Consider the following 268200-nt stretch of genomic DNA (forward strand, 5'->3'; position numbering starts at 1 on the left):
ACCTGACCAGGACAAAGTCCAGTATGGCCCATCTTCTATCCACATACTGTGTCAAGAAACTCTCTTGGATAGACTTCACAAATTCAGCCTCATTTAAACTCTTGTTGTAAGGGAGTCCCAGTCAATACCGTGGAGGTTAAATTCACTGACTGTGACAACTCTGACTTATTGCATCGTTTCAAAAGCTGCCTACATAGTTGTGCCTCAGTGTGTCAGTGGCAACAGGGGAGCAGGCTATTAGTTTAATCTGATCAGAGTGATTGTGTCGATCTTACTTTTGAATGCTACCTATATTGCCTCAGTGGGCAAGCCCTCCAGAATGTCCTTTCGAGGTGCAGATGTAACATTTCCCACAGGTTAGGAGTGCACCTCCTTCTTTTATCTTCCCCTCTATCTTGTCTGAAGCAATGAAACCCTGGAACATTGAGCAGCCAGTCCTTTGCCTGTCTCAACCAAGCCCCTGTAATAGCCTTAACATCAGAGTCCCATATACTGATCCAGGCTCTAAGCTCATCTGCCTTACTTATAATACTCTTTGCAGTGAAATAAACATACTTCAGCTTGTTCGTGCCATCATGTTCATGTACCTGTCTCTGACTGCCATTCTTTTCTGATTTATTGGCCCTAACATGTACCTGCCATCAATTCATCTGCTTGCTGACCTGCTGCTCTGGTTCCCAGCTGCCTGCCAGTCTTTAAATCCTCCCAAGTAGCACAAGCAAACCTCCCTGTGAGGGTATTTGTTCCCGTTCAGTTTAGGTGCAACCCGTCCCTCTTACACAGGTCACCCCTTGCCCAAGAAGCGGTCACAATTATCCATGAACCTCAAACCCTGCCCCCAGTACCAGCTCCTTAACCATGCATTCATTTGTTGCAACCACTCAAAGATGTCCTTGACCTTGGTACCAGGTAAGCAACACACAGCCCTGGTGTCTCAAATGTGGCTACAGAAACTATGCCCCCAACGAATGAGTCTCCAACCACAATCACTCACTTGGATTTGCCTGACCCTGTCCCACAGCAGGGCGGTTTGTACCACGGACCTGGCTGCTGCTGATTATATAACCGTTCCAGTTTAGTTTTAGATCAGTGTTAACCTTGATTAAGTGGATAGCCAAGCAACTCAGTGGTCTAAGGTACAGGAGAAATAAATTCTTAAGCTTACGGATTCTGTGACAGTCAAAGACAAGCACTGAATTTTTCTAACCTCATTTCCAACACCTGGCCCATAGCCCTGCATGGCTTGGATAACACTTGTACATTTCAAAAAAATGTAAGGATGATGTGAGGGTAAGGATGTGAAATTTTGTGATGAGGTCATATTCTCTCTTGTTGGAGCTGATTGCTGCTTAGCACTTGTATGGTGCAAATGTTACTTATCCTTTATCAGGCCAAGCCTGATCGTTGTCCAAGTCTCACTGTATTTTCTCATCGTTGACTTCACTGTTGGAAAAGTCATGAATTCTGCTGGACACCTGGACAATATTCAATGAACATTCATGTCTCCACTTTGGTTCAAGTGAAGACATGACTTCAACCAGTGCAGATATCCCGTGAATGCCACTGACTCAGTTTTTTATTCCTCTGCTTCACACCACATTCAATCAGAAGTTGCCTTGGTGGAAATGACAGATTGCACTTTCCTTCCTTTTCAAGCTCAGGATCTCTGATCATATTTGTGGTAAATCCTGAATGATGTTACGAGAAGTGTGGGCATGACGAAAAGTAAACTGAGCCTCAGTGTGCAACTGTTTGACAGCACTGTCATCCAGATGTTGCATTACTTTGCTGATGATTGAGAATACATTGAGACCATAATTGGTCAGGACAATTTGTCTGCCGATTGCGTGATAGGTCATCTTTCTCTGAAATGTGAGTGTTGCAAGTGTTTAAAAATGTACTGGAAAACATTTACTGTTGGTGTGGTGACCTTGGGGCACATTATTGCAATACAGTTTGTGGGATGCTGCCAGGTGCCATGGCATTTGCAGTATCCAGAACATTCAGTCTTATTGCGTGAAATAACTTGAATTGCGTGTAAGTTAAGATCTGTGATTCCTCCTCAGGATGAAGGCAAGAAGATCATCCAGACTGATGCTATGAATGGTTTCATCTGCTCCTTCAACTTTTGTTCATAACATCTTGTAATAACTGCCATGTAGCCTGATGAGAAGCTAAAGCTCATCTTGATGCATTTGCATTCGAAGGTGCCTATTTTTCCCAAACAAAAGGACCCATCACTGAGCGGGAAGTATGGAAAATGTTAGAGACATCAGTGGTGAGATAATGCTGGATCTTGACCAGCAAAACCATTGTTGTGTTGTTGAAATGCAAACAAAAATCTATATGATGTAAACTTTATTCTCAGCTAATCCCTTTGTCAAATGACAGATTCTGATGTTGGTAACTGGAAAGCCTCCATTGTTGGAGGACGAGAAGCCGTATCCAATTGAAGCAGCACGGGCTTCTGCGATGACTGTGGAAACCACTGCTTATGCCTTGCTTCAAGCATTGTCAAGGAATGATATTGACTATGCAACACCGATTGCGAGGTGGCTAACGATGCAACAGAACTGTGGTGGTGGATTTCACTCGAAGCAGGGAAATGCTTGAGATCACAACAGCAGGCATTCAGATATTTCCATTGATCATGTTACGAACTGGTGGTTGATGCTGTTTGCAATCAAACTGGACGCTGCATTTTCATCTGCAGGTTTGGTGCATTGGCACAAATTCCAGCTCTTCAATGGTGTTAATCCTTGGTTAAATTCTTACATGCACTTTGTCTGTGCATCACTTTTCCTTTTGACATTGTCCTTGAAAACTACCTGTTTCTGCAAACCTTCACTTAGTTGTCACAGGATCATTGAGGGACAGCATAATAGAGTGCTGTGGCAATGGAACAGACCCTTCAGCAAATTGTATGTGCCCTCACCAGATGCAAGTCCCGAACTATTCTCATCACATTTCCCAGCACTCGACCCAGAGCCTTGTATGCTTTGGCATCACAAATGCCCAATCAAAGACTTGTTAAATGTTATCATGGTTTCTGCCTCTACCACCCACACAGTTGGTGCATTCCACATTCTCAACACAGTTTGGGTGCAAAAACAAGTAAGTTTCCTCAAGAGATCGTAGGAACTTGCCAATGCTGGAGAATCTGAGAGAACAAGGTATAGAACTGGATGAACACGGCGGGCCGAGCAGCATCAGAGAAGGAAGAAAGCTGACGTTTCGGGTCGACACCCTTCTTCAAAAATGGGGGAGGAGAAGCGGATTCTGCAAAAAAATAGGGGGAAGTGAGGAGGCAGATAGAAGATGGATAAAGGAGAAGATAGGTGAACTGTCCTGTGCTGTCCCCTCACTGTCGCCTGCTCCAGAATCAGAATTCTCCAGAATTGAACAGGCATTTCATTCCATTGTGTCTGTAACCACTGAAGCCACACTGAGTTGACATTCGGCTCATGTTCTAGCAATATGCCCATTGCCTTGAATGTTATTTCATTTTAAGTGCTGTACCACCCTTTTCCTTTCATGTGAAAAGATTATCCACCTCAACTAAAGTCCCAGACAATGAATTCCCAACCCCCAGCACCTTCTGGGTGTCTTTGCTTTCCTGAAATTCCTTCTGAGCTTTTAGCTGAAATGTATGTATCTCTTCCTCTACCACCACCGCCCCCCGACCGACCCCATTATGGACCATCTTTTTACCTCGCCTATACCCATAATAATCCAAACAATTTTTTCAGGACCTCCTTCAACCTTCTGTACTTGAAAGAAAACAATCCAACCTTATCCAGATAAAACAGTGATGCTAGAGACAATGGGAACTGCAGATGCTGGAGAATCCAAGAGATCAAAGTGTGGAGCTGGCTGAACACAGCCGGCCAAGCAGCATCTCAGGAGCACAAAAGCTGATGTTTCAGGCCTAGACCCTTAATCAGAGATCAGCAACAGTGATGCTGCCTGGCCTGCAATGTTCCTCCAGCTCCACACTGTGTGATCTCAGACTCCAGCATTGGCAGTTATTGCCAATGCAAACTTATCCAGACTCTCCATCGAGTTAAAATGCGTCACCCCCTCAGAACATCCTGATGAATGTCCTCCACACATGCTCAAATGCAAACACCTCCTTTCTATAATGGAGAGACCAGAACTGCACTGAGCACTTCAGCTGGGGCCTAACCAAATTCCTGTACAGCTCTTGAGCCATATGCTTTCTGAACTGTCCTTTTAAGCTGCCATTCCATGTTCAGGAATCTGTGGACAAGCACCCCAAGATCACACCATTCCTCTGATCTTCTTCCTAGTGTCCTGGCATTTCTTTGAATGATTCCTTGCCTTGTTAGTTTGTCCAAATTGCATTACCCGACTGATCAGGGTTAACATTCCATCTACCACTGACCTGCCCATTTGACCAATCTGTAACTTTGGATTCAACTTGCTGTATTTTCCTGGAGCCCCCGAGCTTTTACCTTCTTTGCCAGGCTCCCATTTGGGACCCTGTCCAAGTCTTTGCTGAAATCTATTTTCACCACATCAACTCCCATCTGCACCCTCCGTCACCTCTTTGAAAGAATCATCTCAGTTTGTGAGGTGTGACCTCCGTCTGACAAAGCTATGCTGATGGTCGCTGATCAGACCCCACTTCTTGAAATGGAAATTACGTCTGCCGTTCAGAATTTTCTGCAATATTTTCCTATCTACTGATGTGATACTCACCGGTCTGTAATACTCTGCTTTATGTTTGTCACGCATTTTGATAAGTGGAACTATGTTACCTGTTCTCCAGTCCTTTGGTACTTTTGAAAGCTCTGTATGAGGGCGAGTGGAATTTTTTCCCTCATCTCCCTGGGCATCGTGGCATACACCTCATCCAAACCTGGGATTTGTCCAATTTTAAATTCACCAAAACACCTAACATCTCCCCAGTCTCTGTTAATTCTGTCCGAAAATTGTGTGCTCCTTCTCACATGAAAAAGCTGATGTGAAATTCTCGTTTAACACCTGACAATTGCCCTCCAGTTCAAACCATTCATTTGCCTCTTCATCCCTAATGAGACCTGGTTTTCCCTGGGTTTTCTCTTTCCCTCTGAGACACTTGTCGAAGATTTTGAGATTCTCCCTCATCCTCATCTTGGTCACCAGTGTTCTGTTGCCCTGTATTTGTTCTCTGAATTGCGATGACGAGATGCCCCTGCACACTATACATCATCATCATCATGGTGGTTTCTCGCAGATATGGATGACACTCTCCCACTCTCAGGCTGAATTGATCGGCGGGTGTCCAGACCGATGCAGCTACCGTCGGCTCTGTTGCACTCGGGGCAGAAGGCAGTCGTGGGAAGGGGTGAGGGAGGCGCTGGTGTGGCTGCATGGCTTCCGAGGCTTGCCTTTGGAAGCAGCGAAGTGTTTGATGCCTTCCCAGGTGCTCTTCAGGCTTTGGGCCGTCTTAGGCCGGCGATTCCCAGGTGTCTACAGGAATGTCGCACTTCACCATTGAGGACTTGAGTTTATCACCGAGTGCTTCCTCTGCACATCTTGGTCTCGCCTGCTGTTTTGAAGCTGGGATGAGAACATGCGGAGAGTCTCGTGTCAGTCATACAGATGAAGTGTCCAGCCCATTGTAGCTGATCGAGGATGGTCAGTGCCTCAGTGCTGGGGATGTTGGCCTGGTTGACGTTAGTGCGTCTACAGGGACTCTTGTTCCCTTGATGACTGTTATACACCTCTGTTTTCATTTTTATGTGGTCAAAGAACAAAGAAAATTACAGCACAGGAACAGGCCCTTCGGCCCTCCAAGCCTGCGCCAGATCCTATTGAAAGTAGCGTGTTGATGCATTTGTGTAATGATTGTGTTTTGTTTGAGCCCTAACATTCAAAGCAGTGTAAGAATGTCTTTGTGCAGCAGGCAAGGTGTCATGAGATTGAGCCTTCATACACTTGCAAGATGTTGAAAATTTGCCATTATTTATTAAACCACTGATAAATTTCCATAATCAACATTTCTGTTAGGCTGCTATGATTATCCCGTGGCATGTAAAATCAGAAAGATTCGATAAAATGAGACTGGGTCATGACCTAGTCTTGCGGACTTGGGTCAGCATGCAGGGAGAATGTTTGCATTTCATGTATGTGGAAGGACTGAAATATTTCCATGAATCGAAAAGTCACTTTTCCTTTCATTGAAGGACACAATCATCGCCTTGGAAGCTTCATCACGATACGACATTGCATTTCTGAAGAGGGAAGAAGAAATCAACATGCAAGTTCAATTCCATGTTTTTGGAAGTCCCATTGAGAACACGATTCATGTGCGCTGGCATAATGCTCTGACCGAGAAAGAATCGAAGGTGAGTTTGTAGTTTGGAAGATCGCAGCAATTTATGCATCAACTTCTTCATCAATAATGTTCCATTGCTTTCAAACTGCATTTTCCACTCTGCAAGATAATAACTGTTCGAACAAGCAACAGGATGGGTAGATGGGCTAAGGGGAATGCAATGGCACAAAACCCAATCCATTCGACAACATATTTCAGATATGTCGACAAATTAAATATTCCAGCAGAGGGATAAAACAAGGAAGATGAGAGTGAGGATGCAAGAGTTCTGATGACAAAAGAACACGAACTTACCTTGATCCATTTGAGCAAAAAAGCAGGCACACAAATAAGTAATCAGCTAACAATGCACATGTGCAACGGAGACTACAGGGGGACTAAGAATGCTGAATTGTTGTCATGCGTATTGCTGAAAGGGTGATTGAAACAGAATCAGTGGTAAATTTGAAGAAATACAGATAATGCATCTCAGGATGTTGGAGAAAGAACATTTATGGACTGAGGCAAATTGTATTGTCCTTTTCAGGAGTTATTCGGGTCATCATGAATTCAAATACTTTCTTCTGTGCTGAAAGTTTTAGCTTAGTTGCAGCTGGATGACAATTTCTGTTCCTGGTAGTATTTAGCAAACTGTTAAAAGTGAATGTCACTGCACAGAATTCCAAACATGACTCCAATCAGTAGAGAAAATATCCAAGGGGTATGATGAGTTGTATCCTCTCATGTTGAACAATGCAGCTGCAGATACAATGGAGGCACTGATGATAATCTTCCAAGAATCCTTAGATTGTGGAAAATTCTCAGAGGATTGAAAGATTGTGAACATAACACCATTATTACAAAGATACTTGGACAAAATAGTAAGCAAGTATTGCCAATTTAGGTCAACCTGGGAAGATGTTCATGCCGGCAATGAAAGATGAAATAACAGGGTACTGAGTGTGCTATAACATCCTACAGAGTTAACATCCTTTCATAAAGCGGAAATAATACTTGACAGACTTGCTACAGTGCTTTGAGAAGGAAACAAACATTACTGATGAAGGACCACCAGTTGATGTCGTACATTGAGATTTCAACAAAGCATTTGATAAGGTACAGCTCATAAGGTGTCTCAAAAGAAAAGAGCCCATGTGTTCAAGCGTAGTATGTTAGGATGGACAGAGGACTGCATCGTACATAGAAGTAGAGTCGTAGCAGCAAGTTGGTAACTGATAAGCCATGTACGGCCACAGAGTGAATGCTGCGGAGGCCGTACACCTCATGTTGACTGGGTTGATTTCGGAAATGGCGTAGGGGATTGCTGTGCTTATGAAAGTTGGGCGGGCTGGGACGACATTCATGGGAGTTTATAAGATTGAAAAAAAATCTTATTTTTTCAACATTTAAAATGCTTAAGAGACTTGATAGTGTATATCCGTAGAGATTACTCCCATTTGTGAAAGATTTTAAGACCAGAGGCCATATTTTCAAATTGGTTGCCTATTAATTCAGGGAAGAATTGCTTCTTTCAGGTTGTAGCAATTTATTGAACACTTTAGCAGAGAAGGATTTAGAGGTAATGCCATTAATCATATGCTAGGCTGTAACGGCCAGGTTAATTTTTAAATCAAGGAACAACGACAATGAGAAAAGGGTAGTCTTTACAACGGAAGATACTTCAAGGAACCCCTTATTAGTAAAGAATACAGGGAGGAATTAAACACATCACTACCACACCATCACTACCATTAGAAAAGTAGCAGTAGACAATCTGATGGAGTAAAAGCAGATTGGACTCTTTGCCGTGATGGTTTACTTTCTAAGATTCTAAACAATGAGCTTCAGAGTCGGTGTATGCATTGATTGTAATTTCCCAAAAAGTTTTAGATTCGAGAGAAGCATCTGAGGGCTGGAAAAATGCTGATGTCACATCCCTATTTAAAAAGGAGAGAGGCAAAAAGAAGATAACTACAACCGAACCAGTCTAACATCTATTGTTGGAAATATGTGGCAATCAACTATGAAGAAAATAGCAGCAGGACATGTGGAAAATCATAATCTAATCAAACAGAAACACCACAGCCTGCTGAAAGAGAAATTATGTCTGGCTAATTTGTTTGGGTTTTTGGAGGAAGTTTTGGGAGGAGAATTAATAGAGGAAAACCAGTAAATGTGTTGTGTTTGGACTTGGAGAAAGCATTGAGAATGTACTCAAAAGTAATAAGCTGAGAGCTGAGGTTTTGAAGGTAGTATATTGCTTTGGATCAGTATGCTTTGCACGTTCTGGAAGGAGAGATGACATCTCGAGTGAAATGCACCAAGTGAATATATATTTTGGGGAACTTGGTGGCAATGCGGTAAGTCAGTGCAGAGGCTCAGAGGTGCCATTTGCTTGCTTTTTTTGCCTGATAGTTTGTAAGCATTTTTTTTTTGAGACAGGGTAAATTGAAGCCAGATTCAGGGACCCGGAGGGTGAACCAGGCTCATTCGTTGGTGGTAATAAAATTTGAGGCTGGATGAACACAGCAGGCCAAGCAGCATCTCAGGAGCACCAAAGCTGACGTTTCGGGCCCGAAACGTCAGCTTTTGTGCTCCTGAGATGCTGCTTGGCCTGCTGTGTTCATCCAGCCTCACATTTTGTTATCTTGGAATCTCCAGCATCTGCAGTTCCCATTATCTCTCAGTCGTTGGTGATCGCTTCTGGTTTAAGAATCTATTATCGGTAGCTTTCAGATTGAAAGTAAATCGGAGAAATATTTACAGGCTACAAACTAAAAGACCAGAATGTTTTAAAATCAAATTAAGATCGAAGTAATTGAAATGGAGATGCCAGGCCAGACGATGATTTATACCTACATGACGGGGGAGTGGTCAGAGCCCATACTCCAGCTCGGGGTTGATGAACTGGAATCTCAGTTTTTACCAATCAACAAATCATGTTGGGGACAGTTACTGGGGAATGCTGTGCTTCAGGAGGCAGTCACACACCTTAGATTAACTAGCTGAAACTTGGTCAGTGGCCAGAGACGTGAGACTGTGACAAAGAACAGGGCAGGTGGAAGGATCCAGAATGTAGTGCAGAAGGAACCTTGGCCTTTGATCTTATCTAACAGCTTTGAGATTCTTTCTTCGTGTGTGGATGAGAGTGCAGGGTATAGGGAAGATGAGTAAACTGACTGTAGCACTGTGGTACAGTGGGGACATTCAAGAGGAGATAAAAAGTGAAATGTAGTTATAATCAGAGGTAGTACAGTTAGGGGTATGAACACTGTTCGTTGTGACTAGGATCGAGAGTCTCAAAAGTAGTGTTGCCTGCCTGGTGCCCAGGTTCAGGATATTCCATCTCGGCTACAAAGGAACTTGAAGTGGGAGGAGTAGAAATCCAGCTATTGTGGTCCACACAGGTACAATTGATATGGAAGAAAGAGGAAAGAGGTTCTGCTGAGGGATTATGAGCGCCAAGGTGCTGAGGTGAGAAAGCAGAACCAGAATGGTAATAATCTCTGGATTACTATCTGAGCAATTTGGCACGGTGTGAGCATAATTTATAGATGTAAATGCATTGTTCAAATGGTGGCCTGGCAGAAATGTGTTTGAATTCATGGGACATTGGCGTCGGTACAGGGAAGGAGGGAGTTGTTCTGGTGGTATAGGCTCGACGAGAATCATATTGGGACAAGTCTCCTGGCAAAATACAGAGCAAGGTCTCGGGGTAGGGCGCTAAAATAAAATGCCTGGAGTGGGTGAGCGCAGTTGCATGGAAAATTATGGAAAAAGTCAGAAGCTGGTAAGTGCTCAGCAAAGTTTCCAGAGCAAGTAATAGGAAAAAAGTATGGAAATGGTCAGGAGTCTCACTTCAGCTGCAGCAGATAAGAAGGGTGGCTGTAAATGCCAGACTGAAGATCTTGTATTGAATTGCAGTGAGTGTATGAAACAAAGTGAATGAGTTTGTGGAGCGGATTGAAATTGACAGATACATCACTCTGGGTATCACAGAGACAAGGTTGTTCGGGGATAAGTGTTAGGAACGAAATACCCAATGATTCATGTCCGATAGAAAGAACAGGCAAATGGACAGAGATAAGAAAGTATGGAACTGGCTGAGCACAGCAGGCCAAGCAGCATCTCAGGAGCACAAAAGCTGACGTTTCGGGCCTAGACCCTTCTACTTCTGTGTGTTCATCCTGCTGTGTTCATCCAGCTCCACACTTTGTTACCTTGGATTCTGAAGCATCTTCAGTTCCCATTATCTCCGATACAAATGGACAGAGATGCCAGGGTTGGCTTGTCAGTAAGAAATGAGGTCGCGCTGAAGGAACCACAGCTCTTGTGCTTGTTTATTAATGACTTGGAGGAAAGAGGTGCATGTGCTGTGGCTAAATTTGTAGATGACTCAAAAATATTTCGAAAGACAAGGCATGACAGAGAAACAGAGATTTACCAGGATGTTACTTGGATTGGAATGTATTAGCTATAAGGAGGGTTTGTTGGAAATGTTGTATCATGATAAATGCAATGAGATCAACCATGACCTCACCGAATGATGGAGGAAATTCAATGGGCCAAGTAACTTTTTTTGTGAGTCTTCTTGTTTGACAATGCATTCATAAGGGTGTTTTTTTTCTCTCCTGAATGAAATCTGAAAATGAAATGCATACACTTCCTTTTCATCTGGTAATAAATAATTGTTCTGAACGATTTCCATTGACTAATAGCAATCTGACAAGCATGACAATGTAAAGAGATTTTTAGCTTCTTTTTAATTGTAAAGGGATTCTTTGAAATTAATTTGGCATATATTATTTGCATCTCAGGAAGTATGTTCATCACTGCATCTCAAAAAGTGCTCTGTTGTATGACAACAGCTTTTTAAAGATCACTTCAATGGTTGTGATTTTCAGTTGCCACAACACACATTAGATTACATTGTTGGCCAATCTGTCCATGATTATTTCATTATCTTATGTTTCAAACAGACAAGGAAATATTGGTGATGCAATGAAGAGTTTGATTCTCAAATATAATTGCTGTTATAGTTTCCACTTGGAAGAAAGATTCACATCAAATTGACTGGTCAAGGAAATGGGACACTGACTGTGAGTACTTTGAATGTTCGAGTTATTCCTAAAATGAAAGTTATGACCTTGATGATTTCTCTTGCATGCAGATATGAAGAGACTATTTTAAAATATCCTCTAGGTTAGTGGTTCAGGCATAAAAGTGTCATATGTATATTTATGTATATACATGTACATGCGTAATCTGAAAAGAAAATGACGAGAAATCACTTGTTGCAAGGTGAGAATGAGTTATCCAGATGGTAAGACCTGCCAGTGTTGGTGTCTGAGATAACACATTGTGGAGCTGGAGGAACACAGCAGGGCAGGCAGCATCAGAGGCTCAAGAAAGTTGAGGTTTTGGGTCAGGACCCTTCCTGAGAAATGGAGGGTGGACGGGAGCTCAGAAACAAATAGCGTGGAGGGGGAGGAGGTGCTCGGGAAGGTAGGTGGGATGGTGATAAGTGAGTACTATCCAGATTGGAACAGATTTTCCCCAGGGGGTATTGAATACGAATTCCAAATCACTGTCAAAATCTTAGTGACTGTTAACATTCATGTTTTTTGTCTGTGTGTTTCAGTAATTGCATGACAGTTGAATGGTTCGTTGAGAGTGAGGAACCTATGGACTCTCACACACCAGGATGGAATTTAGTTCGAAGAGTGACTTCAAAATAGTTGCTTGCTTTTAAAATCTTGACCGTTTTTGCTGTCCAGTTGAATGAATTTAGCTTCATACTGCTTCAATAGGAATTAGTGATTAATAGGAACATATTTGTGAAACTTACAGTTCCGTAAGTTTTAGTGGAAACTGGTGGAGACTTTCGGTGCTTGCAAAAAGGCTCACTTCTCCGTTGATACCAAGGGAAAATTGGAGTTTGAAAGTAAGTTCACCCGGTGTCAGGGAATGAAATGTTAATGTTGACTTGAATATAATTTTTACAAAAGTAATATATTTGTGTAACACTGAACTCAAATTAAAATTTGGATTTGCCGGTTTTACAGATGGTTGGACGTTGGATTCATTTTAAATGCGGGTGAAGATCACTTTAAATCCAGCATATTTGTGAAGAAAAGAAATAGCATGTCAAATAAAATTAACTGCATGACTCTACATAGCCCTATATGTAGAATTTCGTTCTGAACTATGAGACAGTTGTGACCCCATACTACCTCAGTGCTCATGGCAAGAGTAAGACTCCTGTTTGACGTGCTGTGCACTGCATGGAATGGCGGCGACATCAGATTCATTGATACTTGAGACTCAAACAAATATGACGATAAGATTTAAAATCAAAATCTCATTGAACATTTCAAACCATGTATTAGAGGAAGAGGGGGAAAGCATGTATGACTAATAGAAGGTGGTGGCACAGATCAAATAGACCTGTGTGCTCTAACTTATCACAAATTTCACATTGAATGGAACAGTTTAAACAGGCTGGAGGAAGCAGACATGGCAGCTCAGACTTTTTGAATTTGAGCATTCTGTTCATGAACATCAGCAAAAGTGTGGGAACCATGTTTATTCTTTCTCTTTTATTGCACAGAACCATACGATGAGACTGTTTTGATGAGGAATTTAAAGATTACGAGTCCCATCCGTTTGACCCACAGTTTGGTCTCGTAGGTTGGTACGATCTTCGTTCGAGAAGGAAAAGGGATGTTCCAGATACAGAAAATCGTCAAACCATTTACTACAATGTGCGTTTCTGGTTAGTATTAATTAATGCAGTTAACATTTTTAGATCGACATGATTGCACAATGGAGTCAATAAGAAAATTCAATCTGATATTCCACATAAATTTTAAGTGGATATTAAAGCAGCTCATTTCTTTTTCACGCTGTCTGCTGCTTTTAAGAATGGCTGTCTTATTGTCGAAATGTTTAGCTTTGACTCCATGGCTTCTTCCATTAGCTCACATTGAAACACATGTTTCTTCAGCCAAAAATGCACGTTTACCTGGTGTTGACTAACCTTCCCCTAAATCCCCTGCGGTCGCTCCCCTGAAAAACAACTATACCATTTTGGATACTGTTCCGGGGGACGACTTACCAGGGGCATGCAGGAGGGTGCAGGTCTCTGGCACAGAGTCTGTCCCTCTTGCACTGAAGGGATGCGGGGATAGGAAGAGAGTGATCGTCATTGGGGACTCACTAGTTTGAGGGACTGATAGAAGATTTGACGGGAAGGAAAGACTCTCACAATTGGTGTGTTTCCTCCCAGGTGCCAGGGTCCGTGATGTCTCGGATAGTGTGTTTAGGGTCCTGAGCGAAGAGGTTGACCAGCCCCAAATCGTGGTCCACGTAGGCACCAGCGACATAGGTAGAAAGAGGGTTGGGGATGTCAGGCAGGATTTCAGGGAGCTATGGTGGAAGTTGAGAGCTAGAACAAACAGAGTGGTCGTCACTGGTTTGTCACCTGTACTACGTGATACCGAGGCCAAGAACAGGGAGAGATTTCAGCTGAAGACGTGGCTGCAGGGATGGTGCAGGTGGGAGGGCCTCAGGTACATGGACAATTGGGGCTCATCCTGGGGAAGGTGGGACCTGTACAAACAGGACGGTATCCACTTGAACCAGAGGGGCACGAATATCCTGGGCGGGAAATTGGCTCGTGCCATTTGGGTGGATTTAAACTAGTTCAGAAGTGGGATGGGAAACTGAGGTGTAGTCCTAGTACACAGGAGGATGAACGTAGGGAGGACATGGACAGGACCTCACTGTCACAGGAGTGTGCTGGCAGACGGCAAGCTGGATTGAAGTGTGACGACTTTAATGCCGGGAGTATCCAGAATAAGGTAGGTGAGGTTGCAGCTTGGATAGGTACCTGGGACTTCGATGTTGTGGCCATTTCGGAGACATGGATAGAGCAGGGTCAGGAATGGATGTTGCAGGTTCTAGGGTTTAGATCTTTCATTAAGGTCTGGGAAGGTGGTAAAAGAGGGGGAGGTGTGGCTTTGTTGGTCAAGGACAGTATAACGGCGGCTGAAAGAACCTTTGAGGACTCGTCTCCTGAGGTGGTATGGGCTGAGGTTGCCAAGGAAGGTTTGTCGACTGAGTCAGTATGGGTGGAAGTTCGGAACAGCAAGGCAGCAGTCACTTCACTGTGGGTTTTCTACAGACCCCAAATAGCAGTAGGGAGATCGAAGAACTCATTGGCCGGCAGATTGTTGGAAAGTGCAAACGTAGCAGGGTTGTTGTTATGGGTGACTTCAACTTTCCCAATATAGATTGAAACCTCCTGAGCGCAGATGGTTTAGATGGAGCTGTTTTTGTCAGGTGTGTTCAGGAGGGTATCCTTACTCAGTATGTGGACAGGCCGAGGCGTGAGGCCATTTTGGATTTGGTGCTCAGCAATGAGCCAGGACAGGTGTCAGGTCTCGTGGTGGGAGAACACTTTTTGGTGACAGCGACCGCAAGAGCCTCACATTTACCACAGCCATGGAAAGGGAAAGGAGCAGTTACCAGGGGAAGATATTTCACTGGGGTCAAGGAAACTATGATGCTATCAGACAGGAGTTGGAAAGTACAGATTGGGAGCAATTGTTCCACAGAAAGGGCACAGCAGACATGTGGAGGCTGTTCAAGGAGCAGTTGTTGCGAGTGATGTATAAATTTGTTCCTCTGAGACAGATAAGAAGGGGTAAGATTAAGGAGCCTTGGATGACGGGTACAGAGGTGCTTCTTGTCAGAAAGAAAAAGGCAGCGTACCTAAGGTGGAGGAAGTGAGGGTCTAGCACAGCTTGAGAGTCTTACAGGCTTGCTCGGAAGGAGCTGAAAAAATATTGCGTGTACAATTGTGACCTGTTACAACCTTTGCGTCCACGCTTGCTCATTCAATGGTGTCAAGATGCCAGCAGTGAGTGTACCTTCTCCATCCCGTAATGCCGTCAGCTCACCCAAGACATCGTCCTTACTTAAAATCTTCTGATCAACCAAAGTTCATTGTAATGGACATTGTAGTTATCTGTCATGAAACGAAAACTGATTCTAACTGGCATGACCTGCAGTGCAAAAGTATGTAATCTGTGAAACGAGATTCCTTATGGGCTTGCATCCACTACAAACAATTGCTTTTCAAAGACGTTGCATACATACATTTTTTTCTCCTATCAGCGTAGATTATTTTTTTGTTTACGCATGTTGTGTGGGTTTCCAGTCAGGCCCATAAACACAGGTTGATGCAGTCACTGTTACAACACGGTATTGAAGGAGAATTTGTGATCTTTGGAGTTTCATTCCAGTGTATGAAGGAGTGCACCATCAAGCCACTTCAGAGCACTACTGGCGACGAATTGGTGCAAGTTTTGAAGTGTTACCGATGGTCACATAAAATATGGCCTTTTTGTTGTTGCGCTATTCATCTTAACTGCACCTTAACTAGTATTTAGGCTTGGAAACAATTTCAATTTTTTTGATTTACTTATTCAAAATCATTTCTGATTGTTGTCATGATATCTACAAGATGTTATTTTGATTGGACATAGAGGATTGGATCTGTCTTCCCCCAACTATTAATGGAAATAAAGTATGCGCTTATAAAACCCCTTCTGGGCAAGGTAGTTGCTCAGTGGTTAAAGCTGCTCATGCACTGGGGAGCCAATTGAGATTCCAGTCTTGGGTAACTATCTGTGTGGAATTGACACGTCCTCCCCGTGTCTGCGAGGGGCTTCTGCCAGTTTCCTCCCATTGTTCAAAGATGTGCAGGTTCTTATATGTGATTTGTGAAGCATTTCTTAAATGTTCCAATCCTGCCAGCATCCAGTGCCTTGGACAAAATAACTGGAGATGAATAAAAGATACAGTGCCTTTTGACACCATTTCCTGCTCGATTTTCATCAATCCTGCTTTATATCGGTGACAACTTCCATGACCTCTTTTGATGCTATGTCTGAATTGACAGTCTACCTCCAAATATTTGTTGTGCAGTATTTCAAGGTCTCTGTTACAGCATACCCATGAATGCCCACTTCAAAAGATACTTCCATATCATAGAATCCCTACAGTGTGGAAACAAGCCCCTTTTGACCCAACAAGTCCACAGCCACCCTCCAAAGAGCATCTCACCCTGAATCTTCCCCCGACCCTTTCCTCAGTAGCCCTACATTTCCCATGACTAACACACCTAATCTACACATCCCGAAACACAATTGGCAAGTTTGGCATTGCCAAGACACCAAGCCTGCACATCTTTGGACTGTGGGAGGAAACCAGAGCACCCAGCAGGAACTCATGCAGGCATGGGCAGAATGTACAAACTCCGCACAGAAAATCGCCCAACGGTGGGATCGAGCCTTGGTCCCTGGCACTGTGAGTCAGCAGTGCTAACCACTGAGCCACCGTGCTGCCCTTGGAGTTAGACAGAGCTGGCTTGTTCCTGGGTGGCCTCAAACTGCCAACCTCCACTTAGTGGGAAAAGTGCTGACCAACTGCACTCATCTTCACTGGTTTTTGCTTTGTATCATTGAATTCAATTCTTCAAACTCTATGATAAATATTGAAATTTCCATTGATATGTGAGGGTTGTTTTTAGTACACAGTATTGGTTTATTATGTTTCATTGGTACATAATGAATATTGTATGTACATGCAAATGGGCAAGTTGGTAACGATGCAGTCCGCAGACCTGGAGGATAATAACACTGTCCTTCAATCGCCCACGATGCCCTCTGCAAATTGGTAGAAAACAAAAATTTCTATAAAATTCATCTCTCCTCCCGTCAGTGGATCAAAATTAATTCAGGATTTTGTACAGGCCAATAACCCTAAGATTACACGGGCCTAAACAAAACTACTGGCTCATATTAGTTCAGTAAAGTGAAAGGGCAACAATAGAGGTAGTAGGAGCTGCAGATGCTGGAGAATCTGAGATAAGAATGTGTAAAGCTGGATGAACACAGCAGGCCAAGCAGTATCATCCGGCTCTTCCCCTTGTTATCTCAGATTCTCCAGCGCCAATTTTCTGAAGTGGGGTCTCGTCCCGAAACATCAGCTTTCTTGCTCCTCTGATGCTACTTGCCCTGCTGTGTTCATCCAGCTCTCCACCTTGGGCAACAATAGAGTATGCTTTAAGTCACTAGATATGTTAAGTGGGTTTGTCTTCCTTAGGGTGGAGTTAGTGGAACCGAAAAAGATGTCTCCCTCACAGCGTTTGTGACAAAAGAATTGCATCGTTCCTTGGCGGCCTTTCAACAGAAGAATATTCAGAGATTTCCCAAGTGGTAAGAATGTAACTTCTTTTACCTTTCTTTATCTCACTTTTTCCAACAATTGGAAAATAGATTTTAGAAATAACGTTGAGCTGATGAAGTGTGAAAAGAAGAATAATTCCAAGCGGTGGTGGGAGTTGGTCAGTGAGGTGGGAGGAGTGGATAGGTGGGAGAGAAGGCGGACAGGTCATGGAGGCGGGGATGAGGGGAGGAACTAGTCTTGGGATGAGGCTGGCGGGTGGGGAGATTTTGAGGGTGGCAAAGTCCATATTGAGGCTATTGAGTTGGAAGCTCCCGAGGCGGAATATGAGGTGCTGCTCCTCCAGTTTCTGTGTGGTGTGGTTGTGACACTGGAAGAGGCCCAGGATGGACATGTCGTCCAGGGAGTGGGAGGGGGAGTTGAAGTGATGCAATGATTTGGATATGAAAATAGAACGTGTGGTTAGTAAGTTTCCCAATGATTGAAGGTGTAGTAGCCAGCCAAGAAGGTCACCTCAGAATACAATGGGACATTGACAAGGGCCAATAAACTGAGGAATGGCAGATGGAGTTGAGGTTAGATAAATGTGAGGTGCTACATTTTAGAAAGGCAAATCAGGGCAGCAGGTATACACTGAAGGTTGTCGGGAGTGTTGCTTAATAAAGAGACACTGGAGTGCAGTTTCGTAGTTCCATCAAAGTACAGCCACCGGTAGAAAGGATATGAAGGAGACATTTGGTGTGCTTGCCTTTATCGGTCAGTGCATTTAGTATAGGAGTTGGGAGATCACTTAGCAGCCATATAGGACGTTGGTTCGGCTGCTTTTGGAATACTGCAATCGATTTTGGTCTCCTTGCGAGAGGAAGGATGTCGGCGCAACATTGAGGGCCGAAGGGCCTGTTCTGCGCTGTATTGTTGTATGTTGTAAACTTGAAAGGATTCAGAGAAGATCTACAAGGATGTTACCAGCATCGGAGGTTGCAGGTATACCGTGGGCTTGAACAGACAGCTATTTCTTGGAACTTTGGAGTTCAGGGCTGACCATATAGAAGTTTGTACAATTACGAGGGACGTGGATAGAGCGAACAGCCAAGATCTTTTCCCCGGGTTGCTGGAATCCAAAACTGGAGGGAATAGGTAAAAAAGGAGAGAGGGAAGATTTAAAATGGACCGGATTTTTTTCATAGTGGTGCATGTACGGAGTGAGCTGCCAGAGGAAGTGGTGGAGGCTTTGTACATTGAAAAGGCATCTGTATGGGTATATGAATAAGACGGGTTGAGAGGAATATGGGCCAAATGCTGGCAAATGGGACTAAATTAATTTCGGATATCTGGTCAACACAGACAAATTGGGCCAAAGGATCTGTTTCCCAACTGTACATCTCTCTGATTCTAAGTGTCTTTTTTCTTAACCACGTGGCCCATAATTAGAAAAACTTGAATCAGGATTTGGGAATGTGACAATTCTAATTGGATCTGTTTGATGAAATTAACTCTGTAGGTAATGGTGGTTGAATTATGATTCGTCAAATTTGAGTTTATTGCAGCATCTTATAGAATAGAGGAGACACATGTAATCAAATTTGAAAATCAAAACTTGGTAAAATTTTGCATTGGAAATACATGACCAGCCATTGGAGGAGATTCATGACCATTGCATTCAAGTGAGAACAACAAATGCGATTCAGTGACTCAGTGACTGAGTGAAACGGGATGCAGTGACTGAGTGAAACGGGATGCAGTGACTGAGTGAAACGGGATGCAGTGACTGAGTGAAATGGGATGCAGTGACTGAGTGAAATGGGATGCAGTGACTGAGTGAAATGGGATGCAGTGACTGAGTGAAATGTGATGCAGTGACTGAGTGAAATGGGATGCAGTGAATGTGGGAAATGGGATGCAGTGACTGAGTGAAATGTGATGCAGTGAGTGAGGGAAAGGAGATGCAGTGAATGTGGGAAATGGGAGGCAGTGAATGTGGGAAATGGGAGGCAGTGAATGTGGGAAATGGGAGGCAGTGAATGTGGGAAATGGGAGGCAGTGAATGTGGGAAATGGGAGGCAGTGACTGAGGGAAATGGGATGCAGTGACTGAGCAAATGGGTTGCAGTACCTGATGGAAATTGAATGCAGCGTCAGTTAGAAACGGGATGCAGTGACTGTGGGAAATGGGATGCAGTGACTGTGGGAAATGGGATGCAGTGAATGAGTGAAATGAGATGCAGAGACTGATGGAAATTGCATGCAGTAAGAGAGTGACATGAGCTGCAGTGACTGAGTGAAATGGGATGCAGTGACTGCGCAAGTGGGATGCAGTATCTGACGGAAATTTGATGAAGTGTCAGTGAGAAACGGGATACATTGACTGAGTGAAATGGGATGCAGTGACTGAGGGTAATGGGATGCACCGTCTCAGTTCAATGAGTTTCACTGTCTCAGTTAAATGGGATGCTCTGACTGAGTGAAGTTGGATGCGGTGACTGAGCGAAATGGGAGGCGGTGACTGAGGGAAATGGAATGCGGTGACTGTGGGGAATAGGGTGCGGTGACTGAGGGAAATGGGATGCAGCGGCTGTGTGAAATGGGATGCAGTGGCTGAGGGTAATGGGATGCACCGTCTCAGTTCAATGAGTTTCACTGTCTCAGTTAAATGGGATGCTCTGACTGAGTGAAATGGGACGCTGTGACTGAGGGAAAGGAGACGCAGTGACTGAGGGAAATGGGACGCAGTGACTGAGGGAAATGGGACGCAGTGACTGAGGGAAATGGGACGCAGTGACTGAGGGAAATGGGACGCAGTGACTGAGGGAAATGGGACGCAGTGACTGAGGGTAATGGGACGCAGTGACTGAGGGTAATGGGACGCAGTGACTGAGGGTAATGGGACGCAGTGACTGAGGGTAATGGGACGCAGTGACTGAGTGTAATGGGACGCAGTGACTGAGTGTAATGGGACGCCGTGACTGAGTGAAATAGGATGCCGTGACTGTGGGGAATAGGGTGCGGTGACTGATGGAAATGGATTCACTGTCGCAGTTGAATAGGATTCACTGTCTCCGTGAAATGGGATGCAGTGACTGAGGGGAAATGGGATGCAGTGACTGAGTGAAATGGGATGCAGAGACTGACTGAAATGGGAGTGACTGACTGAACTGGGAGGGAGTGACTGACTGAACTGGGAGGGAGTGACTGACTGAGTGGAATGGGATGCAGTGACTGAGTGGAATGGGATGCAGTGACTGAGTGGAATGGGATGCAGTGACTGAGTGGAATGGGATGCAGTGACTGAGTGCAATGTGATGCCGTGACTGATGGAAGTGGATTCCCTGCCTGGCTTGGACAGGTTTCACTGTCACCTGCTCAGAGGGACTGCCCCCTGCAGCCCTGACCCGCTCACTGCGACTTGCCCCCCCCAGTCCTGTCCCGCTGACAGGGACTTGCCCCCCCCAGTCCTGTCCCGCTGACAGGGACTTGCCGCCCGCAGTCCTGTGCCGCTCACAGAGACAGGCCCCCGCAGCCCTGACCCACTCACTGCGACTTTCCCCCCGCAGTTGTGTCCCGCTGACAGGGACTTGCGCCCCGGCAGTCCTGTCCCGCTGACAGTGACTTGCCCCCGCAGCCCTGACCCCCTCAGAGGGACTGGCCGCCGCAGCCCTGACCCCCTCAGAGGGACTGGCCCCCGCCGCCCTGACCCCCTCAGAGGGACTGGCCCCCGCCGCCCTGACCCGCTCAGAGGGACTGGCCCCCGCCGCCCTGACCCGCACAGAGGCACTGGCCCCCGCAGCCCTGACCCGCTCAGAGGCACTGGCCCCCGCAGCCCTGACCGCTCAGAGCGACTGGCCCCCGCAGCCCTGACCCCCTCACTGCGACACTGCGCCCCGCAGCCCTGACCCGTTCACTGCGACAATGCCCCCTCCGCAGCCCTGACCCGCTCACAGGGACTGGCCCCCCCGCAGCCCTGACCTACTCACTGCGACTTGCCCCCCGCAGACCTGACCCGCTCACAGGGACTTGCCGCCCGCAGTCCTGTCCTGCTGACATGGAATGGCCCCCGCAGCCCTGACCCGCTCACAGGGGTTGGCCCCCGCAGCCCTGACCCTATCACTGCGACTTGCCCCCTGCAGTCCTGACCCGCTCACTGCGACTTGCCCCCCGCAGTCGTGTCCCGCTGACAGGGATTTGCCCCCCCACAGTCCCGTCCCGCTGACAGGGACATACCCCCGCAGCCCTGACCCGCTGAGATGGACTGGCCGCCGCAGCCCTGACCCGCTGAGATGGACTGGTCCCCGCAGCCCTGACCCGCTCAGAGGGACTGGCCCCCGCAGCCCTGACCCGCTCAGAGGGACTGGCCCCCGCAGCCCTGACCCGCACAGAGGCACTGGCGCCTGGCGCCCGCAGCCCTGACCCGCTCAGAGGGACTGGCGCCCGCAGCCCTGACCCGCTCAGAGGCACTGGCGCCCGCAGTCCTGACCCGCTCAGAGGGCTGGGCACCGGCAGCCCTGACCCGCTCAGAGCGACTGGCCCCCGCAGCCCTGACCCCCTCACTGCGACACTGCGCCCCGCAGCCCTGACCCTCTCACTGCGACTTGCCCCCCCGCAGCCCTGACCCTCTCACTGCGACTTGCCCCCCGCAGACCTGACCCGCTCACAGGGACTGGCCCCCCCGCAGCCCTGACCTACTCACTGCGACTTGCCTCCCACAGACCTGACCCGCTCACAGGGACTTGCCTCCCGCAGTCCTGTCCTGCTGACTTGGAATGGCCCCCGCAGCCCTGACCCGCTCACAGGGGTTGGCCCCCGCAGCCCTGACCCTATCACTGCGACTTGCCCCCTGCAGTCCTGACCCGCTCACTGCGACTTGCCCCCCGCAGTCGTGTCCCGCTGACAGGGACATGCCCCCGCAGCCCTGACCCGCTCAGAGGGACTGGCCGCCGCAGCCCTGACCCGCTCAGAGGGACTGCCGCCTTGACCCGCACAGAGGGATTGGCCCCCGCAGCCCTGACCCGCACAGAGGCACTGGGTACCCGCTGCCCTGACCCGCTCAGAGGGACTGGCCCCCGCCGCCCTGACCCGCTCAGAGGTACTGCCGCCTTGACCCGCTCAGAGGGACTGGCCCCCGCAGCCCTGACCCGCTCAGAGGGACTGGCCCCCGCAGCCCTGACCCGCACAGAGGCACTGGCGCCTGGCGCCCGCAGCCCTGACCCGCTCAGAGGGACTGGCGCCCGCAGCCCTGACCCGCTCAGAGGCACTGGCGCCCGCAGTCCTGACCCGCTCAGAGGGCTGGGCACCGGCAGCCCTGACCCGCTCACTGGGACACTGCGCCCCGCAGCCCTGACCCGTTCACTGCGACAATGCCACCTCCGCAGCCCTGACCCGCTTACTGCGACTTGCCCCCCCGCAGTCCTGAACCGCTCACTGCGACTTGCCCCCCGCAGTCGTGTCCCGCTGACAGGGACATGCCCCCGCAGCCCTGACCCGCTCAGAGGGACTGCCCGCCGCAGCCCTGACCCGCTCAGAGGGACTGCCGCCTTGATCCGCACAGAGGGACTGGCCCCCGCAGCCCTGACCCGCACAGAGGCACTGGGTACCCGCTGCCCTGACCCGCTCAGAGGGACTGGCCCCCGCTGCCCTGACCTGCTCAGAGGGACTTGCCCCCGCAGCCCTGACACGCTCACTGCGACTTGCCCCCCGCAGACCTGACCCGCTCACTGCAACTTGCCCCCTGCAGTCCTGACCCGCTCACTGCGACTTGCCCCCCGCAGACCTGACCCGCTGACAGGGACTTGCCCCCGCAGCCCTGACCCGCTCACTGCGACTTGCCCCCCGCAGTCCCGACCTGCTCCCTGCGACTTGCCCCCCGCAGTCCTGACCCGCTCACTGCGACTTGCCCCCCGCAGACCTCACCTGCTCACTGCGACCTGCCCCCCGCAGCCCTGACCCGCCCAGGGGGACCGGTGCCCCGCAGCCCTAACCCGCTCACTGCAACTTGCCCCCCGCAGCCCTGACCCGGTGACAGAGACTGGCCCCCGCAGCCCTGACCCGCACGGAGGCACTGGCGCCTGGCGCCCGCACCCCTGACCCGCTCAGAGGGACTGGCGCCCGCAGCCCTGACCCGCTCAGAGGGACTGGCCCCCGCTGCCCTGACCCGCTCACTGCGACTTGCCCCCCGCAGCCCTGACCCGCTGACAGGGACTTGCCCCCGCAGCCCTGACCCGCTCACTGCGACCGGCCGCCTGCAGCACTGACCCGGTGACAGAGACTGGCCCCCGCAGCCCTGACCCGCTGACAGGGACTTGCCCCCGCAGCCCTGACCCGCTCACTGCGACCGGCCGCCTGCAGCACTGACCCGCTCACTGCCACTTGCCCCCCGCACCCTGACCCGCTCTCAGGGACTGGCCCGCCGCAGCCCTGACCCGCTCACAGGGACTCTCCGTCGCTGCCCTGACTCGCTCGCAGGCACTGGCCCCCGCAGCCCTGACCCGCTCGCTGCGACCTGCCCCCCTGCAGCCCTGTCCCGCTGACAGGGACTTGCCCCCCGCAGCCCTGACCCGCTCACTGCGACTTGCCCCCCGCAGCCCTGACCCGCTCACTGCGACTTGCCCCCCGCAGCCCTGACCCGCTCACTGCGACTTGCCCCCCGCAGCCCTGACCCGCTCAGTGTGACACTGCACCCCGCAGCCCTGACCTGCTCACTGCGACTTGCCCCCTGCAGCCCTGACCCGCTCACTGCGACTTGCCCCCCGCAGCCCTGACCCGCTCAGTGCGACACTGCACCCCGCAGCCCTGACCTGCTCACTACGACCTGCCCCCCTGCAGGCCTGTCCCGCTGACAGGGACATGCCCCCGCATCCCTTACCTGCTCACAGGGACTGGGCCCCCGCAGCCCTGACCCGCTCACTGCGACTTATCCCCCGCAGCCCTGACCCGCGCACAGGGAATGGCCCCCCGCAGCCCTGACCCGGTGACAGGGACAGGCCCCCACAGCCCTGACCCGCTCACTGCGGCTTGCCCCCCGCAATCCTGTCCCGCTGACAGGGACTTGCCCCCGCAGCCCTGACCCGCTCACTGCGACTGGCCCCCCGCTGCCCTGACCCGCTCACTGCGACTTGCCCACCGCAGCCCTCACCCGCTCAGGGGGACCGGACCCCCGAACCCCGACCCGCTCAGTGCGACACTGCCCCCCACAGCCCTGTCCCGCTGACAGGGACTTGCCCCCCGCAGCCCTGACCTGCTCACTGCGACCTGCCCCCCTGCAGTCCTGTCCCGCTGACAGGGCCATGCCCTCGCACCCCTGACCCACTCACATGGACTGGCCCCCCGCAGCCCTGACCAGCTCACTGTGACATTGCCCCCCGCACCCAAGACCCGCTCACTGCGACTTTCCCCCCGCAGCCCTGACCCGATCACTGCGACTTGCCCACCGCAGCCCTGAACCGCTCACAGGGACTGTCCCCAGCTCCCTCACCTGCTCACAGGGACTGGCCCCGGCAGCCCTGACCCGCGCAGCCCTGACCCGCTCACTGCGACACTGCCCCCCGCAGACCTGACCCGCTCACTGCGACTTGACCCCCGCAGTCCTGACCAGCTCACTGCGACTTGACCCCCGCAGCCCTGACCCGCTCACTGCGACTGGCCCCCCGCAGCCCTGACCCGCTCACTGCGACTTGCCCCCCGCAGCCCTGACCCATTTCACCGCGACTTGCCCCCCGCAGCCCTGACCTGCACACTGCGACATTGCCCCCCGCACTCAAGACCCGCTCACTGCGACTTTCCCCCCGCAGCCCTGACCCGATCACTGCGACTTGCCCACCGCAGCCCTGAACCGCTCACAGGGACTGTCCCCAGCTCCCTCACCTGCTCACAGGGACTGGCCCCGGCAGCCCTGACCCGCGCAGCCCTGACCCGCTCACTGCGACACTGCCCCCCGCAGACCTGACCCGCTCACTGCGACTTGACCCCCGCAGTCCTGACCAGCTCACTGCGACTTGACCCCCGCAGCCCTGACCCGCTCACTGCGACTGGCCCCCCGCAGCCCTGACCCGCTCACTGCGACTTGCCCCCCGCAGCCCTGACCCATTTCACCGCGACTTGCCCCCCGCAGCCCTGACCTGCACACTGCGACATTGCCCCCCGCACTCAAGACCCGCTCACTGCGACTTTCCCCCCGCAGCCTTGACCCGCTCAGAGGGCCTGCCCCTGCAGCCCTGACCCACTCACAGGGAAAGGCCCCTGCAGCCCTGACCCGCTCACAGGGAAAGGCCCCTGCAGCCCTGACCCGCTCACAGGGAAAGGCCCCCGCAGCCCTGACCCGCTCACTGCGACACTGCCCCCCGCAGCAGCCCTGACCCGCTCACTGCCACTTGCCCCCCGCACCCTGACCCGCTGTCAGGGACTGGCCCGCCGCAGCCCTGACCCGCTCACAGGGACTGGCCCCCGCAGAACTGACCCGCTCACAGGGACTGGCCCCCGCAGCCCTGACCCGCTCACTGCGACTTGCCCCCCGCAGCCCTGACCCACTCACTGCGACTTGCCCCCCGCAGCCCTTACCCGCTCACTGCGACTTGCCCCCCGCAGCCCTGACCCGCTGACTGCGACTTGCCCCCCGCAGCCCTGACCCGCTGACTGCGACTTGCCCCCCGCAGCCCTGACCCGCTCACTGCGACTTGCACCCCGCAGTCCTGTCCCGCTGACAGGGATTGGCCCGCCGCAGCCCTGACCCCCTCACAGGGACTCTCCGTCGCTGCCCTGACTCGCTCGCAGGCACTGGCCCCCCGCAGCCCTGACCAGCTCACTGTGACATTGCCCCCCGCACCCAAGACCCGCTCACTGCGACTTTCCCCCCGCAGCCCTGACCCGCTCAGAGGCCCTGCCCCTTGCAGTCCTGACCCACTCACAGGGAAAGGCCCCGCGCAGCCCTGACCTGCTCACTGCGACACTGCCCCCCGCAGCCCTGACCCGCTCACTGCGACTTGACCCCCGCAGCCCTGACCCGCTCACTGCGACTGGCCACCGCAGCCCTGACCCGCTCACAGGGACTGTCCCCAGCTCCCTCACCTGCTCACAGGGACTGGCCCCGGCAGCCCTGACCCGCGCAGCCCTGACCCGCTCACTGCGACACTGCCCCCCGCAGACCTGACCCGCTCCCTGCGACTTGACCACCGCAGTCCTGACCAGCTCACTGCAACTTGACCCTCGCAGCCCTGACCCGCTCACTGCGACTTGACCCCCGCAGCCCTGACCCGCTCACTGCGACTGGCCCCCCGCAGCCCTGACCCGCTCACTGCGACTTGCCCCCCGCAGCCCTGACCCATTTCACCGCGACTTGCCCCCCGCAGCCCTGACCTGCACACTGCGACATTGCCCCCCGCACTCAAGACCCGCTCACTGCGACTTTCCCCCCGCAGCCTTGACCCGCTCAGAGGGCCTGCCCCTGCAGCCCTGACCCACTCACAGGGAAAGGCCCCTGCAGCCCTGACCCGCTCACAGGGAAAGGCCCCTGCAGCCCTGACCCGCTCACAGGGAAAGGCCCCCGCAGCCCTGACCAGCTCACTGCGACACTGCCCCCCGCAGCAGCCCTGACCCGCTCACTGCCACTTGCCCCCCGCACCCTGACCCGCTCACTGCGACTTGCCCCCCGCAGCCCTGACCCGCTCACTGCGACTTGCCCCCCGCAGCCCTGACCCGCTGACAGGGTCTGGCCCCCGCAGCCCTGACCCGCTCACTGCGACACTGCCCCCCGCAGCCCTGACCCGCTCACTGCGACTTGCCCCCCGCAGCCCTGTCCCGCTGACAGGGTCTGGCCCCCGCAGCCCTGACCCGCTCACTGCGACACTGCCCCCCGCAGCCCTGACCCGCTCACTGCGACTTGCACCCCGCAGCCCTGTCCCGCTGACAGGGTCTGGCCCCCGCAGCCCTGACCCGCTCACTGCGACACTGCCCCCCGCAGCCCTGACCCGCTCACTGCGACTTGCACCCCGCAGTCCTGTCCCGCTGACAGGGATTGGCCCGCCGCAGCCCTGACCCGCTCACAGGGACTCTCCGTCGCTGCCCTGACTCGCTCGCAGGCACTGGCCCCCGCAGCCCTGACCCGCTCACTGCGACCTGCCCCCATGCAACCCTGTCCCGCTCACTGCGACTTGCCCCCCGCAGCCCTGACCCGCTGACTGCGACTTGCCCCCCGCAGCCCTGACCCGCTCACTGCGACTTGCCCCCCGCAGTCCTGACACGCCGACAGGGACTTGCCCCCCGCTGTCCTGTCCCTCTGACAGGGACTGGTCCCTGCAGCCCTCACCCGCTCACTGCGACTTGCCCACCGCAGTCCTGACCCGCTGACAGGGACTGGCTCCCCGCAGCCCTGATCAGCTCACAGGGACTGTCCCCCGCAGCCCTGACTCGCTCACTGCGACTTGCCCCCCGCAGCCCTGAGCTGCTCACGGGGCCTGGCCCCCGCAGCCCTGACCCGCTCACAGGGACTGGCCCCCGCAGCCCTGACTCGCTCACAGTGATTTGCCCCCTGCAGCCTTGACCCGCTCACAGGGACTCCCCCCCCCCCCCCCCCCCCCCCGCAGCCCTGACCCGCTCACTGCGACTTGCCCCCCGCAGACCTGACCCGGTCACTGCGACTTGCCCCCCGCAGACCTGACACGCTCACTGCGACTTGCTACCTCAGTCCTGACCCTCTCACAGGCACTGGCCCCATCCGTCCTGATCCGCTCACACCGACTTGCCCCTGCACCACACAGCGACTTGCTCACAGCGACTTTCCCCTCCTTCCTGACCTGCTCACAGGCACTTGTTCCCTCCATCGTAACCCGCTCACAACAACTTGTCCCCTCTGTCCTGACCCGCTCACAGCGTTTTGCGTCCCATCTCTCTTTAGACAGGTCACCCCTTGCTCAGATACGGTCCCAATGATCCATGAACCGGAAACCCTGCCCCCTGTGCCAGCTCCTCAACCATGCATTCATCTCACCTATCTTTCTATGACTTAGCTCACTCACACGTGGCACTCATGGCATCCCATAAATTATTACCCTCTCGGTCCTGCCTTTCACCCTCTTTGTTAACTCCTTGCACATAGTCCGCAGGATGTCATCCCTCTTTCTGCCCATGTCATTGGTACCAACGTGCCCCGTGGCCTCTGGCTGCTCACCCTCCCCTTTAAGAATTTGTTGCAACCAATCAGAGATGTCCTTGACCTTGCACCAGGGAAGCAACACGCAGCCCTGGTGTCTCAAATGTGGCGACAGAATCTATGCCCCCAACGAATGAGTCTCCAACCACACTCGCTCACTTGGATTTGCCTTACTCTGTCCCACAGCAGGGTGGTTTGTACTATGGACCTGGCTACTGCTGGTTATATAACTGACCCAGTTTAGTTTTAGATCAGTGTTAACCTTGGTTTAGTGGATAGCCAAGCACCTCAGTAGTCTACAATACAGGAGAAATACATTCTTAAGCTGACAGATTCTAACAGTCAAGGACGAGCACTGAATTGTTCTGACCTCATTTCAAACACCTGGCCCGTAGCCTTGCATAGCTTGGATTGCACTTACACATTTAAAAAAAAATAAATGTAACGATGATGTGAGGGTAAGGACATGGAATTTTTTTGATATGGTCATATTCTCTCTTGTTGGAGCTGATTGCTGCTTAGCACTTGTCTGGTGCAAATGTAACTTATCCTTTATCAGGCCAAGCCTGATCGTTGTCCAAGTCCCACTGTATTTTCTCATTGTTGACTTAATGTTGGTTCGGCCCAACAGTGTTGTACATACCGTGCCTATTCTGAAACTCTACCACTTAATATTAAGTCTAAGAAAGACAAGTATCCAATCTGCCTTCCAAACCACTTCAACGACCTGGTCCATTACATTGGGGGATCAACAGGCATGCACATCAAGATCCTGAGATCTCTCTGATCGTTGGTGCTTGTGAGGTCCCTATGATTCATCATGGACTCCAAAATCTGTTTGTGCTGTGTCACCTAATCCTTATCCAGTTTGTCCTTACATGAAATAATGTTCACAAACGCTTCTCAAATTCTTCCCAATCCTACTTTTTGCAATCATGATACAAGTGAGCATACAACTTGGAACACGACAGCAACAGCAATGTGCCCTTTGGCCCACCATGTTGGGCCAAACATGACAACAAATGAAATAATCCCTTCTGCCTGTCCTTGATCCATAGTCCTCCATTCCTTGCACATTCGTGCACTTAACTAAAAGTCCCTTTCAAATGCTTTCATCGTATCTGCATCCACTACCACTCCGGGCAATGTATTCCACACTTTAAACATGCTTAGTGTGAAATATTTGCCCCTCACATCTCTTTTGAACTTCCCCCCTCTCAGCTGAAATGCATGCCCCCTAATAGTGGACACTTCAACTCCGGGGGAGAAGTTTTCTGACCGTTAGCTGTATTTATGTATCTCCTAATTTTATAGACTTCTATCAAGCCTGCCCTCAGCTTCTACTGCTCCAGAGAAAACGAAGAGTTTTTCCAGCTCCTCCCTCTCGTTCATACTCTCTATTCCAGTCAGCATGCTGGTAAATCTCTTCTGCACCCTGTCCAAAGCCTCACATCCTGAGTGTAATGTGGCGGCCAGAATTGAATGCAATACTCTGTGTGGTCTCACCAAAGTCTTGTAAAGCTGCAATGTGACATCCTGACTCTTGCACTGAGTTCCCCTATGAATAAAGGCAAGCATGCGATATGCCTTCTTGACCACCCTTTCTACTTGTGTGGCTACTGTCAGGGAGTTACGGTCTAGGACCCCACGATCCCGCTGGACATCACTGCTGTTTGGGGTTCTGCCATTAACTGTGTATCCCTTTCCTTAACACTTGGTCTCCTAAAATGCAACACCTCATGCCTGCCCAGATTAAATTCCATCGGCCATTTCTCTGCTCGCTTTTGCACTTGGTCTGTATCTTGCTGTGTCCTTTGACAACCTTCCATGCTGTCCACAAGTCCACTGGTCCTTATATCATCTGCAAACTTAGTAATCCCCCATCTACATTTGCAACCAAGTCATTTACATATATCACAAACAGCAGAAGTCACATCGATGCGGAACACCACTCGTCACTGAGCTGCAGCCAGAAAAACAGCTTTCCACCACTGAGACGGCAAGAACTGTAGATGCTGGAATCAGAGTTAACCAAGTGTGGAGCTGGAGGAACGCAGCAGGTCAGGCAGTATCAGAGGAACAGGAAAGCTGACATTGTTGATGCTGCCTGGCCTGCTGTGTTCCTCCAGCCCTATACTGTGTTATCTTTGTTAGCCTTCCACCGCTACCGTCTGCCTTATATGGGCAGGCCAAGTCACCATGGATCTCATGGATCTTAATCTTCTGGATGAGCATACCATGAGGAACCTTATTGAAAACCTTCGTAAAATCCATGGATATGTAATCAACTGTTCTACCCGAATTGATCACCCTTGTCACCTCCTTGAAAACTTCAACTGACTTGGTAAGACATAACCTGCCCCACATAATGCCATGCTGGCTGTCCCTTATTAGCCCATACCTTTGAGACATGGGACACTCACCAGTCTGTAGTTTCCTGGAAAGTCCCTGTTATCCTGCTTGAACAGAGGAACGACTTTATCTACTCACCAGTCTCCGCAACCCCTCCAGTGCCTGGCAAGGATATCAGATCCTGTTGAAAGTGGGGCGTTGATGCATTTGTGTCATGATTGTGTTTTGTTTGAGCCCTAACATTCAAAGCAGTGTAATAATGTCTTTGTGCAGCAGGCGAGGTGTGATGAGACTGAGCCTTCATACAATTGCAAGATGTTGAAAATTTGCCATTATTTATGAAAACAGTGATAAATTTCCATGATCAACATTTCTGTTACACTGCAATGATTATCCTGTGGCGTGTAAAATCAGAAAGATACGATAAAATGAGACTGGGTCATATGCAGGGAGAATGTTTGCCTTTCATGTCTATAGAAGTAGTGAAATATTTCCGTGAATCTAAAAGTCACTTTTCCGTTCATTGAAGGACACAATCATCGCCTTGGAAGCTTCATCACGATACTACTTTGCATTTCTGAAGAGGGAAGAAGAAATCAATATGCAAATTCAATTCCATGGTTTTGGAAGTCCCATTGAGAACACGATTCATTTGCGCCGGCATAATGCTCTGACCGAGAAAGAATTGAAGGTGAGTTTGTAGTTTGGAAGATCGCAGCAATTTATGCATCAACTTCTTCATCGATAATGTTCCATTGCTTTCAAATTGCATTTTCCTCTCTGCGAGATAATAACTGTTAGAACAAGCAACAGTATCGGTAGATGGTCTATGGGGAATGCAATGTTACAAAACCCAATCCATTCAACAACATATTTCAGATATGTCAAGAAATTAAATATTCCAGCACAGGATAAAACAAGGAAGATGAGAGTGAGGAGGCAGTAGCTCTGATGACAAAAGAACAGAAATTTACCTTGATCCATTTGAGCAAAAAAGCAGGCACACAAATAAATAATCATCTAACAATGCACATGTGCAACGGAGGCTACAGGGGGACTAAAAATGCCAAATTGTTGTTCTGCGTATTGCTGAAAGGATGATTGAAACAGAATCTGTGGTAAATTTGAAGAAATACAGTTGATGCATCACAGGATGTTGGAGGAAGAACATTTATGGACTGAGGCAAATTGTATTGCCCTTTTCAGGAGTTATTAGGTTCATAATGAATTGAAACACTTCCTTCTGTGCTGAAAGCTTTAGTTTAGTTGCAGCTGGATGACAATTTCTGTTCCTGGTAGTATTTAGCAAACTAAATTAAAACAAATTAAAAGTGAATGTCACTGCACAGAATTCCAAACATGACTCCAATCGGTCGAGAAAATATCCAAGGGGTATGATGAGTTGTATCCTCTCAGGTTGAAGAATGCAGCTACAGATACAATGGAGGCACTGATGATAATCTTGCAAAAATCCTTAGATTGTGGAAAATTCTCAGAGGATTGAAAGATTGTGAACATAACACCATTATTCGAAAGATACTTGGACAAAATAGCAAGCAAGTATTGCCAATTTAGGTCAACCTGGGTCGATGTTCATGTCTGCAATGAAAGATGAAATAACAGGGTACTGAGTGTGCTCTCACATCCTACAGAGTTAACATCCTTTCATAAAGGGGAAATGATACTTGACAAACTTGCTACAGTGCTTTGAGAAGGAAACAAACATTACTGATGAAGGACCACCAGTTGATGTCGGACATTTCGATTTTAAAAAACGCATTTGATGAGGTGTCTCAAAAGAAAAGAGCCCATGTGTTCAAGGGTAGTATGTTCGGATGGACAGAGGACTGCATCGCAAATAGAAGTCGAGAAGTAGCAGCAGGATGGTAACTCAGAAGTCGTCTACGGCCACAGAGTGAATGCTGCGGAGGCCTTCACCTAATGTTGACTGGGTTGATTTCGGAAATGGCGGAGGGAATTGCCATGCTTAGGAATGTTGGGCGGGCTGGGACGACATTCATTTGAGTTCATAAGATTGAAAAAAATCTTATTTTTTCAACATTTAAGATTCTTAAGAGGCTTGATAGTGTATATCCATCGAGATTACTCCCATTTGTGAAAGATTTTGCGACCAGAGGCCACATTTTCAAATTGGTTGCCTATTAATTTAGGGGAAGAATTACTTCTTTCAGGTTGTAGCAATCTATTGAACACTTTGGCAGTGAAGGTTTTAGAGGTAATGCCATTAATTATATGCTCGGCTGAGATGACCAGGTTAATTTTTAAATCAAGGAACAACGACAATGAGAAAAGGGTAGTCTTTACGGTGGAAGATACTTCAAGGATCCCCTTATTAGTAAAGAATACAGGGAGGAATTAAACACATCACTGCCACACCATCACTACCATGAGAGAAGAAGCAGTAGACAATCTCATGGAGTAAAAGCAGATTAGATTCTTTGCCGTGATGGTTGACTTTCTAAGATTCTAAACAATGAGCTTCAGAGTTGGTATATGCATTGATTGTAATTTCCCAAAAAGGTTCAGATTCTCGAGAAGGGTCTGAGGGCTGGAAAAATGCTGATGTGACGTCCCTATTTAAAAAGGAGAGAGGCAAAAAAGAAGATAACTACAACCGAAACAGCCTAACATCTATTGTTGGAAACAGGTGGCAACTATGAAGAAAATAATAGCAGGACATTTGGAAAATCAGAAACTAATCAAACAGAATCAGCACAGCCTGCTGAAAGAGATATTATGTCTGGCTAATTTGTTTGGGTTTTTGGAGGAAGTTTTGGAAGGAGAATTAATAGAGGAAAACCAGTAAATGTGTTGTGTTTGGACTTGGAGAAAGCATTTGAGAATGTACTCAAAAGTAATAAGCTAAGAGCTGAGGTTTTGAAGGTAGTATATTGCTATGGATCAGTATGCTTTGCACGTTCTGGAAGGAGAGATCACATCTTGAGTGAAATGCACCAAATGAATATATATTTTGGGGAAGTTGGTGGCAATGTGGCAAGTCAGTGCAGAGTGTAAGAGGTGCCATTTGCTTGCTTTTTTTGCCCGATAGTTCATAAGCATTTTGTTTTGAGACAGGGTAAATTGAAGCCAGAATCAGGGACCTAGAGGGTGAACCATGTTCATTGGTTGGTGATCGCTACTGGTTTAAGAATCTATTATCGGTAGCTTTCAGATTGAAAGTAAATCGGAGAAATATTTACAGGCTACAAACTAAAAGACCAGAATGTTTTCAAATCAAATTAAGATCGAAGTAATTGAAGTGGAGATGCCAGGCCAGATGATGATTTATACCTTCATGACGGGGGAGTGGTCAGGCCCCATACTGCAGCTCAGGGTTGATGAACTGGAATCTCAGTTTCGACCAATCAACAAATCATGTGGGGCAGAGTTACCAGGGAATGCTGTGGTTCAGGAGGCAGTCAGAGACGTGAGACTGTAACAAAGAATAGGGCAGGTGGAAGGATCCAGGATGTAGTGCAGAAGGAACCTTGGCCTTTGATCTTATCTAACAGGTTTGAGATTCTTTCTTCCTGTGTGGATGAGAGTGCAGGGTATAGGGAAGATGAGTAAACTGACTGTAGCACTGTGGTACAGGGAGACACTCAAGAGGGGATAAAAAGTGAAATGTAGTTATAATCAGAGGTAGTATAGTTAGGGGAATGAACACTGTTCGTTGTGACTAGGATCGAGAGTCTCGAAAGTAGTGTTGCCTGCCTGGTGCCCAGGTTCAGGATATTCCATCTCGGCTACAAAGGAACTTGAAGTGGGAAGAGTAGAAATCCAGCTATTGTGGTCCACACAGGTAACATTGATATGGAAGAAAGAGGAAAGAGGTTCTGCTGAGGGATTATGAGCACCGAGGTGCTGAATGAGAAAGCAGAACCAGAATGGTAATAATCTCTGGATTATTATCTGAGCAATTTGGCACGGTGTGAGCATAATAAAAGATGCAAATGCATTGTTTAAATGGTGGCATGGCAGAAATGTGTTTGAATTCATGGGACATTGGCGTCGGTATGGGGAAGGAGGGAGTCATTCTTGGTGTTATAGGCTCGATGAGAATCATTTTGGGACAAGTATCCTGGCAAAATACAGAGCTCGGTCTTGGGGTAGGGTGTTAAAATAAAAATTGTGGAGCGGGTGAGCTCAGTTGCATGGAAAATTGTGGAAAGAGTTAGAAGCTGGTAAGTGCTCAGCAAAGTTTCCAGAGCAAGTAATGGGACAAAAAGTATGGAAATGGTCAGGAGTCTCACTTCAGCTGCAGCAGATAAGAAGGGTGGCTGTAAATGCCAGACTGAAGATCTTGTATTGAATTGCAGGGAGTGTATGAAACAAAGTGAATGAGTTTGTGGAGCAGATACATCACTCTGGGTATCACAGAGAGGTGGTTGTTAGGGGATAAGTGTTGGGAACGAAATAGCCAATGATTGATGTCCGATAGAAAGAACAGGCAAATGGACAGAGATAACAAAGTGTGGAGCTGGATGAGCAGAGCAGGCCAAGCAGCATCTCAGGAGCGTAAAAGCTGACGTTTCGTGCCGAGACCCTTCTACTTCTGTGTGTTCATCCTGCTGTGTTCATCCAGCTCCACACTTTGTTATCTTGGATTCTGAAGCATCTGCAGTTCCCATTATCTCCGATACAAATAGACAGAGATGCCAGGGTTGGCTTGTCAGTAAGAAATGAGGTCGCGCTGAAGGAACCACAGCTCTTGTGCTTGTTTATTAATGACTTGGAGGAAAGAGGTGCATGTGCTGTGGCGAAATTTGTAGATGACTGAAAAAATATTTAGAAAGACAAGGCATGGCACAGAAACAGAGATTTACTTGGATCGGAATGTATTAGCTATAAGGAGGGTTTGGTGGAAATGTTGTGTCGTGATAAATGTAATCAACCATGATCGCACTGAATGATGGAGGAAATTCAATGGGCCAAATGACTTTTTTTGTGAGTCTTCTTGTTTGACAATGCATTCATGAAGGTGTTTTTTTTTCTCTCTTGGATAAGATGTGAAAATGAAATGTGTACACTTCCTTTTCATCTGGGAATAAATAATTGTTCTGCACGATTTCCATTGACTAAAGCAATCTGACAAGCATGACAATGTAAAGAGATTTTTAGCTTCTTTTTAATTGCAAAGGTATTCTTTGGAATTAATTCGGCATATATTATTTGCGTCTCAGGAAGTTTGTTCATCACTGCATCTCAAAAAGTGGTGTGTTGTATGACAACAGCTTTTTAAAGATCACTTCAATGGTTGTGATTTTGAGTTGCCATAACACACATTAAATTAGACTGTTGGCCAATCTGTCCATGATTATTTAATTATCTTATGTTTCAAACAGACAAGGAAATATTGGTGATGCAATGAAGAGTTTGATTCTCAAATATAATTGCTGTTATAGCTTCCGCTTGCAAGAAAGATTCACATCAAATTGACTGGTCACGGAAATGGGACACTGACTGTGAGTACTTTGAATGTTCGAGTTATTCCTCAAATGAAAGTTATGACCTTGATGATTTCTCTTGCATGCAGATATGAAGAGACTATTTTAAAATATCCTCTAGGTTAGTGATTCAGGCATAAAAGTGTAATATGTATATTTATGTATATACATGTACATGCGTAATCTGAAAAGAAAATGACTATAAATCACTTGTGACAAGGTGAGAATGAGTTATCTAGATAGTAAGAACTGCCAATGTTGGTGTCTGAGATAACACATTCTGGAGCTGGAGGAACACAGCAGGGCAGGCAGCATCAGAGGCTCAAGAAAGTTGAGGTTTTGGGTCAGGACCCTTCCTGAGAAATGGAGGGTGGAAGGGAGCTCAGAAACAAATAGTGTGGAGGGGGAGGAGGTGCTGGGGAAGGTAGGTGGGATGGTAATAAGTGAGTACTATCCAGATTGGAACAGATTTTCCCCAGGGGGTATTGAGTACGAATTCCAAATCACTCTCAAAATCTTAGTGACTGTTAACATTGATGTTTTTTGTCTGTGTGTTTCAGTAATTGCATGACAGTTGAATGGTTCGTTGAGAGTGAGGAACCTATGGACTCTCACACGCCAAGATGGAATTTAGTTCGAAGAGTGACTTCAAAATAGTTTGTTGCTTTTAAAATTTTGACCGTTTTTGCTGTCCAGTTGAATGAATTTAGCTTCATACTGCTTCAATAGGAATTAGTGTTTAATAGGAACATATTTGTGAAACTTACAGTTCCGCAAGTTTTAGCTTAAACTGGTGCAGCCTTTCGGTGCTTGCAAAAAGGCTCACCTCTCCATTAATACCGAAGAAAAATTGGAGTTTAAAAGTAAGTTCACCCGCTGTCAGGGAATGAAATGTTAATGTTGACTCGAATATAATTTTTAAAAAAGTAATATATTTGTGAAACACTAAACTCAAACTAAAATTTGGATATGCTTGTTTTACAGATGGTTGGATATTGGATTCATTTTAAATGAGGGTGAAGATCACTTTAAATCCAGCATATTTGAGAAGAAAAGAAATAGCATGTCAAATAAAATTAACTGCATGACTCTACATAGCCCTATATGTAGAATTTCTTTCTGAACTGTGAGACAGTTATGATCCCGTACTACCTCAGTGCTCATGGCAAGAGTAAGACTCCTGTTTGACGTGCTATGCACTGCATGGAATGGCAGCGACATCAGATTCATTGATGCTTGAGAATCAAAAGAATATGACGATAAGATTTAAAATCAAAATCTCATTGAACACTTCAAGGAATGTATTACAGGAAGGTGGGGAAAGCATGTATGACTAATAGAAGGTGGTGGCACAGATCAAATAGACCTGTGTGCTCTAACTTATCACAAATTTCACATTGAATGGAACAGTTTAAACAGGCTGGAGGAAGCAAACATGCCAGCTCAAACTTTTTGAATTTGTGCATTCTGTTCGTAAACATCAGCAAAATTGTGGGAAACATGTTTATTCTTTCTCTTTTATTGCACAGAACCATACGATGAGACTGTTTTGATGAGGAATTTAAAGATTACGAGTCGTGTCCGTTTGACTCACAGTTTGGTCTCGTAGGTTGGTACGATCTTCGTTCGAGAAGGAAAAGGGATGTTCCAGATACAGAAAATCGTCAAACCATTTACTACAAAGTCCGTTTCTGGTTAGTATTAATTAATGCAGTTAACATTTTTAGATCGACATGATTGCACAATGGAGTCAACAAGAAAATTCGATCTGATATTCCACATAAATTTTAAGTGGATATTAAAGCCGCTCATTTCTTTTTCATGCTCTCTGCTGCTTTTAAGAATGGTTGTCTTATTGTCGAAATGTTTAGCTTTGACTCCATGGCTTCTTCCATTAGCTCACATTGAAACACATGTTTCTTCAGCCAAAAATGTACGTTTACCCGGTGTAGCTTGACTAACCTTCCCCTGTGGTCGTTCCCCTGAAATCCCCTGTGGTTGCTCCCCTGAAAAACAAGTACACCGTTTTGAATACTGTTCCGGGGGACTACTTACCAGGGGCATGCGGTAGGGTGCAGATCTCTGGCACCGAGTCTGTCCCTCTTGCACAGAAGGGACCGGGGGTGGGGGGACAGGAAGAGCGTGATAGTCATTGGGGACTCAACAGTTAGAGGGACTGATAGAAGATTTGCCGGGAACGAAAGAGACTCACGATTGGTGTGTTGCCTACCAGGTGCCATGGTCCGTGATGTCTTGGATCGTCTCTTTCGGGTCCTGAGGGGAGAGGGTGACCAGCCCCAAGTCGTGGTCCACATAGGCACCAACGGCAGATGTAGAAAGAGGGTTAGGGATGTCAGGCAGGATTTGAGGGAGCTAGGGTGGAAGCCGAGAGCTAGAACAAGCAGAGTGGTCATCTCTGGTTTGTCACCCGTACCACGTGATAGCGAGGCAAAGAATAGGGAGAGATTTCAGCTGAACACGTGGCTGCAGGGATGATGCAGTTGGGAGGGCTTCAGGTACATGGATAATTGGGGCTCATTCTGGGGAAGGTGGGACCTGTACAAACAGGACGGTCTCCACTTGAACCAGAGGGGCACTAATATCCTGGGTGGGAAATTGGCTGGTGCCATTCGGGTGGATTTAAACGAGCTCAGAAGCGGGATGGGAAACTGAGGTGTAGTCTTAGTACACAGGAGGATGAGCGTAGGGAGGACATGGTCAGGACCTCACTGTCACAGGAGTGTGCTGGCAGACAGCAAGCTGGATTGAAGTGTGACGACTTTAATGCCAGGAGTATCCGGAATAAGTTAGGTGAGGTTGCAGCTTGGATAGGTACCTGGGACTTCTATGTTGTGGCCATTTCGGAGAAATGGATAGAGCAGAGTCAGGAATGGATGTTGCAGGTTCTAGGGTTTAGATCTTTCATTAAGGTCTGGGAAGGTGGGAAAAGAGGGGGAGGTGTGGCTTTGTTGGTCAAGGACAGTATAACAGCGGCTGAAAGAACCTTTGAGGACTCGTCTACCGAGGTGGTATGGGCTGATGTTGCCAAGGAACGTTTGTCGACTGAGTCAGTATGGGTGGAAGTTCGGAACAGCAAGGCAGCAGTCACCTCACTGGGGGTTTTCTACGGACCCGAATAGCAGTAGGGAGATCAAAGAACTCATTGGCCGGCAGATAGTTGAAAAGTGCAAACGTAGCAGGGTTGTTGTTGTGGGTGACTTCAACTTTTCCAATATAGATTGAAACCTCCTGAGTGCAGATGGTTTGGATGGAGCCGTTTATGTCAGGTGTGTTCAGGAGGGTTTCCTTACTGAGTATGGGGACAGGCCGAGGGGGGAGGCCATTTTGGATTTTGTGCTCGGCAATGAGCCAGGACAAGTGTCAGATATTGTGGTGGGAGAGCCCTTTGGCAACAGTGACCACAACAGCCTCACATTTACCATCGCCATGGAAAGGGAAAGGAGCAGTTACAAGGGGAAGATATTTCACTGGGGTCAAGGAAACTATGATGCTATCAGACAGGAGTTGGGAACTACAGATTGGGAGCAATTGTTCCACAGAAAGGGCACAGCAGTCATGTGGAGCTGTTCAAGGAGGAGTTGTTGCGTGTGATGTGTAAATTTGTTCCTCTGAGACAGGTAAGAAGGGGTAAGATTAAGGAGCCTTGGATGACGGGTACAGAGGTGCTTCTTGTCAAAAAGAAAAAGGCAGCGTACGTAAGGTGGAGTAAGTGAGGGTCTAGCACAGCTTTAGAGTATTACAGGCCTGCTCGGAAGGAGCTCAAAAGATATTGCGTGTACAATTGTTACCTGTTACAACCTTAGTGTCCACGCTTGCTCATTCAATGGTGTCAAGATGCCAGCAGTGAGTGTACCTTCTCCATCCCCGAATGCCATCAGCTCACACAAGACATAGTCCTTACTTAAAATCTTCTGATCAAACAAAGTTCATTGTAATGGACATTTTAGTTATCTGTCATGAAACGAAAACTGATTCTGACTGGCATGACCTGCAGTGCAAATGAATATAATCTGTGAAACGAGATTCCTTATGGGCTTGCATCCGCTAGAAATGATTGCTTTTCAAAGACGTTGCATGCATACATTTATTTCTCCTATCACCTTAGATTATTTTTTTGTTTATGCATGTTGTGTGCGCTTCCAGTCAGGCCCATAAATACAGGTTGATGCAGTCACTGTTATAACATGGTATTGAAGGAGAATTTGTGATCTTTGGAGTTTCATTGCAGTGTATGAGGAAGTGCACCATCAAGCCACTCCAGATCTCTACTGGTGACTATATTGTTGTAAGTTTTCAAGTGTTACCGATGGTCACATAAAATATGGCCTTTTTGTTGTTGCGCTATTCATCTTAACTGCACCTTATCTAGTATTTAGGCTTGGAAACTATTTCAATTTTTTTGATTTACTTATTCAAAATCATTTATGATTGTTGTCATGATATCTACAAGATGTTATTTTGATTGGACATAGAGGATTGGATCTGTCTTCCCCCAACTATGAATGGAAATAATGTATGCGCTTATAAAACCCCTTGTGGGCAAGGTAGTTGCTCACTGGTTCGAGCTGCTCATGCACTGGGGAGCCAATTGAGATTCCAGTCTTGGGTAACTATCTGTGTGGAATTGACACGTCCTCCCCGCGTCTGCGAGGGGTTTCTGCCAGGTGCTGCAGTTTCCTCCCATTGTTCAAAGATGTGCAGGTCCTTATTTGTGTTTTGTGAAGCATTTCTTAAATGTTTCAATCCTGCCAGCATCCAGTGCCTTGGACAAAATAACTGGAGATGAATAAAAGATACTGTGCCTTTTGACACCATTTCCTGCTGGATTTTCATCAATCCTGCTTTATATGGGTGACAACTTCCATGATCTTTTTTGATGGTGTCTGAATTGACAGTCTAGTGCCAAATATTTGTTGTGCAGTATTTCAAGGTCTCTGTTACAGCATACCCACGAATGCCCACTTCAAAAGATACTTCCATATCATAGAATCCCTACAGTGTGGAAACAAGCCCCTTTTGACCCAACAAGTCCACAGCCACCCTCCGAAGAGCATCTCACCCTGACTCATTCCCCGACCCTTTCCTCAGTAACCCTACATTTCCCATGACTAACACACCTAATCTACACATCCCGAAACACAATGGGCAAGTTTGGCATGGCCCATACACCTAGCCTGCACATCTTTGGACTGTGGGAGGAAACCAGAGCACCCAGCAGGAACCCATGCAGGCATGGGCAGAATGTACAAGCTCCGCACAGAAAATCGCCCAACGGTGGGATCGAACCTGGGTCCCTGGCGCTGTGAGTCAGCAGTGCTAACCACTGAGCCACCGTGCTGCCCTTGGAGTTAGACAGAGCTTGCTTGTTCTTGGGTGGCCTCAAACTGCCAACCTCCACTTAGTGGGAAAAGTGCTGACCAACTGCACTCATCTTCACTGGTTTTTGCTTTGTATCATTGAATTCAATCCTTCAAACTCTATGATAAATATTTAAATTTCCATTGATATGTGAGGGTTGTTTTTAGTACGCAGTATTGGTTTATTATGTTTCATTGGTACATAATGAATATTGTATGTACATGCAAATGGGCAAGTTGGTAACGATGCAGTCCGCAGACCTGGAGGATAATAACACTGTCCTTCACTCGCCCACGATGCCCTCTGCAAATTGGTAGAAAACAAAAATTTCTATAAAATTCATCTCTCCTCCCGTCAGTCGATCAAAATTAATTCAGGATTTTGTACAGGCCAATAACTGTAAGATTACACGAGCCTAAACAAAACTACTGGCTCATATTAGTTCAGTAAAGTGAAAGGGCAACAATAGAGGCAGTCGGAACTGCAGATGCTGGAGAATCTGAAATAAGAAGGTGTAAAGCTGGATGAACACAGCAGGCCAAGCAGTATCATCCGGCTCTACACCTTGTTATCTCAGATTCTCCAGCGCCAATTTTCTGAAGTAGGGTCTCGTCCCGAAACATCAGCTTTCTTGCTCCTCTGATGCTGCTTGGCCTGCTGTGTTCATCCAGCTCTCCACCTTGGGCAACAATAGAGTACGCTTTAAGTCGCTAGATATGTTATGTGGGTTTGTCTTCCTTAGGGTGGAGTTAGTGGAACCGAAAAAGATGTCTCCCTCACAGCGTTTGTGACACAAGAATTGCATCGTTCTTTGGCGGCCTTTCAACAGAAGAATATTCAGAGATTTCCCGAGTGGTAAGAATGTAACTTCTTTTACTTTATCTCACTTTTTCCAACAATTGGAAAATAGATTTTAGAAATCATGTCGAGCTGATGAAGTGTGAAAAGAAGAATAATTCCAAGCGGTGGTGGGAGTTGGTCAGTGAGGTGGGAGGAGTGGATAGGTGGGAGAGAAGGCGGACAGGTCATGGAGGCGGGGATGAGGGGAGGAACTAGTCTTGGGATGAGGCTAGCGGGTGGGGAGATTTTGAGGGTGGCAAAGTCCATATTGAGGCTATTGAGTTGGAAGCTCCCGAGACGGAATATGAGGTGCTGCTCTTCTACTTTCTGGGTGGTGTGGTTGTGACACTGGAAGAGGCCCAGGATGGACATGTCGTCCAGGGAGTGGGAGGGGGAGTTGAAGTGATGCAATGATTTGGATATGAAAATAGAAGGTGTGTTTAGTAAGTTTCCCAATGATTGAAGGTGTAGTAGCCAGCCAAGAAGGTCACCTCAGAATGCAATGGGACATTGACAAGGGCCAATAAACTGAGGAGTGGCAGATGGAGTTGAGGTTAGACAAATGTGAGGTGCTACATTTTGGAAAGGCAAATCAGGGCAGCACGTATACACTGAAGGTTGTGGGGAGTGTTGCTTAATAAAGAGACGCTGGAGTGCATTTTCGTAGTTCCATCAAAGTACAGCCACCGGTAGAAAGGATATGAAGGAGACATTTGGTGTGCTCGCCTTTATCGGTCAGTGCATTGAGTATAGGAGTTGGGAGATCACTTAGCAGCCATATAGGACGTTGGTTCGGCTGCTTATGGAATACTGCAATCGATTTTGGTCTCCTTGCGAGAGGAAAGTTGTCGGCGCAACATTGAGGGCCGAAGGGCCTATTCTGTGCCGTCTTGTTGTATGTTGTAAACTTGAAAGGGTTCAGAGAAGATCTACAAGGATGTTACCAGCATCGGAGGTTGGAGGTATACCGTGGGCTTGAACAGGCAGCTATTTCTTGGAACTTTGGAGTTCAGGGCTGACCATAAGGAAGTTTATACAATTACGAGGGACGTGGATAGAGCGAACAGCCAAGATCTTTTGTCCGGGTTGCTGGAATCCAAAAGTGGAGGGAATAGGTTAAAAATGAGAGAGGGAAGATTTAAAATGGACCGGATTTTTTTCATAGTGGTGCATGTATGGAATGAGCTGCCAGAGGAAGTGGTGGAGGCTTGTACGTTTAAAAGGCATGTGGATGGGTATATGAATAAGACGGGTTGAGAGGAATATGGGCCAAATGCTGGCAAATGGGACTAAATTAATTTAGGATATCTGGTCAACAGAGACAAATTGGGCCAAAGGATCTGTTTCCCCACTGGACATCTCTCTGACTCTAAGTGTCTTTTTTCTTAACCACGTGGCCCATAATGAGAAAAACTTGAATCAGGATTTGCGAATGTGACAATTCTAATTGGATCTGTTTGATGAAATTAACTCTGTAGGTAATGGTGGTTGAATTATGATTTGTCAAATTTGAGTTTATTGCAGCATCTTATAGAATAGAGGAGACACATGTGATCAAAATTGAAAATCAAAACTTGGTAAAATTTTGCATTGGAAATACATGACCAGCCATTGGAGGAGATTGATGACCATTGCATTCAAGTGAGAATAACAAATGCGATTCAGTGACTCAGTGAAACGGGATGCAGTGACTCAGTGAAACGGGATGCAGTGACTCAGTGAACTGGGATGCAGTGACTGAGTAACATGGGATGCAGTGACTGAGTAACATGGGATGCAGTGACTGAGTGAAATGGGATGCAGTGACTGTGGGAAAGGAGATGCGGTGACTGAGTGAAATGGGATGCACTGTCTCAGTTAAATGGGATTCACTGTCTCCGTGAATTGGGATGCAGTGACTATGTGAAATGGGATGCAGTGACTGACGGAAATGGGATGCTGTGACTGAGTGAAATAGGATGCTGTGACTCAGTAAAATGTGATGCGGTGACGATGGGAGATGGGACGCAGTGACTGAGGGGATTGGGATGCAGTGACTGAGTGAGATGGGCTGCAGTGACTGTGGGAAATGGGCAGTAGTGACTGAGTGAAATGGGATGCAGTGACTGAGTGAGATGGGATGCAGTGACTGAGTGAGATGGGATGCAGTGACTGAGTGAGATGGGATGCAGTGACTGAGTGAGATGGGATGCAGTGACTGAGTGAGATGGGATGCAGTGACTGAGTGAGATGGGATGCAGTGACTGAGTGAGATGGGATGCAGTGACTGAGTGAGATGGGATGCAGTGACTGAGTGAGATGGGGTGCAGTGACTGAGTGAGATGGGGTGCAGTGACTGAGTGAGATGGGGTGCAGTGACTGAGGAAAATGGGCTGCACTGACTGAGGGAAATGGGGCTGCACTGACTGAGGGAAATGGGGCACACTGACTGTGTGGACTGGGACGCAGTGGCTGAGTGAACTGGGATGCAGTGACTGAGTGAGATGGGATGCAGTGACTGGTGGAAATGGGATGCAGTGTCTCGTGGAAATGGGATTCAGAGACTGAGTGAAATTTGATGCATTGACTGAGTGAAATGGGATCCTGTGACTGAGTGAAATGAGCTGCAGTGACAGTGGGAAATGGGATGCAGTGACTGGTGGAAATGGGATTCAGTCACTGATGGAAATGGGATTCAGTGACTGAGGGAACGGAGATGCAGTGTCTGTGGAAATGGGATACTCCGACTGTTGGTAATGGCTTGCAGTGACTGAGGCTAATGGGATGCAGTGAATGTGGGAAATGGGATGCGGTGACTGAGTGAAATGGGATGCACTGCCTCAGTTGAATGAGCTTCACTGTCTCCGTTAATTGGGATGCAGTCACTGTGTGAAATGGGATGCTGTGACTGACGGAAATGGGATGCTGTGACTCAGTAAAATGTGATGCGGTGACAATGGGAAATGGCATGCTGTGACTGGGGGTGATGGGACGCAGTGACTGAGGGGATTGGGATGCAGTGACTGAGTGAGATGGGATGCAGTGACTGAGTGAGATGGGATGCAGTGACTGAGGGAAATGGGATGCAGTGGCTGAGCGAAATGGGATGCAGTGGCTGAGGGAAATGGGATGCAGTGGCTGAGGGAAATGGGATGCAGTGGCTGAGGGAAATGGGATGCAGTGGCTGAGGGAAATGGGATGCAGTCGCTGAGGGAAATGGGATGCAGTCACTGAGGGAAATGGGATGCAGTCACTGAGGGAAATGGGATGCAGTCACTGAGGGAAATGGGATGCCGTCACTGATGGACATGGGACGCAGTGACTGTGGGAAAGTAGACGCCGTGACTGATGGAAGTGGGATGCAGTGACTGATGGAAGTGGGATGCAGTGACTGATGGAAGTGAGATGCAGTGACTGAGCGAAATGGGATGCTGTGACTGAGCGAGATGGGATGCAGTGACTGAGTGAAACGGGATGCAGTGAATGATGGAAATGGGATGCAGTGAATGATGGAAATGGGATGCAGTGAATGATGGAAATGGGATGCAGTGAATGATGGAAATGGGATGCAGTGACTTACGGAAATGGGATGCAGTAACTGACGGAAATGGGATGAACTGACTGATGGAAATGGGATGCAGTGACTGAGTGAGATGGGATGCAGTTAATGAGTGAAATGAGATGCAGTGACTGATGGAAATTGAATGCAGTGACAGAGTGACATGAGCTGCAGTGCCTGATGGAAATGCGATGCAGTTACTGTGGGACATGGGATGCAGTGGCTGAGGGAAATGGGATGCAGTGACTGAGGGAAATGAGATGCCAAGACTGAGTGAACTGGGATGCAGTGACTGATGGAAATGTGATTCAGTGACTGCGTGAAATGGGATGCAGTGAATGAGTGAAATGAGATGCAGTGACTGATGGAAAGGTGATGCAGTAACTGAAGGAAATAGGATGCAGTGACTGAGGGAAATGAGATGCAGTATTGGTAGTAAGTAGGATGCAATCACTGAGTGCAATGCGATGCAGAGACTGAGGGAAAGGAGATGCTGTGACTGTGGGAAATGGGATGCAGTGCGTGTGGGAAATTGAATGCAGCGTCTGTGAGATACGGGAAACAGTGACTGATCGAAATGGATTGCAGTGACTATGGTGTAGGAGATGCAGTGACTGAGGGAAATGGGATGCAGTGACTGCATGAAATGGGATGCCGTCACTGAGTGAAATGTGTTTCAGTCACTGAGTGTAACGTGTTGCAGTCACTGAGTGAAATGGGATGCAGTGACTGAGGGAAATGGGATGCAGTGACTGATGGAAATGGGATGCAGTGTCTGACAGAAATTGAATGCAGCATCAGTGAGGAACGGGATGCAGTGACTGAGAAAAATGGGATCCAGCGACTGAGGGAAATGGAATGCCGTGACTGAGGGAAATGGGATGCAGTGACTTACGGAAATGGGATGCAGTAACTGACGGAAATGGGATGAAGTGACTGAGTGAGATGGGATGCAGTGACTGAGTGAGATGGGATGCAGTGACTGAATGAGATGGGATGCAGTGACTGAATGAGATGGGATGCAGTGACTGAGTGAAATGGGATGCAGTGACTGAGTGAAATGTGATGCAGTGACTGAGTGAAATGTGATGCAGTGACTGAGTGAAATGGGATGCAGTGACTGAGTGAAATGGGATGCAGTGACTGAGTGAAATGGGATGCAGTGACTGAGTGAAATGGGATGCAGTGACTTAGTGAAATGGGATGCAGTGACTCAGGGACATGAGATGCAGTGACTGAGGGAAATGGGACGCTTTGACTGAGGGAAATGGGACGCTTTGACTGAGGGAAATGGGACGCTTTGACTGAGGGAAATGGGACGCTTTGACTGAGGGAAATGGGACGCTTTGACTGAGGGAAATGAGACGCTTTGACTGAGGGAAATGGGATTCTTTGACTGAGGGAAATGGGACGCTTTGACTGAGGGAAATGGGATGCAGTGCCTGAGTGAAATGGGATGCAGTGACTGAGTGAAATGGGATGCAGTGACTGAGGGAAATGGGATGCAGTGACCGAATGAAATGAGATGCAGTGACTGAGGGAAAGGAGATGCTGTGTCTTTGGGAAATGGGATACAGTGAGTGTCGGAAATTGAATGCAGCGTCTGTGAGATACGGGAACCCGTGACTGATGGAAATGGGATGCTGTGACTGTGGAGAAGGAGATGCAGTGATGGAGTGAATTGGGATGCAGTGACTGAGTGAATTGGGATGCAGTGACTGCGTGAAATGTGATGCAGTGACTGCGTGAAATGGGATGCAGTGACTGCGTGAAATGGGATGCAGTGACTGCGTGAAATGAGATGCAGTGACTGCGTGAAATGAGATGCAGTGACTGCGTGAAATGGGCTGCAGTGACTGCGTGAAATGGGCTGCAGTGACTGCGTGAAATGGGATGCAGTGACTGCGTGAAATGGGATGCAGTGACTGCGTGAAATGGGATGCAGTGACTGCGTCAAATGGGACGCAGTGACTGAGTGTAATGTGATTTAGTCACTGAGTGAAATGTGATTCCGTCACTGAGTGAAATGTGATGCACTCAGTGAGTCTACTGTGATTCAGTCACTGAGTGAACTGTGATGCAGTTACTGAGTGAACTGGGATGCAGTGGCTGAGTGAAATGGGATGCAGTGACTGAGTGAAATGAGATGCAGTGACTGAGTGAAATGAGATGCAGTGACTGAGTGAAATGAGATGCAGTGACTGCGTGAAATGGGCTGCAGTGACTGAGAGAAATGGGATGCAGTGTCTGCGAGAAATGCGGTGCAGTGACTGTGTGAAATGCGGTGCAATGACTGCGTGAAATGGGATGCAGTGACTGCTTCAAATGGGATGCAGTGACTGAGTGAAATGGGATGCAGTGACTGTGTGAAATGGGATGCATCACTGAGTGAAATGGGATGCAGTGACTGACGGAAAAGGGATGCAGTGACAGATGGAAATGGGATGCAGTGACTGAGTGAAAAGGGATGAAGTGACTGAGTGGAATGTGATGCATTGACTGAGTGAAATGCGATGCAGTGACTGAGGGAAAGGAGATGCTGTGACTATGGGAAATGGGATGCAGTGCGTGTGGGAAATTGAATGCAGCGTCTGTGAGATACGGGAAACAGTGACTGATCGAAATGGATTGCAGTGACTATGGTGAAGGAGATGCAGTGACTGAGGGAAATGGGATGCAGTGACTGAGGGAAATGGGATGCAGTGACTGATGGAAATGGGATGCAGTGTCTGACGGAAATTGAATGCAGCATCAGTGAGAAACGGGTTGCAGTGACTGAGGAAAATGGGATCCAGCGACTGAGGGAAATGGAATGCCGTGACTGAGGGAAATGGAATGCCGTGACTGAGGGAAATGGAATGCCGTGACTGAGGGAAATGGGATGCAGTGACTGACGGAAATGGGATGAACTGACTGATGGAAATGGGATGCAGTGACTGAGTGAGATGGGATGCAGTTAATGAGTGAAATGAGATGCAGTGACTGATGGAAATTGAATGCAGTGACAGAGTGACATGAGCTGCAGTGCCTGATGGAAATGCGATGCAGTTACTGTGGGACATGGGATGCAGTGGCTGAGGTCCTGGGAAGGAGTGACTGAGTTAAAAGGGATTCAATGCCCGAGCGGGCTTGGGGTACAGTGACTGAGGGAAATGGGATACAGTGGCTGAGAGAAATGGGACGCACTGTCTTAGTGAAATGGGATGCAGTGAGTGAGGGACATGGGATGCAGTGAGTGAGGGACATGGGATGCACTGACAGCCTCTGACCCGCTCACAGGGACCCTGGCCCCGCCGCCCTGACCCGCTCACAGCGGCCTGGGCCCCGCAGCCCTGTCCCGCTCACAGGGACCCTGGCCCCGCCGCACTGACCCGCTCGCAGTGGCCTGGGCCCCGAAGCCCTGACCCGCTCACAGCGTATTGCCCCCTGCAGTCCTGACCCGCTCACAGCGGCCTGCCCCCTCAGTCCTGACCCGCTGGCAGGGACTGGGCCCCGGCGCCCTGACCCGCTTGCTGCGGCCTGGGCCCCGGCGCCCTGACCCGCTCGTAGCCGCCTGCCCCCGCCGCCCTGACAGGCTCGCAGCGGCCTGCCCCCGCCGCCCTGACCCGCTGGCAGGGACTGGGCCCCGCTGCCCTGACCCGCTGGCAGGGACTGGGCCCCACCGCCCTGACCCGCTCACAGTGGCCTGGGCCCCGCAGCCCTCACCCGCTCACAGCAACTTGCCCCCTGCAGCCCTGACCCGCTCACAGCGACTTGCCCCCTGCAGCCCTGAACCGCTCACAGGGACTGCGCTCCGCAGCCCTGTCCCGCTCACAGCGGCCTGCCCCCGCCGCCCTGACCCGCTCACAGTGGCCTGCCCCTGCCGCCCTGACCCGCTCACAGCGGCCTGCCCCCGCCGCCCTGACCCGCTCACAGTGGCCTGCCCCCGCCGCCCTGACCCGCTCACAGCGGCTTGCCCCTGCAGCCCTGTCCCTCTGACAGGGACTGGGTCGCCCAGCCCTATCCCGCTCACAGGGACTGGGCCCCGCTGCCCTGCCCTGCTCACAGCGTATTGCCCCCTGCAGTCCTGTCCTGCTCAAAGCGACTTGCCCCCGCCGCCCTGTCCCGCTCACAGCGTACTGACCCTGCAGCCTTGTCCCGCTCACAGGGACTGGGCCCCGGAGCACTGTCCCGCTCACAGCGACTGGCCCCCGCAGCCCTGACCCACTAACAGGGACTGGCCCCCGCAGCCCTGACCCGCTCACAGCGTACTGCCCCCGACAGCCGAGTCCCGCTCACAGCGGACTGGGCCCTGCAGCGCTGTCCCGCTGACAGTGTACTGCCCCCGGCAGTCCTGTCCCGCTCACATGGACTAGCCACCGCAGACATTTCCCGCTCACAGGGTCTGGCCCCCGCAGCCCTGACCCGCTCACAGGGACTGGGCCCAACAGCCCTGACTCACTCACAGGGACTGGGCCCTGCAGCCCTGTCCCACTCACAGCGTACTGCCCCCCGCAGTGTCCCGCTTACAGGTCTGGCCCCCGGAGCCCTGACCCACTCACAGGGCTTTTGCCCCGCAGTCCTGACCCGCTCACAGCGTACTGCCCCCTGCAGTCCTGACCCGCCCACAGGGACTGGCGCGCGCAGCCCTGTCCCGCTCACAGCGGACTGGGCCCCGCAGCCCTGTCCCACTCACAAGGTATTTACCCCTGCAGCCGTGTCCCGCTCACAGGGCCTGGCCCCCAGCAGTCCTGACCCGCTCACAGCGACTTGCACCCCGCAGTCCTGTCCCGCTCACAGCGTACTTCCCCCCGCAGCCGTGTCCCGCTTACAGGGTCTGGCCCCCGGAGCCCTGACCCACTCACTGGGACTTGGCCCTGCAGCCCTGTCCCACTGACAGGGATGGGCCCCGCAGCCTTGTCCCGCACACAGGGACGGGCCCCGCAGCCCTGTCCCGCTCCCGGACTGGCCCCCGCAGGCCTGTCGCGCTGACAGGGACTGGGCCCCGCCTCCTTGTCCCGCTCAAAGTTACTTGCCCCCGCAGCCCTGACCCGCTCACAGCGACTTGCCCCCTCAGTCCTGACCCCCTCACAGGGACTGTCCCCCGCAGCCCTGACCCGCTCCCAGACTGGCCCCCGCAGCCCTGTCGCGCTGACAGGGACTGGGCCCCGCCGCCCTGTCCCGCTCACAGCGGCCTGCCCCCTCAGTCCTGACCCGCTCGCAGTGGCCTGGGCCCCGAAGCCCTGACCCGCTCACAGCGGCCTTCCCCCGCCGCCCTGACCCGCTCCCCGCGGCCTGGGCCCCGCAGACCTGTCCCGCTCACAGCGGCCTGACCCCTGCGCCTTGACCCGCTCACAGCGGCCTGCCCCCGCCGCCCTGGCCCACTGACAGGGACTGGGCCCCGCAGCCGTGAGCCGCTCACAGCGGCCTGGGCCCCGAAGCCCTGACCCGCTCACAGCGGCTTGCCCCTGCAGCCCTGCCCCTCTGACAGGGACTGGGCCCCCCAGCCCTGTCCCGCTCACAGGGACTGCTTCCCGCAACCCTGTCCCGCTCACAGGGACTGGGCCCCGCAGCCCTGACCCGCGCACAGCAACTTTGTCCCTGCAGCCCTGACCCGCTCACAGCGACTTGCCCCCTGCAGCCCTGTACCGCTCACAGATTATTGCCCCCTGCAGTCCAGACCCGCTGACAGCGACTTGCCCCCGCAGCCCTGTCCCGCTCACAGGGATTGGCCCCCGCAGCCCTGTCCCGCTCACAGGGACCCTGGCCCCGCCGCCCTGACCCGCTCACAGCGGCCTGGGCCCCGAAGCCGTGACCCGCTCACAGCGTATTGCCCCCTCAGTCCTGACCCACTCACAGGGACTGGCCCCCGCAGCCCTGTCCCGCTTACAGGGACATGGCCCCGCAGCACTGACCCGCTCACAGGGACTGGCCCCCGCAGCCCTGACCCGCTCACAGCGATTTGCCCCCGCAGTCCTGTCCCGCTGACAGGGCCTCGCCCCCGCAGCCCTGTCCCGCTGACAGGGACTGGCCCCCGCAGCCCTGTCCCGCTGACAGGGACTGGCCCCCGCAGCCCTGTCCCGCTGACAGGGACTGGCCCCCGCAGCCCTGTCCCGCTGACAGGGACTGGCCCCCGCAGCCCTGTCCCGCTGACAGGGACTGGCCCCCGCAGCCCTGTCCCGCTGACAGGGACTGGCCCCCGCAGCCCTGTCCCGCTGACAGGGACTGGCCCCCGCAGCCCTGTCCCGCTGACAGGGACTGGCCCCCGCAGCCCTGTCCCGCTGACAGGGACTGGCCCCCGCAGCCCTGTCCCGCTGACAGGGACTGGCCCCCGCAGCCCTGTCCCGCTGACAGGGACTGGCCCCCGCAGCCCTGTCCCGCTGACAGGGACTGGCCCCCGCAGCCCTGTCCCGCTGACAGGGACTGGCCCCCGCAGCCCTGTCCCGCTGACAGGGACTGGCCCCCGCAGCCCTGTCCCGCTGACAGGGACTGGCCCCCGCAGCCCTGTCCCGCTGACAGGGACTGGCCCCCGCAGCCCTGTCCCGCTGACAGGGACTGGCCCCCGCAGCCCTGTCCCGCTGACAGGGACTGGCCCCCGCAGCCCTGTCCCGCTGACAGGGACTGGCCCCCGCAGCCCTGTCCCGCTGACAGGGACTGGCCCCCGCAGCCCTGTCCCGCTGACAGGGACTGGCCCCCGCAGCCCTGTCCCGCTGACAGGGACTGGCCCCCGCAGCCCTGTCCCGCTGACAGGGACTGGCCCCCGCAGCCCTGTCCCGCTGACAGGGACTGGCCCCCGCAGCCCTGTCCCGCTGACAGGGACTGGCCCCCGCAGCCCTGTCCCGCTGACAGGGACTGGCCCCCGCAGCCCTGTCCCGCTGACAGGGACTGGCCCCCGCAGCCCTGTCCCGCTGACAGGGACTGGCCCCCGCAGCCCTGTCCCGCTGACAGGGACTGGCCCCCGCAGCCCTGTCCCGCTGACAGGGACTGGCCCCCGCAGCCCTGTCCCGCTGACAGGGACTGGCCCCCGCAGCCCTGTCCCGCTGACAGGGACTGGCCCCCGCAGCCCTGTCCCGCTGACAGGGACTGGCCCCCGCAGCCCTGTCCCGCTGACAGGGACTGGCCCCCGCAGCCCTGTCCCGCTGACAGGGACTGGCCCCCGCAGCCCTGTCCCGCTGACAGGGACTGGCCCCCGCAGCCCTGTCCCGCTGACAGGGACTGGCCCCCGCAGCCCTGTCCCGCTGACAGGGACTGGCCCCCGCAGCCCTGTCCCGCTGACAGGGACTGGCCCCCGCAGCCCTGTCCCGCTGACAGGGACTGGCCCCCGCAGCCCTGTCCCGCTGACAGGGACTGGCCCCCGCAGCCCTGTCCCGCTGACAGGGACTGGCCCCCGCAGCCCTGTCCCGCTGACAGGGACTGGCCCCCGCAGCCCTGTCCCGCTGACAGGGACTGGCCCCCGCAGCCCTGTCCCGCTGACAGGGACTGGCCCCCGCAGCCCTGTCCCGCTGACAGGGACTGGCCCCCGCAGCCCTGTCCCGCTGACAGGGACTGGCCCCCGCAGCCCTGTCCCGCTGACAGGGACTGGCCCCCGCAGCCCTGTCCCGCTGACAGGGACTGGCCCCCGCAGCCCTGTCCCGCTGACAGGGACTGGCCCCCGCAGCCCTGTCCCGCTGACAGGGACTGGCCCCCGCAGCCCTGTCCCGCTGACAGGGACTGGCCCCCGCAGCCCTGTCCCGCTGACAGGGACTGGCCCCCGCAGCCCTGTCCCGCTGACAGGGACTGGCCCCCGCAGCCCTGTCCCGCTGACAGGGACTGGCCCCCGCAGCCCTGTCCCGCTGACAGGGACTGGCCCCCGCAGCCCTGTCCCGCTGACAGGGACTGGCCCCCGCAGCCCTGTCCCGCTGACAGGGACTGGCCCCCGCAGCCCTGTCCCGCTGACAGGGACTGGCCCCCGCAGCCCTGTCCCGCTGACAGGGACTGTCCCCCGCAGCCCTGTCCCGCTGACAGGGACTGGCCCCCGCAGCCCTGTCCCGCTGACAGGGACTGGCCCCCGCAGCCCTGTCCCGCTGACAGGGAATGGCCCCCGCAGCCCTGTCCCGCTGACAGGGAATGGCCCCCGCAGCCCTGTCCCGCTCACAGGGACTGGCACCCGCAGCCCTGACCCGCTCACAGCGATTTGTCCCCCGCAGTCCTGTCCTGCAGACAGGGACAGGCCCCCGCAGTCCTGTCCCGCTGACAGGGACTTGCCCCCGCAGCCCTGTCCCGCTGACAGGGACTTGCCCCCGCAGCCCTGTCCCGCTGACAGCGATTTGCCCCCGCACTCCTGTCCCGCTCACAGGGGTTTGCCCCCGCACTCCTGTCCCGCTCACAGCGGTTTTCCCCATGCAGTCCAGTCATGCTCACAGCGACTTGCTCCCTCAGTCCTGACCCGCTCATCGGGACTGACCCCCGCAGCCCTGACCCGCTCACAGTGATTTGTCACCCGCAGCCCTGACCCGCTCACAGGGACTGGCAGCCGGAGCTGTGACCCGCGAACAGGTACTGGCCCCCACAGCCCTGACCCGCTCACAGCGGCTGGCCCCCACAGTCCTGACCCGCTCACAGCGACTTGCCCCCAGCAGCCCTGTCCCGCTGACAGCGACTGGCCTACGCATTGCTGTCGCTGTCACAGCAGCTGTCCCCCGCAGGCCTGACTGGCTCACAGCGATTTGCCCCCTGCAGTCCTGTCGCGCTCTCAGGAACTGGCCCCTGCAGCCCTGTCCAGCTGACAGCAACGGGCCCCCGCAGCCCTGACCCGCTCCCGGCATGTCCCCCGCACCCTGTCGCGCTGACAGGGAGTGGGCCCCGCCTCCCTGACCCGCTCACAGCGGCCTGTGCCCCGCACCCCTGTCCCGCTTGCAGTGGCCTGGGCCCCGCAGCCCTGACCCGCTCACAGCGGCCTGGGCCCCGAAGCCGTGACCCGCTCACAGCGGCTTGCCCCTGCAGCCCTGTCCCACTGACAGGGACTGGGTCCCCCAGCCCTGTCCCGCTCACAGGGACTGGGTCCCGAGGCCCTTTCCGCTCACAGGGACTGGGCCCCGCAGCCCTGACCCGCTCACAGGGACTGGGTCCCGCAGCCCTGACCCGCTCACAGCAACTTGCCCACTGCAGCCCTGACCTGCTCACAGTGTATTGCCCCCCGCAGCCCTGTCCTGCTCACAGCGTGTTGCCCCCGCAGCCCTGTCCCGCTGACAGGGACTGGCCCCCGCATCCCTGACCCGCTCACAGGGACTGGCACCCGCAGCCCTGACCCGCTCACAGCGATTTTCCCCCGCAGTCCTGTCCCGCTGACAGGGACTTGCCCCCGCAGCCCTGTCCTGCTGACAGCGATTTGCCCGCGCAGCCCTGTCCCGCTGACAGCGATTTGCCCCCGCACTCCTGTCCCGCTCACAGCGGTTTGCCCCCGCACTCCTGTCCCGCTCACAGCGGTTTGCCCCATGCAGTCCAGTCACGCTCACAGCGACTTGCTCCCTCAGTCCTGACCCGCTCATCGGGACTGACCCCCGCAGCCCTGACCCGCTCACAGCGATTTGTCACCCGCAGCCCTGACCCGCTCACAGGGACTGGCAGCCGCAGCTGTGACCCGCTAACAGGTACTGGCCCCCACAGCCCTGACACGCTCACAGCGGCTGGCCCCCACAGCCCTGACCCGCTGACAGCGACTTTCCCCCGCAGCCCTGTCCCGCTGACAGCGGCTCGCTCCCGCAGCCCTGACCCGCTCACAGGGACTGGCCCCGACAGCCCTGACACGGTCACAGCGACTTGCCCCCCCGCAGCCCTGTCCCGCTGACAGCGACTTTCCCCCGCAGCCCTGTCCCGCTGACAGCGGCTCGCTCCCGCAGCCCTGACCCGCTCACAGGGACTGGCCCCAGCAGCCCTGACCCGCTCACAGCGACTTGCCCCCTCCAGTCCTGTCGTGCTCGCAGCGACTTGCCCCGCAGCCCTAACCTGCTCACAGGGACTGGCCCCCACAGCCCTGTCGCGCACACCGCGACTTGCCCCCTGCAGTCCTGTCGCGCTCACAGTGACTTGCCCCGTCATTCCTGTCCCACTGACGGGGGCCGGCCCCCGCAGCCCTGTCCCACTCACAGGGACTGGCCCCCGCAGCCCTGACCGGCTCACAGGGACTGGCCCCCGCAGCCCTGTCCCGCAGACAGGGACTGGCCCCCTCAGCCCTGTCCCGCTGACAGGGACTGGACCCCGCAGCCCTGTCCCGCTGACAGGGACTGGACCCCGCAGCCCTGTCCCGCTGACAGGGACTGGACCCCGCAGCCCTGTCCCGCTGACAGGGACTGGACCCGGCAGCCCTGTCCCGCTGACAGGGACTGGACCCCGCAGCCCTGTCCCGCTGACACGGACTGGCCCCCGCAGCCCTGTCCCGCTGACAGGGACTGGCCCCCGCAGCCCTGTCCCGCTGACAGGGACTGGCCCCCGCAGCCCTGTCCCGCTGACAGGGACTGGCCCCCGCAGCCCTGTCCCGCTGACAGGGACTGGCCCCCGCAGCCCTGTCCCGCTGACAGGGACTGGCCCCCGCAGCCCTGTCCCGCTGACAGGGACTGGCCCCCGCAGCCCTGTCCCGCTGACAGGGACTGGCCCCCGCAGCCCTGTCCCGCTGACAGGGACTGGCCCCCGCAGCCCTGTCCCGCTGACAGGGACTGGCCCGCGCAGCCCTGTCCCGCTGACAGGGACTGGCCCGCGCAGCCCTGTCCCGCTGACAGGGACTGGCCCCCGCAGCCCTGTCCCGCTGACAGGGACTGGCCCCCGCAGCCCTGTCCCGCTGACAGGGACTGGCCCCCGCAGCCCTGTCCCGCTGACAGGGACTGGCCCCCGCAGCCCTGTCCCGCTGACAGGGACTGGCCCCCGCAGCCCTGTCCCGCTGACAGGGACTGGCCCCCGCAGCCCCGTCCCGCTGACAGGGACTGTCCCCCGCAGCCCCGTCCCGCTGACAGGGACTGTCCCCCGCAGCCCCGTCCCGCTGACAGGGACTGTCCCCCGCAGCCCTGTCCCGCTGACAGGGACTGTCCCCCGCAGCCCCGTCCCGCTGACAGGGACTGTCCCCCGCAGCCCCGTCCCGCTGACAGGGACTGTCCCCCGCAGCCCCGTCCCGCTGACAGGGACTGTCCCCCGCAGCCCTGTCCCGCTGACAGGGACTGTCCCCCGCAGCCCTGTCCCGCTGACAGGGACTGTCCCCCGCAGCCCCGTCCCGCTGACAGGGACTGGCACCCGCAACGCTGTCCCGCTGACAGGGACTGGCCCCCGCATCCCTGACCCGCTCACAGGGACTGGCACCAACAGCCCTGACCGGCTCACAGTGATTTGTCCCCTGCAGTCCTGTCCTGCAGACAGGGACTTGCCCCCGCAGCCCTGTCCCGCTGACAGCGATTTGCCCCCGCACTCCTGTCCCGCTCACAGCGGTTTGCCCCCGCACTCCTGTCCCGCTCACAGCGGTTTTCCCCATGCAGTCCAGTCACGCTCACAGCGACTTGCTCCCTCAGTCCTGACCTGCTCATCGGGACTGGCCCCCACAGCCCTGACCCGCTCACAGCGGCTGGCCCCCACAGCCCTGACCCGCTCACAGCGACTTGCCCCCAGCAGCCCTGCCCCGCTGACAGCGACTTTCCCCCGCAGCCCTGTCCTGCTGACAGCGACTTACCCCTGCAGCCCTGACCCGCTGACAGGGACTGGCCCCCGCATTGCTGTCGCTGTCACAGCAGCTGGCCCCCGCAGGCCTGACCGGCTCACAGCGATTTGCCCCCTGCAGTCCTGTCACGCTCTCAGGAACTGGCCCCTGCAGCCCTGTCCAGCTGACAGCAACGGGCCCCCGCAGCCCTGACCCGCTCCCGGACTGTCCCCCGCACCCCTGTCCCGCTCGCAGTGGCCTGGGCCCCGAAGCCCTGACCCGCTCACCGCGGCCTGGGCCCCGCCGCCCTGACCCGCTGACAGGGACTGGGCCCCGAAGCCCTGACCCGCTCACAGCGGTTTGCCCCTGCAGCCCTGTCCCTCTGACAGGGACTGGGTCCCCCAGCCCTGTCCCGCTCACAGGGACTGGGTCCCGAGGCCCTTTCCGCTCACAGGGACTGGGCCCCGCAGCGCTGACCCGCTCACAGGGACTGGGTCCCGCAGCCCTGACCCGCTCACAGCAACTTGCGCCCCGCAGCCCTGTCCCACTCACAGCGGCCGGCTCCCAACGCCCTGACCCGCTGACAGCGGCCGGCCCCCGCCGCCCTGACCCGCTCACAGCGGCCGGCCCCCGCAACCCGGTCCCGCTCACAGCGTATTGCCCCCTGCAGTCCTGTCCCGCTCACAGCGACTTGCCCCCGCAGCTCTGTCCCGCTCACAGCGGCTTGCCCCCGCAGCCCTGTCCCGCTCACAGCGGCAGGCCCCCGCAGCCCTGTCCCGCTCACAGCGGATTGCCCCCGCAAATCTGCCCCGCTGACAGCGCTTTGCCCCCGCAGCCCTGTCCCGCTCACAGCGTATTGCCCCCCACAGCCCTGACCCGCTCACAGCGACTTGCCCCCTGCAGCCCTGTCCCGTTCACAGCGACTTGCCCCCTCAGTCCTGATCCGCTCACGGGGTCTGGCCCCCGCAGCCCTGACCCGCTCCCGGACTGGCCCCCGCAGCCCTGTCGCGCTGACAGGGACTGGGCCCCGCCTCCCTGACCCGTTCACAGCGGCCTGGGCCCCGCAGCCCTGTCCTGCTCACAGGGACCCTGGCCCCACTGCCCTGACCCGCGCACAGTGGCCTGGGCCCCGAAGCCCTGACCCGCTCACAGCGTATTGCCCCCTGCAGTCCTGACCCGCTCACAGCGGCCTGCCGCCGCCGCCCTGACAGGCTCGCAGCGGCCTGCCCCCGCTGCCCTGACAAGCTGGCAGGGACTGGGCCCTGCCTCCCTGACCCGCTCACAGCGGCCTGCCCCCGCCGCCCTGACAGGCTCGCAGCGGCCTGCCCCCGCTGCCCTGACCCGCTGGCAGGGACTGGGCCCCGCCTCCCTGACCCGCTCACAGCGGCCTGGGCCCTGCAGCCCTTGACCCGGTCACAGCGTATTGCCCCCTGCAGTCCTGACCCACTCAGAGCGGCCTGCCCGCTCAGTCCTGACCCGCTGGCAGGGACAGGGCCCCGGCACCCTGACCCGCTCACAGCAGCCTGCCCCCGCCGCCCTGACACGCTTGCAGCGGCCTGGGCCCAGCCGCCCTGACCCGCTCACAGCGGCGTGGGCCCCGCAGCCCAGTCCCGCGCACAGCGACTTGCCCCCTCCAGTCCTGTCGTGCTCGCAGCGACTTGCCCCGCAGCCCTGACCTGCTCACAGGGACTGGCCCCCAGAGCCCTGTCGCGCTCACCGCGACTTGCCCCCTGCAGTCCTGTCGCGCTCACAGTGACTTGCCCCGTCATTCCTGTCCCACTGACGGGGGCCGGCCCCCGCAGCCCTGTCCCACTCACAGGGACTGGCCCCCGCAGCCCTGACCGGCTCACAGGGACTGGCCCCCGCAGCCCTGTCCCGCAGACAGGGACTGGCCCCCTCAGCCCTGTCCCGCTGACAGGGACTGGACCCCGCAGCCCTGTCCCGCTGACAGGGACTGGACCCCGCAGCCCTGTCCCGCTGACAGGGACTGGCCCCCGCAGCCCTGTCCCGCTGACAGGGACTGGCCCCCGCAGCCCTGTCCCGCTGACAGGGACTGGCCCCCGCAGCCCTGTCCCGCTGACAGGGACTGGCCCCCGCAGCCCTGTCCCGCTGACAGGGACTGGCCCCCGCAGCCCTGTCCCGCTGACAGGGACTGGCCCCCGCAGCCCTGTCCCGCTGACAGGGACTGGCCCCCGCAGCCCTGTCCCGCTGACAGGGACTGGCCCCCGCAGCCCTGTCCCGCTGACAGGGACTGGCCCCCGCAGCCCTGTCCCGCTGACAGGGACTGGCCCCCGCAGCCCTGTCCCGCTGACAGGGACTGGCCCCCGCAGCCCTGTCCCGCTGACAGGGACTGGCCCCCGCAGCCCTGTCCCGCTGACAGGGACTGGCCCCCGCAGCCCTGTCCCGCTGACAGGGACTGGCCCCCGCAGCCCTGTCCCGCTGACAGGGACTGGCCCCCGCAGCCCTGTCCCGCTGACAGGGACTGGCCCCCGCAGCCCTGTCCCGCTGACAGGGACTGGCCCCCGCAGCCCTGTCCCGCTGACAGGGACTGGCCCCCGCAGCCCTGTCCCGCTGACAGGGACTGGCCCCCGCAGCCCTGTCCCGCTGACAGGGACTGGCCCCCGCAGCCCTGTCCCGCTGACAGGGACTGGCCCCCGCAGCCCTGTCCCGCTGACAGGGACTGGCCCCCGCAGCCCTGTCCCGCTGACAGGGACTGGCCCCCGCAGCCCTGTCCCGCTGACAGGGACTGGCCCCCGCAGCCCTGTCCCGCTGACAGGGACTGGCCCCCGCAGCCCTGTCCCGCTGACAGGGACTGGCCCCCGCAGCCCTGTCCCGCTGACAGGGACTGGCCCCCGCAGCCCTGTCCCGCTGACAGGGACTGGCCCCCGCAGCCCTGTCCCGCTGACAGGGACTGGCCCCCGCAGCCCTGTCCCGCTGACAGGGACTGGCCCCCGCAGCCCTGTCCCGCTGACAGGGACTGGCCCCCGCAGCCCTGTCCCGCTGACAGGGACTGGCCCCCGCAGCCCTGTCCCGCTGACAGGGACTGGCCCCCGCAGCCCTGTCCCGCTGACAGGGACTGGCCCCCGCAGCCCTGTCCCGCTGACAGGGACTGGCCCCCGCAGCCCTGTCCCGCTGACAGGGACTGGCCCCCGCAGCCCTGTCCCGCTGACAGGGACTGGCCCCCGCAGCCCTGTCCCGCTGACAGGGACTGGCCCCCGCAGCCCTGTCCCGCTGACAGGGACTGGCCCCCGCAGCCCTGTCCCGCTGACAGGGACTGGCCCCCGCAGCCCTGTCCCGCTGACAGGGACTGGCCCCCGCAGCCCTGTCCCGCTGACAGGGACTGGCCCCCGCAGCCCTGTCCCGCTGACAGGGACTGGCCCCCGCAGCCCTGTCCCGCTGACAGGGACTGGCCCCCGCAGCCCTGTCCCGCTGACAGGGACTGGCCCCCGCAGCCCTGTCCCGCTGACAGGGACTGGCCCCCGCAGCCCTGTCCCGCTGACAGGGACTGGCCCCCGCAGCCCTGTCCCGCTGACAGGGACTGGCCCCCGCAGCCCTGTCCCGCTGACAGGGACTTGCCCCCTGCAGCCCTGTCCCGTTCACAGCGACTTGCCCCCTCAGTCCTGATCCGCTCACGGGGTCTGGCCCCCGCAGCCCTGTCGCGCTGACAGGGACTGGGCCCCGCCTCCCTGACCCGTTCACAGCGGCCTGGGCCCCGGAGCCCTGTCCTGCTCACAGGGACCCTGGCCCCACTGCCCTGACCCGCGCACAGTGGCCTGGGCCCCGAAGCCCTGACCCGCTCACAGGGACTGGCACCAACAGCCCTGACCCGCTCACAGCGATTTGTCCCCTGCAGTCCTGTCCTGCAGACAGGGACTTGCCCCCGCAGCCCTGTCCCGCTGACAGCGATTTGCCCGCCCAGCCCTGTCCCGCTGACAGCGGTTTGCCCCCGCACTCCTGTCCCGCTCACAGCGGTTTGCCCCATGCAGTCCAGTCATGCTCACAGCGACTTGCTCCCTCAGTCCTGACCTGCTCATCGGGACTGATCCCCGCAGCCCTGACCCGCTCACAGCGATTTGTCACACGCAGCCCTGACCCGCTCACAGGGACTGGCAGCCGCAGCTGTGACCCGCTAACAGGTACTGGCCCCCACAGCCCTGACCCGCTCACAGCGGCTGGCCCCCACAGCCCTGACCCGCTCACAGCGACTTGCCCCCAACAGCCCTGTCCCGCTGATAGCGACTTACCCCCGCAGCCCTGTCCCGCTGACGGCGACTTACCCCCGCAGCCCTGTCCCGCTGACGGCGACTTTCCCCCGCAGCCCTGTCCTGCTGACGGCGACTTACCCCTGCAGCCCTGACCCGCTGACAGGGACTGGCCCCCGCATTGCTGTCGCTGTCACAGCAGCTGGCTCCCGCAGGCCTGACCGGCTCACAGCGATTTGCCCCCTGCAGTCCTGTCGCGCTCTCAGGAACTGGCCCCTGCAGCCCTGTCCAGCTGACAGCAACGGGCCCCCGCAGCCCTGACCCGCTCCCGGACTGGCCCCCGCAGCCCTGTCCCGCTGACAGGGACTTGCCCCGCAGCCCTGAGCCGCTCACAGGAACTGGCCCCCGCAGCCCTGACCCGCGCACGGGGACTGGCGCCCGCAGCCCTGTTCCGCTCACAGCGATTTGCCCCCTACAGTCCTTTTGCGCTCACAGGGACTGGGCCCCGCAGCCCTGTCCCGATCACAGGGACTGGGCCCCGCAGCCCTGTCCCGATCACAGGGACTGGGCCCCGCAGCCCTGTCCCGCTCACTGGGACTGGGCCCCGCAGCCATGTCCTGCTCACAGCGTACTGCCCCCCGCAGCCCTGTCCCGCTCACAGGGACGAGCCACCGCAGCTCTGACCCGCTCACAGCGTACTGCCCCCCACAGCCCTGTCCCGCTCACAGTGACTGGCCCCCGCAGCCCTGACCCGCTCACAGGAACTGGGCCATGCAGCCCTCTCCCGCTCACAGGGACTGGGCCCCGCAGCCCTGTCCCGCTCACAGGTACTGGCCCCCGCAGCCGTGTCCCGCTCACAGGGACTGGCCACTGCAGCCCTCACCCGCTGACAGCGACTTGTCCCCCGCGGCCCTGACCCGCTCACACCGTACTGTCCCCCGCAGATGTTTCCCGCTCACAGTGTCTGGCCACCGCAGCCCTGTCCCGCTCACAGCAGACTGGGCCCCGCAGCCCTGTCCCACTGACAGGTATGGGCCCCGCAGCACTGTCCCGCTCACAGGGACTGGCCCCAGCAGCCCTGTCCCGCTCACAGGGACTGGCCCTCAGCAGTCCTGACCCGCTCACAGCGACTTGCCCCCCGCAGTCCTGTCCCGCTCACAGTGGACTGGCCCTCGCAGCCATGTCCCGCTCACAGGGACTGGGCCCCGGGGCACTGTCCCGCTCACACCGACTGGCCCCCGCAGCCCTGACACACTAACAGGGACTGGCCCCCGCAGCCCTGACCCGCTCACAGCATACTGCCCCCCGCAGCCGTGTCCCGCTCACAGGGACTGGGCCCCGCAGCCCTGTCCCCCTCACAGGGACTGGGCCCCGCTGCCCTGTCCCGCTCACAGGGACTGGGTCCCCCAGCCCTGTCCCGCTCACAGGGACTGGGCCCCGCAGCCCTGACCCGCTCACAGGGACCCTGGCCCCGCCGCCCTGACCCGCTCACAGCATATTGCCCCCCGCAGCCCTGACCCGCTCACAGCGACTTGCCCCCCGCAGCCCTGTCCCGTTCACAGCGGCCTGTGGCCGCAGCCCTGACCCCCTCACAGGGACTGGCCCCCGCAGCCCTGACCCACTCACAGGGACTGGCCCCCTGCAGTCAGACCTGCTCGCAGGGACTGGCCCCGGCAGCCCTGTCCCGCTCACAGGGATTTGCCCTCGCAGCCCTGACCCGCTCCCAGGGACTTGCCCCGCAGCCCTGACCCGCTCACAGGGACTGGCCCCCGCAGCCCTGACCCGCTCACAGGGACTGGCCCCCGCAGCCCTGACCGGCTCACACCGATCTACCCCGCAGTCCTGTCCCGCTGACAGGGATTTGCCCTCGCAGCCCTGACCCGCTCCCAGGGACTTGCCCCGCAGCCCTGACCCGCTCACAGGGACTGGCCCCCGCAGCCCTGACCCGCTCGCAGGGACTGGCCCCCGCAGCCCTGTCCCGCTCACAGGGATTTGCCCTCGCAGCCCTGACCCGCTCCCAGGGACTTGCCCCGCAGCCCTGACCCGCTCACAGGTACTGGCCCCCACAACCCTGTCCCGCTCACAGGGACTGGCCCCCTGCAGCCCTGACCCGCTCACACCGATTTGCCCCATGCAGTCCTGTCCCGCTGACAGGGACTTGCCCCGCAGTCCTTTCGCGCTCACAGGGACTGTCCCCCGCAGCCCTGTCCCGCTGACAGCGACTTGACCCCGCAGGCCTGTCCCGCTGACAGGGACTTGCCCCCGCAGCCCTGACCCACTCACAGGGACTGGCCCCCTGCAGTCCTGACCCGCTCACAGTGATTTGCCCCCGCAGCCCTGACCCGCTCACACCGATTTGCCCCCTGCAGACCGGTCCCGCTGACAGTGACTTGCCCCCGCAGCCCTGAAGCGCGCACAGGGACTGGCCCCCTGCAGTCCGACCTGCTCACATGAACTGGCCCTTGCAGCCCTGTCCCGCTCACAGCGATTTGCCCCCTGCAGTCCTTTCGCGCTCACAGGGACTGGCCCCCGCAGCCCTGACCCCCTCACAGGGACTGGCCCCCGCAGCCCTGTCCCGCTCACAGGGACTGGCCCCCTGCAGTCCGACCTGCTCACATGAACTGGCCCCCGCAGCCCTGTCCCGCTCGCAGTGATTTGCCCCCTGCAGTCCTTTCGCGCTCGCTGCCCTGACCCTCTCACAGGGACTGGCCCCCGCAGCCCTGACCCGCTCACAGGCTCTGGCCCCCGCAGCCCTGACCCGCACACATGGACTGGGCCCTGCAGCCCTGACCCGCTCACAGCGATTTGCCCCCTGCAGTCCTGTCCCGCTGACAAGGACTGACCCCCTGCAGTCCTGACCCGCTCACAGGGACTGGCCCCACAGCCCTGATCCGCTCACAGCAATTTACCCCGCAGTCCTGTCCCACTGACAGGGACGTGCCCTCGCAGCCCTGACCTGCTCACGGCGACTTGCCCCTCCTTCCTGACCTGCTCACAGGCACTTGTTGCCTCCGTCGTGAGCCGCTCACAACGACTTGTCCCCTCCGTCCTGACCCGCTCACAGCGTCTTGCCTCCCATCCCTCTTAGACAGGTCACCCCTTGCTCAGAAACGGTCCCAATTATCCATGAACCGGAAACCCTGCCCCCTGTGCCAGCTCCTTAACCATGCATTCATCTCACCTATCTTTCTATGACTTAGCTCACTAACATGTGGCACTCATGGCAACCCATAAATTATTACCCTCTCGGTCCTGCCTTTCAGCCTCTTTGCTAACTCCTTGTACATAGTCTGCAGGATGTCATCCCTCTTTCTGCCTATGTCATTGGTACCAACGTGCACCGTGGCCTCTGGCTGCTCACCCTCCCCTTTAAGAATTTGTTGCAACCAATCAGAGATGTCCTTGACCTTGCACCAGGAAGCAACAGGCAGCCCTGGTGTCTCAAATGTGGCGACAGAATCGATGCCCCCAACGAATGAGTCTCGAACCACACTCGCTCACTTGGATTTGCCTTACTCTGTCCCACAGCAGGGTGGTTTGCACTATGGACCTGGCTACTGCTGATTATATAACTGACCCAGTTTAGTTTTAGATCAGTGTTAACCTTGGTTTAGTGGATAGCTAAGCACCTCAGTAGTCTACAATACAGGAGAAATACATTCTTAAGCTGACAGATTCTGTGACAGTCAAGAACAAGCACTGAATTGTTCTGACCTCATTTCCAACACCTGGCCCGTAGCCTTGCATGGCTTGGACAGCACTTGCACATTTAAAAAAAAATAAATGTAACGATGATGTGAGGATAAGGACATGGAATTTTTTTGATATGGTCATATTCTCTCTTGTTGGAGCTGATTGCTGCTTAGCACTTGTCTGGTGCAAATGTAACTTATCCTTTATCAGGCCAAGCCTGATCGTTGTCCAAGTCTCACTGTATTTTCTCATCGTTGACTTAATGTTGGTTCGGCCCAACAGTGTTGTACATACCCTGCCTATTCTGAAACTCTACCACTTAATATTAAGTCTAATAAAGACAAGTATCCAATCTGCCTTCCAAACCACTTCAACGACCTGGTCCATTACATTGGGGGATCAACAGGCATGCACATCAAGATCCTGAGATCCCTCTGATCATTGGTGCTTGTGAGGTCCCTATGATTCATCATGGACTCCAAGATCTGATTGTGCTGTGTCACCTAATCCTTATCCCATTTGTCCTTACATGAAATGATGTTCACAAACGCTTCTCAAAAATTCTTCCCAATCCTACTTTTTGCAATCATGACACAGGTGAGCATAAAACTTGGAACACGACAGCAACAGGAATGTGCCCTTTGGCCCACCATGTTGGGCCAAACATGACAACAAATGAAATAATCCCTTCTGCCTGTCCTTGATCCATAGCCCTCCATTCCTTGCAGATTCGTGCACTGAACTAAAAGTCCCTTTTAAATGCTTTCATCGTATCTGCATCCACTACCACCCCGGGCAATGTATTCCACACTTTTAACATGCTCAGTGTGAAATATTTGCCCCTCACATCTCTTTTGAACTTCCCCCCTCTCAGCTTAAATGCATGCCCCCTAATAGTGGACACTTCAACTCCGGGGGAGAAATTTTCTGACCGTTAGCTGTATTTATGTATCTCCTAATTTTATAGACTTCTATCAAGCCTGCCCTCAGCTTCTACTGCTCCAGAGAAAACGAAGAGTTTTTCCAGCTTCTCCCTGTCGTTCATCCCCTCTATTCCAGTCAGCATGCTGGTAAATCTCTTCTGCACCCTGTCCAAAGCCTGCACGTCCTTAGTGTAATGTGGGGGCCAGAATTGAATGCAATACTCTTGTGTGGTCTCACCAAAGTCTTGTAAAGCTGCAATGTGACATCCTGACTCTTGCACTGAGTTCCCCTATGAATAAAGGCAAGCATGCGATATGCCTTCTTGACCACCCTATCTACTTGTGTGGCTACTGTCAGGGAGTTATGGTCTAGGACCCCAAGATCCCTCTGGACATCACTGCTGTTTGGGGTCCTGCCATTAACTGTGTATCCCTTTCCTTAACACTTGGTCTCCTAAAATGCAACACCTCATGCCTGCCCAGATTAAATTCCATCGGCCATTTCTCCGCTCGTGTTTGCAATTGGTCTGTATCTTGCTGTGTCCTTTGACAACCTTCCATGCTGCCCACAAGTCCACTGGTCCTTATATCATCTGCAAACTTACTAATCCCGCGTCTACATTTGCAACCAAGTCATTTACATATATCACAAACAGCAGAAGTCACATCGATGCGGAACACCACTCGTCACTGAGCTGCAGCCAGAAAAACAGCTTTCCACCACTGAGACGGCAAGAACTGTAGATGCTGGAATCAGAGATAACCAAGTGTGGAGCTGGAGGAACGCAGCAGGTCAGGCAGCATCAGAGGAACAGGAAAGCTGACATTGTTGATGCTGCCTGGCCTGCTGTGTTCCTCCAGCCCTATACTGTGTTCTCTTTGTTAGCCTTCCACCGCTACTGTCTGCCTTATATGGGCAGGCCAAGTCACCACGGATCTCATGGATCTTAATCTTCTGGATGAGCATACCATGAGGGACCTTGTTGAAAACCTTCGTAAAATCCATGTATATGTTATCAACTGTTCTACCCAAATTGATCACCCTTGTCACCTCCGTGAAAACTTCAACTGACTTGGTAAGACATAACCTGCCCCGCATAATGCCATGCTGGCTGTCCCTTATTAGCCCATACCTTTGAGACATGAGACACTCATCAGTCTGTAGTTTCCTGGAAAGTCCCCGTTTTCCTGCTTGAACAGAGGAACAACTTTATCCACTCACCAGTCTCCACAACCCCTCCAGTGCCTGGCAAGGATATCAGATCCTGTTGAAAGTGGTGTGTTGATGCATTTGTGTCATGATTGTGTTTTGTTTCAGCCCTAACATTCAAAGCAGTGTAAGAATGTCTTTGTGCAGCAGGCGAGGTGTGATGAGACTGAGCCTTCATACAATTGCAAGATGTTGAAAATTTGCCATTATTTATGAAAACAGTGATAAATTTCCATGATCAACATTTCTGTTACACTGCAATGATTATCCCGTGGCATGTAAAATGAGAAAGATACGATAAAATGAGACTGGGTCAGATGCAGGGAGAATGTTTGCCTTTCATGTCTATAGAAGTAGTGAAATATTTCCGTGAATCTAAAAGTCACTTTTCCGTTCATTGAAGGACACAATCATCGCCTTGGAAGCTTCATCACGATACTACTTTGCATTTCTGAAGAGGGAAGAAGAAATCAATATGCAAATTCAATTCCATGGTTTTGGAAGTCCCATTGAGAACACGATTCATTTGCGCCAGCACAATGCTCTGACCGAGAAAGAATTGAAGGTGAGTTTGTAGTTTAGAAGATCGCAGCAATTTATGCATCAACTTCTTCATCGATAATGTTCCATTGCTTTCAAACTGCATTTTCCACTCTGCAAGATAATAAGTGTTAGAACAAGCAACAGTATCGGCAGATGGTCTATGGGGAATGCAATGTTACAAAACCCAATCCATTCATCCACATATTTCAGATATGTCAACAAATTAAATATTCCAGCACAGGATAAAACAAGGAAGATGAGAGTGAGGAGGCAATAGCTCTGATGACAAATGAACAGAAATTTACCTTTCTCCATTCGAGCAAAAAAGCAGGCACACAAATAAATAATCATCTAACAATGCACGTGTGCAACGGAGGCTATCAGGGGACTAAAAATGCCGAACTGTTGTCATGCGTATTGCTGAAAGGATGATTGAAACAGAATCTGTGGTAAATTTGAAGAAATACAGATGATGCATCTCAGGATGTTGGAGGAAGAAGATTTATGGACTGAGGCAAATTGTATTGCCCTTTTCAGGAGTTATTCGGTTCATCATGAATTGAAAGACTTCCTTCCGTGCTGAAAGCTTTAGTTTCGTTGCAGCTGGATCACAATTTCTGTTCCTGGTAGCATTTAGCAAACTGTTAAAAGTGAATGTCACTGCACAGAATTCCAAACATGACTCCAGTCAGTAGAGAAAATATCCAAGGGGTATGATGAGTTGTATCCTCTCATGTTGAACAATGCAGCTACAGATACAATGGAGGCACTGATGATAATGTTCCAAGAATCCTTAGATTGTGGAAAATTCTCAGAGGATTGAAAGATTGTGAACATAACACCATTATTACAAAGATACTTCGACAAAATAGCAAGCCAGTATTGCCAATTTAGGTCAACCTGGGTAGATGTTCATGCCGGCAATGAAAGATGAAATAACAGGGTACTGAGTGTGCCATAACATCCTACAGAGTTAACATCCTTTTATAAAGGGGAAATAATACGTGACAAACTTGCTACAGTGCTTTGAGAAGGAAACAAACATTACTGATGAAGGACCACCAGTTGATGTAGTACATTGAGATTTCAACAAAGCATTTGATAAGGTACAGCTCATAAGGTGTCTCAAATGAAATGAGCCCATGTGTTCAAGGGTAGTATGTTCGGATGGACAGAGGACTGCATTGTAAATAGAAGTAGAGTTGTAGCAGCAGGATGGTAACTGACAAGTCATGTACGGCCACAGAGCGAATGCTGCGGAGGCCATACACCTCATGTTGACTGGGTTGATTTCGGAAATGGCGTAGGGGATTGCTATGCTTATGAATGTTGGGCAGGGTGGGACTACGTTCATTGGCGTTTATAAGATTGAAAAAATCTTATTTTTTCAACATGTAAGATTCTAAAGAGGCTTGATAGTGTATATCCGTAGAGATTACTCCCATTTGTGAAAGATTTTACGACCAGAGGCCATATTTTCAAATTGGTTGCCTATTAATTCAGTGAAGAATTACTTCTTTCAGGTTGTAGCACTCTATTGAACACTTTAGCCAAGAAGATTTTCGAGGTAATGCCATTAATCCTATGCTAGGCTGTAACGGCCAGGTTAATTTTTAAATCAAGAAACAATGATAATGAGAAAAGGGTCTAGGCCTGAAACGTCAGCTTTTGTGCTCCTGAGATGCTGCTTGGTCTGCTGTGTTCATCCAGCTTCACACTTTGTTATCTTGGATTGTCCAGCATCTGAGCTTCCCATTACCAGTGATAATGAGAAAAGGGTAGTCTTTACAGTGGAAGATACTTCAAGGATCCCCTTATTACTAAAGAATACAGGGAGGAATTAAACACATCACTACCACACCATCACTACCATTAGAGAAGTAGCACTAGACAATCTAATGGAGTGAAAGCAGATTGGACTCTTTGCCGTGATGGTTTACTTTCTAAGATTCTCAACAATGAGCTTCAGAGTCGGTGTATGCGTTGATTGTAATTTCCCAAAAAGGTTTAGATTCTAGAGAAGCATCTGAGGGCTGGATAACTGCCGATGAGAGATACCTATTTAAAAAGGAGAGAGGCAAAAAGAAGATAACGACAACCGAAACAACGTAACATCTATTGTTGGAAATATGTGGCAATCAACTATGAAGAAAATAATAGCAGGACATTTGGAAAATCAGAATCTAATCAAACAGAATCACCATAGATAATGGGAACTGCAGATGCTGGAGAATCCAAGATGACAAAATGTGAGGCTGGATGAACACAGCAGGCCAAGCAGCATCTCAGGAGCACAAAAGCTGACGTTTTGGGTCTAGACCCTTCATCAGAGAGGGGGATGGGGTGAGGGTTCTGGAATAAATAGGGAGAGAGGGGGAGGCGGACTGAAGATGGAGAGAAAAGAAGATAGGTGGAGAGAGTATCGGTGGGGAGGTAGGGAGGGGATAGGTCAGTCCAGGGAAGACGGACAGGTCAAGGAGGTGGGATGAGGTTAGTAGGTAGATGGGGGTGCGGTTAGGGCTGGGAGGAAGGGATGGGTGAGAGGAAGAACAGGTTAGGGAGGCAGAGACAGGTTGGACTGGTTTTGGGATGCAGTGGGTGCAGGGGAAGAGCTGGGCTGGTTGTGTGGTGCAGTGGGGGGAGGGGACGAATTGGGCTGGTTTAGGGATGCGGTGGGAGAGATTTTGTAACTGGTGAAGTCCACGTTGATAGCATTATGCTGCAGGGTTCCCAGGAGGAAGATGAGTTGCTGTTCCTGCAACCTTCGGGTGGCATCATTGTGGCACTGCAGGAGGCCCATGATGGCCATGTCATCTAAAGAATGGGAGGGGGAGTGGAAATGGTTTGCGACTGGGTGGTGCAGTTGTTTGTTGCGAACTGAGCGGAGGTGTTCTGCAAAGCGGTCCCCAAGCCTCCGCTTGGTTTCCCCAATGCAGAGGAAACCACACCGGGTACAGTGGAAGCAGTATACCACATTGGCAGATGTGCAGATGTACCTCTGCTTAATGTGGAATGTCATCTTGGGGCCTGGAAGAGGGGTGAGGGAGGTGGTGTGGGGGCAAGTGTAGCATTTCCTGCGGTTGCAGGGGAAAGTGTCGGGTGTGGTGGGGTTGGAGGGCAGTGTGGAGCGAACAAGGGAGTCACGGAGAGAGTGGTCTCTCCGGAAAGCAGACAGGGGTGGGGATGGAAAAATGTCTTGGATGGTGGGGTCGGATTGTAGATGGCGGAAGTGTCAGAGGATGATGCGTTGTGTCTGGAGGTTGGTCGGGTGGTGTGTGAGAACGAGGGGGATCCTCTTGGGGCGGTTGTGGCGGGGGCGGGGTGTGAGGGATGTGTTGCGGGAAATACGGGAGATGCGGTCAAGGGCGTTCTCGATCACTGTGGGGGGCAAGTTGCGGTCCTTGAAGAACTTGGACATCTGGGATGTGCGGGAGTGGAATGTCTTATCGTGGGAGCAGAAGCGGCGGAGGCAGAGGAATTGGGAATAGGGGATGGAATTTTTGCAGGAGGGTGGGTGGGAGGAGGTGTATTCTAGGTAGCTGTGGGAGTCGGTGGGCTTGAAATGGACATCAGTTACAAGCTGGTTGCCTGAGATGGAGACTGAGAGGTCCAGGAAGGTGAGGGATGTGAACTGAAGGTTGGGGTGGAAGGTGTTGGTGAAGTGGATGAACTGTTTGAACTCCTCTGGGGAGCTAGAGGCGGCGCCGATACAGTCATCAATGTACCGGAGGAAGAGGTGGGGTTTGGGGCCTCCAGTGACAGTGCAGCACTCCCTTAATATTGTGAAAGATTTTACGACCAGAGGCCACATTTTCAAATTGGTTGCCTATTAATTTAGGGGAAGAATTACTTCTTTCAGGTTGTAGCAATCTATTGAACACTTGAGCAGAGAAGGTTTTAGAGGTAATGCCATTAATTATATGCTCGGCTGAGATGGCCAGGTTAATTTTTAAATCAAGGAACAACGACAATGAGAAAAGGGTAGCCTTTACAGTGGAAGATACTTCAAGGATCCCCTTATTACTGAAGAATACAGGGAGGAATTAAACACATCACTACCACACCATCACTACCATGAGAGAAGTAGCTGTAGACAATCTAATGGAGTGAAAGCAGATTAGACTCTTTGCCGTGATGGTTTACTTTCTAAGATTCTAAACAATGAGCTTCAGAGTCGGTATATGCATTGACTGTAATTTCCCAAAAAGGTTCAGATTCTCGAGAAGCATCTGAGGGCTGGAAAAATGCTGATGTGACGTCCCTATTTAAAAAGGAGAGAGGCAAAAAGAAGATAACTACAACCGAACCAGTCTAACATCTATTGTTGGAAATGTGTGGCAATCAAGTATGAAGAAAATAATAGCAGGACATTTGGAAAATCATAATCTAATCAAACAGAATCACCATAGCCTGATGAAAGAGAAATTCTGTCTGGCTAATTTGTTTGGGTTTTTGGAGCAACTTTTGGGAGGAGAATTAATGGAGGAAAACCAGTAAATGTGTTGTGTTTGGACTTGGAGAAATCATTGAGAATGCACTCAAAAGTAATAAGCTCAGAGCTGCGGTTTTGAAGGCAGTATATTGCTATGGATCAGTATGCTTTGCACGTTCTGGAAGAAGAGATCACATCTCGAGTGAAATGCACCAAGTGAATGTATATTTTGGGGAACTTGGTGGCAATGCGATAAGTCAGTGCAGAGTGTAAGAGGTGCCATTTGCTTGCTTTTTTTGCCTGATAGTTCATAAGCATTTTTTTTTGGAGACAGGGTGAATTGAAGCCAGAATCAGGGACCGAGAGGGTGAACCAGTTTCATTGGTTGGTGATCGCTACTGGTTTCAGAATCTATTATCGGTAGCTTTCAGATTGAAAGTAAATCGGAGAAATATTTACAGGCTACAAACTAAAAGACCAGAATGTTTTCAAATCAAATTAAGATCGAAGTAATTGAAATGGAGATGCCAGGCCAGATGATGATTTGTACCTACATGACGGTGGAGTGGTCAGGCCCCAGACTCCAGCTTACGGTTGATGAACTGGAATCCCAGTTTTGACCAATCAACAAATCATGTGGGGCAGAGTTACCAGGGAATGCTGTGCTTCAGGAGGCAGTCACACACCTTAGATTAACTAGCTGAAACTCGGTCAGTGGCCAATGACAAAGAACAGGGCAGGTGGAAGGATCCAGGATGTAGTGCAGAAGGAACCTTGGCCTTTGATCTTATCTAACAGGTTTGAGATTCTTTCTTCCTGTGTGGATGAGAGTGCAGGGTATATGGAAGATGAGTAAACTGACTATAGCACGGTGGTACAGGGGGACATTCAAGAGGGGATAAAACGTGAAATGTAGTTATAATCAGAGGTAGTATAGTTAGGGGAATGAACACTGTTCGTTGTGACCAGGATAGAGAGTCTCGAAAGTAGTGTTGCCTGCCTGGTGCCCAGGTTCAGGATATTCCATCTCGGCTACAAAGGAACTTGAAGTGGGAGGAGTAGAAATCCAGCTATCGTGGTCCACACAGGTACCATTGATATGGAAGATAGAGGAAAGAGGTTCTGCTGAGGGATGATGAGCACCGAGGTGCTGAGGTGAGAAAGCAGAACCAGAATGGTAATAATCTCTGGATTATTATCTGAGCAATTTGGCACGGTGTGAACATAATTATAGATGTACATTGTTCAAATGGTGGCACGGCAGAAATGTGTTTGAATTCATGGGACATTGGCATCGGTATGGGGAAGGAGGGAGTCGTTCTGGTGTTATAGGCTCGACGAGAATCATATTGGGACAAGTATCCTCGCAAAATACAGAGCTGGGTCTGGGGCTAGGGCGTTAAAATAAAAAGTGTGGAGTGGGTGAGCTCAGTTGCATGGAAAATTGTGGAAAAAGTTAGAAGCTGGTAAGTGCTCAGCAAAGTTTCCAGAGCAAGTAATAGGACAAAAAGTATGGAAATGGTCAGGAGTCTCACTTCAGCTGCAGCAGATAAGAAGGGTGGCTGTAAATGCCAGACTGAAGATCTTGTATTGAATTGCAGGGAGTGTATGAAACAAAGTGAATGAGTTTGTGGAGCAGATTGAAATTGACAGATACATCACTCTGGGTATCACAGAGAGGTGGTTGTTAGGGGATAAGTGTTGGGAACGAAATAGCCAATGATTCATGTCCGATAGAAAGAACAGGCAAATGGACAGAGATAACAAAGTGTGGAGCTGGATGAGCACAGCAGGCCAAGCAGCATCTCAGGAGCGTAAAAGCTGACGTTTTGTGCCGAGACCCTTCTACTTCTGTGTGTTCATCCTGCTGTGTTCATCCAGATCCACACTTTGTTATCTTGGATTCTGAAGCATCTGCAGTTCCCATTATCTCCGATACAAATGGACAGAGATGCCAGGGTTGGCTTGTCAGTAAGAAATGAGGTCGCGCTGAAGGAACCACAGCTCTTGTGCTTGTTTATTAATGACTTGGAGGAAAGAGGTGCATGTGCTGTGGCTAAATTTGTAGATGACTGAAAAAATATTTAGCAAGACAAGGCATGGCCCAGAAACAGAGATTTACCAGGATGTTACTTGGATCGGAATGTATCAGCTATAAGGAGGGTTTGGTGGAAATGCTGTGTCATGATACATGTAATGAGATCAACCATGAAATCACCGAATGATGGAGGAATATTCAATGGGCCAAATGACTTTTTTTGTGAGCCTTCTTGTTTGACAATGCATTCATGAAGGTGTTTTATTTTCTCTCTTGGATAAGATGTGAAAATGAAATGTATACGAGATAATGGGAACTGCGGATGCTGGAGAATCCAAGACAACAAAATGTGAGGCTGGATGAACACAGCAGGCCAAGCAGCATCTCAGGAGGACAAAAGTGCTCCTGAGATGCTGCTTGGCCTGCTGTGTTCATCCAGCCTCACATTTTGTTGTCATGAAATGTATACACGTCCTTTTCATCTGGGAATAAATAATTGTTCTGAACGATTTCCATTGACTAATAGCAATCTGACAAGCTTCGCAATGTAAAGAGATTTTTAGCTTCTTTTTAATTGTAAAGGTATTCTTTGGAATTAATTTGGCATATATTATTTGCATCTCAGGAAGTATGTTCATCACTGCATCTCAAAAAGTGCTCTGTTGTATGACAGCAGCTTTTTAAAGATCACTTCAATGGTTGTGATTTTCAGTTGCCATAACACACATTAAATTACACTGTTGGCCAATCTGTCCATGATTATTTCATTATGTTATGCTTCAAACAGACAAGGAAATATTGGTGATGCAATGAAGAGTTTGACTCTCAAATATAATTGCTGTTATAGTTTCCACTTGGAAGAAAGATTCACATCAAATTGACTGGTCAAGGAAATGGGACACTGACTGTGAGTACTTTGAATGTTCGAGTTATTCCTAAAATGAAAGTTATGACCTTGATGATTTCTCTTTCATGCAGATATGAAGAGACTCTTTTAAAATATCCTCTCGGTTAGTGGTTCAGGCATTAAAGTGTGATATGTATATTTATGTATATACATGTACATGCGTCATCTGAAAAGATAATGAGTATAAATCACTTGTTGCAAGGTGAGAATGAGTTATCCAGATAGTAAGAACTGCCAATGTTGGTGTCTGAGATAACACATTGTGGAGCTGGAGGAACACAGCAGGGCAGGCAGCATCAGAGGCTCAAGAAAGTTGAGGTTTTGGGTCAGGACCCTTCCTCAGAAATGGAGGGTGGAAGGGAGCTCAGAAACAAATAGTGTGGAGGGGGAGGAGGTGGTAGGGAAGGTAGGTGGGATGGTGATAAGTGAGTACGATCCAGATTGGAACAGATTTTCCCCAGGGTGTATTGAGTACGAATTCCAAATCACTCTCAAAATCTTAGTGACTGTTAACATTGATGTTTTTTGTCTGTGTGTTTCAGTAATTGCATGACAGTTGAATGGTTCGTTGAGAGTGAGGAACCTATGGACTCTCACACACCAAGATGGAATTTAGTTCGAAGAGTGACTTCAAAATAGTTGCTTGCTTTTAAAATCTTGACCGTTTTTGCTGTCCAGTTGAATGAATTTAGCTCATACTGCTTCAATAGGAATTAGTGTTTAATAGGAACATATTTGTGAAACTTACAGTTCCGTAAGTTTTAGCATAAACTGGTCCAGCCTTTGGGTGCTTGCAAAAAGGCTCACCTCTCCATTAATACCGAAGGAAAATTGGAGTTTAAAAGTAAGTTCACCCGTTGTCAGGGAATGAAATGTTAATGTTGACTCGAACATAATTTTTAAAAAAGTCATATATTTGTGTAACACTGAACTCAAATTAAAATTTGGATATGCTAGTTTTACAGATGGTTGGATATTGAATTCATTTTAAATGAGGGTGAAGATCACTTTAAATCCAGCATATTTGTGAAGAAAAGAAATAGCATGTCAAATAAAATTAACTGCATGACTCTTCATAGCCCTATATGTAGAATTTCATTCTGAAGTATGAGACAGTTGTGACCCCATACTACCTCAGTGCTCATGGCAAGAGTAAGACTCCAGTTTGACGTGCTGTGCACTGCATGGAATGGCGGCAACATCAGATTCATTGATGCTTGAGAATCAAAAGAATATGACGATAAGATTTAAAATCAAAATCTCATTGAACACTTCAAGGAATGTATTACAGGAAGAGGGGGAAAGCATGTATGACTAATAGAAGGTGGTGGCGCAGATCACATAGACCTGTGTGCTAAAACTTATCACAAATTTCACATTGAATGGAACAGTTTAAACAGGCTGGAGGAAGCAGACATGCCAGCCCAAACTTTTTGAATTTGAGCATTCTGTTCGTAAACATCAGCAAAATTGTTGGAAACATGTTTATTCTTTCTCTTTTATTGCACAGAACCATACGATTAGACTGTTTTGATGAGAAATTTAAAGATTACGTGTCCCATCCGTTTGACTCACAGTTTGGTACCATAGGTTGGTACGATCTTCGTTGGAGAAGGAAAAGGGATGTTCCAGATACAGAAAACCGTCAAACCATTTACTACAAAGTCCGTTTCTGGTTAGTATTAATTAATGCAGTTAACATTTTTAGCTCGACATGATTGCACAATGGAGTCAATAATAAAATTCGATCTGATATTCCACATAAATTTTAAGTGGATATTAAAGCAGCTCATTTCTTTTTCACGCTGTATGCTGCTTTTAAGAATGGTTGTCTTATTGTCGAAATGTTTAGCTTTGACTCCATGGCTTCTTCCATTAGCTCACATTGAAACACATGTTTCTTCAGCCAAAAATGCACGTTTACCCGGTGTAGCTTGACGAACCTTCCCCTGTGGTCGTTCCCCTGAAATCCCCTGCGGTCGCTCCCCTGAAAAACAACTATCCCATTTTGGATACTGTTCCGGGGGATGACTTAGCAGGGGTATGCAGTAGGGTGCAGGTCTCTGGCACAGAGTCTGTCTCTCTTGCACAGAAGGGAAGCGGGGATAGGAAGAGAGTGATAGTCATTGGGGACTCAATAGTTAGAGGGACTGATAGAAGATTTGCCGGGAACGAAAGAGACTCACGATTGGTGTGTTGCCTACCAGGTGCCAGGGTCTGTGATGTCTCGGATCGTGTGTTTAGGGTCCTGAGGGGAGAGGGTGACCAGCCCCAAGCCGTGATCCACATAGGCACCAACGGCATAGGTAGAAAGAGGGATAGGGATGTCAGGCAGGATTTGAGGGAGCTAGGGTGGAAGCCGAGAGCTAGAACAAGCAGAGTGGTCATCTCTGGTTTGTCACCCGTACCACGTGATAGCGAGGCAAAGAACAGGGAGAGATTTCAGCTGAAGACGTGGCTGCAGGGATGGTGCCCGTGGGAGGGCTTCAGGTACATGGACAATTGGGGCTCATTCTGGGGAAGGTGGGACCTGTACAAACAGGACGGTCTCCACTTGAATGAGAGGGGCACGAATATCCTGGGTGGGAAATTGGCTAGTGCCATTCGGTTGGATTTAAACTCGCTCAGAAGGGGGATGGGAAACTGAGGTGTAGTCCCAGTACACAGGAGGATGAGCGTAGGGAGGACATGGTCAGGACCTCACTGTCACAGGAGTGTGCTGGGAGACAGCAAGCTGGAGTGAAGTGTGACGACTTTAATGCCGGGAGTATCCGGAATAATGTAGGTGAGCTTGCAGCTTGGATAGGTACCTGGGACTTCGATGTTGTGGCCATTTCGGAGGCATGGATAGAGGAGGGTCAGGAATGTATGTTGCAGGTTCTCGTGTTTAGATCTTTCATTAAGGTCTGGGAAGGTGGTAAAAGAGGGGGAGGTGTGGCTTTGTTGGTCAAGGACAGTATAACGGCGGCTGAAAGAACCTTTGAGGACATGTCTACTGTGGTGGTATGGGCTGAGGTTGCCAAGGAAGGTTTGTCGACTGAGCCAGTGTGGGTGGAAGTTCGGAACAGCAAGGCAGCAGTCACCTCACTTGGGGTTTGCTACAGACCCCAAATAGCGGTTGGGAGATCGAAGAACTCATTGGCCGGCAGATAGTTGAAAAGTGCATACGTATCAGGGTTGTTGTTATGGGTGACTTCAACTTTCCCAATATAGATTGAAACCTCCTGAGTGCAGATGGTTTGGATGGAGCCGTTTTTGTCAGGTGTGTTCAGGAGGGTTTCCTGACTCAGTATGTGGACCGGCCGAGGGGGGAGGCCATTTTGGATTTGGTGCTCGGCGATGAGCCAGGACAGGTGTCAGATCTCGTGGTGGGAGAACACTTTGGCGACAGTGACCGCAAGAGCCTCACATTTACCATAGCCATGGAAAGTGAAAGGAGCAGTTACCAGGGGAAGATATTTCACTGGGGTCAAGGGAACTATGATGCTATCAGACAGGAGTTGGGAAGTACAGATTGGGAGCAATTGTTCCACAGAAAGGGCGCAGCAGACATGTGGAGGCTGTTCAAGGAGCAGTTGTTGCGAGTGATGTATAAATTTGTTCCTCTGAGACAGATAAGAAGGGGTAAGATTAAGGAGCCTTGGATGACGGGTACAGAGGTGCTTCTTGTCAAAAAGAAAAGGCAGCGTACGTAAGGTGGAGGAAGTGAGGGTCTGGCACAGCTTTAGAGTATTACAGGCCCGCTCGGAAGGAGCTCAAAAGATATTGCCTGTACAATTGTTACCTGTTACAACCTTTGCGTCCACGCTTGCTCATTCAATGGTGTCAAGATGCCAGCAGTGCATGTACCTTCTCCATCCCCTAATGCCGTCAGCTCACACAAGACATAGTCCTTACTTAAAATCTTCTGGTCAACCAAAGTTCATTGTAATGGACATTTTAGTTATCTGTCATGAAACGAAAACTGATTCTGACTGGCATGACCTGCAGTGCAAATGAATATAATCTGCGAAACGAGATTCCTTATGGGCTTGCAGCCGCTACAAATAATTGCTTTTCAAAGACGTTGCATACATACATACATTTTTTTCTCCTGTCACCTTAGATTATTTTTTTGTTTATGCATGTTGTGTGGGTTTCCAGTCAGGCCCATAAACTCAGGTTGATGCAGTCACTGTTACAACACGGTATTGAAGGAGAATTTGTGATCTTTGGAGTTTCATTCCAGTGTCTGAAGGAGTGCACCATCAAGCCACTTCAGAGCACTACTGGCGACGAATTGTTGCAAGTTTTCAAGTGTTACCGATGGTCACATAAAATATGGCCTTTTTGTTGTTGCGCTATTCATCTTAACTGCACCATATCTAGTATTTAGGCTTGGAAACTATTTCAATTTTTTTGATTTACTTATTCAAAATCATTTATGATTGTTGTCATGATATCTACAATATGTTATTTTGATTGGACATAGAGGATTGGATCTGTCTTAATGGAAATAATGTATGCGCTTATAAAACCCCTTCTGGGCAAGGTAGTTGCTCAGTGGTTAGAGCTGCGCATGCACTGGGGAGCCAATTGAGATTCCAGTCTTGGGTAACTATCTGTGTGGAATTGACACGTCCTCCCCGCTTCTGCCAGGTGCTGCAGTTTCCTCCCATTGTTCAAAGATGTGCAGGTCCTTATTTGTGTTTTGTGAAGCATTTCTTAAATGTTTCAATCCTGCCAGCATCCAGTGCCTTGGACAAAATAACTGGAGATGAATAAAAGATACTGTGCCTTTTGACACCATTTCCTGCTGGATTTTCATCAATCCTGCTTTATATCGGTGACAACTTCCATGACCTTTTTTGATGCTATGTCTGAATTGACAGTCTAGTTCCAAATATTTGTTGTGCAGTATTTCAAGGTCTCTGTTATAGCATACCCATGAATGTCCACTTCAAAAGATGCTTCCATATCATAGAATCCCTACGGTGTGGAAACAAGCCCCTTTTGACCCAAGAAGTCCACGGCCACCCTCCAAAGAGCATCTCACCCTGACTCATCCCCCGACCCTTTCCTCAGTAACCCTACATTTCCCATGACTAACACACCTAATCTACACATCCCTAAACACAATGGGCAAGTTTGGCATGGCCCATACACCGAGCCTGCACATCTTTGGACTGTGGGAGGAAACCAGAGCACCCAGCAGGAACCCATGCAGGCATGGGCAGAATGTACAAACTCCGCACAGAAAATCGCCCAACGGTGGGATCGAACCTGGGTCCCTGGCGCTGTGAGTCAGCAGTGCTAACCACTGAGCCACCGTGCTGCCCTTGGAGTTAGACAGAGCTTGCTTGTTCCTGGGTGGCCTCAAACTGCCAACCTCCACTTAGTGGCAAAAGTGCTGACCAACTGCACTCATCTTCACTGGTTTTTGCTTTGTATCATTGAATTCAATCCTTCAAACTCTATGATAAATATTTAAATTTCCATTGATATGTGAGCGTTGTTTTTAGTACGCAGTATTGGTTTATTATGTTTCATTGGTACATAATGAATACTGTATGTATATGCAAATGGGCAAGTTGGTAACGATGCAGTCCGCAGACCTGGAGGATCATAACACTGTCCTTCACTCGCCCACGATGCCCTCTGCAAATTGGTAGAAAACAAAAATTTCTATAAAATTCATCTCTCCTCCCGTCAGTCGATCAAAGTTAATTCAGGATTTTGTACAGGCCAATAAGCGTAAGATTACACGAGCCTAAACAAAACTACTGGCTCATATTAGTTCAGTAAAGTGAAAGGGCAACAATAGAGGTAGTAGGAACTGCAGATGCTGGAGAATCTGAGATAAGAAGGTGTAAAGCTGGATGAACACAGCAGGCCAAGCAGTATCATCCGGCTCTACACCTTGTTATCTCAGATTCTCCAGCGCCAATTTTCTGAAGTAGGGTCTTGTTCCGAAACATCAGCTTTCTTGCTTCTCTGATGCTGCTTGACCTGCTGTGTTCATCCAGCTCTCCACCTTGGGCAACAATAGAGTATGTTTTAAGTCACTAGATATGTTACGTGGGTTTGTCTTCCTTAGGGTGGAGTTAGTGGAACCGAAAAAGATGTCTCCCTCACAGCGTTTTTGACACAAGAATTGTATCGTTCCTTGGCGGCCTTTCAACAGAAGAATATTCAGAGATTTCCCGACTGGTAAGAATGTAACTTCTTTTACTTCTCTTTATCTCACTTTTTCCAACAATTGGAAAATAGATTTTCAAAATAACATCGAGCTGAAGAAGTGTGAAAAGAAGAATAATTCCAAGCAGTGGTGGGTTTTGGTCAGTGAGGTGGGAGGAGTGGATAGGTGGGAGAGAAGGCGGACAGGTCATTGAGGCGGGGATGAGGGGAGGAACTAGTCTAGGAACTAGGATGAGGCTGGCGGGTGGGGAGATTTTGAGGGTGGCCAAGTCCACATTGAGGCTATTGAGTTTTTAAGCTCCCGAGGCGGAATATGAGGTGCTGCTCCTCCAGTTTCTGGGTGGTTTGGTTGTGACACTGGAAGAGGCCCAGGATGGACATGTCATTCAGGGAGTGGGAGGGGGAGTTGAAGTGATGCAATGATTTGGATATGAAAACAGAAGGTGTGGTTAGTAAGTTTCCCAATGATTGAAGGTGTAGGAGCCAGCCAAGAAGGTCACCTCAGAATACAATGGGACATTGACAAGGGCCAATAAACTGAGGAATGGCAGATGGTGTTGAGGTTTGACAAATGTGAGGTGCTACATTTTGGAAAGGCAAATCAGGGCAGCACGTTTACACTGAAGGTTGTGGGGAGTGTTGCTTAATAAAGAGACACTGGAGTGCAGTTTCGTATTTCCATCAAAGTACAGCCACCGGTAGAAAGGATATGAAGGAGACATTTGGTGTGCTCGCCTTTATCGGTCAGTGCATTGAGTATAGGAGTTGGGAGATCACTTAGCAGCCACGTAGGACGTTGGTTCGGCTGCTTTTGGAATACTGCAATCGATTTTGGTCTCCTTGCGAGAGGAAGGATGTCGGCGCAACATTGAGGGCCGAAGGGCCTGTTCTGCGCTGTATTGTTCTATGTTGTAAACATGAAAGGGTTCAGAGAAGCTCTACAAGGATGTTACCAGCATCGGAGGTTGGAGGTATACCGTGGGCTTGACCAGGCAGCTATTTCTTGGAACTTTGGAGTTCAGGGCTGACCATATAGAAGTTTATACAATTACGAGGGACGTGGATAGACCGAACAGCCAAGATCTTTTCCCCGGATTGCTGGAAGCCGAAACTGGAGGGAATAGGTTAAAAATGAGAGAGGGAAGATTTAAAATGGACCGGATTTTTTTCATAGTGGTGCATGTATGGAGTGAGCTGCCAGAGGAAGTGGTGGAGGCTTGTACGTTTAAAAGGCATGTGGATGGGTATATGAATAGGATGGGTTGAGAGGAATATGGGCCAAATGCTGGCAAATGGGACTAAATTAATTTAGGATATCTGGTCAACATAGACAAATTGTGCCAAAGGATCTGTTTCCCGACTGTACATCTCTCTGATTCTAAGTGTCTTTTTTCTTAACCACGTGGCCCATAGTTAGAAAAACTTGAATCAGGATTTGGGAATGTGACAATTCTAATTGGATCTGTTTGATGAAATTAACTCTGTAGGTAATGGTGGTTGAATTATGATTCGTCAAATTTGAGTTTATTGCAGCATCTTATAGAATAGAGGAGACACATGTAATCAAAATTGAAAATCAAAACTTGGTAAAATTTTGCATTGGAAATACATGACCAGCCATTGGAGGAGATTCATGACCATTGCATTTAAGTGAGAACAACAAATGTGATTCAGTGACTGCGTGAAGTGGGCTGCAGTGACTGTGCGAAATGGGTTGCGGTGACTGAGTGAAATGGGATGCAGTGACTGAGGAAAGGAGATGAACTGACTGTGGAAAAAGGGGTGCTGTGACTGAGGGAAATGGGATGCAGTGTCTGATGGAAATGGGATCCATTGACTGAGTGCAATGGGATGCAGTGAATGAGTGAAATGCGCTGCCCTTACTGAGTGAAATGGGATGCAGTAACAGAGGAAAGGAGATGAGGTGACTGTGGGAAATAGCATGCTGTGTCTGAGGGGAATGGGATGCAGTGACTGTGGAAATGGGATGCAGTGACTGTTAAATGGGCCACAGTGACTGAGTGAAATGGGCAGCAGTGACTTCGTGAAATGGGATGCAGTGACTGAGGAAAGGATATGCAGTGACTGTCTGAAATGGGACGCAGTGACTGAGTGACCTGGGATGCAGTGACTGAGTGACCTGGGATGCAGTGACTGAGTGACCTGGGATGCAGTGACTGAGTGACATTGGATGCAGTGACTGAGTGAAATGGGATGCAGTGACTGAGCTAAATGGGATGCATGACTGATGGAAATGCGATGCACTGACTGAGGGGAATGCGATGCACTGACTGAGGGGAATGCAATACAGTGACTCATGGAAATGGGATGCAGTGACTGAGGGAAAGGAGATGCAGTGTCTGTGGGAAATGGGATACTGTGACTCCGGGTAATGGGATACTGTGACTCCGGGTAATGGGATGCAGTGACTGAGGGGAATGAGATGCAGTGACTGAGGGGAATGAGATGCAGTGACTGAGTGAAATGGGATGCAGTGACTCGGTGAAATGGGATGCAGTGACTGTGTGAAATGGGCTGCAGTGTCTGTGTGAACTGTAATGCAGTGACTGTGTGATCTAGGATGCGGTGGCGGAGTGAAATGGGATGCAGTGGCTGAGTGAAATGTGATGCAGTGGCTGAGTGAAATGGGATGCAGTAATTGGTGGAAATGGGATGCAGTGACTGAGGGAAATGGGATACAGTGACTGTGTCAAATGGATGCAGTGACTGAGTGTAATGGGATGCAGTGACTGATCAAAATGGGATGCAGTGACTGACAGTAATTGGATGGAGTGACGGACGGTAATGGGATGCAGTGACTGAGGGAAACGGGACGCAGCGTCAGAGTGAAATAGGATGCAGTCAATGAGTGAAATGGCCTGCAGTGATTGAGTGAAGTGGGATGCAGTGACTGAGGGAAATGGGTTGCAGTGACTGAGTTAAATGTGATGCAGAGGCTGAATGAAATGGGATGCAGTGACTGCTTGAAATGGGATGCAGTGACTGCTTGAAATGGGATGCAGTGACTGAGTGAAGTGGGATGCAGTGACTGAGTGAAGTGGGATGCAGTGACTGAGGGTAATGGGATGCAGTGACTGAGGGAAATGGGATGCAGTGACTGAGTTAAATGTGATGCAGTGACTGAGTGAAATGGGATGCAGTGACTGAGTGAAATGGGATGCAGTGACTGAGTGAAATGGGATGCAGTGACTGAGGGAAATGGGATGCAGTGACTGAGGGAAATGGGATGCAGTGACTGAGGGAAATGGGATGCAGTGACTGAGGGACATGGGATGCAGTGACTGAGGGAGATGGGATGCAGTGATTGAGGGAAATGGGAAACAGTGACTGAGGGAAAGAAGATGCAGTGACTGTGGGAAATGGCATACTGTGACTAATGGCATACTGTGACTCAGGGTAATGGGATGCAGTGACTGAGGGGAATGCATGCAGTGAGTGTGGGAAATTGAATACAGCGTCTGAGAGATAGGGGAAACAGTGACTGATGGAAATGGGATGCAGTGAATGTGGGACATGGGATGCAGTGATTGAGTGAAATGTGATGCAGTGACTGAGTGAAATGCGATGCAGTGACTGAGGGAAATGGGCTGCAGTGACTGAGGGAAATGGGCTGCAGTGACTGAGGGAAATGGGCTGCAGTGACTGAGGGAAATGGGCTGCAGTGACTGAGGGAAATGGGCTGCAGTGACTGAGGGAAATGGGATGCAGTGACTGAGGGAAATGGGATGCAGTGTCTGTTTGAAATGGGATCCTGCGACTGAAGTTAATGGGATGCAGTGACTGAGTGAAATGGGATGCAGTGACTGAGGGTAATGGGTTGCAGTCACTGAGTGAAATGGGATGCTGTGACACTGTGGAATGAGATGCAGTGACTCAGTGGAATGTGAAGCATTGACTGAGGGAAAGGAGATGCAGTGAATGTGGGAAATGGGATGCTCTGGCTGAGGGTAATGTGATGCAGTGACTGAGGGTAACGCAATGCAGTGTCTGAGGGAAATGGGATGCAGTTTCTGAGGGAAATGGGATGCTGTGACTGAGCGTACTGGGATGCAGAGACTGAGCGTACTGGGATGCAGTGACTGAGGGTAATGGGATGTAGTGACTGATGGTAATGGGATGCAGTGACTGAGGTGAAATGGGCTGCAGAGACTGAGTGAAATGACATGCAGTGATTGAGGAACGGAGATGCAGTGACTGTGGGAAATGGGATGCACTGACTGATGGAAATGGGATGCAGTGACTGAGTGAACTGTGATTCAGTCACTGAGTGAACTGTGATTCAGTCACTGAGTGAACTGTGATGCAGTGGCTGAGTGGAATGGAATGCAGTGACTGAGTGAAATGAGATGCAGTGACTGAGTGAAATGAGATGCACTGACTGAGGGACGTGGGATGCACTGACTGAGGGACATGGGATGCAGTGACTGAGGGACATGGGATGCAGTGACAGAGGTACTGGGAAGGAGTAACTGAGTTAATAGGGAATCAGTGCCCGAGCGGGCTTGGGGTGCAGTGACTGAGGGAAATGGGAGACAGTGCCTGACCGAAAAGGGACGCACTGACTGAGTGAAATGGGATGCAGTGATTGAGTGAAATGACATGCAGTGACTGTGGGACATGGGATGCAGTGACTGAGGGACGTGGGATGCACTGACTGAGGGACGTGGGATGCAGTGAATGAGGGACATGGGATGCAGTGACTGAGGGACATGGGATGCAGTGACTGAGGGACATGGGATGCAGTGACTGAGGGAAATGGGATGCAGTGACTGAGGGAAATGGGATGCAGTGACTGAGGGAAATGAGATGCCGAGACTGAGTGAACTGGGATGCAGTGACTGAAGGAAATGGTATGCAGTGTCTGTTGGAAAAGGGATCCTGCGACTGAAGGTAATGGGATGCAGTGACAGAGGGTAATGGGATGCAGTGACTGAGGGTAATGGGATGCAGTGATTGAGTGAAATGCGATGCAGTGACTGAGTGAAATGCGATGCAGTGACTGAGTGAAATGCGATGCAGTGACTGAGTGAAATGCGATGCAGTGACTGAGTGAAATGCGATGCAGTGACTGAGTGAAATGCGATGCAGTGACTGAGTGAAATGCGATGCAGTGACTGTTGAAAAGGGATGCAGTGACTGAGGGAAATGGGATGCAGTGACTGAGGGAAATGGGATGCAGTGACTGAGGGAAATGGGATGCAGTCAGTGAGTGAAATGTGTTGAAGTGACTGAGTGAAATGTGTTGAAGTGACTGAGTGAAATGTGTTGAAGTGACTGAGTGAAATGGGATGCAGTGACTGAGTGAAATGGGATGCAGTGACTGAGTGAAATGGGATGCAGCGACTGAATGAAGTGGGATGCAGCGACTGAATGAAGTGGGATGCAGTGACTGAGGGACATGGGATGCAGTGACTGAGGGAGATGGGATGCAGTGACTGATTGAAATGGGATGCAGTGAATGAGGGAAATGGGATTCAGTGACTGAGGGAAATGAGATGCCAAGACTGATGGAAATGGGATGCAGTGACTGATGAAAATGGGATGCAGTGACTGAGGGAAATAGGATGCAGTGACTGACGGAAATGGGATGCAGTGTCTGTTTGAAATGGGATCCTGCGACTGAAGTTAATGGGATGCAGTGACTGAGTGAAATGAGATGCAGTGACTGAGAGAAATAGGATGCAGTGACTGAGGGTAATGGGTTGCACTCACTGAGTGAAATGGGATGCTGTGACACTGTGGAATGGGATGCAGTGACTCAGTGGAATGTGAAGCATTGACTGAGGGAAAGGAGATGCAGTGAATGTGGGAAATGGGATGCTCTGGCTGAGGGTAATGTGATGCAGTGACTGAGGGTAACGCGATGCAGTGACTGAGGGTAACGCGATGCAGTGACTGAGCGTACTGGGATGCAGTGACTGAGCGTACTGGGATGCAGTGACTGAGCGTACTGGGATGCAGTGACTGAGCGTACTGGGATGCAGTGACTGAGCGTACTGGGATGCAGTGACTGAGCGTACTGGGATGCAGTGACTGAGCGTACTGGGATGCAGAGACTGAGGGTAATGGGATGTAGTGACTGATGGTAATGGGATGCAGTGACTGAGGTGAAATGGGCTGCAGAGACTGAGTGAAATGACATGCAGTGATTGAGGAACGGAGATGCAGTGACTGTGGGAAATGGGATGCACTGACTGATGGAAATGGGATGCAGTGACTGAGGACAATGGGATGCAGTGACTGAGTGAACTATGATTCAGTCACTGAGTGAACTGTGATGCAGTGGCTGAGTGGAATGGGATGCAGTGACTGAGTGAAATGAGATGCAGTGACTGAGGGACATGGGATGCAGTGACTGAGGGACATGGGATGCAGTGACAGAGGTACTGGGAAGGAGTAACTGAGTTAATAGGGAATCAGTGCCCGAGCGGGCTTGGGGTGCAGTGACTGAGGGAAATGGGAGACAGTGCCTGACCGAAAAGGGACGCACTGACTGAGTGAAATGGGATGCAGTGACTGAGTGAAATGACATGCAGTGACTGTGGGACATGGGATGCAGTGACTGAGGGACATGGGATGCAGTGACTGAGGGACATGGGATGCAGTGACTGAGGGACATGGGATGCAGTGACTGAGGGAAATGGGATGCAGTGACTGAGGGACGTGGGATGCAGTGAATGAGGGACGTCGGATGCAGTGACTGAGGGACATGGGATGCAGTGACTGAGGGAAATGGGATGCAGTGACTGTGGGAAATGAGATGCCGAGACTGAGTGAACTGGGATGCAGTGACTGAAGGAAATGGTATGCAGTGTCTGTTGGAAATGGGATCCTGCGACTGAAGGTAATGGGATACAGTGACTGAGGGTAATGGGATACAGTGACTGAGGGTAATGGGATGCAGTGACTGAGGGTAATGGGATGCAGTGACTGAGGGTAATGGGATGCAGTGACTGAGGGTAATGGGATGCAGTGACTGAGGGTAATGGGATGCAGTGACTGAGGGTAATGGGATGCAGTGACTGAGGGACATGGGATGCAGTGACTGAGGGACATGGGATGCAGTGACTGACGGAAATGGGATGCAGTCAGTGAGTGAAATGTGTTGAAGTGACTGAGTGAAATGGGATGCAGTGAATGAATGAAGTGGGATGCAGTGACTGAGGACAATGGGATGCAGTGACTTAGGGACATGGGATGCAGTGACTTAGGGACTTGGAGTGCAGTGACTGAGGGAGATGGGATGCAGTGACTGATTGAAATGGGATGCAGTGCATGAGGGAAATGGGATTCAGTGACTGTGGGAAATGGCATACTGTGACTCAGGGTAATGGGATGCAGTGACTGAGGGAAATGGGATGCCGAGACTGAGTGAACTGGGATGCAGTGACTGAAGGAAATGGTATGCAGTGTCTGTTGGAAATGGGATCCTGCGACTGAAGGTAATGGGATACAGTGACTGAGGGTAATGGGATACAGTGACTGAGGGTAATGGGATACAGTGACTGAGGGTAATGGGATGCAGTGACTGAGGGTAATGGGATGCAGTGACTGAGGGTAATGGGATGCAGTGACTGAGGGTAATGGGATGCAGTGACTGAGGGTAATGGGATGCAGTGACTGAGGGTAATGGGATGCAGTGACTGAGGGTAATGGGATGCAGTGACTGAGTGAAATGCGATGCAGTGACTGAGTGAAATGCGATGCAGTGACTGTTGAAAAGGGATGCAGTGACTGAGGGAAATGGGATGCAGTGACTGACGGAAATGGGATGCAGTCAGTGAGTGAAATGTGTTGAAGTGACTGAGTGAAATGGGATGCAGTGAATGAATGAAGTGGGATGCAGTGACTGAGGACAATGGGATGCAGTGACTTAGGGACATGGGATGCAGTGACTTAGGGACTTGGAGTGCAGTGACTGAGGGAGATGGGATGCAGTGACTGATTGAAATGGGATGCAGTGCATGAGGGAAATGGGATTCAGTGACTGTGGGAAATGGCAGACTGTGACTCAGGGTAATGGGATGCAGTGACTGAGGGAAATGGGATGCAGTGACTGAGGGAAATGGGATGCAGTGACTGAGGGAAATGAGATGCCAAGACTGAGTGAACTGGGATGCGGTGACTGACGGAAATGGGATGCGGTGACTGACGGAAATGGGATGCAGTGACTGAGGGACATGGGATGCAGTGACTGAGGGACATGGGATGCAGTGACTGAGGGACATGGGATGCAGTGACTGAGGGACATGGGATGCAGTGACTGAGGGACATGGGATGCAGTGACTGAGGGACATGGGATGCAGTGACTGAGGGACATGGGATGCAGTGACTGAGGGACATTGGATGCAGTGACTGAGCTAAATGGGATGCATGACTGAGGGGAATGCGATGCAGTGACTGAGGGGAATGCGATGCAGTGACTGAGGGGAATGCGATGCAGTGACTGAGGGGAATGCGATGCAGTGACTGAGGGGAATGCGATGCAGTGACTGAGGGGAATGCGATGCAGTGACTGAGGGGAATGCGATACAGTGACTCATGGAAATGGGATGCTGTGACTGATGGAACGGAGATGCAGTGACTGTGGAAATGGGTTGCAGTGACTGAGTGAAATGGGCTGCAGTGACTGAGGGAAATGGATGCACTGTCTCAATTGAATGGGATTTACTGTCTCTGTTTAATGGGATGCAGTGACTGAGTGAAATGGGATGCAGTGACTGAGTGAAATGGGATGCCGTGACTGAGGGAAAGGAGATGCCGTGACTGAGGGAAAGCAGATGCAGTGACTGAGGGAAAGGAGATGCAGTGACTGAGGGAAAGGAGATGCCGTGACTGAGGGAAAGCAGATGCAGTGACTGAGGGAAAGGAGATGCAGTGTCTGTGGGAAATGGGATACTGTGACTCCGGGTAATGGGATGCAGTGACTGAGGGGAATGAGATGCAGTGACTGAGTGAAATGGGATGCAGTGACTCGGTGAAATGGGATGCAGTGACTGTGTGAAATGGGCTGCAGTGTCTGTGTGAACTGTAATGCAGTGACTGTGTGATCTAGGATGCGGTGGCCGAGTGAAATGGTATGCAGTGGCTGAGTGAAATGTGCTGCAGTGGCTGAGTGAAATGGGATGCAGTAATTGGTGGAAATGGGATGCAGTGACTGAGGGAAATGGGATACAGTGACTGTGTCAAATGGATGCAGTGACTGAGTGTAATGGGATGCAGTGACTGATCAAAATGGGATGCAGTGACTGACAGTAATTGGATGGAGTGACGGACGGTAATGGGATGCAGTGACTGAGGGAAACGGGACGCAGCGTCAGAGTGAAATAGGATGCAGTCAATGAGTGAAATGGCCTGCAGTGATTGAGTGAAGTGGGATGCAGTGACTGAGGGAAATGGGTTGCAGTGACTGAGTTAAATGTGATGCAGAGGCTGAATGAAATGGGATGCAGTGACTGCTTGAAATGGGATGCAGTGACTGCTTGAAATGGGATGCAGTGACTGAGTGAAGTGGGATGCAGTGACTGAGTGAAGTGGGATGCAGTGACTGAGGGTAATGGGATGCAGTGACTGAGGGAAATGGGATGCAGTGACTGAGGGACATGGGATGCAGTGACTGAGGGACATGGGATGCAGTGACTGACGGAAATGGGATGCAGTCAGTGAGTGAAATGTGTTGAAGTGACTGAGTGAAATGGGATGCAGTGAATGAATGAAGTGGGATGCAGTGACTGAGGACAATGGGATGCAGTGACTTAGGGACATGGGATGCAGTGACTTAGGGACTTGGAGTGCAGTGACTGAGGGAGATGGGATGCAGTGACTGATTGAAATGGGATGCAGTGCATGAGGGAAATGGGATTCAGTGACTGTGGGAAATGGCATACTGTGACTCAGGGTAATGGGATGCAGTGACTGAGGGAAATGGGATGCCGAGACTGAGTGAACTGGGATGCAGTGACTGAAGGAAATGGTATGCAGTGTCTGTTGGAAATGGGATCCTGCGACTGAAGGTAATGGGATACAGTGACTGAGGGTAATGGGATACAGTGACTGAGGGTAATGGGATACAGTGACTGAGGGTAATGGGATGCAGTGACTGAGGGTAATGGGATGCAGTGACTGAGGGTAATGGGATGCAGTGACTGAGGGTAATGGGATGCAGTGACTGAGGGTAATGGGATGCAGTGACTGAGTGAAATGCGATGCAGTGACTGAGTGAAATGCGATGCAGTGACTGAGTGAAATGCGATGCAGTGACTGTTGAAAAGGGATGCAGTGACTGAGGGAAATGGGATGCAGTGACTGACGGAAATGGGATGCAGTCAGTGAGTGAAATGTGTTGAAGTGACTGAGTGAAATGGGATGCAGTGAATGAATGAAGTGGGATGCAGTGACTGAGGACAATGGGATGCAGTGACTTAGGGACATGGGATGCAGTGACTTAGGGACTTGGAGTGCAGTGACTGAGGGAGATGGGATGCAGTGACTGATTGAAATGGGATGCAGTGCATGAGGGAAATGGGATTCAGTGACTGTGGGAAATGGCAGACTGTGACTCAGGGTAATGGGATGCAGTGACTGAGGGAAATGGGATGCAGTGACTGAGGGAAATGGGATGCAGTGACTGAGGGAAATGAGATGCCAAGACTGAGTGAACTGGGATGCGGTGACTGACGGAAATGGGATGCGGTGACTGACGGAAATGGGATGCAGTGACTGAGGGACATGGGATGCAGTGACTGAGGGACATGGGATGCAGTGACTGAGGGACATGGGATGCAGTGACTGAGGGACATGGGATGCAGTGACTGAGGGACATGGGATGCAGTGACTGAGGGACATGGGATGCAGTGACTGAGGGACATTGGATGCAGTGACTGAGCTAAATGCGATGCAGTGACTGAGGGGAATGCGATGCAGTGACTGAGGGGAATGCGATGCAGTGACTGAGGGGAATGCGATGCAGTGACTGAGGGGAATGCGATGCAGTGACTGAGGGGAATGCGATGCAGTGACTGAGGGGAATGCGATGCAGTGACTGAGGGGAATGCGATGCAGTGACTGAGGGGAATGCGATGCAGTGACTGAGGGGAATGCGATACAGTGACTCATGGAAATGGGATGCTGTGACTGATGGAACGGAGATGCAGTGACTGTGGAAATGGGTTGCAGTGACTGAGTGAAATGGGCTGCAGTGACTGAGGGAAATGGATGCACTGTCTCAATTGAATGGGATTTACTGTCTCTGTTTAATGGGATGCAGTGACTGAGTGAAATGGGATGCAGTGACTGAGTGAAATGGGATGCCGTGACTGAGGGAAAGGAGATGCCGTGACTGAGGGAAAGCAGATGCAGTGACTGAGGGAAAGGAGATGCAGTGACTGAGGGAAAGGAGATGCAGTGTCTGTGGGAAATGGGATACTGTGACTCCGGGTAATGGGATGCAGTGACTGAGGGGAATGAGATGCAGTGACTGAGGGGAATGAGATGCAGTGACTGAGGGGAATGAGATGCAGTGACTGAGTGAAATGGGATGCAGTGACTCGGTGAAATGGGATGCAGTGACTGTGTGAAATGGGCTGCAGTGTCTGTGTGAACTGTAATGCAGTGACTGTGTGATCTAGGATGCGGTGGCCGAGTGAAATGGTATGCAGTGGCTGAGTGAAATGTGCTGCAGTGGCTGAGTGAAATGGGATGCAGTAATTGGTGGAAATGGGATGCAGTGACTGAGGGAAATGGGATACAGTGACTGTGTCAAATGGATGCAGTGACTGAGTGTAATGGGATGCAGTGACTGATCAAAATGGGATGCAGTGACTGACAGTAATTGGATGGAGTGACGGACGGTAATGGGATGCAGTGACTGAGGGAAACGGGACGCAGCGTCAGAGTGAAATAGGATGCAGTCAATGAGTGAAATGGCCTGCAGTGATTGAGTGAAGTGGGATGCAGTGACTGAGGGAAATGGGTTGCAGTGACTGAGTTAAATGTGATGCAGAGGCTGAATGAAATGGGATGCAGTGACTGCTTGAAATGGGATGCAGTGACTGCTTGAAATGGGATGCAGTGACTGAGGGAAATGGGATGCAGCGACTGAGTGAAGTGGGATGCAGTGACTGAGGGAAATGAGATGCAGTGACTGAGGGTAATGGGATGCAGTGACTGAGGGTAATGGGATGCAGTGACTGAGGGTAATGGGATGCAGTGACTGAGGACAATGGGATGCAGTGACTGAGGGAAATGAGATGCAGTGACTGGGGGTAATGGGATGCAGTGACTGAGGGTAATGGGATGCAGTGACTGAGGGTAATGGGATGCAGTGACTGAGGGTAATGGGATGCAGTGACTGAGGACAATGGGATGCAGTGACTGAGGGAAATGGGATGCAGTGACTGAGTTAAATGTGATGCAGTGACTGAGGGAGATGGGATGCAGTGATTGAGGGAAATGGGAAACAGTGACTGAGGGAAAGAAGATGCAGTGACTGTGGGAAATGGCATACTGTGACTCAGGGTAATGGGATGCAGTGACTGAGGGGAATGCATGCAGTGAGTGTGGGAAATTGAATACAGCGTCTGAGAGATAGGGGAAACAGTGACTGATGGAAATGGGATGCAGTGATTGAGTGAAATGTGATGCAGTGACTGAGTGAAATGTGATGCAGTGACTGAGTGAAATGTGATGCAGTGACTGAGTGAAATGTGATGCAGTGACTGAGTGAAATGCGATGCAGTGACTGAGGGAAATGGGCTGCAGTGACTGAGGGAAATGAGATGCCAAGACTGATGGAAATGGGATGCAGTGACTGATGAAAATGGGATGCAGTGACTGAGGGAAATAGGATGCAGTGACTGACGGAAATGGGATGCAGTGTCTGTTTGAAATGGGATCCTGCGACTGAAGTTAATGGGATGCAGTGACTGAGTGAAATGGGATGCAGTGACTGAGGGTAATGGGTTGCAGTCACTGAGTGAAATGGGATGCTGTGACACTGTGGAATGAGATGCAGTGACTCAGTGGAATGTGAAGCATTGACTGAGGGAAAGGAGATGCAGTGAATGTGGGAAATGGGATGCTCTGGCTGAGGGTAATGTGATGCAGTGACTGAGGGTAACGCGATGCAGTGTCTGAGGGAAATGGGATGCAGTTTCTGAGGGAAATGGGATGCTGTGACTGAGCGTACTGGGATGCTGTGACTGAGCGTACTGGGATGCAGTGACTGAGCGTACTGGGATGCAGTGACTGAGGGTAATGGGATGTAGTGACTGATGGTAATGGGATGCAGTGACTGAGGTGAAATGGGCTGCAGAGACTGAGTGAAATGACATGCAGTGATTGAGGAACGGAGATGCAGTGACTGTGGGAAATGGGATGCACTGACTGATGGAAATGGGATGCAGTGACTGAGTGAACTGTGATTCAGTCACTGAGTGAACTGTGATGCAGTGGCTGAGTGGAATGGGATGCAGTGACTGAGTGAAATGAGATGCAGTGACTGAGTGAAATGAGATGCAGTGACTGAGTGAAATGAGATGCAGTGACTGAGTGAAATGAGATGCAGTGACTGAGTGAAATGAGATGCAGTGACTGAGGGACATGGGATGCAGTGACTGAGGGACATGGGATGCAGTGACTGAGGGACATGGGATGCAGTGACAGAGGTACTGGGAAGGAGTAACTGAGTTAATCGGGAATCAGTGCCCGAGCGGGCTTGGGGTGCAGTGACTGAGGGAAATGGGAGACAGTGCCTGACCGAAAAGGGATGCACTGACTGAGTGAAATGGGATGCAGTGACAGAGTGAAATGACATGCAGTGACTGTGGGACATGGGATGCAGTGACTGAGGGACATGGGATGCAGTGACTGAGGGACGTGGGATGCAGTGAATGAGGGACGTGGGATGCAGTGAATGAGGGACGTGGGATGCAGTGACTGAGGGACATGGGATGCAGTGACTGAGGGAAATGGGATGCAGTGATTGAGGGAAATGAGATGCCGAGACTGAGTGAACTGGGATGCAGTGACTGAAGGAAATGGTATGCAGTGTCTGTTGGAAAAGGGATCCTGCGACTGAAGGTAATGGGATACAGGGACTGAGGGTAATGGGATGCAGTGACTGAGGGTAATGGGATGCAGTGACTGTTGAAAAGGGATGCAGTGACTGAGGGTAATGGGATGCAGTGACTGAGTGAAATGCGATGCAGTGACTGAGTGAAATGCGATGCAGTGACTGTTGAAAAGGGATGCAGTGACTGAGGGAAATGGGATGCAGTGACTGACGGAAATGGGATGCAGTCAGTGAGTGAAATGTGTTGAAGTGACTGAGTGAAATGGGATGCAGTGACTGAATGAAGTGGGATGCAGTGACTGAGGACAATGGGATGCAGTGACTGAGGGACATGGGATGCAGTGACTGACGGACTTGGAGTGCAGTGACTGAGGGAGATGGGATGCAGTGACTGATTGAAATGGGATGCAGTGACTGATTGAAATGGGATGCAGTGAATGAGGGAAATGGGATTCAGTGACTGTGGGAAATGGCATACTGTGACTCAGGGTAATGGGATGCAGTGACTGAGTGAAATGCGATGCAGTGACTGAGGGAAATGGGATGCAGTGACTGAGGGAAATGGGATGCAGTGACTGAGGGAAATGGGATGCAGTGACTGAGGGAAATGGGATCCTGCGACTGAAGGTAATGGGATGCAGTGACTGAGGGTAATGGGATGCAGTGACTGAGTGAAATGGGATGCAGTGACTGGGTGAAATGGGATGCAGTGACTGAGTGAAATGGGATGCAGTGACTGAGGGCAATGGGATGCAGTGACTGAGGGCAATGGGATGCAGTGACTGAGGGCAATGGGATGCAGTGACTGAGGGCAATGTGATGCAGTGACTGAGGGGAATGTGATGCAGTGACTGAGGGGAATGTGATGCAGTGACTGAGGGGAATGTGATGCAGTGACTGAGGGGAATGGGATGCAGTGACTGAGGGGAATGGGATGCAGTGACTGAGGGGAATGTGATGCAGTGACTGAGGGGAATGTGATGCAGTGACTGAGGGGAATGTGATGCAGTGACTGAGGGGAATGTGATGCAGTGACTGAGGGGAATGTGATGCAGTGACTGAGGGGAATGTGATGCAGTGACTGAGGGGAATGTGATGCAGTGACTGAGGGGAATGTGATGCAGTGACTGAGGGGAATGTGATGCAGTGACTGAGGGAAATGGGACGCAGTGACTGAGGGAAATGGGACGCAGTGACTGGGAATTGGGATGCAGTGACTGATGCAAAGGAGATGCAGTGACTGATTGAAATGGGATTGCCGTGACTGTGGAAAGGAGATGCAGTGACTGAGGAAATGGGACGCGGTGATGGATGGAAATGGGATGCTCTGACTGAGTGTAAAGTGAAGCATTGAGTGAAATGGGATGCAGTGGCTGTGTGAAATGGGATGCAGTGGCTATGTGAAATGGGATGCAGTGGCTGTGAGAAATGGGATGCAGTGACTGGTGGAAATGAGATGCACTGACTTAGGGAAAGGAAATGCAGTGTCTGTGGGAAATGGGATGCTGCGACTGAGGGTAATGGGATGCAGTGACTGACGGAAATGGATGCAGTGACTGAGTGAAATGGGATGCAGTGACTGAGTGAAATGTGATGCAGTGACTGAGGTACTGGGAAGGAGTGACGGAGTTAATAGGAATGCAGTGCCCGTGCGGGCTTGGGGTGCAGTGACTTAGGGAAATGGGATACAGTGCCTGAGTGAAATGTGACGCACTGACTGAGTGAAATCGGATGCAGTGACTGAGTGGAATGGGATGCAGTGACTGCGTGAAATGGGATGCAATGTATGAGTGAATTGAGATGCAGTGTCTGATGGAAATGTGATGCAGTGACAGAGTGACATGAGCTGCAGTGACTGATGGAAATGGGATGCAGTGACTGAGTGACATGAGCTGCAGTGTCTGATGGAAATGTGACGCAGTAACTGAGGGAAACGGGATGCAGTGACTGAGGGACATGGGATGCAGTGACTGAGTGACATTGGATGCAGTGACTGAGTGAAATGGGATGCAGTGACTGAGCTAAATGGGATGCATGACTGATGGAAATGCGATGCACTGACTGAGGGGAATGCGATGCACTGACTGAGGGGAATGCGATGCAGTGACTGAGGGGAATGCGATACAGTGACTCATGGAAATGGGATGCTGTGACTGATGGAACGGAGATGCAGTGACTGTGGAAATGGGTTGCAGTGACTGAGTGAAATGGGCTGCAGTGACTGAGGGAAATGGATGCACTGTCTCAATTGAATGGGATTTACTGTCTCTGTTTAATGGGATGCAGTGACTGAGTGAAATGGGATGCAGTGACTGAGGGAAAGGAGATGCCGTGACTGAGGGAAAGCAGATGCAGTGACTGAGGGAAAGGAGATGCAGTGTCTGTGGGAAATGGGATACTGTGACTCCGGGTAATGGGATGCAGTGACTGAGGGGAATGAGATGCAGTGACTGAGTGAAATGGGATGCAGTGACTCGGTGAAATGGGATGCAGTGACTGTGTGAAATGGGCTGCAGTGTCTGTGTGAACTGTAATGCAGTGACTGTGTGATCTAGGATGCGGTGGCCGAGTGAAATGGGATGCAGTGGCTGAGTGAAATGTGATGCAGTGGCTGAGTGAAATGGGATGCAGTAATTGGTGGAAATGGGATGCAGTGACTGAGGGAAATGGGATACAGTGACTGTGTCAAATGGATGCAGTGACTGAGTGTAATGGGATGCAGTGACTGATCAAAATGGGATGCAGTGACTGACAGTAATTGGATGGAGTGACGGACGGTAATGGGATGCAGTGACTGAGGGAAACGGGACGCAGCGTCAGAGTGAAATAGGATGCAGTCAATGAGTGAAATGGCCTGCAGTGATTGAGTGAAGTGGGATGCAGTGACTGAGTGAAATGGGTTGCAGTGACTGAGTTAAACGTGATGCAGAGGCTGAATGAAATGGGATGCAGTGACTGCTTGAAATGGGATGCAGTGACTGCTTCAAATGGGATGCAGTGACTGAGGGAAATGGGATGCAGTGACTGAGGGAAATGGGATGCAGTGACTGAGGGAAATGGGATGCAGTGACTGAGGGTAATGGGATGCAGTGACTGAGGGTAATGGGATGCAGTGACTGAGGGTAATGGGATGCAGTGACTGAGGGTAATGGGATGCAGTGACTGAGGGTAATGGGATGCAGTGACTGAGGGTAATGGGATGCAGTGACTGAGGGAAATGGGATGCAGTGACTGAGTTAAATGTGATGCAGTGACTGAGGGAGATGGGATGCAGTGATTGAGGGAAATGGGAAACAGTGACTGAGGGAAAGAAGATGCAGTGACTGTGGGAAATGGCATACTGTGACTCAGGGTAATGGGATGCAGTGACTGAGGGGAATGCATGCAGTGAGTGTGGGAAATTGAATACAGCGTCTGAGAGATAGGGGAAACAGTGACTGATGGAAATGGGATGCAGTGAATGTGGGACATGGGATGCAGTGATTGAGTGAAATGTGATGCAGTGACTGAGTGAAATGTGATGCAGTGACTGAGTGAAATGTGATGCAGTGACTGAGTGAAATGTGATGCAGTGACTGAGTGAAATGTGATGCAGTGACTGAGTGAAATGCGATGCAGTGACTGAGGGAAATGGGCTGCAGTGACTGAGGGAAATGAGATGCCAAGACTGATGGAAATGGGATGCAGTGACTGATGAAAATGGGATGCAGTGACTGAGGGAAATAGGATGCAGTGACTGACGGAAATGGGATGCAGTGTCTGTTTGAAATGGGATCCTGCGACTGAAGTTAATGGGATGCAGTGACTGAGTGAAATGGGATGCAGTGACTGAGGGTAATGGGTTGCAGTCACTGAGTGAAATGGGATGCTGTGACACTGTGGAATGAGAAGCAGTGACTCAGTGGAATGTGAAGCATTGACTGAGGGAAAGGAGATGCAGTGAATGTGGGAAATGGGATGCTCTGGCTGAGGGTAATGTGATGCAGTGACTGAGGGTAACGCAATGCAGTGTCTGAGGGAAATGGGATGCAGTTTCTGAGGGAAATGGGATGCAGTTTCTGAGGGAAATGGGATGCAGTGACTGAGCGTACTGGGATGCAGTGACTGAGCGTACTGGGATGCAGTGACTGAGCGTACTGGGATGCAGTGACTGAGGGTAATGGGATGTAGTGACTGATGGTAATGGGATGCAGTGACTGAGGTGAAATGGGCTGCAGCGACTGAGTGAAATGACATGCAGTGATTGAGGAACGGAGATGCAGTGACTGTGGGAAATGGGATGCACTGACTGATGGAAATGGGATGCAGTGACTGAGGACAATGGGATGCAGTGACTGAGTGAACTATGATTCAGTCACTGAGTGAACTGTGATGCAGTGGCTGAGTGGAATGGGATGCAGTGACTGAGTGAAATGAGATGCAGTGACTGAGGGACATGGGATGCAGTGACTGAGGGACATGGGATGCAGTGACAGAGGTACTGGGAAGGAGTAACTGAGTTAATAGGGAATCAGTGCCCGAGCGGGCTTGGGGTGCAGTGACTGAGGGAAATGGGAGACAGTGCCTGACCGAAAAGGGACGCACTGACTGAGTGAAATGGGATGCAGTGACTGAGTGAAATGACATGCAGTGACTGTGGGACATGGGATGCAGTGACTGTGGGAAATGCGATGCGGTGACACACGGAAATGGGATGCCTTGACTGACGTAAATGGGATGCAGTGATGGATGGAAATGGGATGCAGTGACTGATGGAAATGGGATGCAGTGACTGAGGGAAATGGGATGCAGTGACTGAGGGAAACGAGATGCAGTGTCTGAGTGAAATGGGATGCAGTGATTGTGTGAAATGGGATGCAGTGACTGATGGAAATGGGATGCAGAGACTCAGGGAAATGGGATGCAGTGGCTCAGGGAAATGGGATGCAGTGACTCAGCGAAATGGGATGCAGTGACACAGGGAAATGGGATGCAGTGATTGAGTGAAATGGGATGCAGTGACTGAGTGAAATGTGATTTAGTCACTGAGTGACATGGGATGCAGTGATTGAGGGAAAAGGGATGCAGTGACTGAGTGAAATGGGATGCATTGACTGAATGAAATGGGATGCAGTGACTGAGTGAAATGAGATGCAGTGACTGAGGGAAATGAGATGCAGTGACTGAGGGAAATGAGATGCAGTGACTGAGGGAAATGGGATGCAGTGACGGAGTGAAATGCGATGCACTGACTGAGTGAAATGCGATGCACTGACTGAGTGAAATATGATGCACTGACTGAGTGAAATGCGATGCACTGACTGAGTGAAATGAGATGCACTGACTGATGGAAATTGGATGCACTGACTGATGGAAATTGGATGCAGTGACAGAGCGACATGAGCTGCAGTGACTGAGTGAAATGAGAAGCATTGAATGCACTGTCTGTGAGATACGGGAAACAGTGACTGATGGAAATGGGATGCAGTGACTGTGGTGAAGGGGATGCAGCGACTGAGTGAAATGCGATGCAGTGACTGACTGAAATGCGATGCAGTGACTGTGTGAAATGGGATGCAGTGACTGCGTGAAATGGGACGCAGTGACTCAGTGAAATGTGATTACGTCACTGAGTGAAATATGATGCACTCACTGAGTGTACTGTGATTCAGTCACTGAGTGAACTGTGATTCAGTCACTGAGTGTACTGTGATGCAGTCACTGAGTGAAATAGGATGCAGTGGCTGAGTGAAAGAGGATGCAGTGACTGAGGGAAATGGGATGCAGTGACTGAGGGACATGGGATGCAGTGACTGAGGGACATGGGATGCAGTGACTGAGGGACATGGGATGCAGTGACTGAGGGACATGGGATGCAGTGACTGAGGGACATGGGATGCAGTGACTGAGGGACATGGGATGCAGTGACTGAGGGACATGGGATGCAGTGACTGAGGGACATGGAATGCAGTGACTGCGTGTAATGGAATGCAGTGACTGCGTGTAATGGAATGCAGTGACTGCGTGTAATGGAATGCAGTGACTGAGCGAAATGCGATGCAGTCACTGAGTGCAATGTGATGCAGTGACTGCTTGACATGGGATGCAGTGACTGATGGAAATTGGATTCAGTGACAGAGTGACATGAGCTGCAGTGTCTGATGGAAATGTGATGCAGTGACTGAGGGAAATGGGATGCAGTGACTGAGGGAAATGGGATGCACTGACCGAGTGAAATGAGATGCAGTGACTGAGGGAAATGGGATGCAATCACTGAGTGAATTGCGATGCAGAGACTGAGGGAAAGGAGATGCTGTGATGATGGGAAATGGGATGCAGTGAGTGTGGGAAATTGAATGCAGTGTCTGTGAGATAAGGGAAACAGTGACTGATGAAAATTGGATGCAGTGACTATGGTGAAGGAGATGCAGTGATTGAGTTTAATGGGATGCAGTGACTGAGTAAAATACGATGCAGTGACTGAGTGAAATGTGATGCAGTGACTGCGTGAACTGGGATGCAGTGACTGTGGTGAAGGAGATGCAGTGACTGAGGGAAATGGGATGCAGTGATTGAGTGAAATGGGATGCAGTGATTGAGTGAAATGGGATGCAGTGACTGAGTGAAATGGGATGCAGTGACTGAGGGACATGGGAAGCAGTGACTGACTGAAATGAGATGCACTGTCTGATGGAAATGTGATGCAGAGACAGAGTGACATGAGCTGCAGTGACAGAGGTACTGGGAAGGAGTGACTGAGTTAACAGGGAATCAGTGCCCGAGCGGGCTTGGGGTGCAGTGACTGAGGGAAATGGGATACAGTGCCTGACCGAAAAGGGACGCACTGACTGAGTGACATGGGATGCAGTGACTGAAGACATGAGATGCAGTGACTGAGAGACATGGGATGCAGTGACACACGGACATGGGATGCAGTGACTGAGGGAATTGGGATGCAGTGACTGAGGGAAATGTGATGCACTGACTGAGTGAAATGTGATTCAGTCACTGAGTGAAATGGGATGCAGAGACTGAGGGAAATGGGATGCACTGACTGATTGAAATTGGATGCACTGACTGAGTGAAATGCGATGCACTGACTGAGTGAAATGAGATGCACTGACTGATGGAAATTGGATGCACTGACTGATGGAAATTGGATGCAGTGACAGAGCGACATGAGCTGCAGTGACTGAGTGAAATGAGAAGCATTGAATGCACTGTCTGTGAGATACGGGAAACAGTGACTGATGGAAATGGGATGCAGTGACTGTGGTGAAGGGGATGCAGCGACTGAGTGAAATGCGATGCAGTGACTGACTGAAATGCGATGCAGTGACTGTGTGAAATGGGATGCAGTGACTGCGTGAAATGGGACGCAGTGACTCAGTGAAATGTGATTACGTCACTGAGTGAAATATGATGCACTCACTGAGTGTACTGTGATTCAGTCACTGAGTGAACTGTGATTCAGTCACTGAGTGTACTGTGATGCAGTCACTGAGTGAAATAGGATGCAGTGGCTGAGTGAAAGAGGATGCAGTGACTGAGGGAAATGGGATGCAGTGACTGAGGGACATGGGATGCAGTGACTGAGGGACATGGGATGCAGTGACTGAGGGACATGGGATGCAGTGACTGAGGGACATGGGATGCAGTGACTGAGGGACATGGGATGCAGTGACTGAGGGACATGGGATGCAGTGACTGAGGGACATGGGATGCAGTGACTGAGGGACATGGGATGCAGTGACTGAGGGACATGGGATGCAGTGACTGCGTGTAATGGAATGCAGTGACTGCGTGTAATGGAATGCAGTGACTGAGCGAAATGCGATGCAGTCACTGAGTGCAATGTGATGCAGTGACTGCTTGACATGGGATGCAGTGACTGATGGAAATTGGATTCAGTGACAGAGTGACATGAGCTGCAGTGTCTGATGGAAATGTGATGCAGTGACTGAGGGAAATGGGATGCAGTGACTGAGGGAAATGGGATGCACTGACCGAGTGAAATGAGATGCAGTGACTGAGGGAAATGGGATGCAATCACTGAGTGAATTGCGATGCAGAGACTGAGGGAAAGGAGATGCTGTGATGATGGGAAATGGGATGCAGTGAGTGTGGGAAATTGAATGCAGTGTCTGTGAGATAAGGGAAACAGTGACTGATGAAAATTGGATGCAGTGACTATGGTGAAGGAGATGCAGTGATTGAGTTTAATGGGATGCAGTGACTGAGTAAAATACGATGCAGTGACTGAGTGAAATGTGATGCAGTGACTGCGTGAACTGGGATGCAGTGACTGTGGTGAAGGAGATGCAGTGACTGAGGGAAATGGGATGCAGTGATTGAGTGAAATGGGATGCAGTGATTGAGTGAAATGGGATGCAGTGACTGAGTGAAATGGGATGCAGTGACTGAGGGACATGGGAAGCAGTGACTGACTGAAATGAGATGCACTGTCTGATGGAAATGTGATGCAGAGACAGAGTGACATGAGCTGCAGTGACAGAGGTACTGGGAAGGAGTGACTGAGTTAACAGGGAATCAGTGCCCGAGCGGGCTTGGGGTGCAGTGACTGAGGGAAATGGGATACAGTGCCTGACCGAAAAGGGACGCACTGACTGAGTGACATGGGATGCAGTGACTGAAGACATGAGATGCAGTGACTGAGAGACATGGGATGCAGTGACACACGGACATGGGATGCAGTGACTGAGGGAATTGGGATGCAGTGACTGAGGGAAATGTGATGCACTGACTGAGTGAAATGTGATTCAGTCACTGAGTGAAATGGGATGCAGAGACTGAGGGAAATGGGATGCACTGACTGATTGAAATTGGATGCACTGACTGAGTGAAATGCGATGCACTGACTGAGTGAAATGAGATGCACTGACTGATGGAAATTGGATGCACTGACTGATGGAAATTGGATGCAGTGACAGAGCGACATGAGCTGCAGTGACTGAGTGAAATGAGAAGCATTGAATGCACTGTCTGTGAGATACGGGAAACAGTGACTGATGGAAATGGGATGCAGTGACTGTGGTGAAGGGGATGCAGCGACTGAGTGAAATGCGATGCAGTGACTGACTGAAATGCGATGCAGTGACTGTGTGAAATGGGATGCAGTGACTGCGTGAAATGGGACGCAGTGACTCAGTGAAATGTGATTACGTCACTGAGTGAAATATGATGCACTCACTGAGTGTACTGTGATTCAGTCACTGAGTGAACTGTGATTCAGTCACTGAGTGTACTGTGATGCAGTCACTGAGTGAAATAGGATGCAGTGGCTGAGTGAAAGAGGATGCAGTGACTGAGGGAAATGGGATGCAGTGACTGAGGGACATGGGATGCAGTGACTGAGGGACATGGGATGCAGTGACTGAGGGACATGGGATGCAGTGACTGAGGGACATGGGATGCAGTGACTGAGGGACATGGGATGCAGTGACTGAGGGACATGGGATGCAGTGACTGAGGGACATGGGATGCAGTGACTGAGGGACATGGGATGCAGTGACTGAGGGACATGGGATGCAGTGACTGAGGGACATGGGATGCAGTGACTGAGGGACATGGAATGCAGTGACTGCGTGTAATGGAATGCAGTGACTGCGTGTAATGGAATGCAGTGACTGCGTGTAATGGAATGCAGTGACTGAGCGAAATGCGATGCAGTCACTGAGTGCAATGTGATGCAGTGACTGCTTGACATGGGATGCAGTGACTGATGGAAATTGGATTCAGTGACAGAGTGACATGAGCTGCAGTGTCTGATGGAAATGTGATGCAGTGACTGAGGGAAATGGGATGCAGTGACTGAGGGAAATGAGATGCAGTGACTGAGGGAAATGGGATGCAATCACTGAGTGAATTGCGATGCAGAGACTGAGGGAAAGGAGATGCTGTGATGATGGGAAATGGGATGCAGTGAGTGTGGGAAATTGAATGCAGTGTCTGTGAGATAAGGGAAACAGTGACTGATGAAAATTGGATGCAGTGACTATGGTGAAGGAGATGCAGTGATTGAGTTTAATGGGATGCAGTGACTGAGTAAAATACGATGCAGTGACTGAGTGAAATGTGATGCAGTGACTGCGTGAACTGGGATGCAGTGACTGTGGTGAAGGAGATGCAGTGACTGAGGGAAATGGGATGCAGTGATTGAGTGAAATGGGATGCAGTGATTGAGTGAAATGGGATGCAGTGACTGAGTGAAATGGGATGCAGTGACTGAGGGACATGGGAAGCAGTGACTGACTGAAATGAGATGCACTGTCTGATGGAAATGTGATGCAGAGACAGAGTGACATGAGCTGCAGTGACAGAGGTACTGGGAAGGAGTGACTGAGTTAACAGGGAATCAGTGCCCGAGCGGGCTTGGGGTGCAGTGACTGAGGGAAATGGGATACAGTGCCTGACCGAAAAGGGACGCACTGACTGAGTGACATGGGATGCAGTGACTGAAGACATGAGATGCAGTGACTGAGAGACATGGGATGCAGTGACACACGGACATGGGATGCAGTGACTGAGGGAATTGGGATGCAGTGACTGAGGGAAATGTGATGCACTGACTGAGTGAAATGTGATTCAGTCACTGAGTGAAATGGGATGCAGAGACTGAGGGAAATGGGATGCACTGACTGAGTGAAATGTGATTCAGTCACTGAGTGAATTGGGATGCAGTCACTGAGTGAGACGGGATGCATCACTGAGTGAAATGGGATGCAGGGCTGATGGAAATTGGATGCAGTGACAGAGTGACATGAGGTGCAGTGACTGAGTGAAATGAGATGCACTGTCTGATTAAAATGTGATGCAGTGACTGAGGGAAATGGGATGCAGTGACTGAGGTACTGGGAAGGAGTGACTGAGTGAAATGCGATGCAGTGACTGAGTGAAATGCGATGCCATGACTGAGTGAAATGAGATGCACTGACTGATTGAAATTGGATGCAGTGACACAGCGACATGAGCTGCAGTGACTGAGTGAAATGAGAAGCATTGAATGCACTGTCTGTGAGATACGGGAAACAGTGACTGATGGAAATGGGATGCAGTGACTGTGGTGAAGGGGATGCAGCGACTGCGTGAAATGGGATGCAGTGGCTGTGTGAAATGGGATGCAGTGACTGTGTGAAATGTGATGCAGTGACTGTGTGAAATGGGATGCAGTGACTGAGTGAAATGGGAAGCAGTGACTGAGGGAAATGGGAAGCAGTGACTGAGGGAAATGGGAAGCAGTGACTGAGGGAAATGGGAAGCAGTGACTGAGGGAAATGAGATGCAGTGACTGAGGAAAATGAGATGCAGTGACTGAGGGAAATGGGATGCAGTGACTGAGGGAAAATGGGTTGCAATGACTGATGGAAATGGGATATAGTGACAGATGGAAATGGGATGCAGTGACTGTGGGAAATGCGATGCGGTGACACACGGAAATGGGATGCAGTGATGGATGGAAATGGGATGCAGAGACTCAGGGAAATGGGATGCAGTGACTCAGGGAAATGGGATGCAGTGACTGAGGGAAACGAGATGCAGTGTCTGAGTGAAATGGGATGCAGTGATTGTGTGAAATGGGATGCAGTGACTCAGGGAAATGGGATGCACTGATTGAGTGAAATGGGATGCAGTGACTGAGGGAAATGGGATGCAGTGACTGAGGGAAATGGGATGCAGTGACTGAGGGAAATGGGATGCAGTGACTGAGGGAAATGGGATGCAGTGACTGAGGGAAATGGGATGCAGTGACTGAGGGAAATGGGATGCAGTGACTGAGGGAAATGGGATGCAGTGACTGTGTGAAATGGGATGCAGTGACTCAGTGAAATGTGATTCAGTCACTGAGTGAAATATGATGCACTCACTGAGTGGACTGTCATTCAGTCACTGAGTCAACTGTGATTCAGTCACTGAGTGTTTTGTGATTCAGTCACTGAGTGAAATAGGATGCAGTGGCTGAGTGAAATGGGATGCAGTGACCGAGGGACATGGGATGCAGTGACTGAGGGACATGAGCTGCAGTGACAGAGGTACTGGGAAGGAGTTTCTGAGTTAATAGGGAACCACTGCCCGAGCGGGCATGGGGTGCAGTGACTGAGGGAAATGGGATACAGTGCCTGACCGAAAAGGGACGCACTGACTGAGTGAAATGGGATGCAGTGACTGAGGGACATGGGATGCAGTGACTGAGGGACATGGGATGCAGTGACACACGGACATGGGATGCAGTGACAGAGGGAATTATTATGCAGTGACTGCGTGAAATGGGATGCAGTGAATGATGGAAATTGGATGCAGTGACAGAGTGACATGAGCTGCAGTGTGTGATGGAAATGTGATGCAGTGACTGAGGGAAATGGGATGCAGTGACTGAGGGAAATGGGATGCAGTGAGTGTGGGAAATTGAATTCATCGTCTGTGAGATATGGGATGCAGTGACTGAGGGACATGGGATGCAGTGACTGAGGGACATGGGATGCAGTGACTGAGGGACATGGGATGCAGTGACTGAGAGACATGGGATGCAGTGACACACGGACATGGGATGCAGTGACGCACGGACATGGGATGCAGTGACTGAGGGAATTGGGATGCAGTGACTGAGAGAAATGGGATGCAGTATTTGTAGGAAGGAGGATGCAATCACTGAGTGAAATGCGATGCAGAGACTGAGGGAAAGGAGATGCTGTGAATATGCGAAATGGGATGCAGTGACTGAGGGAAATGGGATGCAGTGACTGAGGGAAATGGGATGCAGTGACTGAGGGAAATGGGATGCAGTGACTGAGGGAAATGGGATGCAGTGACTGAGGGAAATGGGATGCAGTGACTGAGGGAAATGGGATGCAGTGACTGAGGGAAATGGGATGCAGTGACTGAGGGAAATGGGATGCAGTGACTGAGGGAAATGGGATGCAGTGACTGAGGGAAATGGGATGCAGTGACTGTGTGAAATGGGATGCAGTGACTCAGTGAAATGTGATTCAGTCACTGAGTGAAATATGATGCACTCACTGAGTGGACTGTCATTCAGTCACTGAGTCAACTGTGATTCAGTCACTGAGTGTTTTGTGATTCAGTCACTGAGTGAAATAGGATGCAGTGGCTGAGTGAAATAGGATGCAGTGGCTGAGTGAAATGGGATGCAGTGACTGAGTGTAATGAGATGCAGTGACTGAGTGAAATGAGATGCAGTGACCGAGGGACATGGGATGCAGTGACTGAGGGACATGAGCTGCAGTGACAGAGGTACTGGGAAGGAGTTTCTGAGTTAATAGGGAACCACTGCCCGAGCGGGCATGGGGTGCAGTGACTGAGGGAAATGGGATACAGTGCCTGACCGAAAAGGGACGCACTGACTGAGGGACATGGGATGCAGTGACTGAGGGACATGGGATGCAGTGACTGAGGGACATGGGATGCAGTGACTGAGGGACATGGGATGCAGTGACACACGGACATGGGATGCAGTGACAGAGGGAATTATTATGCAGTGACTGCGTGAAATGGGATGCAGTGAATGATGGAAATTGGATGCAGTGACAGAGTGACATGAGCTGCAGTGTGTGATGGAAATGTGATGCAGTGACTGAGGGAAATGGGATGCAGTGACTGAGGGAAATTGAATTCATCGTCTGTGAGATATGGGATGCAGTGACTGAGGGACATGGGATGCAGTGACTGAGGGACATGGGATGCAGTGACACACGGACATGGGATGCAGTGACACACGGACATGGGATGCAGTGACGCACGGACATGGGATGCAGTGACTGAGGGAATTGGGATGCAGTGACTGAGAGAAATGGGATGCAGTATTTGTAGGAAGGAGGATGCAATCACTGAGTGAAATGCGATGCAGTGACTGAGGGACATGGGATGCAGTGACTGAGGGACATGGGATGCAGTGACACACGGACATGGGATGCAGTGACAGAGGGAATTATTATGCAGTGACTGCGTGAAATGGGATGCAGTGAATGATGGAAATTGGATGCAGTGACAGAGTGACATGAGCTGCAGTGTGTGATGGAAATGTGATGCAGTGACTGAGGGAAATGGGATGCAGTGACTGAGGGAAATGGGATGCAGTGAGTGTGGGAAATTGAATTCATCGTCTGTGAGATACGGGAAACAGTGACTGAAAGAAATGTGATGCAGTGACTGTGGTGAAGGAGATGCAAAGATTGAGTAAATGGGATGCAGTGACTGAGTGAAATGTGATGCAGTGACTGAGTGAAATGTGATGCAGTGACTGAGTGAAATGTGATGCAGTGACTGAGTGAAATGTGATGCAGTGACTGAGTGAAATGGGATGCACTGACCGAGTGAAATGGGATGCACTGACCGAGTGAAATGAGATGCAGTGACTGAGGGAAATGGGATGCTGTGACGATGGGAAATGGGATGCAGTGAGTGTGGGAAATGGAATGCAGTGTCTGTGAGATACGGGAAACAGTGAGTGATGGAAATGGGATGCACTGACTGTGTTGAAGGAGATGCAGTGATTGAGTGAAATGGCATGCAGTGACTGAGTGAAATACGATGCAGTGACTGAGGGAAATGGGATGCAGTGACTGAGGGAAATGGGATGCAGTGACTGAGGGAAATGGGATGCAGTGACTGAGTGAAATGGGATGCAGTACCTGATGGAAATGGGATGGAGTGACTGAGTTCATGGGGATGCAGTGCCCGAGCGGACTTGGGGTGCAGTGAGTGAGGGAAATGGGATACAGTGCCTGAGTGAAATGAGATGCAGTGCCTGAGTGAAATGAGATGCAGTGCCTGAGTGAAATGAGATGCAGTGCCTGAGTGAAATGAGATGCAGTGCCTGAGTGAAATGAGATGCAGTGACTGAGGGAAATGGGATGCAGTGACTGAGGGAAATGGGATGCAGTGACCGAGTGAAATGAGATGCAGTGACTGAGGGAAATGGGAATCATTGAGTGAGTGAAATGCGATTCAGTCACTGAGTGAAAGGAGATGCTGTGACTATGGGAAATGGGATGCCGTGATTGAGTGAAATGGGAAGCAGTGACTGATTGACATGGGAAGCAGTGACTGATTGACATGGGATGCAGTGACTGAGGGACATGGGATGCAGTGACTGAGGGACATGGGATGCAGTGACTGAGGGACATGGGATGCAGTGACTGAGGGACATGGGATGCAGTGACTGAGGGACATGGGATGCAGTGACTGAGGGACATGGGATGCAGTGACTGAGGGACATGGGATGCAGTGACTGAGGGACATGGGATGCAGTGACTGAGTGAAATGAGATGCACTGTCTGAGTGAAATGGGCCGCAGTGCCCGAGTGAAATGGGCCGCAGTGCCCGAGTGAAATGTGATGCCGTGACTATGGGGAATAGGGTGTGGTGACTGATGGAAATTGATTCACCGTCTCATTTGAATAGGATTCACTGTCTCCGTTAAATGTGATGCAGTGACTGAGTGATAATGGGATGCAGTGACTAATGGAAATGGGATGCAGTGACTGACGGAAATGAGATGCAGTGACTGTGGGGAAATGGGATGCTGTGACAGTGGGAAATGGGATGCTGTGACAGTGGGAAATGGGAAGCTGTGACTGAGTGAAATGGGAAGCTGTGACTGAGTGAAATGGGATACCATGCCTGAGGGCAATGGGATGCAGTGACTGAGTGAAATGGGATGCAGTGCCTGAGTGAAATGTGATGCTGTGACTGTGGGGAATAGGGTGTGGTGACTGATGGAAATTGATTCACGTCTCACTTGAATAGGATTCACTGTCTCCGTTAAATGGGATGCAGTGACTGAGGGACAGGAGGTGCCGTGATTGAGGGAAAGGAGGTGCAGTGACTGAGGGAAAGGAGATGCAGTGACTGAGGGAAAGGAGACGCAGTGACTGACTGAAATGGGAGGGAGTGACTGACTGAAATGGGATGCAGTGACTTAACGAAATGAGATGCAGTGACTGAGTGAAATGTGATGCAGTGACTGAGTGAAATGTGATGCAGTCACTGAGTGAAATGTGATACAGTCACTGAGTGAAATGTGATGCAGTGGCTGAGTGAAATGGGATGCAGTGACTGAGTGAAGTGGGATGCAGTGACTGAGGGAAATTGGATGCAGTGACTGAGGGAAAGGAGATGCAGTGACTGACTGAAATGGGAGGGATTGACTGACTGAAATGGGATGCAGTGACTTAACGAAATGAGATGCAGTGACTGAGCGAAATGTGATGCAGTGACTGAGTGAAATGTGATGCAGTGACTGAGTGAAATGTGATGCAGTGGCTGAGTGAAATGGGATGCAGTGACTGAGTGAAGTGGGATGCAGTGACTGAGGGAAATTGGATGCAGTGACTGAGGGAAATGGAATGCAGTGACTGACTGAAATGGAATGCAGTGACTGAGTGAAGTGGGATGCAGTGACTGAGTGAAGTGGGATGCAGTGACTGAGTGAAGTGGGATGCAGTGACTGAGTGAAGTGGGATGCAGTGACTGAGTGAAGTGGGATGCAGTGACTGAGTGAAGTGGGATGCAGTGACTGAGTGAAGTGGGATGCAGTGACTGAGTGAAGTGGGATGCAGTGACTGAGTGAAGTGGGATGCAGTGACTGAGTGAAGTGGGATGCAGTGACTGAGTGAAGTGGGATGCAGTGACTGAGTGAAGTGGGAGGCAGTGACTGAGTGAAGTGGGAGGCAGTGACTGAGTGAAATGTGGTGCAGTGACTGAGTGAAATGGGATGCAGTCACTGAATGAAATGGGATGCAGTCACTGAGGGAAATGACATGCAGTGACTGAGGGTAATGAGACGCAGTGACTGAGTGAAATGCAATGCAGTGACTGTGGGAAATGGGATGCAGTGACTGAGTGACATGGGTTGCAGTGACTGAATGACATGGGATGCAGTGACTGAGTGAAATGGGATGCAGTGACTGAGTGAAATGCGATGCAGTCACTGAGGGAAATGCGATGCAGTGACTGAGTGAAATGCGATGCAGTGACTGAGGGAAAGGAGATGCAGTGATTGTGGGAAATGGGTTGCAGTGAATGTGCGAAATGGGTTGCAGTGACTGTGGGGAAATGGGTTGCAGTGACTGTGGGGAAATGGGATGCTGTGACTGTGGGAAATGGGATGCTGTGACAGTGGGAAATGGGATGCTGTGACAGTGGGAAATGGGAAGCTGTGACTGAGTGAAATGGGAAGCTGTGACTGAGTGAAATGGGATACCATGCCTGAGGGCAATGGGATGCAGTGACTGAGTGAAATGGGATGCAGTGCCTGAGTGAAATGTGATGCTGTGACTGTGGGGAATAGGGTGTGGTGACTGATGGAAATTGATTCACGTCTCACTTGAATAGGATTCACTGTCTCCGTTAAATGGGATGCAGTGACTGAGGGACAGGAGGTGCCGTGATTGAGGGAAAGGAGGTGCCGTGATTGAGGGAAAGGAGGTGCAGTGACTGAGGGAAAGGAGATGCAGTGACTGAGGGAAAGGAGACGCAGTGACTGAGGGAAAGGAGATGCAGTGACTGACTGAAATGGGAGGGATTGACTGACTGAAATGGGATGCAGTGACTTAACGAAATGAGATGCAGTGACTGAGCGAAATGTGATGCAGTGACTGAGTGAAATGTGATGCAGTGACTGAGTGAAATGTGATGCAGTGGCTGAGTGAAATGGGATGCAGTGACTGAGTGAAGTGGGATGCAGTGACTGAGGGAAATTGGATGCAGTGACTGAGGGAAATGGAATGCAGTGACTGACTGAAATGGAATGCAGTGACTGAGTGAAGTGGGATGCAGTGACTGAGTGAAGTGGGATGCAGTGACTGAGTGAAGTGGGATGCAGTGACTGAGTGAAGTGGGATGCAGTGACTGAGTGAAGTGGGATGCAGTGACTGAGTGAAGTGGGATGCAGTGACTGAGTGAAGTGGGATGCAGTGACTGAGTGAAGTGGGATGCAGTGACTGAGTGAAGTGGGATGCAGTGACTGAGTGAAGTGGGATGCAGTGACTGAGTGAAGTGGGATGCAGTGACTGAGTGAAGTGGGAGGCAGTGACTGAGTGAAGTGGGAGGCAGTGACTGAGTGAAATGTGGTGCAGTGACTGAGTGAAATGGGATGCAGTCACTGAGGGAAATGACATGCAGTGACTGAGGGAAATGGGATGCAGTGACTGTGGGAAATGGGATGCAGTGACTGAGTGACATGGGTTGCAGTGACTGAATGACATGGGATGCAGTGACTGAGTGAAATGGGATGCAGTGACTGAGTGAAATGGGATGCAGTGACTGAGTGAAATGCGATGCAGTGACTGAGTGAAATGCGATGCAGTGACTGAGGGAAAGGAGATGCAGTGATTGTGGGAAATGGGTTGCAGTGAATGTGCGAAATGGGTTGCAGTGACTGTGGGGAAATGGGTTGCAGTGACTGTGGGGAAATGGGATGCTGTGACTGTGGGAAATGGGATGCTGTGACAGTGGGAAATGGGATGCTGTGACAGTGGGAAATGGGAAGCTGTGACTGAGTGAAATGGGAAGCTGTGACTGAGTGAAATGGGATGGAGTGACTGACTGAAATGGGATGCAGTGACTTAACGAAATGAGATGCAGTGACTGAGTGAAATGTGATGCAGTCACTGAGTGAAATAGGATGCAGTCACTGAGTGAAATGGGATGCAGTGACTGACTGAAAAGCGATGCAGTGTCTGAGTGAAACGGGATGCAGTGACCGAAGGTAATGTGATGCAGTGACTGAGTGTAATGGGATGCAGTGACTGAGTGAAATGGGGTGCACTCACTGAGTGAAATGGGGTGCAGTCACTGAGTGAAATGGGATGCAGTTACTGAGGGAAATGACATGCAGTGACTGAGGGTAATGAGACGCAGTGACTGAGGGTAATGAGACGCAGTGACTGAGGGTAATGGGATGCAGTGACTGAGTGAAATGGGATGCAGTGACTGAGTGAAATGGGATGCAGTGACTGAGTGAAATGGGATGCAGTGACTGAGGGAAATCGGATGAAGTGACTGAGTGAAATGGGATGCAGTGACTGACTGAAATGGGAGGTAGTGAGTGACTGAAGTGGGAGGCGGTGACTGAGTGAAGTGGGAGGCGGTGACTGAGTGAAGTGGGAGGCGGTGACTGAGTGAAGTGGGAGGCGGTGACTGAGTGAAGTGGGAGGCGGTGACTGAGTGAAGTGGGAGGCTGTGACTGAGTGAAGTGGTTGGCGGTGACTGAGTGAAGTGGGAGGCGGTGACTGAGTGAAGTGGGAGGCGGTGACTGAGTGAAGTGGGAGGCGGTGACTGAGTGAAGTGGGAGGCGGTGACTGAGTGAAGTGGGAGGCTGTGACTGAGTGAAATGTGGTGCCGTGACTATGGGGAATACGGTGTGGTGACTGATGGAAGTTGATTCACCGTCACATTTGAATAGGATTCACTGTCTCCGTTAAATGTGATGCAGTGACTGAGTGATAATGGGATGCAGTGACTAATGGAAATGGGATGCAGTGACTGAGGGAAATGAGTTGCAGTGACTGAGGGAAATGAGTTGCAGTGACTGAGGGAAATGAGATGCAGTGACTGTGGGGAAATGGGATGCTGTGACTGTGGGGAAATGGGATGCTGTGACTGTGGGAAATGGGATGCTGTGACTGAGGGTAATCGGATGCTGTGACTGAGTGAAATGGGATGCTGTGACTGAGTGAAATGGGAAGCTGTGACTGAGTGAAATGGGAAGCTGTGACTGAGTGAAATGGGATGCCATGCCTGAGGGCAATGGGATGCAGTGACTGAGTGAAATGGAATGCAGTGACTGAGTTAAATGGGATGTAGTGACTGAGTGAAATGGGATGCAGTGCCTGAGTGAAATGTGATGCTGTGACTGTGGGGAATAGGGTGTGGTGACTGATGGAAATTGATTCACGTCTCACTTGAATAGGATTCACTGTCTCCGTTAAATGGGATGCAGTGACTGAGGGAAAGGAGATGCAGTGACTGAGGGAAAGGAGATGCAGTGACTGAGTGAAATGTGATGCAGTGGCTGAGTGAAATGGGATGTACTGGCTGCGTGAAATAGGATGCACTGGCTGCGTGAAATGGGATGCAGTGACTGAGTGAAGCGGGATGCAGTGACTGAGTGAAATGAGATGCAGTGACTGAGTGAAGTGGGATGCAGTGACTGAGGGAAATCGGATGCAGTGACTGAGGGAAATGGAATGCAGTGACTGACTGAAATGGAATGCAGTGACTGACTGAAATGGGAGGCAGTGACTGAGTGAAGTGGGATGCAGTGACTGAGTGAAGTGGGAGGCAGTGACTGAGTGAAATGTGATGCAGTGACTGAGTGAAATGTGATGCAGTGACTGAGTGAAATGTGGTGCAGTGACTGAGTGAAATGGGATGCAGTCACTGAATGAAATGGGATGCAGTCACTGAGGGAAATGACATGCAGTGACTGAGGGTAATGAGACGCAGTGACTGAGTGAAATGCAATGCAGTGACTGTGGGAAATGGGATGCAGTGACTGAGTGACATGGGTTGCAGTGACTGAATGACATGCGATGCAGTGACTGAATGACATGGGATGCAGTGACTGAGTGAAATGGGATGCAGTGACTGAGTGAAATGGGATGCAGTGACTGAGGGAAATGCGATGCAGTGACTGAGTGAAATGCGATGCAGTGACTGAGGGAAAGGAGATGCAGTGATTGTGGGAAATGGGTTGCAGTGAATGTGGGAAATGGGTTGCAGTGAGTGTGCGAAATGGGTTGCAGTGATTGAGTGAAATGTGATGCAGTGGCTGAGTGAAATGGGATGCAGTGACTGAGTGAAGTGGGATGCAGTGACTGAGGGAAATCGGATGCAGTGACTGAGGGAAATGGAATGCAGTGACTGACTGAAATGGAATGCAGTGACTGACTGAAGTGGGATGCAGTGACTGAGTGAAGTGGGATGCAGTGACTGAGTGAAGTGGGATGCAGTGACTGAGTGAAGTGGGATGCAGTGACTGAGTGAAGTGGGAGGCAGTGACTGAGTGAAGTGGGAGGCAGTGACTGAGTGAAATGTGATGCAGTGACTGAGTGAAATGTGGTGCAGTGACTGAGTGAAATGGGATGCAGTCACTGAATGAAATGGGATGCAGTCACTGAGGGAAATGACATGCAGTGACTGAGGGTAATGAGACGCAGTGACTGAGTGAAATGCAATGCAGTGAATGTGGGAAATGGGATGCAGTGACTGAGTGACATGGGATGCAGTGACTGAGTGAAATGGGATGCAGTGACTGAGTGAGATGGGATGCAGTCACTGAGGGAAATGCGATGCAGTGACTGAGTGAAATGCGATGCAGTGACTGAGGGAAAGGAGATGCAGTGATTGTGGGAAATGGGTTGCAGTGAATGTGCGAAATGGGTTGCAGTGAGTGTGCGAAATGGGTTGCAGTGACTGTGGGGAAATGGGATGCTGTGACTGTGGGAAATGGGAAGCTGTGACTGAGTGAAATGGGAAGCTGTGACTGAGTGAAATGGGATACCATGCCTGAGGGCAATGGGATGCAGTGACTGAGTGAAATGGGATGCAGTGCCTGAGTGAAATGTGATGCTGTGACTGTGGGGAATAGGGTGTGGTGACTGATGGAAATTGATTCACGTCTCACTTGAATAGGATTCACTGTCTCCGTTAAATGGGATGCAGTGACTGAGGGACAGGAGGTGCCGTGATTGAGGGAAAGGAGATGCAGTGACTGAGGGAAAGGAGATGCAGTGACTGAGGGAAAGGAGACGCAGTGACTGACTGAAATGGGAGGGAGTGACTGACTGAAATGGGATGCAGTGACTTAACGAAATGAGATGCAGTGACTGAGTGAAATGTGATGCAGTCACTGAGTGAAATAGGATGCAGTCACTGAGTGAAATGGGATGCAGTGACTGACTGAAAAGCGATGCAGTGTCTGAGTGAAACGGGATGCAGTGACCGAAGGTAATGTGATGCAGTGACTGAGTGTAATGGGATGCAGTGACTGAGTGAAATGGGGTGCACTCACTGAGTGAAATGGGATGCAGTCACTGAGTGAAATGGGATGCAGTGACTGAGGGAAATGACATGCAGTGACTGAGGGTAATGAGACGCAGTGACTGAGGGTAATGAGACGCAGTGACTGAGGGTAATGAGACGCAGTGACTGAGGGTAATGAGACGCAGTGACTGAGGGTAATGAGACGCAGTGACTGAGTGAAATGGGATGCAGTGACTGAGTGAAATGGGATGCAGTGACTGAGTGAAATGGGATGCAGTGACTGAGTGAAATGGGATGCAGTGACTGACAGCAGTGGGATGCAGTGACTGAGGGAAATCGGATGAAGTGACTGAGTGAAATGGGATGCAGTGACTGACTGAAATGGGAGGTAGTGAGTGACTGAAGTGGGAGGCGGTGACTGAGTGAAGTGGGAGGCGGTGACTGAGTGAAGTGGGAGGCTGTGACTGAGGGAAATGTGGTGCCGTGACTATGGGGAATAGGGTGTGGTGACTGATGGAAGTTGATTCACCGTCACATTTGAATAGGATTCACTGTCTCCGTTAAATGTGATGCAGTGACTGAGTGATAATGGGATGCAGTGACTAATGGAAATGGGATGCAGTGACTGAGGGAAATGAGATGCAGTGACTGAGGGAAATGAGTTGCAGTGACTGAGGGAAATGAGATGCAGTGACTGTGGGGAAATGGGATGCTGTGACTGTGGGAAATGGGATGCTGTGACTGAGTGAAATGGGATGCTGTGACTGAGTGAAATGGGATGCTGTGACTGAGTGAAATGGGAAGCTGTGACTGAGTGAAATGGGATGCCGTGCCTGAGGGCAATGGGATGCAGTGACTGAGTGAAATGGGATGCAGTGACTGAGTGAAATGGGATGCAGTGACTGAGTGAAATGGGATGTAGTGACTGAGTGAAATGGGATGCAGTGCCTGAGTGAAATGTGATGCTGTGACTGTGGGGAATAGGGTGTGGTGACTGATGGAAATTGATTCACGTCTCACTTGAATAGGATTCACTGTCTCCGTTAAATGGGATGCAGTGACTGAGGGACAGGAGGTGCCGTGACTGAGGGAAAGGAGATGCAGTGACTGAGGGAAAGGAGATGCAGTGACTGAGGGAAAGGAGATGCAGTGACTGAGGGAAAGGAGATGCAGTGACTGAGTGAAATGTGATGCACTGGCTGCGTGAAATGTGATGTAGTGACTGCTTGAAATGTGATGCAGTGACTGCTTGAAATGGGATGCAGTGACTGAGGGAAATGGGATGCAGTGACTGAGGGAAATGGGATGCAGTGACTGAGGGAAATGGGATGCAGTGACTGAGTGAAATGTGATTTAGTCACTGAGTGAAATGGAATGCAGTCGCTGAGTGAAATGGGATGCAGTCACTGAGTGAAATCGGATGCAGTGACTGAGGGAAATGGGATGCAGTGACTGAGGGAAATGGGGTGCAGTATTTGTGGGAAGAAGGATGCAATCACTGAGTGAAATGAGATGCTGAGACTGAGGGCAAGGAGATGCTGTGACTATGGGAAATGGGATGCACTGAGTGTGGGAAATTGAATGCAGCGTCTGTGAGATATGGGAAACAGTGACTGATGGAAATGGGATGCAATAAATGTGTTGAAGGAGTTGCAGTGACTGAGTGAAATGGGATGCAGTGACTGAGTGAAATGGGATGCAGTGACTGCGTGAAATGGGATGCAGTGACTGCGTGAAATGGGATGCAGTGACTGCGTGAAATGCGATGCAGTGACTGCGTGAAATGCGATGCAGTGACTGCGTGAAATGTGATTCAGTCACTGAGTGAGACGGGATGCATCACTGAGTGAAATGGGATGCAGGGCTGATGGAAATTGGATGCAGTGACAGAGTGACATGAGGTGCAGTGACTGAGTGAAATGAGATGCAGTGCCTGATTAAAATGTGATGCAGTGACTGAGGGAAATGGGATGCAGTGACTGAGGTACTGGGAAGGAGTGACTGAGTGAAATGCGATGCAGTGACTGAGTGAAATGCGATGCCATGACTGAGTGAAATGAGATGCACTGACTGATTGAAATTGGATGCAGTGACACAGCGACATGAGCTGCAGTGACTGAGTGAAATGAGAAGCATTGAATGCACTGTCTGTGAGATACGGGAAACAGTGACTGATGGAAATGGGATGCAGTGACTGTGGTGAAGGGGATGCAGTGGCTGAGTGAAATGCGATGCAGTGACTGTGTGAAATGTGATGCAGTGACTGCGTGAAATGGGATGCAGTGACTGCGTGAAATGGGATGCAGTGACTGACGGAAATGGCATGCAGTGACTGAGGGAAATGGGAAGCAGTGACTGAGGGAAATGGGAAGCAGTGACTGAGGGAAATGGGAAGCAGTGACTGATGGAAATGAGATGCAGTGACTGAGGGAAATGAGATGCAGTGACTGAGGGAAATGGGATGCAGTGACTGAGGGAAAATGGGTTGCAATGACTGATGGAAATGGGGTATAGTGACAGATGGAAATGGGATGCAGTGACTGTGGGAAATGCGATGCGGTGACACACGGAAATGGGATGCCTTGACTGACGTAAATGGGATGCAGTGACTGATGGAAATGGGATGCAGTGACTGATGGAAATGGGATGCAGTGACTGAGGGAAATGGGATGCAGTGACTGAGGGAAACGAGATGCAGTGTCTGAGTGAAATGGGATGCAGTGATTGTGTGAAATGGGATGCAGTGACTGATGGAAATGGGATGCAGAGACTCAGGGAAATGGGATGCAGTGACTCAGCGAAATGGGATGCAGTGACACAGGGAAATGGGATGCAGTGATTGAGTGAAATGGGGTGCAGTGACTGAGTGAAATGTGATTTAGTCACTGAGTGAAATGGGATGCAGTGACTGAGGGAAATGGGATGCAGTGACTGAGTGAAATGGGATGCAGTGACTGAGTGAAATGAGATGCAGTGACTGAGGGAAATGGGATGCAGTGACTGAGGGAAATGGGATGCAGTGACTGAGGGAAATGGGATGCAGTGACTGAGGGAAATGGGATGCAGTGACTGAGTGAAATGAGATGCAGTGACTGAGTGAAATGGGATGCAGTGACTGAGGGAAAATGGGTTGCAATGACTGATGGAAATGGGATGCAGTGACTGATGGAAATGGGATGCAGTGACTGAGGGAAATGGGATGCAGTGACTGAGGGAAATGAGATGCAGTGTCTGAGTGAAATGGGATGCAGTGATTGTGTGAAATGGGATACAGTGACTGAGGGAAATGGGATACAGTGACTGAGGGAAATGGGATGCAGTGACTGAGTGAAATGGGATACAGTGACTGAGTGAAATGGGATGCAGTGACTCAGGGAAATGGGATGCACTGATTGAGAGAAATGGGATGCAGTGACTGATGCAAATGGGATACATTGACTCAGTGAAATGTGATTCAGTCACTGAGTGAAATGAGATTCCGTCACTGAGTGAAATATGATGCACTCACTGAGTGTACTGTCATTCAGTCACTGAGTCAACTGTGATTCAGTCACTGAGTGTTTTGTGATTCAGTCACTGAGTGAAATGGGATGCAGTGGCTGAGTGAAATGGGATGCAGTGGCTGAGTGAAATGGGATGCAGTGACTGAGTGAAATGGGATGCAGTGACTGAGTGAAATGAGATGCAGTGCCTGAGTGAAATGAGATGCAGTGACTGAGGGAAATGGGATGCAGTGACCGAGTGAAATGAGATGCAGTGACTGAGGGAAATGGGAAGCATTTAGTGAGTGAAATGCGATTCACTCACTGAGTGAAAGGAGATGCTGTGACTATGGGAAATGGGATGCCGTGATTGAGTGAAATGGGATGCAGTGACTGAGTGAAATGGGATGCAGTGACTGATTGACGTGGGAAGCAGTGACTGAGGGACATGGGATGCAGTGACTGAGGGACATGGGATGCAGTGACTGAGGGACATGGGATGCAGTGACTGAGGGACATGGGATGCAGTGACTGAGTGAAATGAGATGCACTGTCTGAGTGAAATGGGCCGCAGTGCCCGAGTGAAATGGGCCGCAGTGCCCGAGTGAAATGGGCCGCAGTGCCCGAGTGAAATGGGCCGCAGTGCCCGAGTGAAATGGGCCGCAGTGCCCGAGTGAAATGGGATGCCGTGCCCGAGTGAAATGTGATGCCGTGACTATTGGGAATAGGGTGTGGTGACTGATGGAAATTGATTCACCGTCTCATTTGAATAGGATTCACTGTCGCTGTTAAATGTGATGCAGTGACTGAGTGATAATGGGATGCAGTGACTAATGGAAATGGGATGCAGTGACTGAGGGAAATGAGATGCAGTGACTGAGGGAAATGGGATGCTGTGTCTGTGGGAAATGGGATGCTGTGTCTGTGGGAAATGGGATGCTGTGACTGAGGGTAATGGGATGCTGTGACTGAGTGAAATGGGATGCTGTGACTGAGTGAAATGGGATGCCATGCCTGAGGGCAATGGGATGCAGTGACTGAGTGAAATGGGATGCAGTGACTGAGTTAAATGGGATGTAGTGACTGAGTGAAATGGGATGCAGTGCCTGAGTGAAATGTGATGCTGTGACTGTGGGGAATAGGGTGTGGTGACTGATGGAAATTGATTCACGTCTCACTTGAATAGGATTCACTGTCTCCGTTAAATGGGATGCAGTGACTGAGGGACAGGAGGTGCCGTGACTGAGGGAAAGGAGATGCAGTGACTGAGGGAAAGGAGATGCAGTGACTGACTGAAATGGGAGGGATTGACTGACTGAAATGGGATGCAGTGACTTAACGAAATGAGATGCAGTGACTGAGCGAAATGAGATGCACTGACTGAGTGAAATGTGATGCAGTGACTGAGTGAAGTGGGATGCAGTGACTGAGTGAAGTGGGATGCAGTGACTGAGGGAAATCGGATGCAGTGACTGAGGGAAATGGAATGCAGTGACTGACTGAAATGGAATGCAGTGACTGACTGAAATGGGAGGCACTGACTGAGTGAAATGTGGTGCAGTGACTGAGTGAAATGTGGTGCAGTGACTGAGTGAAATGTGGTGCAGTGACTGAGTGAAATGTGGTGCAGTGACTAAGTGAAATGTGGTGCAGTGACTGAGTGAAATGGGATGCAGTCACTGAGTGAAATGGGTTGCAGTCACTGAGTGAAATGGGATGCAGTCACTGAATGAAATGGGATGCAGTCACTGAGGGAAATGACATGCAGTGACTGAGGGTAATGAGACGCAGTGACTGAATGAAATGCAATGCAGTGACTGTGGGAAATGGGATGCAGTGACTGAGTGACATGGGTTGCAGTGACTGAGTGACATGGGTTGCAGTGACTGAGTGAAATGGGATGCAGTGACTGAGTGAAATGGGATGCAGTGACTGAGTGAGATGGGATGCAGTCACTGAGGGAAATGCGATGCAGTGACTGAGTGAAATGCGATGCAGTGACTGAGGGAAAGGAGATGCAGTGATTGTGGGAAATGGGTTGCAGTGAATGTGCGAAATGGGTTGCAGTGACTGTGGGGAAATGGGATGCTGTGACTGTGGGAAATGGGAAGCTGTGACTGAGTGAAATGGGAAGCTGTGACTGAGTGAAATGGGATACCATGCCTGAGGGCAATGGGATGCAGTGACTGAGTGAAATGGGATGCAGTGCCTGAGTGAAATGTGATGCTGTGACTGTGGGGAATAGGGTGTGGTGACTGATGGAAATTGATTCACGTCTCACTTGAATAGGATTCACTGTCTCCGTTAAATGGGATGCAGTGACTGAGGGACAGGAGGTGCCGTGATTGAGGGAAAGGAGATGCAGTGACTGAGGGAAAGGAGATGCAGTGACTGAGGGAAAGGAGACGCAGTGACTGACTGAAATGGGAGGGAGTGACTGACTGAAATGGGATGCAGTGACTTAACGAAATGAGATGCAGTGACTGAGTGAAATGTGATGCAGTCACTGAGTGAAATAGGATGCAGTCACTGAGTGAAATGGGATGCAGTGACTGACTGAAAAGCGATGCAGTGTCTGAGTGAAACGGGATGCAGTGACCGAAGGTAATGTGATGCAGTGACTGAGTGTAATGGGATGCAGTGACTGAGTGAAATGGGGTGTACTCACTGAGTGAAATGGGATGCAGTCACTGAGTGAAATGGGATGCAGTGACTGAGGGAAATGACATGCAGTGACTGAGGGTAATGAGACGCAGTGACTGAGGGTAATGAGACGCAGTGACTGAGGGTAATGAGACGCAGTGACTGAGTGAAATGGGATGCAGTGACTGAGTGAAATGGGATGCAGTGACTGAGTGAAATGGGATGCAGTGACTGACAGCAGTGGGATGCAGTGACTGAGGGAAATCGGATGAAGTGACTGAGTGAAATGGGATGCAGTGACTGACTGAAATGGGAGGTAGTGAGTGACTGAAGTGGGAGGCGGTGACTGAGTGAAGTGGGAGGCGGTGACTGAGTGAAGTGGGAGGCTGTGACTGAGGGAAATGTGGTGCCGTGACTATGGGGAATAGGGTGTGGTGACTGATGGAAGTTGATTCACCGTCACATTTGAATAGGATTCACTGTCTCCGTTAAATGTGATGCAGTGACTGAGTGATAATGGGATGCAGTGACTAATGGAAATGGGATGCAGTGACTGAGGGAAATGAGATGCAGTGACTGAGGGAAATGAGTTGCAGTGACTGAGGGAAATGAGATGCAGTGACTGTGGGGAAATGGGATGCTGTGACTGTGGGAAATGGGATGCTGTGACTGAGTGAAATGGGATGCTGTGACTGAGTGAAATGGGATGCTGTGACTGAGTGAAATGGGAAGCTGTGACTGAGTGAAATGGGATGCCGTGCCTGAGGGCAATGGGATGCAGTGACTGAGTGAAATGGGATGCAGTGACTGAGTGAAATGGGATGCAGTGACTGAGTGAAATGGGATGCAGTGACTGAGTGAAATGGGATGTAGTGACTGAGTGAAATGGGATGCAGTGCCTGAGTGAAATGTGATGCTGTGACTGTGGGGAATAGGGTGTGGTGACTGATGGAAATTGATTCACGTCTCACTTGAATAGGATTCACTGTCTCCGTTAAATGGGATGCAGTGACTGAGGGACAGGAGGTGCCGTGACTGAGGGAAAGGAGATGCAGTGACTGAGGGAAAGGAGATGCAGTGACTGAGGGAAAGGAGATGCAGTGACTGAGGGAAAGGAGATGCAGTGACTGAGTGAAATGTGATGCACTGGCTGCGTGAAATGTGATGTAGTGACTGCTTGAAATGTGATGCAGTGACTGCTTGAAATGGGATGCAGTGACTGCTTGAAATGGGATGCAGTGACTGAGGGAAATGGGATGCAGTGACTGAGGGAAATGGGATGCAGTGACTGAGGGAAATGGGATGCAGTGACTGAGTGAAATGTGATTTAGTCACTGAGTGAAATGGAATGCAGTCGCTGAGTGAAATGGGATGCAGTCACTGAGTGAAATCGGATGCAGTGACTGAGGGAAATGGGATGCAGTGACTGAGGGAAATGGGGTGCAGTATTTGTGGGAAGAAGGATGCAATCACTGAGTGAAATGAGATGCTGAGACTGAGGGCAAGGAGATGCTGTGACTATGGGAAATGGGATGCACTGAGTGTGGGAAATTGAATGCAGCGTCTGTGAGATATGGGAAACAGTGACTGATGGAAATGGGATGCAAGAAATGTGTTGAAGGAGTTGCAGTGACTGAGTGAAATGGGATGCAGTGACTGCGTGAAATGGGATGCAGTGACTGCGTGAAACGCGATGCAGTGACTGCGTGAAATGCGATGCAGTGACTGCGTGAAATGTGATTCAGTCACTGAGTGAGACGGGATGCATCACTGAGTGAAATGGGATGCAGGGCTGATGGAAATTGGATGCAGTGACAGAGTGACATGAGGTGCAGTGACTGAGTGAAATGAGATGCAGTGCCTGATTAAAATGTGATGCAGTGACTGAGGGAAATGGGATGCAGTGACTGAGGTACTGGGAAGGAGTGACTGAGTGAAATGCGATGCAGTGACTGAGTGAAATGCGATGCCATGACTGAGTGAAATGAGATGCACTGACTGATTGAAATTGGATGCAGTGACACAGCGACATGAGCTGCAGTGACTGAGTGAAATGAGAAGCATTGAATGCACTGTCTGTGAGATACGGGAAACAGTGACTGATGGAAATGGGATGCAGTGACTGTGGTGAAGGGGATGCAGTGGCTGAGTGAAATGCGATGCAGTGACTGTGTGAAATGTGATGCAGTGACTGCGTGAAATGGGATGCAGTGACTGCGTGAAATGGGATGCAGTGACTGACGGAAATGGCATGCAGTGACTGAGGGAAATGGGAAGCAGTGACTGAGGGAAATGGGAAGCAGTGACTGAGGGAAATGGGAAGCAGTGACTGATGGAAATGAGATGCAGTGACTGAGGGAAATGAGATGCAGTGACTGAGGGAAATGGGATGCAGTGACTGAGGGAAAATGGGTTGCAATGACTGATGGAAATGGGGTATAGTGACAGATGGAAATGGGATGCAGTGACTGTGGGAAATGCGATGCGGTGACACACGGAAATGGGATGCCTTGACTGACGTAAATGGGATGCAGTGACTGATGGAAATGGGATGCAGTGACTGATGGAAATGGGATGCAGTGACTGAGGGAAATGGGATGCAGTGACTGAGGGAAACGAGATGCAGTGTCTGAGTGAAATGGGATGCAGTGATTGTGTGAAATGGGATGCAGTGACTGATGGAAATGGGATGCAGAGACTCAGGGAAATGGGATGCAGTGACTCAGCGAAATGGGATGCAGTGACACAGGGAAATGGGATGCAGTGATTGAGTGAAATGGGGTGCAGTGACTGAGTGAAATGTGATTTAGTCACTGAGTGAAATGGGATGCAGTGACTGAGGGAAATGGGATGCAGTGACTGAGTGAAATGGGATGCAGTGACTGAGTGAAATGAGATGCAGTGACTGAGGGAAATGGGATGCAGTGACTGAGGGAAATGGGATGCAGTGACTGAGGGAAATGGGATGCAGTGACTGAGGGAAATGGGATGCAGTGACTGAGTGAAATGAGATGCAGTGACTGAGTGAAATGGGATGCAGTGACTGAGGGAAATGGGATGCAGTGACTGAGGGAAACGAGATGCAGTGTCTGAGTGAAATGGGATGCAGTGATTGTGTGAAATGGGATGCAGTGACTGATGGAAATGGGATGCAGAGACTCAGGGAAATGGGATGCAGTGACTCAGCGAAATGGGATGCAGTGACACAGGGAAATGGGATGCAGTGATTGAGTGAAATGGGGTGCAGTGACTGAGTGAAATGTGATTTAGTCACTGAGTGAAATGGGATGCAGTGACTGAGGGAAATGGGATGCAGTGACTGACGGAAAATGGCATGCAGTGACTGAGTGAAATGAGATGCAGTGACTGAGGGAAATGGGATGCAGTGACTGAGGGAAATGGGATGCAGTGACTGAGGGAAATCGGATGCAGTGACTGACTGAAATGGGATGCAGTGACTGAGTGAAATGAGATGCAGTGACTGAGTGAAATGGGATGCAGTGACTGAGGGAAAATGGGTTGCAATGACTGATGGAAATGGGATATAGTGACTGATGGAAATGGGATGCAGTGACTGAGGGAAATGGGATGCAGTGACTGAGGGAAATGAGATGCAGTGTCTGAGTGAAATGGGATGCAGTGATTGTGTGAAATGGGATACAGTGACTGAGGGAAATGGGATACAGTGACTGAGGGAAATGGGATACAGTGACTGAGGGAAATGGGATGCAGTGACTGAGTGAAATGGGATACAGTGACTGAGTGAAATGGGATGCAGTGACTCAGGGAAATGGGATGCACTGATTGAGAGAAATGGGATGCAGTGACTGATGCAAATGGGATACATTGACTCAGTGAAATGTGATTCAGTCACTGAGTGAAATGAGATTCCGTCACTGAGTGAAATATGATGCACTCACTGAGTGGACTGTCATTCAGTCACTGAGTCAACTGTGATTCAGTCACTGAGTGTTTTGTGATTCAGTCACTGAGTGAAATAGGATGCAGTGGCTGAGTGAAATGGGATGCAGTGGCTGAGTGAAATGGGATGCAGTGACTGAGTGTAATGAGATGCAGTGACTGAGTGAAATGAGATGCAGTGACTGAGGGACATGGGATGCAGTGACTGAGGGACATGAGCTGCAGTGACAGAGGTACTGGGAAGGAGTTTCTGAGATAATAGGGAACCACTGCCCGAGCGGGCATGGGGTGCAGTGACTGAGGGAAATGGGATACAGTGCCTGACCGAAAAGGGACGCACTGACTGAGTGAAATGGGATGCAGTGACTGAGGGACATGGGATGCAGTGACTGAGGGACATGGGATGCAGTGACACACGGACATGGGATGCAGTGACAGAGGGAATTATTATGCAGTGACTGCGTGAAATGGGATGCAGTGAATGATGGAAATTGGATGCAGTGACAGAGTGACATGAGCTGCAGTGTGTGATGGAAATGTGATGCAGTGACTGAGGGAAATGGGATGCAGTGACTGAGGGAAATGGGATGCAGTGAGTGTGGGAAATTGAATTCATCGTCTGTGAGATATGGGATGCAGTGACTGAGGGACATGGGATGCAGTGACTGAGGGACATGGGATGCAGTGACACACGGACATGGGATGCAGTGACACACGGACATGGGATGCAGTGACGCACGGACATGGGATGCAGTGACGCACGGACATGGGATGCAGTGACTGAGGGAATTGGGATGCAGTATTTGTAGGAAGGAGGATGCAATCACTGAGTGAAATGCGATGCAGAGACTGAGGGAAAGGAGATGCTGTGAATATGCGAAATGGGATGCAGTGAGTGTGGGAAATTGAATGCATCGTCTGTGAGATACGGGAAATAGTGACTGATGGAAATGTGGTGCAGTGACTGTGGTGAAGGAGATGCAGTGATTGAGTGCAACGGGATGCAGTGACTGAGGGAAATGGGATGCACTGACCGAGTGAAATGAGATGCAGTGACTGACGGAAATGGGATGCAGTGACTGAGGGAAATGCGATTCAGTCACTGAGTGAATTGGGATGCAGTGACTGATGGAAATTGGATGCAGTGACAGAGTGACATGAGGTGCAGTGACCGAGTGAAATGAGATGCAGTGACTGAGTGAAATGGGATGCAGTACCTGATGGAAATGGGACGCAGTGACTGAGGTACTGGGAAGGAGTGACTGAGTTCATGGGGATTCAGTGCCCGAGCGGACTTGGGGTGCAGTGAGTGAGGGAAATGGGATACAGTGCTTGAGTGAAATGAGATGCAGTGCCTGAGTGAAATGAGATGCAGTGCCTGAGTGAAATGAGATGCAGTGCCTGAGTGAAATGAGATGCAGTGCCTGAGTGAAATGAGATGCAGTGCCTGAGTGAAATGAGATGCAGTGCCTGAGTGAAATGAGATGCAGTGCCTGAGTGAAATGAGATGCAGTGCCTGAGTGAAATGGGATGCAGTGACTGAGGGAAATGGGATGCAGTGACTGAGGGAAATGGGATGCAGTGACCGAGTGAAATGAGATGCAGTGACTGAGGGAAATGGGAAGCATTTAGTGAGTGAAATGCGATTCACTCACTGAGTGAAAGGAGATGCTGTGACTATGGGAAATGGGATGCCGTGATTGAGTGAAATGGGATGCAGTGACTGAGTGAAATGGGATGCAGTGACTGATTGACGTGGGAAGCAGTGACTGAGGGACATGGGATGCAGTGACTGAGGGACATGGGATGCAGTGACTGAGGGACATGGGATGCAGTGACTGAGGGACATGGGATGCAGTGACTGAGGGACATGGGATGCAGTGACTGAGGGACATGGGATGTAGTGACTGAGTGAAATGAGATGCACTGTCTGAGTGAAATGGGCCGCAGTGCCCGAGTGAAATGGGCCGCAGTGCCCGAGTGAAATGGGCCGCAGTGCCCGAGTGAAATGGGATGCCGTGCCCGAGTGAAATGTGATGCCGTGACTATTGGGAATAGGGTGTGGTGACTGATGGAAATTGATTCACCGTCTCATTTGAATAGGATTCACTGTCGCTGTTAAATGTGATGCAGTGACTGAGTGATAATGGGATGCAGTGACTAATGGAAATGGGATGCAGTGACTGAGGGAAATGAGATGCAGTGACTGAGGGAAATGGGATGCTGTGTCTGTGGGAAATGGGATGCTGTGTCTGTGGGAAATGGGATGCTGTGACTGAGGGTAATGGGATGCTGTGACTGAGTGAAATGGGATGCCATGCCTGAGGGCAATGGGATGCAGTGACTGAGTGAAATGGGATGCAGTGACTGAGTTAAATGGGATGTAGTGACTGAGTGAAATGGGATGCAGTGCCTGAGTGAAATGTGATGCTGTGACTGTGGGGAATAGGGTGTGGTGACTGATGGAAATTGATTCACGTCTCACTTGAATAGGATTCACTGTCTCCGTTAAATGGGATGCAGTGACTGAGGGACAGGAGGTGCCGTGACTGAGGGAAAGGAGGTGCAGTGACTGACTGAAATGGGAGGGATTGACTGACTGAAATGGGATGCAGTGACTTAACGAAATGAGATGCAGTGACTGAGCGAAATGAGATGCACTGACTGAGTGAAATGTGATGCAGTGACTGAGTGAAATGTGATGCAGTGACTGAGTGAAGTGGGATGCAGTGACTGAGGGAAATCGGATGCAGTGACTGAGGGAAATGGAATGCAGTGACTGACTGAAATGGAATGCAGTGACTGACTGAAATGGGAGGCACTGACTGAGTGAAATGTGATGCAGTGACTGAGTGAAATGTGGTGCAGTGACTGAGTGAAATGTGGTGCAGTGACTGAGTGAAATGTGGTGCAGTGACTGAGTGAAATGTGGTGCAGTGACTGAGTGAAATGTGGTGCAGTGACTGAGTGAAATGGGATGCAGTCACTGAGTGAAATGGGTTGCAGTCACTGAGTGAAATGGGTTGCAGTCACTGAGTGAAATGGGTTGCAGTCACTGAGTGAAATGGGATGCAGTCACTGAATGAAATGGGATGCAGTCACTGAGGGAAATGACATGCAGTGACTGAGGGTAATGAGACGCAGTGACTGAATGAAATGCAATGCAGTGACTGTGGGAAATGGGATGCAGTGACTGAGTGACATGGGTTGCAGTGACTGAATGACATGGGATGCAGTGACTGAGTGAAATGGGATGCAGTGACTGAGTGAAATGGGATGCAGTCACTGAGGGAAATGCGATGCAGTGACTGAGTGAAATGCGATGCAGTGACTGAGGGAAAGGAGCTGCAGTGATTGTGGGAAATGGGTTGCAGTGAATGTGGGAAATGGGTTGCAGTGAATGTGGGAAATGGGTTGCAGTGAGTGTGCGAAATGGGTTGCAGTGATTGAGGGAAATGGGATGCAGTGAGTGTGGGAAATTGAATGCAGTGTCTGTGAGATAAGGGAAACAGTGACTGATGAAAATTGGATGCAGTGACTATGGTGAAGGAGATGCAGTGATTGAGTGAAATGGGATGCAGTGACTGAGTGACATGGGATGCAGTGACTGAGGGACATGAGATGCAGTGACTGAGAGACATGGGATGCAGTGACACACGGAAATGGGATGCAGTGACTGTGGGAATTGGGATGCAGTGACTGAGGGAAATGTGATGCACTGACTGAGTGAAATGTGATTCAGTCACTGTGTGAAATGGGATGCAGTGACTGAGAGAAATGGGATGCAGAGACTGAGGGAAATGGGATGCAGTATTTGTCGGAAGGAGGATGCAATCACTGAGTGAAATGCAATGCAGAGACTGAGGGAAAGGAGATGCTGTGACTATGGGAAATGGGATGCAGTGAGTGTGGGAAATTGAATGCATCGTCTGTGAGATACGGGAAACAGTGACTGATGGAAATGTGATGCAGTGACTGTGGTGAAAGAGATGCAGTGATTGAGTGAAATGGGATGCAGTGACTGAGTGAAATGTGATGCAGTGACTGCTTGAAATGGGATGCAGTGACTGCTTGAAATGGGATGCAGTGACTGCTTGAAATGGGATGCAGTGACTGAGGGAAATGGGATGCAGTGACTGAGGGAAATGGGATGCAGTGACTGAGTGAAATGTGATTTAGTCGCTGAGTGAAATGGAATGCAGTCGCTGAGTGAAATGGGATGCAGTCACTGAGTGAAATCGGATGCAGTGACTGAGGGAAATGGGATGCAGTGACTGAGGGAAATGGGGTGCAGTATTTGTGGGAAGAAAGATGCAATCACTGAGTGAAATGAGATGCTGAGACTGAGGGCAAGGAGATGCTGTGACTATGGGAAATGGGATGCACTGAGTGTGGGAAATTGAATGCAGCGTCTGTGAGATACGGGAAACAGTGACTGATGGAAATGGGATGCAATAAATGTGTTGAAGGAGTTGCAGTGACTGAGTGAAATGGGATGCAGTGACTGAGTGAAATGGGATGCAGTGACTGAGTGAAATGGGATGCAGTGACTGCGTGAAATGCGATGCAGTGACTGCGTGAAATGTGATTCAGTCACTGAGTGAGACGGGATGCATCACTGAGTGAAATGGGATGCAGGGCTGATGGAAATTGGATGCAGTGACAGAGTGACATGAGGTGCAGTGACTGAGTGAAATGAGATGCAGTGTCTGATTAAAATGTGATGCAGTGACTGAGGGAAATGGGATGCAGTGACTGAGGTACTGGGAAGGAGTGACTGAGTGAAATGCGATGCAGTGACTGAGTGAAATGGGATGCAGTGACTGATTGAAATTGGATGCAGTGACACAGCGACATGAGCTGCAGTGACTGAGTGAAATGAGAAGCATTGAATGCACTGTCTGTGAGATACGGGAAACAGTGACTGATGGAAATGGGATGCAGTGACTGTGGTGAAGGGGATGCAGTGACTGAGTGAAATGCGATGCAGTGACTGTGTGAAATGTGATGCAGTGACTGCGTGAAATGGGATGCAGTGACTGAGTGAAATGGGATGCAGTGACTGACGGAAAATGGCATGCAGTGACTGAGGGAAATGGGAAGCAGTGACTGAGGGAAATGGGAAGCAGTGACTGAGGGAAATGGGAAGCAGTGACTGATGGAAATGAGATGCAGTGACTGAGGGAAATGAGATGCAGTCACTGAATGAAATGGGATGCACTGATTGTGTGAAATGGGATGCAGTGACTGAGTGAAATGGGATGCAGTGACTGAGGGAAATGGGATGCAGTGCCTGAGGGAAAATGGGTTGCAATGACTGATGGAAATGGGGTATAGTGACAGATGGAAATGGGATGCAGTGACTGTGGGAAATGCGATGCGGTGACACACGGAAATGGGATGCCTTGACTGACGTAAATGGGATGCAGTGATTGATGGAAATGTGATGCAGTGACTGATGGAAATGGGATGCAGTGACTGAGGGAAATGGGATGCAGTGACTGAGGGAAACGAGATGCAGTGTCTGAGTGAAATGGGATGCAGTGATTGTGTGAAATGGGATGCAGTGACTGATGCAAATGGGATACATTGACTCAGTGAAATGTGATTCAGTCACTGAGTGAAATGAGATTCCGTCACTGAGTGAAATATGATGCACTCACTGAGTGGACTGTCATTCAGTCACTGAGTCAACTGTGATTCAGTCACTGAGTGTTTTGTGATTCAGTCACTGAGTGAAATAGGATGCAGTGGCTGAGTGAAATGGGATGCAGTGGCTGAGTGAAATGGGATGCAGTGACTGAGTGTAATGAGATGCAGTGACTGAGTGAAATGAGATGCAGTGACTGAGGGACATGGGATGCAGTGACTGAGGGACATGAGCTGCAGTGACAGAGGTACTGGGAAGGAGTTTCTGAGATAATAGGGAACCACTGCCCGAGCGGGCATGGGGTGCAGTGACTGAGGGAAATGGGATACAGTGCCTGACCGAAAAGGGACGCACTGACTGAGTGAAATGGGATGCAGTGACTGAGGGACATGGGATGCAGTGACTGAGGGACATGGGATGCAGTGACACACGGACATGGGATGCAGTGACAGAGGGAATTATTATGCAGTGACTGCGTGAAATGGGATGCAGTGAATGATGGAAATTGGATGCAGTGACAGAGTGACATGAGCTGCAGTGTGTGATGGAAATGTGATGCAGTGACTGAGGGAAATGGGATGCAGTGACTGAGGGAAATGGGATGCAGTGAGTGTGGGAAATTGAATTCATCGTCTGTGAGATATGGGATGCAGTGACTGAGGGACATGGGATGCAGTGACTGAGGGACATGGGATGCAGTGACACACGGACATGGGATGCAGTGACACACGGACATGGGATGCAGTGACGCACGGACATGGGATGCAGTGACGCACGGACATGGGATGCAGTGACTGAGGGAATTGGGATGCAGTATTTGTAGGAAGGAGGATGCAATCACTGAGTGAAATGCGATGCAGAGACTGAGGGAAAGGAGATGCTGTGAATATGCGAAATGGGATGCAGTGAGTGTGGGAAATTGAATGCATCGTCTGTGAGATACGGGAAATAGTGACTGATGGAAATGTGGTGCAGTGACTGTGGTGAAGGAGATGCAGTGATTGAGTGCAACGGGATGCAGTGACTGAGGGAAATGGGATGCACTGACCGAGTGAAATGAGATGCAGTGACTGACGGAAATGGGATGCAGTGACTGAGGGAAATGCGATTCAGTCACTGAGTGAATTGGGATGCAGTGACTGATGGAAATTGGATGCAGTGACAGAGTGACATGAGGTGCAGTGACCGAGTGAAATGAGATGCAGTGACTGAGTGAAATGGGATGCAGTACCTGATGGAAATGGGACGCAGTGACTGAGGTACTGGGAAGGAGTGACTGAGTTCATGGGGATTCAGTGCCCGAGCGGACTTGGGGTGCAGTGAGTGAGGGAAATGGGATACAGTGCTTGAGTGAAATGAGATGCAGTGCCTGAGTGAAATGAGATGCAGTGCCTGAGTGAAATGAGATGCAGTGCCTGAGTGAAATGAGATGCAGTGCCTGAGTGAAATGAGATGCAGTGACTGAGGGAAATGGGATGCAGTGACTGAGGGAAATGGGATGCAGTGACTGACGGAAAATGGCATGCAGTGACTGAGGGAAATGGGAAGCAGTGACTGAGGGAAATGGGAAGCAGTGACTGAGGGAAATGGGAAGCAGTGACTGAGGGAAAAGGGATGCAGTGACTGAGGGAAAAGGGATGCAGTGACTGAGGGAAAAGGGATGCAGTGACTGAGTGAAATGGGATGCAGTGACTGAGTGAAATGGCATGCAGTGACTGAGGGAAATCGGATGCAGTGACTGACTGAAATGGGATGCAGTGACTGAGTGAAATGTGATGCAGTCACTGAATGAAATGGGATGCCCTGATTGCGTGAAATGGAATGCAGTGACTGAGTGAAATGGGATGCAGTGACTGAGGGAAAATGGGTTGCAATGACTGATGGAAATGGGATATAGTGACTGAGGGAAATGGGATGCAGTGACTGAGGGAAATGGGATGCAGTGACTGAGGGAAATGAGATGCAGTGACTGAGTGAAATGGGATGCAGTGACTGAGGGAAAATGGGTTGCAATGACTGATGGAAATGGGATATAGTGACTGATGGAAATGGGATGCAGTGACTGAGGGAAATGGGATGCAGTGACTGAGGGAAATGAGATGCAGTGTCTGAGTGAAATGGGATGCAGTGATTGTGTGAAATGGGATACAGTGACTGAGGGAAATGGGATGCAGTGACTGAGGGAAATGGGATGCAGTGACTGAGTGAAATGGGATGCAGTGATTGTGTGAAATGGGATACAGTGACTGAGGGAAATGGGATGCAGTGACTGAGGGAAATGGGATGCAGTGACTGAGGGAAATGGGATGCAGTGACTGAGTGAAATGGGATACAGTGACTGAGTGAAATGGGATGCAGTGACTCAGGGAAATGGGATGCACTGATTGAGTGAAATGGGATGCAGTGACTGATGCGAATGGGATACATTGGCTGAGGGAAATGGGTTGCAGTGACTGAGTGAAATGGGATGCAGTGAATATGGAAATTGGATGCAGTGACAGAGTGACATGTGCTGCAGTGTCTGATGGAAATGTGATGCAGTGACTGAGGGAAATGGGATGCAGTGACTGAGGGAAATGGGATGCCATGCCTGAGGGCAATGGGATGCAGTGACTGAGGGCAATGGGATGCAGTGACTGAGGGTAATGGGATGTAGTGACTGAGTGAAATGGGATGCAGTGCCTGAGTGAAATGTGATGCTGTGACTGTGGGGAATAGGATGTGGTGACTGATGGAAATTGATTCACGTCTCACTTGAATAGGATTCACTGTCTCCGTTAAATGGGATGCAGTGACTGAGGGACAGGAGGTGCCGTGACTGAGGGACAGGAGGTGCCGTGACTGAGGGACAGGAGGTGCCGTGACTGAGGGAAAGGAGATGCAGTGACTCAGGGAAAGGAGATGCAGTGACTGAGGGAAAGGAGATGCAGTGACTGACTGACATGGGAGGGATTGACTGACTGAAATGGGATGCAGTGACTTAACGAAATGAGATGATGTGACTGAGCGAAATGAGATGCACTGACTGAGTGAAATGTGATGCACTGACTGAGTGAAATGGGATGCAGTGAGTGTGGGAAATTGAATTCATCGTCTGTTAGATACGGGAAACAGTGACTGAAAGAAATGTGATGCAGTGACTGTGGTGAAGGAGATGCAGTGATTGAGTAAATGGGATGCAGTGACTGAGTGAAATGTGATGCAGTGACTGAGGGCAATGGGATGCAGTGACTGAGTGAAATGTGATGCAGTGACTGAGTGAAGTGGGATGCAGTGACTGAGGGAAATCGGATGCAGTGACTGAGTGAAATGGAATGAAGTGACTGAGTGAAATGTGGTGCAGTGACTGAGTGAAATGTGGTGCAGTGACTGAGTGAAATGGGATGCAGTCACTGAGTGAAATGGGATGCAGTCACTGAGGGAAATGGGATGCAGTCACTGAGGGAAATGGGATGCAGTCACTGAGGGAAATGACATGCAGTGACTGAGGGTAACGAGACGCAGTGACTGAGTGAAATGCGATGCAGTGACTGTGGGAAATGGGATGCAGTGACTGAGTGAAATGGGATGCAGTCACTGAGTGAAATGGGATGCAGTCACTGAGTGAAATGGGATGCAGTCACTGAGTGAAATGGGATGCAGTCACTGAGTGAAATGGGATGCAGTCACTGAGTGAAATGGGATGCAGTGACTGAGTGAAATGGGATGCAGTCACTGAGGGAAATGCGTTGCAGTGACTGAGGGAAAGGAGATGCAGTGATTGTGGGAAATAGGTTGCAGTGAATGTGGGAAATGGGTTGCAGTGCGTGTGCGAAATGGGTTGCAGTGATTGAGGGAAATGGGATGCAGTGACTGAGTGAAATGGGCTGCAGTGCCTGAGTGAAATTGGTTGCAGTGCCCGTGTGAAATGTGCTTCAGTGCCCGAGTGAAATGGGCTTCAGTGCCCGAGTGAAATGGGCTGTAGTGCCCGAGTGAAATGGGCCGCAGTGCCCGAGTGAAATGGGATGCAGTGCCCGAGTGAAATGGGATGCAGTGCCCGAGTGAAATGGGATGCAGTGCCCGAGTGAAATGGGATGCAGTGCCCGAGGGGAATGGGATGCAGTGCCCGAGGGGAATGGGATGCAGTGCCCGAGGGGAATGGGATGCAGTGCCCGAGGGGAATGGGATGCAGTGCCCGAGGTGAATGGGATGCAGTGCCCGAGTGAAATGGGATGCAGTGCCCGAGTGAAATGGGATGCAGTGACTGAGTGAAATGCGATGCAGAGACCGAGGGAAATGGGATGCACTATTTGTAGGAAGGAGGATGCAATCACTGAGTGAAATGTGATGCAGAGACTGAGGGAAAGGAGATGCTGTGACTATGGGAAATGGGATGCAGTGAGTGTGGGAAATTGAATGCAACGTCTGTGAGATACGGGAAACAGTGACTGATGGAAATGTGATGCAGTGACTGAGGGGCAGGAGGTGCCGTGATTGAGGGAAAGGAGGTGCAGTGACTGAGGGAAAGGAGATGCAGTGACTGAGGGAAAGGAGATGCAGTGACTGACTGAAATGGGAGGGAGTGACTGACTGAAATGGGAGGGAGTGACTGACTGAAATGGGAGGGAGTGACTGACTGAAATGGGATGCAGTGACTGAGTGAAATGTGATGCAGTGGCTGCGTGAAATGGGATGCAGTGACTGAGTGAAGTGGGATGCAGTGACTGTGGGAATTGGGTTGCAGTGACTGAAATGGGAGGGAGTGACTGAGTGAAATGCGATGCTGTGACTGTGGGAAATGGGATGCAGTGACTGAGGGTAATGGGATGCACTGTCTCAGTTCAATGAGATTCACTGTCTCAGTTCAATGAGATTCACTGTCTCAGTTCAATGAGATTCACTGTCTCAGTTCAATGAGATTCACTGTCTCAGTTCAATGAGATTCACTGTCTCAGTTCAATGAGATTCACTGTCTCAGTTCAATGAGATTCACTGTCTCAGTTCAATGAGATTCACTGTCTCAGTTAAATGGGATGCAGTGACTGAGTGAAATGGGATGCAGTGACTGAGTGAAATGGGATGCAGTGACTGAGTGAAATGGGATGCAGTGACTGAGTGAAATGGGATGCAGTGACTGAGTGAAATGTGATGCAGTGACTGAGTGAAATGTGATGCAGTGACTGAGTGAAATGTGATGCAGTGACTGAGTGAAATGGGATGCAGTGACTGAGTGAAATGTGATGCAGTCACTGAGTGAAATGTGATGCAGTCACTGAGTGAAATGTGATGCAGTCACTGAGGGAAATGAGATGCAGTGACTGAGGGTAATGTGATGCAGTGGCTGAGTGAAATGCGATGCTGTGACTGAGGAAGGGACATGCAGTCACTGTGTGAAATGGGATGCAGTCACTGTGTGAAATGGGATGCAGTCACTGTGTGAAATGGGATGCAGTCACTGAGGGAAATGGGAAGCAGTCACTGAGGGAAATGAAATGCAGGGACTGAGGGTTATGAGACACAGTGACTGAGTGAAATCGGATGTCTGGCTGCGTGAAATGGGATGCAGTGACTGAGTGAAGTGGGATGCAGTGACTGAGGGAAATCGGATTCAGTGACTGACTGAAATGGGAGGCAGTGACTGAGTGAAATGGGAGGCAGTGACTGAGTGAAATGGGAGGCAGTGACTGAGTGAAATGTGGTGCAGTGACTGAGTGAAATGTGGTGCAGTGACTGAGGGAAATGGGATGCAGTGACTGAGTGAAATGGGATGCAGTGACTGAGTGAAATGTGATGCAGTGACTGAGTGAAATGCGATGCAGTGACTGAGGGAAAGGAGATGCAGTGATTGTGGGAAATGGGTTGCAGTGAATGTGGGAAATGGGTTGCAGTGAGTGTGCGAAATGGGTTGCAGTGATTGAGGGAAATGGGATGCAGTGACTGAGTGAAATGGGATGCAGTGACTGAGTGAAAAGGGATGCAGTGACTTAATGAAATGGGATGAGGTCACTGAGTGAAATCAGATGCACTGACTGAGGATAATGAGACTCAGTGACTGAGGCAAAGGAGATGCAGTGACTGTGGCAAATGGGTTGCAGTGACTGTGGGAAATGTGTTGCAGTGACCTAGGGAAATGGGATGCAGTGACTGCGGGAAATGGGTTGCAGTGCCTGAGTGAAATGGGCTGCAGTGCCTGAGGGTAATGGGATGCAGTGAGTGAGTGATATTGGATGTCCTGACTGAGTGAAATGGGATGTAGAACATAGAACATAGAACATAGAACAGTACAGCACAGAACAGGCCCTTCAGCCCACAATGTTGTGCCGACCATTGATCCTCATGTATGCACCCTCAAATTTCTGTGACCATATACATGTCCAGCAGTCTCTTAAATGACCCCAATGACCTTGCTTCCACAACTGCTGCTGGCAACGCATTCCATGCTCTCACAACTCTCTGCGCAAAGAACCTGCCTCTGACATCCCCTCTATACTTTCCACCAACCAGCTTAAAACTATGACCCCTCGTGCTAGCCATTTCTGCCCTGGGAAATAGTCTCTGGCTATCAACTCTATCTATGCCTCTCATTATCTTGTATACCTCAATTAGGTCCCCTCTCCTCCTCCTTTTCTCCAATGAAAAGAGACCGAGCTCAGTCAACCTCTCTTCATAAGATAAGCCCTCCAGTCCAGGCAGCATCCTGGTAAACCTCCTCTGAACCCTCTCCAAAGCATCCACATCTTTCCTATAATAGGGCGCCCAGATCTGAACGCAGTATTCCAAGTGCGGTCTAACCAAAGTTTTATAGAGCTGCAACAAGATGTCACGACTCTTAAACTCAATCCCCCTGTTAATGAAAGCCAAAACACCATATGCTTTCTTAACAACCCTGTCCACTTGGGTGGCCATTTTAAGGGATCTATGTATCTGCACACCAAGATCCCTCTGTTCCTCCACGCTGCCAAGAGTCCTATCCTTAATCCTGTACTCAGCTTTCAAATTCGACCTTCCAAAATGCATCACCTCGCATTTATCCAGGTTGAACTCCATCTGCCACCTCTCAGCCCATCTCTGCATCCTGTCAATGTCCTGCTGCAGCCTACAACAGCCCTCTACACTGTCAACGACACCTCCGACCTTTGTGTCGTCTGCAAACTTGCTGACCCATCCTTCAATCCCCTCGTCCAAGTCATTAATAAAAATTACAAACAGTAGAGGCCCAAGGACAGAGCCCTGTGGAACTCCACTCACCACTGACTTCCAGGCAGAATATTTTCCTTCTACAACCACTCGCTGTCTTCTGTTGGCCAGCCAATTCTGTATCCAAGCAGCTAAGTTCCCCTGTATCCCATTCCTCCTGACCTTCTGAATGAGCCTACCATGGGGAACCTTATCAAATGCCTTACTGAAGTCCATATACACCACATCCACAGCTCGACCCTCATCAACTTTTCTAGTCACATCCTCAAAAAACTCGATAAGGTTCGTAAGGCATGACCTACCCCTCACAAAGCCGTGTTGACTGTATTTGATCAAGCCATGCTCTTCCAGATGGTCATAAATCTTATCCCTCAGAATCCTTTCTAACACCTTGCAGACGACAGACGTGAGACTTACCGGTCTATAATTGCCGGGGATTTCCCTATTTCCTTTCTTGAAGAGAGGAATTACATTTGCCTCTTTCCAGTCCTCGGGTACGACTCCAGTGGAGAGCGAGGATGCAAAGATCTTCGCAAGTGGCGAAGCAATTGCATTTCTCGCTTCCCAAAGCAGCCGAGGACAAATCTGGTCCAGGCCTGGCGACTTGTCAATCTTAATGTTTGACAAAGTTTTCAGCACATCAGCTTCGTCTATCTCTATCCATTCCAGCATGCACACCTGCTCTTCAAAGGTTTCATTCACTACAAAGGTGGTTTCTTTCGTAAAGACAGAAGCAAAAAACTCATTTAGGGCTTCCCCTACCTCCTCAGGCTCCACACACAAGTTCCCTATGCTATCCCTGATCGGCCCTACTCTTTCTTTGACCATTCTCTTATTCCTCACGTAAGTGTAAAATGCCTTTGTGTTTTCCCGGATTCCTTCTGCCAAGCCTTTCTCGTGCCCCCTCCTGGCTCTCCTCAGACCATTTTTGAGCTCCTTCCTTGCCTGCATGTAATCCTCTCTAGCTGAACTTGACCCTAGCTTCCTCCACCTTATGTAAGCTACCTTCTTCCTTTTCACTAGAAGCTCCACTGCTCTCGTCATCCAAGGTTCCCTAATCTTACCCCTTCTTGCCTGTCTCAGAGGGACATATTTACTCATCACTCCCAACAACTGTTCCTTAAACCGTCTCCACATGTCGATAGTTCCCTTACCATGGAACAACTGCTCCCAGTCCATGCTTCCTAACTCATGTCTAATCGCATCATAGTTTCCTCTTCCCCAATTAAATATCCTCCCATTCTGCCTCATCCTCTCCTTCTCCATAGCTATGTAGAATGTGAGGCAGTTATGGTCACTATCACCAAAATGCTCTCCCACCACAAGATCTGATACCTGCCCCGGCTCGTTTCTGAGCACCAAGTCCAGAATGGCCTCTCCCCTCGTCGGCCTGTCAACGTACTGCGTTAGGAAACCCTCCTGAACACACCTTACAAAAACAGCTCCATTCAAATCTTCTGCTCGAAGGAGGTTCCAATCAAAATTAGGAAAGTTAAAGTCACCCATTACAACAACCCTACTGCGTGCACACTTTTCCAAAATCTGTCGACCTATGCTTTCTTCAATCTCCCTGCTGCTATTGGGGGGCCTGTAGTAAACCCCTAACGAGGTGACTACTCCCTTGCTGCTCCTAATTTCCACCCATACTGACTCAGTAGGCAGATCTTCCTCGACAAAGGAAGCTTCTGTAGCTGTGATACCCTCTCTGATTAGTAGTGCTACACCCCCTCCTCTTTTTCCCCCCTCCCTATTCTTTTTAAATGTTCTAAACCCTGGAACATCCAGCAACCATTCCTGCCCCTGAGAAACCCATGTCTCTGTTATGGCCACAACATCATAGCACCAGGTACTGATCCATGCTCTAAGTTCATCACTTTTATTCCTGATACTCCTTGCATTAAAGCAAACACACTTTAACCGATCCCTTGGTTCCTTCCCAGGAAAATCCTTCCCACTAGCTGGTCTACCTCTTGCTACTGCCTCACCTGCATCAACGCTCACCTCTGGTATACAGCTCAGGTTCCCACCCCCAAGCCATACTAGTTTAAACCCTCTCGAACTACTCGAGCAAACCTTCCACCCAGGACATTGGTCCCCTTCCAGTTCAGATGCAACCCGTCCTTCTTGTACAGGTCCCACCTTCCCCAGAAGGCATCCCAATTATCAACATATCTGAAGCCCTCCCTCCTACACCAGCTGCATAGCCACGTCTTCAGCTGCGCCCGCTCCCTGTTCCTCACCTCACTATCTCGTGGCACCGGTAGTAAACCAGAGAACACTACTCTGTTTGTCCTGCTCTGCAGCTTCCATCCTAACTCCCTGAAATCACTTTTTATATCCTCAAACCTATTTCTGGCTATATCATTTGTGCCAATATGTAACACGATTTCTGGCTGTTCGCCCTCCCCTTTTAGAACTTTATACACCCGATCGGAGACGTCCCGGACCCTGGCACCAGGGAGGCAACATACCTTCCGGGAATCCCGATCTTGCCCACAAAATCTCCTGTCGATTCCCCTAACTATCGAGTCCCCTACCACGAGTACTTTTCTATTCTGCCCCCTTCCCTTCTTTGCCACAGTGTCAGGCTCAGCGCCAGAGAACTGACTACTATGGCTTTCCTCTGGTAGGTCATCCCCCCCCAGCAGTATCCAAAACGGTATACTTATTGCTGAAGGGAATGCCCACAGGGGATCTCTGCAGTGTCTGTCTGTCCTCTTTCCTCCCCCTAACTGTAACCCATCTATCCTCGACCTGAGCCTTAGGAGTGACCAACTCCCGATAACTCCTCTCAATTACCCCCTCTGCCTCCCGAATGATCCGTAGTTCATCCAGCTCCAGCTCCATTTCCCTAACACAGTTTTCAAGGAGCAGCAGCTGGGTGCACTTCCCGCAGACGTAGCCAGCGGAGACGTGTGCCACATCTCCCAACTGCCACATTCTGCAGGAGGAGCAAGCAACTGCCCTAGCATCCATACCCCACTTATCTGAACACCCACTCAATACTAAAGTAGAAAGCTTACGTCAAATAATAATAACAAATTAGTAACAAACTTATATTCAATAGAGAAAGTTTAGAATGAACCTTACCTTATTAACTAGGTTAGAGGAGGAGGGCGGGTGGGAGACACTTGCCTCCGCTGCTGCTCGCACTCAAATGTAGTGTCTGAGTGAAATGGGATGCAGTGCCTGAGTGAAATGGGATGCCGTGACTGAGGGAAAGGAGATGCAGTGACTGACTGAAATGGGAGGTAGTGACTGACTGAAATGGGAGGGAGTGACTGAGTTAAATGGGAGGGAGTGACTGAGTGAAATGCGATGCTGTGACTGTGGGAAATTGGATGCAGTGACTGAGTGAAATGGGATGCAGTCACTGAGTGAAATGGGATGCAGTCACTGAGGGAAATGAAATGCACTGACTGAGGGTAATGAGACGCAGTGACTGGGGGAAATGGGATGCAGTGACTGTGGGAAATGGGATGCAGTGACTGATTGAAATGGGCTGCAGTGCCTGAGTGAAATGGGCTGCAGTGCCTGAGTGAAATGGGCCGCAGTGCCTGAGTCAAATGGGCCGCAGTGCCTGAGTCAAATGGGCCGCAGTGCCTGAGTCAAATGGGCCGCAGTGCCTGAGTGAAATGGGCCGCAGTGGCTGAGTGAAATGGGCCGCAGTGGCTGAGTGAAATGGGCCGCAGTGGCTGAGTGAAATGGGCCGCAGTGGCTGAGTGAAATGGGCCGCAGTGGCTGAGTGAAATGGGCCGCAGTGGCTGAGTGAAATGGGCCGCAGTGGCTGAGTGAAATGGGCCGCAGTGGCTGAGTGAAATGGGCCGCAGTGGCTGAGTGAAATGGGCCGCAGTGGCTGAGTGAAATGGGCCGCAGTGGCTGAGTGAAATGGGCCGCAGTGGCTGAGTGAAATGGGCCGCAGTGGCTGAGTGAAATGGGCCGCAGTGCCTGAGTGAAATGGGATGCAGTGATTGAGTGAAATGGGATGCACTGCCAGAGGGTAATGGGATGCGGTGACTGAGTGAAATGCGATGCGGTGACTGAGTGAAATGGGATGCGGTGACTGAGTGAAATGGGATGCGGTGACTGAGTGAAATGGGATGCAGTGACTGAGTGAAATGGGATGCAGTGACTGAGTGAAATGGGATGCAGTGACTGAGTGAAATGGGATGCAGTGACTGAGTGAAATGGGATGCAGTGCCTGAGTGAAATGGGATGCAGTGCCTGAGTGAAATGGGATGCCGTGACTGTGGGGTATAGGGTGTGGGGACTGAGGGTAATGCGATGCAGTGACTGAGAGAAATGCGATGCAGTGACTAAGGAAAGGACATGCAGTGACTATGGGAAATGGGATGCACTGACTGAGTGAGTTGGGGTGCCGGGACTGTGGGGAGTAGGGTGTGGTGACTGATGGAAATTGATTCACTGTCTCAGTTGAACAGGATTCACTGTCTCCGTTAAATGGGATGCAGTGACTGAGTGAAATGGGATGCAGTGACTGATTGAAATGGGATGCAGTGACTGAGTGATAATGGGATGCAGTGAGTAATGGAAATGGGATGCAGTGACTGAACGAAATGAGTTGCAGTGACAGAGGGAAATGAGATGCAGTGAATGAGGGACAGAAGGTGCCGTGAATGAATGAAATGAGGTGCCATGACTGAGGGAAAGTAGATGCAGTGACTGAGGGAAAGGAGATGCAGTGACCATGGGAAATGGGTTGCAGTGACTGTGAGAAATGTTTGCAGTGACTGTGGGAAAAGGGAGGCAGTGACTGAGTGAAATGAGATGCAGTGACTGATTGCAATGGGATGCAGTCACTGAGTGAAATAGGATGCAGTCACTGAGTGAAATAGGATGCAGTCACTGAGTGAAATGGGATGCAGTGACTGACTGAAAAGCGATGCAGTGTCTGAGTGAAAAGGGATGCAGTGACCGAGGGTATTGTGATGCAATGACTGAGTGAAATGGGATGCAGTGACTGAGTGACATGGGATGCTGTGACTGAGTGAAATGGGATGCTGTGACTGAGTGAAATGGGATGCAGTGACTGAGTGAAATGGGATGCAGTGACTGAGTGAAATGTGATGCAGTCACTGAGTGAAATGGGATGCAGTGACTGAGTGACATGGGATGCTGTGACTGAGTGAAATGGGATGCTGTGACTGAGTGAAATGGGATGCAGTCACTGAGTGAAATGGGATGCAGTCACTGAGTGAAATGGGATGCTGTGACTGAGTGAAATGGGATGCTGTGACTGAGTGAAATGGGATGCAGTCACTGAGTGAAATGGGATGCAGTCACTGAGTGAAATGGGATGCAGTCACTGAGTGAAATGGGATGCAGTCAGTGAGTGAAATGGGATGCAGTCACTGAGGGAAATGACATGCAGTGACTGAGGGTAATGAGACGCAGTGACTGAGTGAAATGTGATGCAGTGACTGAGTGAAATGGGATGCAGTGACTGACAGCAGTAGGATGCAGTGACTGAGGGAAATCGGATGAAGTGACTGAGTGAAATGGGATGCAGTGACTGACTGAAATTGGAGGTAGTGAGTGACTGAAATGGGAGGCGGTGACTGAGTGAAGTGGGAGGCAGTGACTGAGTGAAATGTGGTGCCGTGACTATGGGGAATAGGGTGTGGTGACTGATGGAAATTGATTCATCGTCTCATTTGAATAGGATTCACTGTATCCGTTAAATGTGATGCAGTGACTGAGTGAGAATGGGATGCAGTGGCTAATAGAAATGGGATGCAGTGACTGAGGGAAATGAGTTGCAGTGACTGAGGGAAATGAGTTGCAGTGACTGAGGGAAATGAGTTGCAGTGACTGACGGAAATGAGATGCAGTGACTGTGGGGAAATGGGATGTAGTGACTGAGTGAAATGGGATACAGTGCCTGAGTGAAATGTGATGCTGTGACTGTGGGGAATAGGGTGTGGTGACTGATGGAAATTGATTCACATCTCACTTGAATAGGATTCACTGTCTCCGTTAAATGGGATGCAGTGACTGAGGGACAGGAGGTGCCGTGACTGAGGGACAGGAGGTGCCGTGACTGAGGGACAGGAGGTGCCGTGACTGAGGGACAGGAGGTGCTGTGTCTGAGGGAAAGGAGATGCAGTGACTGAGGGAAAGGAGATGCAGTGACTGAGGGAAAGGAGATGCAGTGACTGAGAGAAAGGAGATGCAGTGACTGAGGGAAAGGAGATGCAGTGACTGAGGGAAAGGAGATGTAGTGACTGAGGGAAAGGAGATGCAGTGACTGTGGGAATTGGGTTGCAGTGACTATAGGAAAAGGTTGCAGTGACTGAGGGAAATGGGATGCAGTGACTGAGGGAGATGGGGTGCTCAGACTGAGTGAAATGTGATGCAGTGACTGAGTGAAATGTGATGCAGTGACTGAGGGAAAGGAGATGCAGTGACTGACTGAAATGGGAGGTAGTGACTGACTGAAATGGGAGAGAGTGACTGAGTGAAATGGGAGGGAGTGACTGAGTGAAATGCGATGCTGTGACTGTGGGAAATTGGATGCAGTCACTGAGTGAAATGGGATGCAGTGACTGAGGGAAATGGGATGCAGTGACTGAGTGAAATGGGATGCAGTGACTGAGTGAAATGCGATGCAGTGCCTGAGTGAAATGGGCTTCAGTGCCCGAGTGAAATGGGCTGCAGTGCCCGAGTGAAATGGGCCGCAGTGCCCGAGTGAAATGGGATGCAGTGCCTGAGGGTAATGGGTTGCAGTGACTGAGTGAAATGGGATGCAGTGCCTGAGTGAAATGGGATGCAGTGCATGAGTGAAATGTGATGCCGTGACTGTGGGGAATAGGGTGTGGTGACTGATGGAAATTGATTCACCATCCCATTTGATTAGGATTCACTGTCTCCGTTAAATGTGATGCTGTGACTGAGGGAAATGTGATGCTGTGTCTGAGGGAAATGTGATGCTGTGTCTGAGGGAAATGTGATGCTGTGTCTGAGGGAAATGTGATTCTGTGTCTGAGGGAAATGTGATTCTGTGACTGAGGGAAATGTGATTCTGTGACTGAGGGAAATGTGATTCTGTGACTGAGTGAAATGTGATGCAGTGACTGAGGGAAAGGAGATGCAGTGACTGTGGGAAATGGGTTGCAGTGACTGTGAGAAAAGTTAGCAGTGACTGTGGGAAAAGGGAGGCAGTGACTGAGTGAAAAGGGATGCAGTGACTGAATGAAATGGGATGAGGTCACTGAGTGAAATCAGATGCACTGACTGAGGATAATGAGACGCAGTGACTGAGGGTAATGAGACACAGTGACTGAGGGAAATGAGACACAGTGACAGAGTGAAATGCGATGCAGTGACTGAGGCAAAGGAGATGCAGTGACTGTGGCAAATGGGTTGCAGTGACTGTGGCAAATGTGTTGCAGTGACTGTGAGAAATGGGTTGCAGTGACTAGGGAAATGGGATGCAGTGACCGAGGGAAATGGGTTGCAGTGCCTGAGTGAAATGGGCTGCAGTGCCTGAGTGAAATGGGCTGCAGTGTCTGAGTGAAATGGGCTGCAGTGCCTGAGGGTAATGGGATGCAGTGACTGAGTGAAATGGGATGCAGTGACTGAGTGAAATGGGATGCAGTGACTGAGTGAAATGGGATGCAGTGACTGAGTGAAATGGGATGCAGTCACTGAGTGAAATGGGATGCAGTCACTGAGTGAAATGGGATGCAGTGACTGAGTGAAATGGGATGCAGTGACTGAGTGAAATGGGATGCAGTGACTGAGTGAAATGGGATGCAGTGACTGAGTGAAATGGGATGCAGTGACTGAGTGAAATGGGATGCAGTGACTGTGGGGAATAGGGTGTGGGGACTGAGGGTAATGCGATGCAGTGACTGAGTGAAATGCAATGCAGTGACTGTGGGAAATGTGATGCAGTGACTGTGGGAAATGTGATGCAGTGACTGAGGGAAATGGGACGCAGTGACTGAGTGTAATGCGATGCAGTAACTAAGGAATGGACATGCAGTGACTATGGGAAATGGGATGCACTGACTGAGTGAGATGGGGTGCTCAGACTGAGTGAAATGTGATGCAGTGACTGAGAGGAAAGGAGATGCACTGACTGACTGAAATGGGAGGGAGTGCCTGACTGAATTTGGGAGTTGTGACTGACTGAAATGGGAGAGAGAGACTGAGTGAAACGGGAGGCAGTGACTGAGTGAAACGGGAGGCAGTGACTGAGTGAAGCGGGAGGCAGTGACTGAGTGAAGCGGGAGGCAGTGACTGAGTGAAGCGGGAGGCAGTGACTGAGTGAAGCGGGAGGCAGTGACTGAGTGAAGCGGGAGGCAGTGACTGAGTGAAGCGGGAGGCAGTGACTGAGTGAAGCGGGAGGCAGTGACTGAGTGAAGCGGGAGGCAGTGACTGAGTGAAGCGGGAGGCAGTGACTGAGTGAAGCGGGAGGCAGTGACTGGGTGAAATGCGATGCAGTGACTGGGTGAAATGCGATGCAGTGACTGAGTGAAATGCGATGCAGTGACTGAGTGAAATACGATGCAGTCACTGACTGAAATGGGATGCAGTCACTGAGGGAAATGAAATGCACTGACTGAGGGTAATGAGACGCAGTGACTGGGGGAAATGGGTTGCAGTGACTGTGGGAAATGGGATGCAGTGACTGATTGAAATGGGCTGCAGTGCCTGAGTGAAATGGGCTGCAGTGCCTGAGTGAAATGGGCCGCAGTGCCTGAGTCAAATGGGACGCAGTGGCTGAGTGAAATGGGCCGCAGTGCCTGAGTGAAATGGGCCGCAGTGCCTGAGTGAAATGGGCCGCAGTGCCTGAGTGAAATGGGCCGCAGTGCCTGAGTGAAATGGGCCGCAGTGCCTGAGTGAAATGGGCCGCAGTGCCTGAGTGAAATGGGCCGCAGTGACTGATTGAAATGGGCCGCAGTGCCTGAGTGAAATGGGCTGCAGTGCCTGAGTGAAATGGGCCCCAGTGCCTGAGTGAAATGGGCCCCAGTGCCTGAGTGAAATGGGCCCCAGTGCCTGAGTGAAATGGGCCCCAGTGCCTGAGTGAAATGGGCCCCAGTGCCTGAGTGAAATGGGCCCCAGTGCCTGAGTGAAATGGGCCGCAGTGCCTGAGTGAAATGGGCCGCAGTGCCTGAGTGAAATGGGCCGCAGTGCCTGAGTGAAATGGGCCGCAGTGCCTGAGTGAAATGGGCCGCAGTGCCTGAGTGAAATGGGCCGCAGTGCCTGAGTGAAATGGGCCGCAGTGCCTGAGTGAAATGGGCCGCAGTGCCTGAGTGAAATGGGCCCCAGTGCCTGAGTGAAATGGGCCCCAGTGCCTGAGTGAAATGGGCCCCAGTGCCTGAGTGAAATGGGATGCAGTGCCTGAGTGAAATGGGATGCAGTGATTGAGTGAAATGGGATGCACTGCCTGAGGGTAATGGGATGCGGTGACTGAGTGAAATGGGATGCGGTGACTGAGTGAAATGGGATGCGGTGACTGAGTGAAATGGGATGCGGTGACTGAGTGAAATGGGATGCAGTGACTGAGTGAAATGGGATGCAGTGACTGAGTGAAATGGGATGCAGTGACTGAGTGAAATGGGATGCAGTGACTGAGTGAAATGGGATGCAGTGACTGAGTGAAATGGGAGGGAGTGAGTGACTGAATTTGGGAGGCAGTGAGTGACTGAATTTGGGAGGCAGTGACTGAGTGAAATGTGGTGCAGTGACTTAGGGTAATGAGACGCAGTGACTGAGGGTAATGAGACGCAGTGACTGAGTGAAATGCGATGCAGTGACTGAAGGAAAGGAGATGCAGTGACTGTGGCAAATGGGTTGCAGTGACTGTGGCAAATGTGTCGCAGTGACTGTGAGAAATGGGCTGCAGTGCCTGAGTGAAATGGGCTGCAGTGAGTGAGTGAAATGGGCTGCAGTGCCTGAGGGTAATGGGATGCAGTGACAGAGTGAAATGGGATGCAGTGAGTGAGTGATATTGGATGTCCTGACTGAGTGAAATGGGATGTAGTGACTGAGTGAAATGGGATGCAGTGCCTGAGTGAAATGTGATGCCGTGACTGTGGGGAATAGGGTGTGGGACTGAGGGTAATGCGATGCAGTGACTGAGTGAAATGCGATGCAGTGACTAAGGAAAGGACATGCAGTGACTATGGGAAATGGGATGCACTGACTGAGTGAGTTGGGGTGCCGGGACTGTGGGGAGTAGGGTGTGGTGACTGATGGAAATTGATTCACTGTCTCAGTTGAACAGGATTCACTGTCTCCGTTAAATGGGATGCAGTGACTGAGTGAAATGGGATGCAGTGACTGAGTGAAATGGGATGCAGTGAGTAATGGAAATGGGATGCAGTGACTGTGAGAAACGTTTGCAGTGACTGTGGGAAAAGGGAGGCAGTGACTGAGTGAAATGGGATGCAGTGACTAATTGCAATGGGATGCAGTGACTGACTGAAAAGCGATGCAGTGTCTGAGTGAAAAGGGATGCAGTGACCGAGGGTAATGTGGTGCAATGACTGAGTGAAATGGGATGCAGTGACTGAGTGACATGGGATGCTGTGACTGAGTGAAATGGGATGCAGTCACTGAGTGAAATGGGATGCAGTCACTGAGGGAAATGACATGCAGTGACTGAGGGTAATGAGCCGCAGTGACTGAGTGAAATGGGATGCAGTGACTGAGTGAAATGGGATGCAGTGACTGAGTGAAATGGGATGCAGTGACTGACTGAAATGGGAGGTAGTGAGTGACTGAAATGGGAGGCGGTGACTGAGTGAAGTGGGAGGCAGTGACTGAGTGAAATGTGGTGCCGTGACTATGGGGAATAGGGTGTGGTGACTGATGGAAATTGATTCACCGTCTCATTTGAATAGGATTCACTGTCTCCGTTAAATGTGATGCAGTGACTGAGTGATAATGGGATGCAGTGACTAATGGAAATGGGATGCAGTGACTGAGGGAAATGAGATGCAGTGACTGAGGGAAATGAGTCGCAGTGACTGACGGAAATGAGTTGCAGTGACTGACGGAAATGAGATGCAGTGACTGTGGGGAAATGGGATGCTGTGACTGTGGGAAATGGGATGCTGTGACTGAGGGTAATGGGATGCTGTGACTGAGTGAAATGGGAAGCTGTGACTGAGGGAAATGGGATGCCATGCCTGAGGGCAATGGGATGCAGTGACTGAGTGAAATGGGATGCAGTGACTGAGTTAAATGGGATGTAGTGACTGAGTGAAATGGGATGCAGTGCCTGAGTGAAATGTGATGCTGTGACTGTGGGGAATAGGGTGTGGTGACTGATGGAAATTGATTCACCGTCTCACTTGAACAGGATTCACTGACTCCGTTAAATGGGATGCAGTGACTAAGGGACAGGAGGTGCCGTGACTGAGGGACAGGAGGTGCCGTGACTGAGGGACAGGAGGTGCCGTGACTGAGGGACAGGAGGTGCCGTGACTGAGGGAAAGGAGATGCAGTGACTGAGGGAAAGGAGATGCAGTGACTGAGGGAAAGGAGATGTAGAGACTGAGGGAAAGGAGATGCAGTGACTGTGGGAATTGGGTTGCAGTGACTTTAGGAAAAGGTTGCAGTGACTGAGGGAAATGGGATGCAGTGACTGAGGGAGATGGGGTGCTCAGACTGAGTGAAATGTGATGCAGTGACTGAGGGAAAGGAGATGCAGTGACTGACTGAAATGGGAGGTCGTGACTGACTGAAATGGGAGGGAGCGACTGAGTGAAATGCGATGCTGTGACTGTGGGAAATGGGATGCAGTGACTGAGTGAAATGCGATGCAGTGACTGAGTGAAATCGGATGCAATGACTGAGTGAAATGGGATGCAGTGACTGAGGGTAATGGGATGCACTGTCTCAGTTCAATGAGATTCACTGTCTCAGTTCAATGAGATTCACTGTCTCAGTTCAATGAGATTCACTGTCTCAGTTCAATGAGATTCACTGTCTCAGTTCAATGAGATTCACTGTCTCAGTTAAATGGGATGCAGTGACTGAGTGAAATGGGAGGCAGTGACTGAGGGAAATGGGATGCAGTGACTGAGGGAAATGGGATGCAGTGACTGAGGGAAATGGGATGCAGTGACTGAGGGAAATGGGATGCAGTGACAGAGGGAAATGGGACGCAGTGACTGAGTGTAATGGGACGCAGTGACTGAGGGTAATGTGATGCCGTGACTGTGGGAAATATTGCGCGGTGACTGATGGAAATGGATTTGCTGTCTCAGTTGAAGAGGATTCACTCTCTCCATTAAATGGGATGCAGTGACTGAGTGAAATGGGATGCAGTGACTGTGGGAAATGGGATGTAGTGACTGAGAGAAATGGGATGCAGTGACTGTGGGAAATGGAATTCAGTGACTGTGTGAAATGGGATGCAGTGTCTGAGTGAAATGGGACACAGTGACTGCGGGAAATGGGGTGCAGTGACTGCGGGAAATGGGGTGCAGTGACTGAGGGAAATGGGATGCAGTGACTGACTGAAATGGGATGCAGTGACTGAGTGGAATGGGATGCAGTGACTGACTGAAATGAGATGCAGTGACTGAGTGGAATGGGATGCAGTGACTGACTGTAATGTGATGCCGTGACTGTGGGGAATTGGGTGTGGTGACTGAGTGAAATTAGATGCAATGACTGTGGGAAATGGGATGTAGTGACTGAGAGAAATGGGATGCTGTGACTGAGTGAAATGAGAGGGAGTGACTGAGTGAAGTGGGAGGCAGTGCCTGAGGGTAATAGGATGCAGTGACTGAGTGAAATGGGACGCAGTGCCTGAGGGTAATGGGATGCAGTGACTGAGTGAAATGGGATGCAGTGACTGGGTGAAATGGGATGCAGTGACTGAGTGAAATGGGAGGCAGTGACTGAGTGAAGTGGGAGGCACTGACTGAGGGTAATGAGATGCAGTGACAGAGTGTAATGGGATGGAGTGACTGAGCGTAATGGGATGGAGTGACTGAGCGTAATGGGATGGAGTGACTGAGCGTAATGGGATGCAGTGACTGAGTGAAATGGGACACAGTGACTGAGTGAAATGGGACACAGTGACTGAGTGAAATGGGACACAGTGACTGAGTGAAATGGGACACAGTGACTGAGTGAAATGGGACACAGTGACTGAGTGAAATGGGACGCAGTGACTGAGTGAAATGGGACGCAGTGACTGAGTGAAATGGGATGCAGTCACTGAGTGAAATGGGATGCAGTCACTGAGTGAAATGCGATGCAGTCACTGAGTGAAATGCGATGCAGTCACTGTGTAAAATGTGATGCAGTCACTGAGGGAAATGAGATGCAGTGACTGAGGGTAATGTGATGCAGTGATTGAGTGAAATGCGATGCTGTGACTGAGGAAGGGACATGGAGTGACTGAGTGAAATGGGGTGCTGAGACTGACGGCAATGGGATGCACTGTCTCAGTTCAATGAGATGCACTGTCTCAGTTAAATGGGATTCAGTGACTGAGTCAAATGGGATACTGTGACTGAGTGAAATGGGATACTGTGACTGAGTGAAATGGGATACTGTGACTGAGTGAAATGGGATACTGTGACTGAGTGAAATGGGATGCAGTGACAGAGGGAAATGGGATGCAGTGACTGAGGAAATGGGATGCAGTACCTGACGGAACTTGAATTAAGCGTCATTTGAGAAACGGGATGCAGTGACGGAGTGAAATGGGATGCAGTGACTGCTTAAATTGGGTTGCAGTGAATGAGTGAAGTGAGATGCAGTGACTGATGGAAAGGAGATGCAGTGACTGAGTGAAATGTGATGCAGTGACTGTGTGAAATGTGATGCAGTGACTGTGTGAAATGTGATGCCGTGACTGTGTGAAATGTGATGCAGTGACTGCGTGATATGAGATGCAGTGACTGCGTGAAATTGGATGCAGTGACTGAGGGAAATAATATGCAGTGACTGAGGGAAATAGTATGCAGTGACTGAGTGAAATAGGATGCCCTGACTGAGTGAAATAGGATGCCCTGACTGAGTGAAATAGGATGCCCTGACTGAGTGAAATGCGATGCAGTGACTGACGGAAATTGAATGCACTGACGGATGGAAATTGAATGCAGTGAGAGAGTCAAATTGGCTGCAATGACTGTGGGAAATGGCTTGTAGTGACTGAGAGAATTGGGATGCAGTAACAGAGTGGAATGCATTGCAGTGACTGATGGAAATTGAATCCAGTGACTGAGTGAAATGGGATGCAGTGACTGATGGAAATTGAATGCAGTGACTGAGTGAAATGGAATGCAGTGACTGAGGGCAATGGGATGCACTGTCTCAGTTCAATGAGAATCACTGTCTCAGTTAAGTGGGATGCAGTGACTGAGTGAAATGGGATGCAGTGACTGAGTGAAATGGGATGCAGTGACTGAGTGTAATGGGATGCAGTGACTGAGTGTAATGGGATGCAGTGACTGAGTGAAATGGGATGCTGTGAGTGAATGAAATGGGATGCTGTGACTGAGGGAAATGGGATGCAGTGACTGAGGGACAGGAGGTGCCGTGACTGAGGGAAAGTAGATGCAGTGACAGTGGGAAATGAGATGCAGTGACTGACTGAAATGGGAGGTCGTGACTGACTGAAATGGGAGGCAGTGACCGACAGAATTTGGGAGGCAGTGACTGAGTGAAGTGGGAGGCAGTGACTGAGTGAAATGGGATGCAGTGACTGAGGGAAATAGTATGCAGTGACTGAGGGAAATAGTATGCAGTGACTGAGTGAAATAGGATGCCCTGACTGAGTGAAATAGGATGCCCTGACTGAGTGAAATAGGATGCCCTGACTGAGTGAAATGCGATGCAGTGACTGACGGAAATTGAATGCACTGACGGATGGAAATTGAATGCAGTGAGAGAGTCAAATTGGCTGCAATGACTGTGGGAAATGGCTTGTAGTGACTGAGAGAATTGGGATGCAGTAACAGAGTGGAATGCATTGCAGTGACTGATGGAAATTGAATCCAGTGACTGAGTGAAATGGGATGCAGTGACTGATGGAAATTGAATGCAGTGACTGAGTGAAATGGAATGCAGTGACTGAGGGCAATGGGATGCACTGTCTCAGTTCAATGAGAATCACTGTCTCAGTTAAGTGGGATGCAGTGACTGAGTGAAATGGGATGCAGTGACTGAGTGTAATGGGATGCAGTGACTGAGTGAAATGGGATGCTGTGAGTGAATGAAATGGGATGCTGTGACTGAGGGAAATGGGATGCAGTGACTGAGGGACAGGAGGTGCCGTGACTGAGGGAAAGTAGATGCAGTGACAGTGGGAAATGAGATGCAGTGACTGACTGAAATGGGAGGTCGTGACTGACTGAAATGGGAGGCAGTGACCGACTGAATTTGGGAGGCAGTGACTGAGTGAAGTGGGAGGCAGTGACTGAGTGAAGTGGGAGGCAGTGACTGAGTGAAATGGGATGCAGTGACTGATTGAAATGGGATGCAGTGACTGAGTGAAATGCGATGCAGTGACTGAGGGTAATGGGATGCACTGTCTCAGTTCAATGAGATTCACTGTCTCACTTCAATGAGATTCACTGTCTCAGTTTAATGGGATGCAGTGACTGAGTGAAATGGGATGCTGTGACTGAGTGAAATGGGATGCAGTGACTGTGGGAATTGGGTTGCAGTGACTGAGGGAAATGGGATGCATTGACTGATGGAAATGGGAGGCAGTGACTATGGGAAATGGGATGCACTGACTGAGGGAGATGGGGCGCTCAGACTGAGTGAAATGTGATGCAGTGACTGTGTGAAATGTGATGCAGTGACTGAGTGAAATGTGACGCAGTGACTGAGTGAAGTGGGAGGCAGTGACTGAGTGAAATGTGATGCAGTGACTGAGTGAAATGTGATGCAGTGACTGAGTGAAATGTGATGCAGTGACTGAGTGAAATGGGATGCAGTCACTGAGTGAAATGTGATGCAGTCACTGAGGGAAATGAGATGCAGTCACTGAGGGAAATGAGATGCAGTGACTGAGGGTAATGTGATGCAGTGGCTGAGTGAAATGCGATGCTGTGACTGAGGAAGGGACTTGCAGTCACTGTGTGAAATGGGACGCAGTCACTGTGTGAAATGGGATGCAGTCACTGAGTGAAATGGGAAGCAGTCACTGAGGGAAATGGGAAGCAGTCACTGAGGGAAATGAAATGCAGGGACTGAGGGTTATGAGACGCAGTGACTGAATGAAATGCGATGCAGTGACTGTGGGAAATGGGATGCAGTGACTGAGTGAAATGAGATGCCGTGACTGAGGGAAAGGAGATGCAGTGACTGGGGGAAATGGGTTGCAGTGACTGTGGGAAATGGATTGCAGTGACTGAGGGAAATGGGCTGCAGTGCCTGAGTGAAATGGGCTGCAGTGCCTGAGTGAAATGGGATACAGTGCCTGAGTGAAATGGGATGCAGTGACTGATTGAAATGAGATGCAGTGACTGAGGGAAATGGGATGCAGTGACTGAGTGAAATGGGCTTCAGTGCCTGAGTGAAAGGGGCTGCAATGCCTGAGTGAAATGGGATGCAGGGCCTGAGTGAAATGGGAGGCAGTGACTGAGGGATAATGGGATGCAGTGACTGATGGAAATGGGATGCAGTGACTGAACGAAATGAGATGCAGTGACTGAGGGAAATGAGATGCAGTAACAGAGGGACAGGTGGTGCAGTGACTGTGGGAAGTGGGTTGCAGTGACTGTGAGAAAAGTTTGCAGTGACTGTGGGAAAAGGGAGGCAGTGACTGAGTGAAATGGGATGCAGTGACTGAGTGAAATGGGATGCAGTGACTGAGTGAAATGTGATGCAGTCACTGTGTAAAATGTGATGCAGTCACTGACGGAAATGGGATGCTGTGACTGAGGAAGGGACATGGAGTGACTGAGTGAATTGGGGTGCTGAGACTGAGTGAAATGGGATGCAGTGACTGAGTGAATTGGGATGCAGTGACTGAGTGAAATGGGCTGCTGAGACTGACGGCAATGGGATGCACTGTCTCAGTTCAATGAGATGCACTGTCTCACTTAAATGGGATGCAGTGACTGAGTCAAATGGGATGCAGTGACTGAGTCAAATGCGATGCAGTGACTGGATGAAATGGGATGCAGTGACTGGATGAAATGGGATGCAGTGACTGAGTGAAATGGGATGCAGTGACTGAGGGAAATGGGATGCAGTGACTGAGGGAAATGGGACGCAGTGACAGAGGGAAATGGGACGCAGTGACTGAGTGTAATGGGACGCAGTGACTGAGGGTAATGTGATGCCGTGACTGTGGGAAATATTGCGCGGTGACTGATGGAAATGGATTTGCTGTCTCAGTTGAAGAGGATTCACTCTCTCCATTAAATGGGATGCAGTGACTGAGTGAAATGGGATGCAGTGACTGTGGGAAATGGGATGTAGTGACTGAGAGAAATGGGATGCAGTGACTGTGCGAAATGGAATTCAGTGACTGAGTGAAATGGGATGCAGTGTCTGAGTGAAATGGTACGCAGTGACTGCGGGAATTGGGGTGCAGTGACTGAGGGAAATGGGATGCAGTGACTGACTGAAATGGGATGCAGTGACTGAGTGGAATGGGATGCAGTGACTGACTGTAATGTGATGCCGTGACTGTGGGGAATTGGGTGTGGTGACTGAGTGAAATTAGATGCAATGACTGTGGGAAATGGGATGTAGTGACTGAGAGAAATGGGATGCTGTGACTGAGTGAAATGAGAGGGAGTGACTGAGTGAAGTGGGAGGCAGTGCCTGAGGGTAATAGGATGCAGTGACTGAGTGAAATGGGACGCAGTGCCTGAGGGTAATGGGATGCAGTGACTGAGTGAAATGGGATGCAGTGACTGGGTGAAATGGGATGCAGTGACTGAGTGAAATGGGAGGCAGTGACTGAGTGAAGTGGGAGGCACTGACTGAGGGTAATGAGATGCAGTGACTGAGTGAAATGGGACACAGTGACTGAGTGAAATGGGACACAGTGACTGAGTGAAATGGGACACAGTGACTGAGTGAAATGGGACGCAGTCACTGAGTGAAATGGGACGCAGTCACTGAGTGAAATGGGACGCAGTCACTGAGTGAAATGGGACGCAGTCACTGAGTGAAATGCGATGCAGTCACTGAGGGAAATGAGATGCAGTGACTGAGGGTAATGTGATGCAGTGATTGAGTGAAATGCGATGCTGTGACTGAGGAAGGGACATGGAGTGACTGAGTGAAATGGGGTGCTGAGACTGACGGCAATGGGATGCACTGTCTCAGTTCAATGAGATGCTCTGTCTCAGTTAAATGGGATTCAGTGACTGAGTCAAATGGGATGCAGTGTCTGATGAAATGGGATATTGTGACTGAGTGAAATGGGATGCAGTGACAGAGGGAAATGGGATGCAGTGACTGAGGAAATGGGATGCAGTACCTGACGGAACTTGAATGCAGCGTCATTTGAGAAACGGGATGCAGTGACGGAGTGAAATGGGATGCAGTGACTGCTTAAATTGGGTTGCAGTGAATGAGTGAAGTGAGATGCAGTGACTGATGGAAAGGAGATGCAGTGACTGAGTGAAGTGTGATGCAGTGACTGAGTGAAATGTGATGCCGTGACTGTGAAATGTGATGCAGTGACTGCGTGAAATGAGATGCAGTGACTGCGTGAAATTGGATGCAGTGACTGAGGGAAATAGTATGCAGTGACTGAGTGAAATAGGATGCCCTGACTGAGTGAAATAGGATGCAGTGACTGACGGAAATTGAATGCACTGACGGATGGAAATTGAATGCAGTGAGAGAGTCAAATTGGCTGCAATGACTGTGGGAAATGGCTTGTAGTGACTGAGAGAATTGGGATGCAGTGACTGAGTGAAATTGGATGCAGTAACAGAGTGGAATGCATTGCAGTGACTGATGGAAATTGAATCCAGTGACTGAGTGAAATGGGATGCAGTGACTGATGGAAATTGAATGCAGTGACTGAGTGAAATGGAATGCAGTGACTGAGGGCAATGGGATGCACTGTCTCAGTTCAATGAGAATCACTGTCTCAGTTAAGTGGGATGCAGTGACTGAGTGAAATGGGATGCAGTGACTGAGTGAAATGGGATGCAGTGACTGAGTGAAATGGGATGCAGTGACTGAGTGAAATGGGATGCAGTGACTGAGTGTAATGGGATGCAGTGACTGAGTGTAATGGGAAGCAGTCACTGAGGGAAATGGGAAGCAGTCACTGAGGGAAATGAAATGCAGGGACTGAGGGTTATGAGACGCAGTGACTGAATGAAATGCGATGCAGTGACTGTGGGAAATGGGATGCAGTGACTGAGTGAAATGAGATGCCGTGACTGAGGGAAAGGAGATGCAGTGACTGGGGGAAATGGGTTGCAGTGACTGTGGGAAATGGGTTGCAGTGACTGAGGGAAATGGGCTGCAGTGCCTGAGTGAAATGGGATACAGTGCCTGAGTGAAATGGGATGCAGTGACTGATTGAAATGAGATGCAGTGACTGAGGGAAATGGGATGCAGTGACTGAGTGAAATGGGCTTCAGTGCCTGAGTGAAAGGGGCTGCAATGCCTGAGTGAAATGGGATGCAGGGCCTGAGTGAAATGGGAGGAAGTGACTGAGGGATAATGGGATGCAGTGACTGAGGGATAATGGGATGCAGTGACTGATGGAAATGGGATGCAGTGACTGAGGGAAATGAGATGCAGTAACAGAGGGACAGGTGGTGCAGTGACTGTGGGAAATGGGTTGCAGTGACTGTGAGAAAAGTTTGCAGTGACTGTGGGAAAAGGGAGGCAGTGACTGAGTGAAATGGGATGCAGTGACTGAGTGAAATGGGATGCAGTCACTGTGTAAAATGTGATGCAGTCACTGACGGAAATGGGATGCTGTGACTGAGGAAGGGACATGGAGTGACTGAGTGAATTGGGGTGCTGAGACTGAGTGAAATGGGATGCAGTGACTGAGTGAATTGGGATGCAGTGACTGAGTGAAATGGGCTGCTGAGACTGACGGCAATGGGATGCACTGTCTCAGTTCAATGAGATGCACTGTCTCACTTAAATGGGATGCAGTGACTGAGTCAAATGGGATGCAGTGACTGAGTCAAATGGGATGCAGTGACTGGATGAAATGGGATGCAGTGACTGGATGAAATGGGATGCAGTGACTGAGTGAAATGGGATGCAGTGACTGAGGGAAATGGGATGCAGTGACTGAGGGAAATGGGATGCAGTGACTGAGGGAAATGGGACGCAGTGACTGAGGGAAATGGGACGCAGTGACAGAGGGAAATGGGACGCAGTGACTGAGTGTAATGGGACGCAGTGACTGAGGGTAATGTGATGCCGTGACTGTGGGAAATATTGCGCGGTGACTGATGGAAATGGATTTGCTGTCTCAGTTGAAGAGGATTCACTCTCTCCATTAAATGGGATGCAGTGACTGAGTGAAATGGGATGCAGTGACTGTGGGAAATGGGATGTAGTGACTGAGAGAAATGGGATGCAGTGACTGTGGGAAATGGAATTCAGTGACTGAGTGAAATGGGATGCAGTGTCTGAGTGAAATGGTACGCAGTGACTGCGGGAATTGGGGTGCAGTGACTGAGGGAAATGGGATGCAGTGACTGACTGAAATGGGATGCAGTGACTGAGTGGAATGGGATGCAGTGACTGACTGTAATGTGATGCCGTGACTGTGGGGAATTGGGTGTGGTGACTGAGTGAAATTAGATGCAATGACTGTGGGAAATGGGATGTAGTGACTGAGAGAAATGGGATGCTGTGACTGAGAGAAATGGGATGCTGTGACTGAGTGAAATGAGAGGGAGTGACTGAGTGAAGTGGGAGGCAGTGCCTGAGGGTAATAGGATGCAGTGACTGAGTGAAATGGGACGCAGTGCCTGAGGGTAATGGGATGCAGTGACTGAGTGAAATGGGATGCAGTGACTGGGTGAAATGGGATGCAGTGACTGAGTGAAATGGGAGGCAGTGACTGAGTGAAGTGGGAGGCACTGACTGAGGGTAATGGGATGCAGTGACAGTGTAATGGGATGGAGTGACTGAGCGTAATGGGATGGAGTGACTGAGCGTAATGGGATGGAGTGACTGAGCGTAATGGGATGCAGTGACTGAGCGTAATGGGATGCAGTGACTGAGCGAAATGGGACACAGTGACTGAGTGAAATGGGACGCAGTGACTGAGTGAAATGGGATGCAGTCACTGAGGGAAATGCGATGCAGTCACTGTGTAAAATGTGATGCAGTCACTGAGGGAAATGAGATGCAGTGACTGAGGGTAATGTGATGCAGTGATTGAGTGAAATGCGATGCTGTGACTGAGGAAGGGACATGGAGTGACTGAGTGAAATGGGGTGCTGAGACTGACGGCAATGGGATGCACTGTCTCAGTTCAATGAGATGCTCTGTCTCAGTTAAATGGGATTCAGTGACTGAGTCAAATGGGATGCAGTGTCTGATGAAATGGGATATTGTGACTGAGTGAAATGGGATGCAGTGACAGAGGGAAATGGGATGCAGTGACTGAGGAAATGGGATGCAGTACCTGACGGAACTTGAATGCAGCGTCATTTGAGAAACGGGATGCAGTGACGGAGTGAAATGGGATGCAGTGACTGCTTAAATTGGGTTGCAGTGAATGAGTGAAGTGAGATGCAGTGACTGATGGAAAGGAGATGCAGTGACTGAGTGAAATGTGATGCAGTGACTGAGTGAAATGTGATGCCGTGACTGTGAAATGTGATGCAGTGACTGCGTGAAATGAGATGCAGTGACTGCGTGAAATTGGATGCAGTGACTGAGGGAAATAGGATGCCCTGACTGAGTGAAATAGGATGCCCTGACTGAGTGAAATAGGATGCCCTGACTGAGTGAAATGCGATGCAGTGACTGACGGAAATTGAATGCACTGACGGATGGAAATTGAATGCAGTGAGAGAGTCAAATTGGCTGCAATGACTGTGGGAAATGGCTTGTAGTGACTGAGAGAATTGGGATGCAGTGACTGAGTGAAATTGGATGCACTAACAGAGTGGAATGCATTGCAGTGACTGATGGAAATTGAATCCAGTGACTGAGTGAAATGGGATGCAGTGACTGAGTGAAATGGGATGCAGTGACTGAGTGAAATGGAATGCAGTGACTGAGGGCAATGGGATGCACTGTCTCAGTTCAATGAGAATCACTGTCTCAGTTCAGTGGGATGCAGTGACTGAGTCAAATGGGATGCAGTGACTGAGTCAAATGGGATGCAGTGACTGAGTCAAATGGGATGCAGTGACTGAGTCAAATGCGATGCAGTGACTGGATGAAATGGGATGCAGTGACTGGATGAAATGGAATGCAGTGACTGAGTGAAATGGAATGCAGTGACTGAGTGAAATGGAATGCAGTGACTGAGGGAAATGGGATGCAGTGACTGAGGGAAATGGGATGCAGTGACAGAGGGAAATGGGATGCCGTGACTGTGGGGAATATTGCGCGGTGACTGATGGAAATGGATTTGCTGTCTGAGTTGAATAGGATTCACTCTCTCCATTAAATGGGATGCAGTGACTGAGTGAAATGGGATGCAGTGACTGTGGGAAATTGGATGTAGTGACTGAGAGAAATGGGATGCACTGACTGTGGGAAATGGGATGCACTGACTGTGGGAAATGGGATGCAGTGACTGACTGAAATGGGATGCAGTGACTGACTGTAATGTGATGCCGTGACTGTGGGGAATTGGGTGCGGTGACTGAGTGAAATTGGATGCAATGACTGTGGGAAATGGGATGTAGTGACTGAGAGAAATGGGATGCTGTGACTGAGTGAAATGTGGTGCAGTGACCGTGGGAAATGGGATGCAGTGTCTGAGTGAAATGGGATGCAGTGTCTGATGAAATGGGATACTGTGACTGAGTGAAATGGGATGCAGTGACAGAGGGAAATGGGATGCAGTGACTGAGGAAATGGGATGCAGTACCTGACGGAACTTGAATGCAGCGTCATTTGAGAAACGGGATGCAGTGACGGAGTGAAATGGGATGCAGTGACTGCTTAAATTGGGTTGCAGTGAATGAGTGAAGTGAGATGCAGTGACTGATGGAAAGGAGATGCAGTGACTGAGTGAAATGTGATGCCGTGACTGTGTGAAATGAGATGCAGTGACTGCGTGAAATGAGATGCAGTGACTGCGTGAAATGAGATGCAGTGACTGCGTGAAATGAGATGCAGTGACTGCGTGAATTGAGATGCAGTGACTGCGTGAAATTGGATGCAGTGACTGAGTGAAATAGGATGCCCTGACTGAGTGAAATAGGATGCCCTGACTGAGTGAAATAGGATGCCCTGACTGAGTGAAATAGGATGCCCTGACTGAGTGAAATAGGATGCCCTGACTGAGTGAAATAGGATGCACTGACTGAGTGAAATAGGATGCACTGACTGAGTGAAATGCGATGCAGTGACTGACGGAAATTGAATGCACTGACGGATGGAAATTGAATGCAGTGAGAGAGTGAAATTGGCTGCAATTACTGTGGGAAATGGGTTGTAGTGACTGAGTGAATTGGGATGCAGTGACTGAGTGAAATGGGACACCGTGACTGAGTGAAATAGGATGCAGTAACAGAGTGGAATGCATTGCAGTGACTGATGGAAATTGAATGCAGTGACTGATGAAAATTCAATGCAGTGACTGCGAGAAATGGGATGCAGTGACTGCGTGAAATGGGATGCAGTGACTGCGTGAAATGGGATGCAGTGACTGTGTGAAATGTGATGCAGTGAATGAGTGAAGTGAGATGCAGTGACTGATGGAAATTGAATGCAGTGTGTGATGCAAATGGGATGCAGTGACTGCGTGAAATGGGATGCAGTGACTGCGTGAAATGGGATGCAGTGACTGCTTAAATTGGGTTGCAGTGAATGAGTGAAGTGAGATGCAGTGACTGATGGAAAGGAGATGCAGTGACTGAGTGAAATGTGATGCCGTGACTGTGTGAAATGTGATGCAGTGACTGCGTGAAATGAGATGCAGTGACTGCGTGAAATGAGATGCAGTGACTGCGTGAATTGAGATGCAGTGACTGCGTGAAATTGGATGCAGTGACTGAGTGAAATAGGATGCCCTGACTGAGTGAAATAGGATGCCCTGACTGAGTGAAATAGGATGCCCTGACTGAGTGAAATGCGATGCAGTGACTGACGGAAATTGAATGCACTGACGGATGGAAATTGAATGCAGTGAGAGAGTCAAATTGGCTGCAATGACTGTGGGAAATGGGTTGTAGTGACTGAGAGAATTGGGATGCAGTGACTGAGTGAAATTGGATGCAGTAACAGAGTGGAATGCATTGCAGTGACTGATGGAAATTGAATCCAGTGACTGAGTGAAATGGGATGCAGTGACTGATGGAAATTGAATGCAGTGACTGGAAATGGAATGCAGTGACTGAGGGCAATGGGATGCACTGTCTCAGTTCAATGAGAATCACTGTCTCAGTTAAGTGGGATGCAGTGACTGAGTGAAATGGGATGCAGTGACTGAGTGAAATGGGATGCAGTGACTGAGTGAAATGGGATGCAGTGACTGAGTGAAATGGGATGCAGTGACTGAGTGAAATGGGATGCAGTGACTGAGTGAAAAGGGATGCTGTGACTGAGGGAAATGGGATGCAGTGACTGAGGGACAGGAGGTGCCGTGACTGAGGGAAAGTAGATGCAGTGACAGTGGGAAATGAGATGCAGTGACTGACTGAAATGGGAGGCAGTGACCGACTGAATTTGGGAGGCAGTGACTGAGTGAAGTGGGAGGCAGTGACTGAGTGAAATGGGATGCAGTGACTGAGTGAAATGGGATGCAGTGACTGAGTGAAATGGGATGCAGTGACTGAGTGAAATGGGATGCAGTGACTGAGTGAAATGGGATGCAGTGACTGAGTGAAATGGGATGCAGTGACTGAGCGAAATGAGATGCAGTGACTGAGTGAAATGGGGTGCTGAGACTGACGGCAATGGGATGCACTGTCTCAGTTCAATGAGATGCACTGTCTCAGTTAAATGGGATGCAGTGACTGAGTCAAATGCGATGCAGTGACTGGATGAAATGGGATGCAGTGACTGGATGAAATGGAATGCAGTGACTGAGTGAAATGTGATGCAGTGACTGAGTGAAATGGGATGCAGTGACTGAGTGAAATGTGATGCAGTCACTGAGTGAAATGTGATGCAGTCACTGAGGGAAATGCGATGCTGTGACTGAGGGAAATGGGATGCAGTGACTGAGGGACAGGAGGTGCCGTGACTGAGGGAAAGTAGATGCAGTGACAGTGGGAAATGAGATGCAGTGACTGACTGAAATGGGAGGTCGTGACTGACTGAAATGGGAGGCAGTGACCGACTGAATTTGGGAGGCAGTGACTGAGTGAAGTGGGAGGCAGTGACTGAGTGAAATGGGATGCAGTGACTGATTGAAATGGGATGCAGTGACTGAGCGAAATGAGATGCAGTGACTGAGTGAAAAGGGATGCAGTGTCTGAGTGAAAAGGGATGCAGTGACTGAGGGTAATGTGGTGCAGTGACTGAGTGAAATGGGCTGCAGTGACTGAGGGAAATGGGATGCACTGACTCTGTTCAAAGAGATTCAGTGTCTCAGTTAAATGGGATGCAGTGACTGAATGAAAAGGGATGCAGTGACTGAGTGAAATGGGATGCTGTGACTGAGGGAAATGGGATGCACTGACTGTGGGAAATGAGATGCAGTGACTGAGGGAAATGGGAGGCGGTGACTGAGGGAAATGGGAGGCGGTGACTGAGGGAAATGGGAGGCGGTGACTGAGGGAAATGGGAGGCGGTGACTGAGGGAAATGGGAGGCGGTGACTGAGGGAAATGGGAGGCGGTGACTGAGGGAAATGGGAGGCGGTGACTGAGGGAAATGGGAGGCGGTGACTGAGGGAAATGGGAGGCGGTGACTGAGGGAAATGGGAGGCGGTGACTGAGGGAAATGGGAGGCGGTGACTGAGGGAAATGGGAGGCGGTGACTGAGGGAAATGGGAGGCGGTGACTGAGGGAAATGGGAGGCGGTGACTGAGGGAAATGGGAGGCGGTGACTGAGGGAAATGGGAGGCGGTGACTGAGGGAAATGGGAGGCGGTGACTGAGGGAAATGGGAGGCGGTGACTGAGGGAAATGGGAGGCGGTGACTGAGGGAAATGGGAGGCGGTGACTGAGGGAAATGGGAGGCGGTGACTGAGGGAAATGGGAGGCGTTGACTGAGGGAAATGGGAGGCGGTGACTGAGGGAAATGGGGTGCAGTGACTGAGGGAAATGGGGTGCAGTGACTGTGTGAAATGGGACGCAGTGACTCAGTGAAATGTGATTCCTTCACTGACTGAAATATGATGCACTCAATGAGTGTACTGTCATTCAGTCACTGAGTCAACTGTGATTCAGTCACTGAGTCAACTGTGATTCAGTCACTGAGTGAACTGTGATTCAGTCACTGAGTGAACTGTGATTCAGTCATTGAGTGAACTGTGATGCAGTCACTGAGTGAACTGTGATGCAGTCACTGAGTGAACTGTGATGCAGTGGCTGAGTGAAATGTGATGCAGTGACTGCTTGAAATGGGATGCATCACTGAGTGCAATGGGATGCAGTGACTGGGAGAAATGGGATGCAGTGAATGATGGAAATTGGATGCAGTGACAGAGTGACATGAGCTGCAGTGACTGAGGGAAATGTGATGCAGTGACTGAGGGAAATGTGATGCAGTGACTGAGGGAAATGGGATGCAGTGAGTGTGGGAAATTGAATTCATCATCTGTGAGATACGGGAAACAGTGACTGAAAGAAATGTGATGCACTGACTGTGGTGAAGGAGGTGCAGTGATTGAGTGAAATGGGATGCAGTGACTGAGTAAAATACGATGCAGTGACTGAGTGAAATGTAATGTAGTGACTGCGTGAAATGGGATGCAGTGACTGTGGTGAAGGAGATGCAGTGACTGAGGGAAATGGGATGCAGTGACAGAGTGACATGAGCTGCAGTGTCTGATGGAAATGTGATGCAGTACCTGATGGAAATGGGACGCAGTGACTGAGGTACTGGGAAGGAGTGACTGAGTTCACGGGGATGCAGTGCCCAAGCGGACTTGGGGTGCAGTGAGTGAGGGAAATGGGATACAGTGCCTGAGTGAAATGAGATGCAGTGACTGAGGGAAATGGGATGCAGTGACTGAGTGAAATGAGATGCAGTGACTGAGGGAAAGGAGATGCTGTGACTGTGGGAAATGGGAAGCAGTGAGTGTGGGAAATTGAATGCAGTGCCTGTGAGATACGGGAAACAGTGACGAATGGAAATGGGATGCAGTGACTGTGTGAAATGGGCTGCAGTGCCTGAGTGAAATTGGCTGCAGTGCCCGTGTGAAATGGGCTTCAGTGCCCGTGTGAAATGGGCCGCAGTGCCCGAGAGAAATGGGCCGCAGTGCCCGAGTGAAATGGGCCGCAGTGCCCGAGTGAAATGGGCCGCAGTGCCCGAGAGAAATGGGCCGCAATGCCCGAGTGAAATGGGCCGCAATGCCCGAGTGAAATGGGCCGCAGTGCCCGAGTGAAATGGGCCGCAGTGCCCGAGTGAAATGGGCCGCAGTGCCCGAGTGAAATGGGCCGCAGTGCCCGAGTGAAATGGGCCGCAGTGCCCGAGTGAAATGGGATGCAGTGCCCGAGTAAAATGGGATGCCGTGCCTGAGGGTAATGGGATATAGTGACTGAGAGAAATGGGATGCAGTGACTGTGGGGAATAGGGTGTGGTGACTGATGGAAATTGATTCACCATCTCATTTGAATAGGATTCACTGTCTCCGTTAAATGTGATGCTGTGACTGAGGGAAATGTGATGCTGTGACTGAGGGAAATGTGATTCTGTGACTGAGGGAAATGTGATTCTGTGACTGAGTGAAATGTGATGCAGTGACTGAGGGAAAGGAGATGCAGTGACTGAGAGAACTGGGAGGTGGTGACTGACTGAAATGGGAGGCAGTGACTGAGTGAAGTGGGAGGCAGTGACGTAGTCAAGTGGGAGGCAGTGACGTAGTCAAGTGGGAGGCAGTGACGTAGTGAAGTGGGAGGCAGTGACGTAGTGAAGTGGGAGGCAGTGACGTAGTGAAGTGGGAGGCAGTGACTGAGTGTAATGGGATGCAGTGACTGAGTGTAATGGGATGCAGTGACTGAGTGTAATGGGATGCAGTGACTGAGTGTAATGGGATGCAGTGACTGAGTGTAATGGGATGCAGTGACTGAGGGTCATGGGATGCAGTCACTGAGTGAAATGGGATGCAGTCACTGAGTGAAATGGGATGCAGTCACTGAGTGAAATGGGATGCAGTCACTGAGGGAAATGACATGCAGTGACTGAGGGTAATGAGACGCAGTGACTAAGTGAAATGCGATGCAGTGACTGAGAGCAGTGGGATGCAGTGACTGAGGGAAATCGGATGCAGCGAATGAGTGAAGTGAGATGCAGTGACTGATGGAAAGGAGATGCAGTGACTGAGTGAAATGTGATGCAGTGACTGAGTGAAATGTGATGCAGTGACTGAGGGTAATGGGGTGCACTGACTGAGTGAAAGGCATTGCAGTGACTGAGGGAAATGTGATGCAGTGACTGAGTGAAATAGGACGCAGTGACTGATTGAAAGGGGATGCACTGACTGAATGAAATGGGATGCCGTGACTGAATGAAATGGGATGCCGTGACTGAATGAAATGGGATGCCGTGACTGAATGAAATGGGATGCAGTGACTGAATGAAATGGGATGCAGTGACTGAATGAAATGGGATGCAGTGACTGTGGGAAATAGAATGTGGTGACTGTGGGGGAGAGGGTGCTGTGACTGACGGAAATGGATGCACTTTCTCAGTTGAATCGCATCCACTGTCTCCGTTAAAGGGGATGCAGTGACTGAGTGAAATGGGATGCAGCGGCTGAGTGAAATGCGATGCAGTGACTGAGGGAAATGCGATGCAGTGACTGGATGAAATGGGAGACAGTGACTGTGTGAAATGTGATGCAGTGACTGAGTGAAATGGGATGCAGTGACTGAGGGAAATGGGACGCAGTGACTGAGTGAAATGGGATGCAGTGACTGAGTGAAATGGGATGCAGTGACTGAGTGAAATGGGATGCAGTGACTGAGTGAAATGGGATGCAGTGACTGAGTGAAATGGGATGCTGTGACTGAGTGAAATGAGATGCACTGATTGTGTGAAATGGGATGCACTGATTGTGTGAAATGGGATTCCTTCACTGACTGAAATATGATGCACTCAATGAGTGTACTGTGATTCAGTCACTGAGTCAACTGTGATTCAGTCACTGAGTCAACTGTGATTCAGTCACTGAGTCAACTGTGATTCAGTCACTGAGTCAACTGTGATGCAGTCACTGAGTGAAATAGGATGCAGTGGCTGAGTGAAATGTGATGCAGTGACTGCTTGAAATGGGATGCATCACTGAGTGCAATGGGATGCAGTGACTGGGTGAAATGGGATGCAGTGAATGATGGAAATTGGATGCAGTGACAGAGTGACATGAGCTGCAGTGACTGAGGGAAATGTGATGCAGTGACTGAGGGAAATGTGATGCAGTGACTGAGGGAAATGGGATGCAGTGAGTGTGGGAAATTGAATTCATCATCTGTGAGATACGGGAAACAGTGACTGAAAGAAATGTGATGCACTGACTGTGGTGAAGGAGGTGCAGTGATTGAGTGAAATGGGATGCAGTGACTGAGTAAAATACGATGCAGTGACTGAGTGAAATGTGATGCAGTGACTGTGGTGAAGGAGATGCAGTGACTGAGGGAAATGGGATGCAGTGACTGAGGGAAATGGGATGCAGTGACTGAGGGAAATGGGATGCAGTGACTGAGGGAAATGGGATGCAGTGACTGAGGGAAATGGGATGCAGTGACTGAGGGAAATGGGATGCAGTGACTGAGGGAAATGGGATGCAGTGTCTGATGGAAATGTGATGCAGTACCTGATGGAAATGGGACGCAGTGACTGAGGTACTGGGAAGGAGTGACTGAGTTCATGGGGATGCAGTGCCCAAGCGGACTTGGGGTGCAGTGAGTGAGGGAAATGGGATACAGTGCCTGAGTGAAATGAGATGCAGTGACTGAGGGAAATGGGATGCAGTGACTGAGTGAAATGAGATGCAGTGACTGAGGGAAAGGAGATGCTGTGACTGTGGGAAATGGGAAGCAGTGAGTGTGGGAAATTGAATGCAGTGCCTGTGAGATACGGGAAACAGTGACGAATGGAAATGGGATGCAGTGACTGTGTGAAATGTGATGCAGTGACTGAGTGAAATGTGATGCAGTGACTGAGAGAAATGGGATGCAGTGACTGAGTGAATTGGGATGCAGTCTCTGAGTGAAATGGGATGCAGTGACTGAGGGAAATGGGATGCAGTGACTGAGTGAAATGGGATGCAGGTTCTGAGTGAAATGGGATGCAGGTTCTGAGTGAAATGGGATGCAGTGATTGAGGGAAATGGGATGCAGTGACTGAGTGAAATGCGATGCAGTGACTGAGTGAAATGAGATGCCTTGTTTGATGGAAATATGATGCAGTAACTGACGGAAATGAGATGCAGTGGCTGAGTGAAATGGGATGCCGTGCCTGAGGGTAATGGGATGCAGGACCTGAGTGAAATGTGATGCCGTGACTGTGGGGAATAGGGTGTGGTGACTGATGGAAATTGATTCACCGTCTCATTTGAATAGGATTCACTGTCTCCGTTAAATGTGATGCAGTGACTGAGTGACAATGGGATGCAGTGACTAATGGAAATGGGATGCAGTGACTGAGGGAAATGAGATGCAGTGACTGAGGGAAATGAGATGCAGTGACTGAGGGAAATGAGTTGCAGTGACTGACGGAAATGAGATGCAGTGACTGTGGGGAAATGGGATGCTGTGACTGTGGGAAGTGGGATGCTGTGACTGTGGGAAGTGGGATGCTGTGACTGAGGGTAATGGGAAGCTGTGACTGAGTGAAATGGGAAGCTGTGACTGAGTGAAATGGGATGCCATGCCTGAGGGCAATGGGATGCAGTGACTGAGTTAAATGGGATGCTGTGACTGTGGGGAATAGGGTGTGGTGACTGATGGAAATTGATTCACCGTCTCACTTGAATAGGATTCACTGTCTCCGTTAAATGGGATGCAGTGACTGAGGGACAGGAGGTGCCGTGACTGAGGGAAAGGAGATGCAGTGACTGAGGGAAAGGAGATGCAGTGACTGAGGGAAAGGAGATGCAGTGACTGACTGAAATGGGAGGGAGTGACTGACTGAAATGGGATGCAGTGACTTAACGAAATGAGATGCAGTGACTGAGCGAAATGAGATGCACTGACTGAGTGAAATGTGATGCAGTGGCTGAGTGAAATGTGATGCAGTGGCTGAGTGAAATGTGATGCAGTGGCTGAGTGAAATGTGATGCAGTGGCTGAGTGAAATGGGATGCAGTGGCTGAGTGAAATGGGATGCAGTGGCTGAGTGAAATGGGATGCACTGGCTGCGTGAAATGGGATGCAGTGACTGAGTGAAGTGGGATGCAGTGACTGAGGGAAATCGGATGCAGTGACTGAGGGAAATCGGATGCAGTGACTGAGGGAAATCGGATGCAGTGACTGAGGGAAATGTGATGCAGTGACTGAGGGAAAGGAGATGCAGTGACTGTGGGAAACATTTGCAGTGAGGGAAATGGGGGGAGTGACTAAAATGGGAGGGAGTGACTGACTGAAATGGGAGAGAGTGACTGAGGGAAATGGGACGCAGTGACTGAGTGTAATGCGATGCAGTGACTAAGGAAATGACATGTAGTGCCTGAGTGAAATGGGCCGCAGTACCTGAGTGAAATGGGCCGCAGTGCCTGAGTGAAATGGGCCGCAGTGCCTGAGTGAAATGGGATGCAGTGACTGAGTGAAATGGGATGCAGTGACTGAGTGAAATGTGATGCAGTGACTGAGGGTAATGGGATGCAGTGACTGTGGGGAGTATGGTGGGATGACTGATGGAAATTGATTCACTGTCTCAGTTGAACAGGATTCACTGTCTCCGTTAAATGGGATGCAGTGACTGAGTGAAATGGGATGCAGTGACTGAGTGAAATGGGATGCGGTGACTGAGTGAAATGGGATGCGGTGACTGAGTGAAATGGGATGCGGTGACTAATTGAAATGGGATGCAGTGACTAACTGATAATGGGATGCAGTGACCGATGGAAATGGGATGCAGTGACTGAACGAAATGAGTTGCAGTGACTGAGGGACAGGAGGTGCCGTGACTGAGGGCCAGGAGGTGCCATGACTGAAGGAAAGTAGATGCAGTGACTGTGGAAATTGGGTTGCAGTGACTGTGAGAAAAGTTTGCAGTGACTGTGGGAAAAGGGACGCAGTGACTGAGAAAAATGGGACACAGTGACTGAGTGTAATGGGATGCAGTCACTGAGTGAAATGGGATGCAATCACTGAGTAAAAAGGGATGCAGTGACTGAGTGAAAAGGGATGCAGTGTCTGAGTGAAAAGGGATGCAGTGACTGAGGGTAATGTGGTGCAGTGACTGAGTGAAATGGGCTGCAGTGACTGAGGGAAATGGGATGCACTGACTCAGTTCAATCAGATTCAGTGTCTCAGTTAAATGGGATGCAGTGACTGAATGAAAAGGGATGCAGTGACTGAATGAAAAGGGATGCAGTGACTGAGTGAAATGGGATGCTGTGACTGAGTGAAATGGGATGCTGTGACTGAGTGAAATGGGATGCTGTGACTGAGTGAAATGGGATGCTGTGACTGAGTGAAATGGGATGCTGTGATTGAGGGAAATTGGATGCAGTGACTGAGTGAAATGAGATGCAGTGACGAAGTGAAATGGGAAGCACTGATTGAGTGAAATGCGATGCAGTGATTGAGTGAAATGAGATGCCTTGTTTGATGGAAATATGATGCAGTAACTGACGGAAATGAGACGCAGTGGCTGAGTGAAATGGGATGCAGTGACTGTGTGAAATGAGATGCACTGTCTGAGTGAAATGGGCTGCAGTGCCCGAGTGAAATGGGCCGCAGTGCCCAAGTGAAATGGGCCACAGTGCCTGAGTGAAATGGGATGCCGTGCCTGAGGGTAATGGGATGCAGGACCTGAGTGAAATGTGATGCCATGACTATGGGGAATAGGGTGTGGTGACTGATGGAAATTGATTCACCGTCTCATTTGAATAGGATTCACTGTCTCCGTTAAATGTGAGTGACAATGGGATGCAGTGACTAATGGAAATGGGATGCAGTGACTGAGGGAAATGAGATGCAGTGACTGAGGGAAATGAGATGCAGTGACTGAGGGAAATGAGATGCAGTGACTGAGGGAAATGAGATGCAGTGACTGAGGGAAATGAGTTGCAGTGACTGACTGAAATGAAACGCAGTGACTGTGGGCAAATGGGATGCTGTGACTGTGGGAAGTGGGATGCTGTGACTGAGTGAAATGGCAAGCTGTGACTGAGTGAAATGGGATGCAGTGACTGAGGGTAATGGGATGCAGTGACTGAGGGTAATGGGATGCAGTGACTGAGTTGAATGGGATGCAGTGACTGAGTGAAGTGGGATGCAGTGACTGAGGGAAATCGGATGCAGTGACTGAGGGAAATGGAATGCAGTGACTGACTGAAATGGAATGCAGTGACTTCACGAAATGAGATGCAGTGACTTCACGAAATGAGATGCACTGACTGAGTGAAATGTGATGCAGTGACTGAGTGAAATGTGATGCAGTGGCTGCGTGAAATGGGATGCACTGGCTGCGTGAAATGGGATGCACTGGCTGCGTGAAATGGGATGCAGTGACTGAGTGAAGTGGGATGCAGTGACTGAGGGAAATGTGATGCAGTGACTGAGGGAAATGTGATGCAGTGACTGAGGGAAAGGAGATGCAGTGACTGTGGGAAACATTTGCAGTGAGGGAAATGGGGGGAGTGACTAAAATGGGAGGGAGTGACTGACTGAAATGGGAGAGAGTGACTGAGGGAAATGGGACGCAGTGACTGAGTGTAATGCGATGCAGTGACGAAGGAAATGGCATGTAGTGACTGAATGAAATGGGCTGCAGTGCCTGAGTGAAATGGGCCGCAGTGCCTGAGTGAAATGGGCCGCAGTGCCTGAGTGAAATGTGATGCAGTGACTGAGGGGAATGGGATGCAGTGACTGTGGGGAGTATGGTGGGATGACTGATGGAAATTGATTCACTGTCTCAGTTGAACAGGATTCACTGTCTCCGTTAAATGGGATGCAGTGACTGAGTGAAATGGGATGCAGTGACTGAGTGAAATGGGATGCGGTGACTGAGTGAAATGGGATGCGGTGACTGAGTGAAATGGGATGCGGTGACTAATTGAAATGGGATGCAGTGACTGAACGAAATGAGTTGCAGTGACTGAGGGACAGGAGGTGCCGTGACTGAGGGCCAGGAGGTGCCATGACTGAGGGAAAGGAGATGCAGTGACTGAAGGAAAGGAGATGCAGTGACTGTGGGAATTGGGTTGCAGTGACTGTGGGAATTGGGTTGCAGTGACTGTGAGAAAAGTTTGCAGTGACTGTGAAAAATGGGACACAGTCACTGAGTGTAATGGGATGCAGTCACTGAGTGAAATGGGATGCAATCACTGAGTGAAATGGGATGCAATCACTGAGTGAAAAGGGATGCAGTGTCTGAGTGAAAAGGGATGCAGTGCTTGAGGGTCATGTGGTGCAGTGACTGAGTGAAATGGGCTGCAGTGACTGAGGGAAATGGGATGCAGTGACTGAGGGAAATGGGATGCAGAGACTGAGGGAAATGGGATGCAGTGACTGAGGGAAATGGGATGCAGTGACTGAGGGAAATTGAATTCATCATCTGTGAGATACGGGAAACAGTGACTGAAAGAAATGTGATGCACTGACTGTGGTGAAGGAGATGCAGTGATTGAGTGAAATGGGATGCAGTGACTGAGTAAAATACGATGCAGTGACTGTGTGAAATGTCATGTAGTGACTGCGTGAAATGGGATGCAGTGACTGTGGTGAAGGAGATGCAGTGACAGAGTGACATGAGCTGCAGTGTCTGATGGAAATGTGATGCAGTACCTGATGGAAATGGGACGCAGTGACTGAGGTACTGGGAATGAGTGACTGAGTTCATGGGGATGCAGTGCCCAAGCGGACTTGGGGTGCAGCGAGTGAGGGAAGTGGGATACAGTGCCTGAGTGAAATGAGATGCAGTGACTGAGGGAAATGGGATGCAGTGACTGAGTGAAATGAGATGCAGTGACTGAGGGAAAGGAGATGCTGTGACTGTGGGAAATGGGAAGCAGTGAGTGTGGGAAATTGAATGCAGTGCCTGTGAGATACGGGAAACAGTGACGAATGGAAATGGGATGCAGTGACTGAGTGAAATGGGATGCAGTGACTGAGTGAAATGGGATGCAGTGACTGAGTGAAATGGGATGCAGTGACTGAGTGAAATGGGATGCAGTGACTGTGTGAAATGTGATGCAGTGACTGAGTGAAATGTGATGCAGTGACTGAGGGAAATGGGATACAGTGCCTGACCGAAAAGGGACGCACTGACTGAGTGAAATGGGATGCAGTGACTGAGGGACATGGAATGCAGTGACTGAGGGACATGGAATGCAGTGACTTAGGGAAATGGGATGCAGTGACTGAGGGAAATGGGATGCAGTGACTGAGGGAAATGGGATGCAGTGACTGAGGGAAATGGGATGCAGTGACTGAGGGAAATGGGATGCAGTGTCTGATGGAAATGTGATGCAGTACCTGATGGAAATGGGACGCAGTGACTGAGGTACTGGGAAGGAGTGACTGAGTTCATGGGGATGCAGTGCCCAAGCGGACTTGGGGTGCAGTGAGTGAGGGAAATGCGATGCAGTGACTAAGGAAATGACATGTAGTGCCTGAGTGAAATGGGCCGCAGTGCCTGAGTGAAATGGGCCGCAGTGCCTGAGTGAAATGGGCCGCAGTGCCTGAGTGAAATGGGATGCAGTGACTGAGTGAAATGGGATGCAGTGACTGAGTGAATTGGGATGCAGTCTCTGAGTGAAATGGGATGCAGTGACTGAGGGAAATGGGATGCAGTGACTGAGTGAAATGGGATGCAGGTTCTGAGTGAAATGGGATGCAGGTTCTGAGTGAAATGGGATGCAGTGATTGAGGGAAATGGGATGCAGTGACTGAGTGAAATGCGATGCAGTGGCTGAGTGAAATGGGATGCAGTGACTGAGAGAAATGGGATGCAGTGACTGAGTGAAATGGGATGCAGGTTCTGAGTGAAATGGGATGCAGGTTCTGAGTGAAATGGGATGCAGTGATTGAGGGAAATGGGATGCAGTGACTGAGTGAAATGCGATGCAGTGACTGAGTGAAATGGGATGCAGTGATTGAGGGAAATGGGATGCAGTGACTGAGTGAAATGCGATGCAGTGACTGAGTGAAATGAGATGCCTTGTTTGATGGAAATATGATGCAGTAACTGACGGAAATGAGATGCAGTGGCTGAGTGAAATGGGATGCCGTGCCTGAGGGTAATGGGATGCAGGACCTGAGTGAAATGTGATGCCGTGACTGTGGGGAATAGGGTGTGGTGACTGATGGAAATTGATTCACCGTCTCATTTGAATAGGATTCACTGTCTCCGTTAAATGTGATGCAGTGACTGAGTGACAATGGGATGCAGTGACTAATGGAAATGGGATGCAGTGACTGAGGGAAATGAGATGCAGTGACTGAGGGAAATGAGATGCAGTGACTGAGGGAAATGAGTTGCAGTGACTGACGGAAATGAGATGCAGTGACTGTGGGGAAATGGGATGCTGTGACTGTGGGAAGTGGGATGCTGTGACTGAGGGTAATGGGAAGCTGTGACTGAGTGAAATGGGAAGCTGTGACTGAGTGAAATGGGATGCCATGCCTGAGGGCAATGGGATGCAGTGACTGAGTTAAATGGGATGCTGTGACTGTGGGGAATAGGGTGTGGTGACTGATGGAAATTGATTCACCGTCTCACTTGAATAGGATTCACTGTCTCCGTTAAATGGGATGCAGTGACTGAGGGACAGGAGGTGCCGTGACTGAGGGAAAGGAGATGCAGTGACTGAGGGAAAGGAGATGCAGTGACTGAGGGAAAGGAGATGCAGTGACTGACTGAAATGGGAGGGAGTGACTGACTGAAATGGGATGCAGTGACTTAACGAAATGAGATGCAGTGACTGAGCGAAATGAGATGCACTGACTGAGTGAAATGTGATGCAGTGGCTGAGTGAAATGTGATGCAGTGGCTGAGTGAAATGTGATGCAGTGGCTGAGTGAAATGTGATGCAGTGGCTGAGTGAAATGGGATGCAGTGGCTGAGTGAAATGGGATGCACTGGCTGCGTGAAATGGGATGCAGTGACTGAGTGAAGTGGGATGCAGTGACTGAGGGAAATCGGATGCAGTGACTGAGGGAAATCGGATGCAGTGACTGAGGGAAATCGGATGCAGTGACTGAGGGAAATCGGATGCAGTGACTGAGGGAAAGGAGATGCAGTGACTGTGGGAAACATTTGCAGTGAGGGAAATGGGGGGAGTGACTAAAATGGGAGGGAGTGACTGACTGAAATGGGAGAGAGTGACTGAGGGAAATGGGACGCAGTGACTGAGTGTAATGCGATGCAGTGACTAAGGAAATGACATGTAGTGCCTGAGTGAAATGGGCCGCAGTGCCTGAGTGAAATGGGCCGCAGTGCCTGAGTGAAATGGGCCGCAGTGCCTGAGTGAAATGGGATGCAGTGACTGAGTGAAATGGGATGCAGTGACTGAGTGAAATGTGATGCAGTGACTGAGGGTAATGGGATGCAGTGACTGTGGGGAGTATGGTGGGATGACTGATGGAAATTGATTCACTGTCTCAGTTGAACAGGATTCACTGTCTCCGTTAAATGGGATGCAGTGACTGAGTGAAATGGGATGCAGTGACTGAGTGAAATGGGATGCGGTGACTGAGTGAAATGGGATGCGGTGACTGAGTGAAATGGGATGCGGTGACTAATTGAAATGGGATGCAGTGACTAACTGATAATGGGATGCAGTGACCGATGGAAATGGGATGCAGTGACTGAACGAAATGAGTTGCAGTGACTGAGGGACAGGAGGTGCCGTGACTGAGGGCCAGGAGGTGCCATGACTGAAGGAAAGGAGATGCAGTGACTGTGGAAATTGGGTTGCAGTGACTGTGAGAAAAGTTTGCAGTGACTGTGGGAAAAGGGACGCAGTGACTGAGAAAAATGGGACACAGTGACTGAGTGTAATGGGATGCAGTCACTGAGTGAAATGGGATGCAATCACTGAGTAAAAAGGGATGCAGTGACTGAGTGAAAAGGGATGCAGTGTCTGAGTGAAAAGGGATGCAGTGACTGAGGGTAATGTGGTGCAGTGACTGAGTGAAATGGGCTGCAGTGACTGAGGGAAATGGGATGCACTGACTCAGTTCAATCAGATTCAGTGTCTCAGTTAAATGGGATGCAGTGACTGAATGAAAAGGGATGCAGTGACTGAATGAAAAGGGATGCAGTGACTGAGTGAAATGGGATGCTGTGACTGAGTGAAATGGGATGCTGTGACTGAGTGAAATGGGATGCTGTGACTGAGTGAAATGGGATGCTGTGATTGAGGGAAATTGGATGCAGTGACTGAGTGAAATGAGATGCAGTGACGAAGTGAAATGGGAAGCACTGATTGAGTGAAATGCGATGCAGTGATTGAGTGAAATGAGATGCCTTGTTTGATGGAAATATGATGCAGTAACTGACGGAAATGAGACGCAGTGGCTGAGTGAAATGGGATGCAGTGACTGTGTGAAATGAGATGCACTGTCTGAGTGAAATGGGCTGCAGTGCCCGAGTGAAATGGGCCGCAGTGCCCAAGTGAAATGGGCCACAGTGCCTGAGTGAAATGGGATGCCGTGCCTGAGGGTAATGGGATGCAGGACCTGAGTGAAATGTGATGCCATGACTATGGGGAATAGGGTGTGGTGACTGATGGAAATTGATTCACCGTCTCATTTGAATAGGATTCACTGTCTCCGTTAAATGTGAGTGACAATGGGATGCAGTGACTAATGGAAATGGGATGCAGTGACTGAGGGAAATGAGATGCAGTGACTGAGGGAAATGAGATGCAGTGACTGAGGGAAATGAGATGCAGTGACTGAGGGAAATGAGATGCAGTGACTGAGGGAAATGAGTTGCAGTGACTGACTGAAATGAAACGCAGTGACTGTGGGCAAATGGGATGCTGTGACTGTGGGAAGTGGGATGCTGTGACTGAGTGAAATGGCAAGCTGTGACTGAGTGAAATGGGAAGCCATGCCTGAGGGCAATGGGATGCAGTGACTGAGGGTAATGGGATGCAGTGACCGAGGGTAATGGGATGCAGTGACTGAGTTGAATGGGATGCAGTGACTGAGTGAAGTGGGATGCAGTGACTGAGGGAAATCGGATGCAGTGACTGAGGGAAATGGAATGCAGTGACTGACTGAAATGGAATGCAGTGACTTCACGAAATGAGATGCAGTGACTTCACGAAATGAGATGCACTGACTGAGTGAAATGTGATGCAGTGACTGAGTGAAATGTGATGCAGTGGCTGCGTGAAATGGGATGCACTGGCTGCGTGAAATGGGATGCACTGGCTGCGTGAAATGGGATGCAGTGACTGAGTGAAGTGGGATGCAGTGACTGAGTGAAGTGGGATGCAGTGACTGAGGGAAATGTGATGCAGTGACTGAGGGAAATGTGATGCAGTGACTGAGGGAAAGGAGATGCAGTGACTGTGGGAAACATTTGCAGTGAGGGAAATGGGGGGAGTGACTAAAATGGGAGGGAGTGACTGACTGAAATGGGAGAGAGTGACTGAGGGAAATGGGACGCAGTGACTGAGTGTAATGCGATGCAGTGACGAAGGAAATGGCATGTAGTGACTGAATGAAATGGGCTGCAGTGCCTGAGTGAAATGGGCCGCAGTGCCTGAGTGAAATGGGCCGCAGTGCCTGAGTGAAATGTGATGCAGTGACTGAGGGGAATGGGATGCAGTGACTGTGGGGAGTATGGTGGGATGACTGATGGAAATTGATTCACTGTCTCAGTTGAACAGGATTCACTGTCTCCGTTAAATGGGATGCAGTGACTGAGTGAAATGGGATGCAGTGACTGAGTGAAATGGGATGCAGTGACTGAGTGAAATGGGATGCGGTGACTGAGTGAAATGGGATGCGGTGACTGAGTGAAATGGGATGCGGTGACTAATTGAAATGGGATGCAGTGACTGAACGAAATGAGTTGCAGTGACTGAGGGACAGGAGGTGCCGTGACTGAGGGCCAGGAGGTGCCATGACTGAGGGAAAGGAGATGCAGTGACTGAAGGAAAGGAGATGCAGTGACTGTGGGAATTGGGTTGCAGTGACTGTGGGAATTGGGTTGCAGTGACTGTGAGAAAAGTTTGCAGTGACTGTGAAAAATGGGACACAGTCACTGAGTGTAATGGGATGCAGTCACTGAGTGAAATGGGATGCAATCACTGAGTGAAATGGGATGCAATCACTGAGTGAAAAGGGATGCAGTGTCTGAGTGAAAAGGGATGCAGTGCTTGAGGGTCATGTGGTGCAGTGACTGAGTGAAATGGGCTGCAGTGACTGAGGGAAATGGGATGCAGTGACTGAGGGAAATGGGATGCAGAGACTGAGGGAAATGGGATGCAGTGACTGAGGGAAATGGGATGCAGTGACTGAGGGAAATTGAATTCATCATCTGTGAGATACGGGAAACAGTGACTGAAAGAAATGTGATGCACTGACTGTGGTGAAGGAGATGCAGTGATTGAGTGAAATGGGATGCAGTGACTGAGTAAAATACGATGCAGTGACTGTGTGAAATGTCATGTAGTGACTGCGTGAAATGGGATGCAGTGACTGTGGTGAAGGAGATGCAGTGACAGAGTGACATGAGCTGCAGTGTCTGATGGAAATGTGATGCAGTACCTGATGGAAATGGGACGCAGTGACTGAGGTACTGGGAATGAGTGACTGAGTTCATGGGGATGCAGTGCCCAAGCGGACTTGGGGTGCAGCGAGTGAGGGAAATGGGATACAGTGCCTGAGTGAAATGAGATGCAGTGACTGAGGGAAATGGGATGCAGTGACTGAGTGAAATGAGATGCAGTGACTGAGGGAAAGGAGATGCTGTGACTGTGGGAAATGGGAAGCAGTGAGTGTGGGAAATTGAATGCAGTGCCTGTGAGATACGGGAAACAGTGACGAATGGAAATGGGATGCAGTGACTGAGTGAAATGGGATGCAGTGACTGAGTGAAATGGGATGCAGTGACTGAGTGAAATGGGATGCAGTGACTGAGTGAAATGGGATGCAGTGACTGTGTGAAATGTGATGCAGTGACTGAGTGAAATGTGATGCAGTGACTGAGGGAAATGGGATACAGTGCCTGACCGAAAAGGGACGCACTGACTGAGTGAAATGGGATGCAGTGACTGAGGGACATGGAATGCAGTGACTGAGGGACATGGGATGCAGTGACTGAGGGACATGGGATGCAGTGACTGAGGGACATGGGATGCAGTGACACACGGACATGGGATGCAGTGACACACGGACATGGATGCACTGACTGAGGGAATTATGATGCAGTGACTGCGTGAAATGGGATGCAGTGACTGAGTGAAATGCGATGCAGTCACTGAGTGCAATGTGATGCAGTGACTTAGTGAAATGTGATGCAGTGACTGCTTGAAATGGGATGCATCACTGAGTGCAATGGGATGCAGTGACTGGGTGAAATGGGATGCAGTGAATGATGGAAATTGGATGTAGTGACAGAGTGACATGAGCTGCAGTGTCTGATGGAAATGTGATGCAGTGACTGAGTGTAATGGGATGCAGTGACTGAGGGAAATGGGTGACTGGGCCCCACAGTCCTGTCCCGCTCACAGCGTACTACCCCCCGCAGCCCTGATCTGCTCACAGTGGACAGCCCCCAGCAGCCCTGACCTGCTCACAGGGACTGAGCCCCGCTGCCCTGTCCCGCTCAGAGGGACTGGCCACCGCAGGCCGGACCCGCTCGCAGCGTACTGCCCCTGGCAGCCGTGTCCCGCTCACAGCGGACTGGGCCCCGCAGCCCTGATCTGCTCACAGGGACTGGGCCCCGCAGCCCTGTCCCGCTCACAGTGTACTGCCCCCCGTAGCTGTGGCCCACTAACAGGGACTGGCCCTCAGCAGTCCTGTCCCGCTCACAGCGTACTGCCCCCCGCAGCCGTGTCCTGCTCACATTGTACTGCCCCCCGCAGCCCTGTCCCACTCACAGGGACTAGCCATCGCAGACGTTTCCCGCTCACAGGGTCTGGCCCCCGCAGCCCTGACCCGCTCACAGGGACTGAGCCCAACAGCCCTGACCCGCTCACAGGGACTGGGCCCCGCAGCCCTGACCCGCTCACAGGGACTGGGCCCTGCAGCCCTGTCCCACTCACAGCGTACTGCCCCCCGCTGCCCTGTCCCGCTCACAGTGGACTGGGCCCTGCAGCCCTGTCCCGCTCACATGGTATTGCCCCCCCGCAGCCCTGTCCCGCTCACAGGTACTGGGCCCCTCAGCCCTGTCCCGCTGACGGGAATGGGCCCCAGCAGTCCTGACCCGCTCACAGCGACTTGCACGCCGCAGTCCTGTCCCGCTCACAGGGACCTTCCCCCGTAGCCCTGACCTGCTCACATGGACTGGCCGCCGCTGCCTTGACCCGCTCACAGCGTACTGCCCCCCGCAGCCGTGTCCCGCACACAGGGACTGGGCCCTGCAGCCCTGACCCGCTCACACCGACTTGCCCCCCGCAGTCCTGTCCCGCTTACAGCGTACTGCCCCCCGCAGCCGTGTCCCGCTCACAGGTACTGGCCCCCACAGCCCTGTCCCGCTCACAGCGACTGGCCCCCAGCAGTCCTGACCCACTCACAGCGACTTGCCCCCCGACAGTCCTGTCCCGCTCACAGCGTACTGCCCCCAGCAGCCCTGACCCGCTCACAGGGACTGCCCCCCGTAGCTGTGGCCCACTAACAGGGACTAGCCCTCAGCCGTACTGCCCCCCGCAGCCGTGTCCTGCTCACAGCGGACTGGACCTCGCAGCCCAGTCCCGCTCACAGGGACTAGCCACCGCAGACGTTTCCCGCTCACAGGGTCTGGCCCCCGCAGCCCTGACCCACTCAGAGGGACTGGGCCCAACAGCCCTGACCCGCTCACAGGGACTGGGCCCCGCAGCCCTGACCCGCTCACAGGGACTGGGCCCTGCAGCCCTGTCCCACTCACAGCGTACTGCCCCCCGCAGCCGTGTCCCGCTCACAGGGACTGGCCCGCGCAGCCCTGTCCCGCTCACAGCAGACTGGGCCGCGCAGCCCTGTCCCGCTCACAGGGTATTGCCCCCCGCAGCCGTGTCCCGCTCACAGGGACGGGCCCCCGCAGCCCTGACCCGCTCACAGGAATTGGGCCTCGCAGCCCTGTCCCGCTCACAGGGACTGGGCCCCTCAGCCCTGTCCCGCTGACGGGGATGGGCCCCACAGCCCTGACCCGCTGACAGGGACTGGCCCCCAGCAGTCCTGACCCGCTGACAGCGACTTGCCCCCCGCAGCCCTGTCCCACTCACAGGGACTGGCCCCCACAGCCCTGATCTTCTCACAGGGACTGGGCCCCGCAGCCCTGACCTGCTCACATGGACTGGCCGCCGCTGCCTTGACCCGCTCACACCGACTTGCCCCCCGCAGTCCTGTCCCGCTCACAGGTACTGGCCCCCACAGCCTTGATCTTCTCACATGGACTGGGCCCCGCAGCCCTGTCCCGCTCACAGCGTACTGCCCCCCGCAGCCCTGACCCGCTCACAGCGTACTGCCCCCCGCAGCCCTGACCCGCTCACAGTTACTGCCCCCCGCAGCCGTGTCCCGCTAACAGGGACTGGGCCCCCCAGCCCTGTCCTGCTCACAGGGACTGGGCCCCGGAGCACTGTCCCGCTCACAGCGACCAGCCCCCGCAGCCCTGACCCACTAACAGGGACTGGCCCCCGCAGCCCTGACCCGCTCACAGCGTACTGCCTCCCGCAGCCGTGTCCCGCTCACAGGGACTGGCCCACGCAGCCCTGTCCCGCTCACAGCGGACTGGGCCCCGCAGCCCTGTCCCGCTCACAGGGTATTGCCCCCCCGCAGCACTGTCCCGCTCACAGGGTCTGGCCCCCGCAGCCCTGACCCGCTCACAGGGACTGGGCCCCGCAGCCCTGTCCCGCTCACAGGGACTGGGCCCCGCAGCCCTGTCTCGCTCACAGCGTACTTCCCCCCGCAGCCGTGTCCTGCTCACAGCGGACTGGTCCCCGCAGCCGTGTCCCGCTCACAGGGACTGGGCCCTGCAGACGTGTCCCGCTCACAGGGTCTGGCCCCCGCAGCCCTGACCCGCTCACAGGGACTGGGCCCAACAGCCCTGACCCGCTCACAGGGACTGGGCCCCGCAGCCCTGTCCCGCTCACAGCGTACTGACCCTGCAGCCTTGTCCTGCTCACAGCGACTGGCCCCCGCAGCCCTGACCCACGAGCAGGTACTGGCCCCCGCAGCCCTGACCCACTCACAGCGTACTGCCCCCGACAGCCGTGTCCCGCTCACAGCATACTGCCCCCGGCAGCCCTGTCCCGCTCACAAGGACTGGGCCCTGCAGCGCTGTCCCGGTTACAGTGTCCTGCCCCCAGCAGCCCTGACCCGCTCACTGGGACTGCCCCCCCGTAGCTGTAGCCCACGAACAGGGACTGGCCCTCAGCAGTCCTGTCCCGCTCACAGCGTACTGCCCCCTGCAGCCGTATCCTGCTCACAGCGGACTGGACCCCGCAGCCCTGTCCCGCTCAGAGGGACTGGGCCCAACAGCCCTGACCCGCTCACAGGGGCTGGGCCCCGCAGCCCTGTCCCGCTCACAGGGACTGGGCCCTGCAGCCCTGTCCCACTCACAGCGTATTGCCCCCCGCAGCCGTGTCCCGCTCACAGGGACTGGCCCGCGCAGCCGTGTCCTGCTCACAGCGGACTGGGCCCCGCAGCCCTGTCCCGCTCACATGGTATTGCCCCCCGCAGCCGTGTCCCGCTCTCAGGGACGGGCCCCCGCAGCCCTGACCCGCTCACAGGGCCTGGCCCCCAGCAGTCCTGACCCGCTCACAGTGACTGACCCCCGCAGCCCTGACCCACTAACAGGGACTGGCCCCCGCAGCCCTGACCCGCTCACAGCGTACTGCCCCCCCGCAGCCGTGTCCCGCGAACAGGGACTGGGCCCCGCAGCTCTGTCCCGCTCACAGCGTACTGCCCCCTGCAGCCGTGTCCCGCTAAAAGGGACTGGGCCCCGGAGCACTGTCCCGCTCACAGCGACTGGCCCCCGCAGCCCTGACCCGCTCACAGCGTACTGCCCCCGACAGCCGTGTCCCACTCACAGCGGACTGGGCCCCGCAGCCCTGTCCCGCTCACAGCGTACTGCCCCCGGCAGCCCTGACCCGCTCACAGGTACTGCCCCCCGCAGCCCTGTCCCGCTTATAGCGGACTGGGCCTCTGAGCCATGTCCCGCTCACAGGGACTGGGCCCCGGAGCACTGTCCCGCTCACAGCGACTGGCCCCCGCAGCCCTGACCCACTAACAGGGACTTGCCCCCGCATGCCTGACCCGCTCACAGCGTACTGCCCACCCAGCAGCCGTGTCCCGCTCACAGGAACTGGCCCCCACAGCCCTGATCTGCTCACGGGGACTGGGCCCCGCAGCCATGTCCCGCTCACAGCGTACTGCCCCCCGCAGACGTTTCCCGCTCACAGGGACTAGCCATCGCAGCCCAGACCCGCTCACAGCGTACTGCCCCCCGCAGACGTTTCCCGCTCACAGGGTCTGGCCCCCGCAGCCCTGACCCGCTCACAGGGACTGGGCCCAACAGCCCTGACCCGCTCACAGGGACTGGGCCCCGCAGCCCTGTCCCGCTCACAGCGTACTGACCCTGCAGCCTTGTCCCGCTCACAGGGACTGGGCCCCGGAGCACTGTCCTGCTCACAGCGACTGGCCCCCGCAGCCCTGACCAACTAACAGGGTCTGGCCCCCGCAGCCCTGACCCGCTCACAGCGTACTGCCCCCGACAGCCGTGTCCCGCTCACAGCGGACTGGGCCCTGCAGCCCTATCCCGCTTACAGTGTACTGCCCCCCGCAGCCCTATCCCGCTCACAGGGACTAGCCACCGCAGACATTTCCCACTCACAGGGTCTGGCCCCCGCAGCCCTGTCCCGCTCACAGGGACTGGGCCCAACAGCCCTGACCCGCTCACAGGGACTGGGCCCCGCAGACATTTCCCGCTCACAGGGTCTGACCCCCGCAGCCCTGTCCCGCTCACAGGGACTAGCCACCGCAGACATTTCCCGCTCACAGGGCCTGACCCCCGCAGCCCTGTCCCACTCACAGGGACTTGGCCCTGCAGTCCTGACCCGCTCACAGCGACTTGGCCGCCGCAGTCCTGTCCCGCTCACAGCTTACTGCCCCCCGCAGCCGTGTCCCGCCCACAGGGACTGGCCCGCGCAGCCCTGTCCCGCTCACAGGTACTGGGCCCCGCTGCCCCGTCCCACTCACAAGGTATTGCCCCCTGAAGCCATGTCCCGCTCACAGGGACGGGACCCCGCAGTCCGGACCCGCTCACTGCAACTTGCCCCCTGCAGTCCTGTCCCGCTCACAGCGTACTGCCCCCCGCAGCCGTGTCCCGCTTACAGGGTCTGGCCCCCGCAGCCCTGACCCACTAACAGAGACTGGCCCGCGCAGCCCTGTCCCGCTCACATGGTCTTGTCCCCCGCAGCCGTGTCCTGCTCACAGGGACGGGCCCCCGCAGCCCTGACCTGCTCACAGCGGCCTGGGCCCCGCAGCCCTGACCCGCTCACAGCGGCCTGGGCCCCGAAGCCCTGACCCGCTCACAGCGGCTTGCCCCTGCAGCCCTGTCCCTCTGACAGGGACTGGGACCCCCAGCCCTATCCCGCTCACAGGGACTGGGCCCCGCTGCCCTGTCCTGCTCACAGCGTATTGCCCCCTGCAGTCCTGTCCTGCTCAAAGCGACTTGCCCCCACCGCCCTGTCCCGCTCACAGCGACTGGCCCCCGCCGCCCTGACCCAATAACAGGGACTGGCCCCCGCAGCCCTGACCCGCTCACAGCGTACTGCCCCCGACAGCCGTGTCCCGCTCACAGCAGATTTGCCTCCCACAGTCCTGTCCCGCTCACAGCGTACTGCCCCCCCGCAGCCGTGTCCCGCTTACAGGGTCTGGCCCCCGGAGCCCTGACCCACTCACAGGGCCTTTGCCCCGCAGTCCTGACCCGCTCACAGCGACTTGCCCCCTGCAGTCCTGACCCGCCCACAGGGACTGGCCCGCGCAGCCTTGTCCCACTCACAAGGTATTGCCCCCTGCAGCCGTGTCCCGCTCACATGGCCTGGCCCCCAGCAGTCCTGACCCGCTCACAGCGACTTGCCCCCCGCAGTCCTGTCCCGCTCACAGTGGACTGGGCCCTGCAGCCCTGTCCCGCTCACATGGTATTGCCCCCCCGCAGCCCTGTCCCGCTCACAGGTACTGGGCCCCTCAGCCCTGTCCCGCTGACGGGAATGGGCCCCAGCAGTCCTGACCCGCTCACAGCGACTTGCACGCCGCAGTCCTGTCCCGCTCACAGGGACCTTCCCCCGTAGCCCTGACCTGCTCACATGGACTGGCCGCTGCTGCCTTGACCCGCTCACAGCGTACTGCCCCCCGCAGCCGTGTCCCGCGAACAGGGACTGGGCCCCGCAGCTCTGTCCCGCTCACAGCGTACTGCCCCCTGCAGCCGTGTCCCGCTAAAAGGGACTGGGCCCCGGAGCACTGTCCTACTCACAGCGACTGGCCCCCGCAGCCCTGACCCACTAACAGAGACTGGCCCCCGCAGCCCTGACCCGCTCACAGCGTACTGCCCCCGACAGCCGTGTCCCACTCACAGCGGACTGGGCCCCGCAGCCCTGTCCCGCTCACAGCGTACTGCCCCCGGCAGCCCTGACCCACTCACAGGTACTGCCCCCCGCAGCCCTGTCCCGCTCACAGCGGACTGGGCCTCTGAGCCATGTCCCGCTCACAGGGACTGGGCCCCGGAGCACTGTCCCGCTCACAGCGACTGGCCCCCGCAGCCCTGACCCACTAACAGGGACTTGCCCCCGCATCCCTGACCCGCTCACAGCGTACTGCCCACCCAGCAGCCATGTCCCGCTCACAGGAACTGGCCCCCGCAGCCCTGTCCCGCTCACAGGGACTAGCCATCGCAGCCCAGACCCGCTCACAGCGTACTGCCCCCCGCAGACGTTTCCCGCTCACAGGGTCTGGCCCCCGCAGCCCTGACCCGCTCACAGGGACTGGGCCCAACAGCCCTGACCCGCTCACAGGGACTGGGCCCCGCAGCCCTGTCCCGCTCACAGCGTACTGACCCTGCAGCCTTGTCCCGCTCACAGGGACTGGGCCCCGGAGCACTGTCCTGCTCACAGCGACTGGCCCCCGCAGCCCTGACCAACTAACAGGGTCTGGCCCCCGCAGCCCTGACCCGCTCACAGCGTACTGCCCCCGACAGCCGAGTCCCGCTCACAGCGGACTGGGCCCTGCAGCCCTATCCCGCTTACAGTGTACTGCCCCCTGCAGCCCTGACCCGCTCACACCGACTTGCCCCCCGCAGTCCTGTCCCGCTTACAGCGTACTGCCCCCCGCAGCCGTGTCCCGCTCACAGGTACTGGCCCCCCCAGCCCTGTCCCGCTCACAGCGACTGGCCCCCAGCAGTCCTGACCCACTCACAGCGACTTGCCCCCCGACAGTCCTGTCCCGCTCACAGCGTACTGCCCCCAGCAGCCCTGACCCGCTCACAGGGACTGCCCCCCGTAGCTGTGGCCCACTAACAGGGACTAGCCCTCAGCCGTACTGCCCCCCGCAGCCGTGTCCTGCTCACAGCGGACTGGACCTCGCAGCCCAGTCCCGCTCACAGGGACTAGCCACCGCAGACGTTTCCCGCTCACAGGGTCTGGCCCCCGCAGCCCTGACCCACTCAGAGGGACTGGGCCCAACAGCCCTGACCCGCTCACAGGGACTGGGCCCCGCAGCCCTGACCCGCTCACAGGGACTGGGCCCTGCAGCCCTGTCCCACTCACAGGGACTGGGCCCTGCAGCCCTGTCCCACTCACAGCGTACTGCCCCCCGCAGCCGTGTCCCGCTCACAGGGACTGGCCCGCGCAGCCCTGTCCCGCTCACAGCAGACTGGGCCGCGCAGCCCTGTCCCGCTCACAGGGTATTGCCCCCCGCAGCCGTGTCCCGCTCACAGGGACGGGCCCCCGCAGCCCTGACCCGCTCACAGGAATTGGGCCTCGCAGCCCTGTCCCGCTCACAGGGACTGGGCCCCTCAGCCCTGTCCCGCTGACGGGGATGGGCCCCACAGCCCTGACCCGCTGACAGGGACTGGCCCCCAGCAGTCCTGACCCGCTGACAGCGACTTGCCCCCCGCAGCCCTGTCCCACTCACAGGGACTGGCCCCCACAGCCCTGATCTTCTCACAGGGACTGGGCCCCGCAGCCCTGACCTGCTCACATGGACAGGCCGCCGCTGCCTTGACCCGCTCACACCGACTTGCCCCCTGCAGTCCTGTCCCGCTCACAGCGTAATGCCCCCGCAATCCTGTCCCGCTCACAGGTACTGGCCCCCACAGCCTTGATCTTCTCACATGGACTGGGCCCCGCAGCCCTGTCCCGCTCACAGCGTACTGCCCCCCGCAGCCCTGACCCGCTCACAGTTACTGCCCCCCGCAGCCGTGTCCCGCTAACAGGGACTGGGCCCCCCAGCCCTTTCCTGCTCACAGGGACTGGGCCCCGGAGCACTGTCCCGCTCACAGCGACCAGCCCCCGCAGCCCTGACCCACTAACAGGGACTGGCCCCCGCAGCCCTGACCCGCTCACAGCGTACTGCCTCCCGCAGCCGTGTCCCGCTCACAGGGACTGGCCCACGCAGCCCTGTCCCGCTCACAGCGGACTGGGCCCCGCAGCCCTGTCCCGCTCACAGGGTATTGCCCCCCCGCAGCACTGTCCCGCTCACAGGGTCTGGCCCCCGCAGCCCTGACCCGCTCACAGGGACTGGGCCCAACAGCCCTGACCCGCTCACAGGGACTGGGCCCCGCAGCCCTGTCCCGCTCACAGGGACTGGGCCCCGCAGCCCTGTCCCGCTCACAGCGTACTTCCCCCCGCAGCCGTGTCCTGCTCACAGCGGACTGGTCCCCGCAGCCGTGTCCCGCTCACAGGGACTGGGCCCTGCAGACGTGTCCCGCTCACAGGGTCTGGCCCCCGCAGCCCTGACCCGCTCACAGGGACTGGGCCCAACAGCCCTGACCCGCTCACAGGGACTGGGCCCCGCAGCCCTGTCCCGCTCACAGGGACTGGGCCCAACAGCCCTGACCCGCTCACAGGGACTGGGCCCCGCAGCCCTGTCCCGCTCACAGCGTACTGACCCTGCAGCCTTGTCCCGCTCACAGCGACTGGCCCCCGCAGCCCTGACCCACGAGCAGGTACTGGCCCCCGCAGCCCTGACCCACTCACAGCGTACTGCCCCCGACAGCCGTGTCCCGCTCACAGCATACTGCCCCCGGCAGCCCTGTCCCGCTCACAAGGACTGGGCCCTGCAGCGCTGTCCCGGTTACAGTGTCCTGCCCCCAGCAGCCCTGACCCGCTCACTGGGACTGCCCCCCCGTAGCTGTAGCCCATGAACAGGGACTGGCCCTCAGCAGTCCTGTCCCGCTCACAGCGTACTGCCCCCCGCAGCCGTATCCTGCTCACAGCGGACTGGACCCCGCAGCCCTGTCCCGCTCAGAGGGACTGGGCCCAACAGCCCTGACCCGCTCACAGGGGCTGGGCCCCGCAGCCCTGTCCCGCTCACAGGGACTGGGCCCTGCAGCCCTGTCCCACTCACAGCGTATTGCCCCCCGCTGCCGTGTCCCGCTCACAGGGACTGGCCCGCGCAGCCGTGTCCTGCTCACAGCGGACTGGGCCCCGCAGCCCTGTCCCGCTCACATGGTATTGCCCCCCGCAGCCGTGTCCCGCTCTCAGGGACGGGCCCCCGCAGCCCTGACCCGCTCACAGCGTACTGCCCCCCAGCAGCCGTGTCCCGCTCACAGGAACTGGCCCCCACAGCCCTGATCTGCTCACGGGGACTGGGCCCCGCAGCCATGTCCCGCTCACAGCGTACTGCCCCCCGCAGACGTTTCCCGCTCACAGGGACTAGCCATCGCAGCCCAGACCCGCTCACAGCGTACTGCCCCCCGCAGACGTTTCCCGCTCACAGGGTCTGGCCCCCGCAGCCCTGACCCGCTCACAGGGACTGGGCCCAATAGCCCTGACCCGCTCACAGGGACTGGGCCCCGCAGCCCTGTCCCGCTCACAGCGTACTGACCCTGCAGCCTTGTCCCGCTCACAGGGACTGTGCCCCGGAGCACTGTCCTGCTCACAGCGACTGGCCCCCGCAGCCCTGACCAACTAACAGGGTCTGGCCCCCGCAGCCCTGACCCGCTCACAGCGTACTGCCCCCGACAGCCGTGTCCCGCTCACAGCGGACTGGGCCCTGCAGCCCTATCCCGCTTACAGTGTACTGCCCCCCGCAGCCCTGTCCCGCTCACAGGGACTAGCCACCGCAGACATTTCCCACTCACAGGGTCTGGCCCCCGCAGCCCTGTCCCGCTCACAGGGACTGGGCCCAACAGCCCTGACCCGGTCACAGGGACTGGGCCCCGCAGACATTTCCCGCTCACAGGGTCTGACCCCCGCAGCCCTGTCCCGCTCACAGGGACTAGCCACCGCAGACATTTCCCGCTCACAGGGTCTGACCCCCGCAGCCCTGTCCCACTCACAGGGACTTGGCCCTGCAGTCCTGACCCGCTCACAGCGACTTGGCCGCCGCAGTCCTGTCCCGCTCACAGCTTACTGCCCCCCGCAGCCGTGTCCCGCCCACAGGGACTGGCCCGCGCAGCCCTGTCCCGCTCACAGGTTCTGGGCCCCGCTGCCCCGTCCCACTCACAAGGTATTGCCCCCTGAAGCCATGTCCCGCTCACAGGGACGGGACCCCGCAGTCCGGACCCGCTCACTGCGACTTGCCCCCCGCAGTCCTGTCCCGCTCACAGCGTACTGCCCCCCGCAGCCGTGTCCCACTTACAGGGTCTGGCCCCCGCAGCCCTGACCCACTAACAGGGACTGGCCCGCGCAGCCCTGTCCCGCTCACATGGTCTTGTCCCCCGCAGCCCTGACCTGCTCACAGCGGCCTGGGCCCCGCAGCCCTGACCTGCTCACAGCGGCCTGGGCCCCGCAGCCCTGACCCGCTCACAGCGACCTGGGCCCCGAAGCCCTGACCCGCTCACAGCGGCTTGCCCCTGCAGCCCTGTCCCTCTGACAGGGACTGGGTCCCCCAGCCCTATCCCGCTCACAGGGACTGGGCCCCGCTGCCCTGTCCTGCTCACAGCGTATTGCCCCCTGCAGTCCTGTCCTGCTCAAAGCGACTTGCCCCCGCCGCCCTGACCCACTAACAGGGACTGGCCCCCGCAGCCCTGACCCGCTCACAGCGTACTGCCCCCGACAGCCGTGTCCCGCTCACAGCAGATTTGCCTCCCGCAGTCCTGTCCCGCTCACAGCGTACTGCCCCCCCGCAGCCGTGTCCCGCTTACAGGGTCTGGCCCCCGGAGCCCTGACCCACTCACAGGGCCTTTGCCCCGCAGTCCTGACCCGCTCACAGCGACTTGCCCCCTGCAGTCCTGACCCGCCCACAGGGACTGGCCCGCGCAGCCCTGTCCCACTCACAAGGTATTGCCCCCTGCAGCCGTGTCCCGCTCACATGGCCTGGCCCCCAGCAGTCCTGACCCGCTCACAGCGACTTGCCCCCCGCAGTCCTGTCCCGCTCACAGCGTACTGCCCCCCGCAGCCGTGTCCCGCTTACAGGGTCTGGCCCCTGCAGCCCTGACCCACTCACAGGGACTTGGCCCCGCAGCCCTGTCCCGCACACAGGGACTGGGCCCCGCAGCCCTGTCCCGCTCCCGGACTGGCCCCCGCAGCCCTGTCGCGCTGACAGGGACCGGGCCCCGCCGCCCTGACCTGCTAACAGCGGCCTCGGCCCCGCAGCCCTGTCCCGCTCACAGGGACCCTGGCCCCGCCGCCCTGACCCGCTCACAGCGGCCTGCCCCCTCAGTCCTGACCCGCTCGCAGTGGCCTGGGCCCCGAAGCCCTGACCCGCTCACAGCGGCCTTCCCCCGCCGCCCTGACAGGCTCGCAGCGGCCTGGGCCCCGCAGACCTGTCCCGCTCACAGCGGCCTGACCCCTGCGCCTTGACCCGCTCACAGCGGCCTGCCCCCGCCGCCCTGACCCGCTGACATGGACTGGGCCCCGCAGCCGTGAGCCGCTCACAGCGGCCTGGGCCCCGAAGCCCTGACCCGCTCACAGTGGCCTGGGCCCCGAAGCCCTGTCCCGCTCACAGGGACTGCGTCCCGCAGCCCTGACCCGCGCACAGCAACTTGCCCCCTGCAGCCCTGACCCGCTCACAGCGACTTGCCCCCTGCAGCCCTGGCCTGCTCACAGCGACTTGCCGCCGCCGCCCTGACCCCCTCACAGGGATTGGCCCCCGCAGCCCTGACTGCTCACAGGGACCCTGGTCCCGCTGCCCTGACCTGCTAACAGCGGCCTGGACCCCGCAGCCCTGTCCCGCTCACAGGGACCCTGGCCCCGCCGCCCTGACCCGCTCACAGAGGCCTGGGCCCCGAAGCCCTGACCCGCTCACAGCGTATTGCCCCCAGCAGTCCTGACCCGCTCACAGCCGCCTGCCCCCTCAGTCCTGACCCACTCACAGGGACTGGCACCAACAGCCCTGACCCGCCCACAGCGACTTGCCCCCTCCAGTCCTGTCGTGCTCGCAGCGACTTGCCCCGCAGCCCTGACCTGCTCACAGGGACTGGCCCCCACAGCCCTGTCGCGCTCACAGCGACTTGCCCCCTGCAGTCCTGTCGCGCTCACAGTGACTTGCCCCTTCATTCCTGTCCCACTGACGGGGGCCGGCCCCCGCAGCCTTGTCCCACTGACGGGGGCCAGCCCCCGCAGCCCAGACCCGCTCACGGGGTCCGGCCCCCGCAGCCCTGTCGCGCTGACGGCGTCCGGCCCCCGAAGCCCTGTCGCGCGGACAGGGACTGGCCCCCGCAGCCCTGTCCCACTCATAGGGACTGGCCCCCGCAGCCCAGTCCCGCTCACAGGGACTGGCCCCCGCAGCCCAGTCCCGCTCACAGGGACTGGCCCCCGCAGCCCTGTCCCGCTTACAGGGACTTGGCCCCGCAGCACTGACCCGCTCACAGGGACTGGCCCCCGCAGCACTGACCCGCTCACAGGGACTGGCTCCCGCAGGCCTGACCTGCTCAGAGCGGCCTGGGCCCCGCCGCCCTAACCCGCTCACAGCGTATTGCGCCCCGCAGCCCTGACCCGCACACAGCGTATTGCCCCCTGCAGCCCTGTCCCGTTCACAGCGAGATGACCCCTCAGTCCTGACCCGCTCACAGCGGACTGCCCCCACCGCCCTGACCCGCTCACAGCGGCCTGCCCCCGCCGCCCTGACCCGCTCACAGCGGCCTGCCCCCGCCGCCCTGACCCGCTCACTGCGGCCTGCCCCCGCCGCCCTGACCCGCTCACAGCGGCCTGCCCCCGCCGCCCTGACCCGCTCACAGCGGCCTGCCCCCGCAGCCCTGACCCGCTCACAGGGACTGGCCCCCGCAGCCCTGACCCGCTCACAGGGACTGGCCCCCGCAGCCGTGCCCTGCTCACAGTGACTGGCCCCCGCAGCCCTGACCCGCTCACAGCTTACTGCACCCCCCAGCCCTGTCCCGCTCACAGGGACCAGCCACCGCAGCCCTGACCCGCGCACAGTGACTGGGCCCCGCAGCCGTGTCCCGCTCACAGCGGACTGGGCCTCGCATCCATGTCCCGCTCACAGGGACTGGCCCCCGCAGCCCAGTCCCGCTCACAGGGACTGGCCCCCGCAGCCCTGTCCCGCTTACAGGGACTTGGCCCCGCAGCACTGACCCGCTCACAGGGACTGGCCCCCGCAGCACTGACCCGCTCACAGGGACTGGCTCCCGCAGGCCTGACCTGCTCAGAGCGGCCTGGGCCCCGCCGCCCTGACCCGCTCACAGCGTATTGCGCCCCGCAGCCCTGACCCGCACACAGCGTATTGCCCCCTGCAGCCCTGTCCCGTTCACAGCGAGATGACCCCTCAGTCCTGACCCGCTCACAGCGGCCTGCCCCACCGCCCTGACCCGCTCACAGCGGCCTGCCCCCGCCGCCCTGACCCGCTCACAGCGGCCTGCCCCCACCGCCCTGACCCGCTCACAGCGGCCTGCCCCCGCCGCCCTGACCCGCTCACAGCGGCCTGCCCCCGCAGCCCTGACCCGCTCACAGGGACTGGCCCCCGCAGCCCTGACCCGCTCACAGGGACTGGCCCCCGCAGCCGTGCCCTGCTCACAGTGACTGGCCCCCGCAGCCCTGACCCGCTCACAGCTTACTGCACCCCCCAGCCCTGTCCCGCTCACAGGGACTAGCCACCGCAGCCCTGACCCGCGCACAGTGACTGGGCCCCGCAGCCGTGTCCCGCTCACAGCGGACTGGGCCTCGCATCCATGTCCCGCTCACAGGGACTGGGCCCCGCAGCCCTGTCCCGCTCACAGGGACTGGGCCCCGCAGCCCTGTCCCGCTCACAGGGACGGGGCCCCGCAGCCCTGTCCCGCTCACAGTGGCTGGCCCCACAGCCCTGACCCGCTCACTGGGACTGGGCCCCGCAGCCATGTCCCGCTCACAGCGTACTGCCCCCCGCAGCCCTGTCCCGCTCACAGGGACGAGCCACCGCAGCCCTGACCCGCGCACAGTGACTGGCCCCCGCATCCCTGACCCGCTCACAGGAACTGGGCCATGCAGCCCTCTCCCGCTCACAGGGACTGGGCCCCGCAGCCCTGTCCCGCTCAGAGATACTGGCCCCCGCAGCCGTGTCCCGCTCACAGGGACTGGCCACTGCATCCCTGACCCGCCGACAGCGACTTGTCCCCCGCGGCCCTGACCCGCTCACACCGTACTGTCCCCCGCAGATGTTTCCCGCTCACAGTGTCTGGCCCCCGCAGCCCTGACCCGCTCACAGGGACTGGGCCCCACAGCCCTGACCCGCTCACAGGGACTGGGCCCCGCAGCCGTGTCCTGCTCACAGCGGACTGCACCCCGCAGCCCTGTCCCGCTCACAGCAGACTGGGCCCCGCAGCCCTGTCCCACTGACAGGTATGGGCCCCGGGGCACTGTCCCGCTCACACCGACTGGCCCCCGCAGCCCTGACACACTAACAGGGACTGGCCCCCGCAGCCCTGACCCGCTCACAGCGTACTGCCCCCCGCAGCCGTGTCCCGCTCACAGGGACTGGGCCCCGCAGCCCTGACCCGCTCACAGGGACCCTGGCCCCGCCGCCCTGACCCGCTCACAGCATATTGCCCCCCGCAGCCCTGTCCCGTTCACAGCGGCCTGTGGCCGCAGCCCTGACCCCCTCACAGGGACTGGCCCCCGCAGCCCTGACCCACTCACAGGGACTGGCCCCCTGCAGTCAGACCCGCTCGCAGGGACTGGCCCCCACAGCCCTGTCCCGCTCACAGGGACTGGCCCCCGCAGCCCTGTCCTGCTGACAGGGACTGGCACCCGCAACGCTGTCCCGCTGACAGGGACTGGCCCCCGCATCCCTGACCCACTCACAGGGACTGGCACCCGCAGCTCTGACCCGCTCTCAGCGATTTGTCCCCTGCAGTCCTGTCCTGCAGACAGGGACTGGCCCGCGCAGCCCTGTCCCGCTGACAGCGATTTGCCCGCGCAGCCCTGTCCCGCTGACAGCGATTTGCCCGCGCAGCCCTGTCCCGCTGACAGCGATTTGCCCGCGCAGCCCTGTCCCGCTGACAGCGATTTGCCCCCGCACTCCTGTCCCGCTCACAGCGGTTTGCCCCCGCACTCCTGTCCCGCTCACAGCGGTTTGCCCCATGCAGTCCAGTCACGCTCACAGCGACTTGCTCCCTCAGTCCTGACCCGCTCATCGGGACTGACCCCCGCAGCCCTGACCCGCTCACAGGGACTGGCATCCGCAGCTGAGACCCGCTAACAGGTACTGGCCCCCACAGCCCTGACCCGCTCACAGCGGCTGGCCCCCACAGCCCTGACCCGCTCACAGCGACTTGCCCCCGCAGCCCTGTCCCGCTGACAGCAACTTTCCCCCGCAGCCCTGTCCCGCTGACAGCGGCTCGCTCCCGCAGCCCTGACCCGCTCACAGGGACTGGCCCCAGCAGCCCTGACCCGCTCACAGCGACTTGCCCCCTCCAGTCCTGTCGTGCTCGCAGCGACTTGCCCCGTCATTCCTGTCCCACTGACGGGGGCCGGCCCCCGCAGCCCTGTCCCACTGACGGGGTCTGGCCCCCGCAGCCCAGACCCGCTCACGGGGTCCGGCCCCCGCAGCCCTGTCGCGCTGACGGCGTCCGGCCCCCGAAGCCCTGTCACGCGGACAGGGACTGGCCCCCATAGCCCTGTCCCACTCATCGGGACTGGCCCCCGCAGCCCTGTCCCGCTTACAGGGACTTGGCCCCGCAGCCCTGACCCGCTCACAGGGACTGGCCCCCGCAGCCCTGACCCGCGCTCAGGGACTGGCCCCCGCAGCCCTGACCGGCTCACAGGGAATGGTCCCCGCAGCCCTGACCCGCTCACAGCGATTTGCCCCCGCAGTCCTGTCCCGCTGACAGGGACTCGCCCCCGCAGCTCTGTCCCGCTGACAGGGACTGGTCCCCTCAGCCCTGTCCCGCAGACAGGGACTGGCCCCCTCAGCCCTGACCCGCTCACAGGGACTGTCCCCCGCACCCCTGACCTGCTCACAGGGACTACCCCCCCGCAGCCCTGTCCCGCTGTCTGCTATTTGCCACCGCAGCCCTGACCCCCTGATCGCTATTTGCCCCCGCACCCCTGACCCGCTGACAGCCATTTGCCCCCGCAGCCCTGTCCCGCTCACGGGGACCGTCGCCCGCAGCCCTGACCCGCTCACGGAGACCGTCCCCCGCGGCCCTGACCCGCTCACGGGGACCGTCCCCCGCGGCCCTGACCCGCTCACGGGGACCGTCCCCCGCGGCCCTGCCCCGCTCACGGGGACCGGCCCCCGCAGCCCTGTCCCGCTCACGGGGACCGGACCCCGCAGCCCTGTCCCGCTCACGGGGACCGGCTCCCCCGCACCCCTGACCCCGGACAGATATTTGCCACCACAGCCCTGAACCGCTCACAGGGTCTTGCCCCCGCACCCGCACCCCCTGACCCGCTGACAGGTACTGGCCCCCGCAGCCCTGTCCCGCTGACAGCGATTTGCCCCCGCAGCCCTGTCCCGCTCACAGGGACTGGCCCCCGCAGCCTGGACCTGCTCACAGGAAGGGTCCCCCGTAGCCCTGTCCCGCTCGCGGGGACCGGCCCCCGCAGCCCTGTCCCGCTGACAGCGTTATGCCACTGCAGCCCTGAGCCGGTCACAGGGACTGTCCCCCGCAGCCCTGACCCGCCCACAGGGACTGTCCCCCGCAGCCCTGACCCGCCCACAGGGACTGTCCCCCGCAGCCCTGACCCGCTCACAGGGACTGTCCGGCGCAGCCCTGACCCGGTCACAGGGACTGTCCCCCGCACCCCTGACCTGCTCACAGGGACTACCCACCCGCAGCCCTGTCCCGCTGTCTGCTATTTGCCACCGCAGCCCTGACCCCCTGATCGCTATTTGCCCCCACCCCCCTGACCCGCTGACAGCCATTTGCCCCCGCAGCCCTGTCCCGCTCACGGGGACCGTCGCCCGCAGCCCCGACCCGCTCACGGGGACCGTCGCCCGCAGCCCCGACCCGCTCACGGGGACCGTCGCCCGCAGCCCTGACCCGCTCACGGGGACCGTCCCCCGCAGCCCTGACCCGCTCACGGGGACCGTCCCCCGCGGCCCTGTCCCGCTCACGGGGACCGTCCCCCGCAGCCCTGTCCCGCTGACGGTGACCGGCCCCCGCAGCCCTGTCCCGCTCACGGGGACAAGGCCCCCGCAGCCCTGTCCCGCTCACGGGGACAAGGCCGACGCAACCCTGTCCCGCTCACGGGGACCGTCCCCCGCAGCCCTGTCCCGCTCACCGGGACCGGCCCCCGCAGCCCTGTCCCGCTCACGGGGACAAGGCCCCCGCAGCCCTGTCCCGCTCACGGGGACAAGGCCCCCGCAACCCTGTCCCACTCACGGGGACCGTCCCCCGCGGCCCTGACCCGCTCACGGGGACCGGCCCCCGCAGCCCTGTCCCGCTCACGGGGACCGTCCCCCCCGCAGCCCTGTCCCACTCACGGGGACCGGCCCCCGCAGCCCTGACCCGCTCACGGGGACCGGCCCCCGCAGCCCTGACCCGCTCACGGGGACCGGCCCCCGCAGCTCTGACCCGCTCACGGGGACCGGCCCCCGCAGCTCTGACCCGCTCACGGGGACCGGCCCCCGCAGCCCTGACCCGCTCACGGGGACCGGCCCCCGCAGCCCTGACCCGCTCACGGGCACCGGCCCCCGCAGCCCTGACCCGCTCGCTGCGATTTGCCCCCGCAGCCCTGACCCGCTCACGGGGACCGGCCCCCGCAGCCCTGACCCGCTCACGGGGACCGGCCCCCGCAGCCCTGACCCGCTCACGGGCACCGGCCCCCGCAGCCCTGACCCGCTCACGGGCACCGGCCCCCGCAGCCCTGACCCGCTCACGGGGACCGGCCCCCGCAGCCCTGACCCGCTCACGGGGACCGTCCCCCGCAGCCCTGACCCGCTCACGGGGACCGGCCCCCGCAGCCCTGACCCGCTCACTGCGATTTGCCCCCGCAGCCCTGACCCGCTCACGGGGACCGGCCCCCGCAGCCCTGACCCGCTCACGGGGACCGGCCCCCGCAGCCCTGACCCGCTCACGGGCACCGGCCCCCGCAGCCCTGACCCGCTCACGGGGACCGGCCCCCGCAGCCCTGACCCGCTCACGGGGACCGTCCCCCGCAGCCCTGACCCGCTCACGGGGACCGGCCCCCGCAGCCCTGACCCGCTCACGGGGACCGGCCCCCGCAGCCCTGACCCGCTCACGGGGACCGGCCCCCGCAGCCCTGAACCGCTCACGGGGACCGGCCCCCGCAGCCCTGAACCGCTCACGGGGACCGGCCCCCGCACCCTGACCCCCTCAAAGGGACTGCCCCCGCAGCCCTGACCCCCTCAAAGGGACTGCCCCCGCAGCCCTGACCCCCTGAAAGCTATTTGCCACCGCAGCCCTGACCCGCTCACAGGGACTGGCCTACACAGCCCTGTGCCGCTGACAGCGATTTGCCACCGCAACCCTGACCCGCTCACGGACTGGCCCCCGCAGCCCTGTCCCGCTGACAGCTATTTGCCACCGCAGCCCTCACCCGCTCACAGGGACTATCCCCCACAGCGCTGACCCGCTCACAGGTACTGGCTGCCGCACCCCTGTCCCGCTGTCTGCTATTTTCCACCGCACCCCTGACCCCCTGATAGCTATTTGCCCCCGCACCCCTGGTCCGCTGACAGCGATTTGCCCCCGCAGCCCTGTCCCGCTCACAGGGACTGTCCCCCGCAGCCCTGTCCCGCTCACAGGGACTGTCCCCCGCAGCCCGGACCCGTTCACAGGGAATGGCCCCCGCAGTCCTGACCCGCTCACAGGGACTGGCCCCCTGCCGTCCTGACCCGCTCACGGGTACCGTCCCCCGCAGCCCTGACCAGCTCACGGGGACCGTCCCCCGCTGCCCTGACCCGCTCTCGGGGACCGGCCCCCGCAGCCCTGTCCCGCTCCCGGGGACCGGCCCCCGCAGCCCTGTCCCGCTCCCGGGGACCAGCCCCCGCAGCCCTGACCCGCGGACAGCTATTTGCCACCGCAGCCCTGACCCGCTCACAGGGACTGTCCCCCGCAGCCCTCACCCGCTCACAGGGACTGTCCCCCGCAGCCCTGTCCTGCTCACAGGGACTTGCCCCCTGCAGACCTGACACGCTCACAGCGACTTGCCCCTGCTGTCTCGACCCGCTCACAGCGACTTGCCTCCTCTGTCCTGACCTGCTCACAGCGTCTTGCTCCCTCATTCCTGACCTGCTCACAGCGACTGGCCCCTGCAGTCCTGACCCTCTCTCAAACACCGCCCCCCTCCTCCTCCTCCCCACACACCCTCCTCCTTCCACCCCCCCACCCTCCTCCTCCTTCCACCCCCCCACCCCCTTCCTCCTTCCACCCCCCCACCCTCTTCCTCTTTCCACCCCCCCACCCTCCCCTTCCTTCCACACCCCCACCCTCCCCTTCCTTCCACCCCCCCACCCTCCTCCTCCTTCCACCCCCCAACCTCCTCTTCCTTTCCCCACCACCCTCCTCCACAACCTCCTTTGCCCCCACCCTCCACCTCCCCCCCTCACCACCCTCCTCTTCTTCCCCCCTACTCCCCTCCTCCTTCCACCCCCTACTCCCCTCCTCCTTCCACCCCTGTCCTCCTCCTCCTTCCACCCCCAACCCTCCTCCTCCTTCCAGCCCCTACCCTCCTCCTCCTTCCACCCCCCACCCTCCTCCTCCTTCCACCCCCACCCTTCTCCTCCTTTCCCCCCACCCTCCTCTTCCTTTCCCCACCAACCCCTCTCCTTTCTCCCCCCAACGCTCCTCCTTTCCCCCCCAACCCCCCCTTTCCCCGACCCTCCTCCTCCTTCCACCCCCTACTCCCCTCCTCCTTCCAACCCCCACCCTCCTCCTCCTCATTCCCCCAACCCTCCTCCTCCTCCTTTCCCCCCCAACCCCTCTCCTTCCCCCCCGACCACCCTCCTCCTTCCACCCCCTACCCCCCTCCTCATTCCCCCCCAACCCTCCTCTTGCTCCTCCTTTGTTATCACGGAGCAGGAGGAGGGTGGGGTGGAAGGAGGAGGAGTGGGCTGCGGGGCAATGGAGGAGTTGAGGAGGAGGAGGAGGAGAGATATGGGGAACTGCAGATGCTGGAGAATCCACGTGAACAAAGTGTGGAGCTGGATGAACACAGCAGGCCAAGCAGCATCTCAGGAGCAAAAAGCTGACGTTTCGGGCCTAGACCCTTCTTCAGAGACGGGGTTGGGGAAAGGGAACTGGAATAAATAGGGAGAGAGGGAGAGGCGGACCGAAGAAGGAGAGAAAAGAAGATAGGTAGAGAGGAGAGTATAGGTGAGGTTGGGTGAGGATAGGTCAGTCCAGGGAAGATGGATAGGTCAAGGAGGCAGGATGAGGCAGATGTAGGAAATGGAGGTGTGGCTTGAGGTGGGACAGAGGGATGGGTGAGAGGAAGAAGAGGTTTGGGATGCAGTTGGGGGAGGGGACGAGCCGAGCTGGTTTTGGGATGCAGTTGGGGGAGGGGACGAGCTGAGCTGGTTTTGGGATGCAGTGGGGGGAGGGGGCGAGCTGAGCTGGTTTTGGGATGCAGTGGGGGGAGGGGACGAGCTGAGCTGGTTTGGGGATGCAGTGGGGGAAGGGGAGATATTGAAGCTTGTTTTCTCTCCATCTTCGGTCCGCCTCCCCCTCTCTCCCTATTTATTCCAGTTCCCCCACCCCATCCCCGTCTGTGATAGAGGGTCTGGGCCCGAAACGTCAGCTTTTGTGCTCCTGAGATGCTGCTTGGCCTGTTGTGTTCATCCAGCTCCACACTTTGTTAAACTGGATTCTCCAGCGTCTGCAGTTCCCATTATCTCTCCCCGCACCCCCTCCTCCTCCTCCCCCCGACCACCCTCCTCCTTACCCTCTCCCTCTCCCTCCTCCTCCTCCTCCTCCACCTCCTCCTCCTCCTCCTCCTACTCCTCCACTCCTCCACTCCCCCCACCCTCCTCCTCCTCCTCCTCCACCTCCTCCTCCACTCCCGCCACCCCCCCTCCTCCTCCTCCTCCTCCTCCTCCTCTTCCTCCACTTCCTCTTCCTCCACTCCCCCCACCCTCCTCCTCCTCCTCCTCCTCCTCCTCCTCCTCCTCCTCCACTCCCCTCCTCCTCCTCCTCCTCCTCCTCCACTCCCCTCCCCCTCCTCCTCCTCCTCCACTCCCCACATCCTCCTCCTCCTCCTCCACTCCCCCGACTCTCCTCCTCCTCCTCCTCCTCTCCCCCCACTCTCCTCCTCCTCCTCCTCCTCTCCCCCCACTCTCCTCCTCCTCCTCCTCCTCCACTCCACCCACCCTCCTCCTCCTCCGCCTCCTCCCCCCTCCCTCCTCCTCCTCCGCCTCCTCCCCCCTCCCCCCTCCTCCTCCTCCCCCCACCATGCTCCCCTCTCACCCCCACCCTCTTCCACCCCCTCCTTCTTCCCCCACCCTCTTCCTCCTTCTTCCCGCCCCACCCTCTTGCTCCTTCTTCCCGCCCCAACCCCCTCCTCCTTCTTCCCGCCCCACCCTCCTCCTTCCCCCCCACCCTTCCTCCTACTCCTCGTTTCCCCCACCCTCCTGCTCCACCTCCTATTCCCCCCACCCTCCGCCACCCCCCCTCCTCACAGCCACTTGCCCCCTCCGTCCTCACCCGCAGACAGCCACTTGCCCCCTTCCGTCCTCACCCGCGCACAGCCACTTGCCCCTGCAGTACTTAGCAACTGACAACAACTTGCCTCATCTGTCATTACCCGTCCCCAGCCTCTTGCCACTGCTGTCCTGACCCCTCACAGCCTCTTGCCCCTGCAGTCTTCACCCGTCCACGGCGACTTGCCCTTTCCGTCCTGAATCGCTCACGGCGACTTGCGCCCTCTCTCCTGACGCACTCAGAGCCAGTTGCCCCTGCAGCCCTGGCCCTCTCACAGGGACTGTCCCCCCCAGCCCTGACCCGCTCACAGGGACTGGCCCCCCCAGCCCTGACCCGCTCACAGGGACTGGCCCCCCAGCCCTGTCCCGCTCACAGGGACTGTCCCCCGCACCCCTGACCCGCTGACAGCTATTTGCCACCGCAGCCCTGAACCGCTCACGGGGTCTTGCCCCCGCACCCTGACCCGCTGACAGGGACTGTCCCCAGCAGCTCTGACCCGCTGACAGCGATTTGCCCCTGCAGCCCTGTCCGGCTGACAGTGATTTGCCCCCTCAGTCCTGTCCCGCTGACAGGGACTGGCCCCGCAGCCCAGACCCGCTCACAGGGAATGGCCCCCTGCAGTCCAGACCCGCTAACAGTGACTCCCCCCCCGCATCCCTGACCCGCTCACAGGGACTGGCCCCCTGCAGTCCTGTCCTGCTCACAGCGATTTGCCCCTCAGCCCTGACCCGCTCACAGCGACTTGCCCCCTCCGTCCTGACTGGCTCACAGCGATTTGCCCCCGCAGCCCGGTCCCCCTGACAGCGATTTGCCCCCGCAGCCCGGTCCCCCTGACAGCGATTTGCCCCCGCAGCCCGGTCCCCCTGACAGCGACTTGCCCCCGCAGCCCAGTCCCGCTGACAGAGATTTGCCCCAGCAGCCCTGTCCAGCTGACAGCCATGTGCCCCCTCAGTCCTGACCCGCTCACAGGGACTGGCCCTCACAGCCCTGTCCCGCTCACAGCGATTTGCCCCCCGCAGCCCTGTCCCGCTGACAGGGACTGGCCCCCGCAGCCCTGTCCCGCTCACGGGGACTGGCCCCCACAACCCTGTCCCGCTCACAGCGATTTGCCCCCTGCAATCCTGTCGCGTTCACAGCGACTTGGCCCCCCGCAGCCCAGTCCCGCTGACAGCGACTTGCCCCTCCTTCCTGATCTGCTCACAGGCACTTGTCCCCTCCGTCGTAACCCGCTCACAACAAGTTGTCCCCTCTGTCCTGTCCCGCTCACAGCGTCTTGCCTCCCATCCCTCTTGCGCAGGTCACCCCTTGCTCAGAAACAGTCCCAATTATCCATGAGCCGGAAACCCTGCCCCCTGTGCCAGCTCCTTAACCATGCATTCATCTCACCTATCTTTCTATGACAACTCTCTAACATGTGACACTCGTGGCAACCCATAAATTATTACCCTCTGGGTCCTGCCTTTCAGCCTGTTTGCTAACTCCTTGTCCATAGTCCGCAAGATGTCTTCCCTCTTTCTGCCTATGTCATTGGCACCAACGTGCACGGTGGCCTTGGGCTGCTCACCCTCCACCTTAAGAATTTGTTGCAACCACTCAGAGATGTCCTTGACCTTGGCACCAGGGAAGCAACACACAGCCCTGGTGTCTCAAATGTGGCGACAGAATCTATGCCCCCAATGAATGAGTCTCCAACCACGCTCGCTCACTTGGATTTGCCTGACCCTGTCCCACAGCAGGGTGGTTTGTACCATGGACCTGGCTACTGCTGGTTATTTCACTGACCCAGTTTAGTTTTAGATCAGTGTTAACCTTGGTTTAGTGGATAGCCAAGCACCTCAGTAGTCTGCAATACAGGAGAAATACATTCTTAAGCTCACGGATTCTGTGACAGTCAAGGACAAGCACTGAATTGTTCTAACCTGATTTCCAACACCTGGCCCGTAGCCTTGCATGGCTTCCATAGCACTTGCACACTGAAAAAAAAAACAAATGTAAGGATGATGTGAGTGTAAGGACATGGAATTTTTTGGATATGGTCATATTCTCTCTTGTTGGAGCTGATTGCTGCTTAGCACTTGTATGGTGCAAATGTAACTTATCCTTTATCAGGCCAAGCCTGATCGTTGTCCAAGTCTCACTGTATTTTCTCATCGTTGACTTCACTGTTGGGTCTAACCAACATTTTGTACATACCCTGCCTATTCTGAAACTCTGTCACTTAATATTAAGTCTAAAAAAGACAAGTATCCAATGTGCCTTCCAAACCACTTCAACGACCTCGTCCATTACATTGGGGGATCAACAGGAATACATATCAAGATCCTGAGATCCCTCTGATCATTGGTGCTTGTGAGGTCCCTATGATTCATCATGGGCTCCAAAATCTGTTTGTGCTGTGTCACCTAATCCTTATCCCGTTTGTCCTTACATGAAATAATGTTCTCAAACGTTTCTCAAAAATTCTTCCCAATCCTACTTTTTGTAATCATGATACAAGTGAGCATAAAACTTGGAACACGACAGCAACAGGAATGTGTCCTTTGGCCCACCATGTTGGGCCAAACATGACAACAACTGAAAAAATCCCTTCTGCCTGTCCTTGATCCATAGTCCTCCATTCCTTGCATATTCGTGCACTTAACTAAAAGACCCTTTTCAATGCTTTCATCGTATCTGCATCCACTACCACCCGGGGCAATGTATTCCACACTTTTAACATGCTCAGTGTGAAATATTTGCCCCTCACATCTCTTTTGAACTCCCCCCCCCCCTCAGCTTAAATGCATGCCCCCTAATAGTGGACACTTGAACTCCGGGGGAGAAATTTTCTGACCGTTAGCTGTATTTATGTATCTCCTAATTTTATACACTTCTATCAAGCCTGCTCTCAGCTTCTACTGCTCCAGAGAAAACGAAGAGTTTTTCCAGCTCCTCCTTCTCGTTCATACCCTCTATTCCAGTCAGCATGCTGGTAAATCTCTTCTGCACCCTGTCCAAAGCCTGCACATCCTTCGTGTAATGTGGCGGCCAGAATTGAATGCAATACTCTGTGTGGTCTCAACAAAGTCTTGTAAAGCTGCAATGTGACATCCTGACTCTTACACTGAGTTTCCCTCAGCATAAAGGCAAGCATGCGACATGCCTTCTTGACCACCCCATCTACTTGTGTGGCTACTGTCAGGGAGTTATTGTCTAGGACCCCAAGATCCCTCTGGACTTCACTGCTGTTTGGGGTCCTGCCATTTACTGTGTATCCCTTTCCTTAACACTTGGTTTCCGAAAATGCAACACCTCATGCCTGCCCAGATTAAATTCCCTCGGCCATTTCTCCGCTCGAGTTTGCAATTGGTCTGTATCTTGCTGTGTCCTTTGACAACCTTCCATGCTGTCCACAAGTCCATTGGTCCTTGTATCATCTGCAAACTTACTAATCCCCCGTTTACATTTGCCACCAAGTCATTTACATATATCACAAACAGCAGAAGTCACATCGATGCGGAACACAACTCGTCACTGAGCTGCAGCCAGAAAAACAGCTTTCCACCACTGAGACGGCAAGAACTGTAGATGCTGGAATCAGAGTTAACCAAGTGTGGAGCTGGAGGAACGCAGCAGGTCAGGCAGCATCAGAGGAACAGGAAAGCTGACATTGTTGATGCTGCCTGGCCTGCTGTGTTCCTCCAGCCCTGCACTGTGTTCTCTTTGTTAGCCTTCCACCGCTACCGTCTGCCTTATATGGGCAGGCCAAGTCACCATGGATCTCATTGATCCTAATCTTCTGGATGAGCATACCATGAGGAACCTTGTTGAAAACGTTTGTAAAATCCATGTATATGTTATCAACTGTTCTACCCGAATTGATCACCCTTGTCACCTCCGTGAAAACTTCAACTGACTTGGTAAGACATAACCTGCCCCGCATAATGCCATGCTAGCTGTCCCTTATTAGCCCATACTTTTGAGACATGAGACACTCACCAGTCTGTAGTTTCCTGCAAAGTCCCTGTTTTCCTGCTTGAACAGAGGAACGACTTTATCCACTCACCAGTCTCCACAACCCCTCCAGTGCCTGGCAAGGATATCAGATCCAATTGAAAGTAGTGTGTTGATGCATTTGTGTCATGATTGTGTTTTGTTTGAGCTCTAACATTCAAAGCAGTGTAAGAATGCCTTTGTGCAGCAGGCGACGGGTGACGAGACTGAGCCTTCATACAATTGCAAGATGTTGAAAATTTGCCATTATTTATGAAAACAGTGATAAATTTCCATGATCAACATTTCTGTTACACTGCAATGATTATCCCATGGCGTGTAAAATCAGAAAGATACGATAAAATGAGACTGGGTCATATGCAGGGAGAATGTTTGCCTTTCATGTCTAGAGAAGTACTGAAATATTTCCATGAATCTAAAAGTCACTTTTCCGTTCATTGAAGGACACAATCATCGCCTTGGAAGCTTCATCACGATACTACTTTGCATTTCTGAAGAGGGAAGAAGAAATCAATATGCAAATTCAATTCCATGGTTTTGGAAGTCCCTTTGAGAACACGATTCATTTGCGCCGGCATAATGCTCTGACCGAGAAAGAATTGAAGGTGAGTTTGTAGTTTAGAAGATAGCAGCAATTTATGCATCAACTTCTTCATCGATAACGTTCCATTGCTTTCAAACTGCATTTTCCACTCTGCGAGATAATAACTGTTAGAACAAGCAACAGCATCGGTAGATGGTCTATGGGGAATGCAATGTTACAAAACTCGATCCATTCAACAACATATTTCAGATAAGTCAACAAATTAAATATTCCAGCACAGGATAAAACAAGGAAGATGAGAGTGAGGAGGCAATAGTTCTGATGACAAAAGAACAGAAATTTACCTTTATCCATTCGAGCAAAAAAGCAGGCACACAAATAAATAATCATCTAACAATGCACATGTGCAACGGAGGCTACAGGGGGACTAAAAATGCCGATTTGTTGTCATGCGTATTGCTGAAAGGGTGAGTGAAACAGATTCTGTGGTAAATTTGAAGAAATACGGATAATGCATCTCAGGATGTTGGAGAAAGAACATTTACAGACTGAGGCAAATTGTATTGCCCTTTTCAGGAGTTAAGAGGTTCAAAATGAATTGAAAGACTTCCTTCTGTGCTGAAAGCTTTAGTTTAGTTGCAGCTGGATGACAATTTCTGTTCCTGGGAGTATTCAGCAAACTGTTAAAAGTGAATGTCACTGCACAGAATTCCAAACATGACTCCAATCAGTAGAGAAAATATCCAAGGGGTGTGATGAGTTGTATCCTCTCATGTTGAAGAACGCAGCTACAGATACAATGGAGGCACTGATGATAATCTTCCAAGAATCCTGAGATTGTGGAAAATTCTCAGAGGATTGAAAGATTGTGAACATAACACTATTATTACAAAGATACTTGGACAAAACAGTAAGCAAGTATTGCCAATTTAGGTCAACCTGGGTAGATGTTCATGCCGGCAATGAAAGATCAACTAACAGGGTACTGAGTGTGCTATAACATCCTACAGAGTTAACATCCTTTTATCAAGGGGAAATAATACTTGACAAACTTGCTACAGTGCTTTGAGAAGGAAACAAACATTACTGATGAAGGACCACCAGTTGATGTCGTACATTGAGATTTCAACAAAGCATTTGATAAGGTACAGCTCATAAGGTGTCTCAAAAGAAAAGAGCCCATGTGTTCAAGGGTAGTATGTTCGGATGGACGGAGGACTGCATCGTAAATAGAAGTAGAGTCGTAGCAGCAGGATGGTACGGCCACAGAGCGAGTGCTGCGGAGGCCGAACACCTCATGTTGACTGGGTTGATTTCGGAAATGGCAGAGGGGATTGCTATGCTTAGGAAAGTTGGGCTACATTCATTGGAGTTTATAAGATTGAAAAAAAACTTATTTTTTCGACATTTAAGATTCTTAAGAGGCTTGATAGTGTATATCCGTAGAGATTACTCCCATTTGTGAAAGATTTTACGACCAGAGGCCACATTTTCAAATTGGTTGCCCATTAATTCAGGGAAGAATTACTTCTTTCAGGTTGTAGCAATTTATTGAACACTTCAACCAAGAGTTCAGGCAGACCCTCTAATAAGAGACACCTCCTCTGTATTAATTCTCTAGATTTGACAGAAGATCGGCCCTGTGAGAGGGTCAGTACTGAGGTATTGAAGCTTTGTCAGAAGGCGAATAATGAGTGCGGGCACTGAAGAAGTGCCTCATTGACAGGGGTTCAGTCCTGACCCCTGTGAGAGTTCATCATTGTCAGATGGTCAATACTGAGACAATGCTTCCTTGCAAAAGGATCAGCACTAAAGATCTGCCACACATTTTTAGTGTCAGTATTGAGGAAATGCAGCAATATGAGAGAGTCCGAACTGTGGGAGTGCATTATTGTCAGAAGGTCAAGACTGAGGCAGCGCCTCATTCTAAGGTGAGGCAATGCCATACAAATAGAAGGTCAGTCCTGAGATATTGCCACTGTGAGAGGGTCAGAAATAAAGGTGCCTCCTTGTCAGATGGTCAGAACTGAGGGATTGAAGCATTGTCAGAGCTTCAATACTGAGGCCTTGCTTCGTTGTCAAAGGGTCAAATCTGTGGGAGTGCGATATTGTCAGAGGATCAATGCTGAGGCAGTGCCTCATAATAATGGTGTGTTTTTGATGACAGCGTGCATCGAAGTGGTTCTTTTGTGATTCTATCAAGTGCAGTTAAAGGAATGCTTGCCAATTTTCTGAAAGATGAACATTTATTGAGGAAATAAAAGATGGAGAAAGAGTAATTAAAAAGAATAACAAGTAGAGAGTAAAAAAGAATAAGCCTCATGTTCTTGTGGCCGTGAGGGACCCCTCGATCAATGGCTGGCCTGGAGGCTGAGGCTGAGGTTGTTCCTGGCACCGTTCGCGGTCTCATTCCGAGATGACGTCCAGTGCCGAGGAACAAAATGCTCCCTCTGCTCCGGTGTAACAAACGACTTGGCAAAGTAAAAAACCAGTTACAGAAATAAAACTAACTGTAAAACAGGAATGCTGACAGGACTCATTCAAACTCAACCATTTCTCAAATATCAAGAAATGTTACCCTTCAGCCCATCCTATTCATGGGGTTGGAACTGCTAGTACCACACGAATGCAGCATCACGACTGAGGCAATGCAGCACTGTGCACGGGTCAGTATTAAGGGTCAGTTTTGAGGCAGTGCCTTGATGTTATGGAGTCAGAACATTATTGCCACATGTTCAATACAGACAGTGTGTTGACCCTCTGTCAATGCTTCAATGCCTCAGTGCCTACCCTCTGATAATGAATCACTCCAACAGTTCTGACCCTATCTTGCAAGACCTCAGTATGACCTTTCTGACCCTATTACAGTGGGCCACTGCTGCAGTATTGACCATCTGATAATGATGCAATACCTCAGTTCTGACCCTCTGACAGTTGTGCAACCCCTCAGTCCGCACCCTTTCATCATTCGGCACTTGCTCAATTATGAGCCCTTTGTGAGTTAGTTGTGAGGCAAGACTTCATTGCTGCAGTGTCAGTGCTGAGAGCGGCCTTTTTATTAGCTCATCAGTACCTAAGGTACTGGCTAATTGTCAGCAGGTCAGTTCTGAGGCAGCGTCTCTTTGCCCGAACCCTGACTCTAAACCCAGCCTCAGCCCTAAACCCATACAAACGCTCGCCTCAGGCTAACCCTCACCTCAGCATTAACTCTAGCCCTAACCCTATCCTCAGCGTAAACCCTCCCTACCCTCAGCCCTAATGCTGATCCTCAGACCGAACATCTAGTCTCAGCCCTAAAGTGAGCCTCAGCCCTACCACTAGCTATGGCCTCAGCCCTAAAATGAACCGTAACACACAGCCCCAATTAACGCTTAGCCTCAACCCCAACCCTCGCCTAAGCTCCAAGTCTAACCTCAGCCCTAACCTAACCTCCAATACTTGCCTGCCAAAGAGTTAGTACTGAGGAAGTGCTTTAGTTTCAGAGATTTAGTCCTGAGAATGCGCTTCGTTTTCAGAGTGACCATCTGAAACAGCGTCTCATTGAAATGGGGTCAGAATTGCTGGAATGCGACATGGAATGGTGACAGATTGTAGGACTGTCAGTGGGTCAGATCTGAGGTAGTGCATCAACGGTGGATGGTCAGTCTTGAGGGAGTTCAGAGGATCAACGAAGATGGAATGCCTCAATGCAATGGCGACAGAACTGAGAGAGGGCCACAGGATTAGAGATATGCCACATGATTGGAGATGGTAGAAAGTGCCTCATTGTCAGCAGGTCCGTTTTGTGGCCGGTCGCCATAGCTGGAGAGTCAGTTCTGAGGCAGTGCATCTTTGTCAGAGGGTCTGTGCTGAAGCAGTGCCTCATTATTCGAGAGGGTTTGGTGTGAGGCAGTATCTGATTGGTGCAAGGTCAGCCCTAAGGGAGTGCCTCTTTGTCAGAGGGTCAATACTGAGTTAGCGACTCATTGTGAGGAGTTCAGAATTGAGGGACTGCCACGTGATGAGAGGGTCAAAACGGAGGTAGTGTGGCTGTATCTGACAGTCCGAAGGGAGTGCCATTGTTAGAAGGTCAGTTCTGAGAAACTGCCTCTGTGTAATGGCATCAGCATTGAAGCTAACCACGTGACGAGCCGATAAAAACTAAGTTATTGCAGTAGCATCAGAGGGCCAGATCTGTAGGAGTGCATTATTTTCAGAGGTGAATACTGAGGCACAGCCTCAGTGTAAGGGGGTCAAAATTAAGGGAGTGCCACACAATTACAGGGCAGTACGGAAGTATTACAGCACTGTGTGCGGCGCAGAATCGATGGAGTGCATCATTGTGAAACAACCACAAGTGAGGCAGCGCCTCATTGTAATGGATCAGAATAGGGTCAGTACTGAGAGTCAGTACAGAGGTAGTGCAGAACTGTGGAGGTGTCAGAACTGAGGGAGAGCACCATTGTCAGCTGGTCAAAAGTGCCCCATTGTCGTAAGATCAGAACTGAGGGTGTGCCGCACGATGAGAGGGTCAATATAGAGGAAGTGACTCTTTGTCAGTGTTAATACTGAAGTATGACCTCATCTTGAGGGGATCAGGCTTCAGAGAATGCCTTGTTGTCAGAGGGTCGGCACTGCAGCAGGGCTATGTTGCAAGGGGGTCAGAATTGAAGGAGTGCCACCCGTTTTAGAAGGTCAGTACAGAGGTAATCTAGCACTGTCAGAGGTAAGTCCTGATGGAGTGCCTCATTGTCATTGGATCAGTTTTCAGGCAGTACCTCTTTGGCAGAGCGTCAGTACTGACGCAGTGCCTGATTGTAATGGGATCAGAATTCAAGGAGTGCCACTGCCTCACTGAGGTACTGCAGCTTTATCAGAGGGTCAGTGGCCTATTGTCAGAGGGTCTGTTTGAGCCAGTGCCTACTTGGCAGAGTGTCAGCAATTAGGGAGTTTGCCTTTATCAGAGGGTCAGAACTAGAGAGTGCATTTGTAGCAGAGTGTCAAAACTCAGCCTTGTCCGCCCAAGTCCAACACCAGCACCTCCACATCATCCGCCCACCCTGAGGACTGACCCTCCACCAATGAGCTCCTGCCTCACACTGGACTGACCAACAATGACACACTGTCCCTCCAGACCCCCTGACAAAGAAGCAGTGCCTCAGTACTGACCGTCAGGCAAGGAAGGCTCTCTGTCAGTACTGACCCTCTCACAAGGAGACACTGCCTCAGATCATGACCCTATGACAATAATGCACGCCCACAGTTCAGATTCTCTGACGCTGTTGCAGTACCTCAGTACTGAGTCTCTGTTAGTGTGGCACTGCTTCAATTCTGACCCTTCTATAATGAGACACTGCCTCAGTATCGACAGTCTGACAACAGTTCACTCCCACTATTCTGATGCTCTGACAGTGCTGCTATACCTCAGTACTCACTAATTAACAATGAGGGTTAGCGTGAGAGGGTGGCGAGGGTTAGGGTTTGGGTTAGGACCAAGGCTAGGGTTTAGGTGTGAGGATTGGACGAGGTTTTGGATGAGGGTAGAGTTAGGGTGAGGGATGAGACTTGTGTTAGGGTTACGAATGAGGTTAAGTTTGGAGTTCGGGGTAGGGCTCAGGAGAGGTTTTGGGTTAAGGCTGAGGTTAGGCTTAGGGCTGAGTCTATGGTTAGGGTTAGAGCTCAGACCACATTTAGGTTTGGGGCTGAGGCTTCTGCTTAGGTTGAGGGTGAGTGTTAGGCCTGAGGCTAGGCTTAGGCCTGAAGCCGCGGTTAGGTTTGGGGTTGGACTGATTAGACCCACTCTGACCCATTACAATGAGGTTCTACCACAGAACTGACTCTCTGTCGATAAAGAACATGAGATGCTGTCAGCTTGTCCAATCAGAGGTCCAATATTAAGGAAATAGTGCACTGTTGGAGGGTTGATAAATATAATATAATATAAAGGGAGTGCTGCACTGTCAGAGGGTTGATGACGTGGGAGTGCTGAAATAGCGCAGAATCAGACCTGAGAGAGTGCTGCACGTTCAGAGAGTTAGTACTGAGGGAGTGCTATAATGTCAGAGGATTGATATCAAGGGGCACCGCCGAAGGATCAGTAGCGCAGTACTGTCTGAAGGCCAATATTGAGAGAGTTCTGCTGCGTCAGTGGGGGTCGATATTACAGAATTGCGACACTATCAGTGTATCAATGTCAGACGGTCAGTTCTGAGGGAGGGCTACGCTGTTGGAGGGTCAATATTGAGTGTGTGCGCGACACTCAGATGATCACTTGGTTGGAGTTCTGCACTGTAACGGAGTGCTACACTGGCAGCGGGTTAATATTAAGGGAGTGCTGCACTGTCAGAGGGTTAAAGATGACGGAGGGCTTCTCTTTGTTGGGGTGGGTATGAAAGAGGACCTCCCGTTGGGGGATCAATATTAATGTTGTAGAGTCAGTAGAGAGGCAGTGCTGCACTGTGGAGGGTCAATAAGAAGCATGTAGCTCCACTGGCAAGGTGCCAATGATGACAGAATGCTGCACTGCCAGAGGATCAGCAATGAGGGAAAACTGTATTGTCAGAGTGTCTTCGTCAAGAAAGTGCCACTCTGTCGGAAGGCCAATATTAAGGGAGTGCTGCACTGTCACAGGATCAATATTAGGGGTGTGCTGCACTAACAGAGGGTCAGTGTTGATTGAATGCTTGACTGTTGCAGAGCCAGGACTGAGGGAATCCTGCATCGTTACGGTGTCATCGTTGAGGGAGTGCTGCACTGCTGAAGGGCCGATAGTAAGGGAGTGTGACACTGTCAGAGTGTCATTACCAAAGGTGGGCTACAGTATCAAAGGGTGAGTAATGAGGGAATGCTGCGTTGTCGGAGGGTCAGCACTGAGGTGGGCTGTTCTGTCAGATCGTCAATATAAATAATAATGTTAGGGGAGTGCTGCATTGTGAGTTGGTCCATATTAAGGGAACGCTGAAACTGTCAGTGATGCTCAGGGTGTGCAACACTGTCAGAGGGAGTGATGTACTCCGAGTGTCAGCACGGAGGCTGACCTTCACTGTAATTGTGTCAGAATTAAAAGACCGGTCAGAGGATATAAACTGAGGCATTTCAGAGCCATCAGAAGGTCGAAACTGAGGTGTTTCAGATCAGTTTGAGGGTGCCTCATTTTAATGTGGTCAGACTTGAGCAAGTGCTTCATTGTCAGAGGCTCAGAACCAAGTGAGTGCCTCGTTATCAGACACTGTCCGAAAGAGGGCCTTGTTGTTCGCGGCTGTGTTGTAAGGCAATTCCTCATTGCTGCAGGATCAGCCTTGAGAGTGTGCCAGTCTGGAAGGAGTGCCTAAAAACTGAGGGAGTGCTACACAATTAGAGATTCAGCGCTGAGTAAGTGCCTCATTGTCACAGAGTTAGTTCTGAGGCCGGGTCACATTGCCTTAGGGTCAATTCTGAGGGTGTATGAGGAGCGGACTGTAAATACTGAGTCAGTAGCTCAGTGCATTGGATTCAGAGTTGATGGAGTACAAGATGATTAGAAGTTCAGTCCTGAAGTATTGCAGCTCTGTCAGAGGGTCAGAACTGAGGGGGCAGTGCTTTACTGTCAGCGGATCAGTTCTGCGGCAGTACCTCATTGCTGGAGGGTCAGATGTGGACGAGTGTCACATTGTCAGAAGGCCAGTTCTGAATAAGTGACTTTTTGTCAGAAGGCCAATAGTCAGTGGCTCATTTTGAGCAGATCGGAATTGAGGGTTTGCAACACTTTTTGAGATTCAGTCTGGAGACATTACTGCTACACGCCTGAATTGAGGGAGTGCTGCAAGATTGGAGGGTGAAAATAAACCTGAAAACAGTGACCCCTTTCAATAACCTGTAAAACACAGGGATGACTGTAAATAATCCCGAAAACGCAGAGGCCTTTGTAGGAGTGCCTCAGTGTAATGTTTTCAGAATTGAGGGAGTGCCACGTGATTACAGATTCACTGCTGATGGAGTAGCTCATTGTCACAGGGTCAGTTCTGAGGCAGGGCTGCTTTGCTGGAGGGTCACTTCTGAGTGAGTGTATTAGTATCAGCCCCATGTTGTAGGGACTGTACTTTTCCAGGAAGACAGTTAGAATAATCTTTAATTATAAACTAATCTGAAATACTGTTTGACTTGTTAAGGTTACAATACATCCTGAGTCACCTACAGAATACGCACTTGCTCTCCCTGTGTCTCTCGGTAAGCAAAGGTAGTTTCTTTCAGACTACTCTCAGAAATAAAGTGCTGCGCTGGTGGTCAGTATTGAAGGAATGCTCCATTGTTGGAGGATCAGTACTGAGGGAGTGCTGGCCTGTCACAGGGCCAAGATTATGGGTGTGCTGTGCTTTCAGAAGGTCACAAGCAAACAAGCACTGCCAGACATAAAAAACAAAAGAACTGCGGATGCTGTAAGTCAAGAACAAAAAGAAAGTTGCCGGAAAATCTCAGCAGGCCTGGCAGCATCTGTGCAGGAGAAAACAGATTCAACGTTTCGAGTCCATTGACCCTTCCTCAGAACTGGGGATCTTCCTCAGAACAGTTCTGAGGAAGGGTCACTGGACCCGAAATGTGAGCTCTGTTTTTGCCTCCACAGATGCTGCCAGACCTGCTGAGCTTTTCCAGCACTGCCAGACAACTGACGCTCTGATTGTGAAACACTCCCTCAGTACTGACCCTCCAACACTGCGTACTCTCTGATGACTGATTCTCTGACGGTGCATCTCTGCCACAGTATTAACCCTCCGTCATACTGGTGTTCTCTCAGCAATAACACTCTGAAAATGCCATGCTCCCTTACCATTGACACTCTGGCCGTGGGACACCACTTCAAATTTAACCCTTCAGCAGTGCAGCACACACTCATCATTGCCTCTCTGATATTGCAGTGCTGCCTTCATACTGACCCTTTCACAGTGCAGGACACAGTAATATTGAACATCTTAAAGTGCCGCTCTCCCTCAGTGCTGACCCCCCTCTCATTTCTGACCCATTCAGTGTAGCATACCCTTTATTCTGAACCCCTCAGTGCAGCACTCCCTCAACGCTGACCTGCTTCAGTGCTGACCCCCTTCAGTCCTGATCCCCCTCAGAACAGCACTCCCGCAGTGCTGACCCCACACTGTGCTGCACTCCCTCAGAGCTCACCCACTTATCGCTGACGACCCCCTCACTTCAGCACTCCCTGATCACCTGGTCGTGCATCACTCCCTTTCTCCGACCCCTCGGACGGTGCAGCACTACGTCAGCGCTGACCCGCCAACAAGATAATGTCAGAGAGATGTTCTCCCATCACATTGACCCTCTGAGACTGGAGCATTTACTAATGTTGGCCCTCTCACAGTGAAGCTCTCCGTTTGGTCCCTCTGACAGGCCGCATGCCTTTTATTACAGGTCTTTTCACAACGCACTGCCCCGTCATCATTGATTCTCTGACAGTGCAGCCCTCTGTTAATATTGAATTTGTGACAGTGCACAAGTCCATTAATATTTGCCCTCTGATAGTGCAGCCCTTCCTCAGTCCTGACTCTCTGACAATGCAGCAGTCCCCTAATTACTGTCAGAGGGTCGATACTGAGAGAATGCTGCACTGTCAGAGTCAGCTGCCCGCAGTCCTATCAGACATTCAGTATTGAAGGTCTGGGAGAGGGTGTCAGTGAATTCTGCACTGCAACAGGGCCAACAGTGGTGTCCCATGGCCAGAGTGTCCATGGTAAGGAAGAACTGCAATGTCAATGTAACAGGGTCAGGACTGAGGTCAGAATTGAGACAGTACTGCAGGATTAGAGAGTCAGTGTTGTGGCTGAGGAGCACTCTGAGGTTCAGTACTGAGGGAAAGCTTCATGATCAATGGGTCAGTTCTAAAGCTGTGCTACTTTGTCAGAGGGCCATACTAATGCAGTGCCTCATTGTAATGGGATAAGAGTTGAGGGAATGTCGCACATGCATCACTAGCTCATCATTGACTGTCTAACAGTGCAGCACACTCTTAGTATTGACCTTCCAACAGTGTCGAGCAGTGTGACACATTGAGTATTAAGAGAGTACTGCACTGTCAGAGGGTCAATGATGGGAGAGTGCTGTGCTGTTGGAAGGTGTGTACTGAAAGGGAGCCGCCCTGCCAGAGGGCCTATATTAAGGCAGTGCAGCATTGTGAGGGGGTCGATATTTAGTGCATGCTCCTGTCTCAGAGGGTCAATTTGATGGGACAACATGCCTCTGAAACTAACTTGTTGGAGTGCTGCACCGCCTGAGGGTTCGTCTGAAGGGAGTGATGCCCTGTCAGATGATGAGCTTTCCCTCATCTTTAACCGTCTGACAGTGCAGCACTCCCATCATATTAACCCGCTACCAGTGTGGCACTTGCTTACAATTGAACTTCTGACAGTGCACAAGTCCAACAAAATGATCCTCTTGAGTGTCGCACACACTCAATATTGGCCCTCCAACAGTGCAGCACTCCCTCAGGACTGACTGTCTGACATTGATACGTGGATCGTGTAGCAATCCTGTAATATTGACCCACTGACAGAGCAGAAGTCCCTCAATATTGTTTTTCTGACAGTATTGCACTACTGATCCTTTGGCAGTGCCCCTTGATATCAATCTTTTCACATTAGACCACTCCCTCAGCACTAACTCTCTGAATGTGCAGCACTTCTCAGGACTGATTCTGTGATATTTCAGCACTCCCACATCATTAACCCTCTGACAGTGCAGCCCTCCCTTTATGTCAACCCTCCAACAGTGCAGTGTTTCCTTAATATTGGACCTCTGATTGTGTGATACTCCCTCAGTGCGAAACTCTGACAATACAGCACTCTCTCTGATTAAGCACTTCCTCTGTGCTAACCCTCTGAAAATGGAGCTTTCTCTCATTACTGACCCTTTGCAGTGCTGCACTGCCTCAGTACTCACTCACCACAAGTGCAGCACTCCATTAAGAGTGATCCTCTGACAGTGTGGCACTCCCCTAATATTGGTCCACTGACTGTGTGGCACTCCCTTAATACTGACCTGCTCGTGGTGCATCACTGCTCTAATATCAAACCTGCAGCTCTATCAGAGGGTCTGTCCTGAGCAAGTGCCCCATCGTCAGCATGTCAATTCTGAGGCAGTGCCTCTATATCAGTGAGTCAACATTGAGGTAGCTCCTGACGGTCAGAATTACGGGAGTGCCTCATATTTAGAGGGTCATTAACTGAGGGACAGCCTCATGATCAGCGGGTCAGTCTTTACGGACTGCCTTATAGCCAGTGTGTCAGTTCTGAGGCAGTGCCCTCAATGTAACAGATTTAGAAATGGGGTAGGGGGCACATGATTAGAAGGTCAGTAGTAAGCTATTGGAACTTTGTCAGAGGGTCAGTACTCAGCGAGTGCCTCATTGACATCGGGTCCATACACAGGGTTTGCACTGAGGGAATGCTTCCTTGTCAGAGATTCAGAAGTGAGAAAGTGCCTCATTGTCAGAGGCTCATTCGTGAGGCAGTGCCTCATTGTCAGAGTGACATAATCAGATAGCACTCCCTCAATTCTAAACCTTAATACTGACCCTCTGACAATGAAGCACTGCCTCAGGACTGACCCTATGATAATGAAGTGTTCCTCAGGATTGAACCATTGACCATGTGACTCTCCATTCGTGTTGACCTTCTGATAATGGGGTTCTCCTGAAGTACTGACCCTCTGACGGTTGTGCACTGCCTCAGTACTGACCCTGTAAATATCTGCCACTCGGTCAATTCTGACCTCCTTACGATGAGGCATTACCTCAATACTGACTGGGGTGCAGGTCTCTGGCACAGAGTCTGTCGCTCTTGCAACGAAGGGAAGGGGGTATAGGAGGAGAGTGTTAGTCATTGGGGTCTGAATAGTTAGAGGGACAGATAGAAGGCTTGTTTGGAACCGAAGAGACTCACGATTGGTGCGTTGCCTCCAGGTGCTAGGGTCCGTGTTATCTCGGATAGTGTCTTTGGGGTCCTGAAGGGAGAGGGTGACCAGCCCCAAGCCATGGTCCACATAGGTACCAACGACATAGGTAGAAAGAGGGATAGGGATGTCAGGCAGGATTTCAGGGAGCTCCGCTGGAAGCTGAGAGCTCAAACAAACGGAGTGGTTATCTCTGGTTTGTTACCCGTGCCAAGTGATCGTGAGGCAAAGAACAGGGAGAGATTTCAGCTGAACACGTGGCTGCAGGGGTGCTGCAGGTGGGAGGGCTTCAGGGACATGGACAATTGGGGCTCATTCTGGGGAAGGTGGGACCTCTACAAACAGGACGGTATCCACTTGAACCAGAGGGGCACTAATATCCTGGGCGGGAAATTTGCTCGTGCTGTTCGGGTGGGTTTAAACTGGCTTAGCAAGGGGATGGGAAACTGTGGTGTAGTTTCAGTACACAGGAGAAAGAGAATAGGGAGGACATGGACAGGATCTCAGTGTCACAGGAGTGTGCTGGCAAACAGCAAGCTGAATTGAAGTGTGTCTACTTCACTGCCAGGAGTATCCGGAATAAGCGAGGTGAGCTTGCAGCATGGATAGGTACCTGGGGCTTCGATGTTGTGGCCATTACGGAGACATGGATAGAGCAGGGTCAGGAATGGATGTTGCAGGTTCCAGGGTTCAGATCTTTGAGTAAGATCAGGTAAGGTGGGAAAAAAGGGGGAGGTGTGGCTTTGTTTGTCGAGGACAGTATAACGGAGGCTGAAAAAGCTTTTGAGGAGGACTGGTCTACTGAGGTGGGATGGGCTGATGTCAGAAACAGGAGAGGAGAGGCCACGCTGCTGGGAGTTTTTTAATAGGCCTCTGCAAAGTTCCAGGGATCTGAAGGAGAGGATTGGCAAAACGATTCTGGGCAGGAGTGAAAGGAACAGGGTGGTCATTATGGGAGACTTTAACTTCCTAAACGTTGACTGGAAATGCTGTAACTCTCGTACGTCGGATGGATGAGTTTTCGTCCAATGCACGCAGGAGCGTTTCCCGACACGGTACGTCGAAGGGCCGACAAGAGGGGAGGCCACACTGGATCTGGTACTTGACAGTGAACCAGGCCAGGTGTTTGATTTAGTGGTAGATGAGCACTTTGGAGAGAGTGGCCATAATTCGGTTACGTTTAGTTTAGCGATGGAGTGAGAGAGGAACATGCCACAGGGCAAGACTTACAGATGGGGGAAGGCAATTATAATTGGGCAAGGCTTAGGAGGCAAAGAATGGGGTAGCAAAATGCAGGGGATGGGGACAATCGAAATGGGGAGCTGGTTTAAGTAACAGATATTGCGTGTCCTTGATAGGTACGTCCCTGTCAGGCAGGGGTCAGTGATAAGGTAGGGGAACCGTGGTTTACTAAAGAAATTGTATCTCGTGTTAAGCAGAAGAGCGAGGTTTATGTGATGTTGAGATGAGATGGATCAGTTGATGCGATGGAGAATTACAGATGAGCAAGAAAGGATTTAAAGAGAGAGTGAAGAAGAGCACGGAGGGGTCCTGAGCAGTCATTGGCAGGTAGAATAGAGGAGAACCGTCAAGTTTTCTCAAGGTATGTGAGGAATATAAGGATGACTGGGGTAGGAATAGGGCCAATCAAAGACAGAAGTGGGAAGTTGTGTGTGGACCGGGTAGAGATCGGAGAGGTGCTAAATGAATATTTCTCATCTGTTTTCACTGAGGAAGAGGAGAATATCATCGAGGAGACGACTGAGATACGTGCTATTAGACTTGAAAGGATTGAGGTTAGTAAGGAGGAGATGTTATCAATTCTAGAAGGTGTGAAGCTAGATAAATCCCCTGGGCCTGAGAGGATTTTTCCGAGAATTCTCTGGAAAGCTCGGGAGGAGGTGGCGGAGCCCTTGGCTTTGATCTTTGAGTCCTCATTGTCTGCAGGTTTAACACCAGAGGACTGGAGGATTGCAAATGTTGTGCCCTTGTTCAAGAAGGGCAGGAGAGATGAGCCAGGCAATTACAGCCAGTGAGCCTTACGTCTGTTGCAGGAAAAGTTTTGGAAAGGGTTATAAGAGATAGGGTTTATAATCATCTCGGAAGCAACAATTTGATTGGAGATCGTCAACATGGATTTGTCAAGGGCAGGTCGTGTCTCACAAACCTCATGGAGATTTTGAGGAGGTGACCAAGCATGTGGATGAGAGAAGGCCAGTTGACGTAGTGCACATGGACTTCAGTAAAGCCTTTGATAAGGTTCCACATGGTAGGCTATTGGAGAAAATACGGAGCCATGTGATTGAGGGAGATTTAGCAGTTTGGATTAGAAACTGGCTTTCGGTAAAAAGGCAACCAGTGGTGTTTGATGGAAAATATTCAGCCTGGAGTCCGGTTACTCGTGGTGTGCCTCAAGGATCTGTTTTTGGCCCACTGCTGTTTGTCATTTTTATAAATGACTTGGACGCAGGCATAGGTGGATGGGTTAGTAAGTTTGCAAATGACACTAAAGTCGGTGGAGTGGTGGACAATGTGGAAGAATGTCGCATGTTGCAGGGAGACTTGGATAAAGTGCAAAATTGGGCGGAAAGGTGGCAAATGGAGTTCAATGTGAGGTGATTCGCTTTGGGAGGAATAATAGGAAGGTACAATACTGGGCCAATGGAAAGATTCTTGGTAGTGCGGATGTGCAGAGGGACCTTGGCGTCCATGTACGTAGATCTCTGAAAGTTGCCACCCATGTTGATAGTGCTGTGAAGAAGGCATACGGTGTGTTAGACTTTATTGGTAGAGGGATTGAGTTCCAGAGCCGTGATGTCATGCTGCAACTGCACAAAACGCTCGTGCGACCTGTTCTGGTCGCTCCATTGCGGGACGAATTCGGAAGCATTGGAAAAGGAGCAGAGGAGATTTACCAGGATGTTGCCTGGTCTGGAGTGAAGGTCTTTTGAGAGAAGGCTGAGCGACTCGAGTCTGTCCTCATTGGAGAGAAGAAGGCTAAGAGGGCCTTTAATCGAAACATACAAGACGATCAGAGAAAGATGAGTCAGGGTGGACGGTGAGAGTCTTTTTCCTAGGATGATGATGTTGGCTTGTACGAGGGGGCTCAGCTACAAATTGAGGGGTGATGGATTGAAGACAGATGTCAGAGGCAGGTTCTTTACCCAGAGAGTGGTAAGGGCATGGAATGCCCTGCCTGCCAATGCAGTTAACTCAGCCACATTCAGGGCATTTGAACAGTCCTTGGATAAGCATATAGATGATGATGGGATAGTGTGAGGGAACGGACTTAGATTAGTTCACAGGTTGGCGCAACATGGAGGGCCGAAGGACCTGTTCTGCTCTGTATTTTTCTATGTTCACAGATGACACGAAAATGAGTGAGAGAGTAAAGTCTGAAGAGGACAATGAAAATCTGCGGAAGGATGCAGAAAGTTTAAGTGAATGGACAAGGGCCGAGCAGATGGAGTCCAATGATGGTAGATGTGAGGGTATCCATTTTGGTAGCAATTATGGAAAAATGGAGTCTTGCTTAAATGGTGAAAAATTGCAGCATGCTGCTCCGCAGAGTGAGCTGGGCAGCCTTGTGTCTGAATCAGGTAGTTTGCAGATGCGGCTGGTAATTGAGACAGCAAATGGAATAGTGTCCTTCATTGCGAGAGTGATGCAGTTTAAAAATCGGGAGGGTATGCTACAGTTGTATAGGGTGCTGGTGAGGCTTGGTGTGGAGTAGTTTGTGCAGTTTTAGTCTCCTCACTTGAGAAAGGATGTACTTGCACTGGAGGGGGTGCAAAGGAGGTTCACGAGGTTGATTCCAGAATTAAAAATGTTGCTGTACGGGGAGAGATTGAGTAGACTAGGATTGCAGTCACTGGAATTTAGAAGAATGAGGGGTGATCTAATAGAAACTTTTAAAATTATGAAACAAATGGATCAGAAATTGTTTCCACTGATGGGCGAAATCCCAACTCGGGGGCACAGCCTCAAAATAAGTGTGAACAGATATAATACTGAGTTGAGGATGAGCTTCTTCATCCAAAGGGTTGTGAATCTGTGGAATTCTCTGCCCACTGAAACAGTTGAGGTTCCCTTGTTGAATGTTTTGAAAGCCAAAACAGATAGATCTTTGAACAGGAAAGGAATTGAGGGTTATGGTGAATGGGAGGGTAAGTGGAGCTGAGTCCGCAAAAAAGATCAGCGGAACGAGCTGGAAGAGACAGATGGCCTACTCCTGTTTTATTTCTTATGTCCGTATGTCCCTAGATTGCCATCCATGTCATTCCTCCTTCCCTGGAATAGGCCAGTTCTGAACTGAAGAGTAGGTCTTTAAATAACTCCCACATATCAAATGTTGACTTGTTCAATAAAAGCTCCTCCCAATTAATACTGCTCAGCTCCTACCTAACACTGATGTAATTTTCCCTCCCCCAATTTCGTCCCTTCCCACAAGGTCCTGATTATCCATGGCTGTCTTAAAATGTAAGGAGATGCGATCGCCCATTTAAGAAGCTCCTGGTTCACTGTTTTTCCCAAGTGGGAATCAGCTACAGGCTTTCTTGTTCCACGATGGGGGAGGAAATGGCCTAGTGGTATTATTGCTGGACTGTTAATTCAGAGACTGAGATAACATTCTGGGGACCTGTGTTCAAATTCCAGCACAGCAGATGGTGGAATTTGAATTCAATATAAAAGAAAATCATGAATTAAGAATATAATGATGACCATGAATTCATTGCCAAATGTCAGAAAAACTCAGCTGGTTCACTGATGTGCTTTAGGGAAGGAAACTGCCACCCTTACATGATCTGGCCTATATGTGACTGCAGACCCACAGCAATATGATTGACTTTGAACTGTCCCCGAGGCAATTAGGGATGGACAACAAACACTGCGTAGCCAGGGATGTCCTCCTCCCATTAACAAATAAATAAAATTGGATTCTACATCTTCCGATCCAAGATCGTTTCTTGCTCTCATACTAATTTCTTCGCTTACAGTCACTTTCCCTCCTGCCTGTCTTTTTGGAATGTCGTACAGCCCTGCGCACTTACCTCCAGTGTTGATCTCCTTGTAAACATGTCTTTGTAATAGCTATAAAATCATGCCCGTCAACCTCGAAATGTGCTATTAATTTGTTGACTTTGTTCTGAATACAATGAGCACGCAAGCAAAGAGCCATGAATTTAGCTTTATCACTTGATTTCACCTCTTGACACTATTTACAGCTGTTTTCTGTTTGTACATGCTGCCTTTTCCAGTACCACGCTGAGTATTGTTATCCCGATAGTTCTTTCGTCTCAGTCCGTGTGTATTCCTGGGCGAATGTGCTCGTGTGGTCTCAGGAGTTGGGGAGGTCACGGCTCTGGGACAGCCGTTTCATCGCCCAATGCTGCAGTTAAGAAGAAAAGAAAATCTCTTGCTCTGAGCTCTGCAAACCTGGGCAATGTCAAAAGGGAAACAAGGTCAAAAGAATTTCAACAAGAATCTCAAAATTAACTGCTGAATTCATATCAACATTACGGGGATCGCCCAACTTAGTGGCCACAACATCCCACTTTCTATTCTTCACAAACAATCCAAAGGCTGAAGTATCCGTATCCCTCTTAACTTTTATGGTTTTTGAGCAAATTTCTTGTTTCTAACTTGTGCATATTTGTGGTGCCTTATGACTTGTTGCATTTAGCAATTGATAAACTCACTCTCTCACGAGTTCAGGAGAAGCTAGTTTTATAGAATCCCCAGTGTGGAAACAGGCCACTCAGTTCAACAAGCCCACAGCAAGCCTCCAAAGAGCATCCCACCTAGACCCATCCCCATTCCCCTGCTCTATCCCTGTCAGCCTGCATTTCCCATGGCTAATGTACCTAACCTACACATCCATGGGCACTGTGGGTAATTCAGCATTGCCAATCCACCTAACCTGCACATCTCTGGACTGTAGGAGGAAACCAGAGCACCCAGCAGAAACCCACACAGACAAGGGGAGAATGTGCAAACTCCACACAGACAGTCATCCGAGGCTGGAATGGAACTCGGGTCCCTGGTGCTGTGAGGTAGCGTTACTAACGACTGAGTCACCGTGTCACCCTGAGTTATCTTGACTCCTTCTGAAACATAGGAAGGTATCCACAACCCAAAGATCCTTTTTAATCAGCTTAATTCGTACCAACTGAGGTGGATCTAGTTGGGTGTGTAAAGAAGGGGAGTCTTTCACGAGGGAACTTAACAATTTGGGAGACTCAGTCACCGAGGGAGCCTGACCCGAAGACTGGTCAAAAGAATAATGATTCGATATGAATTAGTTAGAATGCAGCTGTTAACAGTAATCCTCCATCCCTATGTGGGAGCGAGATTTAACATTCAAAATCAAAACTGAAACTCTTGAACAAGGTAGTTCAAAACAGCCAGTTCTCTGATTGAGGTTGTTGACTTGCTCGCCGAGCTGGCTTCTTCTCATTCAGACGTTTCGTCACCATGATCGGTGACATCATCGGTACAGCCTCCAATGAAACGATGTTATTCTACTCTGTCTGGAATTGACACTGTCCGGTCTGTTACCATGAGTACTGTCATTTCCGGTTTTGATCTGTATGGGTTTGTGTGTGGGGGTCCAATTGTATCTGTTTGTTGGTTGCATTATGGGTGGAGAATCACGCCTCTCAGAGGACACTGCGACAAGGTAACCGTAGTAGCCCAAGCCAAGCATAGACACGCACAGGAATTCCGAGAGGCATGGTTCTGCACCCATTCTCCAGCCTCTCAAATTTGGTCTCTTCAGTCTGAATATGATCACTCAACCATATCCTTGATGACAAACAATAGAGTCTTACGAACCAAAATCTACAAACAGGACTGTCCAGACAGATCCATTTGTTCTCATGATATCATCTTCTGCTGGAGGGATTCCGAAATCTCTGCATTCTTCCTCAACTGAGCATTCCTTGCATTCGTGGTTGACAGAGCTGTCAGCCATGTCCATTGTGCTGCAGGGTTCCCAAGCGGAATATGAGTTGCTGTTCCTGCAACTTTGGGGTGGCATCATTTTTGGCACTGCAGGAGGCCCATGTTCAGTTTGGTTATGACTTTTGAGGAACGGATGGTCCCTTTGAGATTGAAATTGGAGAAAGATTTCAGGATTTTTTCATGTTCATGTCTTTCTGTTATGCCCCTAGGAAAAAAGCAATGAAAGTGCCGTTCATGTTTTGCACGGCGAGCTGCTGAATACTAACCGGTCTCACACCATTACCATCACCTTGCCCTTGTGAAGGCAGATATGGATAAGGTTCTCAAAGCTGATAGAAGATTGAAACCACTCTCGTCCTGTGACGATGGTAAGTTTCCCTTCTTGAAGAAAAAATGCTTGCAGCTGAATGAGCATAATATAGACCATAGTGGCTCTGGTTAACACCGCTGTCTCAATTCCACCCTTTGGTGACTTTCTGTGTGGAGTTTGCACATTCTCCATGTGCCTGCATGGGTTTTCTCTGGGTGCTCGAGTTTCCTCCCACAGTCAAAAGATGTGCAAGGTTGGTGGATTGGCCATGCAAAATTTCCCAAGGTGTTCAGTGATGTGTAGGTTAGGTGAGTTATAGGTGGATGGGTCTGGGTGGGATGCTGTGAGGGGCAGCGTGGACGTGTTGGGCTGACGGACCTGTTTGCACACTGTAAGGGTTCTCTGATTCATGATTCTATGATTTTACTGAGTGCAAAGGTACAATATTGACTCGTCATATTTGTCTCACCTCTTTACACATTGACAAGAAAGCTTTAATGTCAGTTTCTATGCATTTGCCACTTGTCTGCTGTCTCTCACAAGGCTGACTCTATCTCCTTCTCTAATGCGCATCTCCTGTCCACTGACACTGAGAGGTGACACTTGCTTTTCATTTAGTACAATCAATAAAACAATAGCCTCCATATTACATCCAGCGGCTTCTCTTAACACTCACACATTGTTCTTTATTTCCTCCAGGTATTGACCACTCATCATTTCTAATTCCTCATCTCTTCTCTCGCTCGCTCTCTCTCGCTCGCTCGCTCTCTCTCGCTCGCTCTCTCTCGCTCGCTCTCTCTCGCTCTCGCTCTCGCTCTCGTGGTCTTTATCTCAGAGGTTCACAGTCACACGTTGTTGCACATGCATATTCTGTCCCTCATGCACAAACACACTACACACACACAAAAAAAAGTCGGGAACACAGTCTCTCACGAACACACTCTGTCACATTCTCACTCATTCATACTCCCTACTATCACACAGTCGTACACGGTCTTGCACACATTCTGTGGCACACTTGCATGCACTGTCGCAGGATCTTTTGCCAATGCTCTTACTCTCAAGTACACACACACTACCACAAATCTCTCCCTCACACACTTAGGTTTGCAAATTCACTTGCTGTCAAGCTCACTCAAACTTACAGACACACTCACTCCCTCATGCATGCTGTAACACTCCCTTCTTGTGCGAACTCCCTTTCACACACTCTCAAGCACAGTCACTGGCACACACATTCTGTCGTGCGCACACACACACTTTCATGCACTGTCTTTGCACTCTTGAGCACAATCATATGCTCATCTCTCTCTTGCACACAGTCAATTTGATTTGAGTCAGAGATAATGGGAACTGCAGATGCTGGAGAATCCAAGATAATAAAATGTGAGGCTGGATGAACACAGCAGGCCAAGCAGCATCTCTGATGAAGGGTCTTGGCCCGAAACGTCAGCTTTTGTGCTCCTGAGATGCTGCTTGGCCTGCTGTGTTCATCCAGCCTCACATTTTATTATCTTGATTTGAGTCATCATTGTCACATGTGCCCAGGTACAGTGAAAAGTTTTCTTCTGCATGCAGTATAGACAGGTGATATCAAACAAGGCGCATGAGTGAAACGGAACATAGTGACAGCTACAGAGAAGATGCACAGAGAGCAAGATCAAAATTAGATTTAAGCTTTTCAGTGTCCTATTCAGATGTCCAATAACAGCGGTGAAGAAGCTGTTCTTGAATCTTTTCACGCATGTATACAAACTTTTTTTACATCTTCCCTTCAGAAAAAGGGAGAAGAGAGTGGAATTGGCGGGTGAGAAGGGCCTTTGATTATGTCAGTTTCTTTCCCGAGGCAGCGGGAAGTAGAGGTGGAATCAACGAATGGAAGGCTGGTTTGCATGATGGACTATGCTGTGTTCATGACTCTGTAGTTTCTTGTGGTCTTCGGAAGAGCTGTTGCCAAACCATGCTGTGACATGCATCCAGATAGGATGCTTTCTCTGGTACATGAATGAAAGTTGACCTTGCGGACACTCCAAATTACCTTAGCCTGCTGGGGAAATAGAGACATTTGGTGTGCTTTTTTGCCGATTGCGACGATCTGGGTGGACCAGGAGAGATTGTTGGTGATCGACACTCTCAACTATCTCCACCTCAGCAACATCTCTCTCACTGTCTGATGCAGGCGCTCACACACTCACATTGTGTCACCTATTCTGTCTGTCTGTCTCTCCCTCTCTCCCTCATCGCCCATCTCTCTCTCACTCGCTCGCTCTCTCGCGCGCGCTCTCTCTCTCTGTCTCTGTCTCCCTCCCCCACCCCCCCAACCTCTCTGGCTTTGTCTCTCTCTCTCTCTCTTTTTCTCACATACCAACTCATTGCTCAGTATTCCATGGTATCTGAATTGTTGGAAGAATTAACTTAGACTGAGCGTGGATTTTCTCCCAAATTAGTTATGACAAAGCAGAACCAATTCTGCCTGGAAGAAGAAAGGCAGGAGCCATAATAATTAGGGATTGTTTTGCTAGAGGAACCGTGCTGTGATATGCATCCAGATAGGATGCTTTCTGTGGTACATCAGTGAAAGTTGCCCTTGTGGGCACACGGAATTGCCTTAGCCTCCTGGGAAGTAGAGACAACGGTGTGCTTTTTTGCTCATTGCGATGATGTGGACGGACCAGTGAACTAATCTAAGCCCATCCCCCTAGACGATCCCATTATCATCCATATGCTTATCCAAGGACTATTGAAATGCCCCTAATGTGGCTGAGCTAACTGCATTGGCAGGCAGGGGGTTCCACATCCTTACCACTCTCTGAGTAAAGAACCTGCCTCTGATATCTATCTCAAATCTATTATCCCTCACTGTTGCTCATCCAAGCTGACGTCATCATCCTCGGAAAAAGACCCACACTGTCCACCCTGCCTCATCCACTGATCATCTTGTATGTCTCTATTAAATCTCCTCTGAATCACCTTCTCTCCAATGAGTACACACCCAAGTCCCTCAGCCTTTCTTCAGAAGACCTTGGCTCCGGACCAGGCAACATTTCCTCTGCACCTTTTCCAATGCTTCCACATCCTTCCTGTAATGGGGCGACCAGAACTGTACGCAATATTCCAAATGAGACCGCACCAGCTGTTTGGACAGTTGCTCTGGATCTCAATCCCACTGCCAATAAAACCTAAAACACCGGAAGCCTTCTTCACAGCACTATCAACCTGGATGGCAATTTTCAGGGATCGACATAGATGGACACTCTCTGCACAGCAACACTGCCAAGAATCTTTCCATTGACCCAATATTCTGCCTTCCTATTATTCATCCCAAAGTGAATCACCTCACATTTATCCGCATTGAAGTCCATCTGCCAGCTTTCCGCCCAATTCTGCAGTTCATCCAAGTCTACCTGTCACCTGCAACATTCTTCCACATTGTCCACCACTCCACCGACTTGAGTGTCATCTGCAAACTTACTAACCGATCTACCAATGCCTCCGTCCAAGTCATTTATAAAAATGACAAACAGCAGTGGTCCCAAAACAGATCCTTGAGACAAACCAGTAGTAACCAGACTCCAGGCTGAATATTTTCTATCAACCACCACTGGTTGCCTCCTTCGCCAAAGCCAGTTTCTTATCCAACCTGCTAAATCTCCCTCAATCCCATGTCTCCATGTTTTCTCCAATAGCCTACCATGTGGAACCTTATCGAAGGCTTTACTGAAGTCCATGTCCACCACATCAACTGCCCGACCCTCATCCACGTGCTTGGTCACCTTCCAAAATTACTCAATGAGGCTTGTGAGACACGACCTGCCCTTGACAAATCCATGTTGACTATCTCCCATCAAATTGGTGCTTGCTCGATGATTATAAATCCTCTCTCTTATAATCCTTTCCAAAACTTTTCCTGCAACAGACGCAAGGCTCACTGGGTTTATAATTACCTGGGTCATCTCTACTGCCCTCTTTGAACAAGGGCACAACATTTGCAACCCTCCAGCCTTCTGGTACTAAACCTGTAGACAATGAGGATTCAAAGATCAAGGCCAAAGGCGCCGCCGCCTGTTCCGTAGCCTCCCAGAGAATCTGAAAGTTTTGAAGGATGATGCGTTGTATCCGGAGGTTGGTGGGGTGGTACGTTAGGACGAGGGAGACTTTGTTTTGGTTGTTGTTGCGGGGTGGGGTGAGAGGGATTTGTTGCAGGAAATGCTGGAGACACGGTCGAGGGCGTTATCAACCACAGAGCGGGGCAAGTTGTGGTCCTTGAAAAATGAGGACATCTGAGATATACGGGAATAGAATACCTCATCCTGGGAGTGCAGATGCAGAGGCAAAGGAATGGGGAATAGGGGATGAAGTGTTGCAGGAATATGGTGGGAGGAGGTGTAATCTTGGTAGCTGTGGGAATTGGTGGAGTTGAAATGGATATTTGTTTCTCAGTGGTTGGAAATTGAGTGGTCCAGGGAGGAGAGAGAGGTATCAGATATTGTCCAGGTTAACTTCAAGTTCGGGAGGAAGGTGTTGGTGAAGCGGATGAACTGTTAGAGCCCCTTGTGGGAACACAAGGCAGTGCCGATACAGTCATCAATGTAACGGAGGAAGAGGTGGGGTTGAGGGCCAGTGTAGGTACGGAAGAGGGAGCGTTCCGTGTAACCTCCAAAGAGGCAGGCATAGCTTGGGCCCATTTGGCTACCCTGGCCACCCCCTTTGTCTGTAGGAAGTGGGAGAAATTGAAAGAGAACCTGTTGAGGGTTGTTCAAGGACCGGAACTTCCCCCTCCTCAGTGGTCAAAAACGCCCTCGACCGTGTCACCCGCGTTTCCCACAACTCATCCCTCACACCCGCACCCCATAATAACTACCAAAACAGTGTCCTCCTCGCCCTCACGTACCACCCCACCAACATCCGGATTCAATGCGTTGTCCTCCGACCCTTCTGCCATCTGCAATCCGACCCCACCACCAAAGACATTTTTCCCACCACCCTTAGGTGACCCCCGTATCCGCTCCACACTCCTCTCCAGCACTCCCTACACCCAGCACTTTTCCCTGCATATCCATAAATGTTGTCATCACAACGTTTAAAATTCACTGGTCCCGATACCTCCCCCCTCACCCCCATCCCAGGCCCCAGGAAGAATTTCCTCATCAAACAGATGTTTACCTGCACGTCTGCTAATGTGGTACACTGTATCCACTGTTGCCATTGTGGCCCCCTCTACATCGGGGAAACCAAACAGAGGTTTGTGGACCGCTTCACTTGTGCTCAGTTTGCACGAAAGAACTGCACCTCCCAGTCGCAAACTGTTTCGACTCTCCCTACCAATCCTCAGGTAACATGTCTATCCTGGGCCTCCTGCAGTGCCACAACGATGCCACCTGAAGGTTGCAGGAGCAGCACCTCATATTGCGCTTGGGAACCCTGCACTCCATGGTATCAATGTGGACTTGACCAGCTTCAAAATCACCCCTCCCCCTCCCGCATCCCAAAACCAGCCCACCTATCCCATCCTGCCACCTCAAACCCCACCCCCATTTCCTGCGTCCTAACCTCTTCCCGCCCCGGAGACCTGTTCGTCCTCCCCGGACTGACCTATCCCCTCCCTACCTCCCCACCTACACTCACCTCTGCTGGCTCCATCCCCAACTCTTTAACTTGTCTGTCTCCTCTCCACCTATCTTCTCCTCTATCCATCTTTGATCCGCCTCCCCCTCTCTCGCTATTTATTTCAGAACTCTCTCCCCCTCCCCCTTTTCTGATGAAAGGTCTCGGCCCAACATGTCAGCTTTTGTGCTCCTCAGATGCTGCTTGGCCTGCTGTGTTCATCCAGCTGCACACTTTGTTATCTCTACATCTCTTAACAACCCCATCAAGTGAGTTCTGGAGAGAACTATGCAGGGTCGACTTTGGGTTTATCATTCTAACTTGCCAGTCCTGAAAGATGAAAGTTGGTTTGTGTTGGATGTTTGTCTCATAGCTATGAAAGATATCCTGAAAGGATTTTTCAAATCTTTTGTTGAGAATTGTACCCATTTAGTCACTAATCCTTTTCCTTCTTCAAAGTTTCCTTGGTAGTGACAAATTTCAAATATCTGCAGAATTTTATTTGGCTTTGTATTGGTTGTCTGTGATTCTCTGTTAATGGCTCCGCGACCTGCCAGCTAATTACAGAATTTATCATTGATGTGCCGGTACCAAAATCTTTCGTCTTATACTATATATCCCAATTTCAGGAGAAAGTCCATAGAGACCTTTTAAAGGAAAGGGGATTAGAAAGCAAATCTATCGATCAAAATCATGAATAGTTGATAAATTATTTGCATTCCATATTTCCAGAACCTGCCCCGGAAGAGAGAGCCCAGAGAATTGCCAAAGCTGTCCGCAAACAGTCAATAGAAGTGAAGGAAAATTGGGAACAACTGAAAATCCGTGCGAGCAACTGGCAGAAACAGGTGGAAAAGGCGTTGGAGAAACTTCAAGAACTGCAGAAAGTTCTGGATGATCTTGAGGCTCATGTGATAACAGCTGAGGGGGTCCACACTGATTGGCAACCTGTGAGTGACCTGCTTATTGACTCATTGCAGGATCACATTGATAAAACCACAGTAAGTGCAATTACATTACACTTCACTTATGAACAGATGGAACCACAATGTTGTATCGAGACGATCAGTAATATTGATTGAATGGTTGTTAACTTAATTTGCAAATTAAAACTTAGTTGAGCATGCCTTCTGATGATATCACATCGTTAATATCAGTATAATTGAGGTTTCTATTAGTCAGTGACATCAGCTGAGTTATCTGCTTATTGCCATGTTATCAGGGTTAAAGGTAAAGTCTTAGCACGCCATTTGGCGACTCCTTAGAGAGAGACAACTGGTTATGATTTAACCTGAAGATCACCACGCCTCAGGGAAGTAGAGGGGTTGAGGCGAAGACCCTTTGTGGTCAGCTCACTGGTGTGGCAATTGAGCCCTCTCTGCAGGGCATCAGTCTGCATCACAAGCCAACTGAATTTGAATAGAGTTTAGGATTGGAGAGCAATCCATGCAATTATTTTTTTTGAATGAATGTTTCTCACTGGGACTGTCTCACCGGCAAACCTAAAAGCCAGCTCAGCCATACAGGCGAGATCAGTTCCTGATCTCAGCTGAATTTTTTGACCTGGGGTGGGTCAGCGTTAGGAGTTCATTGATTGGAATGAATTCTCATTAAGTTAGCGAGAGGGATACTACACGTGAATAGATCGATGTTTTGAAAAGAGGATGAGATATGAGCAAAAGTTGAATTGATGTGGAAGACCAGCCACAATCATCATCGACGGTGGAGCAAGCTTGAGCGGCCATGCAACATTGTGCTGCCGCTATTTGACTTGTTCTGTGGAAAGGAAGGAAAACGGTCCAAGTGTCAAAAATGCCGAAGACCACATCGTTCTACAACCTCAAAATTTGATTGTGTTCAGCATATTATCACTCCTGGTACCCCTAAATCCTGGTCTATCATCTCAGCAGCTCGACTCTGCCCAAAAGCTGGTTACTTGTGACATTTTTGTAGTATCTTCCCAAGTCTGAAAATCATTTTTGTTTTTGTACAATCAGAGTTGGCCAGTGTGGAAGGAGGTCGTTTGGCATATCGTAGCTCTTTGAAATAACTCCCCAATTCGTCCCCCTCTGCTTGGCAATGACTTCAACCACTTATAAAATCTCTTTAATGGAGGGAAACTTTGAAGGCGTCTGATTGGAGTATTAACGATCCCAGAATACAACTGAGCCTTATGAAGTTGTTTGTTCTGATGATGAAGAGCTTGATGAAAGAGGATGGTTTGAAAAAGTGCCTTAAAAGAGGAACTGTACAGAGGCTGAGAGGTGTAGGAAGTTAGCGAGTTTTGAGAGGATTTGTTGCTTGGGTTGATGTTCTGGATGTGAGTTTGCTCGCTGAAGGTGTAGGAAGTCTCTAATTGGGTTTGAAGCCGACACAATTAAATGTTTGGCAACTAGCAGTGGGCCGTTTAAAATAAAGAGTGGGCAAGAGGACGTAATTAGACGAGTGCAGATATCCTGAAGTATGGTTGGACTGGTGGAGATTACCAAAATAGCGATAGGCATAGCCAAGGAACGATTTGTGAACAAAAATGAGAATTTAATAAAATTACTGTTAATAGTATCAGTCAGGTAGAAAGTACAGAGAATAGGAATTGGTTCAAGTTGAGACTCTGGCAGTGGAGTTTTAGACGACCTCAAGTGTTCAATGGACAAATGTGGGTCTCCATCAGGGAATGCATTGGAATTGTCAGGTCCAGAAGTGAAGTAGTTCCAGGTGAAGGTTTCACTGCTAATGAGCCGAGACAAAAGACAGGTAGGCAGGATTGAAAAGATGTGAAGAGACAGCTTTAGGGATTGCATGAATGTGTGGTCGGACGTTCATCATGGGATAAACAAGATGCCAAGGTTGTGTTGAGACAAGTGTAATATTACATTGTTGCCAAGGCGGAGTAATGCAATCAGTAGGTCGTGAATGGAGATTGGTGTGGGGACCACAAAGTGGTCTTCCCAGTTTTAAATTGTTATCTCCACATAGTTGCGCAACTTTATGTTCTGTTCAAAAGGCATTACTGACAAGGAAACAGAAGTTAGCCATTTGTTTACTTGTCAATATATCTTGATTTTTCCACCATGTTCTCCAATTATTGACACATGTGCAGTGGACGAAGTGAACCGTTCAAACCTTAAAAGGAGATGTTAAAATTATGGAATATAAAGTTAAATTTATTTTATTGAAAATTTTAAATAAATTACATGAAGGTTTGACCAAGACTGCAAGGAATTAGATGGAACACCAGATGAATAAAACAAGCAGTAGTAAGGTGGTATTAGCTGGATGTTCCTGAAGAAAGAGAACGCAGCCAACCTTTCTTCCATCAGGGGGATGAATTGTGTGGTGTCAGACACAGTCGATGAAATCATTCCTTCTGTCTTTACTGTCTGACTAGATATGGTTGTAATATTTCCTATTTTAAGCGCTCAAGATTAGACATACTTCACTTGACATTCTCATTTTCTAAATTTTAAGAAGTTGACTTATTGTCAAGTCACGATAGGATTGAAAACACATTCTATAACTGTTTGAAGTCAGAAGTCACATAACACCAGCTTGTCGTCCAACAGGTTCATTTGAAATCACACAAGCTTTTGGAGTGCAGCCCCTTCATCAGGTGCAGTTAGTGAGGTGACCACAGAGAGACACAGCTTATCAGCAGAGAGATCAAAAGATCATAGAATTGGCGTGAGTGGAGTGTCAGATAATAACTCTGTACAGGTGACCAAGAGTGTTCGAGGCAAGTAAAGCGTTTATAAAGTCCATGTCAGTGCTGTGTTGTCATGATAATCAGGCAGCGCAACAGGAATGTACAAAAGGTGACATCTCAGGTCAGACTCTGACTTGTAGTTTAGAGGCTTGTGTTCAGAATCTGTCTTAGAGTTTTAACCTTTATTTCAAAAGCAAGAATTTATAAGATACCACACTGACTGCAACTACAGGTTGTGTGTTTCTTCAACAAAATATCTGCAAACAAACAAACATCCTGGATGAAGACTTATTATCTGACACTCCACTCACACCAGTTGTATGATGTTTTGATCTGTCTGCTTATCAATTGTGTGCCTGTGTGTTTTCCTCCCTGACCGCACCTGATGAAGGGACTGCACTCCGAAAGCTTGTGTGATTTCAAATAAACCTGTCAGATTATAACCTGATGTCATGTGAGCTCTGACTTTGTCTATCCTAGTCCAACACCAGCACCTCCACATTATAACTGTTTGGAACCAAGTCAGCGCAACAGGTATATGTCAAACATTTGACTTCGGAAGAATGCCGAGTGCTGAAAAATTCATTGATAACAAAGTATTTCTTCATGGTGCCATCTATCGTAACATGCTGCGTCTCACAGTCACAATGAAAGGATGGCCACTTGAATTTAGCAGGGCCAAGAACAGTTATGGACATTTTTAGCATGGGAGGAGGCCATTCAACCTATTTTAACTGTCCCAGCTCTCTCCCAGCGCAACAAAATTAATCCTTCTCTCGAACTCATTCCACATATTTCACAGAATTGAAATATATAGGTACATACTGAAGAGATTTTAACATCAAGTGAGCAGTTCTCGCACTTCACCTTGTCACTAAAAATGGAAAACGTGACTTACAAGGAGTGGGTCTTTATTTTGTTCTGTTTGGATGATGAAGCAGATGCAAGTCGAAGTGCTGGAACTGGCGTCTTGAACTTAGCAACTGTTCAACGTGTATAAAATGAATTCTGTGCGCATCTACTAAAAGCAGTTTTATGGAAGGAAAAGGTACCAAAGAAGATTTGGTGTATTGTGCTTGATGCTATTATACTCCAACCTGTGAAAACAGAACTCTACGACTGTGAGTGTTGAGTTCTGAGAGGGTGCTATCTTGTTTGAATGTACATTGCTAAGCCGAGGCCTATTTTCCCAACAGCAAAATTGGTAATCCAGCAAGAAATGGATATTTCTCACATTTGTTGGCTGTAAGTGTCTGTTTAAAGTTTCCTTATATACAGGTGCTTAACCTGCTCTTACAGTTTGAACATTTGTTGTGCCAATGAAAATTTTTTTGAATGGTTTCACCTCCAGTTTTCCTCTTTATACATATTGGGTATTCTTTCAGGGTAAGGACTATCTGCAAAATATGAGATTGGGTTTTGAAAGACAGCAGCCTTTGTTTTGGAGAGATAATGGGAACTGCAGATGCTGGAGAATGCGAGATAACACCGTGTGGAACTGGATGAAGACAGCAGGCCAAGCAGCATCTTAGGAGCACAAAAGCTGACGTTTCGGGCCGAGAACCTTCTTCAGAAAATGGGGAGGGGGTGCGGGTTCTGGAATAAATAGGGAGAGAGGGGGAGGCGGATGGAAGATGGATGGAGGAGAAGATAGGTGGAGAGGAGAGTATGGGTAGGGAGGCAGGGAGGGGATAGGTCAGTCTGGGGAGGCCGGACAGGTCAAGGGAGTGGGATGAAGGGAAATAGGGGTGCGGCATGAGGTGGGAGGGGGTATGGGTGAGAAGAAGAATAGGTCAGGGAGGCGGGGACGAGCTGGGCTGGTTTTGGGATGCAGTGGGAGGACAGGAGATTTGGAAGCTTGTGAAATCCACACTGATACCATTGGGCTGCAGGGTTCCCAAGCAGAATATGAGTTGCTGTTCCTGCAACCTTGGGGTGGCGTCATTATGGCACTGCAGGAGGCCCAGGTTGGACGTGTCCTCTCAGGAACGGGAGGGGGAGTTGAAATGGTTCGTGACTGGAAGGTGCAGTTGTTTATTGCAAACTGAGCGTAGGTGTTCTGAAAAGCGGCCCCCAAGCCTCTGCATCGTTTCCCCAATGTAGAGGAAGCCACAACGGGGACAGCGGATGTTTTGGATATTTCTTGAGCATTGATTTTCATTCAGAGTTGGTTGGATTTTGCTGAAGCAATAGACATAACTCACGATGACGTAGACAATGTCAGAGTTAATGTTTCGCGTCCTGTGACCCTTCCTCAGAACTCACTCTTCACTGATGCTGCCAGACCTGCTGAGCTTTTCGAGCAACTTCTGCTTTTGTTGCTGATTTACAGTGCCCACAGTTCTGTTGTTTTTTACGACACAGACAAAACTTGATCTCTGCAGGAAGCATGATGCTGCATTCTCCAACTTCCCTGGCCTTTTGTAATATAATATTGTCTTTTTAGGACAGAAGTGGCTTTTTTTTGTTTGTTTTAACTTCTGCACATACTTTCTATGCAGGTTAAAAGTCTACACCTTTTCAGTTCACTGCAGTGCTGCATAATGAAGACTTGGAACAGTTTTTTTATATAAAGTAGAAAATCAATGTGGTTTGTTTTCCAAAATGTGATGTGTAAGTGCAACACTTAAGTGTGTTCATCAAACTATTGTTTCCTTTGATCTTTGTGTTGCAGAAATTTCTAGAATCATTTCATATGTATTTTTCTTGATATATTTTAGCAGCTTTCCTGGAGCAAGTCTGTTTTCCCTCGGATGAGACGACTTTCAGACATACTCCCTTTATTATGAGATATAATTGGGGTAAAATGAGGAGGATTTTTATTCACTGAGACACACATGACTATATGTTTGAAGCATTGGAAAATGCATTCTGTTCGGACTGTCATGTTATCTGGTGTTTGTCCCAGGCTTTCCGATTAAATGCAAGTGATGAAGGATGCTAATGATGCCACATGTTATTACAAGAAGAAATGAACATCCAAGTAAGGATTTTATGCCACATTTATACATAGCATGGACGCAGCATGGATGCCGTGACGGAGTGAAATGGGATGCCGTGACGGAGTGAAATGGGATGCCGTGACGGAGTGAAATGGGATGCCGTGACGGAGTGAAATGGGATGCCGTGACGGAGTGAAATGGGATGCCGTGACCGAGGGAACTGGGATGCCGTGACCGAGGGAACTGGGATGCCGTGACCGAGGGAACTGGGATACAGTGCCTCAGTGAGATGCTCACAGCGAATTGTCCCCTCCGTCCTGACCCGCTCACACTGACTAGCCCCTGCAGTCCTGACCCGCTCACAGCGACTTCTCTCTGCAGTCCTGATCCGCTCACAGCGACACGCCCCTTCAGCCCTGTCCCAATCACAGGGACTTGCCCTCTCTGTCCTTACCCACTCACAGCGACTTGCCCCCTCAGTCCTCACCCACTCACAGCGACTTGCCACCTCAGTCTTGACCCGCTCACAGCGACCTCCCCCCTCTGTCCTGACCCCCTCAGAGCGACCTACCCCTCCGTGCTGACCCGCTCACAGTGAGGTGCCCCTGCAGTCCTGACCCCCCTCACAGTGACCTGCCCCCTCACTCCTGACCTGCTCTGCATTGAGGAAACCAAGCGGAGGCTTGGGGACCACTTTGCAGAACACCTCCGCTCGGTTCGCAACAAACAACTGCACCTCCCAGTCGCGAACCATTTTAACTCCCCCTCCCATTCCTTAGACGACATGTCCATCATGGGTCTCCTGCAGTGCCACAATAATGCCACCCGAAGGTTGCAAGGACAGCAACTCCTCATCCGCTTGGGAACCCTGCAACCCAATGGTTTCAATGTGGACTTCACAAGCTTCAAAATCACCCCCTCCCCAACTGCATCCCAAAACCAGCCCAGTTCTTCCCCTCCCGCAACTGCATCACAAAACCAGCCCAGCCTGTCTCCGCCTCCCTGACCTGTTGTTCCTCTCACCCATCCCTTCCTCCCACCTCAAGCCACACCTCCATTTCCTACCTACCACCTCATCCTGCCTCCTTGACTTGTCCGTCTTCCCTGGACTGACCTATCCCCTCCCTACCTCCTCACCTGTACTCTCCTCTCTACCTATCTTGTTTTCTCTCCATCTTCGGTCCGCATCCCCCCCTCTCCCTATTTATTCCACTTCCCTCTCCCATCCCCCTCTCTGATGAAGGGTCTAGGCCTGAAATGTCAGCTTTTGTGCTCCTGAGATGCTGCTTGGCCTGCTGTGTTCATCCAGCTCCACACTTTGTTATTTTGGATTCTCCAGCATTTGCCATTATCAGTGGCCTTTCCTCTTTGTCAAAGTTTGTGCAAAAGCAACACGATGTGGGGCGGCACGGTGGCTCAGTGGTAAGCACTGCAGCTTCACAGCACTGGGGACTCGGGTTCAATTCCAGCCTCAGGCAACTGTTTGTGTGGAATTTGCACCTTGTCCCTGTGTCTGCGTGGGTTTCCTCCAGGTGCTCCGGTCTCCTCCCACAGTCCAAAGAGGTGCACGCTAGGTGGATTGGCCATGCTAAATTGCCCATAGTGTTCAGGGGCGTGGGTCTGGGTGGGATGCTCCAAGGTTTGGTGTGCACTTGTTGGGCCAAAGGGCCTGTTTCCACACTGTAGGGAATCTAAACAATCCTGTTCCCACATCTCCATGTTATAACCCTGCTGATCACTGCACACACAGATGTTTGATAACAAAAGGATAACAATAATATTCAAACCCAGTGCTGGAGATGTATTTTAAATACACTGAGGCCAGTGTCGATCTCCAATTCAACTTTTATTTACAAATGAACTGTCTTCAACTTTAGCACTGCCTCATTCAGAGATAGTTGCCAGGGTGTCAGCATCTCTGACCCTCACACGACTTATCTGTCAGCCAGGGCTCCCTGATTTGGGCTGTTAATATGGACCAGTCAGGCAACTCATATTCTGTGAGGTTCGACTGGCCGACCTGGTCACAAACAAGTGCGGTGTGTTCATCGAAAATCAAACGTACTAGAAAGGTACCATTACATACCAGTGCAAAGGAAGGCATGAGGCTAAACTGGGGAGGGAAGGGAACTGCTTATTGGGGGTGGCCCAGAGAGTGGAAGAAAATCGAATGGGAAGACGACCATTTGAGACTGAGGGAGAGAGATGTAATTGCCTGAATGAGGCATTCCAATTGCGAAATGGATTTTTGTTGTACACCATGTTCAGTTTCCCCGATCTTAATCTGTACTCCTCTTTAAATCATTAGTATCTGAAATTTCTGTATCATTTCCAAATGTTCTGTCTCTAATGTTGTGCTGTTGGAATTGGTTGAACTGCAGAGATATTATTTATTTGCACAAATGTGTTCAGTGAAATGAGTTGCATGCTATATATGTATTATTCTTCCTGATTCTATTGTACACAAACAAATTAAAGTTAGTTCCACTTTTAAACAACAAACTGCTTTTAGATGTCTGATGTATCTCATTTGCCTGCCACTTACTCTTGTTGATGAGTAGTGTTTCTGTTTAGTGAAGAAATATGAATGAGCTGGAGCACTAATGGCAATGCCCAATGTGGTGATATTCCAACATTGCAGCTGGAAGGTGGGGCGGGGAGGGGGTTGGGTTTCACAAGAACTATTACAGAGGGAAATGGAGAGACAGGTGATGTATGTGGCAGCACCGAGACAGTGAGGAGAATGAAATGCAGCCTGAAGGGGAATCTGGCTGTATTCTCCAAGGCACGGGCTGAATGGAAGAGGACAGAAAGGATTCACTCAGAGGAAGAGTAGATGAGACTGGACTGATTATGAAACAGGCAATAATCATTGGCAAGTTACTGATAGGAGGGTGAATCAATCGGGCTCACTTTAAGACTGTTTACAGTTACCATATAGTTCCTGGGAGATGTGTAGATCAGGCCAGGCTCATACAGAAACGCTTCCCGGAGTAATTAACATGTAGACCCCACTGGGAAAGAGTGAGGGGTTGGCCGTCCTGCTACCACTGATGCACTAAAAGCTTGGGGCACAACTGGGACGATGGGGCTGCTGCTGCCGAGGCACGGTCGGGAAGGACCACTGAGATTTTCCTGCTGAAGGTAAATGGGGGTCCATTCAGTTATCGGACCCTCCCCGTGTCTCACATGTATGTAAATATTTTTGTTGTATGTCTAAGAGAGGTCTTTGGTTTGTCGGGTGGAGCCAAAGTCCAATGCTTTATTTGTTTATTTGATATGCAGCTGGACAGAACGCAACTGCAGTTGTGACATTGTACATATACACCTTTTTCACAAGAAATCTCTTTGTATTTTTCAAATCAGAAATGTGACTGGGAGGAGTGTAGATGAGCCCAGGCTCACTGTGGGTCTGGTTACGGTCACCATATTGTCACTAAGATGTGTGTATATGAGGCATGGCTGGCTGTGAGACTGTGAAAAATCACTGTGTAATTAATAAGAGTTTGTTTCTTCAATTATTTGTTGGATGTGTGTGTCACTGACTGGTCCAACATTTATTGCCCATCCCGAATTGCCCTGGAGATGTTGGTGGTGAGCTGCCTTCTCGAACCGCTGTAGTTCACCTGCTGTGTGTTGCCCCCACAGTGCCATGAGGGAGGGAATTCCCATCTTTTGAACAGTCGCAGTGAAGGATTCCGGATATATTTCGAAGTCAGAATCACGAGTGGCTTGGAGTGGGATTGAAGGAGGTGTTCCCATGTACTTGATGCCCTTGTCCTTCGAGATGGAAGCTGTCATGGGTTTGGAAGGTGCTGCATGAGGAGCTTTGGCGAATTTCTGCCATGCATCTTGCAGATCGTACACAGTGCTGCTGAGGCCGCTCATCATTGGTGGTGGAGGGAATGGATGATTGTCGATATCGTGTCAGTCAACTGGGCTGCTTTGTCCTGGATGGAGTCAAGCTTCTTGCATGTTGTTACAGCTGCGGCCATCCTGGTAAGTGGGGAGCATTCCATCACAGTCCTGACTTATGCCTTGCAGACAGTGGACACATTTTGGGGAATCAGGAGGTGAGCTCATCGCCGCAGCATTCCTCACCTCTGACCTGCTCTTATAGTCACTGTGTTTATCTGGTGAGTCTGGTTCAGTTTTTGTTCAAAGCTCACCCCCATGACGGTGACAGTGTGGGATGCAGTGAATGTAACAATTTGTTTGTCAAGGGGTGGTTGTCTCTTGTTGGTGACGGTTATTGCCTGGTATTTCTGTGGTGTGAATGTAACTTCCGCTTGTCTGACCAAGCCTGGGCATTGACCAGATCTAGTTGCATTTGGACAAGGACTGCTTTAGGATCTGAGGAATCATGAATGATGCTGAACATTGTGCAATCATCAGGAACATCCCAACTTCTGGCCTTGTGATAAACGCAAGTTCATTGATGAAGCAGCTGAAGATGTTTATATCTCAGACACTGCCACGAGAAACTCCTGCAGGGATCCCCTGGAGCTAAGATATCTGACCTCCAATAAGATCATTCATTTTCCTGCGTGCCAGGTATGACTCCAGCAAGTGGAGAATTTGTCCCCTTACACCCATTGAGTCCAGTTTTGCTCGGGCTTCTTGATGCCACACTTGGTCAAATGTAATCTTGTTGTAAAAGGCTGGAGCTCTCACTTCCCCTCTGGAATGCAGCTGTATTGTCCATGTTTGAACCAAGGCTGTAATGAGGTCAGGAGCTGAGCTGCCCTGACGTAACCCAAACTGGCCGTCGCTGAGCAGGTGCTGCCTGATAACAATGTTACTGACACCTTCTATCACTTTCCTGATAGAACATAGAACATAGAACAGTACAGCACAGAACAGGCCCTTCAGCCCACAATGTTGTGCCGACCATTGATCCTCATGGATGCACCCTCAAATTTCTGTGACCATATGCATGTCCAGCAGTCTCTTAAATGACCCCAATGACCTTGCTTCCACAACTGCTGCTGGCAACGCATTCCATGCTCTCACAACTCTCTGCGTAAAGAACCTGCCTCTGACATCCCCTCTATACTTTCCACCAACCAGCTTAAAACTATGACCCCTCGTGCTAGCCATTTCTGCCCTGGGAAATAGTCTCTGGCTATCGACTCTATCTATGCCTCTCATTATCTTGTATACCTCAATTAGGTCCCCTCTCCTCCTCCTTTTCTCCAGTGAAAAGAGACCGAGCTCAGTCAACCTCTCTTCATAAGATAAGCCCTCCAGTCCAGGCAGCATCCTGGTAAACCTCCTCTGAACCCTCTCCAAAGCATCCACATCTTTCCTATAATAGGGCGCCCAGAACTGGACGCAGTATTCCAAGTGCGGTCTAACCAAAGTTTTATAGAGCTGCAACAAGATCTCACGACTCTTAAACTCAATCCCCCTGTTAATGAAAGCCAAAACACCATATGCTTTCTTAACAACCCTGTCCACTTGGGTGGCCATTTTAAGGGATCCATGTATCTGCACACCAAGATCCCTCTGTTCCTCCACGCTGCCAAGAATCCTATCCTTAATCCTGTACTCAGTTTTCAAATTCGACCTTCCAAAATGCATCACCTCGCATTTATCCAGGTTGAACTCCATCTGCCACCTCTCAGCCCATCTCTGCATCCTGTCAATGTCCCGCTGCAGCCTACAACAGCCCTCTACACTGTCAACGACACCTCCGACCTTTGTGTCGTCTGCAAACTTGCTGACCCATCCTTCAATTCCCTCGTCCAAGTCATTAATAAAAATTACAAACAGTAGAGGCCCAAGGACAGAGCCCTGTGGAACCCCACTCACCACTGACTTCCAGGCAGAATATTTTCCTTCTACTACCACTCGCTGTCTTCTGTTGGCCAGCCAATTCTGTATCCAAGCAGCTAAGTTCCCCTGTATCCCATACCTCCTGACCTTCTGAATGAGCCTTCCATGGGGAACCTTATCAAATGCCTTACTGAAGTCCATATACACCACATCCACAGCTTGACCCTCATCAACCTTACTAGTCACATCCTCAAAAAACTCGATAAGGTTTGTAAGGCATGACCTACCCCTCACAAAGCCGTGTTGACTGTATTTGATCAAGCCATGCTCTTCCAGATGGTCATAAATCTTATCCCTCAGAATCCTTTCTAACACCTTGCAGACGACAGACGTGAGACTTACCGGTCTATAATTGCCGGGGATTTCCCTATTTCCTTTCTTGAAGAGAGGAATTACATTTGCCTCTCTCCAGTCCTCAGGTACGACTCCAGTGGAGAGCGAGGATGCAAAGATCTTCGCAAGTGGCGAAGCAATTGCATTTCTCGCTTCCCAAAGCAGCCGAGGACAAATCTGATCCGGGCCTGGCGACTTGTCAATCTTAATGTTTGACAAAATTTTCAGTACATCAGCTTCCTCTATCTCTATCCATTCCAGCATGCACACCTGCTCTTCAAAGGTTTCATTCACTACACAGGTCGTTTCTTTCGTAAAGACAGAAGCAAAAAACTCATTTAGGGCTTCCCCTACCTCCTCAGGCTCCACACACAAGTTCCCTATGCTATCCCTGATCGGCCCTACTCTTTCTTTGACCATTCTCTTATTCCTCACGTAAGTGTAAAATGCCTTTGTGTTTTCCCGGATTCCTTCTGCCAAGCCTTTCTCGTGCCCCCTCCTGGCTCTCCTCAGACCATTTTTGAGCTCCTTCCTTGCCTGCATGTAATCCTCTCTAGCTGAACTTGACCCTAGCTTCCTCCACCTTATGTAAGCTACCTTCTTCCTTTTCACTAGAAGCTCCACCGCTCTCGTCATCCAAGGTTCCTTTATCTTACCCCGTCTTGCCTGTCTCAGAGGGACATATTTACTCATCACTCCCAACAACTGTTCCTTAAACCATCTCCACATGTCTATAGTTCCCTTACCATGGAACAACTGCTCCCAGTCCATGCTTCCTAACTCGTGTCTAATCGCATCATAGTTTCCTCTTCCCCAATTAAATATCCTCCCATTCTGCCTAATCCTCTCCTTCTCCATAGCTATGTAGAATGAGAGAGTGTTATGGTCACTATCACCAAAATGCTCTCCCACCACAAGATCTGATACCTGCCCCGGCTCGTTTCCGAGCACCAAGTCTAGAATGGCCTCTCCCCTCGTCGGCCTGTCAACGTACTGCGTTAGGAAACCCTCCTGAACACACCTTACAAAAACAGCTCCATTCAAATCTTCTGCTCGAAGGAGGTTCCAATCAATATTAGGAAAGTTAAAGTCACCCATTACAACAACCCTACTGCGTCCACACTTTTCCAAAATCTGTCGACCTATGCTTTCTACAATCTCCCTGCTGCTATTGGGGGGCCTGTAGTAAACCCCTAACGAGGTGACTACTCCCTTGCTGTTCCTAATTTCCACCCATACTGACTCAGTAGGCAGATCTTCCTCGACAATGGAAGCTTCTGTAGCTGTGATACCCTCTCTGATTAGTAGTGCTACACCCCCTCCTCTTTTTCCCCCCTCCCTATTCTTTTTAAATGTTCTAAACCCTGGAATATCCAGCAACCATTCCAGCCCATGAGAAACCCATGTCTCTGTTATGGCTACAACATCATAGCACCAGGTACTGATCCATGCTCTAAGTTCATCACTTTTATTCCTGATACTCCTTGCATTAAAGCAAACACACTTTAACCGATCCCTTGGTTCCTTCCCAGGAAAATCCTTCCCACTAGCTGGTCTACCTCTTGCTACTGCCTCACCTGCATCAACGCTCACCTCTGGTATACAGCTCAGGTTCCCACCCCCCTGCCATACTAGTTTAAACCCTCTCGAACTACTCGAGCAAACCTTCCACCCAGGACATTTGTCCCCTTCCAGTTCAGATGCAACCCATCCTTCTTGTACAGGTCCCACCTTCCCCAGAAGGCATCCCAATTATCAACATATCTGAAACCCTCCCTCCAACACCAGCTGCGTAGCCACGTGTTCAGCTGCGCCCGCTCCCTGTTCCTCACCTCGCTATCTCATGGCACCGGTAGTAAACCAGAGAACACTACTCTGTTCGTCCTGCTCTGCAGCTTCCATCCTAACTCCCTGAAATCACTGATGATTGAGTACAGCCTGATGGGGCAGTTTGATGGGGCAGTCTACATTGTCGGGTAGATACCAGTGTTGAAACTGCACTGCAACAGCTTGGCACGGGGAGCGGCACGTTCTGGAGCACAAGTCTTCAGTTTTATTGCCAGAATATTGTCAGGGCCTGTGACCTTTTGCAGTATCCAGTGTCTGCAAGTGTTTCCTGACATCACGTGGGGTGAATTGAATTTACTGAAGACCGGTATCTGTGATGCTGGCGGAGCCCGAGATGAATCATACACTTGGCCCTTCTGGCTGAAGATTGCTATGAATACTTCAGCCTCATCTTTTGCACTGATGTGCTGGGCTCTTCCATCATTGAGGATGGGGATATGTGTGGAGTCTTCACGTCCAATCAGTTGTTTGACTGTGGTGCACAATTAATGACAAGATGTGGCAGGACTGCAGAGCTCAGATTTGATCCAGTGATGGTGGGGTCACTTTGCTGTGTCTATCACTTGCTGGCTATGCTGTTTGGCGGCTTCACCAGGTTTCTTTATTTATTCATTCACAGGACAAGGGCATCATAGAATAGAATCGGAGAATCCCTACAGTGTTTTGGTATTTCCAGGGGGTCCCGGGAGGGGTGGTGTGTCGGTATTTCCAGGGGGTCTCAGGGAGTATGTCAAGATTTACAGTGGGTCGCAGGGAGTTTGTCTGTACAGGGGTCTGGGGCTGTGTGTCAGTATTTGGAGGAGCTCCTGGGGAATGTGTCAGTGTTTCGAGGGGACCCTGGGAAATGTGTTATTATATACAGGGAGTCCCAGGGAGTTTCTCAGTACTTATAGCTGGGACAGGGAATGTGTCAATATTTGCAGCTGGTCTCGGGGAATATATCAGTATTTACAAAGGGTCCTGGGCAGTGTGGCAGTATTTTCAGGGGTTCTCTGGGACGTTGCCAGTATTTAAAGGGTGTCTAGGGAATGTGTCAGTATTTAGAGGGCTTCCCGAGGAGTGACAGAATTTACAGGGGTCCCGGTGATTGCATCAGCATTTGCAGGGTGTCCCAGGGAGAGTATCGGTATTTACAGGAGGTGGACTGTGTCAGTGTTTACGGGAGTTCCGGGCTGTGTATCGGTATTTACAGGGGGAATGGGGAATGTGTAATTATTTCCAGGGGGTCCTGGGAGTTTATCAGTGTTTACGGGGGTTCCGTGGAATGTGTCAGTGTTTAGGTGAAGTCCCGGGGAATGTGTTCGTGTTTGGAGGGGTCCCTGGGAAATGTGTCCGTATTTAGATGCAGCCCCAGGGCGTTTCTCAGTATTTACAGCGGATTCCAGGGAATGTGACAGTAGTTACAGTGTGTCGTGAGGTGTGTGTCGGTATTTACGGGATATCCCAGTATTTGTGGTTAGTTGTGTAGAGTGTGTCTATACGTACAAGGGTCCGGGGATGTGTGTCAGTACACAGAGGAGGCCGAGGGAATTTTTCAGTGTATAAAGCGGGCCCTGGGAAATGTGTCAGCGTTTACAGAGGGTCCCTGGGAGTGTGGTGGCATTTTCAGGGATTCTCAGGTACTATGTCAGTATTTACAGGGAGTCCTGCGGAGCGTGTCAGAATTTATAGGGGCTCGGTGCATACTGACATACTCCCCTGGAATCCCTGTAAACACTGGCACACTCCCTGGGACCACCTTGAAATACTGTAGCTCTCCCTAACACCCGCTGAAAAAACAAAGTCCACGGGCACCCCTGTGTCTACTGACGCTCTCCCCAAGTCTCCCTGTCAATCCTGACACAATCCCTGAGACGCCCTGTAAATACTGACTCTCCATGGGACCGCCTGCAACTACTGACACACTCCCGGGAGCACCTGTAAATAATTTCAAATTCCCCGGAACACCCTGTAAATACTGACACTCTCACCAAGAGCCCCTGTCAATACTGACACAGTCCCTGTACCCCTGTAGGTCGCGAGAATTTTTCAGTATTTAAAGGGGGCCCCGGGAAATGCGTCAGTCTTTGCAGAGGGTCCCAGGGACTGTCAGTATTTTCAGGATTTGCTGGGACTGTGTCAATATTTACAGGGGGTCCCACGGAGTGTGTCAGTTTTACAGGTGATTTCAGAGGCTTTGTCAGTATTTCCAGGGGGTCACACAGATGTGTCAATATTTACAGTGTGTCCCCGGGGACTCTGTTGGTCTTGACAGGGGATTACCAGGTCGTGTGTCAATATTTACAGGGTGTATGTGTGTGTGTGTGTGTGTGTGTGTGTGGGTATTTACAAAGAGCCCCTGCGGAGTGTGTCAGTGTTCATTGTGAGTCCAGGAGAGACTGTCAGTATTTATAGGACGTCCAGGGAGACTGTCAGTCTTTCCAGGGGGTCCTCAGGAGTTTGTCAGAGGGTGAACGCTGAGGCAGTGCCTCATTATGCAGGTGTCAGAATTCAGATAGTGTCCCTTGATGAGGGGGTCAGTACTGAGGTATTGCAGCTCTGTGAGCAGGTCAGTTCTTAACCAGTGTCTCGTTGTCAAGTGGTCCGTGCTGAGGCAGTGACTCCATGCTGGATGGTCAGTGTTGAGGAAGTGCCTCATTGTTAGAGGAACATTACGGAGGGTAAGTCTCAAGGTAATGGTGACAGAGCTGAGACAGAGCCACATGATCAGAGATTCAGGGCTAAGGGATTGACTCAATCACAGCATTGTCTTGAGGCAGTCCCTCTTTGTGAGAGGTTTAGTTCTGATGAAGCGCATTTGTCAGAGGCGGTCCATACTGATCCAGAACCTCATTGTCGTGGGGTCAGACTGAGAGGCTGCTAAACAATTATCAAGTCAGTTGTGACATATTACAGTTCTATCCTGGGGTCAGTCCTGACAGAGTGCCTCATTGCCAGAGTATCAGTACTGAGGTATTGAAGCGCTGTCTGAGCATCAGGGGTTAGGGAGTGCCTCATCGTCACAGGGTCAAAAATGTGCGAGTGCGTTATTGTCAAAGGGTCAGTGCTGAGGGAGTGCTGCCATTTAAGGGGGACAGAATTAAGGAAGTTGTTCACATTTCAAGGGCCAGTACTGAAATAGTTTTGCACTGGGAGGTCAGTGTGGAGGGAGGGCCTCAGAAGCAGTGGGTCAATATGACGGTTTCCCTTATTGTCAGGGGGGCAGTTCTGAGGCACTGACCCGTTGTCAGAGGGTCAGTACTGAGGTATTGAAACACTGTCAGAGCATAAGGGCTGAGGTGTTACAGGTCTATGAGAGGTCAGTACTACGGGAGTGCCTCATTATCAGAGGTCCAGTACTGAGCGAGTGCACAATCGTCAGACTGTCAGTACTGAGGGAATGCCTGATTGTTCAAAGGGTCAGTACACAAGGAATGCAGTGCTGAAGGAGTGCCTCATTCTCAGTGTCAGTTCTGAGGCAGGGTCACATTGCTGGAGGGTTGTTCTGACTTAGTGCATTAGCAACAGAGGGTCAATACTGAGGCAGTATCTCATTTTAGGAGCTTAGAATTCATTGGTGCTACATAATTAGGAGGTTAGCCCCGAGGTATTGCAGCTCAGGTGCAGTCATAAGTGAGGGGGGAATGCAACATTGTCAGGGGTCAATTCTGAGGTGTCAGAAAAAGTCCTCCCAGAAACATCAGCAGGACTTGACAAAATCTGTACAAGTGAAGCAATGCCTGGCCCGTTAAATAAGAGCAGGTTTGTTGGAGCCCATATAAACGATAGACCTCAGTGTAATGGAGGAAGCATTGAGGGAGTCCTGTACTGATAATACAAGATAATAATTCGTACATAATTGCAGCATTGTCAGAGGATCAGAACAGCCAGAGTGCATTATTATGAGAGACTGAACACAGAGGAGGAGCTTCATTGGAACGGGTTCAGAATTAATGGTGAGAAACCCATTCAGAAGGTCAGTACGGAAGTATTGCATTTCTATTGGAGGCTCAACACTGACGAATTACCTCTGTCAGAAGTTAGTACTTTGTCAGGAGTGAGGAATTGTGGCATTGTCACTGTGTTGGTCTGAGAAAGTGCCTCTTTATCAGAGGGTCAGATTTGATGGGAGTGCTACATGATGAGATGCTCAGGACTAACAGATTGCAGGACTGTCGGCGGGTCAGATCTGTGGGAGTGATCATTGTGAGATGGTCGCTGATGTCCAACCCTAAAACATAGAGCGCCCTGTAAATAACTCCTTTAAAAAAAGGCCCCTTTAACTGAACCCGAAAACAAAGCCCCCGTATCTAAGTCCGAACACACAGAACCCACTAAATTACCCCTAAAACACGAAGCTCACTGTGAATAAACCCCAAACACAGATGCCCCTGTAAATGAACACTAAAGAAGAGAGCCTCCTAAAACAAACAGCACCCGTGAAATAAAGCCTAAAACACAGGAACCCCAGTGTATAAACCCTGACATTCAGAGCCCCCTGCAGATAAACACTAAAAAAAAGTAAAAACTAAAAGGAACTGTGGATACAGTAAAATCAGGAACAAAAACAAAATTGCTGGAAAAGCTCAGACCTCACGCTCGCCCAATCCGGCACTCACCAGAACCTCAGGCCCAAACTAAACCAAGCTTCAGCCGCACTCATCGCCCTCACACACGGAGCCGCCTGCACAGAGGCCCTCAAACACCTTTCTATCATCCGTAAAAAGCGGGCTTCACTGTAAATAACCCCTAAAACACAGAGTCCTGTTTAAACAAACTTCTACAATATCAACTTCACCCCCTGTAATTGTACGCTCAAATACAGCGACCCCTTTAAACGAACACGAACACATATTCCCCAGGAAGTTAAAGGTGAAATACCGGGCTCCTTCGAAACAAAGCCGAAGGCACAGAGCACCTGTCAATGCACCCCAACATCGAGCCGACCTGTATATTATCCGTAAAACAGGGCCCCTTACAAATAAACCCTAAAAGACAGAGCTGGCTGTAAGTAAAGAGCCCCTTGTAAATAAATACCAAAACACACAGTAAAAACCGGAAGAACTGCGGATGCTGCAAATCAGGGAAAATATCCAAAGTTGCTGGAAAAGCTCAGCAAGTCTGACAGCATCTGTGAGGGAAAAGAAAGAGTTAACGTTTTGGGTCAGGTGATCCTTCCTCAGAACCTCTGGCTGGCGCGTCTTCAGTAATGCAGGGTCAATTGCTTTAAAATATCCTTTTTCTGTGAGGCTCTATAACATTATAATAGAAAAACATCAGAACTAAGCAGGAGTAGGCCATCCGGCCCCTCGAGACTGCCCCGCTGTTCAATAAGATCCTGGCTGATCTTTTTGAGACTCAGCTCCACTCACCCACTCGCTCACCATCAACCTAAATTCCTTTCATGTTCATAACGTGATCTGGCCTTGCATAAAACACATTCAGCGAGGTAGTTTCAACTGCTTCACTGGGCAGGGTATTCCACAGATTGACAACCCTTTGGGTGAAGAAGTTCCTCCTGTCCTCAGTCTGACATCTGCTTCCTTTTATTTTGAGCTATACCCGCCTCCTCCTCGTTTCACCTGCCAGTGGAAACAACCTCCCTGTCTCCACCTTATCTATTCCCTTCATAATCTTGTATGTTGCTATAAGCTCTCCCCTCAGTCTTCTGAATTCCAATGAGTATCATCCCAACCAACTCAGTCTCTCCTCATATTCCAACCCTCTCAAGTCTAGAATCAACCAAGTCAGTCTCCTCTGTGCCCCCTCCAGTGAGAGTATATCCCTTCTCAAGTCAGGAGACCAAAACTGCACACAGTAGTCCAGGTGGAGCTTCATCAGGACCCTATACAGCTGCAGCATAGCCTCCCTGTTTTTAAACTCCATCCTTTTCGCAATGACAGACAAAATTCTATTTGCCTTTATAATTACCTGCTGCAATATTACTTTTAGCGATTCCTGCACAACGACACCCAAGTCACTTTACACAGTAACATGCTGCAATTTTTTTACCATTTGAACCATAGCCTACTTTGTTGTTATTCCTATCAAAATGGATGACCTCACATTTATTGACATTGAACTCCATCTGCCAGACCATTGCCCACTCACTTAGACTGTATAACCATCTGCAGGCCTTCAGTTCTTCTGCACACTTTGCTCTACTGCTCATCTTAGTGTCATCTGCAAATGTTGACACACCACACTTCATCCCCGACTATAAATCATCTGTATCAATTGTAAACATTTGCAGTCCCGACACTGATCCCTGAGACACACTACTAGCCACTGACCGCCAACCAGATAAACACCCATTTACCCCTACTCTTTGTTTTCTGCCAGTCAATCAATCCTCTGTCCATGCCAATACATTACCTGTAATGTCATGCAACTTTATCTCATGTCGCAGCCTTGGCATCTAGTCAAATGCCTTCTTGAAATCCAGATACATGATATCCACAGGTTCTCCATTGTCCACCATGCAAGTATGTCCGCAAAGAATTCCACCAAATTAGTTAATCATGACCTCCCCTTCATGAACCCATGCTGGCTGTTCCCAATGAGACAATTTATATCCAGTTGTCTTGCTATTATCTTCCTTAATGATGGATTCACGCATTCTCCCAACAACCGAAATTAAGCTAACTGACCTATAGTTACGTGCTTTTTGGAAAACAGCCAATGTGACACCACTGTTTAAAAAGGAAGTTTACAATCTGCGGGAACCAGCCCAGATTCCAGTGAATTTTGGTAAATAATTACTGGTGCAAGCCTCTTTACTATATTGTTGTACTAAAGGTCCTCTTTACCAATGTACCCACAAGCACTACATATTAGCGCTCTCACGCTCTCATTCATCCATAACTTTACTGACCTCTGACTGACGTATCTTGTTTAATATTACCGCATTTCATTCATAAAATTGCCATCTTGTCATACGTTTCACTATGAAAGGGAGACTGAATTAAAATGCTCCTTCCACCCCATTTACAGCCCTTTCACAGTTTTAATCCTCACGGCTTTATTTTGCTGACAGCTGCAAAACGTGTGTCTACATCAGTGTCTATCCCTGTGTACATGTTAATTTTCTAACCTATTCAGAACAATACCATCGTGTCATCGTTTGAAGAAGCATAATATTAATCAGCCCTCAGCAACCGTCTCCCAGGGCTTGAATAGCTTGCAGGATATCAGACAAGTTTTCTGCATTAGCAGAGATAGTAGGAACAGCAGATGCTGGAGAATCTGAGATAACAAAGTGTAGAGGTGGATGAACACAGCAGGTCAAGCATCAGAGGAGCAGGAAGATTGATGTTTCAGGCCTAGATGCTTCGTCAGAAATTGGGAAGGGGAAGGAGGTTCTGAGATAACGAGGGAGAGAGGGGGAGACGGATAGAAGACGCATAGAGGAGAAGGTAGGTGGAGAGGAGACAGACAGGTCAAAGAGGTGGGGATGGAGCCAGTAAAGGTGAGTGTAGATGGGGATGTAGGAAGGAGCTGGGTCAGTCCAGGGAGGATGGACAGGTCAAAGGAGCGGGATGAGGTTAGTAGGTCGGAGGCGGAGGTTGGGGCTTGAGGTAGGAGGAAGGACAAGGGTAGGGAGGCAAGGGCGAGCTGGACTGGTTTTGGGATGCGATAGGGGGAGGAGAGATTTTGAAGCTTATGAATCCCACATTGACACCATTGGGCCGCAGGGTTCCCAAGCGGAATATGAGATGCTGTTCCTGCAACCTTCGGGTGACATCATTGTGGCACTGCAGGAGGCTCAAGATGGACATGTCATCTGAGGAATGGGAGGGGGTGTTGAAACAGTTCGCGACTGGGAGGCGCAGTTTTCAGTGCAAACTAAGTGTAGGTATTCTGCAAAGCAGTCCCCAAGCCTCCACTTGGTTTCCCCAATGTAGAGGATGCCACAACGCGAGCGGTGGATGCAGTATACCACATTGGCAGATGTGCAGGTGAACATCTGCTTGAGGTGCAAAGTGTTCTTAGGGCCTGGGATGGGGAGTGAGGGGAGTGGTGTAGGGGCAGGTGTAGCACTTCTTGCAGTTGCAGGGAAAAATGTGCCAGGTGTATTGGGGCTGGAGGGGAGTGCGGAGCAGACAAGGCAGTCACAGAGACAGTGGTCCCTCCAGAAAGCAGATAAGGGTGGGGAGGGAGATATGTCTTTGGTGGAGTCGGATTGCAGATGATGGTTGGAGGATGATACGTTAGATCCAGAGGTTGGTGGCGTGGTACGTGAGGATGAGGGGGATTGTGTTTTGGTTGTTATTGCGGAGAGGGGGCATGAATTACGGGAAATGTGGGAGACGCGGTCAAGGGCGTTCGCGACCACTGTGGGGGTCGGGGGGAGGATTTGCGGTCCTTGAAATATTAGGAAACCTGAGATGTATTGGAGTGGAATGCCTCATCCTGGGAGCAGGTGTGGCGGAGGTGAAGGAATTGAGAACAGGGGATGTTATTTTTGCAGGAAGGTGGGTGGGAGGAGATGTATTCTAGGTAGCTGTAGGAGTCGGTGAAATAGATATCAGTTTCTAGGTTGTTGCCGGAGATGGAAACAGAGAGGTCCAGGAAGGTGAGACAGGTATTAGAAATAGTCCAGGTGAACAGGTATTAGAAATCGTCCAGGTGAACTTACGGTTGGAGTGGAAGGTGTTGGTGAAGTGGATGAACTGTTCAAGCTCCTGGTGGGAGCACGAGGCGGCGCCGATACAGTCGTTCATGTTATGGAGGAAGAGGTGGGTTTCGGGCCAGTGTAACTACGGAAGAGGGACTGTTCCATGCAACCTACAAAAAGGCAGGCATAGCTTGGGCCCATGCGATGTTTCTTGTGACTGCAGCCCCCTGGCGACCCGCCCGTGGTGGTGCTCATCTTTGCTGCGATCTGCCGGCTCGGTCCCCGAAAGGCGGCATCGGTTCCCAATCTCCGCCCTCCCGACAAACCAACCCTTTGAAGGCGGAAGGCACCCACCCCCTTCTTGTGAAGGTCAGGTTGCGGGGTCGGGGGGCAGGGCGAGAGGGTGCCAGAGGCTGCATTTATTTTGGCGCAACCCTAATCTGGGGGTTATCTAGCACCCCCGCGCCCCCAGAAATAAGGATTATGGATGCACACCGCTAATTTTGGATTCCTCTTTAGAATAAAAAGTAGAGGGGGAGTGTGAATAGGGTTTTGGGATGGGGGATGGGATAGGGTGTGGGGGTGGGGGTGTAGGTCGGATTGGGGGAGAGGGGGAAGAAGGTGCCCCTCTCCTTCCATTTAAGGGTGCGTACCCACAATTTGGCCCCTTAGGCTCTTTCCTGTTCTGGTTAGGGTTAGGCCGATGGCGAAGGTTAGGGTTTGGGCTAAGGTTAGGGTGAGGGCTGATGCCTGGCACTCCCTCCGTACTGACCCTCTAATATCTATGTACACCCTAAAACACAATAGTTTCCAGTAAATATGCCCTAAATCACAGAGTACCGTGTTAATCAGCCCAAAAAAGAGAGGGCCCTGAAGATAAGCCCTGTAACGCTGAGTTCACTGTAAATAAACCCTAAAACACAGATCACTGTAAACAAACCCAAAGACACAGAAAACCCTGTAAATAAACCATGAAATCCAGAAAACCCTGTGAATAAACTCTAAAAACACAGATCTCACTGTAAATAAACCCTAAACACAGATCTCACTACCGACAAACCCTCAATCAGAGAGCTCCCTGTAAATAAACCCTAACACAAAGCTAGCTGTAAAGTAAACCCTAAAACACAGTGCCCTCTGTAAACAAGCTCTAAATCAGAGTTCACCGTAAATATTCCCTAAAACACGGAGATCACTGTAAAAAAGAAACTCAGAACAAAGAGCCGCTCGTAAATTTTCCTAAAACACAGAGTCCCTTGTAAAAAGCCCGAAAACACAGAACCTCCTGTGAATAAAACCTAGAACACAGAACCTTCTGTAAATAAACTATTAAACACAGAAACAAAGTTGCTGGAAAAGCTCAGCAGGTCTGGCAGCATCTGTGGAGGAGAAAAATGAGTTAACTTTTCGAGCCTGGGTACCCTTCCATTCTGAGGAAGGGTTGCTGGACCTGAAAAGTGAACTCGTTTTTCTCCTCCACAGATGCTGCTAGACCTGCTGAGCTTTTCCAGCAACTTTGTTTTTGTTCCTGATTTACAGCATCCACAGTTCTTTTGGTTCTTATTAAACACAGAACCCACATTAGATAAAACCTAAAGCACAGAGCTCAAGTACATAAAGTACATAACCATAAACGCAGAGCCCCCAGTAAATAAGATTTAGGGCTGAGGCTAGGCTTCATGTTTATGCAAGTGTGAACATTAGGGCTGAGACGAGGCTTAGGTTTAAAGCTGGTGTTATCTCTGAGGGTAGCGTGGAAGAAAGCAGCTTTGCATTCCCAGAGACAGAGCTGAGGGAGAGCATTTGTGTATTCGATAGGAGGCACGGGAACCATTGTAACCTTCACAGATCACATAATATGACAGAGATAATGGGAACTGCAGATGCTGGAGAATTCCAAGATAATAAAATGTGAGGCTGGACGAACACAGCAGGCCAAACAGCATCTCAGGAGCACAAAAGCTGACGTTTCGGGTCTAGACCCTTCATCAGAGATGCTCTCTGATGAAGGGTCTAGGCCCGAAACGTCAGCTTTTGTGCTCCTGAGATGCTGCTTGGCCTGCTGTGTTCATCCAGCCTCACATTTTATTACATAATATGACAGATTAGTTTACAATTAAAGATCATTGTGACTGTGGTCACAAGGTGAAGAGCTGGATGAACGCAGCAGGAAAAGCAGCACGAGAGGAGCAGAAAAGCTGACGTTTCGGGCCGAGACGGGGGAGGGGAAGGGGGTTGTGAAATAAATAGGGAGAGAGGAGAGGCCGATAGAAGACGGATAGAGGAGAAATTAAGTGGGAGGACGGGATAGGTTGGAGGAAGGACAGGTTAGGGAGGCAGGGACCAGCTGGGCTGGTTTTGGAATGCGGTCAGGGGAGGGGAGATTTTGAAGTTTGTCAAGTCCACATTGACACCATTGGGGTACAGGGTCCCGAACCTGTCATTCCTCCCACCTCAAAACCCAGCCCCATCTCCTACCTCCTAACCTCATCCTGCCCCCTTGGCCTGTCCATCCTCCCTGGACTGACCTATCTCCTCCCTAACTCCCACCTACATTCACCTTTACTGGCTCCATCCCTGCCTCTTTGGCTTGTCTGTCTCCTCTCCACCGATCTTCTCCTCTTCCATTTTCTGTCTGCCTCCCCCTCTCTCCCTATTTATGTCAGATCCCCCTCCCCCTACCATTTCTGAAGAAGGGTCTTGCCCAAAACGCCAGCCTTCCTGCTCCTTTGCTGCTGCTTGGCCTGCGGTGTTTATCCAGCTCTACACCTTGTTAACCCTGTAAATATGCTCTCAAGCACAGACACCCCTTTAAATAAATCCTAAGAAGGGTCATTCAGGAACTAAAATGTAAAAGAAACCATAAAAGCCAGAGTCCCTGTGAATAAAGTGTAAAACATAGAGCTCCAAGTAAATAAATCCTGAAACACAGTGCCCCCAGCAAATCCTCCCTTCAACTAAGCCTCCTGCAAATAAACTCGCAGAGGCAACTGCAAACAAACCCCAAAACACAGGACCTCCAGTTAATAAAGCCTAAAACAGAAGGCCCACTGTAAATCAACATGAAAAAACACAGCTCCCACTGCAGCACTGCGAATTAGTCGGATTGAGTTAGTACCTCAGTCAGCAAGTCAGTTCTGAGGCAGGGCCTCTTTGTCAAAGAGTCAGATTTGAGGGAGTACCATTGGATGATGGTTATTGCAGCACTGTGAGAGTACTGGAGTGAGAGAGCACCTCACTGTCAGAGGGTCAGTACTGAGGGGGTACCTCACTGTCAGAGAATCAGTACTGAGGGAGTACCTCACTGTCAGAGAATCAGTACTGAGGGAGTACCTCACTGTCAGACAATCAGTACTGTGGGAGTACCTCACTGTCAGACGGTCAGTACTGAGGGGGTACCTCACTGTCAGAGAATCAGTACTGAGGGAGTACCTCACTGTCAGACGGTCAGTACTGAGGGAGTACCTCACTGTCAGAGAATCAGTACCGAGGGAGTACCTCACTGTCAGAGGGTCAGTACTGAGGGAGTACCTCACTGTCAGAGAATCAGTACTGAGGGAGTACCTCACTGTCAGAGGGTCAGTACTGAGCGAGAACCTCACTGTCAGAGAATCAGAACCGAGGGAGTACCTCACTGTCAGAGGGTCAGTACTGAGGGAGTACCTCACTGTCAGAGAATCAGTACTGAGGGAGTACCTCACTGTCAGAGGGTCAGTACTGAGGGAGTACCTCACTGTCAGAGAATCAGTACTGAGGGAGTACCTCACTGTCAGAGGGTCAGTACTGAGCGAGAACCTCACTGTCAGAGAATCAGAACCGAGGGAGTACCTCACTGTCAGAGGGTCAGTACTGAGGGAGTACCTCACTGTCAGAGAATCAGTACTGAGGGAGTACCTCACTGTCAGAGGGTCAGTACTGAGGGAGTACCTCACTGTCAGAGAATCAGTACTGAGGGAGTACCTCACTGTCAGAGGGTCAGTACTGAGCGAGAACCTCACTGTCAGACGGTCAGTACTGAGGGAGTACCTCACTGTCAGAGAATCAGTACCGAGGGAGTACCTCACTGTCAGAGGGTCAGTACTGAGGGAGTACCTCACTGTCAGAGAATCAGTACTGAGGGAGTACCTCACTGTCAGAGGGTCAGTACTGAGCGAGAACCTCACTGTCAGAGAATCAGAACCGAGGGAGTACCTCACTGTCAGAGGGTCAGTACTGAGGGAGTACCTCACTGTCAGAGAATCAGTACTGAGGGAGTACCTCACTGTCAGAGGGTCAGTACTGAGGGAGTACCTCACTGTCAGAGAATCAGTACTGAGGGAGTACCTCACTGTCAGAGGGTCAGTACTGAGCGAGAACCTCACTGTCAGAGAATCAGAACCGAGGGAGTACCTCACTGTCAGAGGGTCAGTACTGAGGGAGTACCTCACTGTCAGAGAATCAGTACTGAGGGAGTACCTCACTGTCAGAGGGTCAGTACTGAGCGAGAACCTCACTGTCAGAGAATCAGAACCGAGGGAGTACCTCACTGTCAGAGGGTCACTACTGTGGGAGTACCTCACTGTCAGAGGGTCAGCATTGAGGGAGTTCCTCACTGTCAGACAATCAGTACTGAGGGAGTACCTCACTGTCAGAGGGTCAGTACTGAGGGAGAACCTCACTGTCAGAGGGTCACTACTGAGGGAGAACCTCACTGTCAGTGGGTCACGACTGAGGGAGAACCTCACTGTCAGAGGGTCAGGACTGAGGGAGAACCTCACTGTCAGAGGGTCAGTACTGAGGGAGCACTTCATTGTCAGAGGGTCAGTACTGATGGAGGACCTCACTGTCAGCGAATCAGTACTGTTGTCATGTTCGTTTTCGGAGACCCTCACGGATTTGTTGCAATATCAAGACACTGACCTGTTTAGGAAAACACGAATCCTTTTATTACCAAGCAAGTACAAGCTGTGGAGAATCACAGTACTTAACCCGGCACAGAGCGCAGAGTCTCGCAGGTAATTCTCCCCGAGCAGCGGACAGACCCGCGCTTCATACTTTACAAAATACATGATACATAAAATAATTACACATTTTACAATTACATGATACATAAAACAATTACTACAACAGACAAAGACAGGATACCGAACAATTATTATATCAAGAACATAAAAGACCAGGATTTCGTCCCGAAGATAATAAAATGTGAGGCTGGATGAACACAGCACATCTCAGGATGCTGCTGGACTTGCTGTGTTCGTCCAGCCTCGCATTTTATTATCTTGGATTCTCCAGCATCTGCAGTTCCCATTTTCACAGGATATAGTATCGATTGCTCTTGAAGTGGCTGCTGATGGCATGAGGCGATTTCAAGTTGTTATCCGGACAGATTGTTCTAGCCAGACACACTGGCAACTTGAAATCACAAATTCAGTGCCCTGGCCCCTTTGTCAGCGACAGAAATTGCATGCTTTAGAAGTTTCACACCTTTACAAATGTTCCCCACCGAACCCTATTTGACACAGTTTAATTCTAATTGTATTCAGTCAGGAAGCTTCAGACAGTGTCTGCATACCGATGTGTGGGAAGACAAAGAGTTACAAAAGTTTTACACTGAATTCCTAGCTGGGCAGGAAGCTTCAGGGCAGTGCCTGCATCCCTGTGCGTAGGCAGATAAAAGACTTTAATTTGCAGAAGTATCGAAATCAATGGGATGTTATACAATAACATCTCATTGTGAGAGTACCTCATGGTCAGAGGGTCAGTACCGTAGACGTGCAGTGTTGTCTGACTGCCAATCGGGTCAGGATTGAGGGCTATTACAGGGACAGGACTGAGGTATTTGAAATAGGGCAATGACTAGTGTGGATCCTTTTTATTATTTTAAAATTAGACGACACCAGAAAGATTATCAACCCGATGTGATGTGATTGGGCTGACAATCAGTTGATGACAGCAGAAAGGTCAGTGGCCTGATTACCGCGGCCGGGACTTGAGATTTCACTATTGCCGACCTTCTCATTCTTCTCGCTCAATTTCACGGAAGAGCTGTTTTGAGAGAGAGTAGGAACTTTCTGAAAGTGATCGCGGGCCCTATTCAATATGTATCTAACAGAGACGTGGTAAAGCAGAAACTTGTTTGATGTCCCGCCAGCAATTCAAGTCCTGGGAGACGTTTGTTGAGGGCTGATTAATATTATAATTATTCATAGTTTCGGGTGACACGATGGATGGGAAGATATTGTTCTGAATAGATTAGAAAATTAACACATAGTCAGGGATTGACTCTGATGTAGACACAGGTTTGGACACTGTCAGCAACACGAGTTCAAACTGTGAAAAGGCAGTAATGCGTGGAAGGAACATTTTAATTTATAGTCTCCCTTTATTAGTGAAAAGTATGGCAAGATCGCAATTTTATGAATGAATGAATGAAATGCGTAACAGTAAACAGAGGACCCTAGTGAGTGGTCAGTAAAGTTATGAATGAATGAGAGCGCGATAGTGGTCACATGGAGCGCAGTGGGTTCATCGGTAAAGAGGACCTTTAGTGCAACAGTAAAGAGGCTTATGATATAATGTCACAGAAAAACCACACAAAAGGATATTTGAAGGCGATTGGCCCTGTATCACTAAAGACACACCAGCCAGCCTCCGGAAGCCTTGTTAAGTGCTGACCGATATGAGTAAACAGGGCAGACCACAGGATATTCAGGGGCAAAGGTTACAAGATTAACAAGTGACCACTTTTCTGAAGAAGGGTCTAGGCCCGAACCGTCAGCCTTCCTGCTGCTGGGCCTGCTGTGTTCATCCGGCTCGACACCTTGTTCTCTCAGACCACGTGAGCGAATGAGTTTGGCGTGTTTGAGTCTGACTGGTAAATATGTGATACACAACCATTTGATGTTACTGACTGCCTGGTGAATTGAAAACTGAAATAACTGCGGATGCTGCAAATCAGGAACAAAAACAAAGTTTCTGGAAAAGCCCAGCAGAACTGAGGGAGGTTCTGTGGAAGGGTCACCGAACCGGAACCGGTTAGCTCTGTTTTTCCGCTGACAAATGCTGCCAGACCTGCTGAGCTTTTGCAGCAACTTTGTATTTGTTTTCTGATTTGCAACATCCGCAGTTCTTTGGGTTTTTACTCAGTGTTTTAGGGTTTATTTACAGGGCGCTCTTTATTTATCGCGAGCTCTGTCTTTTAGGGTTTATTTGTGAAGGGCCCTGTCTTACAGATAGTTCACAGGTCGGCTCAGTATTCGGGTGCATGAAGAGGTGCGCTGTGTTTTCGGCTTTATTCAGCCCTGTCTTTTCCTCTCAACTTCCTGGGGGATGTGTGTTCGAGTTCATTTTAAAGGGGTCTGAGTATTTGAGTGTACAATTGTAGGGGGCTCTGTGTTTTACAGTGTCCTGTATGTTTTTGACTTAATTTACAGGGTAGATCTGTGCTTTATGGCTTCTATACAGGGGGCTCTGTGTTGCAGTGCTTCTCCACTGGCGGGGGGGAGTTCTCTGTTTTCGGGTTTATTGACAATGAGGCCTGTGTTTTAGGGTTATTTACAAAGAGCTCTGTGATTTAAGTTTTACATGAAAAGGCTGTATTCTAAGGTTTCTTTTCAGAAGGCTGTCTGGTTTATTTACAGTGAGCAGTGTAGTTTAGGATTTATTTCCAGTGAGCTCTAGGTTTTAGCATTTATTTACAGGAGGATTTTCATTTCATGATTTTGTTACGGTTGGGTCTTTGTTTAAAAAAAACCCTGAAACAATGAGCTCCGCGTCTTATGGTTTATTTACAGTCCCATCTGTGTTTTTGAGTTTATTTGCAGAGCATTCTGTGTTTTTGGGTTTATTTCCAGGAGGCTCTCTGTTTTAGGGTTTGTTTGCAGGAGCCTCTGTGTTTTAAGATTTAATTTACATGGGTGTTTTTACTGCTTATTTGCATGGGTACTCTCTGTTTGAGGCACTGGCTGAGTACTGACCTTCTGACAATGTGGTACTCATTCAGATCTGACCCTCCAGCAATGAGGTACTGTGTCAGAACTGATCCACTGACAGTAAAGCACTGCCCCCTCAGTTCTGACCCTCTGACAGAGCTGCAATCGTTCAGGACTGAACTTCTGATCATGTTGTACTCCATCAACTCTGAACCCAATGCATTGAGGTACTGACTCAGTATTTACTGTGTGCAACTAATATACTCACTCAGAACTAACCCTCTAGCAATGTGAGCCTGCCTCAGAACTAACCCTGTAACAATGAGGCACTGACCTCAGCACCAAATCTCTAATTACGTGGCTCTCCCCAGTTTTGAGGCACTCCTTCCGTACTGACCCACGAACAATGCGGCACACACTCAAGAATGATCCTTCAATGAGGTATCACCTTATAACAGAGCTACTGACATCAAGCCCCTCTCTTTGGACTGTGTCTGATAATGAGGCACTGACTTGGCTCTGACCCTCTGACAATGAGGCATTCTGTCAAGTCTTACTGCATTAAAATGAGGCACCCTCTGACTGATCTGAAATGCCTCAGTATAGACCCTCTGACTGATCTGAAACACCACTTCTTAGACCCTCTAAATGACAATCTTTTAATTCTGACACCATTACAGTGAGGGTCTGCCTTGGTGCTGACACTCTGTCAAAGAGATGTTGCCTCAGAACTGAGCTGCTGACAATTAGCCTGTGCCTTAGGTACTGATGAGTGAATAAAAAGGCCCGCTCTCAGCACTGACACTGCAGCAATGAGGTATTGCCACAGAACGAACCCACAAAGGGCTCATAATTGAGGGAGTGCCTACTGATTGAAGGGTGCGGATTGAGGTGTTGCAGAACTGTCAGAGGGTCAGAACTGAGGTATTGCATCATTGTCAGATGGTCCATTCTGAGGCAGTGCCTCAGTGTCAGAATTGAGGGTATGCATGTGTTTAAATCATCAGGAATGAGCTTTATGCAGCTCTATCAGAGGCTCAGCACTGACTGCCTGCCTCATTCTCATAGGATCAACACTGATATATTGAAGCACTGTTAGATCTTCAGTGCTGAGTGGGTCAGAACTGAGGGAGTGCACTGCTGTCAGAGGCAGTGCCTTATTGTGCAGGTGTCAGAATTCAAGGCATGCCCCATGAATGGAGGGTCAGGACTGAGGTATTGCAGCTCTATTCAGAACCAGTGGCTCGTTGTCAAGCGGTCAATGCTGAGGCAGCGACTCAATTCTGTATGGTCAGTCTTGAGGAAGTGCCCCATTATTAGAGGACCATTACGAAGGGTAAGTCTCAATGCAGTCGTGATAGAACTGAGACAGAGGCACATGCTCAGAGATGAGATTACCTACAGTGTGGCAACAGGCCCTTCAGCCCAGTAAGTCCACACCGCCCGTTGAAGCATCCCAGCCAGACCCATCCCCCTCGAACCCACACACCCCTGAACACTACGGGCAATTTAGCATGGCCAATCCACCTAGCCTGCACATCTTTGGTCTGTGGGAGGAAACTGGAGCGCCCACATAGTTAGCGGGAACTGCCAATGCTGGGGAATCTGAGATAACAAAGTGTAGAGCTGGATGAACACAACAAGCCAAGCAGCATCATCCAGCTCGACAGCTGTTATCTCAGATTCTTTAGCGTCCATTTTCTGACGCAAGATCTAGACCAAAAACGTCAGTTTTCCGACTCCTCTGATGCTGCTCGGCATGCTGTGCTCATTCAGCTCGACCCCTTGTTATCATAGAGACAGCACGTTGGGTGTCTTTGCTACATCATGTTTTGTAAGTGTCATAAGAACTTAGATGAATGGCTTCAACATACAAATAATTTTAATGTGAATACATTTACATTTGGACTCTGATAAAATAAAAAGGAACCTAGACTTGTTTGAAAATTAAATCGACTTACTTAATTCAGCCATATAATTGGCATAAAAATCTAGGAAATTAATCCTACTCACAATCTTGGAGATGTGTTTGTTTGGAATTAGGGTGTTGAAGGTGGAGATGTGGTCAATAAGTAGGAGCTTGACGTAGATGCCCATGTTATCCGGACATTCCACAGATATGTGTAAAGCCAAGGAGAGGGCACCTACCATGGATCTGCTGCATCAGCAGGTGAATTGCAGTGGATCAAGGGAATGTGGGAGGCTGGAGTTGATGTGACCCATGACCAACCTCTCAAAACACTTGATAGTCATAAATATGGATGGAAGAGCCGCTGGGCAGTAGTCATTGAGGCTTCTGGAAAAAATTGCTGACATTCAGTGCAAGGATCTTAAACGTTAGCATGAACATCAGAAAATTGGAGAAGCCTCGAGCATATGAGCACAGGTCGCTGAGGGTAGGGATGGCGGGTATTACAGAAATCAAAGAGGGCGAGAGAGTGAGTCAGAGATCATAGTGAGCGAATGATGAGCCTGGTAGGCAGTGGAAAATACATGATTTTACATGGAACATGCAGACATCTTCGAAAAACAGGACATTGAGTTTTCAAAGCTTTGGAAATTAGTGTTATAGTTGATTTAAAGTGAATCAAATTACTTTTCACTTTGGTTATGGATTTTGATGAATGGATGGTCCCCCTGAGATTGAAATTGGAGAAAGATTTCAGGATTTTTTCATGTTCCTGTCTTTCTGTTATGCCCCCAGGGAAAAAAGCCTTGAAAGTGCCGTTAATGTTTTGCATGGCGAGCTGCTGAATACGAACCAGTCTCACACCATTGCCACCACCTTGCCCTTGTGAAGGCAGATATGGATAAAGTTTTCCAAGCTGATAGAAAATTGAAAGCACTCACATCCTGTGACGATGGTAAGTTTCCTTTCTTTCAAAAAATGCTTGCAGCTTAATGAGCATAATATA

At 51.4% G+C, this 268200-nt stretch overlaps 1 protein-coding gene across 5 annotated transcripts; it reads left to right on the forward strand.

Annotated features, from left to right (window-relative positions):
- Positions 1-77378: 77378 nt before the first annotated feature.
- On the forward strand, positions 77379-243239 carry LOC132207467 (utrophin-like). 5 transcript variants are annotated; one of them, XR_009443485.1, is made up of 7 exons: positions 77385-77543; positions 81945-82057; positions 209225-209386; positions 228408-228566; positions 234845-235113; positions 240317-240428; positions 240536-243239. XR_009443485.1 is itself a non-coding variant. In XM_059643105.1 (6 exons), the coding sequence occupies exons 4-6, from the start codon at positions 228509-228511 to the stop codon at positions 240757-240759; spliced, it is 363 nt and encodes a 120-aa protein (XP_059499088.1). In that variant the 5' UTR covers positions 77379-77543; positions 81945-82057; positions 209225-209386; positions 228408-228508; the 3' UTR covers positions 240760-243239. The 5 variants fall into 5 exon arrangements, 2 of the variants coding, with proteins under 2 accessions (XP_059499088.1, XP_059499087.1); XM_059643105.1 differs by lacking the exon at positions 240317-240428 and having other exon boundaries at positions 77379-77543; positions 240724-243239; XM_059643104.1 differs by lacking the exons at positions 240317-240428; positions 240536-243239 and adding an exon at positions 239201-239535 and having other exon boundaries at positions 77379-77543.
- Positions 243240-268200: the final 24961 nt, after the last annotated feature.

The sequence above is a fragment of the Stegostoma tigrinum genome, chromosome 48 (genome assembly GCF_030684315.1).
Source record: "Stegostoma tigrinum isolate sSteTig4 chromosome 48, sSteTig4.hap1, whole genome shotgun sequence".
Classification (NCBI taxonomy): Eukaryota; Metazoa; Chordata; class Chondrichthyes; order Orectolobiformes; family Stegostomatidae; genus Stegostoma; species Stegostoma tigrinum.

Bases quoted from the DNA above. Each gene is read 5' to 3' on its own strand.
- LOC132207467 (XM_059643104.1), top strand. From the start codon at position 228,509: ATGGATAAGGTTCTCAAAGCTGATAGAAGATTGAAACCACTCTCGTCC. The intron at 228,567-234,844 runs GTAAGTTTCCCT...CCATATTTCCAG, and splicing joins ACTCTCGTCCTGTGACGATG to AACCTGCCCCGGAAGAGAGA. The intron at 235,114-239,200 runs GTAAGTGCAATT...GTATTCTTTCAG, and splicing joins ATCACATTGATAAAACCACA to GGTAAGGACTATCTGCAAAA.